This window comes from Globicephala melas, chromosome 16, assembly GCF_963455315.2.
Source record: "Globicephala melas chromosome 16, mGloMel1.2, whole genome shotgun sequence".
NCBI lineage: Eukaryota > Metazoa > Chordata > Mammalia > Artiodactyla > Delphinidae > Globicephala > Globicephala melas.
The window spans coordinates 18,571,177-18,818,597 of NC_083329.1; the positions used below are offsets into that span (position 1 = coordinate 18,571,177).

Sequence of the window (247,421 nt, forward strand, 5' to 3'; positions counted from 1 at the left end):
AAGACAAGGTACTCCTGGGTTCTCTCTCAGAAACCCTTTTATCCTGGCTTGCTTTCTGAGCACAAGTTGCCCAGAGCCTTGGAGGGAAAAGGCTGAGAGGTACCATCATGGACCAGAGACATGGGGTCTCGGCTGGTGTCACTGCCCCTCCCACAGGGGAGTCGGAATTCATAAACTCAGGCATAGCGCCTCTGACTGTGACTCCAACTTCTTTTCATAATTGAAAACAAATGCATTTGTGCTGTTCCAGGCCCCTTAGAGGCACACACATAAAACGTGGTTTCCCTACAATAAGACTCCTACGTTATGACTTTGGCACGAACTGAAGAGCAATCATTAAGACAGGTAGAGCAAGGTAACTTTATAAACCACTAATGAGCGTGGGATTTCTCTCCACAGGATGTTCATTTTTAATTCAGAGTGTATTACTTGAGTATACCACTTTCTCTGTAATAAGAACCTCCCTCCCCATCACTCACTTTTCTAGTGTGGATTCAAAGCCAATAAATTCACCTCCTTGGAGGCTCCCCTCCCCTCATCTCTACATCCCCTTTCACACCCACAACCACCCAGTACCTTAGAGAAATATACATGTGGAAGTAGGATTTTAAGGAGCCAATGTGAAAAAGCAGGTGTGTGACAGGTGTATCTAATACCGAAGGGATGGAACACTTTACATTATCCTGATAAAGAGGAATCTGAGAAGTGACAGAGGCAGGAAGCTGACCCTCACCCAAGACTGCTGATGGGCGGGGATAAAAGACTTGAAATATCAACAGGAGTTGAGGTGAAAAGAGGAGAATTGAAGAAAAGCTGGTTGATCTAAGGCTGGCTAGATTTAAGAGGATGCAGGTTGAAGCCTTTGCCCTAAGCCTCTGTGGCTTTCCAGGTGAGCCCACAGGGCAGCAGAGAGCTGACCTGGGAGACCGAATGAATGGACGTATTGATACATTAAATATTGTGGGACTGAACTCAGTGTCTTCAAATTTAAATATTGCCCACCTGAAACATTCTCAACATAGAACCAAGTTGAGTTGTACAGCAAATGGACAGTCTCGGTACTGCCACCGTTTGATCAATGCCTGGGGTCCAAGATGCCCTGAGGGAGCATAAAGAAAGGCTCTAGGCTCGGAGTATAGCCTGGCTCACCATGACCTCCTGCCAAACATCCGACTTCCGTAAACTTGGCAACTTTCCTGTCCTACCTGGATAGAGCTGCAGAATTCTCCCTCAAAACTGGACTTCTTGGCCTAATTTGAAACCACATGTTTTTGTGTGTATGTTTGTTTCCTCTAATCTAGACTCTAGTGAAACAGTGAGACTGCTCAGAGAGTGAGTTCCTGAGACGAGAAGGCAGGAAAAAGGAACAGACAGATCTTGCGGTGGGAGCAGCCATGGGCGCTGACACTATGGGAAAAGGAGGGCTCTTCTCCCTATTTTTTATCCTCAAGCAACAGCATCTGCACGAGAAATCAGGTCTCTTAGGCAGGGACACCAGGACCCGCTTCTCTCTCCAGCTTGAAAACTTCTAAGCAGCTCAGGAAGGACCCCTCCCAGAGAATGTACACTTCCAGCTGAGCCAAATAAGGAGAGAGCTGCAAAGCAGACATCCCACCATCAACAGCAGGCTGATTTTCTTCTTGAGGGCCTCCAAGCAGAGACAACCGACATGAAAATGAGCCTTGCAATTTTGCAGAACCACTGAAAGGATGACAGGTGTGAGTAATGAGCCATTAGGATGAGCGGGAAAGGCCAGGACGGTTCACTCAACAGAGGAAGAGACAAAATGAAGGTGCCTCTTTCAAAGGGACATGAGCGAGGAATATCTTCCAGTTCCCGTTAGAATCAGAGTTGGAGGGTGACATCTTTTTCCGGTCCCTACTGTGACTCCCAAAGGCATGCTTGGGTATATAGCAAGAACCATGTCAAGGTTCATATCCTTTACCCAGAAATACCATTCCAAGGATTTTTCTAAAGGAAATCGGTAAACTAAAACAAAAAAGGATATTTTATGGAAAAAAGACATTAACTATTGTAGTATTATCTAGAATGGCCCCAAACTGGAAATAACCTGTCAAACCAAATGAAAGTGAGTTAGTCATAGTGGTTTGTATTTGCATCATAGACTATTATCCAGCCATAAGAATGACAGTTATAAAGATTGCATAAAATATGAAGTCATGTTTCTGATGTAATTGAAGGTTGAAAAACGGTTTCTATATATTGAGCACTTACTATGAGCTCCCTCTGTTACACAATTTGCATGCATTATCTCTTTTCATCCTCACAGAACCCTATGGGTAGGGAGGGGGCTATTACTGTCCTCATTTTAGAGATGAAAAACTTAAGACAAAGTTGCTCAGTAGTTCTCCCAAGCTCACAGCAAAGCTAGGATTCAAACATAAGCTAACTGATACCAAAGCTATTTCTCCTCATTCAACATGCCTTAAAAGCCCTAGACCTGAGAGGACAATAAACAAAGGTTATTATATATATGAAACAATTTAGGACTGAAATATATATTTATATAGCCTGTATTTATGAAAATATGAGAAATAACAGATGTAACAAATAGAAAACAAATAGCAAGACAGTAGTTTTAAATCCAATCATGAATAATAACATTAAATGTAAACAGTAATGTACTATTATAAATTAAATGTAAATAATCTAAACAGTCCAATTATAAGACAGAGATTGTCAAATCGGATAAAAATAAGTAAGATCTAACTACACACTGAGAAACTCATTTTAAAAGCAAAGGCCTACATAAGCTAAAAGAGTAAGGATGGCCAAAAATATTTATTTCTATATATTAACAACAAACAGCTGTTAACTGAAATGTTTAAATGCCATTACAATAGCATTAAACAAAAAAGAATTTAGGAATAAATATAACAAAATATTTGTAATATCTGTACACTGAGAGCTACAAGCTTTACTAAGATAAAGAAGACTGAAATACATGGATTAGAAGATCGATATTGTTTAGATGTCATTTCTCAACAAATTAACCTGTAGATTAAATGTTATGCCAGCCAAAATCCCAATGGGATTTTGTTTAGGAATTGGCAAGCTGATTCCAAATTTATATGGAAATGCAAGGACTTAGAATAGCCAAAACAATTTTGAAAAAGAGTAACAAAGGTAGAGCATACACATTAACATATTTCAAGACTCACTGTGAAGCCACAGAAATCAGAAGTGTGCTAATGGTATAAGAATAAACATATAGATGAATAAAGCAAAGAGAGTCCAATTGGTTCTCAACAAAGATTCCATGAGAAAGGAGAGTCTTTTCAACAAATGGTGCTTGAACAGTTGGCTGTTAATAGGCAGACAGACAGAAAGAATAAAATATTCCTAACCCTATCTCACTCCATATACACAGACAATTACAAGGGCTAAAACAATTACATTTCTTGAAGAAAGCAAGACAAAATTTTATGACTTTGGATTACTCAAGACTTCCTCGATAGGACAAAAAAATATATGAACCATAAAAGAAAAATATAATAAACTAGATTTCACCAAAATTAAAAACTTCTGTTCTTCAAAAGACTTATGAAAATTAAAACAACAGCATCATATTGGGTGAAAATGTTTGAAAAACACACATCTGACCCCAAAAATGAATACAGAATATATATTTTTAAAACTCAATAAAAAATAAAGGAGTAAAAGTGGGCAAATAATTTAAACAGTTTACAAAAAAATGTTTACGAATAGTCAATCAGCACATGAAAAGATGCTCACATCACTCACCTGTAGCCAAAATTAGAAGGACTGACCATACCAAGTGTCAACGAGAGTGCGGAACAACTGGAATTCTCATACATTGCTAGTGGAAATGCAGAACGATACAGCCACTTTAGAAAAGAATATGGAAATTTCTTACCATGTTCAACATATACTTACCATACAACCCAGAAATCCCACTACTAGTTATTTACCCAAGAGAAGTAAAAATCTATGTTCATTCAGAAACCTGTATGTGAATGCTCATAGCAGTTTATTTATAATAGATGAAAACTGCAAACCACTGTCCTTCATCTAGAAAATGGATTAACAAGTTTTAGTATATCACTACGGTGGGCTACAACTCAGCAATTAAAAAGAGAACTACTGATGTGTGCAACAACAGGGATGAATCCCCAAAGCATTATGTTAAATGACAGAAGCCAGACACGAGAATTTCCACACCATATGATCCCACATACATCACAGTCCACGAAAGATAAAACAATAGGGACAGAAACAAATCTGTGGTTTCTGGGCTCGGAATGTGCAGAGGGGACTGATTGCAAAGGGCCACAGGAACTTTGTCAAAGTAATAAAAATGTTATGTATCTTTATTGTTTTGGGGGCTGCACGATCATATTCATTTGTCAAAACTCATCAAATTGTAAACTTTACGAGAGTGAATTTTGCTGTATGTAAACATTATGCCTTGATCAACCTACATATAAAAGAAGTGATGGAGTTTGTCAGGCATTTTAAATATAAATATCACTTTACTTAACAGCAAATAAAGATGAGAAGAAGGCTTTTTTTGGGTGGGGGGGCCTAGCTTGGAACTCCCTTGAACCTCCTGAATTATTAGCCTCTGGGCCAACAGTCACCACTGGGCAAAGTAGTTTGCTGCCTGCAGAAAGCTCTCTGCTCTACCCCTTAAAGAGGCTCAGAAGGTCCACGTTTTTTAAAATGGCCCTTCCTAGTTACTGAGCAATGTGTTCACAGTAAATAAATCACAAACATGTAGACTGAAATGGTTCTCGAAAGAGACTCACATTCAAAAGGAAGAAAAGGAAATGAAAAGTTTACAGCAGCATATGTGACAACCAACCATGAAATTATGATACCAGAGAACAATTATACTGTTCCACAGACCCCCCCTTCACCCTGCCTGTCTCAACTCACCCTGGATGAGAGGAGACCCATCATCAACAGCTTCTTCTTGGGGATGATGATGGGGGTGATAACAGCAGCAGTAGCACAGTGCCAGGTATACCCTAAGCACTCAGTACATTTTCACTGACTGTTATATATTCTCATTCAGACCACAAGACAAGCCTATGAGCAAACACTTTAATTATCCCACTTTACAGAGCAGGAAAATGAAGCAAAAAATGCTAGGTAACTTGCTCAAGTTCACACAGCTCTTAAGTAAAAGAGCTGCTGTGGTTTTTAATTTTCTGTATCGACTTGACTGGACCACAGTCAAGCCCTGAGAGCTGGCCAAACATCATCTGGGTGTGTGTGTGCATGTGTGAGGGAGTTTCTGGATGTGAGAGTAACATCTGAATCAGTAGACTGAGTAAAGCAGGTTGTCCTCCCTAATGTGGGTGGCCTCAGCCTATCAACTGAAGACCTGGATAGAAGAAAAAGGCTAAGAGAAAACTCCTCCTTCCTGACAGATTGACCTGGGACATTTGGTCTTTTCCAGCCTTTAGACTCAGACTGAAAACACTGGCTCTTCTTGGGTCTCAATCCTATTGGCTTTCAGACCAGAACATGTCAATACATCATTGGCTCTCCTAGCTCTCTAGCTTGCTGACTACAGATCTTGAGACTTCTCAGCCTCCAAAATTATGGGAGTCAACTCCTTCTAATAAAACTCCATACATACATGAGATGAGATACATGAGATGTCCCAAGCCTGATAGAGATGTGAGAGATGTGAGAGACAGAGAGCGAGAGCGAGCCTACTGGACTCTTGGATCTGTTTCTCTGGAGAACTCTGACTATTGAAGCTGGGCCTTCAATCCATGTACGTCGGACTCCAAAGCAAGAACTCTTGACAACGTTGCAATTCTTCAGATACAATATGTCAATGAAAAATCGACTTGTTTTCCTAAAAGGTGAATATCTTCTCCAAGTTCTAGGATGTCTGGAGTTGTGTTGTTGTTATTTTACATCTATCCTTTACTTTCCACAGCTTCTAAAACTCAAAAACATAAAACACTTTGATCATACGTGGCTGTCCCGTGTTTGGACCCACAGTTTCTCATCCACTTGTAATACCTTCAAAGTTCTCCCTAAGTCCCAAGTCCTGATAAAATGAGGACCTCCCGTTTAATTTGAACTTTTTGTCCAAAGCGATCACATAATAGGGAATCAAACACTGAAACAGGAGGCAAGGTGGCTAAGGGGTAAGATTAAGATCTAGGACAACATAGAATTATGGGAGAACTAGAAAAACAACTCCCAGTCAGTCACCTCTAAGCTCTGTGATGTATAATCATACCCACCAATCTCCATCTTCACCATCAAGATCTACATGGAGGCATGAGAAGAACATGGATTAGAAAAATGCCCAGGAAATGAACCAGGAAGAAAGCCCATTTTACCACCTGGATCTCTGATACAATGAGAGAAAACAACATGAAACATTTTCATCTCAGCCAGATCCTCCCAGAGCGGCTCCTCCAGCCTTCAATGGTGGGGATCTATTATCCATGAATACATCTAATCTTCTAAGATGGCCTATTTCTGGACTCTCCCACTCCTTAGGTCAGATGCTTACGCTCTGCTAGATAAAGCGGTACCTTCTTTAAAATACCTCAAAAGAGTAACTGAACTTGTAGAGTGCTCAACAGTTCTCATTTCTGTATGATCTCATTGTCTCTGTTCTATGGCCCACGTGACTAGCTCTGGCCAAAGAGTTGTGAGCAGAGAGGATGCGTCATTTGCAGGCCAGGGCATTTTTTGCTGAGTGGGATGTTCCCTCTGCTGGAAAACTGCAGTGTTGGGGAGAGGTTAGTCCATCAGCCTGAGTCTCAAAAAGAAGAGACAAGTTCTAAGTTCCCCAAAGATGTGCAGCGGACATGTGCTGTGAGTTGTTACAGCCACTAAGATTTGGGGGTTATTATTGCAGTGAAACAGAGACTATTTTAAGTGGTACAAGTTGTTAAAACTACCTCTTTTATGCCTCAAAAGGTATATTTGTGAATTAGATAAGCTAGTCCTTGCTGACCCTTCTGAACCATTCATGAGGTTTAGGCCTCGATGAAATCCCTCATTGGGTTTGGTATTTCTCGTCTGAAATACCGTAGCACTTAAAGTCCACCCTGATTCATCTCCTCCACCATTATCATCGCCGAGCCCGCTCACGCATGCACTCTCACACACACACGCACACCGGAGCACTCACACGCACTCATACGTGCTCCCACATTTACACATCCTTCTCCATTCACTGGTGCCAGCTTGTCAAGGACCTGGCAACCTGGTACCTTCCTTGTTACATTGGTTGAAAGTGACTTCACAGAGCTACAGAAAGGATTTAACATAAAAGGAGTGTCCAGAGGGAGTGGCCTCTGGCCTCTTCCGTTTTACAGCTATGTGACTGAAGATGGGAAAACACAGCAGTAGGGGCTTGTACTGCTGAGTCAGATAAAGCAAGACAAATTACAGGAAGAATGAGATGAGCCCTGGAGTCAGGGACAAAGAAGGGAATAAAACTGCGGAGCCTTGAACAAATTCCTAATCAGGAAAATCATCAGATATTCCCAAACCAGGCTGCCCATCAGAATCCCCAGCTAACACTTGGTAAAATGCAGCTGTCTGAGCCTCGTCCTGGATGTCCTGAATCCGAATCTCTAGGGATAGGAACAGGGAGTATCACATTTTTACAATCCTGCGGGGGACTCTGATGATGAACCAGGTTGGTGACCCACTGGATTAGGAGAGGTATAAAGCCCCTTCTAATTGTGAAACCTCATGGTCTCTAAGTAAGGCTAGGGATATAAGAAATCAGTGTCCCCAGATGTGAAAACAGGTGCTAGTCTGTACTCAGGTGAACCTTGGTTCACTGGGTGAACTAATGAAAGGCTTTGATAAATGTGAACGGTAAAATGTTTGCAGAAAGGATAAAAAAATAAAAAATGGCCTTGTTGAGGCCGAGGCTGGACATGAGGGAGAAATTCCTGGAGTTCTATCTTCCTGGAATATGAAGATAATTCACCAGAAACTAAGCTAGGCTGCATTCCTTCAATTGGCCACATTCTCTAGTCCAGGAGGGGCAGGCTTCACGTGTATGTGACCGGTGCACTCACAGAGGGACTCGCTCCCAGAAGGGACCCCATACTTGGTTTATGCTCTAGGGTTGCTGTCTTGAAATTCTTAATAATTTTATCACTGAATGTGCGTTTTGTAAGTGAAGTCTGATGTGACAATGGAGGATACATACGAGCAGAGAGGATGTACACCAGGCAGCAGTATAGGCCAGGGGCATCCAGGATGTCATGGGACCCTGTGGGGGAAGCCAGGGCTGGGACCTGAGCCCAGGTGGGGATGGCAAGGGCAGTTACAGCAGCAAGAGCGGCTGCAACAGTCCAGGAAGCAGGAGGCCTGCTCACCTGTCAGTCCTCAGAGCCCAGTTCTGTGACATCTGCATAAATATGAACTCCCTGTCCTGAGCACCAGGACGGGAACTGCTGGTGCTCAGGCAATAAACTTTGTCAGTAAATTATCACAAAATAAAAATGTACACATGGACATTGCAATAAAGCATATCCACGAGTTATTAGGATTCTTCAAAGAATCCAGTTTTGAAAACTGCAACATTGCAAAGCAAGTATCCACAGGCTTCGAAACAGAAATTGAATTTAAAGGTGGTCACATTCCACGGAAAAGAACATTTTCATATGAAACTTTAAAATAACCAATTTTAAAAGAAGGACAGTTTTTAAATTAATTCATCCTTGTATGAAGAAAGACAATAGATGACCTAAACAAGCATTTGGAAATATATATGACTTGTGAGACCACTTTCAGTTGCTTATGGAATCTTTACAAGTTACAGGAAATGTCAGAGAAAACATTAAAATGACACTCTGAAAATTTACATTTAAAATTAAATCCAAATTTACACAGAACTAATTTGTATGAAGAGTTAAATCTTTTTAGAAAACCTGTTAGGCCAGAATCATCAGCTCTGGATGTACCGGTCTATATTTCAAAATAATTTTTTAGAAATTTATCCTAATGCTATTATAGCCAATAAGACACGCTTAACTCCCAGTAACAGTTACGTCAGCAGAAAGATCCATTTTAAAATTTAAAATGATCAAAACTTATCTGTGATCTTGCACTTGCAAAGAGCAACTCATGCTGCTTTCAATTATATCAACTGAAAATGAAATTGCTAAAAGTATAAATTTTCATAAATCTGACAAATGGATTTCCAGAAAAGAGAGCCAGAAAAATCTTATGGTCAATCAAGATATCACATTGATAAGGTATTATTTTTTATTGTAGTATATAAAATTATGGCAACAAACCTATTTTTTACTATTTATAATTGCTGTTGCTGATATATCACAATTACACCATTACGTTTTATAAGTAATAACGTATTTTTAAAGGAAAAGGTTGATGTTTTAACCCCTTTAACTGTACTTTTTTTTTTTTAACAAAGGACCCCTCATTTTCATTCTGCATTTGGCCAATTATGTCACTACCCTGCTTGAAGGGTAACTATTCTGAGGCTTTGTAGTAAATTTCAGGATGGGCCTGAGATCCCCATCTTGTCAAAGATTTTTATAGTGATTTCATCAAGTACAAGAGAGTACAGTGTATCCTGTAACCCAGAAACCAGGAGCTTTATAGCAACTATGTTCTCAGTGTCTACATTCTTAGGCATTCTAAGGCATCCTTGACCTTGGGTTCCTCCTTTTGCACTAAAGCCCTCATCTTCTGAAACAGAAGGAGCTGTATTTCAAGCTTTCACCCAGTGATTCATGAGTCCAGCATCTTTAAATAAAAACAGGGCAGGGAGGGGAGAAAGCATCAGACTTCTTTGAATTTGGGCCAGTCTTTCCAAACGCAAAATACTCAACAGCCAATTTCCCCTGGCTTTGTAGATAAACAACAAGATGACCTTTTATGTCAGAAAGGAACAGTGAAATTTCCATTTCCTTGTGGAACGTTGGGTTTGAAACCAAATTTTTCTTTGTTTCTTCAAGATAACAACCCACAAAATGCCCCAACAAATGCAAATTATGAAGTTCCTATAGCCAATCCAGATATTCAAACAAACGATCTTGCCTCTTTTCTAAACAAAATATTACAATTACATCCTCAGGAATGTTTCCCTGCAGGAGTAGAAATCCCCCCTTTCCCTATAATGTTGCATCCTGGGGCTCCTGAGAAATGATCCCCTGTCCAGTGACTGGGTATTGTGAAAGCAAGCCATACCCCGCTCTCCTTCCAGCCATTTCAGAACGAACTGCGGCCATTTCCCTGAATCCTTTCTGGGAAGGGAGGGTCAGGGAGTCAATTTTTCCCACAGGAGAAAAATGAAGCCATTGTCCATTCTCTGAATAACTTTTGATCCATTGTCTCTTTCCTGATTCCCCAAATTCCCTAAGAATAAAATCATGATTCTCATGCCACATACCAGTCTGGGGCTAAACCAAGATGGCTGTAAGAGTCATGTTCCCACCTTCCTTCACAGAAAACACCTGCTGCCTCTACGAGCTCTAAATTTCAGGGGTTCCTGGTTATTCTTTTTACAGGATTTCTTTAAATAACAACTGTTCGGGGTGGACTTAAAATATAACTTGGGTTACAAAATTTTGGTTTACATGCAATCTTCCAGGACTAGATCAAATACATACAATGAGGGGCTTCCCTGGTGGCGCAGTGGTTGAGAGTCCGCCTGCCGATGCAGGGGACACGAGTTTGTGCCCCGGTCCGGGAAGATCCCACATGCCGCGGAGCGGCTGGGCCCGTGAGCCATGGCCGCTGAGCCTGCGCGTCCGGAGCCTGTGCTCCGCAATGGGAGAGGCCCCAACAGTGAGAGGCCCGCGTTCCGCGCAAAAAAAATAAAAATACAATGAGGTCCATACATGATTATTTTGCTTTTAATCTCTCACAAAACCTTTAGTTCCATAATAACATGTTGAGAAAAAATACTTTTAAAAACTTTGTTGGGTTCTGTTTAATTTGCTTTTTAAAAAAGCCCTGATAGAAAAGTTCTTTGTCAGAGCTCAAAATGCGAGGGAGTTCTCTGCCAAACCATCCAATATGGTTTGAGAGAAAGAGAGGAGCAGGGGGAGAGAGAGAGATGTTGACCTTGAGGATATGAGAGGAATGAATAAAAGTGCACTAAGTGACCTTAATGTCTTTCTCTGATCTCTGACAACCATCCCATCGCCACCTGCCTTATCAATATCAACATTCATTGCAAGCCCACTGGACCTAAAAGCCTCTGTGTTCCCACCAGCACTAGCACATGAGCAATGAATCAGGCACTGTTGGAGGTACAGTGTCCATCTATGAAATTGCCAGAGGTAAGTGGACCCTAGATTAATAAGCAGCACTGCCATGACCATGGGAATCCACACAGCCGGACACGGGAGCAGTGCTTGGCCCAGAGCAGCCATAGATATCTATTTTTGGCTAAATGAGTAAGTGGCCTTTACCATCTAAAGATATCACAAACATGGAAAAATTCCACCCAACATTTGGATTGGAAGAGCAACAGACCAGTGGGCCAGACAAGAGCTATGTCAACTCGAAAGAGAGAGAGAGCTCGGAAGATGTTTTAGGAGGAGGGCGAGGCTAAGAACTTCACCCAAAGGTAATTTCAGACAGACCTTCTTTTGTTCCCTTGTCACACTGAGAGCAGAGATGAAGATGATACCTATAGGACTGCGGTGAGGCACTTTATAGATACCAAACAAACGGCTCTGCTGGTGGGAGTTACCCTCAGCATTAGACGTCTCTGTTCACTTTTGGGGCCGAGTGTGGAACTGCCTATACTTCTCAAGGTTTAGAAACCACAACAAAATCATGACGAAACTGCTCCCTTTGTAAAGAGGTGGGAAACGTACACAGCATAGGAAACTGTCTTCAGAACCAGCATTCCTACTGACTCACTAATGGTAAAAAGAGGAGGACAAAAGAAAAGAGTCTTCCCTCCCATCCACAGTCAAGTAAAGTAGGCTGCAAATGAAGTCCACGCAGCACCAATGAGCTGGGCGGGTGACGGTGGCTCGGGAAGACCCTTGAATGGCTGGAGGATGAACCTTCTGCACTCGCTTTGTTGAGGACTGGCTCCTTGTTCAAGCCAGAAAATTACTGTTTGTGAATAATACGTAATTGATCTCTTTTCTTTTCCCCTTTTTGCTTTAGTAGCTAATGAATCATTTTAAATGAATAGTTTAAAAAGCATGTGAGGCTGTCACATGACATACGAGTTGGGTACCCAAGCAAACCATCCATTCACCAAAAGCATCTCCAGTATGAGCCACATTGCCAATGTCATCCCTGCCCTCTTAAGTGTAGTCACCATGCCCAACCCGGACCTTTACACGGAGACTTGTAAAAAATTCATTTGTCAACCCCTCCTCCACACACACACATACATGCACACACACACACACACACTCTCTGCATGATTCATTTATGCCTCATTTGTTTGTTTACAATAATCAAGATGATACTGGGAAACTGAAGAAAATTCAGAACTGGACCGTCCTTACTTGCTCTTATCATAACACAGACCACACGAACTGAAATTCCAAAGGAGTTACTTCCCTTAAGAGAAGAAATGTGGGCTTTTGCTCTTTTAAATAGAGATTTAGGAAACAGCTACTTTACAGCCTTTTTTCCCAGTCCTCTGACTTCTAATCTCTACTTCCTTTATGCCCAAATTTGCCACCTTTGCATAACAGGGGAAGGAAGGTAGAGATTGATAAGCCTTACATTTCAGGGAAAAAAACCCTTCAGTCTCTTCCAATGAAATTTTACCTGACTAACCGCTGGCTGCCACTTATATGTACTTCGTGCTGTGTTTTCTCCACCTTCATGAAAATATATGAAAGTTCAGCCTCGGTAGAGACAAAAAACCATAGGATTTTTAAAATGAGAAGAACCTAAGGGATCGTCTAAGGATGATTATTCACCCTATTGAAAGAATTAGCCATGGGATCCCTTAAAAGGACAAGGTCCTTGTTTGCCTTTAGAATGGAATTTAATTACAAAATGTCACATAGATAGGCTCACTTTTCCCGGAATATACCCACTGTATATAGTGAAGCGGACCTACGACATTATTTGGTTTATCTTGTGAGAGCTATAATGCAAAAGGATAAAATACAAAATGAAAGTTCGGTGCTCATCTTACCATTGAGAAAAATATGATGATGAACTGCTCTCAAGCCTGGTCCCACCCCAGGGCCTTCTCATTCCTCCTCCTTCTACCTAGAACACTGTTTTCCCCAGAATATGAATGCCTGACTCCTCACTTCATCCAGGTCTCTATTCAAATGTCCTCAAAGAAAGTTTCCCTGGTCATTCCAGCTAAAGTAGCTCCTCCCATCCCCCCCTCCCTAATGAAGCCTTATTCTTCTTCACTGGACTTATTGCCACCTCGCTTATTAGAGCTCTTCTTTCATTATCATTTGCCCCTGACTAAAGTATAAGCTCCAGGAAAACAGGAATTTTTGGTTTTGTTCACCAGTGATTTTCCAGCATCTAGAACTGTGCCTGACATACATATACATTAATAAATATTGAATGAGTGGATGAAGGAACAAGCAAGCAAGGAGTACTTGGACAGGCCTCAAGCAGATTCTGGAGAACCTTCAGAATCTTCTCATGCTGCCACACATCTGTGACCATCTCACATGTGACTTTCCTATAATGTGAAGGAACTCTCTTCTTTGACAATTCCCTCCTAGATGGTGGTGGGTACAAAACAAGTTGTGTCATCCCTCCGACCTCTATTCATTTTACTTATCAGATTAACTGATTAACCATCTTCCCTCCCTATTTCCTCAGCTATTCAAAAACATGCCTGCCAGGTGCCAGAAAATATGTATGAGCAAACAGGGAATGACCAAGTAGTACAGTAAGAGCCAGGATGAGAGCAAGTGTCAAGGAGGGAAATGTGAGCCAATCAGGGGCCATGTTCTGAAGGATGAATCAGGGCAGCCAGACAAGGATGGAGACGTGGGCATTCCAAGAGGAAGAAACAAAAGACACACACGTATTAGAGCAGCAGCAATGATGAAAGGGAAGAAACTAGCTAAAAGACAAGGCAAAGAAGAAGAAGAACAATAGATGAAATCTGAGTTTCTTGTTTTGGGTGAATGAAAAGTCTTTTGTAAAGGTCTAGCCCCTAATCGCCTATAACCCAAACGCAGACTGTTCTGTAATGATCCCTATTATTCTCATATGTGTAGCAGCCACCACAGCCTGTCCTGGGCATAGCTGCTGGCAGCCACTATGAAAGGCAGGACAACTGGCGTCCCAGGCTGTGTGAGGGACCGAAACTGCTGCCTGGGCAGCCAGTTCTGAAAACTGTCAGATAAAGATAAGCCTCACCTGGCTAGACTCTCACAGCCATGAATTTGATGATAACCTTGGTAGAGATCATCTGCCTGGTTTTATTTTCTGGTCCGTGAACAAAGAGAGGCAAGAAATGATACAGAGAGTCGTTCAGGTCCTCAAGTCCCCTGCAGCTCACCTTAGGCCTGAACACACCCAGCTCACAGCTTTACATCCAATTTTATAAAGAAACCCTATAGGCAGCTAGAGAAAACCTATCCTGTATCAGACATGATACCCAGTGCTCTTGAGGATATTATCTCAATTAGACCTGATAATAGCCCAGTGAGGTCATTATCCTCATTCCCTGTCTTACAGGTGAGCAGAGGCTCTGCAGAGGTACCACGGCTTTCCCAAGAGCACTTTATTATTGAGTAAAGAAGCTGAGAGCCTCAAGGCTAAATATGTCTGCCATCTAAAGGCCATGCTTTTCCAGTTTACATCCAGCTGCCTGGACAGCAAGATACTTATCTAAAACCAGAGGTATTTATTTGGTAAGATGAAAAGTCAGGATATGATTGGAGAGAATGGATAAAAGTGCAGCTATAAGGGAGGACAAGACGTTTGTCCTCATGGAGCCCCAGGGCCCCAGTGTCCTACCTTCCACAGCCCAGTGGCCCCTCTCTCCGTGTGCCAATGCCTCATCAGGACTGAGGCCAAGTCCCTGGCCTTATTCTTCAGTCCAAACATACAGCCTCCTATTAACACAGTATCCTAAGGAGTTTTTAATGATGAGGGAAATGGTTTTGAGACAAAATAACTGAAACAAAGAGATACAACATCTAGACACCATAAGGTTTTTTCTTTAAAAAAAATTTTTTCTGTTTCTTTCATAGGTCTTAAATATGTGGGAATAAACAAATATGCCTTGATAGAGTAACTGGGAATACATATCTCCTTTTACTGTAAGCAACTAGGTAGTTGGAAAAATATACAAACAATGGTTTCCAAATATTGAGCGACAGTCATTGCAGGGCTATGATCTCTGAAAAAAGGAAAACAAGATCAGCCCTGTTTTTGCCCTAGCTCTTGACCAGAGGAACTTTATAGACCACAGAAAGGGAGGAGAGTCCCAAGCAGGTGGACAATCTTGATGGACTGAGGATACAGACATCTGAATTTGAGTGGGCTGGGACAGCTGGACTTTGTAGAGGCAAAATTCTAGAGAGGAGAGAGCTAGGCAGAGAGAGTTTCAGAAAACTCCTCCGAGCCCCCTTCACTTTGCTGCCCAGTATTAAGGTGTGCATTAATAGGGTGAAACTCCAGAGCCAGGAATATAATAGCCAGGGATTTGTAAGCTGAACACTGACAGCTGAAAGGACTGAAAGAAACTTACATTCTGACCAGCCAGGGTAGTGACTCATCATTGATCACCACTCAGAAGGACCATGCCCTAGCAGTGGGGCTAACCAGATCTAGAGTAAAGGCTTCTATGGAACTGCCCTAACAAAACTGAAAACAAGCCCTGAAAGAATTAGGCTGTTCCCCAAGCAACATAACTCCCTGCCAGAACAAAGCCTCATTAAATGACACTCATTAAGGGAAAACAAAACGAAACAACAATGTTATGGACTGAATTGTATCCCCCCCAAAATTCATATGCTGAAGCCTTTAGCCCTCTCAATGTGACTGTATTTAGAGATAGAGCCTTTTAAGAGGTAGTTAAGCTTAAATGAGGTCATAAGCCCTAATCCAATATGACTAGGGTCTTCATAAGAAAAGGAAGAGACATAGGGGAGCATGCACAAAAGGAAAAGCCATGTGACTCAACTGGAGAAAAATCAATCAAATGAAACAGATCCAGAAGTGATGGAAATAGCAGGTAAGATTTTTTAAACATCTATTAGAAACATGCTCAAGAATAAAGAATAACATTAGCATAATAAGTGCAGATATTAAAAACATAAAAAAGAGAACCAGGGCTTCCCTGGTGGTGCAGTGGTTGAGAGTCCGCCTGCCGATGCAGGGGACACGGGTTCGTGCCCCGGTCCGGGAAGATCCCACATGCCGCGGGGTGGCTGGGCCCATGAGCCATGGCCACTGAGCCTGCGTGTCCGGAGCCTGTGCTCTGCAACGGGAAAGGCCACAACAGTGAGAGGTCCCCATACCACAAAAAAAAAAAAAAAAAAAAGAGAGAGAACTAAAGGGAAACTCTAGACATGAAAAATATATCAAAAGGGAAAAATTTACTGAATGTAATTGTATCAGAATTCTACAGAGAAACAGAACCAATTTGAGATAGATAGGGATTGATTTTAAGGAACTGCCTTGCATTATTATGGAGGCTGGGAAGTCCAAGATCTGCAAAATGTGCTGGCAGCCTAGAGACCCAAGGAAGAGTCAATGTTGCAGTTCAAGTTTAAGGCCATCTCCTTTGAGAATTCCTTCTCACAGGAGAGAAGGAGGTCAGTCTTTGTTCTATTAAGACTTTCAATTGATTGGATGAGGTTCACCCACATTATGAAGGGCAATCTGCTTTCCTCAAATTCAAGAATTATGTCTTTAATCAAGAAGACATAATCCTAAATGCCTACGTACTAAATAAGAAAACTTCAAATTACACAAAGCTTCAAATAACTTAACAAACTAAAAGGAAAAACAGACAAATCTAAAATTATAGTTAGAGATATTAATAGTCCTCTCATTAATTAAAGTAGCAAAAAAATCAGTAAAGTATATAAAAGATTTGAACACTTTGCAACAACTTAACCTAATTGACTATAGACACTACACCCAAGAACAATAAAATACACTTTGTTCCCAAGTGCTCATGGAAATTTCACTGAGATAAGTAATCTTCTGGGCCATAAAATAAATTTCAGTAAGTTTAAAAGGACTGAAACATGCAGAGTAGCTTTTCTGACCACATTGAAGTTAAGTTAGTAATAAACAAGAGAAAATTTGGAAAATCTTCAATTATTTAGAAATTAAGTAAATGGACTTGTAAATAACCCCTGGGCCAAAGAAGAAATTACCAAGGAAACTAGAAAATATTTTCAACAGGATGAAAAGAAAAACCAATGTATCAAAATCTGTGCAATACAGCAAAGCAGTCCTTAGAGGGAAATTTAAAGATATATTCAAGAAAAGAAAAACAATCTAAAATAAAAGGTCTAAATTTCCATATTAAAAGCTAGAAAAAAAAACCAAAAGTTAAGTCCAAAATAAGTAGAAGAAATGAGATCAAGAACAAAAATTAATGAAACAGAGCTGACAAAAAGAGAAAAATCTATGAAACCAAAAGCCAGTTCTTTGAAAAAAATAATAAATGAGGAAAAATAAAAACAGAAAATACCCCAAAATGTTAACATTTCTTTTTCTTGGACATTTATAGTTGTTTAATTTTATATTTTCTAAATATTTTTAATGAGCACAAGATATAATCAGAAAATCAAAACCTTATTTTTAAAATTACCACTTCTGTGTTTATTTCAGAAGAATTTCAGTGCCTTGCTCTCCAAGGAAAGACAGAACTGTCTTCCCTAAAGTCTGTTGATCAGGTAAAGTAACTCAGAGAGGGAACACCTCCTACCCAGGTTTGCCACTTAAGAGATCCCCACTCTACTCCAGATGACTCCAGTCCTGGAATGAATACACCTGCTTCTGCTCACTACACTACACCCTTTCACCTCCTGGAGAGCCTGACATACAATTAGTCCTTGTAACCCACCAGCACTTCAAAGTAGAACTGACCTCCTTCTCTGCCTGTCCCTCTCCTTCTATTCTCTTACTCTCTAAGCAAAGTCTGAATTCTTCCTCACCTAGACAGGCTTCTCCCCACCTTCCACTCATCCTATCCCACTGCAAGTCAGATCCACTGTTTTCTACCTCTGCCTCAGAACAGCTGTGACTTCCCCTTGAGAGGAAGCTGTCCCACTGTATTCTGCAATGCATCTTCATCAGTATCGAATGTGATACTAGACCCAATTCCTATTTGGCAACTTGTGTCTATTTCCAGCTGGTCAGAATCTTGAGAAAAGTAGAGGCCTTGCCTAACCTCCTTTCCAATATATTATTGGATTCATAATCTGCTCCACCAAGATCACAAGTTTTTCCTGATTAAACTTTACACATGTGACAAATGAAGCTGATTTATGACACAACCTCTAGAAAAACAGGGTTTTATCTAGATACTGTAATGCTAAAGACATAAAGGCAGAGTATTATAGTTGGTAAATTTGTCTCACAGGGGCATAGGTTAACAAGTCTAAAACTACTTATATACTAGGACTGAACAATAAATAAATACATTGAACATAATGAGAACCATGTTTTTCACTATGAGAGAAAGAAGATAAACCACAAGTGGGGGGGTGGGGGGGTGTCTAAAATGAGCCCTGCTGGATTTGAGTCAGAGATATCAGTAGAAACTCTTGATTTTTTCAAACACATATACAAATGAACACAGAAATAAATGTAGATATGGAAGAGTAAGATCCATAGATCTGTGTATGTGTATGCTGTATATATCATTTCCTAGCTCTGTCCACTCAGAAAGCCTAGAATCAATGACATCCCAGTGGCAATGAGCACAGCTAATACCCAGATCTTGGTTTCTAAATACCATTTCCCAATAAAGGGCCTGAAGCATCTCACAGTTCTATAAAGTAAGAAACTGCTTTAAAAAAAAAGAGAGAGAGACATAAACCAGTTATAGAAAGACAAATACTGCACAATTCCACTTACATGAGGTATGCAAAATAGTTAGATTTCATAGAATCAAAAAGTGAAATGGTAGCTGCCAGGAGCTGGGGAGGAGGAAACGGGGAGAGGTCTAGTCATTGGGCAAAATGTTTCGGTCAAGCAAGATGACTCAGTTCTAGAGAACTGCTGGACAACATTGTACCTATAGTTAACAATCGTGTACTACAGAAAAATTCCAATGTAAAAAAACATAAGGAATGAGAGAAACAGAAAAACACTATTAGAACACTACAGTCATAGTTGCTGCAGACAATATCCTTTAATGAGTGTTAAAATTAATGGGTGAAATTTTAAGGAGAAACAGGATATTTGCATAGCCTCAAAGTATGTCTCCTAAAATCTTTGTTAACTACTGTGGAAATCTTAACACGTCCACAAATTCTTTGACACTTCTCCCTTAAGAAGGTGGAGTTTACTTTCCCTCACCTTGAGTGACAGCTGGACTTAGTGGCTCACTTCTAATGGACAAAGTATGGAAAGGGAAAAATAGCAATTTTACAGTGTAGAAACCTGGCAGACACTACCTTCACGAAGTGATCAAAGTTAATAACACCAGCGTTTTGTCATACTGACATCATGTAACCCACAATCTGATGTAATGAGTTATCATTTCTGAGGTATCTTTCCCCAAAATCTATAACCTTAGTCTAATTATGAGAAAATAGCAGACAAAACCAAATTGAGAGACACTCTACAAAATACCTCACCAGCATTCATCCAAAGTATCAAGGTCACGAAAGACAAGGAAAACCCAAAAAAACTGTCAAAGGCTGGAGGAGACTAGAAAGACATGAGAAATAAATGTAAGGTGGTATCTTGGATTGGATCCAGGAACAGGGGGGAAAAAAGGATACTTGCGGAAAAACTTGGGGGATATGAAAAAATGTCTACAATATAGTTAACAGTATTGTGCCAACAATAATTTTTTAGTTGTAAAAAACGTACCATGGTTATATAACAAGTTAACATTAGAGGAAACTGAGGGGAAAATATGTGAGATCTCTCTGTACTATCTTCACAATTCTTCTTGTAAATCTAGAATTACTGCAAAAGGAAAAAGGGGGAAAAATATGGCTTCAATCAGCAAATCCAAAAGTTCAACTTTGAAAGATTAATAAAACGGATAAACTCCTAGGACAACTGACCAATAAAAGAGAAAATACAATGAAAAATGAAACAAATTAAAAGAAGATCTCTACATTGAACACTACAACACATTATGAAATAGGTAAAGAAAACTCAAATAAATGGAGGGCTATATCATGTTGGTGAACTGGAAGAGCCAATGTCGAAAAGATGTCAAATTCCAAATTAATCTACCAGTTGTGAGTAATCTCACTCAAAATTCCAGCAGGTTTTCCTTTGGAAATTGACAAGGGATTCTAAATCTATATGGAAATGTGCAAAGAAAAAACCTTGAAGAATAACAACAAAGGACTTACATTACCTGAAGTCAAACCTTCGGTAATTAGGACAGTGTGGTGGTATTGGCATAAGAACAGACAAACTGACCAAAGACACAGAAGACAGTCTAGGGACATAAACACACAAAGATGCAGTCATCTGGGCTATAACAAAAAGTGAATACGCAGCACAGTAGGAAAGGCCACTCTTTTAAATTACGGGCGCTAATTCAATTGGATATCCATATGGGGAAACATGACCCCTACCACACACCACTCACAAACATCAGTTTCAGATGAACAGTTGGCCTAAATGCCGAAGGGAAAAACATAAGATTTTTATACGAAAACACAGAGAGTATTTTTATTACATTAGACTAGACAAAGATGTCTTAACCAGTATCACAAAAAGCACTAGCCAGGGGACTTCCTGGTGGTCCAGTGGTTAAGAATCTGTCTTGCAATGCAGGGGACGTTGGTTTGATCCCTGGTCAGGGAACTAAGATCCCACATGCTGTGTGGCAACTAGGCCCACGTGCCACAACTAATGAGCCTGCAAGCCACAACTAGACAGAAGCCTGTGCACTGCAGTGAAGAGCCCACATGCCACAACGAAAGATCCCGTGTGCCACAACTAAGCCCAGATGCAGCCAAAAATAAATAAATAAATATTTTAGAATATATTTTTTTAAATAGGCACTAGCCATAAAGGAAAAGATTGATAAATTACGCTACATTGCAATTGAGAACTTTTCATCAAAAGACATCGTTAAGAGATTTTTTTTAAAGCCACAGATATATGTATTTGCAATACACTTATCTAACAAAAGACTCATCCAAAATATATAAAGAAATCCTGTAATCATTAAGTAAAAGACAGCCCAATAAAATAGGCCAAAGACTTGAACAGGTGCTTCACAAAAGAGAATATCTAAATTAGCTAACGTAGATGAAAAGGGGATTGGTTTCAGTTAGTCATCAGGGAAAAGCAAGATTAAAAAGCTACAGATACCACCATGCCCCCACCAGAATGGTTACAATGAAAAAGGCAAACCATGCCAAGTGTGGGAAAGGATGTAAATCAACTGAGACTCTTACACACTGCTGCTGGTAAAAGTACAAATTAGTACAACTATGTTGAACAACCATTTAGCAGTAGCTGCTAAAATTGAACATATGCATTCCTACAACCCAGCAACTTTACTCCCAAGAACATACCCAGCAGATATGGGTACATACGTTCACCTAAACACATGTACAAGAATGTTCATCGTACCATAGTAATACCCGAAAATTCAAATAACCAGGATGTCCATCAAGAGTAAGGTGAGTATTCATAAAAATACAATTGCATGATGTTGAACCAAATAAATCAGAAACACACAAAAGTATAATTTGAAGTTCAAAAACGGGTAAAACTGATCTAAGGCATTATAAGGCAGGGTTGTGGGTAATCTGTGTCAGGAGGGCGGGTGGCATCCAAGGTGCTGATAATATTCTGTGTTTTGATCTGGAGCTGATTTGACAGGTATGTTCAGTTTGTGAATTTTCATCACGTGATACATTTATGATTTGTGTACCTTTCTAAATGTATGTTATACGCATTAATAAATTTACTGGGGGACAGAAAGTTATATACATGCCTCTAGAAGGCATGTATATAGGTTACCAAGAGAGATATGAGCACCGTCCAACACACACTTTACGGATCAAATGGCGTCCAAGAGCCTGTGTATGGGGTCAGCCAGTGGAAGCAAAACTGGGAGGAAATAAAGATCCCCAATCAGCCGGGATGTAAGGCTCTGGTTAGAACAGCTCCTTTTGGCGAGCAGTCCTTGACTCAGTCGGCCCACCTTTCCCATTTCTCTCTCTCCTTTTCCATCTCTAGTTCTTCTGCACGAGAATAGGGTTGGAGAGAGACAGCTCACATTGGACTCACTCCATCCCAAACTGTGTTTCCTAACCACCTCCCAAGTCAGGATGCCAAAGTCTAACAAGCAGCTTTCTGGGGGGAATGCAGTGCCAGGAAGACCAACACTAAAGACCAGAGAAAACAGGCAGGTCACCAATGTGTCCGCCAAAGCTCTTCATGGGATAAACAAATGTGAAAACATTGGGAAAACATGTTCTTTCTGTCAGTAAGAAACTTGAGGCCCTGTCCTTCACCCTGCTGTCAATCAAAGTATCTTGGTGATTTCATCTCAGAATAAATATACGCTCTGATGACCCTTGGGTCTTACCTGTGGACTATAAAGTCAAGATTTAAGAACAATGTGATGCAGGAAGCTTAGGGATTAATTAGGATTATCGAAATTCATCCTTAGATCACCAACTAAGCTCTGATTTAATGCCAAGTTCTTTCAAACGGGGGAATGCGCAGAACCATGTGACTGGCCTGTAGAAAACTGGAGTTGACCCTCTGTGACTCCCTTAGAACATGTGTCTTTAAAGTGTCCCCTCCATCGTCTGGCCTCCTGTGGCATTTCATGAGTCAGAATGTCCCAGGGACGGAGATACCTCCTGAGCTACCAACATGCTGGTGACCATTTTGACTCCTCACTGGGTGCTTGTTGATGTAGCTTCCTGGTCATGGTCACGCTGGGTGTTTTTCCAGACCATGCTCAGGATCAACTTCCCTGCAATGCCCTTCCAATCACCCTTTCCCCCACCCCGCCCCTTCCCATGGCACCTGTGCCCCCTAGACACAGTTCTATCACTGCAGGGCTCACATGACGGCATCATTCCTTCAGTGGCTTTCTCCCCTACTGGACTTTGACCTTTACAAGGGTGGGGACAGTAACTTATACATGTTATCCACAGCTCCCTGCACAGTACTTAGTATCTTTATTGCTCCTTCTGATAACACATGTAATACAAGGCAATATAAAATTCACATCTCAGAGAGATACAGAGTGTAGGCAATGAAACTTCCCCCAGAATCTTTCTGTCACAAGATAACCACTGCCAGTTTGGTGCGTATTTTGTCAACAATTTGTGTATCAAAAAATATAAATTATTAATAATTATAGTTTTTCCTGAAGATGAAACCATCACCTACATGCTGTTTTGCAAACTGCTTTTACCACTAAGTAGCATAAGACAGGAGCACACTTCCCTCATGAAGTACGTGGCTCTGCCTTACTCATTTTAACAGTTGCACAGTACTCCATCTTTGGGAGGTCCTATAGTTTACTTACCTACTCTTCTACGGAAGGACTTCTGCATTGTATCCATTTTCCTTGTTATACAAACAATACCACTGTAAACTTTTTTGTGCGTATCTTTTTGTGCCCACAGGGAGTATTTTTCTGGGTTACATTCTAGAACTTGAAAGTCTGGGTCCTTACCGCTCTCCTTTCCCTCTGCAGAGAACCGGTGCAGTGTCCGTAGCAAACAGTGCCCCAGAAATGATTAACTGACCAAACAATGGGAGTCAATAAAAGAGATGGTCCTAAGAATACAATTTCTGTACCACTGCTAAAGCAGCTTTTGGAAACTGGCCCCTTGTGTTGTATGTGGTCCCTTAATATACGAGGATACACATGACAAACTCCTTCCCGCTAGGCTAAAGGCAAGGTCTTATTTGAATTTGTTCAATTCAGCAAATATTTTGAGCCTACCCTAAGCTAGAAGCAGGGCATACAATTACCAGCTGTAATTTCTGGTAAAAATTTGATGACTCCTGCTAGATAAGCATCGTTACTAGCTTATTTCCCTTTATGCCTCGTTTGCTAGGAAGTTCAACACTCAGTGCTGATAAGAACTCTCTTTGGCCTCAGATTCTGCTATATGCAGTTGCCCTCCTTAGTGTTCATTGCATTGCTTTCTTACGTTTTTTTAACCCATATTTCTATAGTTCTATTGTATATGCAACTGAATTCAAATTCATGTCAAGGGGAATAACAATAACTAATTACTTTATAAAGAATTTACATGTGTCATTTCATTTAATCCTCAATTTTTAAAAGTTGTCATGAAGGTAGGACAGGGATTACCACTGTCATCTCAGATTTTCAGTAAACCGAGAATCAGGAAGACTAAGTGACTCACCCAAGACAACATGGCCAGGAAAACACAGCTTTGAGAATCTAACCGGGGTCTCATAATTTTGTAACTGAAAAAAAGAAAGAAAAATGAATTTATGCACCGAGTCAATATGAACACGCTTTACAGTGAAGTACACTCACCTTCTCTCACCCAGGCACCCACCTTCTCTAAATAAACAAATAAGAAGTTCTTGGGGGAGAGGCAGGGGAAGCAGAAGCCTGCCTCAGTATGTACCGAGACTAACAGTGCCCTCCACCATCACACACGTCACGGTCTTTAACCGTGATTTCTCACTTTGCACCACAACACAGCTATTTCTGTCTCTTATGACTCCACCTAATTATTCCAGAATCTCCCAGAAATGTTAACTCACATGGCAGAAGGAGTGAAGAGGGAGGTTGGGGGAGGGGCTTATGTAGGGAGAAGGATCAGGGGGGTGGGGAGGGGAGAGAGAGAGTAAAAGGATAGAGTCAGCCAGTGAAAGACCCTTTCCAATGTCCAAACAAAACCCTTCCTTTTCTCCTTTGCTTTGCTATTTTGATGGCTGGGAGGAGTATGCTTTTTACACTGTGGCAATACAAATAGAACTAGGCACTACATTTCACAATTTATGTAGCGGTTTCAGATCATTTTGAAAATCTATTAGAGTTGCAACAGTTAAAATTTTTTCCTCCCGGGAGAGTTTTTAGGAGGCATGGACCTGCTACCCTCCCAGCATCATGTATTTATGACCCGTATCCTGGGCATTTCACAGGCTATTAATTTGCCCTACCAGCCTCTCTGAATACTTGACTATTAATTTGCCCTACCAGCCTCTCTGAATACTTGACTCAGGGCTTTTCCCTGCTCATCTCTGGTATCATTCTTCTCTTTCCGTGGAGCTTGCTTACCTGGCTCTCCATTGACTTTTGAAACCTGTGGATCATTCTCTAGATGAGACTTCAGATGGGCTGTCTTCATCCTCTCCCTAGCTCATGACAAGCCCTGGTACCACGGTGCCTCGTGACCACTGCCTGCTGCCCCAGCTCTGTAGACTCTAGTGTCCGATGGTGATGGTTAATTGTATGTGTCAGGGTCTCTTTCACCCTCTCTCTCTCTCTCTCTCTCGTCCACTTTGAAGGGGTTTCAGACACCTATTATTCAAAGTCCAAGCTGGTGGAACAAGTGTTTGGCACTTTTGTGAATCCTGCATTGCAGCTGAAGTGGTAATGTTCTTTAGGTAAGGGACATTCAGAGTCAAGAAAAACTTGTTCTAGCAAATGGTGAAATTTCCAAAATGCATCTTTCTGGGACAGATCTGTGTTCCAAGCACAGTCTCACACATCACCTGCCTTCTCGACAGCTCCACCGGGGTGACAAAGCAGCTTCAGCTCCACAAGCGCAGAACCAAACTGGCCTTCTTCCCCACCTCCAACCGTCTCCAGGTTCCCCATCATAGAAAATGGCATTTCTGTACGTTCAAAGAAGAAATGCTGGAGTCATTCTGACACCTCCTTCTCCCTCAGTCATGAATTTTACCTGCTGGACATTTCTCCAATATATTCTTTACTCTCCCACCTCACTACCCTTTCAAACCACCATGATTTCATGACTCAGCTATAATGGCCTCCTGGCCAGTCTTCCCACTCCTCACTCTTGACTCTCTTCAATTAGCTTCAACATTAGAACGTGCTTTTAAGAACACAAACCATTGCATAAACGTTCCCATGGCTTCCTACTGCTTTTAGAATTAAGTACACAGATTTGGCTTTGGCTTACAGAGGCCTGCATAGGTCTGACCCCTGCAAATGTCTCCCCTAACATATTGGCCTTCTTTTGTTTGCTCAAATGCTCTGTGCTTCCTGCCCCAGAGCCTTTGCACATGCTGCTTGTTGATATCTGCATGGAATGCTGGGGCCCTATTCGGGGTCACTCAGCCAACCCCTCATCGTCCCTCAGGTCTCAGCTTAAATGGCACCTTCTCAGGGAAGCTTTCCTGACCCTCTGTAAAGAGCTCTCACAGCATCTTGTATTTTTTCATAGTATTTATGAAAACGTAATCATTTCTTAAATAATTTATTAAATGCCTATCTCCCCCTCCCTCATCCCAATTCCCAAACTGTAAACTCAGTGAGGGCAGAGACTATACCAGATGATATCCTACTTTCTATGTATGCAACTGTGAACAAGATAGACGCAAAGAAAAACACTCAGTAAAGGTCCTTGGGAGGACAGATGGGAAATAAAGAGGGAGAATCAGTGAGAAGGACAGTTGGTTCTGTTTTGAACAAATTTCTCCTTTATGTTTGGAATACAGGAAAAATAGTTTGACTTGAAGATGTTTTGAAGGAAATAGATGGAATAGGAATAGATGACTTGAAGGAAAGTTGTTTTTGAAGAAGTATGTGCATTTGTGTACATATAAATATCAATATATTTTATTTCTTCCTCATTACTTTAATAAGGAAATCCACAAAAATCCAACCTTAGGCTTACACTTAAAACTTGACAAAAATGGAACCCTTTGAAGGAAAGGCATCAATTAAAAATCAAGACCATGTTCAGAAAACTCAACTCACTATGGCAAACCACCATCTCCCTGGATTCCAAATAACAGGAATAAACAAAGAACTGAAGAAATCCCTCGTGTCTACTGCACTTTTTGTGTGATAATCTTCTTTTAATAACCCTTTTTTTCCCCTCTTCCAAAAACCGCACAGGTCCTTTGGGGACACTAAAAATTTTCCAGATCTTTGGTGGCATCAGTGTAGTTCTAGAATTCATTGCTGTGGGACAGCATCGAATCTGTCAACTGAAAATGAGAAATGTCCAAACAGCTGCCAGATTGGAAAGTCTGTGCAGCAGGGTTCACACCAGTCCAATGTTACCTGGGCTCAGGGCTGCCGAGGGTAATGAGACCACATGACAAACATCCAAACACATCCATTCCACAACCAGCAACCCCGCCACAGCTGTCACCCTGAGAGATCGAACACTCCTAATATACAGCTGCTATCCAAACCACCTTTGCAACTATCTTTATGTACATAACCTAAAAGTAGTACATGGCTACTTTTACCTGTTGAGGTTCAAAGAATGAGGCCTTGGGGAAGTGTCTAAAAAACATTTGGGGTCAAGCCTGGTGCCTAACTGGAAGGTCAAGCATAGTAACATAATGTTTTGGTTTTCATAATACCTCCTACATATTATCAAGGACATAGAAAGTCTCTTATCTCATTTGGCTTTTCTACAGGCACTGCCCAAAGAGGACTCCTTTTCTGCTTGCATTTCTCAAAAAATTGTCTTGAGCTGTAGCAGCATGTAAGAAAACTGCCCTTACGTTTTCCATGGAAGTAATGGACCGCCTGCATTAGAATCATAGGGTCGAGGGAGCTAGTCAAAATGCAGATTTCACAGCCCCATTCTGAACGTGAGGAAATTAAAATGAATCCACTGATGGAGAATAACAAGGGAGCCCAAGGAGGCTTCTGACAGGACCTAAAGAAGAAGAGGCACTGACCTGGGAGAAGGAGGATGCAGAGTGCTTGAGGCAGGGGAAACCAACGCAGGAAGACTACATGGGGGCATGCTTCAGAGTGGAAGGGGGGTGTAATGGGAGGTGGGTGAGAAGGAAACCAGATAGGATGGGGCAGAAGGGGCGGGCTGGGAATGGCGAGTCCTTGAAGAATCTTAAGCAGTCGAGTACCATGGGTGGTTTGTGTTTTGTAAAGACTGCTCTGATGCTGAGTGGAGAAGACATTTGGAGGGGCAAGAGACAAACTCAGAAGACCATGCAGATGTGGATGAGGCTAGTAAAAGTGGAAACAGAGAAATGTACAAGTCCCAGGGATGAGGTGGAATTGACACACACTCACAGACTGAAGGTCAGGGTAAGGGGGAGGAAATTTGGGACAACAGCCAATTTTGCAGCTTCTACAAGGGGAGAGCAGTGCCTTTTGCTCAGATGGGCAAGGCTGGGCATCAAGACGTCCCCTTGGACCTGTTCAATGTGTTGGGTCTTACCTGTAAGGTGGAGATAATTCCACCAGCCTGAATGGCTTTTGTAATGATTGGAGATAATACATGCAAAGTTCTTTAAGAAACAGTAGGAGCTCAATTAATAAAAAGTATTTTTTTAAATTAAGCATCAGAATATTTGTTGGTACACTGGACACGTTTAGGCTATAGTTCTTCCTTTTTCTTCCTAAAAACACCATTGTCTTGAAGCTAAACTGAATAATGCCCGCCACACAAATCCAACCTCAGAGATCTCGCACAGATTTTCTCTGCCTTCACCTAACTCCAATGTCCAATACCTGACACCACACACTTGATTCACTTTGTCCTACTTTGTTGTCAGGAAACATCAGAACCATAAGAATTATGTTCCCAAGGACAAGTGTGTGGACGCAGCTCATCAACTGTCAATCTCACATGCCAATGGCTTCTCTCCCCTCTTTGGTCTTACCTCTATACTTCAAGCCCACGAGTCTTCTCAAGGTTTCCCAGTACAGAGCCAACCATCACAATTTCACCACCCCTGAGACTTAAAGACGTTGCAGAGAAAATTAACCTCACCCTTCAATGGAGAGCCAAGGAGACCCTTGCCCCTGGCAATGAGACAAAGTAGGTGCTCACGGGGAAATCCCTGAAGTCCATTTTAAATGTCTTAATGTGATCAAGAATACAGCCCTGTTCACACCAGGAGAATTCAGATGGGCTCTGAGCAATTAAGCAGTTCCAAAATTGTTTGCTGGAAGAACAGGAAGAGTCACTGGGGGAGCAAGCAACACCTGATCCCCGACACTGGGTGACAGTTCAGCTTCTGTGCCTTTCATCAGATTTCGGGAAAGTAGGCTTGACATCAAAAGCCTTTGGCTGCCAGAAGAGGAGGAAAGTGAAGATCATAGCTGAAGGGACAAGTAAAGCCAGAAAAAGAAACCATTCAATAACTCCAAAGCACCTAGAAAATGACATGATTGGGGACAGAGGCTGAGAGTTCATCACATCAGCCTCAGCAAGGACCAATCAAGCCTGTCTACTCCAGGACCACAAGCACAGGGGAGTGAGTGGCAGAGTAAAGCCTTTGGAACTCTCAAGAGCCGGAGAGCTCAACCCAAAGGAAGGAGCAGTCCTCGCCAAGGGACCAAGCCATTACCATCCAGCCATAACAACCGGATGCAGGTGGAGGGGTGGCAGAGGGCAAGAGCAGGCTGGCAGAGGTGCTGCTAAAGAGGCTGCCAGCCCCTCCCCATCCATCCTGATGGAATGGACTTCCCAGCTCTCCAGGTAGATTGCCTGCATGCTGGCTTCTCTAATCAGGGAGAAGGCAAGGGTCAGGCTCAACCAACATGCAGCGTCACTGGGACTGGTACAAATGTCATTCTACGACTGTAGTCACTTGTCAAAGGAATGTGAGACAATCCCATTGTCTTCTCTCCAAAACATCTGCCATAGGGCATTTAACCCAGGCCCTGGTCACAGTGTCGTATCACCAGCATCATACTAAACAGAAGGGTGTCAATCCCATTTATAAATTATCTTCCAGCCCAAAGCCATTCAAACATTCGATAACCTTGATGATCCCCTGTCAGGACTGCAACTGTGGAAGGAAGTCAACACGCAGCAGAGTAACAGTAGAAGTAAGCCTTTCCAGCCTTTCCTTTGGTACGGCTATTACCAAAGGAGCGTGACTCGTGTCTTGTCAAATGAAGTGTGAAGAGGCAGGGGTTGAGGAGTTTTTATTTTTCATTTGATTTTTTGAGACACAGCAGGATGTAATCAGCTTATGAGTTAAACAGAGACATCTGTCTGGTTCTACTTGAGACCTCCCAGCTTGCTGTACTTAGCCCAGAGCCCTTTTTAACAATAGGATAAAGATTCGGAAATATGCATAAACACCAAAAGATGGAGAGTGGAGCCACCCCCTTTCCATTGCCCTCCCCCCACTTCCCCTCAATCACTGATTCCCCTGCTCTCTCTCCAACAGGTGAGAACTGACAGCCTGTCTACAGCCAAACTACATCTAAAGGTCATGGCACTTGGAGGGGCAAGAGGGGGAGCTTCCAGAAAAAGGAGGGAAAAAGTCCTTCAAGATTGGGGTCTTCCCTGTACTGCCCTGGTTATGGATTCCAAATACTGCTACCACTATTGGACACCAAGGGCCTGGAAGAAGTATTCAATTGGTCATTCAATGGGTATTTATTGAGCACCTACTTTGTGCCAGGCCCTTTGCTAGATGCTCAGGAGATAAAACACGATAGATATGCAAGTGACATGCAAGTGCGGGTAGAGAACAAAAATAAACCAGCTCTATTTTTAGTTTTTTAAGGAACCTCCATACTGTTCTCCATAGTGGTTGTATCAATTTACATTCCCACCAACAGTGCAGGAGGGTTCCTTTTTCAAAGAGAAAAACAAATACTGTATGCTAACACATATATATTGAATTTAAAAAAAAAAAGGTACTGATGGACCTAGTGGCAGGGCAAGAATAAAGACGTAGAGAATGGACTTGAGGACAAGGCGAGGGAGGGGGAAACTAGGGCAAAGTGATAGTAGCATCGACATATATACACTACCGAATATAAAATAGTTAGCTAGTGGGAAGCAGCAGCATAGCACAGGGAGATCGGCTCGGGGCTTTGCAATGACCTAGATGTGTGAGATAGGGAGGGTGGGAGGGAGGCTCAAGAGGGAGGGGATATGGGGACATATGTATGCATATGGCTGATGCACTTTGTTGTACAACAGAAACTAACACAGTCTTGTGAAGCAATTATACTCCAATGAAGATCTATTAAAAAAAGCACACAAATGAGAAAGGTTAGATGCAGAAAAGGTTAAGGACTATGGGGGAGACAGAGTGATGGAAGAGAGGGTCACTGGGCGCTGGGGGCTTGCTACAATAGCCAGGGAGGGCCACTCTGAGCACATGACACCTGGGGCAAAACCTGGAGGCTATGAAGAAGGCAGGTTTCAGCAAAGGGAGCAGAAAATGTATCACTGGCGTCAGTAGGCATAGCGATGGAGCCATTCCCAGCCATGCAAGGTGAAAAGAGACAACAGACAGATGTAAGGAATTACTCACAGGGCAGTTCTGACTCATCCACATGCATGGCACTGTGCGCACTTGTACACGCATATTTGCATATAAGACGTCCCTTGTTCCTTCCACGGCTAGAGCGCCCATCTGGCTTCATTTAGCAAGCCCAAGGCAGATCCAGAGCATGTAAATAAATGGCCAGATGAATCTATCAACCCAGTTCACAGGCCACGGAAAACCATCCTGCACTAACAACAGGGCTTCCTGCTCTTCTGCACTCTGAGGGTAGCATCACCTGATGCTCCTGTTGTATTAGGGAAACCTACTGGGCATGCACGGAGAGCAAGGCACCTTTCCTCCAAACGCTCTGGAGCAGAGACAGAGCTCCCTCACATTTTACAGTGAGCTTGGGGCTGGATTTATGCTGGGTCATTGTGCCCCATTAAGGTTGCCATGGTTACACCAAGCCCGTGTTACCTGGACTTTTGATGTGCTGGTTGCAGGGGCAACAGCTGCTTTGCTTCTTCTGTAATTTGCCAGGAAAGTGGCAGAGAGGCTCGAGGTAGAAATGCTGGATAGGACCCCAGGGTTTAGAGAGACTGCAGGTGGACAGGGCACACCCCCTTCCAATGAAAAAGCAAGGCTCTTCCCTAAATCCACTAGCCTGTGAACGCCAGCAGGGCAGGGACCCAGACTGATAAATCTTAGTCTCCCCCAGCACTTAAAACAAGACCTGGCGCATAACAAACTCTCAATAAGCGTGACTGATTCATTTTGTGGCAAGGGAAATATTCCTAAAAGAATTCAAACGAAGAATCTACCTCGGGCACTACCTTCTTTAGAAGTCAAGGGGTAATGAAGAGGTTACAAGGAAAACTATGTGGCTCTCACTGCAAACTGGAGATCCCAGCGAGTGAAATTTCTCCACATAAGGGAAAGGCTCTGAAGACGTGGGAAGGGAGGCAAGTCAGTGTCAGCCTTCCGAGAAGCAGACAACAAGACAGCGTTAGATGAGCAGAGGTTTATTTAGGGGAAATGCCTGTAAAGGATAAAAGGGGAGGAAGCAGGAGGGGAGAGAAGAGCCTTCAGACCATGATGCGGGCCTAACCCCCAGGAGAGGAGGCGGTGTGGGGGGGAGGGAGAGGGGGTGGGGGGAAGGAAAATTAGACTTCAGGGCAGCTCCCGGAAAGCCTTGGCCAGGCTGATGGAAAGGCTCTGAGAAAAGGCTGTCTGTTAGAAGAGTCCCACGCTGAGGAGGAATGGCCAACTCTAGTGACCCTGCTGCACTCAGTCAGGGGCCGGGTGGACACAGGGGAAATGTGGTCGCACCATGAACATGGCGGGGAATCGAAAGGCAGGCAGCTGAGGCTGTGCAGCAGCTGTGCCCCAGCAAGGAGATCCGAGCAGGGCACCTCCATGACCCCCCAGAGTGGGGGGATATTTGGGGTGGGAAGGGGAGTCTGGAATCAACATGGCTGGAGGCGTGGGGAATGTCTTCAGGCCACAGAGGCAAGATGAGGAGGTGGCTGGGAGGCTGTGCCTATCCTGGCTGGTTGCCTGCCAGTGTGTGCTCTGCCCTTCCTGCTGAAACCCAGAAACACCCTAGACTCCCGTGCAGCTGGAAGCGGCCATGTGACCCAATTCTGCCTGGAGAGATGGAAGTATGGAAGCAGAAACCTGCTGGATGTTGATAAAAAGGGACCAGCTAACTGGCAACGTGACATGCTCTCCTCTCTTCCCCTCCTTCCTCCAGAATATGGACCTGAGGCCCGCAGGGGAAGCAGTCCTCTCGCTACCATGACATGATAAGCCTGCGCATGAAAGCCATGTGCTAGAGATGGCAGAGCACGAAGACAGAGGAAGCCAGGAAAACCTCCACCAAGGTGGAGCTGCTGCCCGTGGGAAGCCCACCTCCAGAATCCTTGTTATAAGAGAAAAATAAACTCCCATGGGATTAAGCCCTGTGAGTCAAGCTAGCACTCCCTGCAGCCAAGCCCAAGTCCCAAAATAATCCGGAGGAGATGCAGACGGAGAGTGAGCAATGGGACTCCTTGTCCTTGGACGAGACGTTCAGTGAAATCCCCTCCCCGATGCCTTTGGAGAGCCTTGGCAGGGTCAGAGAGGGGCTTCTGGAGGGAGGTGGGCATGAGAGAGTTGCTCCGTGTTTAAAGCATGCATAGGGCAAGAGAAGAGGCTGTCCAAAAGAAGCAGTCACCTGCACTATAAATGAACGACTCCCAAACCCTGCCTCACTTAGTTTACAATCTAAGTGAGGGGAAAAAAGCACAGAAATTCTACCATAATCTAAACATTAAACTAAACATTAATCTTTACATTCTGTGGCTTCGTCCCCAGGCCACTCTTACCCCCATGCCCACCACCCATGACAGACATCAGCAACAGTCTCAGGACTTTCCCCTTTGGGCCTAGGGAAGGCCTGGCATCCTCCCTGGCCTCAGGCAGCCCCTACCACTCAGGTGAGGTTGGCCCTTGAAATGAGACCTATTTACCTGGCTGGATGTCATCTGCAAACTTGAAGATTTTAGGCCACGGAAAAGAAAGCTGCAACATGCTTTTTCCTCTCAACAGACTTAAGTAAGACGATTTCCCCCTAGGGATCCCCAGAATATGATTTGCCTTTCAGATACCGGTAAACATGAAACAGGCACCCAAACCCACCCACCTCTTTGTGGCTCATATTAGAAAGTGATCCAAGTGATCCAGTCCTTCCTCTGGTCACCAGAGGGGGAACTCCTGCTTCTGAAGCTCTGGGAGGAGGGCTAGACCAGGGCAATCACCGTGACAAACACTGTACATTCTCAGTGATGGAAAAGATTTCCAGGCCACACTTCACTTGTCACAATATCAATCTCAGAATGTTAGCAAAGACGTTCACTTACCATCACTGCTCCGTGGGTCAAGCACTGGAAATCTGATCAGTTCTGTGTTCTATGAAGGCATGGCTCATGGTCCAGAAAGTTAATTAAGGCCTCCAAAGGAAACAGAAAATTCCAGTCTTTAAAAAATGAAACCAACTGCCCTCCCCTCCCCTCACATCCCCAGGAAACTCACCTGGAATCAATCTTCTCATCTAAGTGCAAGTTCCACAGCCTTTTCCAATTGTCACAACAAGAAGAAGTTCCCCATGGACTTTTTCAGTTTTTCTTCAATCTGGAGGGAAAAAAAATGATTAATAATCATGTAATTACATTTCCAATTCAATGACCATTATCACTGGATGGGACCACCTCGGGGCTTCAAAGATGAAGTCCATCTGACAGTGAAGAGTTTAGTAAAGGGGTGTCCCTGGTGATGAGGGGAGGCTTCATGAGAATCACAGTCACCACCTGGTTATATGATTGGAGTCCTACCCTTTTGCACTTTTTTCTTTTTTGTTGGGGGGTGGGGTGCAGAGCAAACAAAAGACAGAGTATTTATTTGGGAAACAATAGTTTCAAAATTATCCTGAAACCAGAATCTATGGGCCAGAATTCACCCCCTAAGCAAATGAGTGAGGTCCTCATTAATTGCTCACTTATTAAATAAAACTTTTAATTAACTGACTGTGTAGTGTTTTCCCACATTTCCATGATAAGAATCACCTGGAGTGCTAGAGATTGATTCCATTAACTAATACATGGGGCCTGGGATGGGCCAGTAATTTGGAAATTTTAATTTTACAAATACTTCCAGGTGATTTTAATGATCAAGGAAATTTGGGAAACACTGATGAAACGTGCTTTTCTGCTTTCTTTGCAGATTTTAAGTCTTGAACACCTGGTCCCAGAATGACTCAGTGAAAAGTCTTATCCAGTCCAGCTCTAGGAAAGGAAAGTAAGTCTTCTGAACATTTGGTTCGTTGATTCCTAGAAGACACTGTTTCTCATCTCCATTTCCGGCCCAGCTCTTCTAGATCAGGTTTTTCCTTGAGTTGAGGCATGGCAGTCCAGTCATTTTTAAAGAGTGGTTTCTTATTAAAGGATTATCACATTTAATTAAATAACCTTTTCTTGCTTTTGTCTTGTTCCCTTTTCCCCTGAAACTTCTGTTAAGAAGTTAGGGTGCTTTGTATAGACTCAATATTCTGGCCTTTCCACCTTAAATATCATACTGACGACCCCCTGTATACCAGCCTGGATCTCATTGTTCTCTTTAACAGGTCCCACTCCCTTTGGCGTCCCGGTCAAGATAATATCTCCTTCTTCAAGTTCATTATCTTCGAAACGTAGCTGATGGTATAGGAGGATGGAAAAAAATCATGAAGGATATTTCACCCGCCTGCCTGAGTTAGCCATTGACTTTGAGCCAGAGCTTCAGGCTTTGAGGGTCAGGAATCTTCTCTTTGGGCACCAACACTCTGACAGGGCAGGAGGCCGTGGAGCTCTCGGCCTGAGTCGCAAGCAGCCCCTTCTTGCACTCTTCCTGCATGTCCCTGGTGGTCTCGTCCAAGCACAGAGCGTAGCCGGCCACGCAGTCCACGACCGCGGCCTCCCGGCCGGCGCAGAACCGCTTGCGCATCACCACCCCCAGCTGGAGCTCGTGGTGCAGGCTATACGCGTAGGTGGGCACGAGGACCCGCGAGCGCAGGCAGTGGAGGCTCCGGGGAAGAGCTCCGGCTGGCTTTCTCTGCAGGGCTGGCTTTCTCTGCAGGGCGCTCTGCATCTCCCCGACAGGGGCCGCGCGGCTCCTGCCCGAGCACACGATGCTCATCCCCCACCCTCAGGAGCGGGACGGCGGCCTGGCGGCTGCCGCGCTCCTACCCGTGGCCCCCGGAGTCACGTGGACTCTGCCTGGCCGGCCATCGGACGCCTACAGCTGCCCAGAGAGGACCGACTACCTCGGAGCGCTGTCCCCCGACTCTGACCTCGGTGCCTGGGAGTCGCGGTGCGAGTCCCCTTGGGAGCCGCTGTCTGGTGGCTCCCTGTGCGCTGCCCGGCCTGGGGACGCAGCCTGGTCCCCGGAGAGAGGCGGAGGCTCCGGCGCAGCTCTCCAGCCGACGCTGCCTCTCAGGTGGCCCTCAGCAGCCCCACACCGGGCCTGCAGACTTTTTCTGAGAAGAAACCCACGTGAGGGAGTGGCATGGACATATATACACTACCAAGTGTCAAATAGAGAGCTAGTGGGAAGCAGCCGCATAGCTCAGGGGGATCAGCTGGGTGCTGTGTGACCACCTAGAGGGGTGGGATAGGGAGGGTGGGAGGGAGACGGAAGAGGGAGGACACGTATGCATATGGCTGATTCACTTTGTTATAAAGCAGAAACTAACACACCATTGTAAAGCAATTATACTCCAGAAAAGATGTTAAAAAAAATAAAAGACCAAACTTACCTCTCTTAAGCTGAACAGACGAAATTAGGAAAAGAGAGGCAGACAGGAGCTGGTCCCATAGAAAATGTGCCTAAGAGAAGGTGGTCCAAAAGGCAGGCTGCTGTGCTCTGCTCTCCCTGCGCCACTCCTCAAGGCTCCTGCCAGCACCCACACGGCTAAAATACCATCTCCAAGCCCAGAAAGCCTCACTTCCGGCTTGAACGCCCAGCTCCCTCATCAGGACTTAAATATCCTAGTCATTTGCCCCACCTGCTTAGTTCAGGTAGTAACTGCCCATCACTGACTTACCTCCTTCACAACCTCCGCTAAGCTGTGTCACCTGTGCCGCTATCTAGTGGGAACTCCTGTGTGTTAACCTGGCAAAGCAACAGCCCCAGTTACTCAATCAAACACTAGTCTAGGTGAAAGCATCTGTAGATAGGATTAAAGTCCATAATCAGTTGACTTTAGGTAAGGGAGATGATCCCAGATGATCTGGATGGATCGATTCAATTAGTTCAGACACCTTGAGAGCCGAGGTTTCCCAGAAGCAGAAGGAATTCCCCCTGTGGAAGCAGGTTCAGCCCAGCCTGCCCTCCCTGACCACCCACCTATGGATTTCAAGCTCACCTAGCCAGACCCACACCTATGTGAGCCCCTTGCAATAAATCGCCATACATATCTCCTTCTGCCTCTGTTTATTTGGTTGAACCCTGACTGACGCATATGACACATCTAATTAAGAAGGTTTTCTTTCAACCCACTCACCTTATTTTACTAAAAGAAACGTACTTTGTGCACAAAATGTATGTGCCTATCGTAAGTAGAAAACCAGTGCCACCTGCCATAATGGAAGGAAACCATAAAGATAAATACAATAAAAACAAAAGCAGTGCCATGGAATTCCAGCTGGATGCTACTGCCTGCCAAAGGCGCTGAGCGTGAGGCCCATCCTGCTAGTGTCAGAAAGAAAATGAGAGAGTGGTGATTTGGTGCTGGGATGTGCTTCCATCAAGGACAAAGTCTTGGGGAGATGCTGACCAGAAGGACTGATAGAGAACAGGGGACGGAATACACTTCTCACCATGTGCTCTCTGGAATATAATGCTACCGCTGTGTATATCCCATCTGAATCCTCTCCTGTGCAACCAGAAGTTCCCATCCAACACTTGCAGATACAACACTGCAGGTTGTGGAAGGGTGGTCTGGGAGCCCACAGATCTCCTTCCCAGTGATCGCTCAGTGTCCGGAGCAAGTGGTCCTGGTTCAACTGCAGGGAGTTGCCAACCCCAACCGCGAGGACAGCAGAATCAGCCCACCTGCCTCATGTTTCCTATGCACCCGAGAACAGAGCCCAGCAGAAGGCTCCCTAGTGACATATTAGGGTGGCAAGTTCATGCACCTTCCCTGCTTCCCAAGGAACTCGCTCTGTGCCTGTCCGCTCTGCCAAGGTTCTTTGGGGGCAGATTCGTCATGTACAGGAATCAGATCCACAGCACACAGCAAAGCTTTTTTCTAATCTTCCACCTGCGTAACTGGATTACTTCTTGTTTGACAACTGGCTCTAATTGCTCACCACTAACCTGTAGGAAGCCAAGCCCGTGGAAAGACGCAAGAGGTGCTCCTTAGTCAGGGACTGTAATATATTTGGTCAGGCCCAAAATAGGCCAAATAATGGAAGGAAGACAGACTGAGGGTTCAAATTCCAGTTCTGGCACTTCCCAGTGGAGAGATCTTAAATTACACAAATTCTCTGACCCTCAGTCTCTTCGTCTATGAAATGGGCCCAATAATAGAACTGTGGTGGATGCCTGATATTTTGTCTTCTTTGGATTAAAGGGCCCCAGTTTTCTTTGAGAATACCATCCCTTCCCAGTCTCACTTCATATGCTATGGATGGGGTGGACCTTACTCCTCCCCTCAAAGGACCCGGTATAAGCACATGACCCAGCTCTGGCCACTCAATCTAGTCTACCTCCCTGGTTCAGGTTTGAAGACTACCTTTGGAGCATGCAACCAAATGTAGTACACTCAGAGTGACTGCTGGAGCCACTAAGCAAAAGCACTTTCTTTCTACTTGGGCCTCTACGCTGGGAGGATATAAGCCAGAGCCACTCTCATAGAGAGTTTCTGCTGAGAACAAAGTCAATATAAAGGAAGGCAAAGCAGTATGAGGAGAGAGAGGTCTGATCATATCATTTGAGCACCTGGATACAGCCAGGCCTAAAGCTATCCAGATTTATCCCAAAGACTTTTTTTTTTTTTCAGTTTCATCATCCAATAAAACTAGCTTGGAAATTGAAGAGAGCTGAGTCAAGTTACTCTCCCTTGCATCCTCACTAGGTAATTACACTTCCTAGGAAGATATGAAGGTCAAATGAGACGCTATAAAATCACTGAGCACAACTTGATGCACAGTAAACGCTCGATAAATACTAGCTGCGGTTTTGGAGGGTCTCAGTGGAAATAAGGCACCTAAAGTACTTCTCCAGTTGCTCGCACAGGGTGAGCTTATTCAAAAATGGCGGTAGTTACTTCTCCATAGTAACCCCCTTAAGCACCATTTCATTCATCCAGCAGCCCAACCAGCCAGTAGGCTCACGTGAGCATATTGCTGAAGCTCCATATTTCAGACTCCAGACATAAAAGGTTAATAAACCAAAAAACTATTTTTTGTAAGTGGCAAAGTTCATTGTAGTCACCACCCAGCTCTGTGTGGTTTGGTGGACCTCGGCAGAGCTGTTCAAAATGGGAAAGTCATTTTGCTACCGATCAAATCAAGACAAGCTCTGAAAGGTAACCATCAGGCTCCTGCAGAAGCTGAACTTTTTTAAAAGGAAAAAAAGGGCCAAGGAAAAAATTCATCTTGTTTCTAGAATCCAGATTTATCACTGCCAAGAGTTATGCATGACACACAACCCCACTACATCTTGATGACAAGAAAGATTTAATAATTACTTTTTTTTTTTTGGAGGTTGATGTACTTAACCATTCTTCCAAAAATACCAACGAAGGTGGGGAGAGGAAGGAGCAGATGGAAAGTGACAAAATGTGTCAATTGCCAACATCATTTCACAACACCAGCAGTCAGAAGAAGTCAGTTTCCAAGTGAGGGAACTGCCATCTTTGGATCCAGCTACCGTTGGCAGATTTCACCTGTACCTGCTTCAGACCAGCCCCCGGCTTTAAAAGACAAAAAAAAAAAAAAAATCTGTTAAGGGAAATCATTACGGAATGAGTGTTGCTAGATAAACTCTTTTAAAATAATCTTTTGAAGGCTTCTGAATTCTTCCAAGGTCTATGTCATGGGCAGGCAACTTATGACCCTGGCTTTATCTTGTTAGGGTAAGGACAGGAGGGAGGTAAGAAATTAATATTTATTGAGTAGCTACCATATAAGTTCTCTCCTTTAATCCTCACCCCCACCCCATAAGATAGGTAGAGAGTAACCCCCTTGTAAAGATCTTGGGTTCTAAATAGCTAAGCAATTAAGGTCACACTAGAGATGACAAGGACAGTCTTTGTCAGACTCCAAAACTTGTATGCCCAACACCACTGCCCACCCTATGAATCTCTTTTCTCTCCCATTCTCCCAATTATTTTCTCTCCTTTTATTCCTTCTCTATAAGAACTGGAGCTCAGTGAGAACAGGAAACAAGTCTGTTCTGTCCAAAAAATATTTAAGGAAGGACACAGGAAAGCAAGAAGGAAAGTTGGTCTAGCCAAGCCACTGGTCCTCAAATGTAGCCCCGAACCTGGGTAGATGTGATGACCAGCACTGTTTGAGTGGCTTCCCTCTGTTTTCATCTTTCAACCCTTTGAAGTCCATGAGGAGTCCATGTCGATTAGAACTTTCCAATCAAGCAAAATCTAAAAAACAGGAGAATGAGCCTGAAGTTAAAATAACAGTTGTTGTTTTTTGACCTAGGTGCTTAGCATCTACCTAGCACTTTTTTTAACCATTTCATTTATATTAACTCAGAGAATCTCTATAGCAATATTATGATGTAAGTACTATTATCTCCACTTTACAGATGAGTAACAAGGCCCAAAGAGGTGAAGCCATGTGACTGGGATCACCCAGCTAATAAATGGTACGAACCAAACCAGCTGGCTTTGGAGCCCATTTGGAAACCCATCATGTGAGTCCTCAGTGGGTCAGCGTGTCCGATAAACTGTGTTCATCCTAGACTTCAGTCATATCAGGGCAAGAAGACTTTGCCTGAAGGAACAAGGAGTCCAGGAAAGGAGAAGAGGTGCAGAGTTGCCCACATCGTCTCCAAACAGAGTAAACCAGTGTCAGGATGGCAAGGGGCTTCCCATACAGCCGCCCATCAAATCATCCCCCTGCCCAATCCCCAAAGATTCACGTGAATCTTGGCCACGGAAGGTAAAATTACAGAGCCATTAAAATGAAAACTGCTGGAACCCTGGGCAGACTCAGGTGCTACCGAAGGCAGCCCCTGGATGCAGACATCATCCTCTGCCTCTTGGTGTTGGTCAGCCGGGCACAGACGGCTCAGCAGGGGCAGCCAGAAGACAGGAGGCAGAGCCGCCACTCTTGGCATCCCTGAGATGGGAAAACCAGAGTGTCAGAGACGGCAGGTGCCTTGGGTTACCAGGAGGCGAGCAGACGTGTTCATGAGCCCTTTAAGGGATGCTGGCGTCTCCACAGAACACATGAGGTAGAGACAGAAATTCTTATTTGTCACTATCATCAAGACCCTACTTTTACCCTGGGCTGCTATAATCTAGAATGTACAGTATCTTTATTGAGAAAAATATATAACAATAAATCAAGCATCAGACAGGTATACACGCACATGTACACACACACGGGTTTTGTATGCAGGTGCGTGTATAGACATTATGTGTAGTCACGCTTCACTTATCATTTTAAAAAGTATGTACATTTTCTTCTCCCCTGAGTCACAGAGTCGTTTGAAAAAGTAGAAAAGAAACTCTTACCTCTTGTGATTTCTTCAGTTTTCTGAACAGAGATCTTCTTAGAAGAGTCATTCAGGAGAGAACCGCTTGGAGCAACCCCTGGACACAACTCATAAAATGCATCTTGGCTGTTTTCAAGACCCTGCAGCAGCACCCCGCCCACCCCTTCTTTCCTACAGCCCTCTTCCTTGACGGCACACGTGCTTTTCCTTCAGTCCTCACGGGTACCTGCTTCATCTGCTCAATCTGCTTGTAAATCCCTTTGACTAAGGACTGGCTCGCCTACTTATTTCACTCCCATCTTAGTGACCAACAAACAGAGATGAACCCTCAAATCTTTACTCAACATGTGGAGGTTGAAATTTGAAAAGGAGACGCCCTGGAATTAGCTCTCTCTGTATTATCCCGTCCTCTTGTCTGCTTCACCCCTGAGAGGCACAATCTCCAATTCTGGAAGGATCTGTGGAGATGGCGTGAGCTGGAAACCAAACCAAGTCAGAGAAGCAGCGTTGAAAGGCGCCACGAAGCTCTCTTGTACTATCGTTCTTTCAGCAAATGTTAATTGAGCACTTAGAGAATGCCGGGCAATTCTTAAAACCCGGTAGAAGTGTACATGTATACACTACCAAACGTAAGGTAGATAGCTAGTGGGAAGCAACCGCGTAGCACAGGGATACCAGCTCGGTGCTTTGTGACCGCCTGGAGGGGTGGGATAGGGAGGGTGGGAGGGAGGGAGACGCAAGAGGGAAGAGATATGGGAACATATGTATATGTATAACTGATTCATTTTGTTATAAAGCAGAAACTAACACACCATTGTAAAGCAATTATACCCCAATAAAGATGTTAAAAAAAAAAAAAACCCGGTAGAAGGTCAAGCTATGAGATTAGCTTATTTCCGCAGTTGTCAATCTCTTCTCTTTTTGTCCGCTTTTAAATCATTAGAAATTTCACTCACATAGTGAATCAAAATCTTCCTCCTGATAACTTAAATCCTTTGATTTGGATATTAGTTTAAACTGCATTGTAATTAAATTATGAGGATTTAAGTGTAAAAACAAAACCTAAAAGGCATTGGGAAAAATATACAGGTGAACATATAATCTTAGGTTAGGAGAGATTTTTCTAGATACAACACAAAAGGAAAAATTGAATAAAATTTTTGATGGATTAAAAAATAAAAATTTTATGGATTGGACAATATAAAAATTTGAAATATGCATACACTAACTCAAAGGCAAGAAGCAAACTGAAAAGAAATGTTTGCAACCTGGATGGCAGATAAAGAGCTAATAGCCTTAACATTAAAAACGTTTAAAGTCAGTAAACAAAAGATAATACCGACAGAAAAAAAATGGGCAAAAACACAAATAGGCATTTGTAAAAAGAGATTAAAAATGCCAAATATGAAAGAAAAAATATTTAACCTCACTAATAATCCAAAACAAACAAATTAAAATAAGATACCACATTTCACTTATCAATCTGGCAAGTTATTTTAAACTCATAATACCCAGTACTAGGGAGAATGTGGGGAAACACAGGTACATTAGTGGCACAGCTAGGGAACAGTTTGGTCATATGCAGAATAAAACAGTTTGGTCATATGCAGAATAAAACCCTTTAAAATGTTCATAATCCTTTAAATCCTAGAACTTCCACTTCTAGGACTTTATATTAAAGAAATACTCAAGAGTGTGCACAAAAATTTATGTCCAAGGCTGTTCATTCCAGCATTTAATGTATTAGAGAAAAATTGAGAGGAAAAATGTACAAAATAAAATTTTGTAAATAAATTTTGGTAAATCCTTAGAATGCTTGCAATACCTGAAAATGGTGTTTCAACTATTATAGAGAGGATGGATAAACAACAAGGTCCTACTGTATACCACAGGGAACTATATTCAATATCCTGTGATAAACCATAATGGAAAAGAATATGAAAAAGAATGTGTATATATGTATAACTGAATCACTTTGCTGTACAGCAGAAATGAACACAACATTGTAAATCAACTATACTTTAAAATAAATTTTTTTAAAAAAGAAAATGAAAATGATGTTGCAAAAAAATATATAACTGAAAGTTGTTTATAATAGTGAGCTATTAAGCCAGTTTTCTAAACTATATTCTTTCAAAAACTATATATTTATATATACACGTGTGTGTGTGTGTGTATTTGTCTAGGGGAAAAAAATAGGTTATAACTCAATGGGTTAACAGATAATTGTGAGAATTAAGGGTAATTATGCACCACTACCATCTCTCTCTCTGCCCTCTGTAATTTTCTAATTCTGCGGGGGGAACGAATACTAGTTTCTTTTCTAATCGTAAAATTTTGTATTTAACCTAAGATTACATTCAGTGTTTTAAGAAGCTCTATCACACAATTAGTCCATGTTAAGTCTTTCACAAAAAATAAAGTCCAGGGAATTTCCCCCTGATCTTATGTAGTTGACTTCTGGGAACTAAATGCCATCTTTTGCATCTATCCCAGCAGAATTTCATTCATTTCTGACTTCCAGCCTGTTAGGGGCCTTTCGACCCCATGCTGCCATGGACACTTTAGCTTACTGGCTCTGAACCTTTGGGAAATTTGATAAGCACGCTTTCTCTTCCCTCCTCCCCTCCCCACGGACACAGAATTGCGGACGGCCCACTGTGGGGTCATTTCCCCTCTCTAATCCTGCCTGGGCAGTGGGTCTGGAAGGACGAGAGACACAGCAATTTACCATGTCAACCCTCAAGACCAATAGGGAGCAGAATGGCAGAGGAGGGGAGATGGAATCAAAACAGAGAGATTATATGGAGGAACCACAGAAAAACATTCTGCCTCAAATCTGATTACAAAGCCGAAGAAATAAAACCTCTGAGGCCAGCTCTCCGGGCTGCCTGCTTCCTCCACAGACCCAGGCACTGTGGGCGACCCATTCTGCATCACTCACTTAAATGGCAACGACATCTGACAGACAGAACACTGAGCCGTGGCCGCGTGTGTCCCTAACGTGGTTAGAGTTGGAGAAATTATTCATCAGAGAATATACTAAAGCACTTAGGATCCCCTGGATGCATTAGGGGAAGGTTCTGTCAGCCTCCGTGAAGCACCTCTGTGTGTTTATCCTGAAAACCCCTGAGCTGGCTCCACACTGATGCCCTCATTACTCATCTCCATGACTCACAGCCATGTGGCCTCATCACAGCCCCTTGTCTCTCTTCATTGCCCTCCAGGACTCTTCGGGGCCACTTGCTTCCCTCTCCCTAGGTGCCACAGTCTCCAGTGAAGATGCAAAGGGCGCCCACTTGCTGTCCTCCCCCGATCCTCCCACGCCCCCTGTCTGCCCAACGGGTCTCTGCTCCCCAGCATCTCCACCTGTCCTTCCTGTCCTTCCGGGTCTGGCTAAAGCCCCTCCTCTTGATGTCTCCCCAGCTTTCGTTAGTGGAAAATATGCCCACTCTCAAGTGCTTACCCAGCACTTTCTTTTTCTTTTATTGAATTATAGTTGATGTACAATATTATACAAGTTACAGTTGTACAATAGAGTGATTCACAATTTTTTAAGGTTATAGTTATTATAAAATATTGACAATATTTCCTGTGTTGTACAATATATCCTTGCAGCTTATTTTATTCTTACTAGTTTGTACGTCTCACTCCCCCACCTCTATGTTGTCCCTCCCCACCGGTAACCACTGATCTGTTCTCTATATCTGTTAGTCTGTATCTTTTTTATTATATTTACTAGTTTGTTGTATTTTTTAGATCCCACATATAAGAGATAATGTACAGTATCTATCTTTCTCTGTGTGACTTATTTCACCTAGCATAAGACCCTCCAAGTCCATCCATGTTGCTGCAGATGGCAAGATATCATTCTTTGTCATGGCTGATTAGTAATCCATTGTATACATATATCGCATCTTCTTTAGCCATTCATCTGTTGATGGACACTTAGGTTGCTTCCATATCTTGGCAATTGTAAATAATGCTGCTATGAATTTTGGGGTGCATGTATCTTTTCAAATTAGGGTTTTGGTGTTTTTCAGTTATATACCCAGGACTGGAATTGCTGGGTCACATGGTAGTTCTATTTTTAGTTTTCTGAGAAATGTCCATACTGTTTTGCACTGTGGCTGAACCAATCCACACTCTCACCACAGAGCACTTTCTTTTCCTTCTCTCCCACATTTCTGAAACAAGCATGTAAGGGTAGTAGAGGGGTGGGTGGGGGGACAGCTGTTGTGAGGGAGATTATCATCTCATACAGAGAGGAAAGGCCACCACCTCCTGCTCCTTTATGCTTTGCATACAGCATAAAACCAAGTACATGGCCGTGGTGTGCCTTGGCTTGGGTTTCCTGTGCTCTGATTCCCTGTGAAATAGAATGGTTTTACCATCATTTCCAACAACCATTATTAAACACTTACCTACCTAATATTCTGTAGTCTGAGGTTAGGAAAAGATCTCTATGAAAGAAACTCATTATAATTGCATTACTGTCATCATTAGTAGTAGTAATCGCCTTCATGTACTATGCATCTTCTATGAACCAGGTCCATTCTGCGTGTTCTATGTATACTGTCTCTAATTACAATAATACCTCAAGGTAAGTCCTAACTTCATGTTAGAAATGGAAAAATTAAGGCAAAGAGAGGTATAGTGACTTGCCTAAGGTCTAATTACTCAAAATTTGTGACGTCAGGATTTAAACCTGTGATCTAACTCCATATTCCTTTTCTCTCCACTATTCAGTGTTTTCTGGTAAACTTTAAGACTCTTCCTGCAGATTGTGAATTACTAAGCCGTACTTAGGGATTTTTACTGGGGGGAGAATGGTGTCATTGTTAAGAACAGGATCCTGCAGTCTGGCATATGGGGTTTAAATCCTGGCTCCAGATGACAAGCTGTGAGACCTTGTTCAGGGCATTCATCATCCTCATGGCTGAGTTTCCTCATCTGTGAAATTGCAAGTTAGCTCAATGAAATCCCAGCTATTGCAGTTCTGTGTGCCAAGCACATTATGGCAATGAGCTCATTAATCCCTAAAAACAGCCTGACGAGAAAGGCATAATCCACTTGGCAGGGAGACTTTTGAGGTGAAGGACTGGAAAGAGTTTTGAAACCACCAAACTTGAAAGATCCCTCAGAAATTTTTTTTAAGAATCCAAAAGTAGCTTGTAGGTAATTTGGAAATCATTTTGTGGTTTACAGAATACTTACGATGCGCACATGTTCAGAGACATTGGGTTTACCAGTTGTCCTGGCAACCTGGGAAAGATTTGTTAGAGCACAAGAGGCAGAAGGGAGCCCTGTGCCTTTAGTAGCTCATTTAAAATCCTTCCTTCAATAAGTTCTTAATGCCAATAGGTAAAAGTCCAATGCCTGAGCATGCCCTACATGAATCCTATCAAGTTGCCTCAGGCCAAATTACCAGTCTTATCACCTCACACACTAACCTTCCATTCCCGCGTATTGCAAGCTTCTACTCATACCCAACTCTAATGTCCCCTGCTTAGTAGAGCCTTCAATGATTTCTGTGGAGAGAGGTCATTGTTACTGCAGCCCTGTAACCACGGTCCTTTTGAATACCTCTCTACTGCAGCACTTCTTACATCGTGTGTTAATTAAAGGTTTATGTGTCTGTCTCCACTGTTAGTCATGGATAGTGAACTGCTCAAGGTTGGAGTCATGTCCTGGTCATCTTCCATCTTTGTATCCCTAGTACCTGCCCATGTCAAGTACCGAGTAAATAAATCAATAAATAACTTTCAATGTTAGTGAAAAAGATCACTCCAGCAAACCAGAATTTTGTCTGGTCTCAATAAATAGTAGCTCCCTCATCCTCGTCATCCTCCTCCTCAAGCTCATTAAGATCCCAGCAACACAGCCCGTGTAACTGAGAAAACTTAGGACCCTCGAAGGAGAATTTTCTTGCATTGTTCTCATAAATAACCAGTGTCAATCGAAAGGCTTTCTTAGAGGTCTCAGATATAACTACCTTCCTCATACAGCCAATCTGCTATGAGATGGGAAAAGCGCAAGGACCGTTCAAAGGTTGATTTATTGCTCTTGCAGAGGCACAGGGAAGCCTGTGTTCACAGGGGCAGCATATGCGGTAGGCACCCTGGTAAATACTTGCATTATGAGTATTCATGGTGTAAAGCAGCTCTCCCACAGTGCCAGCTTGGAAGTCAACTGTCCACACACCTCTGGTTCAACCACCTCAGTTATGGAGGAAGAGGTGGCGTTGCAAGGAAGAAAAGCATTCAGTCAGAAGACCCAGGTTTAAGTTTTAGCCCTGCCACTTAGCCGTTGGGTGACCTTGGACAAATCACTTGCGTCTCTGGGAAACAGTGTCCTTATCTGTAAAACAGGGATGATTTCCCTTGCCTTGTTGTGGGGATGCCACAAAATCAATACATCAGAAGGTATCTAGCATAGGCCCGATGGGGTGGACCATGGACATCTGTAGGGTATGAACTTGGCTCTGTGGCTTTGTTCAACTTCTTTCATGATCCTCAGCTTCAGGACCCAGAATTGTATTCCTATCCATCTACCAGCATCCAATACAAGAGGACGAAGGAAGAGTAGAAAACAGAACGGAAAGACTGAGTCCTTGGAAGAAAAGGTACTTTATCCAATTGGACTAGAGGTGGGACTAAGAGAAAGCATCAGGGAAAACCATCACATACACACACACCCCAGACACTGAGTGTGATACTGGGACAAATTCAGAGAAACACCCAGTTTATTTTGGCTCTATAAAATCTGACAAAGTACTCCCCTTACGGAAAGCACTTACCATTTGTGCCCAGTTTTATGCTGTGCACATTATTAAATTATACGTTGGCTTCACTTGCTATATGTCAGTATGCATGCTGCATCTCTTAGTGTGTTGCTTATTTGTTGGAGTCAAACAGTCACTATTTTTAAAAATCAAAGGGTATGTTGGCTCTTGTTCATATTTGTGACTAAAGAAAGAGCAACTTAAAAAATATTTGTATGCACCCATTCATATGGCAATTAACCAACAAAAAATTGTAAAATAACAAGTGTTGGTGAGCATATGGAAAAATTGGAATCCTTGTACATTGCTAGTAGGACTTTAGAATGGTACAGCCACTGTGGAAAACACCATGACAGTTCCTCAGAAAGTTAAACATAGAAGTACCATATAATCCAGCAACTCCACTTCTGGATATAATATACCCGAAAGGATTAAAACCAGGAACTTAGATACTTATACACCAATGTTCATAGCAGCATCATTCACAGTAGCCAAAAGGTGGATACAACCCAAATGTCCATCAAAAGATGAACGGTTAAACAATATGTGGTATATGCATACAATGGAATATTACTCAGCCTTAAAAAGGAAGGAAATTCTGATACAGTGCTACAACATGGATGAACCTTGAAGACGTTATGCTAAGTGAAATAAGCCAGACATAAAAGGACAAATTTTGTATGGTTCTACTTATATGAGGCAACTAGAATAGCCAAATTCATACAGACAGAAAGTAGAATGGTGGCTACGAGGGTTAAGGAGGAAGAGGCAATGGGGGATTTTTGTTTAATGGGTACAGAATTTCTGATTGGGATGATGAAAAGTTCTGGAGCTAGACAGTGATGATGGCTGTACAACCTGTGAATGTACTTGGTACCACTAAATTCTACACTTAAATGTGGTTAAAACAGTAAATTTTATGCTGTGTCTATTTTATCACACTTTTTAAACACTTTAAAATATATATGGAATACATTTCTGTGACGCAGTGATTGGGATGCTTCTCAATTTCTCCTTACTCGTTTCAGTACAATAGCTGGCAAACTGGCAACGGGGGAAACATCCCAACGTCAGTGCCTTTCTGGAGACCTGCATTTGGAGGGATCCTGAAGGGATAGTCTTTTCAATTCCTCCTTGTGAATGTCCAAAACCCTGCCAACAGGGTTGGCAAAAGGTTGAAGGAGCCCATTCCTTCTGGAGGCTGACACTCCCTGGCAGGTCCTTAACCGAAAACAAACCCACCCTATCATCCTATTCTGCGCTTCTATATCTGGTCACCAAACGGCCATCTGGGGCCCTTCAGAGTCCAGTTACGTAGCCAGAACTAATTCAACAAACTGGTGATATAGACTTAATAGCTTAACAGGCTACCTTTCCCAGAAATCATATTTACATTTTCATTGGGTTTTCTGGAGACAATAGTTTAAATTGAAAGAGCAAATAAAAATCTGCTCTCTCAACAGGTATTTGTTGCTATGGGACACACAGTAACACAGCAACAGAACACTTTTCCTATCAAGGCTGCGCAGGTCACATGCTACAGGTAGCTGCAGTTAAGGCATGAGTTCACTGGCCCCAAGGGAAAGAACAGAACGCTGGACATTGCAGAGAACCAAGGGCACCTTTCTGTTTTGTGCCAGTCTCAGCCTATGATAGTGATGGTAGAGATGCCAGGGGGCAGCCTCCTGGGCCCGGGTTCCCCTTTCAGAACCCATGTTGTGGCTGGACCACCCCTGTGGTGCTTACTATGACTGCAAGACGCCCTCAGCAATAACCATCAGGAAACTTTGAAAGAGAGGGTTCATTACTCACAAGTCCTAGAAGGTACGCAGCACACCGGGGGCCACACAGCCAGGTCTCATGGATGGTGAGGTCAGGGAGCCTGGGATTCTGCTTTTACTGGGGTTGAGGGTGGGGTTCACTCTTTATTGGTGAATTTAAAACATAAGAGTGGGGGGCTTCGCTGGTGGCGCCGTGGTTGAGAGTCCGCCTGCTGAGGCAGGGGACACGGGTTCGTGCCCCGGTCCGGGAAGATCCCACGTGCCGTGAAGTGGCTGGGCCCGTGAGCCACGGCCGCTGAGCCTGCGCGTCCGGAGCCTGTGCTCCGCAACGGGAGAGGCCACAACAGTGAGAGGCCCGTGTACCCCCCCCAAAAAAAAACAAAAAACATAAGAGTGGGAATTAAAGTTCAGAAAGAAAAGAAAAAAAGAAGTGGGCAACCGGTCAGTTATCTAAACCATCCAAAGATCGCTGAAACAAAGGAACTTGTCAGGGGTGGGGGAATGTGGCCTGGGTCTAGTCCTGTGGCTGGCAGTGTGTTTATTCAACATGTTTATTCAGGAAGTGAATCTTTGCCATCTTTGGAGTGGATGCCTGAACAATCCAAGCTTAAATCGGGCACTCAACTTACAGAAAGAAAAACCAACTGGGAAGGCTTAACACTACCCTCTCTAAGCCTCTAAGCATGGGTCCCCTCACTTGTAAAGGAGACTCTTGGACTGCATTCTCTCTGGGGCCTTTTCAGACCTGAATTGCACTGATTATGCTCTGCTATGATATTCGACAGCTCAGCTCCAGCCACACAAGCCTCTCAAGTTTCTCACCTGAGCCACATGCCAAACAGAGGGCTTGGTGGGTAAATAACACTGTCTTCCCGCCCAGTTAATTCCATAGGTTTCCTGAACAAGCACAAGGCCAGTGCAGCTTTCATCCTCCGTGTTTGTGGTTATTGGATTACCCCCCCAGGTTCCAGCTAAATTCCATTAACTGAAAGCTGGACTTTTGAAACAGACTGAAATTTATTCCCAAATGAGCTGGGGCAGAGCCCTAGAGGCACCTTGTTTTTGCTGGACAAAGGCAGGCAGGATGAGCATCCCAGAATGGCTTTGGTCCAAGAGGGTAAGGGGTTGATCCTTGAAGGAGGCAGGAAGGAAGAGGGGAGGTGGGGAGACAGGGGTGCATGGATTCCACAAGGAGGAGGAGCCATGGTGAGCTGTCCGCCCTCTCCCAGCCCTCCTGGGCAGCTCAGGCCACGCCCTCCCAGACAAGCAATTCTAGTACAAACGTGTAAAGATTCTCAGGCAGAAGAACGGAAGAAAGGACTGAAGGGAAATCTTGGGCTCAGGGCAAGTTGCCCACCACCCACTCAGCTGACTGAATAACCCTGTCTAAGAGCATCAGAGCAGCTGCCTGCCCTCAAGCTCTTGCAGCAGGTCCAGCATGTGCTGTACACTGGGCAGACATTATCTCATTTAATTTTCAAGCGAAACAGGAGCTATTATCTCTTCTTTGTAAGTGATGGGACTGAGACACAAAGATGTAGGCTGACGGTGCAAGAAAGCAAATCTGTAGCTCCTCTCAGCTACCCTCATAAGTGACGTTTTTTAAAGGCTCAATTCATGGCGTGCCTTTCACCCACCATCCACAACGCCTTCCTCATTTTCCTAATTAGAGGTGGGTGCCTCTCTAAAGTCCCCCAACCTAGGACAGCGCTTTCCCCTGCCTCTGCCCTTAGAAGAGATGGGCATACATTTGAGGCCCCTCTGGACGGCACTTGGGTGCCAGGCTCTTGTGTCTTGTCCATCTTGGATCCCAAGAGAGCTGAGCCCAGGGCTGGAGCCCACAAGGCCACGTGGGTAACACAAGAGGAAACTATCAGAATACAGGATGTTTTGCCGGGGGTTCCTTCCCAGGGCTGCAGACACTGAAAGGACCACCAGACACCCTGTCCCCATCCTCCAGGCCTGGGGGAGAGCAGGGCTGACTCTTGCCTACTGTCTGTAACTAACATCAAGGCCAGACCTTGCAGTGTATGAGCCCTGGGTATTTTCTCGGTCTTATGGAGCCAGTTGCCTTGAAAATATCCAACAGCTGCGTATGCCACAGTCAATTGTACGTTAATCACGCATCACAGGATCTGCTTGATTCTCTCATCACACTTTCTTTTCTTTCTTCCCACAATCCTGTCAGGTCCTCCTGCTATTGTTATTACCTGGTCAGGATCCCAAAGCCCGGAAATAAAAATGACTCACCAGAGAGGCCAGGCCAGCTCAGGGCAGAACGGGGGGTTGGGGTGGGGGCAGGACGGGGCAGGGGCGGGGCTAGGGCTGTCAGAGTGGGAGGAGCCTATGAGGAAGCTTACGCAGAAGGAAACTATTGTGAAACGTTTAATTGTTGCACTTGGGGGTAATTTATTATCAGGAAAATTAAGTGATTCCATTAGCCTCCTGTCGCTTTCCAAAATAAATTTGTCAGAGTGGGATGAGCGGGGAAAAGGAGATGAGAGCTGCTCTGTTTTAATTTGTTTTTCTGCTGATTGCCATATGGAGGTCCAGGCTCCATTTATCTATGGGAAGGGAGCTGGCGATGGTCCTGCGTGCGCCTCTCTGCTACATTCATCCCCCTGCAGCCACATTTCCATACCAGAACAAAAACCGAGCCCAGCTTGGGAAAATGGGACAAGTGCCCAGTCAATGCGGAAAGAGACCAGAGGCCTGGGAGGTGGAGGCAACTCTGCCACCAACTGGCTCTGGGGCCCTGGGCGACTCATTCCCGGCTCATACGTGAGATTCTCAAATGGTCATGCCCTCCCCGCCAACATCCCCTAAGCACCGACTGATTCAAACTTCCAATAATCCTTGTGCCTAAGTCCAACACTTGGCTTATAAGAAGAGCTCAATCAATGGCAATGGTCTCCTTCCCTCCCCACCGCCAGGTATATTGCTCTCTGTGTCTAACAGATGTGGTCCTGAGGGAGCCCATGGTGGATCCAGAACAGGGACCCACATCTAGGTCCTCAGCCAGCACTCTAAGCCCCGGCCCTGCACTGTCATCTCCTCCCATGTGGGCCCAGGTAATGCTCTACAGGCTCCTCAGTCATCTATATCACAGCAAAGCGAAGTCCTGTCTCCGCCCTATTGCTTTCTTCTTTATATCTGAACTAGTCCAGAGCCTAACCAAAGGCAAAAGTGCTTTTTTGTATTCCCAGCGCTTGACACTCAACGGGTAACCCAATGTATATTTGTTGAATTAATTGATCTCTCTGTAATATGAAATTTCTCACTTAGCTGAATGGATAACCAGATCACAACCAAGGGACAGGGAACTGTGCCTTTTTCACGGAAAATCTAAATATCTGGAGGAGAGCTGATGACGATCTTATAATTCCAGTAAAGAGAAGCCAAAGTATGCTCCTCTACCAAGAGCTCCGATTTCCTCAGCAACTCCATCGTGGCTCCAAAGAGATGAATGCCACCAACTGATAAGGGTGCCAGAGGCCATGGGCCACAGAAATCTGCCTTTCCCAGATGCCCAGCCCTGGCCATGGACCCAGGGAGCAGCAATCTTTCTCCTGGCACAGTTCCCTGGTCGCTTCCTCATCTATAACGTGATAACAGAGTAGCAAGGCTCAGCCCCTGTAGGCAGAGCCCGGACCCAGGCACTGTGTGAGACCTTCTGGAGGGTTCAGTGCCAGGGAGTCAGGGCACTTCATGGTCCAGGCAGACACCAAGCTCAAAGCCAAGGGGGCCCAACTCGGCCACATGCAGAGGCCCAAGACATGTGGCTGCCATTATCAAGGAGTTATCCTGGGTCTCCAGTCACATTCCGTGTGCTGGGAGTGAGACTTCCCCACCATGGACAATGTGTCTGACCCCACTCCCAGCCCACCATCCGCGCTCACTCAGTAATCCACATCTGGAAGGAACATACGCCCTGGACACAGTCTGGGTGGTTTTGTAAATCAATAAATAGCTCTGTTTAGCATAAGCCACTCAAACTATTTGAAGATGCGCCTGCCAGGGAGCCAATGAACACCATCTGGGAGCGAGATCCAGGTGCCTGACCCAAGTTTGGCACATCCTGGTCCCCACTCTCCTAACGTGGGTGTGGAGGGTAGAGCCATCCCCATCTCTTGAACGATGGCTGCCTGGACCCCTTATCTATATCTGCCATGAGCTAGCTAGACAACGTCAAGCAAATCCCCCAAATCAGTGTGTCTCAAATTTTAATGTGCACACAAATCACCTAGCGAGCTATTGTTAAAACATAGATTTTGATAGTTTGATATAGGACTGGGGAGGGACCTGAAATTCTGCATTTCTAACAAGCTCTACTACTGGTTAGAAATGTAGATGCTACTGGTCTGCAGACCATTTGAGTAGCAATGCCCTAAACTCTCTGAGCCTCAGTTTCATCTATAAAATGGGGTTCACACTAGCTACCTCCCAAGGCTGTTGGAGATTAAACACCATGACACATGCGGAGCACTCAGCAAAGTGTCTGGCACATAATGGGGCATGTAATTCATATGAGCTTCCCTGCCCTTCCACACCTTTCTAGCTGACCCCCGAGCCAGTGATTCTTGACCTTGTTTGGCTAAGAGACCCCTCAGAGAACCCAATGAAAACTCAAGGCTCTTTAGCAGTCAGGATGGGCAAGGCTGTGCTGTGGTAACAACCAAGTCCAGAATCTTCGTGGCTTAACACAACCAAAGTTTACTTCCTGTTCCTGCTACACATCCAGCATGGGTCAGCAGGGCTTCTCCCATTATGGTCATTCAGAGACTCAGCCTGATGGAGGCCCCATCTCAACATACAAGTAAAAGTCCATGACCATATCCTGGTGGAGGAAAGGCACACAGTGACTCACACGTTGTCACTTACAGCATCTGCTCAGAAGTGACCTATGTCACTTCCATTCACATTTCAAAGGCCAAAACAAGTCCCAGGGCGATGCCTCATTTCAAAGAAGCCAAAGAAGTACAGTCCTACCCTGTACCCAGAAGAGAGAGAGTCAGAAGGATTTGGTAAAGAACACTAAGGATTACCACCAACCTACTTCCCAGGGAAAAGAATGCAATATAGAAGCTTGCCCATAATTCCAGGAGGCCCATAGCTCCCCACCCCACTCCAAAGCCTGGTCCACCCTTTACACTTTCTTACCATGGTCAAAGCAGATTGGGGAGAAGTAGTGCTCATTCGTCAATTCGATAAATGTCAATTGAGTATCTACTATGTCAGGCATATTCTGACATAGTAGTGGGAGGTCTGGGTGGGAGGTCTATGCCCTCACAGATCTTATAGAGGGGATAAACAGGTAATAAATGAGGAAGTTACAGCAGGTAGTAAGGACTGTCAAGGTAACGAACAACAGTGTGATGTCACAGAGTAACTGGGAGGTGGAGAGAGACCTACTTTAGACGGAGCGCTCAGGGAAGGCCACTCTGAGAGGAGCCACCTGAAATCAGAAGTGAAGGGTCAGAAGGAGCCAGACCTGTGCCAAACTAAAAGAAGAACATTCCAGGCAGAGGGAACAGCAAGTGCAAAGGCCACGTGGCAGGAAGAGATCAGTGTGCTGGATGGATGGACAGAAGGCCAGTGTGGTGAAGGCTTACTGAGTCAAGTGGGCAGTGGCAGGTGGTGTGATGGGAGGTGGATTCAGAGAGGTCAGCATGGGCCTGATTGTGCAGGCTCTGGGTGTGTGTTCATGCTACCTGACCCAGATCCTGGGTGTCCTTCCCCACTGCAAGGGGAGTCAGAGCTATCCTGAAGACCGTGGTAAGGAATCAACGGTAATCTTAGGACAACACAGCCCGTAGCAGAAGCCAAGACTGTGAGGGCAGATGGCACTAGTGCTAAGCCCAGTAGCCTTGAGATGAAGATCCTCCATTAACATCTGCTTTCCCAATCTCCTCTCTCCCCTCTACAGGACCCACTTGAGGGCTTCCTTCTATAACTCAACACATCTCTCTTTTCTCTTGTATGAAGACCCATAGTGCCTTCCTCTTCTCCCCTTGGCTGCACTAGACTGGCCTCTGTCTCCAGAACAAGTTTTCTGCTTTCTTACCACCAAGGTTATGAGGTTCCTCCTTAAAATTCTGTTCCACGTCCTCCCTAACTGAACATGGACTATTCTTCCTGCAGAAAACAGCTTAAATCCCACCTCCTTTCTGACAACTCTAGGGATCCGCCCCCTCCCAACCGCAGCTGGAGCCAGCGGAGCTCTTCTTGAAGTTTTACGTCTTCCCCAGCAGCACTGACCTGAACTAATGGCATTGGTTACTGTTTCACACGCACTTCTTATCTCTGTGAGGAGACGGTAAGCTCCTGGAGGGCAGGAGTGATGAAGATGGGCAGGTGCCCCTTGGGTACCCACCTAGCACAGAGTTGGTACTCAGAAAATGGTTTGACTTGTTAAGACAGAGGCAGCAAACTGGGAAGTGTATCAACATTGCCATCTGTGCCCAGGCCCCCTGGATGACAGGGTTGGGCTCATCTCTGTATCCCCAGTCCCCTAACACAGGGCCTGGAGCTGGTCAGGACTCCATGAATGTTTGTGAAATAAACGTCCAGACTCATCTTAGGTTGGTGATTTGGGATAAGGGACTTGACATCTCTGAGCCTCAGTTTCCTTATCTCTAAACCAGAGATGATGAGTTCCTCCCACATACGGTTATTCTGAAGACCATATAAAACATGAAAGGATTTTGCTAACTGTGGAGTTCTCACATATTATGAATGGCTGATCCCTTGTCATTTCCCAGTGGACACCACACCCAGCTGAGTAGGATGTGAACCAGAGAGTCGACTGAAGTACATCCTGCTTCCTACCAGAGCAGGTCAGACCAAAAGCAAAGAATAACAGTGTCGTGCTTCAGAGAAGAGTGTGTGTGCTTTGAAGGATGAGTGCCTTCTCACCCACCACGTCTGATATCAACACTGCTTGCCCTCTGATTCTTTTTCTTGCCCTTGTGGGGAGAGGGGAGGGAAGCTTGGGGGGTCAGGTCTCATGCTGTTCTCGGTCCCCAGCCTCCTTCCGTCTTGTTTATATTTCAGGGGGCTTATTTGAGTTGGGTGACTCTGCAGAGATCTGCTCTGGCTTCCCGCACAGTCTGTACATCAGAGGAGAGCCTGAGTGGCAGTGATAAAGGTCAACGAGTCCATCATACGTGCAGACAAGAGGTTTAGATCCTACAGGGCAGTGAGTGATGCAGAACCGGAAGCCAGCACCTTTCAGCACCTTCACGCCCAGGTGACATTCCCCCGGCAGACAGGGCTGAGGGATATTCTGGCTGTGCCGCGTAGGAACTGTGTGATCTTGGGCAAGTCCCTTAGTCCTGTAAAGCTTCAGTTTCCTCCTGGACCTACTGCATAAGGTTGAATAAGGTACAAATGCATCCAGAGAATGCCTGGAGAGCACTTAGCACAGTGCCTGGCCCGTGGAAGAGCTCAATCGATTTTAGCTATTTTCATTATTATACCATCAAGGCACAGGTTTAGGGTTTGAAAAGTATCCATTTGGAGGGCTGGAAGCTAGGACCCCGATGTCCACTCACACCTCCCCAAAGGAAAAGAGCCACAATCCCACAATGCGTGTCCCTGAGACACTCCCCCAGGCCCACTCTACACACTCTCAGAGACAAAGGTGTCCGAGCCCTGTGAGCTTCTGCTGTACAACATATACAGAACAAACAGGAAAGTCTCTACGCTGGCAGGTTCCCAGTCCCCGGTTGCTCACGTAATGGCCACATGACAGAACACCCCTTCTGAATAGGAAGTGAGGGAGGTGGCACGGACAGAAGGCAGAGCTCTCAAACATTCCTGTCCCAAAGCCAAGCCAGCCCAGGCACAATTCAGGACCACCATGGAAGTCTCACCTCATCAGCTGATGAACCGAGACACATCTGCCTTCCCCCCTACCCCGTGCAGCACCCGTGTGCTGGTCACCCATCCGCCTCACTCATCAGACTCAGAAACCCTTGAAGGCAGAGCCAAGTCTGCTCGTCTTTAGGGACCCAACACCTGATGGACAATATGCACACAACAAATGTTTGCTTAAGTCAACTGAGTTGAGAGAATCCTATTTCTCTCCCCAAAGTGCAGAGAACAACAAGCTCTGCCTAGTGGGGCAGCCCCCAGAGAACTCCAGCAGCTTTCCTGGGGCAGATGCACACCCAGACCAGTGACCAATCTTCTCTGCTCCATACTGGCATTTCAGTCTCGAGCTGTTAGTTACCTGTTCACGTCTGCCCCCCATCTGGATGGATGAACTTCTGAAGAGTAGAGACACTCCATCTTCTGGAGCAGAGGGGCCAGGATGAGCTCACCCATCTTATTGAGGCCAATCCGCTTTACTCAAAGTCTGTTGATTTAAATGATAATCTCATCTAAAAAAAAAAATCATAGAAACATCTAGAATAACGTTAGATCAAATATCTGGGTCCCAAGGCCTAGCAAATTTGACACATAAAATTAACCGTCCTCTCTTCTTTCTAACAAATCGCGTTTCCCGAGGGAAGGGCCTAAGCAGGACAAAGGTGAGCCTGAGGGCAGGGTCAACTAGGGTAGAGGGCCTGTGACGACCAACTCCAGTGTGGTCTCAGGCAGCATCAGTAGAAGTCAAGGGACCTGTTTGTTTTCAGGGAGGCTAGACCAGAGCTGTCCTGATTCGAATGTGCATGTGAATCACCGGGGATCCCGGGTGGGGGCCTGAGATTCAGCGTTTCTCACAAGGCCCCAGGGGCTGCCTGCTGCCGGTCTGAAGGCCACACTTTGAGGAACAGGGTGGAGGGGTTAAGAGCACAGGCCCTGGGATTAGATTCCCAGGTCCAGGCCCAGCTCTACCCCCTTACTTGCTATATAACTCTGAGTGAGAGTGGTACTTACCCTGCGTGAATCTCAGTACCCTCATCTATAAAGCAGTGGCTAATGATAGAATCGACTTTAAAAGGTCATTGTGAAATTAAAGAGAAAATGAACACGAAGTACAGTGGCACAGAGTCCAAGCCCAGTAAAAGCTGTTGGCTACTACCATTAATACACTATGTGCACCAGCTTTTTAAAGAGTCCATGTCAAGTAAGTTATAAATAAATCCCATATCCGTTGATGAGCATGGTAAAGGGACCTAGACGTAAAACCACAGGAAGAACAATTAATAAAATTGACAACATTCTCCCTGGAGAAAAATAGATGTAGGAAGGAGGCAGAGGGGGAGTGAAGGCTCCCCAAAAAGAAATGATTAAGGGCTCCCTGAACACACTTGAAATAGAGTGTTCGTGGAAATGAAGTGAGAATTATCCTGCAAGGCTCCAGAAGGTTAAACAAAGACCAAGAGATGGAGCTTCCTGGGAAGTCAAGATGGGATCAATAACAGGGCTTGAGAGTAATCGAAGCTGTCCAGAAGTGAAGCATGCCGCGTGGACTGAGAGATCCATCCGCCCCCGGAGCCGGGCCGGCAAACTGCACCACCACCCCTTCGTCCCAGGCCACGAGGCTGGCGTCACAAATCCATGGGACAATTCCTCAAACCCTCCGAGCACTTCTCGAACGTGGAGCAGCTGACATCAGTGGCTGTTCCTGAGAATGTTCTCCAACGCGCAATCCTGGCACTCCAGCCCTGCTACCCGAGGGCCTCTCCCGGGGGACACTTGGCACATTGCAAGCTTAGTCATGACGCCTCAGACAATTCATTCAGATTTCTTCAATTCCATTACCAGGCCCTTTGGGAGGAAAATAGGAAAAAGAATCAGTACATGTGCCGGCCAGAGAAGCAGCGTGTCCAAATAGCCCATCCCCCACCCCCCATGAAACCACGGGCCTGTCCTTCCGCAGCCTCCCAGACCAGGGCTGCCATGTTGCCAGCGTGCTCCGGCAGCCACACTGCTTGGTCAGATGTTGGAACGCCTTATCTATTCCAGTCAAGACAGTTCCCTCAGTACCCTCTGCCCCAGCCCCTACCCTAGGACCCCCGGACGCCCACAGTCTAGCAACCAAAGGGTTAATGTCTGGCACACTGGGGCTCTGGTCTGCCCGACAGCCAGTGACCAGCTGTGGAATATTTTGCTCGTCATTCTGTACTTTCTGGATGTGCCCCCAGGACTCACCGGCCACGTGCTGCTCGCCTCATGCACGTGGCTGATAATTCCCTCCATGCTGAGCAAAGCCTCCTGAGAGAGAAAAACACTGCTTCCCCAAACACATGTGGCTCCATGCAGCCTTATATCCTCATCTCCTGCCCCCCACCGCCCTCCCGGTACAAGAGAAGAAAGCCTGGGAGAGAAATAGGATGAAAAGGGCAGAACCACAGCAGGGAGGGGTGGGTACCTGGGCCCAGCTGTGGGGTCGGGTGTTGGACCATCTAGGGAGACTCTTTGCCCCAACACGGGAAGGAACAGCCTTCCATGTCGTCCTACCCCTCGGGGATGGGGGCTCATTTATTCTTCCTGCGGGAACAGTGAGTCGCTCAAGGCCAAGGACAGACCTGGGGGTCAGGCAGATAGTCCTAACTTCAAATCCTGGCCCTGTTGCTCATACCTGTGTACTTGTGAGGTAACTAAAGCTCTCAGAACCTCGGTTTCTTCATCTGTAAAATGGGAATGAGAACACGAATAATACCTTCCTCGCAGGGTTGTCATGAGATTAAAAAAAGATTAAAGCACATAAAACACTTAGCCTGATCCTTGGCATTCCATCCTGAATCAACGTGGGAGTCACACCTCATTGGAGATACCCTGGCCTCCAAGCCTGGAACAGAGCGGCCTCTGACTAAATGCCCATCAAACTGAATCAAGCTAGGTTCTGCAGGAATACTCACCAGCTCCCAGGTCTGTCCTAAAGTGGATTCCAGGGGCGGAGGCAGCTGTGTCCTGGCACCCCCTCTCCTGTGTCAGCAGGACCCAAGGCCAGGGAGATGGAGACATCCCCATCCGCGTTCTCCCGGGGAAGACAAGAGCTCTGCCGAGTTCAGGGAGCCCACGGCTCATGCAGCTGAAGCCGCTTCAAAGTCACAGCTCCTTCAGCCCAGGGGCCGGGGAGGGAGACCTCCCAGCAGGCCTCGCTCCTATGTCTATCAGGCCCAGGCAGCTTTAGCCTGAACGTTCTAACGTCTCTCTGCCTGATGCCCATCCTGTCCTCAATTAAAGGGCCTCCTCTGCAGGGGCTTCTTGAGTGAGTCCAGAAGGGAGTTGGACCCACACCTGTCACAATTGGCCCCAGCAGGCTTCCCTGACTGCTTGACCAACCCATTGAGAAAGGCCTACAGGCGACTGTGGGCCTGGGCACTAACCCCCAGCCGGCCCGGGCTCCTGGCACTGGGCCTATTCAGACAACACCTGTTGTGTGCGAGGCTCTGTGTCCCTTACAGGGGAGAACAGGGCACTCAGTCTGCAGAGGGAGGGAGGGAGAAGGGTGACAGCACCAGTGCCCATCATCTGAGGCTGCGGTGGAAAGGGCCACAGGGACCTCTCACAGATGCAACAATGATCTGCAGGGTTCCCAGGGGTGCTTTAGCGGGGACACAGAACTAGCACCCCATCCGTCAGAGGGGTGCTTACAGATCAGTGGAGAAGTGCTCCCAGGGGATAGGATATAGATGACAAGAGAATATGGGTCGTTCCTGGTGAGGTGGGGTCACAGGAAAGGCAGGGATGAGCATCTGAAGCACAGGGACACTAAGTCCATGCACCTGGGATCCAGGGGTGCTCAGAGAAACACTGACTTGGAGAGAAAGACACCCACATGCAGGGATCAGGGGAAGCGGCCAGAGGAGAGAGCTCTGGAAGCTGCTCTCACACAGGCTGTCCCCCTTCCATGGAGCAGGGGGTGACCTCAGACCCTGGAGAACCCCAAGTACTAGTGCAGGTACCCACCCTCTCCTCTGTGAGAGGCTCCTGTAGAGATCACGCCCTAAGAGGTGAGTCTGATTGCTTTTAGCCAGTCATGGTGGTCCTTTGGGCTTGGATATGTGATTCTGGCCAATGAGATGTAAGCCTGCTGGAGGGCCACTGGGCAAGGTCTCCTTGCGGGTGGGTGATGGCCACCAGATGGCAACAACATGGATATGTCACCTGGAGATACTGCATCCATCCAGTGACCCTGAGGGGCACCATCCTGGAGACAGAGCTGAGAGAAGCTCAGAGCAGGTGCAGCTGGAACTCAGGGGGCAGGGGGGATACCTCCCTGCCTCTGGACTTCTTATTATGAGCAGTAATAAATGTCTGTATGCCCAAGTCCATCCACTCAGAGTTTTGTTACCGGCAGCTGCAGGCCTTCTAAGAGATTTAGGGATCCCATCTCCCCTCCTGTCCCCACATCCAGCTTGAGAAACGTCCAGAGCCTATCGAAACTAGGGTTAGCAAATAAAAATACATGACGCCCAGTTAAATTTAGACTTCGGGTAAAGAAGGAATACTTTTTCTAGGCTAAGTATGTCCTGTACTATACTGGGGACATATTTATCCTAAAAAATTATTCATTTGTTTATCTGAAATTCAATGTAACTTGGCATCTTACATTTTCCCTGCAACTCTACTCCAAATCCCTCATCTTCTCTTACCTAGTAGTGGACTGTGCTCCAAAATGGTTCCACTGCCCTTGGGGGCTTCTGGGGGGGCACAAATACACCCCCTGGGGCAGCCTAGGATGTGCTCACAGACCACCTTATGCCCCCCCCAGTGCTATGGGGTTAGGGCTGGAGGGGGCCCAATACATGGTCCCTCTTCCCTACCACAGCCTAACAAACAACCAAGAGAGAGGAGTGGGCAGGAGAGGAGACAAAATATCACCTTGATGGCTGAGAAAGCCAATTTGGGGGAATCATGGCTGAGAGCTGCAAGCACCTGGGTCTCCTAACAGTGAACCCCAGAATTAGACAAATCACCTACCCAGCCCCAGGCAGCCCTGGACCCTCCAGCCCTACTGTGGGTGGGGTGGGGGAGGGGAAGTGCCATCTCCCTAACCCTTAGCAGGACCAAGAACAATGGAGACTTTCTCCCTCTGACTTGCTTCACTTAGTCTGATAATCTCTAGTTGCTGCAAATGGCATAGAATGGATAAACAACAAGGTCCTACTGTATAGCCCAGAGGGCTATATTCAATATCCTATGATAAACCATAATGGAAAAGAATTTTTAAAAGCAAATGCATATCTATGTATAACTGAATCACTTTACTGTACAGCAGTAATTAACACAACCTTGTAAATCAACTATTCTTCAATTTTTTAAAAACATCCTTCTTTAAAACAACAACAACGACGACAACAATGGAGACTCAGGCAAGAGGAAATGAAGGTTCTCATGACCTGTTTCTTCTCCCAAGCTCACTCATCAGCTAAATCCTGTCTGCTTTCCTCCCACCCACTCCCTTGGGAGAAGACAGGTCTGGAGTATTGTTCTAACAGGTGGGCGTCCACATGGAAGGATCACCTGTGGGGCTTGATCCCGCCCCCTTCAGCAGCTCCAGGGAGCCCCGCTGCCCCCACCAGCAGCAGGCCACTCACACGAGTGCCCTTTGATGCCGAGGCCTGGCCCATGGAGTTACTAGTCAAAATGAGCCCTGGCCAACAAACAGAGCTCACGGCCAACCTGTCTTGACTCAATTTTCTCATCTGTGAAATGGGGAGAAGAAGAGCCCTTACCTCAGAGGGCTTGTTCACAGATAAGCCCACAGCCCATCAACCAACACAGAGAGCACACGGCATGGGCTGTGGCTGCTTCCATCCCTGGCCCCATCCCACCAGGCGGGGAAGTGGGGATGACTAGGCAAGGATGAGGCTCTTGAGGGAGGAGAGCAAAGAGGAAGAAAGGGAGGGCTAAGCTGACTTAGTGTGAGATCTGAACCTGGAAACCAGCTGGGGGTTGGGCAGTTTTGAGGAGGAAGAGGGACGAACTGATGAATGGCGGCTGGTCCGGCCTCCAGGGTGAGCTCAGGGAGGAAACAATGCCCTGCAGGCAGCATGAGATGGAGGAAGGGAAGCCCTCTGTCCCCCATCACACCCTCAGAACCACATGGTCTCAGAGCTCTGACAACCTTGGGGTCTCAGAATTCTGACAAGCATAGTGCAAGCTGTGACTCAGGGCGTGGCTCCAGGCCCAGCCAGGGAGGTTCATGGGACCCGAACAGAAGCCACAGGAAACCAACAGCAGAGACAATGAAAGAAGTAAAGGGCAGCTGGATAGACCCTTGGATACCTGAGTTCATGCCAGATTCCAGGTCAGGCATTCATTCCCTTGCTTCTTTACATATATGTTCATTCATTCATTCCACAAAATTAATTATCTCATCTGCCCTGGGCCCTGTGCTAAGCACTGGGGATATAAGGGTGAACATGACAACTATGGCCCCTGCCTCCATGGAAGAGCTTTCTTATACTGGGAGAGCTGGACCCAAACAAATGCATGAAATAACTGCACATCATGGGCAGTTCTGTGAGGGGAACATGAGAGCTGAGATCAAGCAAGGATCTAAGATCAAGCAAGGATCTAAAGGATGTGAAAGAGCCGGCTCTGGGAAGAGATTTTCAGGTAGATGCTGCAGCAAGTGCAAAGGCCCTGAGGTGGAAAAGGGCAAGAGGATTTAGGGCTGCAAGATCAATGCCCAGTCCTGTTCTCCATGTGGAGGCCACAGTGCTTCCCTCCACACTCCACCCTGGTTAGGAATGGCCCAGCCCATGACTGGGATGACACCTGCCGGGTGAAGGACCAGGAGTGCAGCCAGGGGACACGCTCAGGGTGAGGGCTCCTGCACACGCACTCATTTAGTGGGGAGTCAGTCTCCACAAGGCAGTTAGAAAGCATGGCAGGCAGAGTGCTCCTGGGTGCCCGTTTGTGAGGCCGCAGTGCAGGGAGGCTCCCATTTGTGATGGCTGGAAGCCTCTGGAAGGCTTCCTGGAGAAACCTCACAGAGGACCCATTTGGACAGGCTGGGGGTGTCCAAAATGAGAACAACACAGGACAGGAGTGATTCCTGGCCATCTGTGGGGCAGAGAAGAAATTCTGGTGCCCAGGTCCACCACAGGGCAGCAATGATGTCATGGGGGGGCAGTTTTCTTTATACTTGCTGGGGTGGAGGAAAAGGGAAAAAAGAAAACCATTAAGAGCGCGTGTTGGCTGCCCACTCATCTCCCAGCCCTCTTTTCCTCTGTCCAACCAAACCCAGATTGACACTGGGATAGCCACCCTTTACACACACACACAGCACGTGCTTTGCAGGAATTGAAACCTACAGCTCAAGGGGTAGGCCCCAGATGGGCTAAGCCAATCAGTACATTCTATCTCCTGGTCAGAGTCCTTGGTCTGAGGGAGCACATGTGACCAAAGCCCAAAGCGCATCCAGTCAGAAGGATCCCTGAGACTCTGTCTTGGCCTAAAAGCCCAGCTATGCAGCCTGAGGCAGCCGGCAGTCACTGTGCATCAGACAGAGAGATGGAAAGAAGCTGGGTCCCTGGTGACATCACTGAAGCCCTGGATCAACCAGTCCTGCAACTTACCCACCTCCAGGCTTTCTGGTTACATGAACCAAACATCACCTTTCACGATTAAACCAGTTCAAGCTGGGAGTTCTATTCCTTACAATGACTGCAAAAGTTGTTCCACATCTAGTAAGTACTGGGCCCTGAATTAAGCTCTTCATACACACTGTGTGATGTTGGAATTATCACTCACACTGCACAGAAGGGAAACCTGAGGCTCAGGGAAATGCAGTAATCTGCCCAAGGTCACGCAGCTGGAAGTGGCAGAGCTGATTCCAGGGCCTGGGCCCTAGCCCCTTCCCACCAGTTCCTTGAGGCCGTGGAACTGAGGGTCTAAAGCCACCCTAAGCCAGAGCCCTCACCCAGACTCTATGGAGGCCATTCCAGATGGAGGATCCCAAGGGCTCTGAGTCTTGTTCAGGAAAAGCTGGATAGGGCAGAGGACTAGATTTTGGGCTGGTGGAGCCCTGGGTTCTAATCCTGGCACCCCAATCAGTGGCTATGTGACCTTGGGCAAGTTGCTTCTACTTCCTGAGGCTTAGTTTCCCCATATGTGAAGTCACGGTTAAAATAAGTCCCTATTATGTCATCTATTACTTACTTTAAAATACTTATGTATAAACAATGTGAAGTAAATGTGTATGTGTATATAAATTTACTGTCATCTTCACTGAGGCAATTAGTCAATAATTGCAGTTCCCTGTCCAGACACTCTAAGAAGGTGCTACCAGGCTTCCCTGGTGGCGCAGTGGTTGAGAGTCCGCCTGCCGATGCAGGGGACACAGGTTCGTGCCCCGGTCCGAGAAGATCCCACATGCCGCGTAGCAGCTAGGCCCGTGAGCCATGGCCACTGAGCCTGCGCGTCCGGAGCCTGTGCTCCGCAACGGGAGAGGCCACAACAGTGAGAGGCCCGCGTACCGCAAAAAAAAAAAAAAAAAAAAAAAAGAAGGTGTTACCAAGGGCTTCAAATATCCTTTTCTAAATTTGAACCATAGGGTCTGTAGCCTGACCTAAAGGAGATCAGATATACTTGCCATGGGTGAAATGATAGGGGTTCAAGGAGCGGGGCTGGCTGGAAAGACTGTCTTTGCATAAACAGGATTCAAGAATTCAGAAACCCAGCCACCTAGCAGAGGACTAGTGTTCCCTTTGGTCGTGTATGCCCCACTCCCTACCTAATGGAGGGGTCTGTCACCTAATTTGCCTAGAAGGGTGGCAGGTCCTGCCATCCAAACACTGTTTCTTCCACCTGGAGTGATTTCATGCATGGAGCTGTCCCAGCAGCAAGGACAGAGCAAGGAGCTCTCCCAGCTCATAGGAACAGGTGTGATGTTTTCATACACTTGCCTGCAGCTCTTCACGTGGCAGAATCTGGTCATCTCCAAGTAGCAAGAAAAAGATGCAGAACTCCGGCCCAAGAGTAATTGTTGGAAGATGCATATTGATGGAAAAAAAAAAACCTGACAAATATGGAACGGCCAAGAGGATTCAGGTGCCTTCCCAGCTTCTGCTTCCAGGTTGTCGGGAGGATTCATGGTAAGAGACATCTGGCAAACGTTGTTATTATCATCGTTCTTGTTATTATTCAGGCTGCTCTCTCTGTGCTGGAGGGAGGAGCTGAGAAAGGGGGGGAGGAGCAAAGAGGGGAGTTGTTTGCTGAGACTTGAAGTCCAGCCAACAACACACCCAGCCCCCAGAAACTGCAATACATTAAATATTAGGGCACAGGGGTTTTGAAGAACCCCTGGTAAGAGCCTACCCAAGGCCCTCCACCCTCATCACCCCAATCTCACAGCCACACAGGAGCTGCTAGAGCCCGCTTTCTCTGTCACCCACAAGCGACACATGACATCGAGATATGGCTACTCTGATGTGGACACACTTGTCACGGAGCTATTTTGATGATGATTATAAGAATAACATCAGAAATAATCATTGTATCGTACCTGGTACACAGTAGATGAAATGCGTTGGCTGTGTTCTTTTCGTGAAGATTCTCATGATATGATACAGTTTCTTATGAAATATACAATGGGGAAAGTGAGGCTTTAAAAAATTAACAAATTTGCCCAAACTCACAGAGTAAGTGGCAACAGGGATTTGAACACAGGCAGTCTCACTCCAGAACCTGTACGCCTAACCACTGGTTTATAAAACACCAACAGAATCCTATTTGGGGGATTAAATTAAAGCTCCCCACCCTGGCCTGTCCAGTCTGTAGCCATATGACCTTTAAAATAAAAGGTCAGTCGTCTCACACTGGGGTCCAACATGCTGTGCCCAGCACAGCCCCCTACACACTCCAGAATGGTCTAGCCTCTACTCAGCTTCCAGAGTGAGCGTCCTACAAAATAGACACTGACAGCTCCCTGCTGCCTCCAGCAAAACCTGTGGCCCTTCCAATTCTGGACCCAACCTGGCTCCCTCGTCTCCTCAGCACGCGCCCTTTCATACGTCCTTGCATTGAACGTGCTGTTCCCTCTGCCTGGAACATGTCTCCCTTTCTTCTCAGCCTTTAAGAGCCAGCTAACATGTCACTTCCTCTGTGAAGTCTTTCCTGATCCCTCCAGACAGACTCAGCCCCTCCATCATCTGTTTGCCCACAGCCTTGTGTTCAGTTCCCTAATGCAGAAGCACACATATAGGTAGGCAACTCAAGAAAAGCATTTGGTAAACTGCAGAGGACTGACTGCTGTGCGTCCCCTGGTTCCTGATGAATTAGAGTGAACTCCTCCAGTGGAGAAAATCACCCCTTTTTGTTCCTCACAGCCTAGAAGGCACTGGTTCCTCCTCTTCACCTTGGAAATGCTTTCTGAAATAAACAAGCTCTGTGTCAAGCCCAAGTTGTACCAACTTCAGGCACCTTGAACCCTAAATCCTGATGTTCCTTCATTCACGTCTGCCCCCCTACGTGATTCACAACAATCACATGCCTACTTGAGAAAGCAGGTTACACGGGGCCCCAGTGTGGGGAAATGGTTGGATTTTTCCCATGTGAATGAGTGACACAAGATATGAAAATAGAAGTGGACAGAGGAACTCCACCCCACAGCTGATTGGTCTCCCTGAGCTAAAAAGGAGAACGAGGTTTTAAAACCCAGGCAAGATCAACAATGAATTGGCTTGTGGGGAGGAAAAGAGATGGCAGTTTCTTGAGCTAAAAGGACTAAAAATAGTGTGAGGTTTTCCAAGAGGCTGTAGTGGTACTTCAGGATGTGGCTATGAAGCCTTTATTTCAACAGCTACTGGCGAGCTCAAAGCCAAGGCCACTCACCGTGATGGTTGTTGTGACGGTGACAGACTGGTCACCCAGCTCCCGGGGGCCAGCAGAGCCACACCTTGCTCCCATCTCCACGTCTTTCTCATGCTGTGCTCTCCCCAGAATGGTCTCCCCTCTCCCCAACACTGAGTCACGCCGCCCCAAGCCCTGAGTTCCAGCCACTCCTCTGAGTGGCTCCTCTCAAATTTTTTCCGCCAGAGCACCCCGAAGAGCAGAGGAGAAATTGCAGTGGGAGGTTGGAGTGGGGAGGGAAGCAATACCTGAGAATTGCCTGTCAAGGGCTCCGCAAGTATGAAGTTCCCTCCAAATCTCAGTTTTATCCTAAGAATTCACAAAAATATCTCACTCTATTTCAAAAACACAGTCCAAGTTTGTCTTAGTGTTTAAAAATCAGTTTGTTCTCTTATCTCACAGTTATAGTGTCACCCAGACAGGAGAGCTGTGTTTATCCCGTGACATCAAGAGTCCAGTGACTCGACGTTGTGTGTGGTGCCCCACGGGGACAAAACAAAAGCTTTCACTGAGGACCTCAGCCTCAGAGCTCCTTCAGCCATTGAAGTAAATCCTCTATCCATCCATCCATCCATCCATTCAACAGGTATTTACTAAACTCTTTTTAAATGCCTAGAACTCGTGATGTAGCAAGGAGGATCCCAGCCCTCCAGGAACTGTCTCATGGAAGAAACAGATGAGACTAGGCGTTTCGTGGCTCTGTGACCAGTGTCCCAACAGGGAAGAACCAGAGGGCTTTGGGAGCAGGGAAGTGGGGATTGGGAAAGCCTTCCTTCCAGGAAAAGCACAAGCCAGGCTGCACCCCAGCCTAACCGTTAAGATCCATGTGTCCTTGGGCAAGCCAGTTAACTGGTCAGTTTCCTCACCTGTGAACTGGGTATAATAGCTTCCTACCATATTCATTGGGATTAAGTGAGTTATTCAGTGCAAAGTGCTTCATACTAAGTGTTCAATAAATATGATATATTAAGCTGAGGCCAGAAGAATGGATGGAATTGGGCTGCAGGGATGGGGCAGAGATAAAGGAGGAGGGAGAGGAAGACTGTGTTCCAGACAGAGGGAACAACATGTTTAAGAACAAATATTCAATAAATATTTGTTGAACTAATAAGTTCTTTAAGGGAAGTGAGAGTAATACAGTCTCCATAAGCCGTATCTTTTATCTATTGTTCCGTGGTATGTGCGTGCGTGTGCGTGTGTGTGTGCGTGTGTGTGTGTGCGTGTGTGTGTGTGCGTGCATGCACGTGTGTGTGTGTGTGCGTGTGTGTGCGTGTGTGTGCGAGGTGGGAGGCGCAAAGTGGCACCTCAGCCAGGCAGCCACAGGCCAGCCTGCTGCATTTTTCTAACCAGAGTGTCAGATTCTTAAGAGCAGAGATTAAGTTCTTCCCTTCTTTAAGTCTCGTAGCCCTGAGCCTTCAATCCCCCGGGGGTGACCAATTCCCCCCTCTACGCCCTCTTTCTGCTCTATCACCACCACGTCCATCCCTGAACTTGCAGGCAGAGGGCCTGGATTCAACTCCTTGCTCTCCCGGTTGGCAGCCCTGTGACCTTGGGTGGGTCGCCTGGGACTCCAGTGAGCAGGCTGGACCCCCACAATGAGCCAGTTTAGGGGCGCGGGGGGTAATGCAGTAGGGTGACCAACCATCCTGGCTTTCACGGGACTGAGAGGTTTCCTGGGATTCAGGACTTTCAGTGCCAAGACCAGGCAAGTCTCAAGCAAAGAGGAATGAGTTGGTCACTCACAGTCTTGGTTCTCCCTCTCATGTTCTGCCAACTCCTCTTCCCAGATCTGAGTCACAAGTCAACACAGAGCAGCATCTGAGCCCTTTGGCTTCGCGGCTGACCCATGGGACCGCATCTATGTAGAAGGAGGGAGACAGAGGATGAGTAAGGCTTTGGTGTTGCTGCCATGTTTCCACACTGAAGGTTGGCATCAACCCATCGTTTGAGATGGGAGGGTTGGGCCAGAGTCTCTCAGAGATCGATGGAGGGCCAAGACCAGGCTAGCCAGCAGTCCACAGGGCTGGGGGCAGGGCAGGCTGGTCCGTGCCGCTCTCCAAAGGGTTGGAGGAATGGAATTTATGACGGCCCTGGTGGCACAGGCACACTGATCCTCCCCACAAGAGCTAATTGGGCCAGTCAACCTGCTGCTGAGCCGTCTGCCAAAGAGGGGGCAAGAGGCTGCAGGGTGATCTCAGCCGGGCCCTCACCCCACCACACTGGGAAATCCAGGAGAGCCCCCGGGGGGGCGGGCTCTGGAGATCACAGCAGGCTCCCTGCCGCCCCATCGGAGAGACATCTTGTGCTTTCAATTACCAGTCCCCGTTTCTGTCCTGGTTTGGGCTCGAACACCAGGCTATATTAGGTCATGCCGAGCCAGCCCTGCTGTGCTTTCTCATTAGCCGTTATCACATCGTATTTTTAGGGGCAGCCAAGACTGAGACAATGCCAGAGGGCTGCTTTTCTTCCTGAGTCCCCAAACACCACCTCCATTAAAAGATTACACTTGAAGGTCCAAGGGCCCCTGTAGTTGCTGCTGCAGTCGGCAAAGGCATCAGCTCCGAGAACAGCGGCAAGTAACCGGATAAATTGGAGGCAAGGAGGAAAGTGGTCGCTCTGCCTGTTTTTCCGTCCACTTCAGCCACCTACACTCACCACCCCGAAACCACACTGAGCTCCTGGTTTCTCGTGCCCCAGCGCAAAAGGAGGAAGATCCGAGACGCCTGTGGGGCCCAAACTGCCTTCCTCGGAGCAGCCTCTCCTGTCCCTCCTGTCCCTCTGCAGACCCACGGCACAGCAATGTGGGGTTCCCGTGCTCTGGCGCTTGCCCTGCCCATCATCACTACAGCAGGAACATTACAGTTTGCAAAGCGCTGCCTCATCCATGGTCTCATTTGACTGCCCTATGGAGGTGGTGGTAGGATACCTATTTTACAGATGGGGAAGTCAAGGCAGTGCAGAGGAAGATGACGCATCCAAGCCACAGAGACGGTAAGTGGGAGGATCGGCCTTCACATGGCCCCAGGGCCTTGGCTCAGAAGCCAGGCCCAGATGTCCATTTTTGTCCACACACTGGGTAACGAAGGAGAGGTCGCTGTTCATGTGTTTCCTCTCCCTGAAGCGCACTGCTCACTGCGGGAAGTGAGGGGTCCCGCAAGTGCCTGGGCCCTCTGTACTTCACTCCCACCACAGCTTCCTCATGCCAGGACAGTCACCATCCACAGGGCCGGGGACCAGGGCAGCAGAGAGAGAGGAAGTCCTTTCTGTGACTTTCTACTTGTCTCTGCCCCCTATTCCTGTCCAGTCCTCAATCAGTCTGTCTGTCTGTCTCTCTCTCTCTCCCTCCATACACACAGACACAAACACACATGCACACATGCCCCCAGGTGAGTCTGGGATCCAGCATCCAAGAGACCCCTCAGGCCATCTCAGATGGGAGGGGGAGGGGTAAGGCTGCTCCTCTGGGGAGCTTAAATTTCTTTCCTGGCCAACAATCAAACACAGAGTCGATGTGCAAGGCCAGTGGGTGAGGGGTGTCTCCCACGGAGTGGGTAGCGGTCATCCTGGGGCTGAGATAGTAGGGAAGAAGGTCCTCCTATCAATGCAGCCATTCTGAGAACAGGGCTGGGACTTTCAAGATTCCTGCAGCCATGAGAACCTTAGGATAAGACTGCAGACAGGAGAGGATCAGAAACAACTCCAGGTGCCTTCCATGCTCTCTGTGGAAGAAGGGCCAGGGCAAGCCCTTCGCCCACAGCTCTTTGGCCTCTAGCCCTTCCATGTCATTCACAGGTCATGGGTCAGGACACAGACCACCCAAAAGGGCTGGCCCACGGGAAGGGCTGGCCCAGGGGAAGGACACCAGACCTGCAAGTCAATCCACCTCGTGTAAGTGGCTGTGGTCACTTTTGCTTCTGCCTCAAGCCATGAATCCAGTGTGACGCTATTGAGGCTCAGTGCAGCTATGAGGCACCTGAACACAGACTGGACAACAGAGCAGGCATTTAGCCTCCACCTTTCACTGGCCACTTCCGCCCTCTACTCCACCTGTACCTCCCCTCCTATACCCAACGTCTGCCCTCAGACTCTTCCCCCACACTCACTGACCACGCCCCACGCCCCAGACAGCAAAGGCCTGCGGGCAAAAGGCCATGCCAACCACCTTCTATATGCAGGGCCCTGCGATAGACGCTGGGGGCTGAGGGAGAAGGAGAGGTGGATTTGTAGAGAAGTAAAGCACAGTCTTGACCTACCCAGCGGTTTCAGGCTAGCTTGAGACAAAGGAAAGGCTCACATTGACCAACCTCCCCCCCCCAAAAAAACCATCAAATCATGTGGCAAGACACATATCCAGAATTCATCCCTGTACATGGTGGAAGCAACAGAGAAAGATCCTAAGTGAGAAAAAAACCTGAGGAATTTGGAGAGTTGGTGACACCCCAGCTTATCTTGGAAAGATGAGAGAAATGTGGTCCCCAGACACTCCTCTTTTTCTGGAATCACGTAGCTTGTAAGGAGCACAGGTCTGCAGACCCAGTGTACATATTCTTGACCACAGGGCTCCCTCATTTTTCACTGACCCACATTCACACAGAGCTGACTTGCAGATATTACTGGCCCTTATAGGATTCGTGCCCAATCACCGTTGCACAGCTTTGAAGGCCGAACATCTATAAAAATGTGAAAAGAGACAGAATGTAAAGGCAGAAAGCTGGAAGCCCAAATGGCGCATGCTCTCAGCTCATACGGTTTCATTTTGCCAACTAGGTCAAAGAAGAATATCCCCAAAACTGAACACAAAAAAATACACATGCATTCCAACAACCTCTAAATCCATTTCCTGGAAGGCTTAGCCGTGAAATAAATCACTGGGTGGCAATAGCTCCTCTTCAGAGACAGTCAGCATTTGCGTCATGAGCTCGGTTGCCTTTGGTGCTGATGGCCATGTGGTAGTATTTGCTCAGCCAGGAGACTGCTGTGAGAACAACGGCTCTGTCCTCTTTAGAAACACATGAAGGATAAGTTGGATCCTGGGAGTGGAAGCCCAGATGACCAGGAATCCTTCACCTCCTATCCACAGCAGAAAAGAATTCCAGTTGCAAGCTCCTCTCCATCATCCAAGGAGTTGCACCAACTAATCCTATACATTCAACCTGTTGGCTCCCGTAGTCCAAGTGAGCTATGGGTTTCCAACTTTCAGACACGTTCAGACAAGTTCAAAGAACAGTCTGAGGCTGTTGAAAACCAAAAGCAATGTCAACACAGTTTGGATTAGACAGCTAATCATAACACAAGGACCAAGGGACACCCAACTAAAGAAGCGAAACAACTAAACTCGCTTCAAAATCATGCAGCCTTTGAGAATACTGACGAGGTGACTTTGACGCAAAGGTCACAGGGCTGTATCCATTAGTATTTTCTTGGTCGCAAATGGCAGAAAACCCAATTGAGATTGGCTTAAATAAAAGCAAGGGAATTTATTTGCTCATGAAAAAAACATTTTTTAAGTCTAGAGGCAGAGCTGACTTCACATACATCTGGACTGAGGGCTAAATTGATGTCACCAACACTCCATCCCTTCAGACTCTGCCATCTACCATGGTGAACCCAGGCAATAGATAGACTCAGCAGGTCCGGTGGGAGAGTACACCTGCCTCTCTCTCAACAAAGCCAACAAAAGTCTTCTGGCTCTGATGGATTCAGGGATGGGACCATGACTGCTGTGGTCTGAATGTTTACGTCCACTCAAAATTTGTATGTTTAAATCCTAACCCCCAAAATGATGGTATTAGGGGGTGGGGCATTTGGGAGGTGCTTAGGGCATGAGGGCCGAGCCCTCATGAATGAGATTAGTGTTCTTATAAAAAGGACCCTGAGGAGTTCTCTTGCCCCTTCTGCCATGTGAGGATACAACTCTTCAACCCAGAGGAGGGTCCTCACCCAACCATGCCGGCACCCTGATCTTGGACTTTCCAGCCTCCAGAACTGTGAGCAACACATTTCTGTTGTTTATAAACCACTCCGTTGGGGCTTCCCTGGTGGCGCAGCGGTTGAGAATCTGCCTGCTAATGCAGGGGACATGGGTTCGAGCCCTGGTGTGGGAGGATCCCACATGCCGCAGAGCAGCTGGGGCCGTGAGCCACAACTACTGAGCCTGCGCGTCTGGAGCCTGTGCTCCGCAACAAGAGAGAATGCGATAGTGAGAGGCCCACGTACCGCGATGAAGAGTGGCCCCTGCTTGCCACAACTAGAGAAAGCCCTCGCGCAGAAACGAAGACCCAACACAGCAAAAATTAAAAAAAAAAAACCACTCCGTGTGTGATACATAGTCTGTGTTACGCAGACTGAAGGGACTAGGACGACGACCCAATCACTGAAGTCAGGGAGGGAGTTACACTGGCGGGTTACTGGCCTGGGTTTAGCTCAGATGGTCACCTTGGGGCCCACCCCAGCTACATGGACTGAGAGGAAAGCACCCAAAGGCAGATTGGAGGGGTGGTTAGGCCCCTCCCATTGGAGAGAGAATGGAGGCTGGGGGTGGGGGGCGGGGGCAAAGCACGATGCTCACCACAGGACCTACAGCAACCGGATCAACTGTCACTCGTGGACTCCATCATACACGTGACCTTGATGAGCTACAGGCAGAAACCATCACCTCTGTTCCCTCTGCCTGGTGCAGGGGAGAGTCCTGGGGGTGCTGCCGTGAAGCTGGGATATGCAGGTCAGACAAAGTGTCTGACCCCATGAAGATCTTGGAGGTGGAGCCTAGAAAAAACACTCTACATCTACTGCCCCCCTCCACTTTGCCCCCATGGTCCACCCCCGCCCCCCACCAGGGGAACTGTCTAGCCTCATCTGCAAAGGTGAGCCCAGCAGAGTATAAGTCATCCCTGTCACCCTCCTAGTAAGGCCCCAGGGACTGGGTCAGGGAGGCATGCCCAAGACATTCTCCGTGTGTTGCTGGGACAGAGAGCAGACATCACTATTACTGAGCGAGTATCATCACCACCACCATCATCATTATCACCAAGAGGAACCAAGACCCAGAAGACAAGAGCACGTGCCAAAACCAAGACCCAACCAATCACAAGAGAGTCAGTGACCACGTTGGCCACCAGGACAGCCCGGAGTCAGACACGATGGCGTAGGCAAGTGAGTTGCAATGAGTGGTTCAGGACCAATACTGTGAACAGTGAGTACAGCCAGAGCTGCTTGAAGGTTGAGCAAGCGTGATGATAAGGAGGCCCAGATCCTGCCACACGACAGGAGGCCACACACAAGGAGGCCACACGACACAGAACCCAGAGCGGCTACTAAGGCAGTCCCTGCGTGACCCTGACTTTGAGGCTCTCCTCTCGCAGTCTCCATGGAGAGTGGCAGGGAGCAGTTGAGTCACCCAGGGAGCAAAATAAAGGCTGGTGTCTTTGCTGCACCCACAAAGGGTCATCAGGACTGTGAAGCACTGAGTCACGTGAGGTGATTAGTTCTGCGCCCTTTCTGGTCCTTCCCCGCTGAGTCAGGGCCAGTCTTAATGAGCCGAGACTACCTTTTGTGTTTCGGTTAAAAGCTGGGACAGGAAAACCTGTCCCAGCCAACTCCAATGTCCTGAGTACAGACAAACTCCTAGATCAGGGCTGTTTTAAACCTACCTATGACAGTTAATTTTATACATTTGTATATACATATTTGTATTTGAAGAATGAAATGGCTAGGCCACAGTACCCAGATATTTGATTAAACGTTATTCAAGATGTTTCTGAGAAGGTGGTTTTTATTTAGATGAGATTAATATTTAAATAGGTAGACTTTAAGTAAGGCAGATTGACCTCCATAATGTGGGGGCACCTCAGCCTTTCCGCTGGGGGCCTTACTGGAAAAAGACTGACACCCCCCCCCCCCACCAAGCAAGAGGGTATTCTGCCAGCAGACCACCTTTGGACTCAAACTACAGCTCTTCACTGGCCCTCCAACCTGCCAGCCTACCCTATAGATGTTGAACTTGCCAGCCTCCACAATTGTGTGAGCCAATTCTCTAAAATTAATCTACATAGATAGGTAGGTAGGTAGATAATAGATAGATAGGTAGGTAGATAGATAGATAGATACACACACATACTCCTCTATACCCTCAAGGCCCTGCACAGAAGTATTCTCTCTGGGGATCCCTCCATGACCCTCCAGCCTGTGCTCATGTCAGGCCCCTTGGGACCTCTACAGCCTTTAAGTCTGTCCACATACCCTGGAACACCTGCCTTCATTCTCTAGTCATTTCAGGCACCAAAGCACAGCAGAACCGCAGTTCTTGGAGGTCAGAAGACCTGCGAATTCGGTTGATTCAACCCGAGCCCAGAGAAGAAACATTTGACGAAATCAACCCCTACTTAAATACCTTTAGGAGACGGGACTTCATCTACCTGGAGACAGGTTCTTCTATGCTGGACAGCACACCCCCTGTTCTGTCCTGCCCAGTGGGCAGGTACCTGTGGGGAGCATCACATAGTATATGCACCTGCTTTAGGCTTTCCTTTTCCCACTTGACACCATGCCTTCACTTTTGCGCTCACCATTCTGTGTTTTATCCTGGTTCTCAATGGTCATGTCTACTGCCCTGGGTGTACTCTATCACACTAAGCATCACTCACTCATTACCTAACAAACGTTTACTGGGTACCTACTATGGGCTGTAGATGCCTGAGATTCAGCAGGTTACAAAGTCCCTCCCCTTGTGGAACTTAAACTCTCACGGATAAAACATGATGAACATGTGGATATGACATGATAACCATGCAGCCATGACACCGTGGAAAAAGGTCATATAGACAGCCAGAGATGGAGCCACGGTGTGACCCCACTTCTAACACCAAAATCTAAGCTCCTCTTACCCAGGTGCTGGAGAGCTTGGGAGAACTTGTAGGCTAAGCGTAGCTGAAAGGGGAGAGAACTTTTCAAAAGCAAAATATCTACATTTCTCACGTTTTCCTCTTGGTTCATGTCTGAAACTCTTCTGACAAAAGTTCCCCCATGAAGCGAGTACAGTAGAGTTGGTGAAGACACCAGTCCTCAGCCTCAAGCCATTTGAGCAAGAAGGAGTGGTGAAAAGACGTTCCCTCAGAGCTTTGGAGGATGGGCTTGGGCAGGCGGCAAGCCCAGGAGCAGCCCCTCTGAGTAGAAGCGTGGTACCCCTCCCCATGCACCCCCATTTGCCACCTTCAGGGACAGGGAGGGAAGGTGACAGGGAGTCAGACCCAAGGTTTAAGTCCTGGAATAACTGATGCCAGACCCCAGGTTCTTCCCACTATTAACATTCAAGGGTGTTGTGGCGCAGCTTGGCTTTAAAGTTTGGGTATGATTTTTCTAGGCAGCCGGGGAAGAGTGGTGTGGCATTCCCCATGTAGGAGAAGCAGAGTTATGGAGGCAAGAGCAAGAGTGTTATCATCAGGACACAGTAAAAACAGCCTGGGGTGCAGCAAGGCAGGGAAGGGCACCAACCTGGCCACCAGGAGGCCTCTGTTTCAAGGTTGCTTCAAGAGAAACCATCGTGGTCACCATGGGTCTGGTCTGGGTCTTGGAATTCATCCAGTCCCACCCTCTGGCTCTAATAAAGAACACAAGGTCTTCCTTTCATCCGGCTGGAAAGAGAGAAAGCTAACAGCCTAACAGTTCAAATCACCATCACAAATCTCCCTAAAACAGCGGTTCTAAGGGCGTGATGCTAGCACCACCCAAACTGGCCAGCCCAGCCTGACTCAGCCCAGAGCAGCTTCCTGAGCAAAAAGAAGCCTCCAGCTTCCAAACTGGAGCAGAAAAGATTAACAGTACTGGTCTCTGCCCTATGCGAGCACCAGCCTGGGCAACTCACTGAAACGCTAGGAACCATTATCTCCAAGTTACCGGTGGGGAAAATGAGGCTTGGTCGTCTGTTCAAGGTTAAAATCAAAGCAATGTGGTAGAACCAGGATTGCAATCAGGTCTTCTGACTCCCAAGTCTTAACTTTAAAATGTCCTTCTCAGAAATGCCAGCCATTCCCTCCAAGACCTGGACACGTTCTCCGGGAACTCCTGGGAGAGAGAGCTCGCTAGCAAATAAGCACTTGTTGAAAGCCTAGGGATTGGGTTTTAAGCAAACAAGCAGGTGTAGAGAGTCAGAGGAAGAGGCGCTCAGGAGTCATGGGTCTGCAGCTGCGAGCGCCTGGCAGCAGGCAGAACAGACAGGTGTGCCAAGTTACGGGTTTCCTGAACTCCTTGCAAACAGGGGGCTTTTCTCCTGGAGAGTCCTGGTTAAGCCAGGTGCAGGAGTAAGCGGGGCGAGCCCCCGATTTGTGGGTTATCAGATTTTCTGATCCCAAGCGGAATCCATGGGCTGCTGGGGGCCTCCAACTCTCATGCTCTTGCATTGCCAACGAGGCTTTGGGAGGCTCAGTAGAGCACACAACCTGCTGTTCTCATGGTCTCCTCTAATCCTCCCTGACCGTCGTAAAGACAAGGCGACTGAGGTTCAAAATGGGCAGCGAGTCAGACCAGGTCGCACGACCAGTTAGGTCTACAGACCACCAAGATGACGGAGTTAACGCGTCAAGATGTTTTCGTGTCAACGGCAACAGGAAGCTCTGAGCCCAGAACCACCCTCTAGAGATGGAAATTCACAGAGGGTAGGGGCGGTGGTGTACAGTACTTTGCAAGCAAGGGCACCTCTGAAATCCCAATATCTCAGTCTGCACGGAGACTGGCCCTGCCCTTGAGTGACCTTGGGGGAGGCAGGGGCCCTAGACTTTCCAGGCCCCTGTCATCTCCAGGTTCTTTTTTTTTTTTTTTTTTTTGCGGTACACGGGCCTCTCACTGTTGTGGTCTCTCCGGTTGTGGAGCACAGGCTCCAGACGCACAGGCTCAGCGGCCATGGCTCATGGGCCCAGCCGCTCCACGGCATGTGGGATCTTCCCGGACCAGGGCACGAACCCACGTCCCCTGCATCGTCAGGCGGACTCTCAACCACTGCGCCACCAGGGAAGTCCTCATCTCCAGGTTCTTGCTCCCAACACACCCCTGCCCATCAGTCTTGACCCAGCAGCCAGAATATTGTTCCAAATAAAAAAAAATCGGATCACGTTCACCCTCTGCTTAAAATCCCTCCAGGGGCTCCCCATTGCCCTCAAGATAAGTCTTTCCAGGTGGCTGCATGATCTGGCCCCAACCTCCTCCAGCCTCTCCGTCCTCCTTTTGGCCTCTCACGACACATGCTCCAACCAAAGTGGACTTCGTTTAGTTGCTTGAACATCTGTTTCTCCCACTCTCAACCGCAGTCCCTTCGCCAGACCTGTTCCTGCCCAGCTTTCAGTTCTCATCCGGCTGTCACTTCTCCAGGCCCCTCCCCTGACACCTTAGCCCAGGCCAGTTACCCGCACAGTGAGTCCCTGTCATCCACTGTCTCATCCTTGTCAACCTGCTTACCACTCCTCAGTACCCACTTAATATCTGACTGCCCCACAGAAGAAGCTCCGCAGGGTAAAGATCTAATTATCGTGTTCACCACTCTACCCGCCTCACCGAACACTAATAGAGCACTGTCAGTGATATGAGTTTGGGGACAGCTCCAAAAAATAGTTGTTGAGGGAATGAATGAATGAATGAATGAAGAAAGGAATCGGTCATGCATTAAAACTCTCAGTGCCTCCTCTGAGGCCAACGCATGAAAAAGAATCCTAAAGGTGCGTATATGCTGGGAAGGAAGGCTAAGGGGTGTCCACGGGGGCCGAGTAACAAGCAGCCGAATCCCTAATGTACCCAGGGGACAGACGGGGTCACTGAGCTGGGCCAGTCCCACCACTGCTCACCCAGGCCCAGCGTCCTGGGTCATCACTTCCGGGCAGCTCAGCGTCTGCTTCTTGGCCTCCGAAGCTGGACCTGAGCCACAGATGTGAAGACGGTCTAGAGAACTTTGGCCAAGAGCCAGCCACAGGGTGTCTGGGGCTCTCTCTCACCTGACGCGCCAGCTGGCAGGTGTGTGCGTCTGTGTCTGTGTGTCTGTGCATGTCTGTATATCTGTGTGTGTGCACAGCCTGGCCATGTTCATAACGACTCCAATACACGCCCTCCCATCCACCAAGTCCAGGAGGAAGGAGGGCCTGAGTTTTTCTTCGACACCTGCCCAGTGGCCCACACAGCTGGCCATGGACAAATTGAAGGAACTAGGCACTGACCTCCCTCCAGCCCATCCTGAAAAGCAGCGACATTGCTCAGCCTTTCTCAGGTGGTAGGTTCTGCGCTGGGTAGTGCCCACCTGCCCCTGCCATTGCCCATCTGCTCCAAGCCCTGGAAGGCGGCCCCCAGGAGCTGCTGCCTTCCTCTTTGTCTCTGCCATGCTCTCGGGTCCTGGCTGTGGGCACACACCAGCAGGTGTGGGCGCAGGGGTGACGTGGCCAAGGAGGAGGTGTTGACACCCGGGGCTCTCTCTCTGCCCGTGGGCTACAATGACCCTCGACCAACAGCACCTTCCAGCCATCCTCCCTCCAAACTGCAGTTCTAATGAATTGAGTTACAGCTCCCTCCCTCCCCTCCCCTCACCCCTGACAGCTCCCACCAGGGCACTTCACCTCCCCTTGTCAGATTTAACCCAGCTGCACCTTGTAAATAGTTCCCTTTTTTTTTTTAACATCTTTATTGGAGTATAATTGCTTTACAATGGTGTGTTAGTTTCCGCTTTATAACAAAGTGAATCAGCTATACATATACATATGTCCCCATATGTCCTCTCTCTTGCATCTCCCTCCCACCCTCCCTATCCCACCCCTCTAGGTGGTCACAAAGCACCGAGCTGATCTCCCTGTGCGATGCGGCTGCTTCCCACTAGCTATCTATTTTACGTTTGGTAGTGTGTATATGTCCATGCCACTCTCTCACTTTGTCACAGCTTACCCTTCCCCCTCCCCATATCCTCAAGTCCATTCTCTAGTAGGTCTGTGTCTTTATTTCCATCTTACCCCTAGGTTCTTCATGACAATTTTTTTTCTTAAATTCCATATATATGTGTTAGCATACGGTATTTGTCTTTCTCTTTCTGACTTACTTCAGTCTGTATGACAGACTCTAGGTCCATCCACCTCACTACAAATAGCTCAGTTTCGTTCCTTTTATGGCTGAGCAATACTCCATTGTACACATGTGCCACATCTCCTTTATCCACCCCTTCTCAGTGCACCATCTTGTTTTTCTCAGATGCAGATTCCAAAGAGGCCCCAAGTTCCTGCCCTTGAGCAGACTGGTGCCTTAAAGGCCACTCCCACCTGGGCTCCCACACCCTCCTGAGCTCCCTGGGGTCAGACTCCCCCCTCCATGGAGAACAGGACAGCCCGGCTGCTAAGTAAACTGCTACAGAACCCGCGTCAGCTTCTCCAAAACAGCCAACCCCGTCCTCCAAGCCTCCTCCTTCTGACTCAGCTCCACTGCCTGACAGGCGAGTGGGATTGCAGCGCGGGGGGCGGGGGGGAGCACCTCACAAGCTGGAGGGGCTTTTATAAGTGGATTGACAGCACAACCCTGCTCTGCCCTTCACACCCCTTATGACCTCTTCATCCGGTACATACACATCTACCCTCAACTCCCCTGCTGCTTACTCCCCAGATCCTGGTGAGCGAAATATCCATTTAAAACAGGTGTTCACACACACACATCCATTCACAGACACATTCACATCCACTTTTCACACATGTACACACACACACACTTATTCACATGTTTACACACACACACACACACACAAAGGCACAGCCCACATTTGAAAAACACACCAAACTCACTTTTACCCCAAGCATCAGTAAAGCCAATGACTCTTAGAGCTGGCTGTCCCCAAGAAGAACATTCCTTCCCGAGCCAGTGGGCCTCACCTAAAGCAGGGACAGGAGAGGGCAGAGCCGGCATTTCATAGAAGCTCAAAACCCATCAACAGAAAAGCCTGGTGAGATCCAACAAGTGTTCCAGCAAAACACAATTCACTGAGATGCTCTGTGAAAAATGCGATTCTGCAGTCCAGGGAGTTTGGGAAACAGCACACCATAACATCCCCTTTTGAGAATCACATCCACACTGGCATAGCCAAGGTTCTGAGAGGTCCTGAACAAAAGATACTTGTTAAAGGTCACTTAACCCAGCATTTCATCAGCTAAATGATGTAGATGGATAGACAGACAGAGAGGCAGATGATAGATGGGAGAGAGAAAGAGAGACTGATTTTATAGTTACATAAATTCAACAGAACAGACTTTTAAATAACACGGATCCAGATCAACGATTTTCATTTTATAATGAAGACATGGGGGCTCAGAAAGGGCTTTGCCCAAGGTCACACCGCTGGTAAAAGGCAAAGCTGGCGCTAGAGCCCAGGTCTCTTAATGCTCTTTCCAATAGGCCCTGTTTCCTTTTCCGTTTAACTCTAACCCCCAGGACTTCTGGTGATGAAAGAGATGGATGCTATTTCCAAAACAGACCCTGGTGCTTGTGACTGCACTCAGTGAATTCGCAGGGCTTCCCTCTCAAGTGTGCTCTCTGCTGCGGAAGGCGCTCTTTCCTGCATCCCAGACTCCAGGCCCACCGTGGTGGGGTGGCAGGGCCCAGGACAGAGGCCTGAAGGTGAGGGTGATGTTGAGCCCTGGCTCTGGGTACCTGGATCCTGCTACTCTGCTGGAGCTGGGGAGGCGGGCTTCCTGATGTGTGTCCCCAAATGGGAACAGACACTTGGCATGCTGTCCCCAGGGATGGGGTTGCAGAAAGGAAATCTGGGGCCTGACCTAGGCCTCGGGGCACCGCCTAGGCCTGGCACTGCTTCATGGGGCTCAGCTGCTAGAACCAGATCTGCCTTCCTGCCCCTGCTCCCTGGGCATCTCTGAGCTCCTGCAGCCACAGCGACCTGTACCCCACCGCATGCTCACCGTCCAGAAAGAGGCACATTACCTCAGTGGACACTCAGTGTCCACTACTGCCCCCAGCTATCGCTGTTACATGACGGCTACTTAATGCCTCACGCAGACACATCCTGTCTCCCTACAGCGCCTTCAGGATTGCTGGGTGCAGGGCAGGCCCTAATCTCTGCTAGCTTCCCAGGGACGAGGGCTGGGCTCTGCAGGGCACACACATGGATGGAAGAGTGCCTGCCAGGGTGTTTGGGGTTTGTAGCAACTCACCATGTCCAACAGCAAGATGAATTCCTGTTGGATATCTGTGGCAACAGGCAGAGAGTCATGGGGAGGGGCAGGCTCGAGGGATCCCAGGAAGCCACAGAACCAGCCTGCTTTTCAGGGTCTCAGTGCCCCCCACCACACAACATGGGAGTTGAGGATGTAGGTGGACCCTTCTAGCTCTAAAACTCTGATGCAATTTTATTATAGAATCATACAGAGGGGAAAGCCTAAGCCACTTTGTTGTCATTCTCTTCTCCAGCCCTTTAGCACAGAAGAAATTGAACAAAGACTTGCAGGGAGGATGTAGCACTGGTGCCCAGGCTCAAACAAGGCTGCCCCTCCCCCAACTCCAGGCACCCTGTGGGAGTGTATCTGGCAAGACACTTCAGACCCCAAAGCCAGTGGTTTTTGATGCCCCAACCAAAGTCGCATAAAATAGAAGACTCCACCACAGTGACAGGCCCAGATAATCAGGAGCAGGTAGGGACAGGAAGATGTAGGGTGACCGTCTCATCTCCTGATTTTTAGGCTGAGAGCCCCGAGTGAGCCATTTATCTTCCTCAAATCCCCTCCCCACCTGAGACCTTTTAGACTGTGGCTTGAGCTCTCTGCAGTGAACAAACAGGGATGCCCCCAGCATCCTAGCCTGGCTCCAGCCCTCTCTCCCCCACTTTCCCCAGGCCCCATCCATCTCTGAGGCTTCTCTGCAGCTGGAATGGAGGGGGGGGTGGTATTTGACACCAGAGGCCTGCCCTCTGTGGCACCAATGCCCACACTTCCCTCTTTCCCAGGGAGCAGGGTCACTTCCCTGAAGACGGAGCAGAACACAGAGTTAATAGCAAGCAGTGTTTGTATCTGCCCCATGTCTGGGACACACAGTCCAGTTCCTGGGGACCTGCCAGGGTGGCCTACTGTCTGGCACTGTTGCCTTTGGGGCAATGGTTGCCTTGAGCGGGGAGGGACAAGGAGGCTGAAGTGGAGGTGGGGAGCAGGGCACAGCCCGAGACCAGGCAGCCTTGGTGCCAAAGGCCATGGCTTCTGAAGCTCCAGACAAGGGTCGCTGGAGCTAAGGGCCTGCCCACCGTCCTCTCTTCAGCATCAGGGGATCCTGATGACGGTGGAAACTCCTTCCCACCTCTAACAAAACCCCTCAGAACCATGGTCTTTCTTCTCCCAGGCTCCTCAAGGCCCAGGTAACTTCTCAGGGCTCTGCACCCTCCCACCCCTGCACACCTACCCTCCTTAATAAGATAAGGAGATGCTGCAGGTGCTGCCCAGAGGGAACACGTGGAGGAGAGCTGAAGCCCTGCTTCCGGGGTGTCCAGAGCTGGGCTGCACCTGTGTTGTAGGCGGCTGGCCTTACAAACCCATCTTCCCCCAAACCGTGACCTGTCACTTCTGACTGCCCCTCAAACCCAGCTCCTGGGGCAGCGTCTCTCCTTCACCAGCGCAGCATCTGATTATACACATCCAAGAACTATTCCGCTCTTGGGCAGCTGCTTCTAACTGAATGTCACCCAGAGCTGTGGGACCCTAAGCAGTCACTTCCTCTGGGAAGATGAGGGGCTGGATTCCTGGATCTCTAAGGACACTTCCAGCTTCAAAGTGCTGCACCCATAAGCACAGGGCAGGGGTCTTAGGCCCTCCTGGACATCAGGACAGAACTTGATATTACAGGAATGCAGCAGGAAGCACCCCAACCTTCTGCCAGAGACCAGCAGGAACCAGGGAACAAAGGGAACCTTCTGCGTGGTTCCCTTTAGGTGTCTATACCACACTTGGTGCATATACCATACTATGGGCTGTATACCACATGTTATATATCATCACACTGTAAGGTGTGGTACACATTTTGGAGTATATGTCACACTTTGTGCATGTACCGTACTTGGGGGATACACACACTTTGAGGCATAACAAACTTTAGGGCATAAAGACGCTTTACAGCACGTACACACTTTGTGTATATCTCCTCACTTGGGATATACCCCATGCTCTGTGGATACAGCACACCTTGTGTAGAGACCTCACTTCTGGGAGCATTCTGCAAAGTGTTAGTGATGTAACTCCGGCAAGGCTGCAGGGTGAAGAGTACAGACCCTAGAACCTGATCATGCTGCATGCAGTGCACTCCCACCACTGTGGTTAACCTTGAGCAAATCACTTGTCCTCTGAGACTCAGTTTCCTCACCTGTTAAATGGGGATCATAATAGTACCTACCTCATGGGGTTTGGGGGACAATTAAATGAAACAGAGCTTATAACAGACTTACCATCGTGTCTAGCACAGGAGAAACACATGGTAAATGACAGCTTTGTTACTGCTTGCACTTTTAAAGTGTTTTATAATGCATAAGTATCTTTGAATTTCAAATATACATAAATTCAGACATTCCCAGAGTCTTAATGATTTTGAAAACTCAGATAACAGACAGACCATTTAATTCATATTTATTTCACATTTGATCTGTAAAGTTTTTATTTAAAAAAAAATTCCACTGTCATTAACAACATGTGCTGACATTAGTTTTTCTTTAGTGAAATAAGAGCACAGGCCTTAAAGAGTCTCTGTCTAAAACATGGGGAAACTTGGATGTAAACAAGGTCTCCACCCTCCTGCCTTGACTTTGGGAGTTCATTAATGACTTGATCTCAACCAGAAAAAACAGGGAGGAAAAAATGGACAACACTTTGATACCTAGGAGCTCTTGGGGCAGGAACTGTACAGTTTGGCAGGCCCATTTGTCTCTTCAGACTGTTTACCTTGGGCAAATTGTATCAGGTTTGCTTCTTCCACATAATTTCCACTTCTCCGTGTCTAAAAACAGCAGGTAAAAGATTCCCCACAGTCAGCACTTTGGGGGAGGGAGGGGTGCACATACATACAAGATGGAAACATACATATTTTTCAAGCAGTGGCCCCCAAGGAAAGGAGGGAGGGGACACTGGAAAGAGGAGGCTTTAAAGTGAGGTACTGGGGCGAAGAAGGATGCATCAGAGGATAATGGCTTTATACACAGGGCTGCTGCAAGGCAGAAAGGTTCATTTACTTCTGTCTTGGTCCATCATTGTAATATTTACATAGGAAAAGGCAATCATGCTGTTAGGCACAGGGGAAAAAATGGACAGAAATCTTTTCCCCCTCAGGAAATCTCAAAGCAGGTCCAGTCCCAAGGGACAGTCACCAGTTGCTGGTGAAAATGACACAGAGGGAGGTAATGACAACAGAAAAGGGCTCACATTGCAAAGAGGCTTGCCCTGAGCTAGCCACAATGTGTCTGCCTGGAGAGCATCTCCAACAGCCAGGATGCCAACATCAAAAGCCAAGCGACATTGCGGACAACGTGTACTATCAAAAATAGTGTATATTTACAAGGGGGGGGGGGATGGGAGGGCGGGCAGGGCTGCCCTGAGCTTTTGTTTAAAAATAGAGTCCGGGGAGGAGGAGAGCCAGGGCTGGGTGCCACCATCTATTAACCCTTTGAGAGCCATCCCCTCTGAGCTCTCCTGCTTGCTCTGAACCACGGTGAGAGCTGGATCCAGGGGAGGTGAAAATACTTTTAGGAAACAATACTGATTTGGGGGCCCGCCTAAGAACCCAGGAAGATGGCTCCGAGTGAGGAGCGGCCCTAAGAACAATTGGGGGGGGCGTGTGCCCTTAAGGTCCCCCACCCACCCCCAGCCAGTACTTTTCTCTGGTAGGAGAGTGCAGATGCCGGCAGGGCGCCGCAGAGCAACCTTCAGGCCAAGAAACTCGGAATAGGCAGGACCCAGGTTTCGGAGTACTGGGACTGCGTAGACGCACCCCTGGATCCCAGCGGCCGCTGTCGGCGCGAGTCTGTTCGCGGGGCGCGGACTCCGCGCTCACACGATCCGCTTCCTGTCCCCCCGGCAAAGGATCTTCTTGAAGGCGCGGCGGAAGTCGTGATTGAAGATGGTGTAGATGACCGGGTTCAGCGAGCTGTTGCAGTAGCCGAACCAGAAAAAGAACTTGAAGAGTGTGCGCGGCACCGAGCAGCCGACGGCCGTGAGCGTGTAGGTGAAGAAGAAGGGGAACCAGCACGCCACGAACACTCCGATGACCACCGCCAGCACGAAGGTGAAGCGCTTCTCGCGGTTTTGCCGCCCGCGCCAGCGCGACGCCTTGGCGCCTCCGCCGCGCTCCTCCCCGTGCCCGGCCGCGGGTGCCCCCGGCCCCGTCGCCCCTGGCCCGCGCCGCGGCAGGCTGTCCCCGGGCTTCACCTGGCTCGCCCGGGCCTTACCCTTGGCCTGGGGGCCGCGCTCGGACCTGAGGGTCCCCGGGGGCCGCTCGGCGTGCTCGGACGAGGAGCTCTCCTCGAGGTCCAGCGCGTCGGCGTCCCGCGGCCCTGCCGGCGTGGGCTCCCTCGGGGCACCGTTGAGCTGGGCCGGCAGCGACTCCGCCTCGGCGCCCACGGGGCCCACGCCGCGCTCCGGGCCCAAGCCGTTGGGTCTGCGCTTGGCGCCCCCCGGCAGCGTGGCGGCGGCATCAGGACCCCTGCGACTGGGCGGCACGCGGGTGCGGCGCTTGGCGATCTGGTAAATGCGCACGTAGACCAGGATCATGATGAGGCAGGGCGCGAAGAAGGAGCCGATGCACGATGAGATGACGTACCACTTCTGGTCGTTGATCTCGCAGCGCGGTTCGGCCGGCTGCTGGCCACCACTGCCTCCTTTCTTCTCGATGGAGATGAGCGGCGGGAAGGAGATGACGGCCGAGATGACCCACACGGTGACGATGATGGCCTTGATGCGGCGTGGGGTGCGCTTCAGGTTGTACTCTATGGCCTGGGTGATGGACCAGTAACGATCCAGGCTGATGGCGCACAGGTGCACGATGGACGACGTGCAGAAGAGCACGTCGAGCGCCAGGTAGGTCTCACACCATGCCTTGCCGAAGTACCAGTAGCCCATGACCTCGTTGGCCAGCGAGAAAGGGATGACAAGCGTGGCCACCAGGATGTCGGCCGAGGCCAGAGACACCAGGAAGAGGTTCTGGGGCGCCTTGAGCGCGCGGCTTGTGAACACGGCAATGATGACAAGCACGTTACCGAACACCGTGAACAGCATGAGCAGGCCGGCCAAGCACACCAGCGTCAGCGTCACCTGCAGGGAGTAGGGGGTGGCCCGGGCGCCACCCCCCGGGGCCTCGGTCCCGTTCCAGCTAGCGTTGCTCGCGTCCGGCTGCAGGGAGCCCATGGGCGCGAAGCTGCCTTCGGCCAGCGCCTGCTCCTGGCGGAACATGAACGCGGGTGCCCGCTCGCCTGGGCCTGCTGCCAGCTGCCTTCCGGCCGGCGCCCGTTGAGCCTCCTCTTCCTCCTGCGCCCCGCTCGCCCCGCCGCGCCTCACATGGAGAAGCGGCCTCTGGGAGGCCGAGCCCGAGCTGGGGGACCGCTAACGGCCCATGGACCCGGCTCCCGGGAAGCACGCCCGGCCCGCGCTTCGAGCGCTCGGGGTCGGCGCCTTCTCGCTCCCAGCTCCTAAGCACCGCCAAGTTTTATTTCTAAGCGGCGGGAGAGAATAGTAGGTCGAGCCGATGAGGAAAGAGAGATTTATTCTTCAAGAAGAGAGAACAAAAATAATCGGTGGCCTGATGACTTGGAAGGATAACAGGAAATTAAATATATCTATATCTTTGACTCTGGAGCCTGAGCGAAAGCAAGAGGTCTTACCGTGTGCGGGGCCCGCCCCCACCCCGAGAGGCAGCCGAGGGGTGCTGATGCTGGCTTGGGGTCCTATGTCGGTCTCCTTACATCCCCGAAGCGATTACCGACTCTCTCGCTTCCCCCAGACGCTGCGGGGTCGGCGAGGCCCGGGCTAGGGCCAGGGCGCAGACTCTGCCGCCTCTCGGAGCGCCGCGGGACTTCCAAAGTTGCGTGCCCTGCAGGGGCTGGGGCGCAGCGCGTGGAGCTCGGAGGCGGCGGCGGGGTGAGGGGTGTGCGGGCCGCATGAAGGCGCCCCCGTCCTAAGGCGGGCCCAGGCGGGTGGGCGATCGGCCCTCCAGGAGCCGCGGCCGAGGCAGGGGGTCTCCTGGGCGTCGGCCCGGCGAGCTTCGGGCGCTGAGCGCGACGGGACAGCTGGGGTCCGAGGGCAGCGTGAGTTGGGGCAGGAGCGCAGGGCTTGGGGGAGAAGGTGCTGGGGGTGGCCGGGCGGCGGCGCGCCGGCTGCTGGGCGTCTGCACGGGAGCTGGGGCCGGTGCTTCTCCGTGGCGCTCACGGTGGACTGGTTTTATAGCCCCAGGATCAAGCCGGCGTTGCCGAGCAGCCGGCGTCACCCCCACGTGGGAAGCCGACCCTCCCCCGCCCCTTGCGCCTCCCCTCCGCGGGTCTGGAGTCCGCGCCGGGCGCCGGACCCACTGGAGCCCTGGCCCCCTGGCAAAACTGGCCCTTTGGGGAGGCGGGTACCTTGAGCGAGGGATTTAAAGAGCGTGCCCGGGCAGTGAGCAGCGGTCCCTGCTGGGAATTGGCCAAGCATCTCTGGGACCGCCGAGCAGAACGCGTCGGGCACCCGGGAGTGCCCACATCGAGCTGAGTGGGACTCGGGCGGAAAGGGTAGGGATCCCCGGCCGAATCGGGAGAAGCAACACACCGGTACGGGTCGCATCCGGAGCAGCCCCCCAAGTGCTCCTGACGGCGGGGCAGTGGGGCTGGTGAGAGAGGAAGGTGCACGTCCGGATGCAACTCCTGGGGCGAAATGGGAAGCATCCCCCGGGGAGCGGGCCCCGCCAGAGTTCAGAGCTCCGCTCTGGGGAGAAACGGCCACTTGTCCCAGCTGCAGAGCTGTCTGAGAGACACTAGCAGGCAGGATCTGAACCGCGCCCCCTAGACCGCGGTGAGGAAGGGTCCTGGAGCGGAGGCCGCGCGCGGCGGCAGAGCGAGGGCGCACTGACACCTGCCGGCCGCTTGCCGTCACCGCTGCGAAGCTACAGGCCAGCGCCTGTAGCCTACTCCCGCCCCTGCAGTCCTTTGCCTACAAGAGCCTTCTCCCATCTCAGGACAAATTTGTGTCCAAGCTCAGGAAAAGAGAGCCCAGATTTCTAATTGCACTTTGTCATGTTGGAGAAATCTTCCTAAGGAGAAATCTTGTGTGTGTACCCTCTCCACCAGCGAGAGTGAGGATTGTTCTGATAAAGTCACATCAGGAAGGGCTCGGCAGGCAACAGAGCCCAGGACTGGCATTCCACCCTGGACCGGCACAGGGCAGCCCACCCTTCCCGCAGATCCGAGAGGCCTGGATTCTGCCTGGCTGGTTGCTCTGCTCTGGCCTTCTCTGAACCATTGTGTCTTTGTTGAGGCCAGAAAGCTAGACTCCACCCCCCACTCCACACCTCCATTTCAGATGCACACACGCTGCGTCTTTCAGTAAGGGGAGGATGCCGGCCAAGAGAAGAGAATATTTTCTATGTCCTCTCTGATAGGAATAGCACGGAGTGGGGGTGAGTGCAGTTTTCCTCTGCCTGCTAGATGTCCTGAGATAGATTTTAACGTTTGCTAGAGTACCAGCTTGCATTGTGCTATCTGCACTTTTCAAATAAACAGCAGGCAGTTTAAGGGTGAGGCCCAGGAGGATAGGAACTGTCAGCAGGAGAGAGATTAGACCTAAAGAAAAATTGTCTTATTTAAGGACCTACTAAACCAAAATACCTTATGTAGTCAACTAAGCTGGAAGTTCCAAGTATTGAGCAGATTGCCTCTCTGCCCGGCAGGGTTCAGGCTCAGGGGCTGAGGACTAGATTAAGGACCTTGAGCATCACCCTCAACAGCAGCTGATGTCTACAGCCTCCACCAGTGATACAGACCAGTGATACAGTGATTGATGCTGTTGCTCTTGATGTAGATAGTCCTGAAGTCTGTACTTTTCAGAGTACTTCACAGGTGTCTCATGTGACTTGAGTAGGTTTATCTCCCGATTTTTGCTCCAGTGGGATGACCTCCCTTTCCAGTCTTAATTCTGAAGAGCCTTTCTAATCCCCTTTTCTGGAGCATCTAAAGAAAGTTAAGGCAGAACTTCCTCCCTCTGTTGAGTCCATTCTTTTCCATCTTCTAACCAATTCTCAGCTCTGTATATTCTGTCAGGGGGCAGAGACATTGCACTAGGCTCAGCTGGAAATGTGGTTACACTCACCTTTGCACAGAAACTAGGAGCCCCAAACCTCAAGTATGAATGCTAAGAGAGCCAAAAGCCAAAGCCCATGGCAATGTGGACTTCGCTGTGTTGTTCCCAGACCTTAGGGACTGAGTTTTGAGAGGCCATCAACTCCCATCTCCACACCAGCTGCTGACACACATCTCTCCTTCCTATCTCATTTCAGAAGCAAAAAGGGAAATGAAAACACAGGCCACAGTGCTTTCCTTTCTTGGAATCTCTGCTGCTAGCCTGTGTATGACACCTCTTGTCACATTTTCTAAATGCTTCCCAAACAGCCAGTCATTTTCTTAATTCCTGGGTTTGGAGACTTTTCTGGAAAGTGGAAATGGAAAACAGGCTTTTCAAATGGAAACAGGCTTTTCAAAGAGCTAGGGTCTCGGAGGCCAATACACCACAATTATTAATAATAACAATAGCTGCCTTTGGTTAAGTTCCTAGTACGCAACACGTCCAGGGCTATATACAGAGCCCTCTTACATGCAGAGTTCTTCCTCTGGATACACATATCTTATCACCAAAGGCTCTGCCTCCTTAGTTTGACACTCATGGTCAGTATCTCTGAGCTTTAAAAAACTGTGTGGATGCCATTTATTTATTTATTTATTGCTAGAAGATTAAGTGTTGTGCTTGCTGAGTGAGACAGCATTGAGCAGAGAGATATCCACAAAGACAATAATTCTTAACCAGGCCTGTATATCAGCATTGCCTGGGAAGGTGAAATACACTTACTGGTGCTCCACCAGGGTAATTATAATTCATCAGGTCTGCGATGGGATGCAGAGTGTGTATTTTAACAAAGCTCTGTGAGAGATGCTAATATGCGTGCTCAGTTAAGACTCGCTGCTCTAAGTAATAAATCTCAGTGGGGGCAGGAGTGATGAGCAATTGCCTTGGTGGGGGCAAGAAGGGGGTGTCCAAATGACCTGGGAACTTTTATCAAGCCAGCCTGAGCTACCAAGAATGGGCTCCAAATTGAGAATAACTGTCCTGATTCTCCTGGGACAGCCAGGAGGGTGTCACAGCCCTCCAGGCACACAAGGCATAACAAACAGTTGAGAGCCACTGTAAATATGGAGGTTGGCATTCCTGGCCTGAGGAGAAGTCACTCCTGGGCACACAAATGGGGATCCACTATTATTTCTACTATTAGTAGATACTACAGAGCATCTGAATAGACATTTTCCCAAAGAAGACATACGAACGGCCAATAGGCACATGAAAAGATGCTCAACATCGCTAATCATCAGAAATGCAAATCAAAACCACAATGAGATATCACCTCACGCCTGTCAGAATGGCTATCATCAAAAAAGATCACAAATAACAAGTGTTGGTGAGGATGCAGAGAAAAGGGAACCCTTGTGCACTGTTGGTGGGAATGTAAATTGGTGCAGCCATGGTGGAAAACAGTATGGAGATTCCTCAAAACTTAAAAACAGACTAACATATGATCCAGCAATTCTACTCCTGAGTATATAACTAAAGAAAATGAAAACATTAATTAGAAAAGATATATGCAAAAAATATATATGTTCATGACAAAAGACCCCAACTAGCCAATCCTGAGAAAGAAAAACAGAGCTGTAAGAATCAGGCTCCCTGTCTTCAGACTATACTACAAAGCTACAGAAATCAAAACAGTATGGTACTGGCACAAAAACAGACATATAGATCAATGGAATAGGATAGAAAGCCCAGAAATAAACCCACATACCTGTGGTCAATTAATCTATGACAAAGGAGGCAAGAATATACAATGGAGAAAAGACAGTCTCTTAAATAAGTGGTGCTAAGAAAACTGGACAGCCATATGTAAAAGAATGAAATTAGAACATTCTCTAACACCATACACAAAAATAAATTCCAAATGGATCAAAGACTTAGATCTATATGAGGCCAGGCACTATAAAACTCTTAGAAGAAAACATAGGCAGAACACTCTTTGACATAAATCTCAGCAATACCTTTTTTGATCCACCTCCTACAGTAATGAAAATAAAGACAAAAGTAAACAAATGGGACCTAATTAAACTTACAAGCTTTTGCACAGCAAAGGAAACCATAAACAAAACAAGAAGACAACCCTCAGAATGGGAGAAAATATTTGCAAATGAAGTGACCAACAAGGGATTAATCTCCAAAATATACAAACAGCTCATGAAGCTCTATGTCAAAAAAACAAACAACCCAATCAAAAAATGAGCAGAAGATCTAAATAGACATTTCTCCAAATAAGACATACTGATGGCCAAAAGGCACAAGAAAAATGCTCAACATCACTAATTATCAGAGAAATGCAAATCAAAACTGCAGTGAGGTATCACCTCACACCAGTCAGAATGACCATCATGAAAAAGTCTATGGACTTCCCCAGTGCTCCAGTAGTTAAGACTCTGCGTTTCCACTGCAGAGGGCTCGGGTTTGATCCCTGGTTGGGGAATTAAGATCCCACATGCTGTGTGGTATGGCCAAAAAAGGAAAAAGGAAAAAGAAAATGTCTACAATCAACAAATGCTGGAGAGGGTGTGGAGAAAAGGGAACACTCCTACACTGTTGGTGGGAATGTAAATTGGTACAATTACATTACCACTATGGAGAACAATATGAAGGTTCCTTTAAAAACTAAAAATAGGACTACCATATGATCCAGCAATCCCACTCCTGGGCATATATCCAGAGAAAACCATAAATTGAAAAGATACATGCACCCCAATGTCCATTGCAGCACTATTTACAATAGCCAAGACATGGAAGCAACCTAAATGTCCATTGACAGAGGAATGGGTAAAGAAGATGTGATACATATATACAATGGAATGTTACTCAGCCATAAAAAAACAAACAAAATAATGCCATTTGCAGCAACATGGATAGACCTAGAGATTATCATACTAAGTGAAGTAAGTCAGACAGAGAAAGACAAATATATGATATCACTCATATGTGGAATCTAATTTTTTAAAAAATTATATAAATGAACTTATTTACAAAACAGAAACAAAGATTTCAAAAACAAACTTATGGTTACCAAAGGGAAACATGGTGGGGGAGGGATAAATTAGGAGCTTGGGATTAACATACACACACTACTATATATAAAATAGATAACCAAAAAGGACCTACTTTATAGCACAGAGAACTCTACTCAATATTCTGTAATAACCTGTATGGGAAAAGAATCTGAAAAAGGAATGAATATATGTATATTTATAACTGAATCACTATGCTGTACACCTGAAATTAATACCACATTGTAAATCAACTTATACTCCAATAAAATTTAAATATATATGTATGTATATATATATATATATGTTCATGGCAGCATTATTTACAATAGTCAAGATATGGAAGCAACCTAAGTACCCATCAATAGATGAATGGATAAAGAAGATGTGTTATATATATATACAATGGAATATTACTCAGCCATAAAAAAGAATAAAAGCTTGCCATTTGTGACGACATGGATGGACCCTGAGGGTATTGTGCTAAGTGAAATAAGTCAGAGAAAAACAAATACTGCATGATTTCGCTTATATGTGGAATCTAAAAAACAAATGTATAAACAAAACAAAATAGAAACAGAGTAATAGATACAGAGAACAAATAGGTGTTTGTCAGAGGGGAGGGGGTGGGGGAGAAGAAAAATAGGTGAAGGAGATTAAGAGGCACAAACTTTCAGCTCTAAAATAAATGAGTCACCTGTATGAAATGTACAGTGTGGGGAATTTAGTCAATAATAATGTACTATTGGGGCTTCCCTGGTGGCACAGTGGTTGAGAGTCCGCCTGCCGATGCAGGGACACAGGTTCATGCCCCGGTCCAGGAAGATCCCACATGCTGCGGAGCGGCTGGGCCCTTGAGCCATGGCTGCTGGGCCTGCGCGTCCGGAGGCTGTTCTCCACAACGGGAGAGGCCACAACAGTGAGAGGCCCGTGTACAGCAAAAAACAAAAACAAAAACAAACAAAAAACACACGGTCATCCGTCTGAACATGATGAGCAGGTGGGGAACACAATGTTCCCACTGCCGCCCATGCCCCACACATAGCTGGAACCGAATGCTGCAGTAAACTACAAACATCTGTCAAGTCACTGCATTGCTGACACAGGGGCAGGGGCAGGGAGGGGGTGGCAGTCACCAGAAAAATATCTATTGCTTCCTCTGAGCTATAATTTAATTCCTCCACTTTCTTGCTACCAGTGCTGGAGCTCTTTGCAAGCACATTGTTCCTGAAGGTGAATGTAAGCCAAAAGAAAAGCATCACCTCCAAGAGTGTTGTTGGAAGGAGCTGCCTTACTTACCACCTTCCGTGTTTCTCGTCACTGACTGGCAGGTCCATCCTGCTTTTCCCATGAAAACAAGTATGAAGTCCTACCGCCACCTTCATCTTTTTTCCAAGGTGCTAGCCCATCCTGCCCCCACCTGGAAGATGAAGCCAAGTGTTTTCTGCCCCTGCAAGGGCCTCCGGCCAAGACCCAAAAGACAGCAGTCTGTGCCAGGATCAACTCTACCTTAAGGATGCCAAGAAAGGTTGGGCTCCCATCTGGCTCTTTGCTGCTGCCAACCTTGCAGGACATATGTGTGTTTCCCCTAAAATGTGACTGCTGAGAGCTGTCCGCACACATGAAACTTACCATCACCTCCTGAGTTTTCCAGGTCAGTTCTCACAAATAAGGGCCCTTTCCCACCACATCCAGGTGAATTGCCTTGACTGCTTTGTCCAGAAGCATAAGAAAAAGCACACCTTGAATCAGTTATGGCGAGTGATGGCTATTTGTGGCACACAGGTGAGCGAGAGCCACTGGCCCTTGGGTGTAAAGGAGATATCTGTCACCAACATTAATAACTTTTAAACTAACATTCATTAACCAAATTAGGTAAGGTGAATCCCCCTTCACATTCACGTAAAGAAACCATGGAGACCCCATGCCTGAAACACACACACACACACACACACACACACACACACACACAGAGTATAAAAGGTAATCTGGTCATTCTGCTCCCTGGAAATGATTTCTTTTTTCCATTCTCCCTAGTTAATGACACCAGCAAAGCACAAGCTTCTCCCTTCTAAAGGGAGGGGTGCCTGCCAGCTCCTGGGAGGCATTAGAGTGGAGTCATTAAGAATTTGAGCTTTGGAATAAGATAAACCTGGGCTCTGGTCCTGCTTCTGTCACTTAGTAACAGTATTAACTTACTTAACCTTCTGGACCTTGTTTTTCTCATATGGAAATGGGGAAAATAGTAGTAAGCACCTCATGCAGGCTCTTAAGTGAGTGTTAAATGAACAAATACATGGAAAATACATAACACAGTGTTCAGTATTTAATAAATGCTTGACATGCATTAAGTACATTTGTTTATTTGGCAAAACTTTCTTCTTTACTAATCTGATTCTTCCTCAGACAGATGCAAAGAGATCCTAAGACCTGCCCACTTAAAGTTTGATAGTTAATAAATTGACATGAGAGGGACTTCCCTGGTGGTGCAGTGGTTAAGAATCCACCTGCCAATGCAGGGGACACGGGTTTGCTTCCTGGTCTGGGAAGATTCCCACATGCCGCAGAGCAACTAAGCCCGTGTGCCACAACTACTAAGCCCATGTGCCACAACTACTGAAGCCTGTGCACCTACAGCCCGTGCTCCACAACAAAAGAAGCCACTGCAGTGAGAAGCCCGTGCTCCACAACAAAAGAAGCCACTGCAGTGAGAAGCCCGCGCACTGCATTGAAGAGCAGCCCCCGCTCACCGCAACTAGAGAAAGCCTGTGTGCAGCAATGAAGATCCAATGCAGCCAAAAATAAATATTTTTAAATTGGCATGAGAAATAAGAATTAAAAAACAAAATAAAACTGGGGAAACGTGACTTTAATGAGTTTTAACAGGTATTTATTCCTTTTTGTGTGTGCGAACGGCAAGGGAGGGGGTGGAAGTCCCTTGCCTCGAGACTACATAAAACTAAAAAGCTTCTGCACAGCAAAGTAAAACCATCAACAAAATGAAAAGGCAACCTACAGAATGGGAGAATATATTTGCAAATCATGTATCTGATAAAGGGTTAATATCCAAAATATATAAAGAATCCACACAATTCAATCACAAAAATATAAATAATCTAATTTTTTTAAATGGGCAGAGGATATGAATAGACATTTTTTCCAAAGAAGACATACAGATGGCCAGCAGGTACAAGAAAAGGTGCTCAAAATCACTAATCATCAGGGAAATGCAAATCAAAACCACAATGAGACACCACCTCACACCTGTTAGAATGGCTATTATCAAAAAGACAAGAAAGGGAACCCTTGTGCACTATTGATGGGAACATAAATTAGTGCAGCCACTATGGAAAACAGTATGGAGGTTCCTCAAAAAATGAAAAATAGAACTACCATATGGTTCAGCAATGCCACCTCTGGGTAAAACACTAACTCAAAAAGATACATGCACCCTCACGTTCATTGCAACTTTACTTACAATAGCCAAGATATGGAAGCATTATTTACAATAGCCAAGGTATGGAAACAACCTGTGTCCATTAGTAGATCAATGGATAAAGAAAATGTGTGTGTATATATATATATCAATGGAATACTACTCAGCCATAAAAAAGAAAGAAATCCTGCCATTTGTGACAGCATGGATGGACCCTTAGAGCATTATGCTAAGTGAAATACATCAGACAGAGAAAGACAAATACCATATGATCTGACTTGTACATGTGGAATCTAAGGAAAATTCAACCAAATAAACAAAAAGAAAACCAAGTTCATAGATACAGAGAACAGATTGGTGATTGCCAGAGGTGAGGAATAAGGGGTGAGCAAAATGGGTGAAGGGCAAAGGGTACAAACTTCCAGTTATAAAATAAATAAGTCATGGGGATGTAGTGTACAGCATGATGACTATAGTTAACAATACTGTATTGCATATTTGAAAGTCACTAAGAGACTAAATCTTAAAAGTTCTCACAAGAAAAAATAATTTGTAACTATATATGGTGATGGATGTTAACTAGATGTATTGTAGTGATCATTTCACAATATATACAAATATTGAATCATTATGTTGTATACCTGAGGCTAATAAAATGTTATATGTTAATTTATATCTCAATACTAAGTGAATGAATGAAGTAAATTAAACCCAAAACAAACAAGGAAGGAAAAATGAAGGGCAGAAATCAATTAAAAACAGGACAACTATGGAGAAAATATCTATAAAACCAAAAGCTGGTTATTTGAACAGATACATAAAATTGATCAACCTCTAACCAAAATGACCAATGATACGACACAGGATAATGATACCTGTTGGCTGCGAAGAGACAGGGCACGTTCATTTTCTCTTAATGGTCACTCTTCACTTCTTGGTCTATTGATGTTGAAAGCCAGATTTTGAACTGAGGGTGAATAAAGTGTGAAGACAGAGTAATTATAGCACAATATTTCTAAGCTAATGGAAATTCTTAAAACTCTCTGGCAAAAGAAGCATCACCCCAACGTGATGTTAGGTTAAAGGAAGCAGAGGTAAGGATTTCCTGGCTGTGCCTTAAAGAGATGTTTGTTAAGTATTAAAAGCCTTTTATCTTCCCAGACTTTGAATATTTTGGTTTCTAATAAGAAATAAATGAAAATTATTTATTTTTTGATCTAGCTAAACTAGTTTTTTGTGTATATGTCAGGCAATTGCCAAATAATTTTTTTACAGAAACTGTTTAAAATAATTTCAAACTTACAAAAAATGTTATAAGAATAGTGTAAAGAAGATTCATATGCCCTTTACCTAGATTCACCTATTTTATCCCAATTGCTTTATCATATACTTTCTATGTGTGTATGTATGTGTGCGTCTCAAACACACACACACACACACACACATAATTACACAATATTACTTTTCAGAACTACCTGAGGGTAAGTTGCAAATATCATGGAACTTCACCTCTAGATACCTCAGTGTTTATTTCCTAAGAATAGAAATGTTCTTTTACATAATCACAGGACAGTTATCAACTTCCATTGGTACATTATTTTATCAATCTCCCTTTGTATTTCAGTTTTGTCAATTGACCCAACAGCATTTTTTCTCCAATACAGAAGTCAGTCTAGGATGCATTTAGGTAGGTCCCCTACATACGAACCTTCAAGTTGCGAATTTTCAAAGATGAGAACATGTGTTCCATCAACGTCAGGCGTGAGTGAAATTGCAGCTTGCCCTCCATCTCCTATTGCTGGCGATCCTTCAGCTCTACCATCTCCCACCTCCTCTCCTTCCTCCAGTCAGTAACTCTTCTTGCCCGTTCCCTTGATGGCAGCCCCTGTATGCCAGCCGTTGTACTGTACTGTAAGATTAAAAATGTTTGTGTTTGTTATGTATTTGTGTGAAAAGTATTATAAACCTATTACGGTACAGTACTATATAGCCAATTGTGTTAATTGGATACCTAGGCTAACTTTGTTGGACTTACCAACAAATTGGATTTACGAACGGGCTCTCAGAATGGAATTCGTTAGTATGTAGGGGACTTACTGTACTTGTCATGTCTTTAGAGTAGTCGCCAACGCATTATTCTACAGCCTTTCTTTGTCTCTTATAACATTGACATTTTTGAAGAACAGAGTTTCATTTTGTTTTTTAATAGAAGATTCCTCATTTTGGGTCTGTCTGATGTCCTCCTGATTAGGTTCCAGTTATACATTCCCAGCAGGAATACTAATATGTGTGACATTGTATCCTTCTTAGTGTATCACATCCAGAGTAACTTCATATCCATCTGCCCCTCATTGGTGATCTTAATTTTAATCACCTAGCTAAGATGTTTATTGGATTTTTTTAAAAAAATAACTATGATTTTCCCCCTTGCAACTAATGAGCAATCTGTGGGGACCCACTTTTTGGTCATGCAAATGTCCTGCTCCTCATCAAAACTTCTCCCCTAGATTGAACATCCATTGATGGGACTTCCCTGGCGGTCCAGTGGTTAAGACTCCGCGCTTCCACTGCAGGGGGCGCAGGTTGATCCCTGGTCGGGGAACTAAGATTCCACATGCAGCGAGGCCAAAATATAAAATAAAAAATCATCATCACTGATATTTGCTTGAATCATTTTTTACTGTGATGGTTGCAAAATTATTTTCTCAGCACTGCCTCTTCATTTACGACATTGCACAGAACCCTCACTTCTTCCCTGTTTATGTGTCTATCACAAATATGGATTCATGGCTTCCTATTTTTTTCATGATTTATAATTAAATATTGCTCTTATTTTGGTGTCCAAATAATCCCTGATTTGGCCAGTCCTTCAAGCTGTCTTCTCTGTCATTGTGACATGCTCCCATTAATTTGGGGAGCACTTTCTTGCTCTTACTTAACAAGATGTTTCAAGGATTCTGCAGCCTTGGAATCAGCCATTTCTGAGGAGCCCTGGATTCTGTTAGTGGGGTAATAGAAACAAAGATCTGGATACGAGGAGTACTCTTTGCTCCTGGGGTGTCTGCTTCTAGGTCCTTCCAGTGAGCTAAGAAATATACAAATGTATATACACATACACACACCTAGATACACACACACACATACATGTGCACATGTACATATTTTGGAAATCATGAGCTTACATTGTTACTTCCAGTGTCAGTCCATCCCCACAGGGTTCTTTCTTGCTTTCCCCATTCCAAATGTGTATGACACTTCTTTCATAGTGAGAATCCTGGCTCCCATCCATTTGCTCAATTTTATAATACATATAAAATAATTTCAGGATCACTTCACCTAAACCACTACAAAAAAAAAAAATCAAGTTCCTCAAAAGATTTCAGAGATAACAGTAGGCTAAATGAAAGAAGCCAGACACAAAATTCACATATTATATGATTCCATTTATATGCAATATCCAGAATTGGTAAATTCACTGTGGCCGATAGCAGATTTCTGGTTGCCAGAGTCTGGGAGAAGGGAGAAATAGGGAATGACTGCTTTGGGGTATGAGGTTTTCTTTGGGGGTGATAAAAATTGTTGGAACCAGATGGAGGTAGTGGTTACACATAATGAATGTACCAAAGAGCACTTTGAAATATTCACTTTAAAATGGTTAATTTTATGTTATGTGAATTTCACCTAATTTTTTTTTTAAAGAATTCAGAAATCATAAGCAGTTTTCCCCTATCCTGCAACCCCAATGACTGAGGGAATACAGTCAAATACAATTGAGTTTGTACGTTTGCTTCCAGTTTTCGGGTTTTTCAATTTCCCATTCCAATCCTTGCATATTTTATATTGTGAATGTGCTGACTATGCTTCCAAAAGTGAAAGCTATACCCAAAAGTTATACTCAGAGAAGTGTCACTCCCACCTTTATCCCTTCCGGTCTGTAATACACCACCACTTGAACAAACTTAATCGTCTTCCTTCTATAAAGATAAACATACATTTATTTTCCCTCTTTCCCCTTATTTCTAAACAAAAGGTAGTATATATGTAATATCCACTTCCTTTTTTTTTCTTTTCTTTTGCGGTATGCGGGCCTCTCACTGTTGTGGCCTCTCCCGTTGCGGAGCATAGGCTCTGGACGTGCAGGCTCAGCGGCCATGGCTCACGGGCCTAGCCGCTCCGCGGCATGTGGGATCTTCCCGGACCGAGGCACGAACCCACATCCCCTGCATCGGCAGGCAGACTCCCAACCACTGTGCCACCAGGGAAGCCCTCCACTTCCATTTTTAAACTGAACAAGTTACCTCCGGCAAGTGACTCCATATCAGTGCATAAAGCCTTCTCTTCATATAGGGTTGCGTAAAACAGTCTATAGATTTCAATTAGATCAGTTGATTGGTGGTGCTATTGAGTTTAACTAAGTCCTTATTGATTTTCTAACTGCTGGATCTACCCCTCAGAGACAGAAGGGTATTGAGGTTTCCAACAGCAACAGTGGATTGATCTATTTCTCCTTACAGTCAGTTCTATCAGTGTTTGTCTCACATATTTTGATGCTCTGTTGTTAGGCATCCACACATTAAAATTATGTCTTCTTAGAGAATTGATCTTTTAATCATTTTGTAATGCCTCTTTACCTCTGATAATTTTCTTTGCTCTTATGTTTGTTTTGTCTGAAATATAGCTACTCCAACTTTGACTAGTGTTAGCATGGTATATCTTTCTCCATTCTTTTGCTTTTAATATATATGTATCTTTATATTTAAAGTGTGCTTCTTGGAGGCAACATATATTTGGTCTTGTTTTTTTATCTACTGTGTCAATCTCTTTTCATTGGTGCTTGACGTGATCACTGATATAGTTGAATTAATATCTAACTTCATTACCCTTGTTCTTTTTCTGTCTTCCATAATTTTTCTGCCTTCTGTGCTTTGAATGGAGCATTTTATGATTCCATTTTCTCTCCTCTTAACATATTAAGTAATTTTAACTTTTTTTAGCGGTTGACCTAGAGTTTGCAATATACATTTATGACTAATCCAAGTTCACTTTCAAATAATACTTACACACTTAATGGGTAGGGCAAGCACTTTATAGTAGAGTGTTTCCAATTCCTCTCTTTCATCCTTTATATATAACATTACTGCCATTTCACTTATCCATAATCTATAGTCACCAAATATAGTTATTATTTTGAACAGTTATGTTAAATCAGTTAAGAAAAATGGAAGATTTTATTTTACCTTCATTTATTCCTTAATGCTCTTCCTTTATGTAGATTAAGTTTCTCACCTACATCACTTTCCTTCCTTCTTAAGAATTTCTTGTAGCAATTCTTGCAAGCCAAGTCCACTGGTGACAAATTCCCTAAATTTTAGTTGTGTAAGGAAGTATTTCTGAAGGAAATACTTCACAGGGTACAGAACTCTAGGTTGGTTTTTTTTTCTTCCTCTCAACACACAAAATATTTTACTCCACCCTCTTCTTGCATGGTTTTGAAAACAAGTCTGATGAAATTCTTCTCCTTGCTCCTCCACGCGTAAGTTTTTTTTTTCTCTCTGGCTTTCAATTTTTTTTTCTTTAGTTTTGATTTTTCTGTCATTTGAATGTACTATGCCTAGGTATAGATTTGAGGGTATTTATCCTGTTTGGTATTCTCTCAGCTCCCTGGATCTGTACTTTGGCATCTGACATTAAATTTGGGAAATTCTCAGTCATTATTGCTCAAACATTGTTCCTCTCTTTCTTCTCCTTCTGGTATTCCCATTACATGTACATCAAACTTTTTGTAGATGTCCCACAGTTCTATTTTTAAGATTTATTTTTTATTTATTTGATTTATTTTTGGCTGCATCGGGCCTTAGTTATGGCACGGGGTCTTCGTTGAGGCATGCGGGATCTTTCATTGTGGTGCATGGGCTCTTCATTGTGGCACGAGAGCTTCTCTCTAGTTGTGGCTTGCAGGTTTTCTCTCTCTAGCTGTGGTGCGCAGGCTCCAGGACACATGGGCTCTGTAGTTGTGGCGCACGGGTTCCAGAGTGTGTGAGCTCTGTAGTTTGTGGCACGCAAGTGCTAGTTGAGGTGCATAAGCTCAGTAGCTGTGGCATGAGGGCCTAGTTGCCCCACGGCATGTGGGATCCTAGTTCCCCAACCAGGGATCGAACCTGCATCCCCTGCATTGTAAGGTGGATTCTTCACCACTGGACCACCAGGGATGTCCCTGTTCCATAGTTCTTGGTTTTTGTTTTTTTTGTCTGATCTTATTTCTCTTTGCTTTTCATTTGAAATATTTCTACTGACATATCTTCAAGCTGATTCTTTCCTCAGCAGTGTCATCTACTGAACCCATCAAAGGCAGTCTTCTTTTCTGTTACGGTTTTCCATTTCTAGCATTTTAATTCTTAAAATTTCCATCTATGCTTATATTACCCTTCTTCCTGGCACATTGTGTACTTTTTCCATTAGAGTCTTTAGCATGTTAGTCATTTTAAATTCCTGGTCTGATGATTCCAGCATCCCTGTGATATCTGAATCTGGTTCTGATGATTGTCTCTTCAAGTACCTCTTTTAGTATGCCTTATAACATTTTGTTGAAAGCTAGACATGACATATTGGGTAAAAGGAGCTGATGTAGATACGGCTTCAGTGATGTGGTGCTAAGAGGTTGGGGGAAAGGGAAGTGCTCCATAGCCTTATGCATAGGCACATCTTTGTGTTTTTGCTCCTAGCCTGTGACCAAGAAATACTTAGTTCTACTCCCCACTGCCCCACCTTCAGTGGGACAGGAAGGCTAGAGATAGATATTTCCATTCCCACACGTGGAGAGCTGGAGGGACCTATAGTTGGATATTTCTCTTCCCCAAGAACAGTCACGCCCTGATAAAACCCCAGAGATTAGGCTCTGGTAAAACAGTTTCTCTTGAGGGCAGGGCTTTTTAAGAACAGAAATGCTCTCCGTATATTTCAAAATGGCTACTTTTTACCTCCCCATGCTAGAAGTATGAAGAGATTCTTCTCCAATCTTCACTGTGAGAACCTGTTAGAGCTTCTGGAGATAGAAACTCAAAATAAGTGTGGGGACCCCTCTAGACTGGGCCACAGCAAGTTTTTAATTCTCAAGACTTGTCCATGCTGAACCATCAGCAATTATTAATTACAGTTTAGGTTTCCTACCCCAGCACTGGTTTCCATGGAAACTTACGCTCATCGGTTTCTGCTCTGGTAATTGTGATTATCTGTATCCACTCACCTCTCCAATCTGGGGGGCAGCAATTTTCCCTGTGACCTCAATTCTCTGACAAATCTAATAAGAGTTGTTTTCAGTTTGTTTAGCTTTCCATTTGTTGTTAGGACATAGTGACAACTCCCAAGCTCCTTACATGCAGGACTAGAAACTCGAATTTTGTTTTTGTTGTTGTTTTTTATAGGATTTATCAGCCTCTAATAGACTGGAAGTTTTATTATGTTCATCACTTGCCTTACTCCACTAGAATGTAAGTTTCATTTATTCTGGTGTTTTGCTCACTAATATATCCTGCACCTAGCTCAGTGCCTGGCATGTCAGAGAGTGCTCAAATATTTGCTGAATGGATGCCCACCATTTCTTCATATCCAAGTCTAGGGTATAGAAAAACAAATGAACTTCAATGCAGAATCCTCTATCAGCCATACCACAAAAGACAACTGTGATAACTTTAATTTGGATTTATACCCTGCAGGCCACCTGGATTCAATGGTCTTGGAAGCAAATGAAGTCTAGTTACAACACCTGTCACTCCATTGTTCCCTTGGATTAATTTAAACTGATCAGGATGGCTAGCCAGGAAGCCACCTTTCTTAATTACTACTCACACAGCTCCAAACATCTCTCTCCCAAAGCTGAATTTTTAGTAAGGAGAATGTGTTCACAGCTAAGCATACAACATCACAAAGTCAACATGATAGAGTCAAAAGAACACTGCACTAGTAGAGGTAGTCCCCAGGTCCACTGCACTACTTATTAGCTGACTTAACAAGCTCTTTGGTTTGGTTTATCTTTAAAATAGGTAATGTCTTATCTACCTGAAAGGGAATGGTCCATGTGATGTCTTTGAATCCCCAATTCTAAAATCATTGATCCTTTGTCCAAAACAAATATTTCATTAGTAATATTTCACCTATAATCAAGATGAAAGACTACCCACACAAAAACAGTAGCAGTTAAGTATATAAATTACACATTATAGACTTAAGTCTGACACTCTGTATCTTGCATTTGGTTTAAAAGGATGAGAAGGAAAGAAGTGGGGAACTCAATCTAAACTGTTCAAAATTATGGCTGTTACAATGTATGATTTTTCAAATTAGCAGATTCTTAACAGAGGAAAATTTGATTTGGCTTTCACCTGGTTAACCTGTTTAAATCAGGCCTCACTTCATCAGCTTTCACTTGAGTAACCTATTTCAACTGGGGCCGTGCAGATGACGTGGTTTATTGGGAGTGGAGTAGGAAGAACACTGACTAAGGAGTCAGAAGTCGCAGGCTCTAATTTCAATGTTGACATGATACTCACCAGTGTGTAACTCATTTAATTACCCTGGATATTCTCTCATCTTGAAAATAAAGATAATGGAGTCAGATTTACATAAAAACCAAAAGAACAGCAAGGGAATAATGAAACTAGCTTAGTTACTTAGAGTAATACACAACTGATCCTTAAAGCTAAACATAACCCAAACCAAGAAAGTAGGAGAAATTATCAATGTTGTTTTTTAAGATACAGAAGTAAACCGAATCCTTAATAAAATTGAATCCTCAATAAAATTCATAGGCCATGGAATTGTAGTAATTCAAATTATTTTAAAATTCACTGTTGGAGAAATAATAGTAGAGTGGAAAAAAGTGATAAAATAACTGCCAAGGCAATTTGGTATAAGCAAACCCTTTTTGACCTTAGAACTTGTTTTAAAGACTTCCCTTGAAAGAATTATTTGTATATTTTACAATATTTTAAAAAGCTGGTATTTACTACATGGTATTCAAACTGGAGAAATGTAATCTCGACACAGAGTGAGTGGTGTGTGTATGCATATAAAATGAAAAAAGTAAATCCTAATACTCAGATTATCTCATCTGTGATAGCATCTAATGAATGTGGTAAGACTAATTGTCTTGGGAAAAGTAACAGAATAAGTTATGACTGTACAAAAGCATAAAACTAGAAAAATTTTGCTTCTGCAATCCGAATTAGGAGTTACTTAGAAGAATTCTTGACTGTACGGGGTTCTTTTCAAGTTGACATCAAAGGTCAAAATGTGTAGATTACTTGCATCTACGCTGATGTTCAAGGAAGGAAAAAGAAATCACCAAACATTTGGTGGAAAAATGGTTATCACTCCAAACCCAGGCTCCTTCATAACTCGTTAATATTTTATTCTCTCTAAACCAGTCTATCAGTACTTTTAATAACTCAATTAGTGTTCTCAATTGCCTTGGGATGGCCTTTATTAAACAGTAACAGGAGTTGCTCTGGAGGCTAGAAAAACTGAACTCTCAATGAAATCAGCTATTCTTAATTTTTTTTTAAGCAGATTACTCAAATAGGTGTGAAATTCATTAGATTGTAATCTCCTCAAAGGCAAAATTTTGTGTCCATAGTGTGTGTTTTACAAGGTATATGATAAACATTGCTTTGCACCAAGTAATAGTGCTAGTTAAAAGTATGGAACCTATAATAAAACTGAGCGACACATAACAACCCTCCAAATCAAGAAAACCCAGAGAACTTCTTTACAAATCAGTCACCTGCCTGAGTTAAAACACATAAAGTTCACTTCATTTATGTTTTCACCATTGTGCTCTTTCTCATATTCATATATATGTACTCACATACACGTGACTAGTGTGACTGAGAATTTTAATTAATCTAACTAGCCACATGTGGCTAGTGGCAACTATTTCAGACAGTGCAGAGTCCTAGAAAAATGGGCATAGAAAGTAAAACGATATTGAAGAATACATTGAGAGGTTAGAAAAACTAAACTCTGAATGAAATTGACTATTCTATTTCCAAAATACCATATTCCTTGTCTCCTTCACAGTTTTACTACAGCTACTTCTCAATTTCTGCAGATTCTTCCCTTTCTCTGCAAAAGCTAAATGTTGGAGTTCATCAGTATTCCACCCTCTTCCCATTCTCCATGTTCTCCCTAGGAATTCTTGCTTCAATTACCATCTATTTGCTGGATCATCAGTTTCCAGGCCTAACTTCTAAGCACCAGATCTAAGTATCTAATTGCTTACTTGACATCTCCACTTAATGTCCCACAGGTACTAGAAGGCATCTTCCCCTCACACCCAGACAACTAAAAGAACCTGGTCCTCCTGCAAAGTACCATAGTTTAGCAAATACATGTAGGTGCTTAAGCCATAATCCTGGAAGTAACCTTTGATTCTCTAACTCACTTTTTCCAACCAGTCATCAAGTCTTACTAAACTTTCTTCCTAAGACTCCCTTAAATGTTTATTGCTTTCCATCCCCAATGCTACAATCCCAATCAAAGCCACTGTCATCTCTCACCTGGATCACACCAACAGCCTCCCATGTGGCCACTTGGCTCCTAGTTTTGATTCCCTCCAATCCATTCTTCTCAAGATGGCCAGAGTGAAGTTTTAAAAATATTCAACACATTTCATAGAATGTTAAGAGGAAAGATGACAGTTAATCACATTGTGAACAGGACAAATATTTGTTACCTGCCCTGATAAGTTTTCTTCAGCCAATTAAATAGTTCCCACTGGGTAAGGTCTCTTTTACCCTTATAGTTTTTGTTCTCATTAACATTTGAAAACACAACTTAATGGTCTTTATTAGCCAATATTAAAACTTTCTTTTTCTGGGAATCCTGTACTCAATTTCCACCTTTAGTACCAAGACATCTTAAACGGCAGACTTTCTTATGAAAGGTTACAAACAAAACAGAAAGCATTTTCTTCAATGAAGGCTCAGAGAATGGGGAATTACCTCTAATAATTCAATGTCTCCATTATAGGACAGTCTTCATTACAGGATATATTCATTATATACTGTTTTTTAAAAATCTCCCAAAATCCTATAAGTTTGGAATTTTATAAATAGTAAATATGAACAATATAATAATTATGCTGAAGGTCACTATTCACCACACAAAATACTTTGTTGCATTTTTTTGTGCATCTGTTTTTGTGTATCTTATGCATGCCATTTGCTTTTTTAAAGTTTTCCAGAAGATTAAATGGTAGTGAAGAGTCATTTCTCTTAGTTCCACATTCTTGTGGTTCAATGACATTGCAAAGACTGATTTCATGTCCAACTTCAGTTACACATAGGATTGGAGGTTTCTTAAAAGATTCAATGGCAAAACATTAAAAAATACATTATTTATACTGAATACCTACTAATGACTGACTAAAAAAGGAAATTTTTATGTAGTCAAAACAATCAACAGTATAAATCAGGTTAAAAGTACATTTTCTGAAGGCTGTTTACACCTTTTAGCCTTGAGTCATAACTCAGAATAGCACAAACCACGTTAAACATCGGTGGAAGGCTGATTTTTACTAGGAGAAAAGTCAAAACTGTTAAATATTATTCTCAGGTATCATTTTTGTAGTGTTCTATTCCCTGTAAACTGTGTACTATGTAAATTATCATGTATCTAATTAAAAACAAGTTCTGGTGTGCAGATTAAAATATAATCAAAAGACACCATCATCATATAAAATACTTTGTTTCATTCTTAATTACAAGATAACTTTCTGAACTCTGTTAAAAATGAGTTTCGAGGTGAGAAATGAGGAAAAAATATACATCAGTATACTTTTCTATTAAAGACTAATATTAAAATAAATGTTTTGAGCCATATATGAAACATTCCCTTTGGTAGTGGAATGAGGTTTTATGTGCTAGCTAGCTAGCTAGACTTATTGAAAAATAATTTCTACAAAATCATGATAGAAGTGGTATAGATGACTAATGCAAATGTTATTTGTATATTAAGCCTCATCAGACCAGTGGAAGGTTAAATTCAGCATATAAATAATACCAGTAATGATAAAAGGTAAATTAGATAACATATGAAATCTAAATAATAATGGTCACTGATAAAGCACCTACAGGCTCTAATTAGACTTTTAGAGTAAGATCCTTTTTAGTAGTACCTATAACAAATAAACTGATTTTAATGTCATTTAAATATTATTTGTTATTAGGATTGTTAGGATGGAGCTCTAATAATTTGCATGAAGATCAAAGTCTCTCCACTATCCCACCTAGTGCCATTTGTGCAAATGAGGAGGGAAAATGCTCCTTCCTCAAGACTCTTTACTTCCATGTATCAGAAATTTGACATAATATCATGATTTTGTTAGAACAAGGCACTTTACTGCCATCTGCTGAAAAACTGTCATAATAAATATGCAAATCTATGATGTGACTAAATCCCCCCAACATGTAGTGTTGTATGCTGCACAACCTGCAAAACCCGTACGTGATAGCCCTGCCCATACTACTTTCAATAGTGGACACTATTCCTCCTACCAACCTTTAAAATGTCCCCAGTCTGAAACACTATAAACTAATATCCAGTTGAAGTCTTAATCACTAACAGGTATTTATATTGGTGCAAAACAGTTTACATTTAGAATGTATGCTATCAACAGGAAAATAAGTGTGTAAAGAGAAAGTTTTTCAAAAGGTACTGAGGACCAACTTCAGTTTTAAAAGTTAAAACAAAAAATTCAAACCTTATTTATATTTTAAATTAAATTTCAAAATTAAAAATTAACCCCACAAATGTTTTCTTAGAATTAGTGTTGTCAGGTTTAAGAAGACATTCTATTCAATAACAAAGTACTGATGTTTTATAAAACATTCTCATAATATTTTTGTAATACAACAGCATTCAAGATACTCCCTTAGATACCAAATCAGTATTACAACTCTTGCATATTTAAATTCTGAGATTTGATAATTAACCAAAGATTGTCATGTGTATTCCAGTTCCCCAAATTGGCTCTTAAAGGCTAAACCAACCAAAAGAATAAGGCAAGAGAAAAATTCTAGCTAAAGATATGTGGTATACCATCTTCTTCTGGTATAGGCAGAAGGAAATCTTTCTTCACAAGTTATTTATTTTAGTTAAATTTGAAAATTTCAGGAATGTATTCTTTTTCTTATTTTGGGTTGTATCACTTGCTTTCATCTAAGTTTTAATCATGCAAGAATAACCATATATCCTGGTTTTCCAGACAGTTCTGATGTATGGCTACTGGCCCAACACAACAATTTATAGCCCCCTTTCCATTTCAAAGTGTACCACTTTATACACTTTAACCACGACCCTTTCTTACTGATGAACAATTACAAATTCTGCAAGCTGAAATTTGGACTCACTATTTATACATGGCTTAGCAATAACTGAGATGAAAAGCAAAAGTTACAACAAAAGTTATCAGAGAAAGACTAAATTGTGATGTATAACAGTTTATCTATGTTAAATGATTCAGGCTTTTACAGTGAGATAAATTAGAAATACGCAATTACATTTATAGAGCTCATTTCAATTGTATTTCAATTGTATTATCCACCTTTTACTAAAAGTACAAATAAATATTTATGTGTATTTTCTCCTCCAAGAGTTTCTATCTTCTACTGTTTTCATATGTATCCGTCAAATCCATAAATTACTTAGCATCTCCCGATTCTTTCTGTATGAAATAACCATTTGGGATTTTAAAAGTATTAAACTACCACAAAAGGATTGTTTGACATTGTCAGTTTGCTACTATATATATTAACAAAAAGCAAAGTTTAGAGCAATGTTTTTACAGTGTAACATTCTATGACATTTTCTATTTACTGAGCCTCACAGAGAAACCAAACCTAAATTCTTTTAAAAAAAAAATAAAGGACAATTGATGGACATGGCAATTTGTCCCACTGCAGTTTTAGGAAAATATTAGTTCATATGTAGTCATTCAACAATATCCCTTACTATACTCAAACTACTTAAATATTAAATATGATCGCACAGGATAATTGGGAAATTAGAGTCCATTTTAGTTTTGTGTTAGAAGTAATGAAATTCATGAGTTCTTGCAAGGCGGCAGCCATACATGTGACACGTTTTATGCATCTTAAAAATATATATATAATTCCTCAGCTATAGATGGTTTGCCTGTTATATCACTTCTACATGTAGGACTGTGATCACTTTGCATTTCTCCTGCAAACTAACATAAATGAGAGTAGGGGGACCAAAATGTTTTAAAAACCATATCTATATTCATTTTTAAGAAACAATACCCATATTTTTTTCAAAAAAAAAGACATTAGGTTACTGCCTTTAAAGTTCAAGTTCCATTATCTTAAGATATAAACACACCTGGATATGAGATTTTTAAAAACCACACATACACAAAGCTCTAGGTAGAGCTGTAATAAACAAATTCCTTTTATAAACACAACTTTAACTGAAAAGCCACAGTAGATGGAAAAAAAGAAGAAAGGATATTACTTGGTAAAATCCAGTGACATCTACAATAGTTTTACAGCACATTTAAGCATTCTACGGTTTTATATCTTTACCTGCCTTCCATTTCTTAGTTGCTCCTTTAAAAATTGCCAATTACGTCTACAGGTTGAACCTCAAACTTAGTCCTGATTTTGAGTGCCAGGAAAAGCAAAACAACACTCCAAATTTCTATCTTAATGTTATAACCTTACTTCAAAAATGGTTTTAAACTACAATGCCCATCTAAATGGAAAAAAAAAAGAAAAGAAAACCAAGCAGCAATATGTAATTATACATAATAGTTATTCATTATATGGGAAGTGTTTTTTAGGATGATATCTAGAATGCACTTGCTCTGTGAGTCTCTTCAAAAATTAAATCGACTAGACTGACACTATCAAAAGTAAGCATACTGTAATAAGGGGCACACACAATACTGCTAGCCTTAAAAGCAGTAAAGCAAAAGAAAATATACCAAACAGCACATGCATATCTTACAGAACTTCCACTGAACTATCAATGGCTTCTATGCAATGTGCTCTTTTCCATAACTGTATTAACTACCAAAAAAGGAAAGATGAGATTGAAATCAAAGGTACTGAACTGAATTGTCTGAAGCCAGTACTCCACATGTGGGGAAAAGTGCATTTAGTTCAGCAGCAATATAGCACAGTGTGAAGATATTGTGCTTAGACGCAGATATTCCAGAACTGAAAGATGTACAAGGCAAGTCAAGATATAAAACCATAGTACACTGTTAAATAACCTTGAAACATACATATATTGCAGTGTTCAAAGAAAAACATTCATTTCATTGTACAAGGCTAGGGAGAAATCCTTAAAGTTACCTATCGTAGTTTATGATATAATAAATACATATCTATATAGCATTGTATATACATATATAGAATGTGTGTTTATGTGTATCTTTGTCTTTTTTTTTGCCAAATTATTCTGTTAGTTTTTGTGGATCTGCAACTTTCAGGAATGAAAACTCCTTTACACTACAAGTTTCTGTTCCCCCAAACTTAAGAAAAGATATTTATACTAGAAAAGGTCTCAATACCCTCCCCCCAAACCCAAAGACTCACTTCAGATATTTTGCTTCACAATTGATCAGAGAAACATAATTAAAGGAATTCTAGAATTTCTGACTGTATCTTTTCACTTTGCCAGTTGTTTTAACAAGCAAATATCGTTTAATATTTAAATCAGCTGATGCAAATTCTTTAGCAGAGGATATAAACTCTAGATTTCACTGATCAAAACAGAGCAAATCAAAACCAAAAAAAAAAAAAAATCCAGTGATTTACTCTGACTGTAAACAATATATAAAATTCAAATCTCAAATTTCAAAATAAGTTAAAGAAAAATTATACCTTCAGGGCCTATAATACTATAAAGATCTGACAATTGGTAAGGGGAAAATATATATGAAAAGTTGCAACAAAATTGTTTGCCCAGTATTTTTGCTAAGAGAAAGTATATCTAACTATACTACCTCTGGCCCTTAAATTTAATAACTTCATAATTTGTTGGCAAATGTTTTAAGCAAACTGGCATATCATATTACACAACAGAAAACATCCATCAAGTTCAGCAAAGAAAACTTATATAAGCCTTTTGTACAGAATTTAAAAAAATCTAAATGGCTATGATTCCTCTATTAGCAGAAACACATAACGCAGTCTTTATAAATCTGCCAAATATATCAATATCTACATAAATAGATACAGATATAGATATGAAACATTAATGGCAGTCTATTTTCGAACAGTGTGTGGGACCAGCAGATTTGTATCAGACCATGGCACGATATGGACCCTGCATCTTTAGGAACTGAATGATGAAAGAAGGACCCCCAGCAACAATCTGAGGTGGAAGATGGCTGAGTGGACAGTTCTCAATACTCATGATTGAAAGCTTGCTGCAAAGAGCCAGCTCAAAGGGAAGGCTATGCAGGTTGGGGTTGTCATTCAAATACAGCTCTTCTAGATTCTCCAGTGTACCTGTTTTAAAAAACAAAATTATTTTTTAAGAAAATTAATTACTATTTAAAAAGTTCAACTGGGCATGATCCTTATCCTGGGTATTATGCATACTGAACACACATTTCCTTTTACTCTCTTCTCTTAGTTTTAAAACTCTCTACAACTGTGGATCTCAAACGTTCCCGCATATTCACATAAACTGATGTCCAGATCACGCTCTATACTAATTAAATCAGAATCTCTTCCTTTATGGTTAGTTTTCAAGCTTGGAGTTTATTTGAAAAAACATATACTACAACTCCAGAGACTCTGTTTGGGATAGCTTGGCATTCATGTGTATTTTTTCAAAATTCCAGAGGTAAGTTTATTATACAGCCAGTGCCTATAATCACTTTCCTCTTGGAGAAAATGTGATAATCTCTCTCAGTAATAAATTTCTCATGTGAAAGGTTTTTGTTACTTTGTATAAATCTTTCACTAAGAGAGTTATTACATATTTGACAGTAAGCCAAAAATCAATTTATGTAATCTTTTAAAATTTTTTCTTAGACTGTCTTAGGATACTCATACTTTCTAGGCAAATGTTTCTAGCAATTGCATGAGGCCAGATGGATAAACATACTAGAAATAAAAGTGTATAGTTGCCTTATTGTTTCCAATTTTTAAACTTCAAAATTTATAATTATTTGATAGTGGTATGTAGAAAATAAAAAAACAACAGTTACTAGGTAATGGATTTGTTCACATTTAAGATTTTATTTATTATTCAGAGCAACTCTATGAGAAGTTACTACTATCCTTATTTTACAGGTAGGAAACTTGAAGCTTAGGGAGTTTCTGTACCTTATCCAAGCCACAAAACCAATAAGCAGCAGAGCCAGATTTTGAATTGTCTATTTTACTCCAAAACCATTCTTAACCACTAATCTATAGTGCCTCTGAAACAGCATGGTATATAGATGGGAGAATATAATACATGGGATTACTAATTTTAGAATTACTATGTGACCTTAATCAATTAACTCTCTTTGTAAAATGAGGCAATTTACACTGCCTAAAATTTAAGGTGTTTACATTGATAGTATGAAATAATGGATATGAAAACACTTAGAAAATTCTAAAGTACTCTCAAATATTAATATTAATCAAATATTAATATCAATCCTAAAACCTCACAAGGGAAGGTTCTTTTGGCATAGGACACTACTAATTTAATTCAAGCTTGTGTAATTTTTAAATTTGGAAGAAAAATAACTCTTCTAAATTGAGGTTAAATCTACTGAAATATAAATATGCTAAAACATTGTCAAATATAATATTAACCCTAAAACCCCATGAGGAAACCTAATCAAAACCAACTAACCAACCAACCACTACTGGTGCTCTATAAAAAAATCTTGAGCCTGATGTAACCTGATTAAGATGAAAAAAATAGTAGATTTGTTATATTTATCTGAAATACTGCTTGAACACACAAAAGCAAATTATTACTACAAAGTCAAGTATCCAAAGGGTTCATACCAATTTCCTCAGGAAGATGAGTAAGTAGGTTCTCTCCAAGGCCTAGATGTGTAAGATTGGTAAGGTGACCAATGCCTCTCGGAAGAGTGGTTAATTGGTTGTTTGTCAAGACTAATTTCTAAAAGATTAACAAAATAAAAGACAGTTACATATATATTTCCTATAACTGATGTAAATTTTTAAAAACTACATCTAAACTACTAAACCAATAAAATAAACATAGAAATTAGATTGGATAATATAAGAATCACTAAATAAGCTTTTCTTTCAAAAAATATCATTTGTTAGGAAGACAAAAGCAGATAGGTTACATGAACATAAAATTCAGCCCTAATGTTGTAACAGGAAAATCTATTTGGTCCAAGAATAACATGCAATTTGGAATGCATTACAAAAACTTTAATTATATACCTATAAAATCATCAGGATAATGTTTTACCTGTAAATCCTTAAGATAAGCAATTTCATTTGGCAAGGATTCTAATTTGTTCTCCTCTAAATCCAACTCTCTTAACTTCCTAAGGTTTCCAAGACCATGGGGAAGCTTCTTTAGAAGATTGTTTGATAATATCAGAACCTAAAGAGAAATTTTTGATAATGTTTGACAGCTCACAAAACAGAATTATGTATTATTGTGTGGCTTAAAATTTATTAAGCAATGCTAATTTCCTAAACAGTGAATATTAAGGGTAATGTTTAATTATATAATTAAACTTACTATTCTAAAAAAAAATCACCATAGTTATTGGAAACAAAATAGTTTAAGACAAAACTAATAAAAGCAAAAGGAAAGAATTTAGTTTTAACTAAATTACAAAAAATATAAAATTATTAACTACTTGCACTTAGATTCATACAGTTAATGGTATTTTGATACTGAATAGTTACAAATATGTATCTAATAGGAAACCAATTATTTATTCAAAACTCCTTACAAACCATCATTTAAGGGAGACAATTGACTTCTAAACTGCCCATATCAATCCACTATAGTTATTATTTGTAGAAAATTTATTACATTGCAAGGCATCCTGAAATATCCTGAAGAAGGAAAAAAAAAAGGTTGAAGAAGATAACAGTCCTTGTTCTCAGAGAAGTTACAATGGGGGAGGGTTAGGTGGGGAAACAATACTGGGTACAGGGATAGTGAAAAGAGCACTAAATGAAAAGATCTATATAAAGTTCTGGCTAATTTTTTATGCCCACTTGTTTCTCCCAAAGTTATACTACACATAATGAAGTAAACATATTCAGTAAGACCAAGAAATGATATCATTTATTGAGCTATCATTTACTGAGTTTACTACTATTTGCATTGCACTATACTAAATGAGAAATGTGCATTATTGCATTTAATCCTAACTAAAACTTTATGAGGAGAATACTATCATCCCCATTTCACAGCTGAGGAAACTGAAGCTTGGGCATGTTAAATCCATAAATAGAGAGAGTTAAAGTGGAACTGTACCCAGATCTGTTCGGCTTCAAAGCTCCTGCTGTTAACCACTACACCATACTATTTCACCTTACTAAATACAATAATAATAGAGAAATTAGATTTTTTTAAAACATGAATACAGAGGACATTTTTAGAAATGCTTATTTACTATTAGTAAACTTTTTCATCAAAGGGTGAAAATGTTAGTAACTTAGAGGCAGGAGAAATCATCCTTGACTGAGGAGGTGACAGGAAGATGGATCTTTAATTATGAGAAATAATTTTAAAAGAAAAATTTATGGGGATGAGAAGAGAGCATACTAGATATTGGGAACAATAAGACTAAAGGTACAGAGTTAGAAATATGCACACACTGCCAACAAAGAAAATAATCAACTTAGTAAATAAAAGAGGAGGTGGGTATTCAGGACAGAAAAGTAGGTCAGAATTACATGAAGGGTTCTGAATTCCCATCTGAGGACCCCATAATTATTTTAGAGGACAATGGTGCAACATTCTTAAACAGAGCTAAGAAAAAAATATGTTCTGAAAGATGCTAAGTTTTAGAGACCCTTTCTTTCAAAGATACTTTATAGCATTCAAACCTACCAACTTTTAGTGGGCAAGAGTAATTCAAAAGCATTGAGCCCAGATTAAGTCAACACTTCATCATCCTAATAGGGCTGCATGTTTAAGAGAGCACTAACATTTCTTTTCTTTCCTTTTTCTTAACTGATTAAATCTGGACTTTATCTATTTATTTATGGCCATGCTGCATGGCATGTGGGATCTTAGTTCCAGACCAGGGATGGAACCCATGCCCCCTGCATTGGAAGCACACGGTTGTAACCACTGGACTGCCAGGGAAGTCCCGAGAGCACTAACATTTCTATTGGGTTGGCCAAAAGGTTCGTTCGGGTTTTTCCGTAACATCTTACAGAAAAACCCGAACGAACTTTTTGGCCAACCCCGGTAATTATGATCTTCACCCACTTAGAAATTGTTTAACTGGAAACTTCACAAGTGAGAAAACTGTGGAAGAGTCTAAGGAGTTCTAGATGCTCTTTTATACTCACCTCAAGAGAAACAAGACCAGACACATCCTCAGGGATCTTCGTGAGCTGATTTGTAGCTAAATTCAATTCTACCATACTGGTCCAAGTTCCAAAATCCAAGGGAAGTGATGTCAACTGATTGTCCTGACAAAGACAAAAAGAAGCATTCAAGGTAAAACCACAAAAACAAAGCACCATATGTACCTCCCTATAGAAAGAGATTTCTTAAACAGAAAAAGTCATTCCCTTTTTTGATGTCTAAATATATTGGATGGGCCAAAAAGCATCTTTGGTTTTCTAAGTAAAAATAAAGGACACATTTTTTCATTTTCACCAAGAACTTTATTGAACAACGTATTCACCTTTTTGTTCCACTAAGTTCTGCCATTTTTCAGGCAACTTCATAATTCCATCTTCCCAAAACTTTTTATGTTTTTGAGCAAAGAACTGGTCCAGGTGCCTTTTACAGTCTTCCAGGGAATTGAAAATTTTCCCATTAAGAGAATTCTGTAAAGACCGAAATAAATGGAAACCCAAAGGTGCAATGTCTGGTGAATACAGCAGATTAATCAGAACTTCCCAGCCAAGCTGTAACAGCTTTTGCCTGGTCATCAAAGAAACACGCAGTCCTGCGTTATCCTGATGGAAGATTATGCGTTTTTCTGTTGACTAATTCTAGACGCTTTTCGTCAGGTGCTGCCTTCAGTGGGTCTAACTTCGAGCAGTACTTGTTGGAATTAATCATTTGGTTTTCCAGAAGGAGCTCATAATAGAGGACTCCCTTCCAATCCCACCATATACACAACATCATCTTCTTTGGATGAAGACCAGCCTTTGGTGTGGTTGGTGGTGGTTCATTCTGTTTGCCCCATGAGCTCTTCCATTCCACATTATTGTACACTATCCACTTTTCATCGCCCATCACAATTTGTTTTAAAAAGGGAACATTTTCATTACGTTTCAGTAGAGAATCGCATGTGGAAATATGGTCAAGAAGGTTTTTTCGCCTAACTTATGTGGAACCCAAACATCAAAGCGATTAACATAACCAAGCTGGTGTAAATTATTTTCAATGCTTGATTTGGATATTCTGAGTATGTCGGCTATCTCCCGCATAATATAATGTTCATTGTTCTCAATTATTGTTTCAATTTGATCGTTATCAACTTCAACTGGTCTACCTGACCGTGGAGCATCGTCCAGCGAGAAATCTCCAGCATGAAACTTCGCAAACCACTTTTGACACGTTCGATCAGTCACAGCACCTTCTCCATACACTGAACAAATCTTCTTTTTGCATTTCAGTTGCATTTTTACCTTTCTTGAAATAATAAAGCATAATATGCCAAAAATGTTGCTTTTTTCAATATTCTTCTTATTCTTCAATATTAAAATGGCTACACAAAAATTCACCAATTTTGGTAAGTCTTTTTTTAAATGCACAATGATATGACAGCTGTCACACACAATGTAACAAAATTGTTTTGAATGAAGTTAAAGACAACTAAGTGCTACTAGAGCCATCTTAAGGAAAAAACCGAACGAACCTTCTGGCCCACCCAATAGAAAGAAAAGAAAAGGAACAAAAACTCTAAGCCTCCAAAGTTTTTCAAATAGTAATTAGGTTTTTATTTTTAAGTCTAAACTAGAAGTTTGTTCCCTATGCGATTATCTGTGTTGGATATGGAAAAATACACTATACAGATGAACACTTGAGATTTCAAAGGTCCCAGTGATAAATATAATGTTTTCCTCACTTCACAGTAATGTATAGAAATCACTGAATAAAATCTGAATGTTCATGAGCACAATGGAAGAAGACATATCTAACTATAGCCCACAAGGAATCCAGATAAGCTCAGCAATTCTAGAGATGCTGAACAATAAATTAGGAGAGGAAAAAAGTTGTAATAAGACAGCAAATTAAATCATTAAAACACTAAGTATCCATGATTTTACTTTAAAAATCCATACGAAAAGATGGTAAAAACATACTTATCATTAAATAATAAAAACAAATGATGAAACACTGTGATTCTAATTTTATTTAAAAATTAGATATAGCTATACACAGAAAATAGAGTGAAATACATGCCAGTGATTCATTAGTTTTTTTTCTCCGCTTCCTCATATTCACTTATAAAACAACTCTTACCACACTGTTGTGTGCTCAGGGTATTTTGGTACTGAGATGGGACCATCAGTATTCCCTGTCCCAGTTGGGTATCAATGATATGTGCCAATTTATTAACAGCAGTGGAATTTTAAAATTTTATGTCCTTTTTGTTCATCTGTATTTAAAATTTTTTCTGCAATGTACATTAATTACTGATCTCATTTTACACAAAATCATCCGTAAGAGAAATCCCAAGTAGCAAACATACATTTGAAAGCCAAGTTTTTCTTTTATTATAATATTTAAACTTATTACCTATTTAAACTTCTTATCTACCTATGCCCAAACTACTGATAGTTATTAGCACGATAAAGCATTTTCATTAAAAAAATTTACTACTGATGCTTATGTGAGGAGGAGAATGTCAGGCATCATTCTGACTTCTTTCAAGAAAATGTTTTGTTAACCATTTGTCTCGATTTTGAAGAAAAATTAATTTCAAAGCTCTATGCAATTTTTTTTTTATCATTTCACTGAAAACAGCAAGCTTTTCCAAGCTAACATATTACAATAACATAACATCCATAAAAATGTTTAACCAAATGGGACTTCCCTGGTGGCGCAGTGGTTAAGAATCCGCCTGCCAATGCAATGGACAAGGGTTCGAGCCCTGGTCCGGGAAGATCCCACATGCCATGGAGCAACTAAGCCCATGTGCCACAACTACTGAGCCTGTGCTCTAGAGCCTGTGAACCACAACTACTGAAGCCTGTGTGCCTAGAGCCCGTGCTCCGCAACAAGAGAAGCCACTGCAATAAGAAGCCTGTGCACAATATCAAAGAGTAGCCCCCGCTCGCTGCAACTAGAGAAAGTCCGTGTGCAGCAATGAAGACCCAGTGCAGCCAAAAATAGATAAATGAATAAATTTATTTTAAAGAAAACGTTTCACCAAATGAATACCTGGATTGCTGTCTAAGCCTCGTATTACAAATTGAACATTCAGAACTAATGCCATTACCACTGGTAAACCTCATATAACCAGACTAGTTAACAGCACATTTTACTTGTTTAAGATTATAAGACTATTTTGAACTTCCACTGGTTCACTTATTATACACTTCCAAACAATTATAAAAGATACATATACTTATGAAGAAGTATACATAGAATTAAAAATTATACAATTAGACTGTAGTTTAAAGAACCACAATTATTCTGAAATGGTTCAAAGACAAAAGGATGTAGTATGATACAATATAAAGAACACTATACCTGAAAGCAGGAAATCTACGCTTCCTGGATTCCTACCTCAGCCATGAATTACTTATGTGGCCAATTATTATTACCTGTGGGCCTAAAGTTTGTTCACTACAAATTAAATCACTGGACAAATCATTTTTCATTTCTTTCCTCCTTTTGCAATAAAATTCCTTTTTCTTATTACAAATGTGAAATTCATTCACTGTAGAGAATACAGACAAGTAAAAAGAAACTAAAAATCACCCATTAGGAAAAAATATTTGCAAATCATCTATCTGACAAGGGATTAATATCCAAAATATATAAAGAACTCATACAACTCAACAGCAAAAAAAACCCCAAACAATCCAATTAAAAATGAGCACAGGGGCTTCCCTGGTGGCACAGTGGTTGAGAGTCCGCCTGCCGATGCAGGGGACGCGGGTTCGTGCCCCGGTCTGGGAAGATCCCACATGCCGTGGAGTGGCTGGGCCCGTGAGCCATGGCTGCTGAACCTGCGCGTCCGGAGCCTGTGCTCCGCAACGGGAGAGGCCACAACAGTGAGAGGCCCGCATACCACAAAAAAAAAAAAATGAGCACAGGATCTGAATAGATATTTTTCCAAAGAAGACATACAGATGGCCAACAGATACATGAAAATGTACTCAATATCACTAATTATCAGGGAAATGCAAATCAAAACCATAATGAGATATCACTTCACTGCTGTCAGAATGGCTATTATCAAAAAGACAAGAAATAACAAGGGTTGGTGAGAATGTGGAGAAAAAGGAATCCTTCTGCACTGTTGGTGGGAATGTAAATCGGTGCAGTCCCAATGGAAAACAGTATGGAGGTTCCTCAAAAAATTAAAAAGAGAATTACCATATGATCCAGCATTTCTACTCCAATGTATTTACCCAAAGAAAACAAAAACACTAACTCAAAAATAAATATGCACCTTTATGTTCATTGCAACATTATTTACAACAGCCAAGATATGGAAACAACCTAAGTGTCCACCAATGAATCAATGGATAAAGAAGATGTGGTATATATATTCAATGGAATACTATCCAGTCATAAAAAAGTATAAAAACCTTGTTATTTGTGAGGACATGGATGGACTTTGAAGGCATTATGCTAAATGAAATAAGTCAGACAAAGAAAGAAAAATACCATATGATCTCACTTATATGTGGAATCCAAAAAAAACAAACAAGCAACAGCAATAACAAAAACCAAGCTCAGAGAGAAAAAGAACATATTGGTGGTTGCCAGAGGCAGGGGGTAGAGGGTAGATGAAATGGATGAAGAGAGTCAAAAGTACAGCATGATGATTATAGTTAATAATATTGTATTGCATATTTGAAAGTTGATGAGAGAGTAAATCTTAAAAGTTCTCATTACAAGAAAAAAAAATTCTGTAACTGTGTATGGTGATGGATTTTAACTAGACCTACTGCGGTGATCATTTAACAATATATACAAATACTGAATCATTATGTTGTACATCTGAAACTAATATAATGTTGGAGGTCAATTATACCTCAATAAAAAAGATAAAAAAAAGAGATCACCCATAAATAATTCTGATATTCAAAGATAAACATTATATTTTAGTAAACACTGGCTGTATGTATGCATATAAATCTATAGATATTTAATATATAATTGAACACATTAAAAACAGCTTTTAAAAACAATGTGTACAAAGAGAATCTTTACATGCTTAACTTTTTCCTACTTAGTAAATTGAGAATATTTCAACTGGTATTTAATATTCTTCTACACTAGAGTATTATTTGTAATTGCTTCATATTATTTCACTGAAGATATAGTACTTTTAAGAAATGAAATCCCTATTAATTTCAATAAGTTGGTACCAGTTAAATGGAAAGCTCTGCAATAAATATCCCTACAACTATGCTTTACGGATATTCATGATTATTCAAACTGCTAAGGATATTGCATGGTTCTAAGCTATTTGTTGTCTAACACAAATTGTCCTGAAATATCCTTATTATCAGTTTAGATTCTCATCAGCAAGAAACAAATACCCATTCTGATAAACCATAAATATTAGAAGTACTAGTCATAGTAGTTATTTTCCCCTAATACAAATAGAGGCTTACCTTCATATTCAGCTTACTTAATACTTTTGCTCTGGAGAAAATTCCGAATGGGATTTTGTTGATTCGATTGTGTTCCATGTTGAGGGAATAGATGGTGGAAAACTGAGATGGACCACCTACTGGATATAACTGGAAGCAGTTTCTAGCTAAGGTCAAACTATTCAGTTTCACAAGACTTGATAAAAGACTCTGTAAAAAAAAAATGAAATAAACATAAGAATTAGAACTGTAACAAGACTTATTCTGTAGAGTACAGAGCAGCAGTCCCAAACAAATGCCTCAAAGGGCCTTGCAGGTAACAAATGACAGAGACCGGTTGAACCGGTTCTGTGATGCCTCATCTAGAGGAAAGTCACTCACTACTCAGCTCTAGCTAACTGTTGCCTTGCAGGAATGTGGAGCCAATGCAGTCAGATTTCCAGACTTTACAAAGAAACAGGAAATTCATTTATTTATATTAAATCTCTTGATTTTTATTCTTTGGCTTTAATTTATTTAAAACAGTCTACAGGGTAAAGAAAATATAGCTGTGGGTAAGAGGTGTTTCATGAGTGGCTAGTTTTAGACCTCTATAAAAGCAGAAACATTGGTATCAGACAGTCCTGGGTCTGAGTCCTGACTCTGCCACCTGCTATGTGATCAATCCTATCCAGGTCTTAGTTAAGTACCTATCTCTAAATTATTACTAAGGTTAATATAATGCTTAGCACAGAGTAATGTGTCATTCAGTAATTTAAATGTTCCTTTTAGGAATATTAAATTCAGAAGATAATATACTTCCTCATATTATATATTGCTTTTCCATACAGTAAATTTCTGAGGGAATATACATCTACCAAACAAGTATTTACTTAGCATATAACCCCATATTCCCTCTTACTTCAGTCTCCCACCATGTAACCACAGTGCTAGGTGTTATAAAAGAGTCTCTGCCATTAAGAAGACTAAATCCCACTTAGAGAAATAAAGCACACAGATAGGAAAAAGAAAATAATATATAACTGTATATAATCAGTAATAAAGTATACAGAATAGGCTCTTGCTATTCAAAGTCTGGCTCAAGGAAGAGCAGCATCAGAATCCCCTGAGAACATGCTAGAAATAAGGACTCTTAGGCCCCACTCCTACAGAATCATAATATGAGTCTTAAGATTCCCAGGTAATCTGTATGCTCATTAATGTCTGAGAAACACTGGTACAGGCTATAAAGCAGTTTTATATCCTGGCCCTATCTTTTAGTAGCTTGTGACTTTGGGCAAGTTATTTCTCTGAACACTAGTTTTATTCATTTGTAAAATGATGATGCCTTATTTTATAGGCTATAATAGAGTTTTTTTTAAAGAAATAAAAATATATAAACAGCTTTACAATACCTCCCATTATAATAAGTGCTCAAATTTTAAGTCACTTCTTTATTTAAATTCAAAGAAAAGAATAAATACTGGAATAACCAGAAAAGCAGGAAGAAGGCTGAGAGTCTGAGAGTGTGCCAGATCTTAAAGGATGAAAAAAAATTTTAAATACTCAGAGAAGCAGAAGAAAATATTCTGGATTGATGTAAAGGCCCAAGCAAGGAGAAAACAAACGTTGTGAGGTGTGTGTTTTAAATAATGTTCTAATTTTGGCTATCCACCATGAGGAAACTGAAGACTTAGTACCTGAAGTGTCAGCTGTGATTTGCAAGGCCCACTGAAGGAAAAAAATAACTATATAATTGAAGTTATAATTAGTGAAGTGAACTGAAACTTGTCCTTTATGATGAACACGAATAAGCTACTCAACATTTGTCAACTGCTATACACAGAAAAAAGAAAGAATAGAGAAAGAGAAAACTTTCATGGCAGTCAATTCAGGGAAAATGTCTACATCCTACTCCACTGTAAATAAAGGAGTTCTATTGAGTCTCATGGCAAAAATGTTATTTTTATTATTCTTAGAGCTGACTTACTTTATTGAATTGATATTCTTTTATGAAAAAATGTTAACACCTGAGGATATTTGAAAAGGGGCAACAAGAATGCAGCTCTCCAACCTTTCCATTCTTAGGTCATGCTATGAAGCTTTGGGGTTGCTTATCATTGCTTTAGAGTCAGGCACATCTGGGTTCCCATCTCACATCTTCTACTTACCAGCCTTGTGATCTTTGGTGAATTAATTAGATAATATATCTCTCACCATATTTCCAGAAAAAAAATTTAAGTGTGACAAATTTGGCCAAAAACATGGCTTTTCTTAAGTCTTATTTCCCTATTTGATGAGACTACCCCAATAACTAGTAGGATTATAGTGAAGATGTAAATGGAATAATACATGTAAGCTCCTAGCCTTATGCCTTGAGTATATGTGCTTAAATTCATTAAGTTCTTTCTCCTTTTGTGTTTATGTCTACATTAAAACTAGTCCATTTTCAGACAGTCTTCAAATGGAAAAGTAGTCATTTTGCCAGCTCTGATTTCAGCAATATAATGCGCCCCCAGTGAAAACCACTTTCCTGATTTTTCTTGCCAGCTTGAACGTCTAAGTGCTGTTTAATGGATTTTATTATTTTTCTTATTGTGATTATAAATGCAGATAATTACACATTTGCATTAAGAATACACTACTTCCAAAGCACATAGACTACTTTTAAATAAAACAATGTTTTCCAATATTTGAACAAGGCCAATCAAGGATTTCCCCCATAGCTTCTCTATCTGAAAACAGGCCTGTTTAAATACACATACACCCTTTCTTCCACAGCCAGACTGAAGAGAGCTGTCTTCTTTATAATTCTCTTATCAAAAAAAAAATCCTAACTTATTTCAGTAACAAAATATTATATACTTAGCACGTGTCTTTATCCTAAGAGGTTTCCAATAACTATGTTTCCCTTCAGTAACAATAAGACTGGATATATAAAATAAATATTAAAATTTCTCACTTGATGAAACTTGATATACACCCAGTCTTTATATTTAGGCATATTGACATTGTAAAAGCAGTCAGTCTTACTTAAGCTCACAAATCACATCCTAAAAAAATCCCAACAAGGTCTAATTAATATGCTAATTATTTCCCTTATTATGGATATGAATTACTGTTAAAAAGAGGATGACATTAAACAGTAGAACCTCACCCATTCTGATCACTGTAAATTACCAACATCACAGAAATTAAAAAATCCAAACAGTCTAGCTGTCAGGGTGATATCTACAATCTGTGGATTCTAATCCTTATCCCACTTAAACTACTACTAACAATAGTACTCTTTTGACACAGGTGATATACTGTCATAGTAGTTTTAGTGAACTGGTCCAGACTAGAAACTACAATCCTGGGAAACTCATTTTTGTACTCTGACCAAGTTTTTTCTGAAAACGCAAGCATCTAGATTAATAGGAACCGAATTAATAGGTGCTACTTTATTTCTGTATGCCTAAGAAACAAATTAATTAAATAAATTTATTTGATAAAATAATTGCTACAAACCTAGAGCCTCACCTACTCAAATTGTTCATTATAAATCAAAGCATATATCTGAAAAACATTCATCCAAAGCACCTTTATTCTTAATTCAAATACACACACACACAGATGGGAAAATTGGTAATAATCTAAACATAATAGGCCTGCTTATATAGTTTTAATTATTAGAGAAAAAAGACTTTGCAAAGTTCAATCAATAACTCCACAATTCCATTCTTTTGCTTGTTAGAATACTACAGTAAGATATTATGCTTGAATAACTACAAGCAAACTTACTAGTTGTTGGGTATGCTAAAACAGCAGGTAGCAAAAGAAGAAATGGCAAGAGTAAAAAATAATAAAGTTGAGAAAAACAATTTAAAAAAGAATATTGCATCTTGCCCAATTAATCTCTACGCAAAAGTGAAAATATTTTTCTAACAGAACCAACAAAACCCAAATTTAAAATAATGTGTTAAAAAAATAGCAGATTCTGGTGACTGGTATTGCTAAACAGGCTTTTTTTTTTTTTTTTTTAAACATCTTTATTGGGGTATAATTACTTTATAAACAGGCTTTAATGTTATTGTATAAGCAGGGCAATAATTTGGGTCACAGGCATGTTGCAGCTCATATTAATCTGGATAATAAGTAGTGTATTCTATATAGTCATTCTTTTATCATCTTTCTACAATATCTTTTTTCTTTTATTACTGAACTGGGTGGGGTAGCTGAGTTTTAAAACCAGCTATACAACCTCTCCTCAATGGCTTTTATTGTCAAGTCCCAAATGACATGAGAAAGATTTACATGGTACTAAAGCGGAAAGTAGAACACTGATTTTCCACCTTCCTTTCTGTTCCTATAATCTTATCTACTCTTTCTTTTTCGGAATTTTTATCTTAGTGGTGGGCTATATGTCCATAGCATACCCATTATTTAAGCAATTTCAATCATCATATTATTTACCCAGCTGTAAAGACTGACTAGTTTTCCCTTCATTATCTTGCAGGCTTGTTTCAAGAGTTTACTGTAATCCACTTCTTACCTCTGGTAAAGTAGAAATGTTATTGTTCTCTAAATTTAATTCTTCAAGTGCACTGCATTTTGCCAATGATCTGGGTATTGCTGACAGTCTGTTATATCTCAGACCAAGACGACTTAAACTGGACAGGTTTCCTGTGAACACACAAAAAAAGGGAATTTCTTTTAATCCGATGAGCCTGTCACTGTCCCAGGCTATCAAGCAGTATTTATGAATTACTTTGAAGCACTATTTCAGCAAGATCCTTAACTTTTTGTACCAAGAAACTGCACACTACACTCTATCAATTAGGATGAAACTGAAACCACTTTCGTGCCCTCTTAGAGAAATAATGAAATACACAGCTATAAGTCAATTTTTAAAATCAATTATTGGAAAGTATTGTCATACTTTAATAAAAAAATAACCTTTAGATAAGGCCTAATTGAATAACATCAAAGTAGTAAATATTTTAAATTTATAATAGTTAATCCCATTTGTATCTATGTGATGGTGATCCAATACAGAACAAGTGGCTATATATAAAAATGTACATGTAATTTTGAAGAAAAAATTTTCAAATTTCTAAAATGGTATTATTTAAAATATAAGATGCACAACTATTTTGTGAGATCAGAAAGGTTCAATATTTGCCATGAATTTAAATATAAACATTCCAAAATTTCTCTAAAAAGTTGACCTGATGGTAAAAAAATTTCTCAAAGTAATTTTTTACAAACAAAAGTGGAAGTTATAGTCTCTCTTATTATCTAAACATATCCAGCTTGAGCATATTAGCCACTATTGAATAACTAAAATAAGCAAAGCATAAAAATAGACATTTTCTACTTTTATTGCTAAGACCCATGGCAAGCTACATGTAAGCTACATGGATGAATATGATGATATCTGCTATCACAGAAGGTTTAAATCAAATTTAATTTCCCAAATATACATCAGAAAATAAGTTCATTTTGATAGCAAAAAAGATAAGAGTAATGAGAATTTAGTGCAATGTATTTCTTTGCAATGACTGGTTAATTTATTTTCTGATTCCACATTGCAATTGTTGCTATAACATTTTTAGTTGGGCTAGGTTAAAATGTTAAATGTAGCCTCTAGTTTTAAATTAAACAGTATTACCAGTATTAGAAATTATAGGCATACTTCATTTTACTGTACTTTGCTTTATTGTGCTTCACAGATACTGCAACTTTATGTATTGAAGGTCTGTGGCAACCGTGCATTGAACAAGTCTATTGGTGCCATTCTCCAACATCATTTGCTCACTTAATGTCTCTGTGTCCCATTTTAGTAATTCTTGCTATATTTCAAACTTTTCCATTATTATTATACTTGTTATGGTGATCTATGACCAGTGATCTTTGTTTTTGTTTTTGTTTTTGCGGTACGCAGGCCTCTCACTGCCGTGGCCTCTCCTATTGCAGAGCACAGGCTCCGGATGCGCAAGCCCAGAGGCCATGGCTCACGGGCCCAGCCGCTCCGTGGCATGTGGGATCCTCCTGGACCGGGGCACGAACCCGTGTCCCCTGCATCGGCAGGTGGACTTTCAACCACTGCGCCACCAGGGAAGCCTGACCAGTGGTCTTTGATGTTACTAGTATAATTGTTTTGGGTTGCCACAAACTGCACCCATTTAAGACGGTGAACTTAAATTGATAAATGCTGTGTGTATTCTGTCTGCTCCACTTACCAGCTGCTTCCCTGTCTCTCTCCCTCTCCCTTAAGATACAACAATATTGAAATTAGGCCAATAATAACCCTACAGTGACCTCTAACCAAGTGAAAGTTAGAGTCTCATGTCTTTCACTTTAAATAAAAAGCTAGAAATGATTAAGCTTAGTGAGAAAGGCATGTGGACAGCTAGGTTGAAAGCTAGGCCTCTTGCGCCAGTCAGCCAAGTTGCGAATGCAAAAGAAAAGTTCTTGAAGGAGATTAAAAGAGCTACTGTAGTGAACACGTGAATGATAGAAAAGGAAAACAGCCTTATTGCTGAAGTAAAGAATGTTTTAGTGGTCCAGATAGAAGATCAAACCAGCCACTACATTCCCTTAAGCCAAAGCCTAATTCAGAGCAAGGCCCTAACTGTTCAATTCTATGAAGGCTGAGAGAGGTGATAAAGCTGCAGAAGAAAAGTTAGAAGCTAACTGAGGTTGGTTCATGAGGTTTAAGAAAAGAGATGGCTCTCCATACATAAAAGTACATGGTGGGCTTCCCTGGTGGCGCAGTGGTTGAGGGTCCGCCTGCCGATGCAGGGGACGCAGGTTCGTGTCCCGGTCCCGGAAGATCCCACGTGCCACAGAGCAGCTGGGCCCATGAGCCATTGCCGCTAAGCCTGCGCATCCGGAGCCTGTGCTCCGCAACGGAAAAGGCCACAACAGTGACAGACCCACATACCGCAAAAAAAAAAAACGAACAAAAAAGTACAAGGTGAACCAGCAAGTGCTAATGTAGAAGCTGTAGCAACTCATCCAGAAGATGCAGCTAAGATAATTAATGAAGGCGGCTACACTAAACAAGGTTTTCAATGTAGACAAAACAGCCTTATACTGAAGATGCCATTTAGAACTTTCACAGCTATAGAGGAGAAGTCAATGCTTAGCTTCAAAGCTTCAGACAGGCTGACTCTCTAGACTTCTAGAATTAGAAGTGGAGCCTGCAGATGTGACTGAATTGCTGCAATCTTATGATAAGACTTTTAACAGATGAGGCACTGCTTCTTATAGATGAACAAAGAAAGTGGTTTCTGGAGGTGGAACCTACTCTACTGGTAAAGATGCTGTGAAGACTGTTGAAATGACAACAAAGTATTTAGAATATTACATAAGCTTTCATTGATAAAGCAGCGGCAGGGGTTTGAGAGAACTGACTCCAATTTTGAAAGAAGCTCTATTGTGGGTAAAATGGTATTACATACCATTACATGCTGCATGAAAGGAAAAGTCAGTCAATGCAGCAAACTTTATGTGGTTTGATTTAAGAAACTGCCACATCCACCCAAGTTTCAGCAGCCACCACCCTGATCAGTCAGCAGCCATGAGGACCAAGGCAAGATCCTTAAGGCTCAGATTATGGTTAGTACTTTTTATCAATAAACTATTTTAAATTAAGATTTGTACATTTTTTAGACATAATGCTATTGCACACTTAATAGACTACAGTACTGTATGAACATAACTTTTATATACACTGGGAAACAAAAAATTTGTGTGATGCTTTATTGTGATATTCGCTTTGTTGTGCTGGTCTGAGATGGAATCTGTAATGTCTCCAAGGTATGCCTGTATAGAAGTGGATGCCTGTGTCACACTTAACTTTTTGGAGATAAATATTTTTATGCCTTTCAACTTTCAGCCACTTTCTGATGTTTGTCCATTTCTTTCTTTTTGCTTTGACCATTTTCCAGAAAGTTGTTGTACGAATAATTTTCTTTCTTAGATATGTCTAACATTACTTCAATATTTACAGAAAATATATATTAGCCTATAGAATAAGTTAAGCCTTAAAACGTAGGAGGGCAGTCACCATGCCTCATATTCCTTATCCTGTTATACTCATTTGCATCCTTCCCTTTTGCTGAAGAAAACAGTGATCAAGGTTCTAAGAAATGACTAAATGGAGCTAATTTTTACCCTTTACATTTTCAAGAGTTAGTATTGCTATCAAAAATACTCTGGGGAGGGCTTCCCTGGTGGCGCAGTGGTTGAGAGTCTGCCTGCCAATGCAGGGGACGCGGGTTCGTGTCCCTGTCCGGGAAGATCCCACATGCAGTGGAGCAGCTGGGCCCGTGAGCCATGGCCGCTGAGCCTGCGCGTCCGGAGCCTGTGCCCCACAATGGGAGGGGCCACAACAGTGAGAGGCCCATGTACAGAAAAAAAAAAAAATACTCTGGGGACTTCCCTGGTGGTCCAGTGGTTAAGACTCTGTGCTCCCAGTGCAGGGGGTCCATGTTCGATCCCTGGCCAGGGAACTAGATCCTGCATGCCACAACTAAAGATCCCACATGCCTCAACGAAGACCCGGTGCAGCCAAATAAATATTTTTAAAAAATACTATGATAATTCTATACCATAAGTCTAGCCAACTATAATGTGAAAAAAACCTTAGCAACCATTTCAATTCCTGCAATTAGAACTATTACAGAGGTATGCTATGCTCATTTATATTACTTTCTTATAACAGTGCTTGGAAACTGGGCCGAGAGTTCGCTATTTATGATTAATTAAGATTCCAACAGGCAGAAAACTGAATTAAAAAGCAACAATAAAAACTACCACTTAGGGCTTCCTTGGTGGCGCAGTGGTTGAGAATCTGCCTGCTACTGCAGGGGACACGGGTTCGAGCCCTGGTCTGGGAAGATCCCACATGCCGCGGAGCAACTGTGCCCGTGAGCCACAACTACTGAGCCTGCGCGTCTGGAGCCTGTGCTCCGCAACAAGAGAGGCCACAGCAGTGAGAGGCCCACGTACCACAAAAAAAAAAAAAACCAACCAAAAAAACCCTAACAGTTATCTCTGCATGATAGAATTATGGAAGATTAAATTTTTTTCTGTCAACTTGTCTATAATTTCCCTAATTTTCTATAATTTTGTAATTTTAAAACACCCTTTTGATAAAGAAAAAGTCTATAATTCTAAAGTCATTTTACTTTTAAAAACTGTGATATCTTTATACCAGCCTTTTATTCAATGAATATTTTACATTTTGGAGAAGTTTTATACTAATGTAGACCAAGATGTTTGGACATTTTACATTGTGAGGCTCATTTTCTCCATACAGTGAGGATATGAGCTAAGTTGTGGAAAAACAGAGCACGGTAGTTTGAAGTTTTAGATAGCCATTCTGATAAAAAAGACAAGAGATAAGAAAGATACCCAAGAAGTAGCAGTAAGAGCCAACTGAGAGTACTCAGCACAGACTTTAGCATAAGATATGCAAAGTGAATTAATGGCAGAGCTAGAATCAAACTCAGTTGGCTCCTTATCAAGTAATCATTTTTTGTGAATTTCATCGACTCTGCTCCAGTGAGCTTGTTTCCTCCTGACACAGAAGCATGATATGTTCATTCTTGCCTCCACGCTGTTTGATTGTCCTTGTTGTGCTCATGGAATGCATTTCTATTCCATACTGAGTCCAGCATATTTGTTCATGAAGCTTTCTCTGGCCATTCTATGAAGACCTTATTGATTTCCCTATAAACTGGACTCATGGCCACACATTGTTTTCATCATACGTTGGCATTTACTTATATTTGGTCTTATGTTGTTAGTTGTTTCATGGATTAGTTACCTCCCCCAAAAGACTGAAAATCCTTTAAGTAAGGGAGGTTGCTATGTACTTCTGTCTCCACACAGAATTCAGTGCTAAGCACACAGCAGGCACTCATTCATACTTTCTTAATAATTATAGAAGCTAAAATATTTCACTTTGTCCTCCTTTCCATTAGGAACAAGATGCAAAAACTTAAAATTATATGAAAGGTTCATAAAAAGATTTTTCCTTTGACCCATTCTCATCTTATAAAATAGCCTGTCTATGAAACACAGATGTTAACTGGACATGGTTTTAAAATACATATCATATTTGTCTGGTCTGAGTACAAATTAGTTCTTCTACAAATATCTGCAATAATTTTTTCTGAGACACCCAATGTCTACGCAGCCCATTTTTAGATATCGGAGAACGAACTAATCATTTCCAACTCTTTGCACTCCTCCCATCCCACCAAATCATTTTTTAATTACAAAATATATACATGCAACTTACTCTCTTCCCCAGAGAACCATGGTTTGTAGTCTAATATGTACCTATTGAGACCTTTCTGTAAGCATTTACTTACACATATACAAATACAGGATTTTTTTTAATGTTTCCGTGTTTATTTTTACATAAATGGGATCATTTTACGTACTTTTCCCCCTATATAATAGGTCACAGAAATATTTTCTGGTGAGTAAATTCAGATATACTTAATTTTATTTAACCATTGTATTCTACGATGTGCACCATTATCTAAACATTCCCCAATTGACAGCATTTGTTTCTAATTTTTAAAAAGGAATTCTATAATGAACATTCTAATACATATCTGTGCGTACATGTGAAAATATTTCTGATGTATCAAAAGATATAGATTTTTTTTTTTTTTTTGCGGTACGCGGGCCTCTCACTGTTGTGGCTCTCCCGTTGCGGAGCACAGGCTCCAGATGCGCAGGCTTGGTGGCCATGGCTCACGGGCCCAGCCGCTCCGCGGCATGTGGTATTCTCCCAGACCAGGGCACGAACCCGCGTCCCCGGCATCGGCAGGTGGACTCTCAACCACTGCGCCACCAGGGGAGCCCCGATATAGATATTTTAAATCTTGATAAGACAGTGCCACTAGGCTATATCGATTTCATTCCCACCAAAATTGAAGGACAGTGGCCATTTACTCATATCCTTTCAAAATGGGGAGGGAGGGAAGGTATCAATATTTTATCCCTGTCTATCCCGTGCCCACGGCCACTATAGCTACAAGGCTGGTAAAGGTGGAAATTTTCTTGCAAGCAGTGATAATGTCTGACTACAAAGAATGTCAAAATCTTCTGATAAAATTTTAATTTGCTATACAAAGTTGAAGATAAAAGAGCCTCAATCTTAAAAAAGAACTGGAAGTAAAGAAGCTCATCCCTTTCTCTCCTTCATACCACTGCTCTCCCTATGAAAGAAAGTTGTTCCATTGTAATAAAATGGCAGAAGCATTTACCAAAGGGTCTATGAAATCTGCCAGAAGAGGAAAGGGCTTATTAATAGCAGAAAGTCCCCATAATTTTGCTCCACCAACTGACATGCCTCAATAATTGTTTACAGTAGAAAAGTAGGTGAATACAATATTTTAACCAATTTTTATTCTCAATGAAACCCAAAAACTTTCTCTGGTAACAAAGATTAGTATGGTAACCAAATTCTAAATGCTTATCAACTCACAAACCTAGTAAATAGAACCACATTCCTGAAATTTCTCTTCCAAAAGCAAAATAAGCTTCTCAGTTTTAAAGTCAGAATAGGTTTCTAGAAGTTAAAAATTACAAAATGGGGAATTCCCTGGTGGTCCAGTGGTTAGAACTTGGTGCTTCCACTGCAGGGGGCACAGGTTTGATCCCTGGTCAGGGAACTAAGATCCCTCATGCCGTGCGGCACAGCCAAAAAAACTAAAAAAAAAAAAAAATTTTAATTAAAAAATAAAAATTATAAAATGAAAACGAAGTAGTGAAAATGCCACATGAAATTATCTAGTACCAAAACTAGTGGTTATTTAAACAAAAATGATACCTCCTACTTTCCTAAACATTTTTTTTTCTTTTCTCCTTTTTTTTGGGGGGGGGAGGGTGGTGTAGAAGAGCATGAACTTTAAAAATTATAACCTATGAGAATATGCTATTCTGATGAAGAAACTAACATTTGCAAAGCACTTGTCACTTTCTTGAGAGCATGGCATGTTCAAGAAGTCATCCACATTTTGTCAAAGTCCGTTACTCCCAGCAAAACAAAAGAGGTGAAAAAAAGTAAGGATAAAATATCAACGCTTTCTTATGCCAGAAGAAAACTTGACATCAGAAGCCTGGCATTTACTGTGATTCACCCCCTGCAGTGGTTTCAACTCTAACCTCTTTCAATAAGTGGTTTTAACCACAAACTAAACTGCAACCTAGAAATCAAGCCATAGCTTGCTTTAATATTGATCCATTGTGACTAAGAAATAAAATCAACGTTGCTGAGCTTCTGTGTATAAATGTAGGCTGATCACTGCCAATCACTGGCATTCAGTTGTGCTTAACTTTGACTGTAAGTTGCTCTGTGTTCTGCTCTGACAGCTTGCTTTCTTATGCTGTCAGATTTTTAAAATATGGAAACATCAAATGGCTAGGAGTTAAAATTAGATGCTTTCAATTTCAGCAAATATAATCAGCATTTTTAGGTTAATTTAGTCTTTTGAGTAAGACTCTACCTCAAATAGTCTTTATCTTATTTTAACAAAGTAGCAAAAAATCAGCAGAAAAGGCACACAAGTTATAACAATGAAATAATGTCAAAGGTACAATTTTTTCCAGAAACATTAAACTGAGAAACTGAAAATAAACTGAAAAGTTATACAAAAATTCTTAAAAGTTAAAAACTCAAAAGAATGCCACCATTAAAAAACAAACAAGTTGTTATATGTAAGCAGCACTGTAATTACCTAAAATTGAATCACTAAAGAAATGTAAAGAAATGTAAAATTAAGAAAGCCAGGAGAAAGAAGGATACATGGAGAAGTTACCCTTTGTCAGAGGAAGTGAATCCATAGCACCCTAGTCTTACTAACTGGATGATTTTACCATCCTCCACTACCTATGCTATCTCTGTTTGCCAAGACTATTCATTTTAGTACTTTAATTGCATCCCTCTTTGATTGTTATTTAACAAGACAGGAAAACAGACACATGCATAAAATACTAAATAACAAAATATTGTTAGATAATTTGAGAGTAAGAACAGGGCTGATTGATGACCATGCCCTTTATAGAACTCTATATATCCATATGATCAGTTGAAAGAGTAGAGGAAATTATGTGTATATTTAGGAGAAAAGAGTTCTAAGCAGAGAAACTTAAGTACAAAGACCCTGAGGCTAGAAGTTGGCTGATATGCTCAAGGAACAATAAAGTATAAGCATCTATAATATCCTAAGAAATATACAATAATTATCCCTCAATGAGAGTGATAAGGACATAACTTTATAACATTTCAAGCATCTTTAATTTCAGTTCCCCTGTCTGATTTGCTAGAGTAAACGACCTTTACTTTTTTCTAAGACTGAGCAAGACTTTAATTTTATAAGTTTCTTTTCTAAAGTGCTTTCATGTTTCATTCCACCGAAAAGTGATCATGTTAAAATGCATTATTCTTTCTTTCCTCCTTTACTATTAAAATTAGTTGGTTGTTCAAAATAAGCAAATTTAGACATATTTCAATGTAAGAACATACAACACAAAGTAAATATGTCAATATGTAATTTAAGAAAACTATACTGAAATAAAGATTAAACCTATATGTTGAACTGGATCAGAGTATCCCAGGGAAATGGGCCCTGGGATATAATACAGTTCTTGAACTTTAGAAATAAAGAACACTTTGGGTGGCCAGGCACAAAGATTAAGTCACTTATAATGGAAAAAAAATTAGACTGGCTTCATACTTTATATTCAATTCCAGAAGACAACAGAGCTACCTCCTAGTTCTCCTAAAATGCTCAAGGAAAAGTAGTTGAACCCAGTGATTTTTACATCCATCAAACTGTTCTTTAAGTATAAAGGTTACAAACATACAAGAACTAGGGAACTACTGTTCATGAACCATTTCTGAGAAAATGACTACAAGATTGACTTCAGCCAACCAAGAAATGACTTGGGCAATTATGGCAACAGCATTGATGATGAACATTATGACTAAAATAAAAATACAGACTGGCATAACAAGACATAACATAAATGTTGCATGTCCTAACAACAAAGCTAATAAAAATTGGGAGGAAAAGAGACCAAAAAGGGCAAGTAGTAGAATAAATTCACTGATTGCCTCATCTACATTACTCTACTCAACAAAAATAGAATACACATTCAATTGCATATGGAACACTTATCAAGATAGACCATACACTGAGCCATAAAATAAGTCTCAATACATTTAAATGATTCAAGTCACACAAAGTATGTTCTTGACCACAATGGAATTAACCTAGAAATCAATAACAGAAAAACCCTTGGAAAACTGTCAGATGTTGGGAACTAAATAACATACTTTTAAATAACACACAGATCACAGAAAACAAAAGGGTAAATTAGAAAGTATTTTGAACAAAACAAAAAAGAAAACACAAGATGTCAGAATTTGTGGGATGTTGTTAAAGCAGTATGTAAGGCAAAATTTATAGCACTAAATGCCTGTATGAGAAGAAAGGTCTCAAATCAATAATCTCAATCTTCTGCCATAAGAAACTAGAAAAAGAACAAATAAAACTCAAAGTAAGCAGATGAAAGGGAAGAAGAAAAGTCAAAGTGGAAATCAATGAAACAAAAACCAAGGAAAGAATAGAGAAAAACCAATACTTTGAGACAATCAATAAAACTGGTAAAATTGATAAACCTCTAACCAGACTGATTAGGGAAAAAAAAAAAGAGAGAAGATATAAATTACCAATATCAGGAATAAGAGAAATGGCATTACCACAGATTCTATAGATATTGAAATAATAATGGAATATTATGAACAATTTTATGCCCATTAAATGTGGCAACTTAAAAGAAATGGACACATTCTTTGAAAGACACAAATGACCAAGTTTTCTCAAAAAGAAATTGATAACCTAAATAGCCCTATGTCTATCAAAGAAATTGAAATTGTTTTCAAAAACATTCCAACAAAGAAAAATCCTGACCCAGGTGGCTTTACCAATTAATTTTATCAAATATTAAAGGAAGAAATATGTCAATTTTATACAAACTGTTGCAAAAATTGAAGAGAAGGGAGTACTTCCCAACTTATTATATATGGCCAGGATTACCCTGAAACTGAAACTAGACAAAAACAGGTTTTATAACATTATGTATGAATATATTGTTTGTTAAAATTAATTAAGTAAATCTAATTTTTAAAACTTCTACCAGAATGTATGTTTTTTCATTATTTCTTCTTGGTAAGCAATTTCAATCTTATTATCTGGGTTTTTGTCAAGTTCAGGGAAATATTAAATTATATTTTATAGCTTCTTCATTGTCTTACTCTATTCTCTTTCTAGAACTTCTAGTCCTGTCTTCCATGACTTTTTTTTCATTTATTTTGTATTTATTTGGTATTTTTCTGTCTGTTCTAGACTCTAGGGGACAAGAATCAGAAAGATATAGGTTCTAATGGCTAGCTATTATATCCTGAAGAAGTCTCAGATTACTCTTCTGTGAACAGGTGTCATCTAACCAAAGACAGTCTATTGTAACTTATTTAAAAATTCCATAACAATTGCTTGTTTCAAGTAGTGGTAGACTAGATAATTCAAGCAACCCCTCCCATTGAAGAAAACTAAAAACACTTCTAAAACAAAAACCAGAAAGCTAACAAGACTGGAAACCAGCTGGGAACCCAGAAACAAGCAAAACACTGGAGAAGATTTTGTCCCGAGAGTGCTTTCCTAGCTAGAAGATGCAGCTGAAAGGCTAAGGCATGTTTCCACCAAAAGTCAAAATCTAGAGCCTGCCAAGGGGGAGGAGTCTAGTAATCAATATCAACTGAGACCCTACAGGGCTGCACCCTAGTACAAGGGGTAAACCGGAATTAAAACAACCCTCCAATTAGTCTGCTGCTTGTCTCTGAATCACTTGGGGGACCAGAAAAATCACAAACCTTAGAACACAGATGGAATAAAGTGGTCACCCTAGGTACCTGAGAGAAGCAAACAAAAATCCTTCTGGAGAAAGATAACATTATCACAGGCCTCAAATGATTTAGTAAGAGAACCTTGTAAATATTCATTACCAAAATTATATAAACTTAGTATAGAGTAATTTTTTTAATGTAAAAATTCCCTCTACTGTTTGTATAAATTTGGGGTCATTTAGAAAAAGAAACAAGAATATATAAATATGGAACACATCAGAGTAAGTGCAATCCAACTTTCTGTTCTTTGGCTATGCACTTTCAAAACACATTTTGCACTCTGAGACATCTTTTAGTCCCTCAATATTACGATGAACAAACTTTAAAATATACTGGCCATGTTTTAAAAACTAAACAGCAATGATTTTATTTTTCAGTGTGGTCTATTTTAGCAAAGAAGGGACCGCACCCTATACAAGAGCATGCAACATTCTGAAATAAGCAAAAACAGAAAATGCACCCATTCTGCAATTTAAGCAGATTTATAGAACATATACATATTACTCAATATTCTATCTTCTTTACAATTTAATTGAGATCATTTCCTAAAATTTAGTTATTTTCTTTGCCTGGAAATGGAAATTAAAAAATGATTTTAAAATACTGTCTTTTAGAAGTTTTACCACTTTGACAACACTGAATTTTAATTTTTTATTATCAAAATGGATTTTAATGTCCAAGTAGCTATAAATGATGAACAGTATCTTCTTTCTCCTCTCATACCTATAGTATCTGGGAGGTCTAGCAATTCATTGTGCTGCAAGTCAAGGTTGGTTATCTGTGTGCAGTTTCCAATCTCCTTTGGAAGGTGTTCAAGTTGATTGTGAGCTACATCCAGCGTAATGAGGTTACATAATTCACCTGTAAATTGACCAACATAAAAATTTAATAAGAATTTTTAAAGAATATATTAAATAATGAAAGAAAAACATTTTCTATATCATAACTATACTTTTTCTGAAAAAGTAAAAGTCAAACACAAAATTTGAAGCTGTTATTTGAAAATGACATTTTACAAATATTGAATTATGAAGCTAATATAAGGTTATATGTCAATTATACCTAAAGAAAAAAGGAAAATGACATCTGATAATGTTAAAATGTTGGTTGTAAATCATTACCAACCAATATTATATATTTTTTTAACTTAAGTAACCAATTTAACCACATTTACATTTGTATATTCCATTACTTCAAAAAGAGCTTACTAATTTTTTAAACCAAATTCAACACAATAATATCAGATACATCTTGAGTTTAACTTGAGGGTCACCTTTACCTCAAAATATGTATGCTTTCAAATAAGCATATGTTCTGATGTTATATAAATATGTAAACTGAGATTTATAAATCAAAACTGCTCAATTTAATAGTACTCCAAAAGGATAGAAAATAAGGTATTTTTCTCCTCATTCTGGTTGAAAGGACTGTATTTGGCAATTCAGATTATTCTTAGTGTTTTTCTGTCTTCAAAAACTTATTTATAAAAGTTATATTGGCTCTCTCATGATTTTCCTTTTTTTTTTTTGGCAGAGGTTGGAAATACTGAAAAAGTAAGATAAGCAAATGAAGTGCATAAAACTGAAAAATGGGTGTAGGGCATATTATTAAGCCACATATTACAAACATAAGCAACAAAAGAGAAAGTAAATTGGATTTCATCAAAATTTAAAACTTACATGTATCAAAGGACACTATCAAGAGAATGAAAAGACAACCCACAGAATAGGAGGAAATATTTACAAATCACATATCTGCTAAGGGATTAATTATCCAGAATGTATAAAGAACTCCCATAATTCAACAACAAAAAAACAAACCACCCAATTTAAAAGCGGACAAAGAACTGGAACAGACATTTCTCCAAAGATACGCAAATGGCCAATAAACACATGAAAAGATGCTCAACATCACTTATCATTAAAAAATGCAAATCAATACGATGAGATACCACTTCATACCCATGAAGATGGCTACAATCAAAACAACAAAAAAACAAAGAAAACAAACAAACAAAACAAATGTTGGCAAGGATGTGGAGAAATTGGAATCCTTGTGCTTTACCTCCAGGAGGCCCACCCCAGGTTCTCAGGGTCAAGATAAAAGTCCCCTCCTACTGTCACTTAGGCATATCATATTCAAAATCATATACAGATAATCAAAGACAAAGAGAAATTTCTGAAAGAAGATAGAGGGGGGAAAAAAACACCTTACCTATATAGGAATAAGGATAAGAACACATTGGACTTCTCTTCAGTAACCATGCAAGCAAGAAGAGAACGGAATGAAATATTTAAAGTGTTGAGAGAAAAAAAGAAATCACCAACCTAAAGTCTATATCCAATGAAATTATCCTTCAAAGTAAAGGAGAAATAAAGACTTTCTCAGACAAACAGATACTGAGGGAATTTGTTGCCAGCAGACCTGTCTTGCAAGAAATATTAAAATAAGTTCTTCAGAAAGAAGGAAAATGATATAGGTCAGAAGCTCAGATCTACATAAAGAAAGGAAGAACTTTAGAGAAGTAATAAATAAAGACAAAATAAAATCTTTTATTTTCTTATTCTTAATCTAACAGATAACAGTTTGTTCAAAGTATTAACAGCAACAGTATAGCAGGTGATTATAGATTAAGGATAAATGAAATGAATGACAGCAGTGTTACAAGGGACAGGAGGGAGGAACTGGGAATATTCTGTTATAAGGTACCCACACTACCCCTGAATGGTACAGTGTTATTTGAAGGTGGACTTATGTTAGCTGTAAATCCATACTGCAAACTCCAGGGCAATCACACACATACATACATACAAACAAACAAAAAAAATTAAAACAAGTATAAATGATATGTTAAGGAGAGAGAAAATGAAATAATACAAAATGCTCAATTAAACCCAGATAATGCAGAAAAATGGTGAAAGACAAAAAAAAAAAGAACAAGTTCAACTAATAGAAAACAGTTCCAAATACAGTTGATATTATAAAGCCACTACACTCCAATAAAAATTAATTTAAAAAAAGCCAACTAAATCAATAAACACTTTAAATGTGAATGTGAATGAACCAAATAAAAGACAGAGACTATCAAAGTGGATTAAAAAACGAGACCCAACTAAATAGTACTGTCTTCGAAAAACCTACTTTACAGACACAGGTGGATTAAAAATAAAGGGATGGAGAAAGAAATACAATGCTAATGTTAATCAAAAGAAAGCTGAAGTAGCTACATAGATTTCAGACAAAGTCAACTTCAAAGCAAGGAAAATTATCAGAGATATAGAAAGCATTACATAATGGTAAACAGAACATATCTCCAAGACATAATAATCCTTAAAGTGTAAGCAGCTGCTCATCTCCTCCATATCTAGTATAGTGCTTAGTACACAGAACCATGTTCAACTGAAAGAATAAATGATGATAACTGGGGAAAATAAAACTTGGATTCTAATACTCTTCAGGCCAGAAGTAATAAATGTTTTTTGTATTTGCCACAACTTTTCTAATAATACTTGAAGCTGTTTCAGTTCCCATGAAAGTAAATCCCACTACTTTAAAGGAATATGCACAAATTCAAAAGTGTATAGAGTCCCAGCAAGTAAATAAAGCAAGTTGGGAGGAGACTGGCTAACTTTAGCCTATTCGGAACAGATATGATTCAACTCAGGTCAATTATTGCTACACTACAGGACTTCTCAACTTCAATACTGAAATACTTTGGACCAGATAATTCTTTGCTGTAGGAGGCTGTCCTGTGCATAAGCAGCATCCCCGGCCTTTACCCATAAGATGCCAATAGCACCTCCCCACCAAGTCATGACAATCAAAACTATCTCTAGACATTGACAAATGTCCTTTTTTGTAACACTGCCAAAATTGCCCCTGGTTGAGAATCACAGCAATGTTGGGACGAGAAAGCTCAATATTGTCCAATTCTCACGCTTGTCAAAAGAAGTTGGAAATTTATATTTTCATATAAAATCTTCTAATGTTCAAATACTAACAACTAATTTTTAGGTTGAAACAGAACAAAACACTGTGTTATCGAACGTATCTGTGGACTTTTTTCAGTGTTCAGGATGCCAGTTTGACACCTCTGAACACAGAAGCAGATGAATTACCAATATCTTAGGACAGGAACTTACATATGACTATCTAATATTAAACTAAAAAATAAGTGTTTTTAAAAAGCAGGGAATATAATTATCTAGACTCAAATTAAGTTAAATCCTAAATCCTTTTTTGATTTATATAAGTCACCATATAATAACTGAATTATTTTGAGTATATATTCTCTCCCGAAAATTATCCTCCAGCAATACAACACTCTGCAAAGTCAGGAAATCATGTTAACACCGATACATTAAGAAGAGTGTCATCTAATAACACTAATACTTCTTTCTCACAATCTAGTAATGACGAAAAGTTTTGAAAATGCTTAAAACTCAGGAAATGTGATTTAAGTTTTTAACAGCATCAGCACACAAAAGTAACATGATTTTTAAATTTTATTTTAGTCCATGAAATACAATAAACTCACAAGTAAATTATATATATTATTGAGTTAAATTTGAAACTTTAGATTTTCCCCAAAATCCACGTATACATTTTAAAGGACTCATGCAAAACATTTTCTCTTAGGAACTTTGAATTTTCTTCAGTCTAATGAAAAAGATCTAAAAAATTTCAGGGAAGTTTATAATTAATAAAAGATAGTTTCCAGGAAAATCTAAAATATTTTTGGAACTAATCCAAAATGTCCTATTAAATGCAATTAACAAAACATTTTTAGTGTGAGGAGAAAAAAAAAGGAGTTTAAGATCTCTCTTATTTAGAGCAACACTCCTAACTGCCCAAGCTTTTCTTGTTCATATTCAAATAATCAAAAACATTTGAAAATTCTGAATATATGATAAATTCTGCACTAGACAATACTGTGCCAGGATAAGAGCTCGTGCTACAAATCACAAAAGACAGAATATTAAATATTTAAGGAGTTCATAAACTACTTTCACACTATTTATTATTTCTATACTCTGTCCAGTTAGTTAGTACTTTAAACATTTATTTTACTATATGATCCAAATATTATTAACAAAATATAAGTTCATCTCAGATGGTTCTAAAGGACAATAATCAAGGTCTTAACAGTGACTTGTCTCTGGCTGGGTTGAAGAGTGGTTTTTATTTTCTACTTTATATATTTGTATTTTGTGATTTTTCCTTGTTTTTACACATTTTTTAATCCAAAGAGAAAAAAAAAAAAGGGAGATTCAAGAGGTAAATACTAGCAGTCTCTCCTACACTGTACATGGAAGAGCATTTTTTGACTCTTAAATAGAAGTTTCCTGTCTGTGGAGCAGATGTATCTTTTAGTGAAAATGAACACATCATGTTATCATATTGATGACACGAGCCATTAATACGATACACCTTATGACTCATATTCCATATTTAGTAAGCAATCTTTTAAGTTTGACTTCCTACATAGATTTGCCTACAGAGAGAACACGGACTTCATTCACTGATCCATTCTACAAATACTTATTAAGCACCTACCATGTACTAGGCACTATTCTAGGGACTGAAGATACAATAGGGAAAAAAGAGGTAAAATTCCTGCCTTTGGGCTTCCCTGGTGGTGCAGTGGTTGAGAGTCCGCCTGCCGATGCAGAGGACATGGGTTCGTGCCCCAGTCCGGGAAGATCCCACATGCCGCGGAGCGGCTGGGCCCGTGAGCCATGGCCACTGAGCCTGCGCGTCCGGAGCCTGTGCTCCGCAACGGGAGAGGCCACAACAGTGAGAGGCCCGCGTACCGCAAACAAACAAACAAAAAAAACAAAAAAAAAATTCCTGCCTTCATGGAACTTATATTTTAATATGGAAAAAATAAATAATATATAACCAAGGTGAGGACGTATAAAAGCTATAAAAGAAAATAAAGCAGGATAAAAGAGTGTGATGGGGGAAGGGGAGATTAGAGATATTGATAGTAAGTAGAAGGGGAAAGTAACCCCGATGGAGTAGCATTTGAGTATACACCTGAATAATGGGAGAAGAAAGAAACAATGGAAATATCTGGGGGAAGCTGAGTGAACAGCAAACACAAAGACTCTGAGGCAAGAGAGTAGTTCAAAACACAACAGAAAGCCAGTGTGGCTGGAAGAATGAGTAAGGAAGAAAGTGACAGGAGATGAAGCAGCCCGGAGTCAGGGTCTTGTGGGCTAAGGTAAGGACTTCAGCTTTGACTAAGGAGGTAGTGGTGAGGGTAGTAAGAGTAGTTTTTTTGTTTGTTTTTAGAGCAGTTTCAGGTCTACAGAAAAACTGCACATAAAGTACAGAGTTCCCACATACCCCACCTCCCCACAGTTTCCACTATTATTAACATCCTGCATTTGGTGCATTTGTTACAGTTGATGAACCAACATTTATACATTATTATTATTAACTAGAAGTCCATATTTTACATCACCACCCACTCTTTGTGTTGTCCAGTTCTACAGGTTTTGATAAGTGCATAATATCATGTATCCATCATCACAGTATCATACAGAAGTTTCGCTGCTCTAAAAATCCCCTGTGCTTCACTACTCATTGATCCATCTCTCTCCTGGGGCCCTTGGCAACCATCGATCTTTTATTTTGCCTTTTCCAGAATGTTGTATAGTTGGAATCATATAATATGCAGCTTTTCCAGATTGACTTCTTTCATGTAGCAATATGCATTTAAGGTTCCTCCATGTCTTTTTGTAGCTTGATAGTTCATTTCTTTTTTACCACTGAACAAATATTCCATTGTATGGGTGTACTAGTTTACTATTCACTCATTTATTGAAGGACATCTTGGTTACTTCCAATTTTTAACAATTATGAATAGAACAGCTAAAAACATTTTGTGTACAGTTTTTTGCATAGACATAAGTTTTCAACTCATCTGAGTAAACAGGAGCATGATTGATAGACTGTATGGTGAGACTATGTTTAGCTTTGGAAGAAACTGCCACTGTCTTCGTCTTCCAAAGTGTCTGTACCACTTTGCATTCCCATAGTAATGAATGAGAGCTTGCACCAGCATTTGGTATTGTTCAACCAAAAACAATAGAATGAATAAATAAAATCATGGTATATTCACACTATGAAATATTATGCAGTAATGAGAAGGAACATTCTCTAACTATATACACCAATATGATGAATAATGTGAAGGACAGCTCTTCCTTATAGAAGAATTTCAATTAATAAATGCAAAAGGAACAAGGGAAATTTTAAAAAATCATCATTAGAATATAGTAATAATTGTTTTGGGGAAGAACCACCAAGGAACCCTCAGTATTTGTTTTGCAATTTTTCTTTACCTCTAAAATTTGTCCAAAATGGATAGCTTAAAAAAGATAAAGTTTAGGGCTTCCCTGGTGGCGCAGTGGTTGAGAGTCCGTCTGCCGATGCAGGGGACGCGGGTTTGTGCCCCGGTCCGGGAGGATCCGACATGCCGCGGAGCAGCTGAGCCCGTGAGCCATGGCCGCTGAGCCTGTGCATCCGGAGCCTGTGCTCCACAAAGGGAGAGGCCACAACAGTGAGAGGCCCGCGTGCCACCAAAAAAAAAAAAAAAAAAAAAAAAAGATAAAGTTTAAAGTAAAAACGATGGCAATATATTATTATGGGATTTATGATATATGAATAACATAATATATATAACGTATATTGTCATATATTGTATGACAATAATGGCACAAAAAACAGGAGAAACAGAAGTGTTCTATTGTAAGGTTCTTAGGATACATGTAAAGTGGTATAATATTATATAAATGTAGACTGTATTGTTATGATATGCACTGTAAATATTAGAGCAGACACTTAAAAAAGGTATCAGAGATGTATAACTAATATGCAGCAGTTGAGATAAGTGGAATCTATAAAAAAAATCCAAAAGAAGGCATGAAATGAAGGGTAAAAGGAAAAGTAACAAATGGCACAAATAGAAAATAGCCAGCCAGCTGACAGATTTAAACCAATCATATTGATAACTATATTAAATGTAAATGGTCTAAACCCTCCAATTAAGACAAACTGTCACGATAAAACAAGAGACCTAACCATATGATGTCTACAAGAAACAATTTTAAATACATATAAAGACACAAAAAGTAAAAAGATAGAAAAAGATATGGCTATATCAAATAAAATCAGAATTTAGAAAAAGAGATACTACCAGAAATATTACCATAAAGACAGATGGTTCATAATGATATAAACTGCATCAGAAAAAAAAAAATCCTAAGTATATATACAACTAGTAACAGAGTTTCAAAATGTAAGAAGCAAAAATAATAGCACTAGTGGGAGAAAGACAAATCTACTACTATATTTGGGTATTTCAACACTCATTTCTTACTAATTGAAGAAAAAAGTAGACAGAAAATCGATAAGGGTATACAAGAAATTAATAACATCATCAACCAATTTGACCTTGCTCCAAAAATAACAGCAAAATGCACCTTCTTTTCAACTGCATATAGAACATTTACCAAGACAGACTGTATTTTATAAATCAGTAACAAAAAATAGGGAATTCCCTGGCAGTCCCAGTGGTTAGGACTCCACACCTTCATTGCTGAGGGTTCAGGTTCGATCCCTGGTCAGGGAATTAGGATCCCACAAGCCGCATGGTGCAGCCAAAAAGTTAAAAAAGGGAAAAAAAAATATGAAAACATCTCTGAAATACTTGGAAATTGAACAATGCACTGTTAAATAATCCATGGATTAGAGAATAACAAGAGATATTTAGAAAATACTTTGAACTAAATAATAATGAAAACAGAACATATCAAAAAGTATGTGCTGCTGCTAAAATAGTACTTGGAGGTTTATAGCTATCAATGGCCTTACATAATGCAAAGAAGAAAGATACAAAATCAATCTAACAACTTAAGACAGAAGACAAAGGACATATTAAACATAAAGTAATAAGGAACTAGATAATTAAGAGCAGAAAACAAAAAAAAAAATGGAAGATAAGTTAAAAAATAATAAAACCAAAGCAGTTTTTTTGAAAGGACCAATAAAGCCAATATCAGGAATGAATGAAAGAGGGATGTGATAATATATATATTACAAACTTTAGAAGAATAAAGAACCATTATGAACTTTATGCCAAAAAATTCAACAGATCAAATAAAATAGACAAATGCTTTGACAGATTCAAACTATCAAAGTTCAACTGAGAAGAAACAGAAAACCCAAATAACTTCCTATTAACTTAGTCATTTAAAACCTTCCTACCAAGAAAACCCCAGTCCCAGATTACAAGACTGATAAATTCTTCTAAACATTTGAAGACATAATACTAATTCTTCACAAACTCTTCCAGAACATAAAAGAGGAACACTTTCCAACTCATTCCACAATATGAAGCCAGCATTGCCCTGATAGAAAACCATTACAAAAAAAAGAAGAAAAAAAAGAAATTACAGATCAATATCCATGATGAATATAAATGCAAAAACTCTTTAAATTTTAGTAAATTAAACCTAGCGACATACAGAAAGGCCCTATTAAAACATATCTATTAACAGGCACTCAAATACTGGTAAATAAATAATTTAGGTTTCTTTCATAAGTTGTGGCCTTCCGTATATTATCATTTGACTCACGTTAATAAGGACGCTTACATTTTTAAAGTAACTCTCGTTCCTGAGCTTATAGGGTTACTTTTCAAACATTCAGAGCTTAGCTCTATAAAAATCACATCAAATCTTACTAAAATACATTTGTAAAACTACATAATTAACAAGGGCTGGAAATACTTATTACACAAGCTTGAATAGATTTAGGGACTTAGGTCAGAATACACACTATTATATTTGCATAAATTTGTCTTGAAAGCTTAATTCTCCCTTTCATTGCAAAGAAAACTTTAGTAGTTCTTCTGAGCAAGTGCTTCTGTAACTAAGCAACATGGACAACAGTGTCTATATTCTTTGAATGGATAGCATGCTATCATTAGAGTACAATGATTGCCCTCCTCCCTACACCTTAGCAGTGTGGGAAGTCAAATGTATCCTCTGGTTCTATCAGATCCTTCTAAGATGGTTGAAGTGTTTTTTTCTGTTCTCTTACATCCTCCTTTAGCAATAAGAGTAACTTTTCCAGGTTTCTGTTGTTTCGTGAAACACCTGACAATTTGATAACAATCAACTAAGTTAACAGTTCATTTCTAGGCCTCTAAGGTTTCTTACTGATTTCCAGTGAAAAGAAGTTATTTATTAACAACTATGAACTCCCTTTCCTGATTTCGTTTTCCTGCCAAACTAAGTTACTCATTAGCACTTGTACAAAACACTCAAATGAGATCATTAAATAATGTTACCTGGACCATGAAAGCAATTGCAGCACCTCTGGCAGTCCTAGGAGAACTTCAAGAATTTTAGGAACTAAGGGTTACAATTTGGGTTAATATTAAAAATTGGGTAATAGTATTTGGCTTCACTAAATTCACTTCAAGCCACATTTACTGAAAACCCACTGTTTATTACCTGCAAAAATTCATAGAAAATTACATAATAGGGAATTAAATAAGATCTCTAAGGTCCTTCAACTTAAAAAAAATTGCTGATTCTGTTCTTAGTATTTTTATATATATTGATTATACATACATATTTATTATATATTACTTGACATAAAAAATAACTGCAGTACTATAGTATATATAGTAGAAAATTGATTGTTTTCAATAAATGTTAATGAGTCATATGGGTTAAAAAATTGCTGTTTCTAATTTCTCATATATCTGAATGCTGTGAGAGGTTTTTTTTAATGAGTAAAAATGATCTGGGTTCTCAAAAAGCATACATAACATAGCAGATCATTCTCCTAAGAGAAATTTACACAAAATTGTATACAATATAAATGATGTAGCATTTTATTGAACATATAATATATAGGACAAACAGATTTTTTTAAGATTCCCTCTAACTTAGCCGTTTTTATAAATAATAATAGGAGGAAACTTTAAGGAGAAGCAATCTTAAACCAGCCTTTAATTCAATGAAGGAAAAGTTGTAGGAATATTAGTAAGAGACAAAGATGGAGTTTATTTCTGGTTTCAAAGAGTAATCATTTTCTTTCTAGAAAAATAAAATCATTTAAAACTTCACTAATCAGAGTTTCCTTAAGTAAAGTGATTAATTATTCAAACTGACAACCTGATGACCCTCACTCTAATCTATTCAGGCCCACCCAAAAAAATTTACAAAAGCACATCTCTAACATGAAACTCAAAGGAACCAGGCCAATTGCGGGGGGTGGGGGGGGCGGTGCAGGGAAGGATGGGGTAAGGGAGTGGTTATTCACTGTTTTCCCTCTGAAAACATGATTTCTTGAGTGCCTTGGTGTTCAGTGAAGAGTCTCTTTCAAGATTAAAAATGGTGAAAGGAGGTATGGGCAGGAAGAATGAAACACTAATCTAAAAAAGCAATGACTAAGGTTTCCATCTATCTTATTTAACACAAAAAGATAGGACATTTACTTTATTTGTCCATGACTTACCATACAAAAGGAAAAAAGTAAGTCAATATTACCAAGTGAAGAGTTTTCTTGGCTGCTCTCCAATGTATTATGTCTGGCTCTTCGTATGTCTTTCAGTATCCTTCTACTGCTTTCTGCCAGTATTCACCCACGTGAATATGCATCATTAGTATCAAATCACATGGCATTAATAAAGATACTATTAATGCCTAAACAGGTATTCAGATTTTAACATAATTTCCCTATAAAGGCAACAGCACAGCTGCTAAATTCCAAATACATTATTTAAACTAAATACTAGGCTATGTTTCACAAACTTCTAATTTCTCACATTCCTCAAATATACTGCTGAACACAAACTGGATGGCATGATTGAAAGTGGTATACTCATAAAAACAACAGAGAAGAATAAGCACTTAATATGCATAATATAAATCTAATATATATATATCTATAATAATGTGGATCTAATACGTATAAATGAAAGTTTAACAAAATGATAATTAGCATATATTTTGAATTGTAAATTCTCTTGTTATGAGTTTCAGCAGTAAGTGAAATTGCATTAAAGACGTATAACTTTTAGAAATGTCAAATTCCGTTTTATTTGATCTGGGTGCATGAGTCTTATTTTGTAAGCATTCTCAAAGGAGCTCAGGATTTTGGGGGTTTTTGTGTAATTAAAAAAGCAGTAAAGCAAGATCTGCATCACAGAAAATAACTATTTCTCTCTTTCCTTTATAATAAAAGATAGCCTTCAAGAGTTAAAAACAAATCAATAATAATCAGGAAACTATAAATTAAAAACATAATGAGATACCACTTCACACTCATGGAATGGCTATAATAAAAAAAGACAGATAATCACAAGAATGTTGACGATATAGAGGAATTGGAACCCTCATACACTGCTAATGGGAAGGTAAAATGGTGTAGCCACTTAAGAAAATAGTCCAGTATTTCCTCGAAAGATTAAACATAGAGTTACCATATGACTCAGTAAATCTACTTCTAGGTATACACCGAAGAGAAATGAAAACAAATGTCTACACAAAAACTTTTACACAAATGTTCACAGTAATTTTATTCATAATAGCCAGAAAGTGAAAACAACCCAAATGTTCAACAACTGATGAGTGGATAAACAAAATGTGGTATAATCGTACAGTGGAATATCATTCAGCAATAAAAAGGAATGATGTACTGATAGATGCTATGACCTGAATTTTGAAAACATTATGCTAAGTGAAAGAAGCTAGCCACCAAAGACTATATATTTTATGATTCCATTTATATGAAATGTCCAGAATAGGTAAATTTATAGAAAAAGAAAGTAGATTAGTGTTTGCCTAGGGCTAAGGAGTTGGGAGAAAACATGGGTGGGGTGGGGTAACTGCCAAACAGAACAGAGTTTCTTTCTGGGGTGATGAAAATCTCCCATAATTGTTTGTGATAGTGAACAAGTCTGTGAACATGCTAAAACCCACTGAATTGTATACTTCGAATGCATTAATCATATGGTATGTGAATTATATCTCAATTAAGCTGTTAACACTGTCCCCTCTCAAAAAAAAAAAAAATCTACTGTAATAGCTTTCAACTGCAGCTACACTTGGAATAACCCAACTTATTCATTAAAAGTACAGATCCCCTGGACCTGCCAGACCAGTAAATCATAATCTATGGGATGAGACCCACTCTTCTAGACTAGTGGGAGCAGTACAGTGAGACCTAGATTCAAACTCTGACTATGCCATCACTAAATTTTCAGTTCCTTTTTCAGTACAATGAGGTGAGAAGTACCTATTTCATTGGATTACTGTAAGAATTTAATGAGATATTAGATGTAAATTTACGTGTACAAAATAGTGTATGTTCTATGACATACTGTGCTCAAACAACAGCTACTCTTATTATTACAATTATGTTATTTTTACTAGATCTTTATTTTCTTTTTCCCTATAAGGAAACATAACGCAGACTTCAGCAATGTTTGTCCCAAATCCATGCATGTAAGTTAAACCTTATAAATTCTAACTCCTTATAAGAAATATTGTTTTATTTTTTAAAGCAGTTTACTTTCTATCTGATGCCCTGCTCGGAATAAAATAAATGACATTTATGAAGTTACTATTTTTATAGAAATACAGAAATTACAAGAACACAAAACTTCAATGTCACTAATGGTGGGAGGGTGCTCATTAAAAAACAAATCAATGGTTATTTTATAAATTACAAATTTAGGAATAAAGTTCCAAAGATTAGGCAGCCACAAAAATCAACCATTTAATTAAATATAATTTGCCAATTTTTAAAAATAAATTCACTTTTTAGTAAAAATGTTGTAACCATCTGCTCAAGAACAAAGTGAAGTAAATTTAAAGTCCTATGAAATAGTTTCTTGCTTAAGAAATGCATGTTCTTAATTCCCAGGTAATTTGACAACATCTTCTAAAGAAAAAAAAAATCCTCAAAGAAAGACTTTCATATGAATGAAAGCCAACGTTTTAGAATGGAGTGTAACACATGCACAAAACAACAATAAGTACAAAGACTGGAAATAACATTTTATATTTCTACATAAAAATTCAGCATTTCTTTCCCCAACAGCTTATAATTCTATTCTACAATGAGTCATACAAACAGGTCAAATTTTGACTGAATCTGGTACAAAAATCAAATGTCATTCAACAACCACATTGTTATCTGAAGACATGGAAAGGAACATATCCATTCGAATTCCTAGGGCTATTTTAGTATCTCATAAGTGTGTCACACTTTATAAATACAAGTACATTGCTTGAGAAAAATGACTGTGGATTTTCTAAATACATTTAATTAAACCAAAATTAAATTAAGTGTCTGGTTAGAGCTAAATATAATAGAACACCATACCTAAAATTTAAACTGCATCTTTCTCAAAGCTAAATAAAAATTTTGAAACACCCAGAGAATATTATATCTCTACATAGCTGCACAGCCTAAAAACAAAGTTTCCTTCATCACCCACTATAAGACCAATGCTCAACCAATATATTTAACCTGTTTTATTCAGAATAAATTTGTGTTTCACACAAAAAAGGGAAACTTCCCTTTAAAAGCTGTATAATCAATTTTTATGTCAATTTTTCAAACTCTCATAAAAAGGGCCCAGAAAGATAATACCGTCTATCAATTTCTCAAAATTGGTAAGTCAACGGTTGACTACATTCCAAAAGTTGCTGAAATTTTTTTTTAATTAAAAATACCAAAACAACTAACTTCTTTTTACTGACTTGTTTACACGTGTATTTCCTATTTTTTATTCTACGATCTATTCTTTTAAAAACAGTCCCCTTTTTTCAGTACAATTTAGCTTTACATATAAAAACAAGAATGAAATCTACCAAAATACTAACAGTGTTGGCATTAACTATCGCTAACTTTTCTACTTTTCTGTATCCTTAGATTGTTTTTAATGAACATGTAAGTACTTTCAAAATGAAATTTTCTTTTCAACTTTCTTACAACCCTGCTTCTTCACAAGGCTCTGATACGCCAATCTTTTGTGGTAAATTAGGTAGAAAAGTAATATGAATTTAAACAAACACTTTTTAGGTAAAAAAGAAGGTGTCAGAGAATGAGAAAATGCAGGCTTAAAGCATCTTATATAATCATATCTTGTAAATACTTTAAAAACAGGTGGTAACAATTAAAAAATTAGGTAAAAATTCTTTTTCTGCTTCAAATTTACTTTTTTCCAATGAAAATGAAAGCAGATTAGATTTGTGTGAAAAAGGCCCAATTACATCTACATTCTAACTAATTATCTAGGTCTATAAAATAATCTCAAACCATGTACTATTAATACCGCTATAACTGATTAAAGTAAACCATAAAGAAGACAAAACTTAGAAACCAGCTGTTTTTTAGACAAGTATCAGATATTTTCTGATATGGAAAAGCACTGGACAAAATTATTGAGCATAACAAATACTACAAACAATAATAGTAACCCAAGGCCTCTTACCAATTTCAGCAGGTAGTTGTTTGATTTTGTTCTCTCGAATGCTAAGCATGCTGAGTTTTGACAGGTTTTTGATGTCTTTTTCCACAGTAGTTATTCGATTAAAGCGAAGGTAAAGAGTGGTAAGAGAATCCAGCCTATACACCACTGAAGGAATTTCTCTCAGTTTATTATGCCGTAAATCAAGCATCCGCAGCTTCTTCAAGTTATCAAGAGAGTCAGGCAAACTGGTAAGTGAATTTTCACTTAGAGCAAGTGTCATGAGATTTACTAGACAGCCCACTTCTGCTGGGAGGGACTGTAATTTGTTGCTATATAAATAAAGTTCTGTTAATTGAGTCAACTCTTTGATTGATGATGGCAATATGTGTATAGACCTCTTGGATAAGTCCAAACGCATTGAGTTCTCTTCCCGGCATTTGTTGAGCTCTTTAATCACCTCTGCATTGCTAGATTTCTTTCTAGTCCCAGGTGCTGGATTTGGCCGTTTGATCGTATTATCAACTGAAAAAGCCACCCCTGGTTGGGCAGCACTGGAGTCCTTCTTTCCATCTTTGGCATCTTTCCCTTTGGTCTTAGGTTCTTTTTCTTTGCTCTCTTTCCCAAAACCTCCAGAGGCTTTTGCCTCCTTTTCTCTTTCCTTGGCTGATGGTGCTTTGGGATCTTTCTCTTTAGAGTCTTTTTCTTTTCCTAAACTACTACTCATGGTGACTCAAGCTTGGGCAAAAACTACATGAACTCCTTTTATTTGCCAACAGCAGAAACTGGAATTCAAAGATGAAGAGACAAAAATCCTACACAATCAAAAAAGGTGTTGGCTTCAAGAAGTAATCGCCATCTGTTACGTGTTGGATCTAAAAGCACTATGCCCATTTCTGATAACTCATTCCAACTGGTAAAATGGTGCTGGTCAATCAATGATTCATTAGAATTCCTGAAATATAATACAGAGAGAGTATTATATTACTTTAGGTTATAAATTTATATTAAGTAAATGGGCTCTGAAAAACAATCTTACTGAAAATTTTGCTATTTTCCTAAGATTTGATACAGTAAATATTTATTGAACACCTTCTACTTTGCAAAATCCATTGAAAAATTATAAAAATTAACAAGGCGGGCTCTCTCTTTAAGGAATTTACAATCTAACAGGAAGAGGTAAGATAGGTATGCAAGTCACCAAACTGCAGATGTTTTTAAGAGCTGAAAAGTGGGAGAAATCACAACAGCAACTAATGTCTGAGCGCTTTCTATGTACAAGCACTATTGTATGGAATTTACAAACATTATAACTGCTCTATGAGATAAATTCTTATCTCTATTTTACACACAGGGACGACTGAGGCACAGAAATATTTTTAGTAATTAGCTTTGTGATCCTGGAAAAGTGGCAGAGCTAAGATTCCAATGTAGGTGGTACACTGCCTATATTCTTAATCACTACGGTAAAACTGCTCTATCTGCAGCTAATTACCAGATTCTAGGAACTGCAAAGGTAGCTTTTTTAGTTGATAGTGAGAAGGATTAAAGGTTCTTAGAAGTAGAAAAGGTTCACTGGTAACATGACTGACCCAAAATGATCCACAAAGATTGAAAAGATGAGGGGAGATGGAAGTGAGACAGCACTAACCTAATAAGATCTATTCTTGGTATAAGATTATAATGATGATTATCACATTTAATAATTATTTACTTAAAAAACCACATCAATAGACCATATATACTAAATATATTCCTTAGTCTTACCTTAAATGCCGATGTGAAAGCTTTACAATATTGAATCTTGAATTACAATAAACAAAACTTCTGGTTCCATACAAGATGGAATAAGCCCACTCTACCTTGTTCCTCACATTAATTACAACTTAAAACCCTGACAAAATACATGAAGCAACTAGCAGAATATTCTGAAAGGTAGAGAAAAGAAGGCAGACTGGTTAGGAACCTTGGTTTGCAGATGACCTGGTGGTTAGTACTCTAGGGGTTTTTTGTTTTGCTTTGTTTTTATTTCCTATATATCCTGGCCTGGCAGTAGAGAAGCCCATAAACCCAAAACACCAATAAGCATGGACTAAAACAAGGTCCAAGAAAAGTCTGCTGTCTCTAGTCAAAGGACTATGAAGAGAATAGCACTGCAGGATGGAACCCTTTTGACTATACCCCTCCTTATTCCACTTGAACACCACAGAAGAAGTCATGTCCCACCCCTCCCAACTGGCACTGAGGCCACAAAGACTGTAGAGTAAAACTCTGCCAACCACCCAGCTCTGCACTAACTTGAAGAGAAGCAGTACACATCCCCCTTGGCATCAGTACTGCAGCCATGGAAACTATGGAGGAGAGCCCTGTTGACCATCCCCACCCTGTACTTAGTAAATGTCAGCCAAGAAGTGGTAGCCCTCTCCCTCCCCACTGGTGCAAAAGCTGTACTATGAGGAAGAATCCTGTGGATCATCCCCTGCCGTGCACTAAGCAAATGTTAGCAAAGAGACAGCACACCACTCCTTCACAACTAGAGGGGGAAGGAGAAAATTATGGAGAGGAGGGAGCTGGAGAAAGGGATTCTTTCAATCTGTGTATTCCCAAGCACACTCCTTAGAAGCTCAGCAAGAAACCAACCAGAATGAAAACAACAAATGCTTTGAGAACTGAACCGTAGTGTGGAATATCACCTATTTTTCAGATTGGTCTTGGGGTGGCACACAAACAGGGCAGACCAGAATACCCCTAAAAAGCACATTAAAAGGATCATACACCATGATCAAGTGAGGTTTATTCCAGGAATGCAAGGATTCTTCAATATACGCAAAACAATTAATGTGATAAACCATATTAACAAATTGAAGGAGAAAAACCATATGATCATCTCAGTAGATGCAGAGAAAGCTTTCGACAAAATTCAACACCCATTTATGATAAAAACCCTGCAGAAAGTAGGCATAGAGGGAACTTTCCTCAACAAAATAAAGGCCATATATGACAAACCCACAGCCAACATCGTCCTCAATGGTGAAAGACTGAAAGCATTTCCACTAAGATCAGGAACAAGACAAGGCTGCCCACTCTCACCACTCTTATTCAACATAGTTTTGGAAGTTTTAGCCACAGCAATCAGAGAAGAAAAGGAAATAAAAGGAATTCAAATCAGAAAAGAAGAACTAAAGCTGTCACTGTTTGCAGATGACATGATACTATATATAGAGAATCCTAAAGATGCTACCAGAAAACTACTAGAGTTAATCAATGAATTTGGTAAAGTAGCAGGATACAAAATTAATGCACAGAAATCTCTGGCATTCCTATATACTAATGATGAAAAATCTGAAAGTGAAATCAAGAAAACACTCCCATTTACCATTGCAACAAAAAGAATAAAATATCTAAGAATAAACCTACCTAAGGAGACAAAAGACCTGTATGCAGAAAATTACAAGACACTGATGAAAGAAATTAAAGATGATACAAATAAATGAAGAGATATACTGTGTTCTTGGATTGGAAGAATCAACATTGTGAAAATGACTCTACTACCCAAAGCAATCTACAGATTCAATGCAATCCCTATCAAACTACCACTGGCATTTTTCACAGAAGTAGAACAAAAAATTTCACAATTTGTATGCAAACACAAAAGACCCCGAATAGCCAAAGCAATCTTGAGAACGAAAAACGGAGCTGGAGGAATCAGGCTCCCTGACTTCAGACTATACTACAAAGTTACAGTAATCAAGACAGTATGGTACTGGCACAAAAACAGAAAGATAGATCAATGGAACAGGATAGAAAGCCCACAGATAAACCCATGTACATATGGTCACCTTATCTTTGATAAAGGAGGCAGGAATGTACAGTGGAGAAAGGACTGCCTCTTCAATAAGTGGTGCTGGGAAAACTGGACAGCTACATGTAAAAGTATGAGATTAGATCACTCCCTAACACCAAAATAATAGCAAAATGGATTAAAGATCTAAATGTAAGGTCAGAAACTATCAAACTCTTAGAGGAAAACATAGGCAGAACACTCTACGACACAAATCACAGAAAGATCCTTTCTGACCCACCTCCCAGAGAAATGGAAATAAAAAGAAAAATAAACAAATGGGACCTAATGAAACTTCAAAGCTTTTGCACAGCAAAGGAAACCATAAACAAGACCAAAAGACAACCCTCAGAATGGGAGAAAATATTTGCAAATGAGGCAACTGACAATGAATTAATCTCCAAAATTTATAAGCAGCTCAATAACAAAAAAACAAACAACCCAATCCAAAAATGGGCAGAAGACCTAAATAGACATTTCTCCAAAGAAGATATACAGACTGCCAACAAACACATGAAAGAATGCTCAACTTCATTAATCATTAGAGAAATACAAATCAAAACTACAATGAGATATCATCTCACACCAGTCAGAATGGCCATCATCAAAAAATCTAGAAACAATAAATGCTGGAGAGGGTGTGGAGAAAAGGGAACACTCTTGCACTGTTGGTGGGAATGTAAATTGATACAGCCACTGTGGAGAACAGTATGGAAGTTCCTTAAAAAGCTAAAAATAGAACCACCATATGACCCAGCAATCCCACTAATGGGCACATACCCTGAGAAAACCATAATTCAAAAAGAGTCATGTACCAAAATGTTCACTGCACCTCTATTTACAATAGTCTGGAGATGGAAACAACCTAAGTGTCCATCATCGGATGAATGGGTAAAGAAGATGTGGCACATATATACAATGCAATATTACTCAGCCATAAAAAGAAACAAAATTGAGCTATTTGTAATGAGGTGGATAGACCTAGAGTCTGTCATACAAAGTGAAGTAAGTCAGAAGGAGAAAGACAAATACCGTATGCTAACACATATATATGGAATTTAAGGGAAAAAAATGTCATGAAGAACCTAGGGGTAAGACAGGAATAAAGACACAGACCTACTAGAGAATGGACGAGGATATGGGGAGGGGAAAGGGTAAGTTGTGACAAAGCGAGAGAGAGGCATGGACATATATACACTACCAAACGTAAGGTAGATAGCTAGTGGGAAGCAGCCGCATAGCACAGGGAGATCAGCTCGGTGCTTTGTGACCGCCTGGAGGGGTGGGATAGGGAGGGTGGGAGGGAGGGAGACATAAGAGGGAACAGATATGGGAACATATGTATATGTATAACTGATTCACTTTGCTATAAAACAGAAACTAACACACCATCGTAAAGCAATTATACTCCAATAAAGATGTAAAAGAAAAAAAACTATATTGGAACCAAAAACCACAAAAATGGGTTAGGGCATGTATTCTGAAACAAAACAGGTTGACTGCTAAACAGAAGGCTTAAAAAGAATTCAAAATTTTATAAGTCTCAAAATGTCCAGGATGTAATCCAAAATTACTCATCATACCAAGAACTAGGAAAATATCAACTTGAATGGGAAAAGACAATCAACAGACACCAACAATGAGATGACAGATGTTGGAATTATCTGACAAGGATTTTAAAGCAGGTCTCAAAAAACAAAACCAAAAAAAAATGCTCCAACAACTACATATACTCTGGAAACATACAAATAACTATAAAGTCTCAACAAAGAAATAAAAGGTAAATCGAGAATCAAATGAAAATTTTAGAGCCAAATAATATAATAAATAAAACTCACTGGAGGGGCTCAATAGGATAATGGAGATTATTGAAAATTCAGTGAATTTGAAGAAAGATCAGTAGAAATGATCCAATCTGAACAGCAGAAAGAAAAGAGATTTTAAAAACTCAAAAGAGGGCTTCCCTGGTGGCGCAGTGGTTGAGAGTCCGCCTGCTGATGCAGGGGACACGGGATCGTGTTCCGGTCCGGGAAGATCCCACATGCCACGGAGCGGCTGGGCCCGTGAGCCGTGGCCGCTGAGCCTGCGCGTCCGGAGCCTGTGCTCTGCAACGGGAGAGGCCACAATAGTGAGAGGCCCGTGTACCGCAAAAAAAAAAAACAAAAAACTCAAAAGAGCCTCAGTAAGCTGTGGGACAGAAACAAAACGTCTAATATTTGTTTCTTCAGAATCCCAGAAGAAGAGAAGAATGGATATGGGGGTGAAAAATTATTTAAAGAGACAATGACTGAAACATCTGAAATTTGGCGGGGAGGGGTTGGACTTATAGAGACAAAAAGCTGAGCAAATCCCAAACAGGAAAAACCCAAAGAAATTCATTCCCAGAATATGATAATAAAATTTCTGAAAACTAAGGCAGCCAGAAAACAACATAAACCTATAGGGGAACAATGATTTGAATGACAGTGGATTTCTCATGAGAAATCAAACAGGCGTAAGGAAGTGGTATTTTTCAAGTGTTGAAAAAGAAAAGAAGTCAACCAAGCCTTCTTCATTCAGCATAAGCATTCTTCAGGAATGAAGGAAATATAATGACATTTTGAGATGAAGGAAAACAAAGAGAATTTGATGCCAGCAGATCTGCTCTAAAATAATTGTCAAAGGAAGACCTTCAGACAAGAAAGCAAACAGAATGAAAATTAGAACATCGGGAATGAAGAAAGATCTATGGAAAGAGTAATAATATGGATTAATATAACTGGCAATTCTTTTCCTCTTCAGTTTTGTAAATTATGTTTGACTGCTGAAAGCAAAGAATATATCTCTGAGGTGGTTGTCAATGTATATAGAGGTACTAAGACAAGTATATGACAAGGGAATGAGAGTGAAAGGACCTGAGTGATGCTAAGATTACTACATTGTATTTGAAGTGGTAAAATGTTGATACTAGTAGACTATGATAACTTAAGAATATATGTTGTATTTCCTAGATCACAAGAAAAAATATAGAAAGAAGTATACTCAAAAACACTACAGATAAATTGAAATCTTTGTTCAAGTAACCCAGAGTAAGACAGGGAAAGAGAAAAAAGAAAAACAGAGGGCACAAAAAGAAAATTATGAACTGGCACATTTAAATCCAAACGTAGCAATAATTACATTAAATGTAAACATTCTCAACACACCAATTAAAAGAATTTGTCAGAATGAGTTTTTAAAAACATGACCCAACTATATACCGTCTACAAGAAACTCAATTCAAATTTAATAACAAAGGGGGAGGGTTAAAAGTATAGAAAAAGTTATACCGTGCAAATGCTAATCAAGGAAAGTTTGAGTGGATGTATTAATAGCAAAATAAAATTCAGAGCAAAGAAAACTACCTGGGACAAAGAGGGAGATTAGACTACAAAAAGAAAATGGTCATTTCTCCAATAAGATAAAACATTTCCTAACTGTGTATGCACCAAAGAACAGAGCTTCAAAAGACATAGTAAAAACTGATAGAACTAAGAAAAATCCACAAATCCACAATTACAGTTGGGGATTTCAAAACCCTTCTCAGTAACGGACAAACTACAGTACAGAAAGTTAGCAAGGATATAAGATAACAAACAAATACCATAAATCAAATGGATTTAAATTGACATTTGCAGAATACTCCATTTGATAAAGTAGAATACATACTCTTTTCAAGGCATATGCAACATTCCCCAAGATAGACTATATCTTATATCATAAAAAATCTTAAAGAACTGAAATCATACAAAGTATGTTCTCTTACTATGATGGAATTAAACTAGAAATCACTAATAGGAAGATAACAAAAATCTCCAAACACCTGAAAATTAAACACCATACTTCTAAATAATCTGTGGGTCAAAAACAGTAATAAGGAAAATTAAACTATATATTGAGCTGAATAAAAATAAAACTATATCAGAATTTATGAGATGTAGCTTAAGTAGTGCTTAAAGGGAAATACATATTACTGAATGATTATATTAGATTACATTAGAAAAGAAGAAAAACTGCAGATCAATAATCTAAGTTCCCACATCAAGAAACTTGAAAAGGGCAAAAGGAACACGAAGCAAGCAGAAGGAAAATACAATATAGAACAGAAATCCATGAAATTGAAAACTGAAAAGCAATAAATAAAAATCAATAAAACCGAAAGCTGGTTCCTTAAAAAGATCAACAGAATTGATAAACATCTGGCAACTCTGACAAAGAAAAAAAAAAGAGAACACAAATTACCAATATCAGGAATGAAACAGAGAATATAGTTAAATACTCCACAGACATTAAAAGAATAATAAGAGAACACTAAAAATAACTCTTTGGATTTAAATTCAACAAGTTAAAGTGGACCAAATCCTTGATAACCGCAAATTACCAAAACTCACCCAAGATTAAACAGATCATCTAAATAGTCCTATCTATAATTGCTAAAGAAACTGAATTAATAGTTTAAAACTTTCCAAAAAAGGAAATTGCTAGGCACAAATGATTTCACTGGAGAATTCTAACAAAGATTTAAAAAAGAAATAACACCAATTCTACACAGTCTCTTCCAGGAAGTACTCATTTTATGAAGCCAGCATTATCCTGATACCAAAACCAGATAAAGACAATACAACAATAATAAGGGGGAAAAAAAGCAAGCAAGCAAGCTACAGGCCAACAGCCCTCAGAAACAGAGATGCAAAAATCTTCAATGACATATAAACAAATCAATACAGCTTTTACTACTCCTATTGAACACAGTACTTAAAATCCTAACCAGTGCAATAAGGCAAGAAAAAGAAACAACATACAGATTACAAAGGAAGAAATAAAACTGTCCCTGTTTGGAGATGAAATGTTTATCTATGTAGAACACTACAGGGATTCTCAAAAAACTCATAGAACTAATAAGAGAGTTTAGCGTGGTCAAAGGAAACAAGGTCAACACACAAAAATCAATCATATTTCTCTTTGTTAGAAACAAACAAGTGGAAACCAAAATTAATACCATTTGCAATCACTCCAAAAAATTAAATACTTAGGTATATATATAATATGGAATATGTATGCTTAAAACTATAAAACATGATGAAAGGAATAAAAAATGACCTTCATTTAAGTTTCCTCCATTTCTTTCTGGGTCTGGATAGCTTTTTACTGCTACACAATATTCCATTGTCTGGATGTCCCATAATTTATTTATCTATTCACCTATCACCTACTGAAGATCATCTTGGTTGCCTCCAAGTTTTGGCAGTTATTAATAAAGCTGTTATAAACATTCTTGTGTAAGTTTTTGTTCAGACATAAACTTTCAACTCATTTGGGTAAATACCAAGGAGAGTGATTGCTGGGTTGTAATGATAAGAGTATGTTTAGTCTTGTAAGAAACTAACAAACTGCCTTCCAAAGTAGCTATACCATTTTGCATTCCCACCAGCATTGTTGCTCCACATTTTCACCAGCATTTGGCAACGTCCAGTTGATTTTGACAAACATGCAAAAGCAACCCAATGGAGGAGAACAGCCTCTCAACAAATGCTGTTGGAATAACTGGACCTCTATAAGCAAGAAAAAGACCTTTGACCTAAATTTCATACCTTATAAAAAAGTTAACTCAAAACGGATCAAAGATCTATGTGAAAAAAAAAAACTATAAAACTTTTAGAAGAAAACATAGGAGAAACTCTTTATAACCTATGGTTAGGCAAGGAATTAATAAGACAGCAAAAGCACAAACATTAAAGGGAAAAAATTGATAAACTGGACTTCATCAAAATTAAAAACTTTTGCACTGTGTATCACTCAGTTAAGAGGACGAAAAGACAGGCTACAGCCTGGGAGAAAATGTACCAAGAATACATAAAGGACACCTTTCATCAGTAAGAAAACAATCAATCCAATTAGAAAATGGGCAAAAGACTTGTAGAGACACTCCACCAAAGGTAAAAATGACAAATAAGCACATGTAAACATGTTGGACATCATTAGCCATTAGAAAAATGCAAATATAACTACACACTTATTAGAAAGCTAAATTTAAAAATACAGATGTTACCGAGTGCTGATGAAAATGTGGAGAAACTGATGAAAATGTAAAACGGTAGAGTCACTATGGAAAACAATTTGGCAGTTTCTCATAGTTAAACATACACTTGTAGCACGCAACCCAACAATTGCACCCCTAGATATTTGTCCTAGGGAAATAAAAACTTGTGTTCACACAAAAATCTGTATACAAATGTTCACAGCAGCTTTATTTGTAATACCTCCAAAGTGAAAACAACCCAAACGCCTTTTACTGGGTGAACTGATAAACTGTGGTACATCCATACAATGGAATACTATTCAACAATAAAAAGGAACGAACTATCCTTGCACACAAAATCTTCGATGAATCTCAGGGGCATTAGGGGTTAGTGACAAAGTATCAAAAGGTTACAAACTACATGATTCTGTTCACATAATATTCTTAAGTGACAAAAGTACAGTGATGGGGACAAATCAGTGGTTATCATGGCTTAGGACTAGGGTGAGAGTGTGACTATAAAGGAGTAGCATGTGGGAGCTTCTTTGAAGTGATGAAATAGTTCTGTACTTTGTGGTGGTGGTTATTGGTGGTTACAAGAATCTACACATGTGATCAAATTTCATAGGACTATGAACCCCCACCCTCCAAAAAAAGACTGCATGGAAAAACTGGTGAAATCTCAAACAAGAACTGTAGTTTCATTAACAGCATTGTGCCAATGTCAACTTCCTGGTTTTGATAATTGTACTACAGTTATGTAAGATGTTATCATTGGTGAAAAATAAGTAAAGGGTACAGGAGAACTCTCTGTACTAATAATTTTATAAATTCTATGAGTCTAAAATTATTTCAAAAGAAAAATGTAAAAAATAAAATACAATGGACGATACAAATCTACCATATGTAGATTACAAAGAAGTATACTGGCGTTTCTTAAATAAGTGAAAGTTTAAAAGGCACATTTAAAAAAAGCATATTTTGAAAATCAAAATTTTTTAAAATAAGTGAATAAGCAATTCAAATTGGCTGGGAAAAGGTTCTCTCAATCTTGTTCAGTATAAGATAAAAATATATACCCATTCATAGATATCACTTGATTTGGGAAAGTACATATTTCAACTGACTGGACTATAAGCAGAAAGAAAAAATTTAAGTGGGAGTGCAGTGAAGGAAACTTTAGGACAAGGAGCCCTTGATGAAAAGATATATATACAAAGATATAAAACTAGCAAAAGTACCACAGACCACAAGTTGCAAGCAGTTGTATCTGAAGAAGCAGGGTGTTTTTGTTTTTGTTGTTTTTAGGTCAATTCCATATTTTATTTGTATTTGTATTTAAGAAGGCTACAATGATGCCTGGCATATGACAAATATTTTTTGAGTGAACAAATCAAACAATTCATCTCTTTTATATAAACTGCACAAAATTATAAAGCTAACAATCAGATTATTGTTAGTGACTATATTTTGCAACACATTTTATACTAAGTGATTGTTCATATCAAGTTCTTTGATCTTTTATTCAATCATGCTACATGTTAGAAAAGCAGAGGTCAGAAAATCTTTATATATAAATTTTTATGAGTATCATTAATAGTAAAACCACAGAGTCAATAATAGAACAAAAATGAAAATAATCTGTCAGATCTCTCAAAATTTGAATGTTGTGCCATTAGGAAAATTTTTGAAGATAATTCAGTAGTGGTAATGACTATCATGCTGGGGTGAGGTTAAAAAAGAAAAAAATGCTGAATATATTATGATAAGTAGTCAAGGAGGAATTACCGCAAAATGTTTTATGTATATGGAAAAGCATTAGAAAAGAAAATTGGAAAATAATGGACTGTTTTATTGTGGAGGTAATGGGACTATATATAATTTGAAAATTTTTTTTATTGGAGTATAGTTGATTTACAATGTTGTATTATTTTATTTTTATTAATCATACCTTAATAGTACTTATGCCAAAAAAAATTTAAGCATATTCAAGGACATTGGCTAAAGAAAAAACAAAACAAAACAAAACTGTAGCATGATAGACAATCTCATAGTCTGAGTTTCACAGAAAATAAGGCCCGAGGCAAAACTTAGGTGCTAGAACCTGTTTCTCCATGCCTTCAACCTGAGCTGGCCTTTTTAACTTTCATTAACCTATAGAATGTAACAAAAACAATTCTGTACCAATTTAGACTGCAAGAGGCCTTGCATGCTTCTGCTCTCTCTCTCCAGACCCTTGCCTCTCTATGTGAACAGACCAGGGCTAGCCTGGTATAGTAGGGTGGTCTTTAAAGTCATGGATTGTAAAAACCTGCTGAGCCCACAGAAGCCACTTCAGGCAATGAGGCATATATGGACAGTAGATGAAACTACACAGGTGACTCTACAAAGCCCTCAATTTAGTAATTTTTATCTAAGTTTCATGCTACCCACATACTTAATAAGCTTATTTCCACTATTTATAACTCTTGTCATATCCTACGATTATTATGACAATGACCTCTAAATTATATGAAAGTATTTTACTCGTTGTTTCTTATATGTCTTTATACTCTTCCCTCTCCCCAACTGGCATGTAAGTTCAATGAGAGCAGAACTTTTTCAATGCTGAACGAATCTGCTCTTAAGTACTGGTTGAAACAAAAAACTACAGAAGACAGAGCAATGAGATTACCTCAGATAATGTGTTTCTTGGTTAAAAAATTCTATATTTCCCCGAGGTCCCCTGAAAGAAGTCTTACTCCATAAGACTTCCATAAGATAGAGTCCTTGTCTCTCTTCTTCACAGGTATACTGTTAGCATCTGTATCAGTCTGGAATATAGCAGATGCCGAATAAATATGAGCTAAATGACTAAGTCAAATTGAGAGAGTATCCCTGATAGTATGGATAAATTCAAAACTTGTTTATAGCTTACAAACTAAGACTATATAACATATTAAAAGAATGAAATCAGATATTTAAACTTAATTTCAAAGAGAAAAGTGTTTTAAGAAATCATTGCACAGAAAATGACTTTAGTATCCTTTTAATGCCAACATAAACATTTTCTTGTCACCTAACTAGGTACTGACAGCTGATTCTAGATAGCCAAGTCTTTGATTCTTTATTCACAGAGTCTATCAGTGGCAGAGGCAGGAATGAACCAAAGCTTTACTTTCTAGGAATCTTTCTGCTACCGCATTCTACTATACCATACATACATAACTAATGGATACGTTATTTCCACTTATACCCAGCTACTTGAGTAAATTATTACAAATTCTTTCCTATATAAATACGTAAGAATTTAACTTATTAAAATCATTTACAAGAATCACACTTATTTGTATCTTCCCACAAAGTTAGGTACCATGTTAAGTGTTATATTAACTGAATTGAGGAAACAGAGTTTTTTCCCTTGGGAGCTCACAACTTAAGAAAAGTTATACTGATTTGGACACAATGTCAATGCTGTATGTTATTAGCTAGATCATATTTTAGGCTATAGCAGCCTTTTTTTTTCTCATGTAGGCTCAGAACCAGAAAATCACAAATTTTATTTGTTTTGAACCAACCTACTACTAAGGACTCCTGCCCCAAATAATTCTAGTTCTAAACATGTATATTCCTTTTCCTCTTCACATAAAAGCAGACAATATTTTTCAGAGTTTATATTTTGACATATTAATAAAAAACTTTCAGCATTTCCACATCGGTAAGTCTAACAGTCAGTTCCTCATCCTTGTCTTACTCAAAACTATCGACAGCATTTAACAAGACTGATCATCCTTCTCTCCTTGAAACACTCTACAATTGGCTTCCAGGATACCACTCTCCCTTGGTATCTCACTGGCACTCCTCAGTATCCTGTGCTGGTTCCTTCCCATCTTCGCAATCTCCAAACATAAGAAATTCCCAGGACTCACATCTCTTCTCTGTCGTACTCACTTTCAAGTAGGGACTCGATGATTTCGCCCAGTCCCATTATTTTAATGCTACCTACACGCTCTCAATGCTCAAATACCATCTCCAACCTGGATGTTTTTCCTTAACTCCAGAGATCTGTATATCCAGTTGCCTATTTGGCATCTCTACTTGGATATGTAACAAGCACCTCAAATTAAAATGACTTAAGTTGAACTCCTGAATGTGTTCCATCTTCTCAATCTTCTTCTCCATCTCAATAAATGGCAAGTGCATCCTTTCAAATGCTCAGGCCAAAACCGTGGAGGCTTCCTTGACTTTTCTTTCACTCAATCTGACATCCAATCCATCAGAAAACACCATTGCTCTACCTACCAAGAATCCAACCACTTCATACTACCTCCGCATTTAAAAGCCCCCATCACCTCTTGCCTGGACTGTAGCCTTCTGGCCTCCTACGTTCCATCTTTACCCCCTTAACAGACTGTTCTCTTAGCAATCACTGTGATCCATTTAACTGTTAAGCCTGATTATGTCACTCTTTTACTTTAAAAAATCTGATGGTTTCCCAGGCTCTTACTCTGACCTTCAAGAGCCCTTTCATGCTCTAGTCCTTTCTCTCTCTATATAGTCCTTTCTCCCAAATATCCACATTGCTTGCTCCCTACTTAAATATCTCATTCTTGACTACAACATATAAAATAAAAATATCTCTTTCCTATTCTTCTTCCTCTGCTTTATTTTTCTTCACAGCACTCACTACCTGGCAAAAAATATACTTAATGATTGATTTTGTTTATTGTCTCCCTGTCTCCCAAGAATGTGAGCTCTCTGAAAGCAAGGACTTCTGATTGATTGGTTTACAGCTGTATATTCAGAGCCTAGAACCTGGCCAATACTAGATGCCCATTAAGTATTTAACACATAAATGAAAGAACAAATGAAAAAACCCAGATAATAGTTTTTTAGAATTCCTTCCTCTTTAGTAAATATAAATGATTAGTTTCAAAATACCTTTTATACCTCAATAAAACAAAAACTAAAATGAAAAATATAGAAGGCACAATATAGAATTGTGTCATTTCCCACACCTATCAAGAGTTACCACTACAATAACAAGATACAAAGGATTTCATTGAGTGATATTATGACATATACTATTCAACTTAAGATACTTTTGTTTATTTTAAGATTGCTTCTGTCACAGCTGTTTGTCAACTTGTTTGGGGAACAGAAACAGAGGAAACAGAAAGGCAGGAAATTTTAATAAATTTTTTTCATATAATTGAAAACAATTATCCTAAAATATCTTTTATACCCTGCAAGTACTGACTTGAAAAGATTACTTTTTGTCTCACATTTCTAATCCATTTATTACTATTCCCTAGAATTAAGGAAACATTCTAATTACGAATTCAAAAACTTCTGTCCAAACTTTGGACCTGAAAGGAAATACTACCAAGAAAACCCCAAGGGAGATGTGAGGAAAGAGAAAACAGTGAGTGTTTTTTACATAAAAAGGACACTATCATCATCTAAATAAACTTTTATCTAGTTCTCACTGGGCACCTGAATTAATGATGCCATGCATAAAAGATAAAATTAAACTAGCAACATATTGTACTAATAAGTAAGCAAAGCAGACTAATGCAAAAGGAGAAAAAGAACAATGCTGAATTACAATGAACTGATATGCTCAATTTTTAAAAAATGAAAACATTCCAATTCATGTATTCCTTAATTTTTTTTATCCTATAACAGCAAGTAGAAATCTCTGGGAAACCTAACAAAATAGTAACATTAGCTGAAACCTGCTTGACACACAAAGGGAGCAACATACTGAAATCCACAGCTTGCTGTTTCCTTTATGTAAGGGGAACAAAGTCTCATAAATGGAACACTCTTAGTCTTTTGGTGTTAACTAGCCCCTAATCATAAGTCACTGGCTTCATGTTGGTTTATCCTCTCAGTTTTTAACCTTCCACTGATTATATCAAATCTCTACTGTCCATATTATACATGAGGCCTAAGGTTTAAATAAACTTAGCCTTTTCTCATGCCATTCTCAAGTCACTAAAGTTCCAAACACTTCTCCCCTCTACCCACTAGAGTTCTGTATTGCATTCTCCTTTGTGTTCACTGTCTTCAGGCTCAGTCATTTTCCCATGTGTCCTCACAATGTAAGACTCTTACACTCCAGAGCTGCCAATCAATCAATTCTTAACATCTTAACAACTTGGGTCACAAGTCCCACTTTTGGAGCTGAGCTTGCTGATAATTTCTCCTTTGACCATCCCAGCATTTCTTAAACCGATTACCTCTTCACAGTTTTAATTTTAAATCCTAAACAATAATCCAATCACTACACCAAGTTTTAGCTTTTTCTATTTCTTTTCCCTCTGGCTTCCTCGAATGATCAATTCCCAAGCGTCTCAAACTCCGTGTTACTTCTTATTGTGCCCAATCCCCACAACTCTTACCATATTCTTAACCTTCACTAAGCTATTACATAAGATTCCAAATTCATCTCCCTAACTCTAAATTCTAAACAGCAACCCCTTCTCCATCCCAACCAGTGATGCCAGACTAAGCATCTTCAGGCTAAATCACTGATTTGAAGCCACTCCCCTACTCAACACACACACAAATAAGTACACATACATATACCTACACATATGTATAAACACACATTAAGTTTCTCCATAATCAGGCTCCAATCTATCTTTTCCATGTTTACCTTTTGCACCCTTAATACACTCTCCATTCCAGTCTTACCATACTATTGACACAGTAGGCTTAAAATGCTTTCATATAACCATATCTTTGCTCGGACTGCTCCTTCTGTGGGGATGATCTTTTCCTCCTCTCCACATTTACTCCCTAGTCTCCCTGGCCATACCCTGTATACACTATCCTCATCAGTATTCTATTTCCTGAACAGAAGGTACTGCTTCCTGTGTCCATACCTATACTCTTGCTGTTTGCTCCTCTGCTTGTACGTCTTCCCCGTTCACATCTGTTCCTTTTCCAAGTACCACCTTTCCAGATGAACCCATAAACATCTCTTGAGACTTCTGGGAATCACTTTTGCCAGAAAGTCTTTCCTACATTCTTCTGATTAGGCTAGGTATCTAGCCTCCTCCTCCTGGGAGGAGCTCTTATGAATGTCTGTCACTATATAACATGAATTTTAAAAAAATTACTGGTTTTATTTTAAGTTCCTAGGTAAATCTTTACACCTCAAATTCTTGTTAACTTTCACAACAGCAGTATACTTGTCTTTTATATATTCTCTCTGTTCCTTTTAGGATCTGTGTTTTTCTTATTTCTTTAGTAAATCTGTAATAACATTGTTGGGTGTCAAAAAATTAAGCACATCTATTCTGCATCCTGAACAACTCAATACTAAAGCAACTGAATGTTGCAGAGCAAGTTGGGCATCCACCCGAGTGATCGTGGGAGGTGACAAATCAAAATGTCCCACAGCAGAAAGAGTCATAGCCCAAGCAGATTAAAGAGGTATAAGTATAGAAGACCCACTGCATCTTGGATTGCAGAGCCTGGGTGAGATGTGAAAGACAATCCCACAAGAGGCAGCTCAGTATAGGGTATCAGAGCCTGAGCAGGACAGGGTGGATATCAACATGTACGGGTAACACACAAGAGGTATTAGAGTTCAAGTGAGGTGGGGATGGGTATCCTCATAGGGAGATGGCTCAGCATGGAGAATCAGAGTCTTATTGGGACAAGAAGAGCATCCACAGGTGGTGACAAACCAGTGTGCGATACTGGAATCTAAGAATGGTGAGGAACATGTCTACATGGAGGGGTGGGTGGTTAAGGGGTAGGTGGCATGGCATGGAAAGTTACGAGTCCAAGCAAGGTGAAGAGGTCATCTATGCAGAGTGGTCTGACAGGGGGAGTCAAAGTCTGGGTGAGGTGGGGGGTGGAGGTTTGGGAGGACTTCCAAACATGGAGGCCTGTCAGCACAGGATGTCAAAGCCAAGTGAAGGTGACATCAGAGAAAACAGTACAGTAAGTAACTCTGAAAATTCTCTCCTCCATAAAAACAGCAAGAAAAATGACAAAAACAGTTGGAATAAACTCTATCAGAACTCTCAAAATTAGCCAAGAGCTTGTACCCAGGATGCATTTACAAAAAGGAAGAAAGGATCTCAGTAAGAACAACAAGCTTTGTGACATTTTAACTTGCCCTAGTCCCTTCCCCTGCTCTCCAAATCCATGACAGCCTTGAAAAATTACAGTCCACATTCCCAGCTCAGCTTAGCAGACACCAGACGGAACAGAACAAAGCTGGAGCTCATTCAAAGCTTCATTCACCAACAACCCCTCCGAATTATCACTATTTGACCTGTCTGGTGGCTCCTGGAAAGACCCCATTTGCAACACTATCTGTATTTGACTTAACTCAGAACTTACTCAGTGCAAAAGACCTTTTCCCCAAGAGGACGTTTGTTGAAAACAATTACAGGCGAGTATTTTATCCTCACAGTTGCTTAAGGCAGTGAACAACAGTTGGGACAAACAGACTAATCAAAAAGATTGAAAGGAATATCTCAGAATGAGATATCATAGGAACTTTGAAAAGCTCCCACGTTCCTGGGAATCTAGAAGCTTATGTACACACTTAATGCTATGTGCATGGCTAGAGCTGTGTGTACACTCAGCAAGACCTGAGAAGGCCCTAAGGTATCACTTTTGACAAACTAACTTTGGAGCTGTGTACAAGCAGAAAGCAACAGCTAAGGCAGTTAACTGCCTGGATGAGTGCTGAAGGTATGCCCTAATACACACAGAGGTCTTTGGCAAAGACTGGGAGATTTACTGGTTGCAGGCATTTAAAGAAATCTCTGCCCAATCATTAGCCAACCACTAAGCTAACCAAATAGTGACTTCACTGGCCACATGAAACAGAATTAGTTCACAAAGTTACTACACCACCAGCAACCACAATAAGCAGGAACAATAAACACCCCCAGAAAGGGGGCAAAATCTAATTTCCATAATTGCCACATTTTGTTATTTAAAGTGTCCGTTATTTGGACATTTTTATGCTATCTAAGATGCTCACGTTATTTAAATGTACATTTAGTATTTTAAATGTCCATAGTTTTTCAATAAAAAATTACAAGATAGGCAAAGAAATAAGAAAGAATGGCCCAAACACAGGAAGAAAAGCAAACAACAGAAACTGTCCCTAAGGAAATTCAGATGTTGGACTTACTAGACAATGACTTTAAGCCAGCTATTTTAAATATGAGCTAAAAGAAAACATGTCTATAGAACTAAAAGAAGGCAAGAGAAAAATGTCTCACCAAACAGAGAATGTGAATAAAGAGAAAAAAAGTTACTAAAAATATTAAATTCTAGGGCTTCCCTGGTGGCGCAGTGGTTGAGAGTCCACCTGCCAATGCAGGGGACATGGGTTCGTGCCCTGGTCCGGGAAGATCCCACATGCCGCGGAGTGGCTGGGCCCGTGAGCCATGGCCGCTGAGCCTGCGCGTCCGGAGCCTGTGCTCCTCAGCAGGAGAGGCCACAATAGTGAGAGGCCTGCGTACTGCAAAAAAACACACAAAAAAACAAAAAAACAAAAAATAAAATTCTAGAGTTCAAAGTACAATAACTTTGAACTCTAGAAATGAAAAATTCTCTAGAAAGGTTCAACAGCTGATATAAGCAAGCAGAAGAAACAATGAACTCAAAATAGGTCAACTGATATTATCCATTGAGGAATAGAAAGAAAAAAGACAGAAGAAATAGAAAGAAAAAAGAATGAAGAAAAATACACAGAGCATCAGAGATCTGCGCACACCATCAAGTGAACATTTTAAATAACAATACACATAAATAGAGTCCTGGAAGGAGACGAGAGAAGGTGGCAGAAATACTGGAAGAAGTAAGGGCCAAAAATTTCCTTCCAAGTTTTGAAGAAAAACATTAATCTACACCTCCAAGAAGCTGAACAAACTCCAAGCAGAATAAACTTAAAGAGATCTACACATAGGCACATCCTTACCAACTGCTAAATGACAAAGACAAAAAAAATAAATCTTGAAAGCAGCAAGAGAAGCAACTCATCATGTATGAGACATAAGAAGATTAACAGTCACTTCCACAAGTCATTTCTTTTCAGAAAATATGGAGGCCAAAGGCAGTGGGAAGACATATTCAAAGTTCTGAAAGGAAAACCAAATAAACAAAAAATGTCAAGAATTCTATATGCAGCAAAACTACCCTTCAATAAAGGTAAAATTAAAACATTCCCAGATAAGCAAAAACTAAAAGAATTTGTTGCAGACCTGCCCTACAAGAAGTGCTAATGTGAGTCCTTCACGCTGAAATGGATGGGCACTAGACAATAACTCGAATACAAATAAAGAAAGAGCACTGGCAAAAGTAACTACAAAAATAAATATAAAAGACACTATAAATGTATTTCTTGCCTATAGCTTTTTTCTCCTATCCAATTTAAGAGAACTGCACAAAGCAGTAATTATAAATGTGTTGATGGGCACACAATGTACAAAGATGTAATTCTGTATGACAGTAACAGCAAAAGGTGGTGGGGGGGAGTGGAGCTAGCTATATAGGCACAATGTTTAAGTAGACTGTTGAAATTAACGTGGTTTAATCCAAACTAGATTCTTATGACTTAATATGTTAATTGTAGGACAGCCACTAAAAAATGACAAAAGAATTTTAAAAGTACTCTAAAAAATATCTAACACAGAAGAAGACAGTGATGGAGGAAAAGAGAAACAAAAAACATGTGACACACAGAAAACAAAGTAGCAGGGTGCAAATTCTACCTTATCAATAACTAAATGTAAATAGATAATATTAAACCCTCAATTTAAAAGCCATTAGTTCGTAGAATGGATTAAAAAAAAAGTGATCCAACTGTATGCTGTCTACAAGGGATAACAGTTTAGATTAAAACACATGAATAGACTGAAAGTAAAATGATGAAAAAAGGTATACCACACCAATACTAACCAGACAAAACAGACTTTAAGACAAAAATTATTACTAAAGACAAGGGACATTTTATAACAATAGAAGGGTAAATCCATCAAGCAGATAAAACAATTACAAACACATATGCACCTAACAGAGCATCAAAATATATTAAATGAAAACTCACAGAATTGAAGGGAAAAAACAGATGATTCAACAATAATAGTGACTTCAATACCCTACTTTCAATACTGGGTAGAACAACTAGACATATCAACAAGGAATAGAAGACCTGAACAACACTATAAGCCAACTAGGCCTAAGAGACATTTATCAATACTCCACCAAACAACAGCAGAATATTCACACTCTTCTCAAGTGAACAGAAAACACTCTCTAGGACAAACTATATTTTGGAACATAAAACTTTAAGTTTCTGTAAGTAAAATGGAAAATACATTCTCCAACCACAAAGTAATAAAATTAAAAATCAACAAAAGAAATCTGAAAAATTCACAAATATGTAGAAATTAAAAACCACATTCCTAAAATAATCTATGAAGAAACCACAAAGGGAATTAGAATCCCAAGCAGATGAGAAGAGTGTCCACACAAGAGGGTGTCCAATTCCCTAGCAAAGGAAGTCAGAGCCCCTGTAAGCCAAGGAAGGTGTTACTAGAAGTGGCCTGATGTGGACTATCAAACCTGAGCCAGGTAAGGAGAATACATAGCTCTGCAGACCCAGGTATTTGGCAGACATTTTCTTAAAAATGAAGCAAGTGAGCCCATCACTTCACATAAAACAACTGAGAATATTTGTTGCCAATGACAAAATTAGAGTTAAAACAAAAATCAGAACTTTGGAAAACACGTATCTTCTTATCATGAGCTTGAAAAGCTACTCAGTATTTAAAGACTTTTCTTTCTTTTATTTTTTTTGTGGTACACGGGCCTCTCACTGTTGTGGCCTCTCCCATTGCGGAGCACAGGCTCCAAACGCACAGGCTCAGCGGCCATGGCTCACGGGCCCAGCCGCTCCGCAGCATGTGGGATCCTCCCGGACCGGGGCACGAACCTGCGTCCCCTGCATCGGCAGGCGAACTCTCAACCACTGCGCCACCAGGGAAGCCCTTTGAAGACTTTTCTGATGAGATCAGTGGCATTATTAACAAATGTGGATGTTTAAAATATTGTACTATAAAGTGTGCCAACATTTAGGAAATCTACATAACTCAATAAAACAGTATTTTCCAGTTGACTAATTTATGATGATTCGAAAATCACAAATGGGTAACAGAGCCACTCAAATTACAAGACAAATGAATGAGCCATATTTTAATGGAATGAAAAGTCCACAGGTTGGCACTGGAAAAGCTGAACATCCATAGGCCAAAAGGAAAAGAAAAGAGGAGAGGAGAGAGAGGACAGGTGAGGAGGAGGAGGAGGAGGAGGAGGAAGGGAGGAGGGAGGGAGGAAGGAGAAAAATAAAAAAAGAACCTAAATCTCACACTGTACAAAAATTAATTCAATTAATTTAAAATTAATTAAATAAAAGCTAACTCAAAATTATGATATTTTTAGATATAAAATGTAAACCTATAAAACTTGGAGAAGTAAAGAAATGAGAAAATCTTTGGGACCTAGAGCCAGGTGAAGATCTCACAGGCATGACACCAAAAGTACAACCCATAAAAGAAAAAGATTGATAAACTGAACTTCATTAAAAATTTAAAATTTTGCACTGCAAAAGACCCTGTTAAGAGGATGGAAAGACAAGCTATGGGAGAAAATATTTGAAAACCTCATATTCAACAAAGGTCTTACATCTAAACACATAAAGAACTCTCAAAACTCAATTTAGAAAAACAACCCAACTGGGAAATGGGCAAAAGAGAGGTGTAAACATTTCACCAAAGAGCAGATACATATGGCAAATAGCACAAGTAAGGTGTTCAACATCATTAGCTATTAGGGAAATGAAAATTAAAACCACAATGAAATATTACTACACTCTGTCAGAGCACCTTAAATAAATAAAAAATAGTAATAACATTAAATGCGGACAAGAATGCAGAGAAGCCAAATATCTTATATACTGCTGGTGGGAAGGTAAAACAGAGGTGAATACAAAAATTCTGAAAAAATAGTTTAGTGATTACTTATAAGTTATAAGTAATTAGTTATAACGTGTAACTAATATGTATATGGTACATATACCTACCATATAATCCAGCATTTCACTCTTTGGCATTTACCTCAGAAAAATGAAAACTTGTGCTCACACAAAAAACCTGTACACTGGGACTTCCCTGGCAGTCCAGTGATTAAGACTCTGCACTCCCCAGTGTTTAAGAATCTGCCTGCCAATGCAGGGGACATGGGTTCGAGCCCTGGTCTGGAAAGATCCCACATGCCACAGAAGCAACTAAGCCCATGCGCCACAACTACTGAGCCCGCGCGCCTAGAGCCCATGCTCAACAAGAAAAGCCACCGCAATGAGAAGCCCGTGCACCTCAATGAAGCGTAGCCCCAGCTCACCGCAACTAGAGAAAGCCCGCACGCAGCAACAAAGACCAAATGCAACCAAAATTATAAATAAATAAATACTCCACGCTCCCAATGCAGGGGGCCTGGGTTCAATCTCTGGTCAGGGAACTAGATCCCACGTGCCGCAACTAAAAGATCCCACGTGCCGCAACTAAAAGATCCCACGTGCCACAACTAAACATCTCACGTGCTGCAACTAAAGATTCCACATGCCGCAACTAAATATCTTGCATGCCACAACTAAAGATCCTGCACGCAGCAATGAAGATCCTGCACAGAGCAACGAAGAACCGGTGTGCTGCAACTAAGACCCTGCACAGCCAAATAAATAAATAATATATTTTTTAAAAAACCCTGTACACCAATGTTCATACCATTTATTTGTAATCCCCCCACCCACCCAAAAAAGGAATCAATCCAAAAGTCCTTTGGTGAGTGAATGGTTAAACTCTGGTACATTCACACAAGGTAACACTACTCAGCAAAAAAAGGAATGAGCTACTGATATATGCAACAACCTGGCTGGATCTCAAGGCTATTAAGTTTAATGAAAAGGTCAATCTGAAAAGTTTACATACTTTATAATTCAATTTATGCAACATTGTTTGAACTGATGAAACTATACAGATGGAGAATGGAACAGGAATTTTCAGGGGATAAGGACAAGGTAGGGAGGGAGAGTTCCTTTGAGGTGATGAAACCATTCCATATCTTAACTGTGAACCTATACATGGGATAAAAACATGCAGAATCATAGACACACACAAAAACACCTAAAAAAAAGGCAAAAAACCGAATATGGTCTTATAGTCCCATATAGTATCAATGTCAATCTCCTGGTTTTCATATTGTACTCCAATTATATAAGATGCTAACATTAAGGGATGCTAAGTGAAGTGTTATTTTTGCAACTTCCTATGAGTCTATCATTATTTCTAAATAAAAAGTTAGGGGGAAAAAGTTCATTAATATAGGTTTAAATTCTACATTGCAGTTAATCTTCAAGAAGTTATTTATCACTGCCATTTTAAACTAGTTATCATTGAATATCTTCAATTATCTGAAAAGGATATTAAAATATTCCAACTACATATATGTTTGAGGACTGATTTTCTTCATATTCTTCAGCCAAAATAACATATTGCAACTGATTGAAACAATTATGAGAATTCAGCCATTATCTGTTAAGGAAGACATTAAGGAAATTTGCAAAAAATGTGAAACAAATCCACCTGTTTTGAAAAGTAGTTATTTTTCATAGAAGTTTTTATTTATATTACATGTAATATGTCTTTTAAAAATTAATTTTTAAATTCCTTAATTTTAATTTCTAATATAGTAAATATGAGTAAATATAACCGTTATATAAATAAGTTCTAAAGTTCCAAATAATTTTTTAAGACTGTAAAGTTGTTCTTAGGCCAAAAGGATAGAGAACTGCTGCTAAAATACTCAGGGATGATGGAGCATCAGATGAACACCTTACTCTCAATTAATTTGGGAAAAAGCAGGTTATTTTACTGAACTCCAAACTTCTAAGTTTGTGAACATTTAACAACTTTTAAAATGTTAATTAGAAATAATAGAAACAAAAGAACATGCTACAGACTAGGAACAGATCTTTGTAACTCATTTCTAAAAAAGGATTTGAGTCTAGAAAACATAAAAAACTTAGCAGATTTCTAAGAAAAGGCAAATACTGCACTAAGAAGTGGGCAGGCAATTCACAGGAGATATTTAAAAGTCCATTAAATACTCAATAGCACTAATAATTAGAGAAATATGAAAAGCTATAACTGCCATCAGGTTAGCAGGTGAAAAAGTCTGCTAAAACCAACATGGGAGAAAGTGGAGCTGTGAGAACTCACACTCTGCTGGTAAAAGTATCAATTGTCAAAACGACTTTGGAGAGTAACATGGCAAAAATTTGATGAATTAGAAAATGTCCAGGTAAACCCATTTGATCTATCAATTCTACTTCTAGGTATTTACAGTATGAAAACTTCTGTATTTGCACAAGGAGCCACTGCGGCAAGGTTATACTACCCAATGGAAAAATAAATCACTACACCTAAAGGAAGCAACAGAAACAGATCTCAGAAGAGATGGTAAACAATAAAAACAAGACAAAAAACAGAAAATTCCTTCCAGAATTAGCTCAAGATAGCAGAGTAGAAGGATGTGCACTCACCCTTTTTTATGAGAACACCAGAATCACAACTAACTGTTGAACAACCATCCACAAAAAAAAATGCTAGAACCTACCAAAAAAGATACCCTACATCCAAAGACAAAGAATAAGCCACAACAAGACAGTAGGAGGGGTGCAACTGCGATGAAATCAAATCCCATACCCATGGGTGGGCAACCCACAAACTGGAAAACAATTATTCTACAGAAGTTCTCCCACTGGACTGAAAGATCTGAGCCCCATGTCAGGCTTCCCAGTTGCCTGGGGGTCTGGCAATGGGAGGAGTCCCCGCCAGAGAATCTGGCTTTGAAGACCAGCAGGATTTGATCACAGGACTTCCACAGGACTGGGGAAAACAGAAACTCCACTCCTGGAGGGCACACACAAAGTCTCGTGTGAACCAGGACCCAGGGGAAAAAAGCAGTGACCTCTTAAGAGACTGGGCCAGACCTAACTGCTAGTATTGGAGGATCTCCTGCAGAGGCAGAGGGTGGTTGTGGCTCACTGTGGGGACAAAGACACTGGCAGCAGTAGTTCTGGGAAGTACTCATTGGCTTGAGACCCTCACCTCCCGGAGGCCACCATGAGCCCCACCAAACAGCCTGTAGGCACCAGTGCTGGGTCGCCTCAGGCCAAACAACCAACAGGGAGGGAACACAGCCACACCCATCAGCAGACAAGTGGGTTAAAGTTTTACTGAGCACAGCCCTACCCACCAGAGGGACAAGACCCAGGCTCCACCCACCACCCCTTCCTCCCAGTCAGGAAGCTTGCACAAACCTCTTAGATAGCTTCATCCACCAGAGGACACACAGCAGAAGCAAGAAGAACTACAATCCTGCAGCCAGGGGAACAAAAACCACAATTATAGAAAGTTAGACAAAATGAAACAGTAGAGGAATATGTCCCACATGAAGGAACAAGATAAAACCCCAGAAAAACAACTAAGTGAAGTGGAGATAGGCAACCTTCCAGAAAAAGAATTCAGAATAATGATAGTGAAGATGATCCAGAAGCTTGGGAAAAAAATGGAGGCAAGGATCAAGAAGATGCAAGAAATGTTTAACAAAGACCTAAAAGAACAAAAGAACAGATGAACAATACAGTAACCGAAGTGAAAAATACACTAGAAGGTATCAATAGCAGAATAACTGAGGCAGAAAAATGGATAAGTGACCTGGAAGACACAATGGTAGAAATCACTGCTGAACAGAATAAAGAAAATACAATGAAAAGAAATGAAGAATATCTAAGAGACCTCTGGGACAACATTAAAACACACCAACATTTACATTATAGGGGTCCCAGAAGGGGAAGAGTGAGAGAAAGGACCTGAAAATATATTTGAAGACGTAACAGCTGAAAACATCTCTAATATGGGGAAGGAAACAGTCACCCAAGTCCAGGAAGCACAGACAGTACCAGGCAGGATAAACCCAAGGAGGAACATGCCAAGACACATAGTAATCTAAATGACAAAAATTAAAGACAAAATATATTAAAAGCAACAGGGGAAAACAACAAATAAGACACAAGGGAATTCCCATAAGGTTATCAGCTGATTTCTCAGCATAAACTCTGCAGGGCTGAAGGGAGTGGTACAATATATTTAAAGTGATGAAAGGGAAGAAGCTACAAGCAGAATACTCTATGTAGCAAGGCTCTCATTCAGATTTGACAGAGAAATCAAAAGCTTTACAGACAAGCAAAAACTGAGAAAATTCAGCATTACCAGACCAGCTTTGCAATAAATGCTAGACGAACTTCTCTAGGCAGGAAGAGTCCAGCAACTTTAGCAAACCTTGTACATATACAGACTGTTATATCAAAACCTCATGGAAACAGCAAACCCCAAAACTACAACAGATACACACACAAAAGGAGAAAAAGCCACCCAAACACAACACTAAAGATGGTAATCAAACCACAAGAGAAGAAAACAAAAGAGGAAAGGAAGGGGTTTCCCTGGTGGCGCAGTGGTTGAGAGTCCGCCTGCTGATGCAGAGGACATAGGTTCGCGCCCTGGTCTGGGACGATCTCACATGCCGCGGAGCGGCTGGGCCCGTGGGCCGTGGCCACTGGGCCTGCGCGTCCAGAGCCTGTGCTCCACAGCGGGAGGGGCCACAACAGTGAGGGGCCCGTGTACCACAGAAAAAAGAGGAAAGGAAGAAAAAAGACCTACAAAAACAAACCCAAACAATTAAGAATATGGCAATAGGAACATACATATCAATAATTACCTTAAATGTAAACGAATTAAATGCTCCACCCAAAACACAAAGAATAGATACAAAAACAAGACCTGTATATATACTGTCTACAAGAGACCCACTTCAGACCTAGGGACACATACAGACTGAAAGTGAGGGGATGGAAGAAGGTACTATATGCAAATGGAAATCAAAAGAAAGCTAGAATAGCAATACTCATTTCAGACAAAATAGACTTTAAAATAAAGACTGTTAAAGAGACAAAGAAGGATATTACATGATCAAGAGATCAGTCCAACAACAAGATATAACAATTGTATATATATATGCACCCAACATAGGAGCACCTCAACAAATAAGGCAAATACTAACAGCCAAAAAGGGAGAAACCAACAGTAACACAACAATAGTGGGGGACTTTAACAACCCACTTCCATCAATGGACAGATCATGCAGGCAGAAAATCAAATAAGGAAACACAGGCCTTAAACGACACATCAGACCACATGGACTTAATTGATATTTATAGAAGAGCATTCTATCCAAATGCCACAGAATACACGTTCTTCTCCTGTGCACATGGAACATTCTCCAGGACTGACCACATGCTGGGCCACAAAAAGCAAGCCTCAGTAAATTTAAGAAAATTGAAATCATATCAAGCACCTTTTCCAACCTCAATGCTATGAGATTAGAAATAAACTATAAGAAAAATATGTAAAAAGCACAAACATGTGGTGGCTAAACAACATGCAACTAAACAACCGATGGATCACTGAAGAAATCAAAAAATACCTAGAGACAAATGAAAACAAAAGCACAACAATCCAAAACCTATGGGATGCAGCAAAAGCAGTTCTAAGAGGGGAGTTTATAGCAATAAAACCTTACCTCAGGAAACATGAAAAATCTCAAATTAACAACATAAACTTATACCTAAAGCAACTAGAGAAAGAACATCAAAACCTGAAGTTACTAGAAGAAATCATAAAGATCAGAGCAAAAACAAATGAAATAGAGACAAAGAAAACAATAGTAAAGATCAATGAAACTAAAAGCTGGTTCTTTGAAAAGAAAAACAAAATTGATAAACCTTTAGCCAGACTCATCAAGAATAAAAAAGGAAGAGGACTCAAATCAATAAAACTGAAAATGAATAATAAGTTACAACTGACACAACAGAAATGCAAAGGACCATAAGAGACTACTACAAGCAACTGTATGCCAATAAAATGGACAACCTGAAAGAAACAGACAACTTCTTAGAAAGGTACAATCTCCCAAGACTGAACCAGGAAGAAATAAAAAATATGAACAGACCAATCACAAGCATAGAAATTGAAAACTGTGATTTAAAAACTTCCAAAAAACGATGTCCAGGACCTGATAGCTTCACAGGTGAATTCTATCAAACATTTAGAGGAGAGCTAACACCTATCCTTCTGAAACTGTTCCGAGGAACGAAAACTCCCAAATTCATTCTATGATGCCACCGTCACCCTGATACCAAAACCAGACAAAGATACCACATGAACAAAAAATTGTAGGCCAGTATCACTGATGAACACAGATGCAAATATCCTCAACAAAATACTAGCAATCCAAATCCAACAATATATTAAAAGGATCATACAACAAGATGAAATGGGATTTATCCCAGGGATGCAGGGATTTTTCAACATCCGCAAATCGATCAGTGTGATACACCACATGAACAAACTGAAGAATAAAAACCATATGATCATCTCAACAGATGCAGGAAAAAGCTTTTGACAAACTTTAGCACCCATTTATGATAAAAACTCTCCAGAAAGTGGGCATAGAGGGGACATACCTCAACATAATAAAGGCCATATATGACAAACCTACAGATAACATCATACTCAACAGTGAAAAGCTAAAAGCATTTCCTCTAAGATCAGGAATAAGACAAGGATGTCCACTCTCACCACTTCTATTCAACACCGTTTAGGAAATCCTAGGTACAGCAATCAGAGAAAAAAAAGGTATCCAAATTGGAAAAGCAGTTAAAACTCTCACTGTTTGCAGATGACATGATACTACACATCGAAAATCCTAAAGATGCTACCACAAAGCTACTGGAGCTCATCAATGAATCTGGCAAAGTTGCAGGTTACAAAACTAATATACAGAAATCTGTTGCATTGCTATACACTAATAATGAAAGATCAGACAGAGTAATTCAAGAAACAATCCCATTCAGACTCTGGGAGGGCTCATGCCAAGGAGTACTTCCCAGAACTGCTGCTGCCAGTGTCCTTGTCCCCATGGTGAAACAGAGCCACCTCCCGCCTCTGCAGGAGACCCTCGAACACTAGCAGTGAATATAAATTATATTTAATAAGGAACATTAAAGACAAGGGGAAGATGGCGGAAGAGTAAGATGCAGAGATCACCTTCCTCCCCACAAATACACCAGAAATACATCTACACGTGGAACAACTCCTACAGAACACCTACTGAACGCTGGCAGAAGACCTCAGACCTCCCAAAAGGCAAGAAACTCCCCATGTACCTGGGTAGGGCAAAAGAAAAAAGAATAAACAGAGACAAATGGATAGGGATGGGACCAGCACCAGTGGGAGGGAGCTGTGAAGGAGGAAAGGTTTCCACACACTAGGAAGCCCCTTTGCGGGCGGAGACTGCGAGTGGCGGGGGGGAAGCTTTGGAGCCGCGGAAGAGAACACAGCAACGGGGGTGCGGAGGACAAAGCGGAGAGATTCTCGCACAGAGGATCGGTGCCGACCGGCACTCACCAGCCCGAGAGGCTTGTCTGCTCACCCGCCGGGGCGGGCGGGGCTGGGAGCTGAGGCTCGGGCTTTGGGGTCCGAGCGCAGGGAGAGGACTGAGGTTGGCGGTGTGAACACAGCCTACAGGGGGTTAGTGCATCGTGGCTGGCCAGGAGGCAGTCCGGGAAAAGGTCTGGACCCGCCAAAGAGGCAAGAGATTTTTTCTTCCCTGTTTGTTTCCTGGTGCGTGAGAGGGGACTGGGAGCGCTGCTTAAAGGAGCTCCAGAGACGGGCGCGAGCCGCGGCTATCAGCGCGGACCCCAGAGACAGGCATGAGACGCTAAGGCTGCTGCTGCTGCCACCACCAAGAAGCCTGGGTGCAAGCACAGGTCACTATCCACACCCCCCTTCCGGGGAGCCGCCACTGCCAGGGTCCCGGGATCCAGGGACAACTTCACCGGGAGAACACACGGCGCACCTCACGCTGGTGCAACGTCATGCTGGCCTCTGCTGCCGCAGGCTCGCCCCGCACTCCATGCCACTCCCTCCCCGCCACTGGCCTGAGTGAGCCAGAGTCCCCGAAGCAGCTGCTCCTTTAACCCCGTCCTGTCTGAGCGAAGAACAGACGTCCTCCGGCGACCTACATGCAGAGGCGGGGCCAAATCCAAAGCTGAGCCCCTGGGAGCTGTGAGACCAAAGAAGAGAAAGGGAAATCTCTCCCAGCAGCCTCAGAAGCAGCGGATTAAAGCTCCACAATCAACTTGATGTACCCTGCATCTGTGGAATACATGAATAGACAACGAATCATCCCAAATCGAGGAGGTGGACTTCGAGAACAAGATTTAAGATTTTTTCCCCTTTTCCTCCTTTTGTGAGTGTGTCTGTGTATGCTTCTGTGTGAGATTTTGTCTGTATAGCTTTGCTTCCACCATTTGTTCTAGGGTTCTATCCGTCCGTTTTTTTTTCTTTTTTAAATTTTTTTCTTAATAATTATTTTTTATTTTAATAACTTCATTATATTTTTTCTTACTGTATTTTACTTTATCTTCTTTCTTTTTTTCCTTCCTTTCCTCCTTCCTCCCTCCCTCCCTCCTTCTTTCCTTCCTTCCTTTCTTTCTTTCTTTCTACTAATTCTTTCTTTCTACTTTTTCTCCCTTTTATTCTGAGCCATGTGGATGAAAGGCTCTTGGTGCTGCAGCCAGGAGTCAGTGCTGTGCCTCTGAAGTGGGAGAGCCAACTTCAGGACATTGGTCCACAAGAGACCTCCCAGCTGCACATAATATCAAAGGGCGAAAATCTCCCAGAGATCTCCATCTCAACACCAGCACCCAACTTCACTCAACGACCAGCAAGCTACAGTGCTGGACACCCTATGCCAAACAACTAGCAAGACAGGAGCACAACCCCACCCATTAGCAGAAAGGATGCCTAAAATCATAATAAGTCCACAGACACCCCAAAACACACCACCAGACGTGGACCTGCCCACCAGAAAGACAAGAGCCAGTGTCATCCACCAGAACACAGGCACTAGTCCCCTCCACCCAGAAGCCTACACAACCCACAGAACCAACCTTAGCCACTGGGGACAGACACCAAACACAACAGGAACTACGAACCTGCAGCCTGCAAAAAGGAGACCCCAAATACAGTAAGATAAGCAAAATGAGAAGACAGAAAAACACACAGCAGATGAAGGAGCAAGATAAAAACCCACCAGACCTAACAAATGAAGAGGAAATAGCCAGTCTACCTAAAAAAGAATTCAGAATAATGATAGTAAAGATGATCCAATCTTAGAAATAGAATAGACAAAATGCAAGAAACATTTAACAAGGACCTGGAAGAACTAAAGAGGAAACAAACAATGATGAACAACACAATAAATGAAATTAAAAATACTCTAGATGGGATCAATAGCAGAATAACTGAGGCAGAAAAACGAGTAAGTGACCTGGAAGATAAAATAGTGAAAATAACTACTGCAGAGCAGAATAAAGAAAAAAGAATGAAAAGAACTGAGGACAGTCTCAGAGACCTATGGGACAACTTTAAACGCACCAACATTCGAATTATAGGAGTTCCAGAAGAAGAAGAGAAAAAGAAAGGGACTGAGAAAATATTTGAAGAGCGTATAGTTGAAAACTTCCCTAATACGGGAAAGGAAATAGTTAATCAAGTCCAGGAAGCACAGAGAGTCCCATACAGGATAAACCCAAGGAGAAATACGCCAAGACACATATTAATCAAACTGTCAAAAATTAAATACAAAGAAAACATATTAAAAGCAGCAAGGGAAAAACAACAAATAACACACAAGGGAATCCCCATAAGGTTAACAGCTGATCTTTCAGCAGAAACTCTTCAAGCCAGAAGGGAGTGGCAGGACATACTTAACGTAATGAAGGAGAAAAACCTGCAACCAAGATTACTCTACCCAGCAAGAATCTCATTCAGATTTGATGGAGAAATTAAAACCTTTACAGACAAGCAAAAGCTGAGAGAGTTCAGCACCACCAAACCAGCTTTACAACAAATGCTAAAGGAACTTCTCTAAGCAAGAAACACAAGAGAAGGAAAAGACCTGCAATAACGAACCCAAAACAATTAAGAAAATGGTAATAGGAACATACATATCGATAATTACCTTAAATGCAAATGGACTAAATGCTCCCACCAAAAGACACAGATTGGCTGAATGGATACAAAAACAAGACCCATATATATGCTGTCTACAAGAGACCCACTTCGGACCCAGAGACACATACAGACTGAAAGTAAGGGGATGGAAAAAGATTTTCCATGCAAATGAAAACCAAAAGAAAGCTGGAGTAGCAATTCTCATATCAGACAAAATAGACTTTAAAACAAAGACTATTAGAAGAGACAAAGAAGGACACTGCATAATGATCAAGGGATCGATCCAAGAAGAAGATATAACAATTGTAAATAATTATGCACCCAACATAGGAGCACCTCAATACATAAGGCAAATACTAACAGCCATAAAAGGGGAAATCGACAGTAACACGTTCATAGCAGGGTACTTTAACACCCGACTTTCACCAATGGACAGATCATCCAAAATGAAAATAAATAAGGAAACACAAGCTTTAAATGATACATTAAACAAGATGGACTTAATTGATACTTATAGGACATTCCATCCAAAAACAGCAGAATACACATTTTTCTCAAGTGCTCATGGAACATTCTCCAGGATAGATCATATCTTGGGTCACAAATCAAGCCTTGATAAATTTAAGAAAATTGAAATTGTATCAAATATATTTTCCAACCACAACGCTATGAGACTAGATATTAATTACAGGACAAGATCTGTAAAAAATACAAACACATGGAGGCTAAACAATACACTACTTAATAACGAAGTGATCACTGAAGAAATCAAAGAGGAAATTAAAAAATACCTAGAAACAAATGACAATGGAGACACGATGACCCAAAACCTATGGGATGCAGCAAAAGCAGTTCTAAGAGGGAAGTTTATAGCAATACAATCCTACCTTAAGAAACAGGAAACATCTCGAATAAACAACCTAACCTTGCACCTAAAGCAATTAGAGAAAGAAGGACAAAAAAACTCCAAAGTTAGCAGAAGGAAAGAAATCATAAAAATCAGATCAGAAATAAATGAAAAAGAAATGAAGGAAACAATAGCAAAGATCAATAAAACTAAAAGCTGGTTCTTTGAGAAGATAAACAAAATTGATAAACCATTAGCCAGACTCATCAAGAAAAAAAGGGAGAAGACTCAAATCAATAGAATTAGAAATGAAAAAGGAGAAGTAACACTTGACACTGCAGAAATACAAAAGATCATGAGAGATTACTAGAAGCAACTCTATGCCAATAAAATGGACAACCTGGAAGAAATGGACAAATTCTTAGAAAGGCACAACCTGCCAAGACTTAATCAGGAAGAAATAGAAAATATGAACAGACCAATCACAAGCACTGAAATTGAAACTGTGATTAAAAATCTTCCAACAAACAAAAGCCCAGGACCAGATGGCTTCACAGGCGAAATTCTATCAAACATTTAGAGAAGAGCTAACACCTATCCTTCTCAAACTCTTCCAAAATATAGCAGAGGGAGGAACACACCCAAACTCATTCTACGAGGCCACCATCACCTTGATACCAAAACCAGACAAGGATGTCACATAGAAAGAAAACTACAGGCCAATATCACCGATGAACACATGTGCAAAAATCCTCAACAAAATACTAGCAAACAGAATCCAACAGCACATTAAAAGGATCATACACCATGATCAAGTGGGGTTTATTCCAGGAATGCAAGGATTCTTCAATATACGCAAATCAATCAATGTGATCAACCATATCAACAAATTGAAGGAGAAAAACCATATGATCATCTCAGTAGATGCAGAGAAAGCTTTTGACAAAATTCAACACCCATTTATGATAAAAACCCTGCAGAAAGTAGGCATAGAGGGAACTTTCCTCAACAAAATAAAGGCCATATATGACAAACCCACAGCCAACATCGTCCTCAATGGTGAAAGACTGAAAGCATTTCCACTAAGATCAGGAACAAGACAAGGCTGCCCACTCTCACCACTCTTATTCAACATAGTTTTGGAAGTTTTAGCCACAGCAATCAGAGAAGAAAAGGAAATAAAAGGAATCCAAAATGGAAAAGAAGAAGTAAAGCTGTCACTGTTTGCAGATGACATGATACTATACATAGAGAATCATAAAGATGCTACCAGAAAACTACTAGAGCTAATCAATGAATTTGGTAAAGGAGCAGGATACAAAATTAATGCACAGATATCTCTGGCATTCCTATATACTAATGATGAAAAATCTGAAAGTGAAATCAAGAAAACACTCCCATTTACCATTGCAACAAAAAGAATAAAATATCTAGGAATAAAACTACCTAAGGAGACAAAAGGCCTATATGCAGAAAATTATAAGACACTAATAAAAGAAATTAAAGATGATACAAATAGATGGAAAGACATACTGTGTTCTTGGATTGGAAGAATCAACTTTGTGAAAATGACTCTACTACCCAAAGCAATCTACAGATTCAATGCAATCCCTATCAAACTACCACTGGCATTTTTCACAGAAGTAGAACAAAATATTTCACAATTTGTATGGAAACATAAAAGACCCCAAACAGCCAAAGCAATCCTGAGAACGAAAAACGGAGCTGGAGGAATCAGGCTCCCTGACTTCAGACTATACTACAAAGCTACAGAAATCAAAACAGTATGGTACTGGCACAAAAACAGAAAGATAGATCAATGGAACAGGATAGAAAGCCCAGAGATAAACCCACGCACATACTGTCACCTTATCTTTGATAAAGGAGGCAGAAATGTACAGTGGAGAAAGGACACCCTTTTCAATAAGTGGTGCTGGGAATCCTGGACATGTATATGTAAAAGTATGAGATTAGATCACTCCCTAACACCATCCACAAAAATAATCTCAAAATGGATTAAAGACCTAAATGTAAGGCCAGGAACTATCAAAGTCTTACAGAAAAAAATAGACAGAACACTCTATGACATAAATCACAGCAAGATCCTTTTACACCCACCTCCCAGAGAAATGGAAATAAAAACAAAAATAAACAAATGGGACCTAATGAAACTTAAAAGCTTTTGCACAGCAAAGGAAACCATAAACAAGACGAAAAAATAACCCTCAGAATGGGAGAAAATATTTCTAAATGAAGCAACTGACAATGAATTAATCTCCAAAATTTATAAGCAGCTCAATAACAAAAAAACAAACAACCTAATCCAAAAATGGGCAGAAGACCTAAATAGACATTTCTCCAAAGAAGATATACAGATTGCCAACAAACACATGAAAGAATGCTCAACATCATTAATCATTAGAGAAATGCAAATGAAAACTACAATGAGATATCATCTCACACCAGTCAGAATGGGCATCATCAAAAAATCTAGAAACAATAAATGCTGGAGAGGGTGTGGAGAAAAGGGAACCCTCCTGCACTGCTGGTGGGAATGTAAATTGGTACAGCCACTATGGAGAACAGTATGGAGGTTCCTTAAAAACCTAAAAATAGGGCTTCCCTGGTGGCACAGTGGTTGAGCGTCCACCTGCCAATGCAGGGGACATGGGTTCGTGCCCCGGTCCGGGAAGATCCCACATGCTGTGGAGCAGCTGGGCCCGTGAGCCATGGCCACTGAGCCTGCACGTCCAGAGCCTGTGCTCCGCAATGGGAGAGGGCACGCCAGTGAGAGACCCGCGTACCGCAAAAAAAAAAAAAAAAAAAACTAAAAATAGATCTACCATATGACCCAGCAATCCCACTACTGGGCATATACCCTGAGAATACCATAATTCAAAAATAGTCATGTACCAAAATGTTCATTCCAGCTCTGTTTACAATGGCCCGGAGATGGAAACAACCTAAGTGTCCATCATCAGATGAATGGATAAAGAAGATGTGGCACATATATACAATGCGATATTACTCAGCCATAAAAAGAAACAAAACTGAGCTATTTGTAATGAGGTGGATAGACCTAGAGTCTGTCATACAGAGTGAAGTCAGAAAGAGAAAGACAAATACTGTATACTAACACATATATATGGAATTAAAGAAAAAAAATGTCATGAAGAACCTAGGAGTAAGACAGGAATAAAGACACAGACCTACTAGAGAATGGAATTGAGCATATGGGGAGGGTGAAGGGTAAGCTGGGACAAAGCGAGAGAGAGGCATGGACATATATAGACTACCAAACGTAAGGTAGATAGCCAGTAGGAAGCAGCCGCAAAGCACAGGGAGATCAGCTCGGTGCTTTGTGACCGCCTGGAGGGGTGGCATAGGGAGGATGGGAGGGAGGGAGACGCAAGAGGGAAGAGATATGGGAATATATGTATATGTACAACTGATTCACTTTGTTATAAAGCAGAAACTAATACACCATTGTAAAGCAATTATACTACAATAAAGATTGGAAAAAAAAAAAAAAGAAACACTCCCATTTACCATCACATCAAAAAGAATAAAAAACCTAGGAATAAACTACCTAAGGAGACCAAAGACCTGTACTCCAAAAACTATAAGATGCTGGTGTAAGAAATCAAAGATGACACAGATGGAAAGATATACCATGTTCTTAGACTGGAAGAGTCAGTACTGTCAAAATGACTATACTACGGAAGGTAATCTGCAGATTCAATGAAATCCCTATCAAATGCCATTAGCATTTTTCATAGAAGTAGAACAAAAAAATCTTAAAATTTGTATGGAGACACAAAAGACCTAGAACAGCCAAAACAGTCTTGAAATCGAAAAACGGAGCTGGAGGAATCAGGCTCCCTGACTTCAGACAATACTACAAGGCTATAGTCATCAAAACAGTATGGTACTGGCACAAAAACAGAAATATAGATCACTGGAACAGGATAGAAAGCCCACAGATAAACCCACGCACCTATGGTCAATTAATCTATGACAAAGGAGACAAGACCGTACAATGTGTAAAGACAATTTCTTCAACAAATGTGCTGGGAAAACTGGACAGCTATGTGTAAAAAAATGAAATTAGAAAAATTTTTAACACCATACACAAAAATAAGCTCCAAATGGATTAAAGACCTAAATGTGAGGCTGAACACCATAAAACTCTTAGAGGAAAACACAGGCAGAACACTATCTGACATAAATTGCAGCAATATCTCTTTCGATCCATCTCCCAGAGTAATAGAAACAAAAACAAAAAGAAACAAAGGGGACCTAATTAAACTCAAAAGCTTTTACACAGCAAAGGAAACCATAAATAAAATGAAAAGACAACTCACAGAATGTGAGAAAATATTTGCAAATGATGTGACGGAGGATGGATTAGTCTCCAATATTTACAAACAGCTCGTGTGGCTTAATATCATCAAAACAAGGAATCCAATCAAAAAGTGGGTAGAAGACCTAAATAGACATTTCTCCAAAGAAGATAAACAGATGGCCAAGGGGCACATGAAAAGATGTTCAACATCGCTAATTATCAGAGAAATGCAAGTCAAAACTACATTGAGATACCACCTCACACCAGTCAGAATGGCTATTATCAAAAAATCCACAAACAGTAAATGCTGGAGAGGGTGTGGAGAGAAGGAAACCCTCCTACACTGTTGGTGGGAATGCCAATTGGTACAGCCACTATGGAGAACAGTATGGAGGTTCCTTAAAAACTAAAAACAGAGCTACTATATGATCCTGCAATCCCACTCCTGGGCATATATCCAGAGAAAAACATGGTCCAAAAGGATACATGCACCCTGATGTTCATTACAGCATTGTTTACAACAACCAAGATATGGAAACAACCTAAATGTTCACTGACAGAGGAATGGATAAAGAAAATGTAGTATATATATATACAATGGAATATTACTCAGCCATAAAAAAGAATGAAATAATGTCATTTGCAACAACCTGGATGGACCTAGAGATTATCATACTGAGTGAAGTCAGACAGACAAAGTGAAATATCGTATGATATTGCTTATACGTGGAATCTAAAAAACAGATGCAAATGAACTTATTCACAGAACAGAAACAGACTCACAGACTTAGAGAACAAACTAATGGTTACTGGGGGGAAGGGTGGGGAGAAGGGATAGTTAGGGAGTTTGGGACTGACATGTACACAGTGTTATATTTTAAATGGATAACCAACAAGGTCCTACTATATACAGGGAACTCTGCTCAATATGTACTAACCTAAATGGGGCAAGAATCTGAAAAAGAATAGATACGTGTACATGCATAACTGAATCACTTCACTGTACATGTGAAACTTACACAACATTGTTAATCAACTATACTCCAATATAAAATAAAAAGTTTTTTAAAAAAAGACAAAAAAATGTAAGTTGCAGAATGGTAAAGAATGGTTCCATGTGTATAAAGTTTCAAAACATACAAATTAATGTATATGGCCTGTGATTACATACATACATACATACACAAAGGATTGAGAAACATCAAATTTGGGATGGTGGTTTCTAAGCTGTAGTTCAGGGTAAAGACAAGGTAAGATAGTACGCTAACCCAATGTTTGACAAGTGGATTTCATAGAGTCCAAAGTTATGTTTTCATTTTGAAGCAAATGCTCAAATGAACCTTGAGTTCCTCTCCTGGCTGTTTGAAAGATCTAGAAAGACATCTTCACTAGTTATTAGAAGAATATTTATTTAACAAATACAATGAGAAGTAATGTTTTATCTATCAAATTGATTAAAAAATAAAAAAGAACCATGCTGGTGAGGACACAGAGAAACTTGCACCCTCACAGACTGCTGATGGGCATACAATCCAGTAAAGACTTTCTGAAAATGTGGCGTCTTCATAATATGATTGACTTGGCACTTTTTGTTTGTTTGAAGAAAAATATAAATGTATGTGAGAGTTACACATCTGTGTAGGAACACAGAAAAAAATAAAAGAATATACTCTCAAACTGTTCATTTAAGTGCTTACTCCTCTCTCTGGAAAAAACAATGGAGTTAGAGGTTATGAGAGAGATATAAGAGGAAATGCCAGGGAATGAGGTAAAGAAATGGAAGTTGAGAGCAAATCATAAAGGGCCATAGCTACTGAACTAAGAGAGTTTGGACTCTATCACAAATTCTTCACCTAGGATCTTACAAGCACATGGAGGACAGTGATGAAACAGCTATGCATTCTGAGCCTGACTTATCTGGAAAGGAAGTTATGTGTCTGCATGTGCCACAGTCTAGCAGTACTGAAGGAAGACAGATCTGTCATCAAGACTTCAGCTAAGCCCTTTCCCAAAAAGCTAATCTCCACTCCCTCTGCTTTTACCTGCCCAGTCCTAATGGCGTAAGACTTGTTACCTCAGCTTAGATAGGTTGAGAAGTTTATCAACTACTATCACATGATTATCTTTGATTTCCCAAGTAACCCTCTGTGAAGTAGGCACCCGGAGAGTGTTATTCTCATTAACAGATGAGTTAACCAAGGTTTATGGAAGTTAAATCATTTGCCCAATAGCACGGTGGGAATCTGACAATAACACCACCAGAGGTAGCAGCAGTGCTAAATGCTTTTTAGCTCATAGATCGTTAAGTCCTTGCAACAATTCTGAAGCACATTAAAGTCCATTTATAGATAAGGAAACTAAGGCTCAAGAGCAATCAAACAACTTGTCAAAGACCACATAGACCATAATTGGCAAGTCACAAGACTAACACAGTTCTGACTGCAAAACCCTTGTCTTAACCAATATACTATTTCAGAATACATTAAGTGGTTATACATAATCATGTAAATAAGCAGGATTAGACACATGAACCAAGGAAAATTTCTGACAAACCAAGACTTGAAAAGGTAGGACTGACTGCTTTCTATAGTCTGAAGAAATGCTGAATAAAAAAAGCCAAAACAGAAAATCTAAATATCTGTCTTTAAAAAATTATCGCCCCCCATATAGATCACACTAGTAGTTTACTTAGCAATCTGGCATTTAAAAGGTAAATGTTTTCCAATAATATATTATTATATGTCTATATGCATAATTCATATAACCTCAAGTTCAACGAGTTCAACTATTTTCTACTGGGCTTCCCTGGTGGCACAGTGGTTAAGAATCCGCCTGCCAACGCAGGGGACACGGGTTCGAGCCCTGGTCCGGGAAGATCCCACATGCTGCGGAGCAACTAAGCCCGTGCACCACAACTAGTGAGCCTGCGCTCTAGAGCCCGCAAGCCACAACTACTGAGCCCACATGCTGCAACTACTGAAGCCCGTGTGCCTAGAGCCTGTGGTCTGCAACAAGAGAAGCCACCGCAACGAGAAGCCCGCGCACCGCAACGCAGAGTAGCCCCCGCTCGCCACAACCAGAGAAAGCCCATGCACAGCAACAGAGACCCAACACAGCCAAAATAATTAATTAAAAAAAATTATTTATTACTGAGTGGTATCTTCTGGAAAAGTATGATAAAAGCAATATATTTTATAAATTAATTTGAATTCAGTACCTTAGAGTTTAACTCTACAACCATTTAGGCCCACTTTTCCATTAATAGAATATATAAATAAATGTTTCAATAACTGACCACTAGGAAGTGATGATGCATCTCAATTTAGAAAAGAACCTGACTCAGGCATCCTTGGCCCATGCACTAATTATTAAAAACTAGCACTGACTATTCCCTTTCAGCAATATTGTCATATAATCCAGCAATCCCACTCCTGGGCATATATCCAGAGAAAACCATAATTCAAAAAATACATGTACCCCAATGTTCACTGCAGCACTATTTACAATAGCCAGGACATGGAAGCAACCTAAATGTCCATCAACAGAGGAATGGATAAAGAAAATGTGGTGTGTATATATATATATATATATATATATACACACACATATATACATACACACACACACACACACACACACACACAATGGAATATTACACAGCCATAAAAAAGAACAAAATAATGCCATTTGCAGTGACGTGGATGGCCCTAGAGATTGTCATACTGAGTAAGTCAATGACAAATACCATGATATTGCTTATATGTGAATCTTAAAAATGGTACAAATGAACCTATTTACAAAACAGAAATAGAGTCACAGATGCAGAACACAAACTTATTGTTACTAAGGGGGAAGGGGGGAGGGGTAAATTGGAAGATTGGGATTTGACATATACACACTACTATATATAAAATAGATACCTAAAAAGAACCTACTGTACAGCACAGGGAACTCTACTCAACACTCTGTAATGATCTATATGGGAAAAGAATCTAAAAAAGAGTGGATGTATGTATATGTATAACTGATTCACTTTGCTGTACAGTAGAAACTAACACAACCTTGTAAATCAACTATACTCCAATAAATTTTTTTAGAAGAGTACATGCTTATTTTTTAACTAGTTTTCTCTTGTCTAGGATAAAGAGAATTATTCAGATAAGTGAGGGGGGAACTGGATGTCCAGAGACTTTGGGAGTTCTAGCTATATTAAATTTGACCCACCTTATAATCTAATTCAGTCTCTACCCTGTATTCTCATGTTAAATGTAGGTATCACCTAGCTAGCTTCTGTCTCTAAAGGATTTTGGTTAAAAGTACTACAGAAAAACAAATGCAATTAAAAAAAAAAAGCATAAGATCCGGGGCTGTGGGTTTGGGCTCCAAATCCCTTGATTAATTACAATGTGATTTCTACTTCCCTTACATTTCTAGGCCTCAGTTTATCTGAAAAATGAGTTTGGGGAGTTATATGATCTCATAGGTACCTTAAAGCTGTAAAACTCCTACTGCTAAGTCTTCACAGAAAGTAGTTCCAAAGACCAATTTTGGGTGTTCAACACATAGTAGGATATTTAAGAATTACCTTCAGACTGGAAAATTCATTCTAACAAAATGTCCAGGTCAAAACCCAAACCCTTAGAATTACAGAAAAGATACTTCCAAAATTAAGTGTGTTCTGATTATATTTACATTCTGCGACAGTAGTTACCATCTATATATATTAAAAAGCTTACTTGGTCCACATGGCTATAGGTAATCATAGCTGCAAATGTTTGGAAATACCCTTACAATGTATTAATCACAATATGTCCTGTAATACAGTCTCAGCATTTCCCAAAACGTATTTCTACAACATCTAGTTCCATGGTCAAATAGGTTTAGAATAAAATGTGTTTCTGCTGTCTGACAGCAGAAATTATTAGTACTTTTAATATAATAATGTACTTTTTTTTTTTTTTTTTGGCTGAGTTGTGTCTTCCTTGCTGTGCGCAGGCTTTCTCTAGTTGCGGCAAGCAGGGGCTACTCTTCGTTGTGGTGCACGGGCTTCTCATCGCGGCGGCTTCTCTTGCTGTGGAGCTCGGGCTCTAGGCGCATGGGCTTCAGCAGTTGCAGCACACAGGCTCAGGAGTTGTGGCATGCAGGCCTTAGAGCATGTGGGCTTCAGTAGTTGTGGCACATGTGTCCAGCAGTTGCGGCTCACAGGCTCTAGAGCACAGGCTCAGTAGTTGTGGCTCACAGGCTTAGCTGCTCCACAGCATGTGGGATCTTCCTGGACCAGCAATCAAACCCATATCCCCTGCACTGGCAGGCGGATTCTTAACCTCTGCGTCACTAGGGAAGTACCTAGTATAATAATGTACTCTTGATGAAGAATATAATATACAAGATTTCCCAATTTATTTGCATCAGAAAACCTTTTCTGAGGAATATCTGTATCTCATAGTTTCAAGTGAAAAGCACAAATATTTAGCAGTAAATAAAAGTCACTGTTAGACAAATTAGAACACTGATAGAACTTTACAGAATTATTTAAAAATTTGATATTTAAAAAACACTGGATCAATAATTGGAGTAACAAACACTTAAAACTGAAATCTCCAATAATCTACCAGGCATTACCATTCTCTGTAAGGATATTAGAATGAGCTTTTGTATCTGGGCCTAACAAAGTAATATATTCAGTCACACAGTCATATAGGAATGGGGTGGAAAAAATATCTACCTTCTCTGAGCTGTCACCCTGCTCCTGCTAGTAGACAAAGGGTAGGTAAAACAGAACTGGGTCAAATGAATATATGTTCAAATCAGAGAACAGAAGAAAGCTTGCCCACTAAGCTATCAAGATTTTTCAAACATATTTCTTTTAATAGAGTCATTAAGTGAGGAAAATAATTGACATTTCCCTTGAAAAACAAGATGCCATTCAGAATACCAGATTATTCCAGAACTAACATGTATTATGCCAAAAGACTTAAAATAAAAAATTCTAGTGGTAGCAACTAAAGTACAAAAGTTCAATTTTCAGATTCAACTGAAAAAGGAATCAACATCTAAATAAACTAAAGAACTAAAGAGTACTCTAATTCCTAACTACAGGCATTAGTTTCTAGTCTCATTTTTAATGCTTTGTAATGTACAAGGCTTCAGAAATATAAATTAAGTAATACAATCAAACTCAAATGTTTGTGTTTTTTTTAATTAAAAAAATGATCTAAAAGAACCTCTGTAAATGAATTGTTTTCAACTTTCAGAAAACTACATCAGCACATATTTTATTCCTTGTACTTTTTCTTTTTTTCAACTGACAAAATAACTTTAATGACCTCTAAGGTTAACATTTAACTCTAAAGTCTATGATTTTTTTTTTTTTTTTTTTTTTTTTTTTTGCAGTACGCAGGCCTCTCACTGTTGTGGCCTTTCCCGTTGCGGAGCACAGGCTCTGGACGTGCAGGCTCAGCGGCCATGGCTCACGGGCCCAGCCGCTCTGCGGCATGTGGGATCTTCCCGGACCAGGGCACGAACCCGTGTCCCCTGCATCAGCAGGCAGACTCTCAACCACTGTGCCACCAGGGAAGCCCTAAAGTCTATGATTTAACCACATAATGAAGGCTACTAACACTATACATATATATATATATCTCCCTTAACATTCAAGGAAAACCTGCCATGTTAACTTTGGAATTCCTATCTACAAATACCATGGTAAATATAATTCCTGAAGATCATAAAGTATCACAAAACCCAAACAAAAGAAAGTAGATGTATACTTGAATCTCAATGAGAATACTGTATATGCAATGGAGTAACATGTGAGCTAATGAATAAAAAGCTCATTTAGGGGGCTTCCCTGGTGGCGCAGTGGTTTAACCCCTCATTTTTGGATTTCCTTCCCATTTAGGTCACCAGCAAGCACTGAGTAGAGAGAGTTCCTTGTGCTATACAGTAGGTTCTCATTAGTTATCTATATGTACGGTATATATGGCAATCCCAATCTCCCAATTCATCCCACCCACCCCCATTCCTTGTACTTTAAAAATTATCTTAATTCTGACAAAATTGGACCTACAGCCCTTATGATTTTTGGTTTAAAAATGGCAGGGTAAAAAATGATGTGACCTCTTTCTCCTCTTGAAAAAATCTCAAAACTAAGAAAACAATGAGAAACAAATACAAACTACACTTTCATCCTTAAGCACACCAGGAGACATCCCTAACCATATGTGAGAATGCAATGGGTTAAAGAGGGATGCTGGATGGTCTCAAGCAAGGGAGAAGGCTTGCAGCTTCAAATCTCAACATTATCATACCTCAGTTCTCTAAAGTACTTGGCATGGCCAGAAGATAAGGCCAACAATCCCTTGTTTGGCATATCGGAAGCTTTCACAGATTTCATTTTGCATCACTGAGACATAGGAAAATCAGAACTGAACAAGAAATCATAGAGTTTAAAAGGGTACATGTTTTCCCTGAGGTGGGGAAAAGACTATTGTACTTCAAGGATTCAAAGAGAATTCTTTGAGAATCTACACAAACTCACTGCTACCTAAAAATGAACAGGAGAAGGAAGTCAATAGCAGAAACAGCGGATCAATATGTATAGAGTCTTCAAGGTCAAAAAATCTGACCAAGAATTAATACTGAGTCTAACAATATAGTTCAGTATAAAAACAACAGGTAAATATTATTAAATATGTAAGAACTCAAGGAATATTGTTCCTATGAACTGCTCTTGAAGAAAACACTAGTTTATAAAGTTCAATCATCCAGAAGACAAGTAGAAAAACTACGACCTCCTGGGCCTCAGCACCACCCACCAGTGGCCTAACACCAAGTCTGGGACCCCGAGGTCCCACAGCCAGAGACCCCAAGACACAGCACCATGTACCAGTAGGCCAGCACTGGCACCAGGACTCAGCCTCATCCACTGTTGGGCAGGCACAAGCCCCTAGAACCCCTGGGCCTCAGCCCCACTCACCAGTGGGCCAACATCAGTCCCAGAACTATTGTGGCCCCACAGCCAGCCATGTAAAGACCCAGCCCACCCACCAACAGGTCAGGACCACCCCAGGACTCCTCTGGCCAAGTAGCCAAATGTGCCAGGACCCAGCCCCACCCACCAGCGGCCAGCAGCCTCCACAAAAGGCGGGGCCTGGCAACCAACTAGACTGGGGGCCAGCCATACCGTAGTGTGCCCATAATAGGCAGCCCACCACAACATAAGTGCTGACAGAGCCCACAAAGAGGACATTCCTAGGACTTACAGCTCTGGTGACCAGAGGGGAGTGTGCTATTGGGATCCATAAGACATTTCCTATATAAGGCCACTATTCCAAGATCAGGAAATATAACCAATCTACTTAATACATAGAAATAAAAGTAGCAAATTAAGCAAAATCAGGGGAACAGAGGAATATATCCCAAATGAAGGAACAAGTTAAAACCCCAGAAGAACTAAGTGGAGGTATGGAATATACCCAATAAAGAGTACAAGGTAATGATCTTAAAGATGTTCAAAGAACTCCAGAGAAGAATCGATAAACACAGTGAGAAGTTTAACAAAGAGTTAGAAAATATGAAGAGCAACCACAGATGAAAACGATAACTGAAATAACTAATATATTAGAAGGAATCAACAGTAGATTAGATGATACAGAGGAATGGAGCAGCAAACGAAAGTCAGAGTAGAGGAAATCACTGAAGCCGAAAAGAAAAAAGAATAAAAAGAAATGAGGACAGTTTAAGAAACCTCTAGGACAACATAAAGCATACTAACATTCACATTATAGGGATCCTGGAAGGGGGTGAGGGTTGGGGGTGGCGCAGAGAACATATTTGAGTACATAATAGTTGGAAACTTCCCTAACCTGGGAAAAGAAACAGACATCCAGGTCCAGAAAGCACAGACAGCCCCAAACAGGACCAACCAAAAGAGGACCACACCAAGACACACTGTAATTAAAATGGCAAAAATTAAAGATAAAGGGAGAATATTAAAAGCAGCAAGGGAAAAGCAACAATTTATGTACAGGGAACTCTCATAAGACTACCAGCTGTTTTTCAGCAGAAATTCCACAAGTCAAAAGGGGATGGCATGATATATTTAAAGAGATGAAAGAGTAAAACCTACAATGAAGAATACTCAACCCAACAAGGCTTTCATTCAGATTTGGAAGAGAGATCAAAAGTTTTACAGACAAGCAAAAGCTAAAAGAGTTCAACACCACAAAACCAGCTTTACAAGAAAGGTTAAACCCACAACTAGAAATATGAAAATTACAAAAGGAAAAATCTCATTGGTAAAGGGAAATATACAATAAAGGTAGTAGATCAATAAAACTTGTAGGAAGGTTAAAAGACAAAAGTAGTAAAATCATCTATATCCACAACAAGTAATTAAGGGATATGTAAAACAAGAAGATACAAAATATCTTACACCAATCAAAACAGTAAATGAGAGAGGGGGAGTAAAAATGGAGGGTTGTTAAAATGCATTCAAACTTGAGATCAGAAACTTAAAATACTCACATACATAGGTATAGATTGCTGTAATATAAACCTCATAGTAACTACAAACTAAAAATCTATAATAGATACATACACAAAAAAGAGGAAAGTATCCAAACATAACACTAAGGATAGTCACCAAACCACAAAAGAGCAAAAGGAGGAACAAAAAGCACTACAAAAATAACCGCAAAACAAACAAAATGGCAACAGATACATACCTATCAATAAATACTTTTAATGTAAATGGACTAAATGCTCCAAACAAAAGACATAGAGTAGCTGAATGGATACAAAAACAAGACCCATATATATGCTGCCTACAAGAGACTCGTTTCAGGTCTAAAGACACACACAGACTGAAAGCTAGGGAATGGAAAAAGGTATACCATACAAATGGAAAATCAGGGTAGCAATATTTATATCAGACAAAATAGACTTTAAAACAAAGACTGTGACCAGAGACAAAGGACATTACATGACGATAAAAGGATGAATCCAAGAAAAAGCTATAGTAACTGTAAATACATATATGCACCCAACGAAAGAGCAGCTAAATACATAAGGCAAATATTAATAGATATAAAGAAAAAAACTGACAGTAACACAGTAATAGTAAGGGACTTGAATACCCCACTTACATCAATTGACAGATCATCCAGACAGAAAAATCAATAAGGAAACACTGGCCTTAAATGACACATTTGACCAAATGGATTTAATAGCTACATAGAGAACATTCTGTGCAAAAAGCAGCAGAATACACACTCTTTTCAAGTACATATGGAACATTCTCTAGGATACATCACAAGCTAGGCTACAAAACAAGTCACAGTAAATTTAAGAAGAATAAAATCATATCAAGTTTTCCAATCACAAGGCTATGAGACTAGAAATCAACAACAAGGGAAAAAAACTGCAAGAAGCACAAACACATGGAGGCTACACAATATGCTACTAAACAGTCAATGGATCATTGAAGAAATAAAGTGAAATAAATAAAATAAATACCCAGAGACAAATGAAAATGAAAATACAATGAAGCAAAATCTATGGGACATAGCAAAAGCAGTTCTCAGAGGGAAGCTTACAGTGATACAAGCATACCTCAGGAAACATTAAAAATCTCAAATAAACAACCTAACCTTACACCTAAAGGAATTAGAAGAAGAAATAACAAAACCCAATGTTAGCCAAAAAAAAAGAAATCATAAAGATCAGAGCAAAAATAAATGAAATAGAGACTAAAAAACAATAGAAAAGATCAATGAAACTAAAAGCAAGTTCTTGAAAAGAAAAACAAAATTGATAAGCATTTAGCCAGACTCATCAAAGAGAGGGCCCAAATAAATAAAATCAGAAATGAAAAAGAAGTTACAACTGACACCACAAAAATACAAAGGATCACAAGAGATTACTATGAACAAACATACACCAGTAAAATGGACAACACAGAAGAAAAGGACAAATTCCTAGAAATGTACCATCTCCCAAGACTGAATCAGGGAGAAACAGAAAATATGAACAGACCAATTACCAGGAATGAAATCAAATCATTAATCAAAAAATCCCCAACAAAGTCCAGGACCAGAGAGCTTCACAGATGAATATTACCAAACATTTAGAGAAGAGTTAATACATATTCTTCTAAAACTACCCCAAAAAATGGCAGAGGAAGGAATGTTTCCAAACTCATTCTATGAAGCCAGCCATCACTGATACCAAAACCAGACAAAAAACACTGGAAAAAAAAAAAAAAAGATTACACCCAATATCACTGATAAACAGAAGCAGAAATCCTCAATGAATGAAATATTAGCAGACCAAATTCAACAACATATTAAAAAAATCATACACCATGATCAAGCGGGATTTCTTCCAGGGGTACAACGATGATAGTTCATTATCCACAAATCAATCAGTGTGATACACCACATTCAGAAATTAGGGACTAAAAATCATATGACCACCTCAATAAGATGCAGAAAAGCTTCTGACAAAATCCAGCATCCATTTATGATAAAAACTCTCAACAAAGTGGGTACAGAGGGAACATATTCTAACATAATAAAGGCCATTATGACAACCCTAACATTACACTCAATGGTGAAAGCTGAAATCAGTTTTTCTAAGACCAGGAACAAGACTTGCTGCTTTTACTCACATATTATAGGAAGTCCTAGCCACAACAATCAGAAAAGAAAAAGAAATAAAAGGAATCCAAATTGGAAAGGAAGTGGTAAAACTGTCACTGTTTGTAGATAACATGATATTATACATAGAAAATCCTAAAGACACCATCAAAAAAACCACTAGAACCCATTAATGAATTCCATAAGCCTGCAAGATACCATATTTACAGACAGAAGTCTGTTGCTTTTCTATACACTAACTAAACTATCAGAAAGAGAAATTTAAGAAAACAATTCCATTTACAACAGCATCAAAAAGAATAAAATACCTGGGAATAAATCTAATTAACGTGGTAAAAAAAAAGACCTGTACCCAGAAAACTATATGACTCTGATGAAAGAAACTAAAGATGATACAAACAGATGGAAAGATACACCATGCTCATGGACTGGAAGAATTAATATTTTTCCATACTACCCAAGGCAGATTCAATGCAATTCCTATCAAAACACCAATGGCACTGTTCACAGAATTAGAATAAATAATTCTAAAATTTGTATGAAAACATAAAAGACCCCAAAAAGCCAAAACAATCTTAAGAAAGAAGAACAAAGCTGAAAGTATCATGCTACCTGATTTCAAACTATACTACAAAGCTACAGTAATCAAAACTGTATGGTACTGGCACAAAAACAGACACATAGATCAATGGAAACAAAGGGAGAGCTCAGAAATTAAGCCCATGGACTTATGGTCAATTAATCTACAACAAAGGAGGCAAGAATACACAGAGGGGGAAAAGACATCCTCTTCCATAAACGGTGTTGGGAAAACTGGACAGCTACAAGCAAAAGAATCAAACTAGACTTTCTCAGACCGTATACAAAAATAAATTTAAAATGGATTAAAGACTTAAATATAAGACCCTGAAAGCATGAAACTTTTACAAGAAAACAAGCAGTACACTCTTTGACACCGGTCTTAGAAGTATTTTTTTGTATATGTCTCCTCAGGCAAGGGAAACAAAAGCAAAAACAAACAAATGGGACTACATCAAACGAAAAGCTTTTGCATTAGTGAAGGAGACTATCAATAAAATGAAAAGGCCACCTACTGAATGAGATTAGATATTTGCAAATGATATATCTGATAACGAGTTAATATCCAAAATATATAAAGAACTCATACAACTCAATGCCAATAAAACAAACAACCTAATTAAAACATGGGAAGAGAACGTGAATAGATATTTTTCCAAAGAAGATACGGATGGCCAACAGGTACATGAAAAGATATTCAACACCTTCAATCATCAGGGAAATGAAAATCAAAACCACAATGAGATATCACCTCACACCTGTCAGAATGGCTGTCATCAAAAAGACAACAAATAACAAGTGTTGGAGAGGATGCGGAGAAAAAGGAATCCTTGTGCACTGTCAGAGGGAATATATATTGGTACAGCCACTATGGAAAACAGTATGGAGGTTCCTCAAAAAATTAAAAGTAGAACTACCATGTGATCCAACAATTCCACTCCTGGGTATTTACCCAAAGAAAACTAATTTGAAAAGATATATGCATCCCTATGTTCACTGCAACATTATTTATAATAGCCAAGATATGTAAACAACCTAGGTGCCCATCAAATAGGTGAATGAATGTGGTATATACAATGGAATATCACTCAGTCTTAAAAAAGTATGAAATCTTACCATTTATGACAACATGGATGGACCTAGAGAATATTATGCTAAGTGAAATAAGTCAGACAGAGAAAGACAAATACCATATGATTTCACTTATATATGAATCTAAGAAACAAAACAAATGAACAAACATAACACAACAGAAACAGAGTCACAGATACAGAGGACAGGTGGTTGCTTACAGGGGTGGAGGAGAAGAGAAATACGTGAGGGAGATTAAGAGGTACAAACTTTCAGTTACAAATTAAATGAGTCACGGGTCTGAAATGTACAGTATGTACATTATAATGTACAGTACAATTACATAATATCTTTTTATGGTGACAGATGGTAGCTACACTTATCATAATGATTATTTTGAAATGTACAGAAATAGCAAATCACTATGTTGTGTACCAGAACTAACACAGTCCTGTAGGTCAATTATACTTCAAAAACAAACCAAAAAAACCTGAAAGAAAAATAGATCAGATCTGGGGTTACCATAGGGGGAGGGGAGATTAGATGAAGGCAGTCAAAAGGTACAAACTTCCAGTTGTAAGATAAACAAGTACTAGGGATGCAATGCACAGCGTGATAAACATAATTAACACTGCTATATGTTACATATGAAAGTTGTTAAGAGAGTAAATCCTAAGAGTTCTCATCACAGGGAAAAAAAAGTTTTTCTATTTCTTTAATTTGTACAAATCTTTAATTCATATCTATATCAGATGATGGATGTTCACTAAATCTATTATGGTAATCATTTTATGATGTACATAAGTCAAATCATTATGCTGTACACCTTAAACTTACACAGGGCTGTATATCAAGTATATCTTAATGAAACTGGAAGAAAAAAAAGAAAAACTACTGACAAAAGGACAAGTTTTGAGCATAAATTCCATTTCATTATTGGTCTTAGAATTTTAAAAAAAAGAGAGATGTTTATGGCTACAGAATATAATGTATATATTACAATCCCAACAATGCTGTCATATAACCAACAAAAACTGGAGAGGAAATGGACTAAGGTATGCTTACACCTTTATACTGTACGCTTTATACCTTTAAGTATACTTCAATTGTTACAGCTCGATCTATGTCTTAATCTCTTAGCTATAAAAGATGAGGAAATAAGCATAAATATAGATAGTATAATATAGATGAACTAAATACACTCATTAAAGGAAAAAGTCTGATAGTAGATCACAAAACAAAATATAACTATGCATACTAGATTCACCCCACCTCGCCCAAATTTGAAAGAATGAAAATGAAATACAGGCAGATTCTATATGTTCAAAATGACATAGGTATTATATAGACACAAGAATATTCACTGTAACACTATATGTAACAATATATTCAAACAACCTAAATATCCATCACCAAGGGCCTGGTTACATAAATTATTTTTTTATTCAGTGAAATATTATGTAATTATTTAAAAGAATGGGGCAACAACCATGTACTGGTATTAAACAATTGAGATAGTAAAGCATACTGGCTAATAGTAAGGACTCTGCAGACAGACTGCTGGAGTTGAAATTCCAGCTCCACAACTTATTAGCATTTTACTTAAAGTTTCTATGCCTCAGTTTCTTCCTCTGTAAGAAGGGGATAAATAATATTATCACAACTCTCAAGGTTGTGAAGAAGATTAATAATGAATACCAAAATGCTTTTTAGAACAGGGCCTAGAACATACAAAGCACTGCATAAGTATTAGATTAGTTATAGTTAAGTGAGAAAAACCCAGCTGTAGAACAGCATAGTATGCTATCATTTATGCAAAAATTAATATATTAACATATGCTTATATATGTATAAATTATCTGTAGAGGTACACACAAAACTGATAGTGGTTTCCTAGGAAGGGAAACCAGGCAGAAGAGGTTTCAGAGTGGGAGAGATTTGCTTCACATGTCTATATCTTTTGGACTTTGTATCATAAGCATATACTGATCAGATAAAAATCAGTACTTAAAAATCAGTACCCTTAAAAACGTTAAGGAATCTAGGATGACTGAACACAATGCTAGTTTTCTGATTAGTTCTCTGACTACTATGCCTAAGGTACGTTTACTCAGATCAAAGGTCATAAATAGCAAACTCTCAGAGACAAATGTATTTCTTCAAAGTACCTATGAAAGTTCAGATATTTAATATGTTACTACATAATATACAAAGGGTATTTATCTTTGGAGACAACACTACGAATACAAATGTTAAAAAGTGTTCATAGCAATGTGCATATAAATAGCAAAACATTAGAAATAACCTACATGTACATCAGTAGTCTCAATAAATTATGGTGCCACACAATGGAGTATCATTTAGACATTTAAAATGACAGCATATACGTGCAGTATAAATTTATGTATAAAATTATAACTTTGTTCATAAATGATAAACAGTAAATTATGGACTCTTTCTATACAAGAATACAGATATAGTTCGTTCCTTTTCATTGCTATAATTTGTGGTATGACTACACCATAATTTACTTAATCATTCTCATATCAACTGACATTTAGGTTGCTTCTATTAGCCTTTTTTTTTTTTTGGCCAGTACAAACAATGCTTCAACCAACATAAATCTTCATACACAGGAACCAGTATTTCCATAAAGCAGATTCCTGAAAGCAGACTGTTTGGTCAAATCTAATGTGCATTTTAAATATTTATGGGTAGTTCCAAACTGTCTTTTTCTAAAGAGAGGGCATCAATTTATACTCTCCCAATATTGCCAATTATTATTTGTTCTCGTTTTTGTCAATCTGATGTATGAAAAATGATATATTATCTAATCTATACTTCCTTGATTAGTGAGGGTGAACAAATCTTTCCATTCTTTCACTGTTTGTGGTATTCAGACAAAAAACAGACCATAGCTACACTATTTTTAACACACATTGTGGTTTAAATTTTTCTTACAGTGCCAATATTTAATAAATGGGAGCTTCACATACAAATTCAGACCTCTACTTTCATTTTTAAAAATTCAAAAAAAGTGGGCACCACTGGGTTAACATTTCTTAATGACAAAAAGCAACTGGTGCTAAATAGAAGTTGTGCCCACCCAGTGCTCTCCAACTTAACAATCTCATATATTAACCTTACTGAGTTCACTTATGTTACCTGCCTGATCTCCTGTAGGAATTTAAGTTTAGCACCCCATTACTATTGAGTTATTTGTTTACATACTAGTTATCAGAATTCTTCCAATGAAGGAGATATATATGTGTGTGTGTATATATATATGCATATATACACACATACATATAAATACATGTAATTATATATAATATTTTCTCTCGATTTTTAACTTAATCATATTGTTCATCTATCTATATATATAAATATATATAAAATCTTAAAGTCTAAAAAACACCCATCAAATGATAGCAATGTTTACCCTTGGTTATTAGGATGGCTTTCACTTTTATTTATCTCTGTATTATTTTTTTAATATATACAATAAGCATTCCCTCCTTTTATAATCAGGGAGGGGGGAAAAGGTATGTTCATTTTGAAACAGAAAATGATAGTTTGGTTATGTTCACTTTTAACCTGACAAAGGATAATAAAATGTATTTATAAAGAAAACCTGAATATATAATACAAGAGGAGCTCAACATAATCAAAGCCCATTTAAATTAGTCTACAACAGCTCATGAGGAACTAAATATATTCAATACTTCAGATGTGAATTGTAATGTACATTGTTTTACAAGAGATATTCAAAAGTACCTGGAGTGATCTGATTCACACTGAAGTTATAAACCAAGTTTTTGAATATTGGCAGTTCAGAAACCAGTCTTTCCCTCCATTTATGAATATTTCAATTTTTATAAATATAAAAACTGTATTTTCATCCAGTCAACATTTTATTTAATACATACTAAATGCTATGCACTGTGCAAGATGCTAAGTATGCAACAATAACAAGGCAAAGTCCTTACCTGTAAGCTCACCAACAAGTGGAAAAGGCAAAAAACATAGTGTGGTAAGAGCTGTTGAAGCACAAAGAGAAGGCACTTAAACCAGCCTTGGAGTTTGGGGGACTCAGGCTTCTTCTTAAAAGAGATAACATCTAAGAAGGAATCAACTAAAAAGAGTGGGAGGGAGTCAGGAATCCTGGAATCATCCTGACTCCTCTCTCTCCTTCAACTTTCATATCCTAAAAATCACTAAATCCTACCCATTCTTCCCATAAAACTTCTCCTGACTCTTCAACTTCTCTTCATTCTCATTGCCACTACCCTGTTCCAGGGTACACTGAATACTCTCCTCTAATAGCTTTGTAACTGGTCTCACAACATGCACTCCCCATCCTGTCCCTAACCTAACCACTACACTGTAATTAGAGTGATCATTCAAATATTCAAATCTAATCAAGCAACTGTCCAATTTAGAACACTTGGAGGGGAGAATAGGTGGCCCCACAAACACAGCCCTCAGGATAAAATCCAAAATTCTTAGCAATAACTACCAAGCCTTTCAATATCTGGCCCCTGACTTCGCCTGCCATAACTCCAACATTCCCCACCTTGTCCTCTGGTCACATGAACTTCTTTCAGATCCCATAGCAAGTCCTGCTATCTCTTGTCCCCAGGACTTTGCATGAGCTATTTCATTCGACCAGAAGCAGGTTTACAGTTCTTCATTGAGCTAACTCCATGTATCCTTCAGATCTCAGTTCAGAAGTCAGGGAAGCCTTTCTTGACTACTCAAAAGCCTTTCTGAATACTGCCTCCCCCCGCTCTGTGCTCCCATTTAAAACTCCCCCATTAGAATATTTTTCACACTGTATCATATCTGTCAGGTTAGTTGTCTGACTCTCTCATTTAAAGTAGTGGGAAAACAGGGAGCCTTCTGTCTTTTTCACAGTTGTATCCTAATATTTATAAATAATACCTGGGAGTTATATTTACTGAAAGAATTATAAATATTTGTTAACTTGGCTTTATCTACCCTACTAAATAGCAGCCTCCTTACAATTTCTACTCTAAAGTACTTTACAACTTCAAAGATACTATTAACTTTTTGTTAAGCACTCAATAAGCATGTATTAAACACTTGCTGAAGACAGTTGAACAATAAGCAAAGACAAAAACCTTGTCTCATTGCAAGGTTTCCCTATATTCTACCTAAAATTAACTCTAAATCACTCCGATTTTTTAATGAATACCTAAAAATGGCAACATTTCAACTATTTTCCTTTGTTTTTAAAGATCTGAAATGCTCCTTACTCTTTTACATAGTTTAAAGGACAATAAACTGCTCTCCCCTCCAAATCACATAAAGCTATATATTTTTGCAGTTCAAAAGTCAAAAAAAGGAATCTTCAAAACTGGAAGACCAAAGATCAAGAAAGCATCCAAAATTAACATGTTCAAGGGAATGTTATTGTTCAGAGAGAAATGGAAAAACACATCCTTAAACAGCATGAGTGAACATGAGGTGAGAGTACTTTTCATGGAGGCTAAAGAAATAGCTGTAAATAAAGAAATAAAATGCTCTGTATTAGTCCATCTTAATTAGAATCATGCCAAGAGTGTACAACTCATAGCACCTCTAAATTCATTCATTCAGCTTTTCCCCCCTGTGGTAAAGAGGCAAGATGAAATAGTTTGGACTGACATGGAGAAGGACTAAATTTTATATAGTAGCAAATACGTGAGAGTTTTTCAAGAAATCTGGTGTTCTTTCTTATGGGAAAGAATAAGACTTATTACGTAATTTTGATTCTGAGCAAACAGAAGTTTTAAGCAAAGAATTGAAAATTTGTTTATTCAACCTAAAAGTCAATCCATAATTGAGACTACAGCCCTCTTGTATAACACTTCAACTCACTATATATATATAAATTGCAAGATTCTCCAGCAAAAGAAAAGGCAGGGGTGGGGTAGAAGGGATTTAAATGTCTCAATATGATTAAGATATAATAATAAACATCAAATATCTTGAGCAAACTTTATCTGAAAAACTCTTATGCCACACAATCTCAAAGATTTGCTTGTGAATATTTGTTTAAACTGCCTTTCTTTCCAATGAACTCAAATCGTCACACAGAACCTAAGTATTCCCAACATACACTTTACTCTTCATTTAACATGGGCTAATTGGCAATAAATCAAAAAGCTGGCTACCTAATTATCAGTGTAAAGCACAAGAGATAAAATATAATTGCTATCTTAGGTTATAGGCACTAAGGTGACTACAGTATTCACAAAGTATTTTCAACTTAAACAAATGATTTTCAGTACTTTTAAGCTAAAAATTAATTACATTTAACTGCTTTGTTTTTGTATGTATAAACCCACACATTCTTTCACTAGGTCTTATCTGATTATAAATCCTTTCCATTACTCATTCTATAAACTATTTTTCAGAAACTGTCAGAAAAAAATATAAACAAAAAAAATTTACTACACATAGCAAGATTAGAAGTGTGGTCTCAAAGAAGGTATCTTACATTCAAGCATCAGTATTTAGTAAGTTGCCATTATTATAAAACAAATAGCCTTTCTCACATTCACAGAGTTCATTTTTGAGATTATTTAGATGAAGACCGTATGTTCAACTAATTATTTATCTAGTCGTCCTAATAGCTGTTAAAATAGGATTTAAACCGTGCATTTTGGGCCTTAAAAATATAATCTTGTTATCTCTGTATTACATTTTTTAAAATATCCCAAAGCAAAAAATCCTCCTCATACAAGATAAAAAGAAATACGTTGAGCAACCCGGCCCAATTTAACTTAGGGTTAATAAAGAATTTCTCCCATCAGAAGCTACTCTAAATATTGACAGGCATCCCTCGCTTATAGTTTTGAATATACATTAAAACAAAACCCACACATTTATTTTTGTAACTTAACACATTAAATCTAACCAGTTCCCAACTGGCATGTACCATCTACTATTGTGTGACTATAACTGCAAAATATGATTCCCACCTACTTTACAGAAGCTGTGATGTAAAAAAATTCTTACACCACAAAGATGTAAATCCCATTTAGTAATGTGCAGGTTGCAAGTGATATAGTACTTAAATTATGCCAGAAAGGTAAAACATTATTTGGCCTTACTTAATTTCAATTACTCTCAGAAGCAACTCAAATATTATCAAATTGTTAGTTATAAAAACTGGATAATGGTATGGTCAGAAAAAAGATGTGTCAATTAATAAATTATTTGTATTTTTAGACATGAATCTACATTTGCAGATCATTCATCTTCAAAGAATTTGAATATAATAAAATATAGCAAAACTTCAATTATATGAAACAATTTCAACTTTCTTTGATAAAACAAAAATCTTCACGATCTTACCACAGGATCATTATTATTATATCAATTATCACAGTGTGTGTGTGTGTGTGTGTGTGTGTGTGTGTGTGTGTGTGTGTGTATGGAAATGTCAGGCATAAGTGTGCTCCTGTTGAAAAAAGGTCAGATAAGTTTTTTATATTTTTGTATGCAGATAATTAGTTATGCATCAAAGTGTTGACAGAGCTGACTCTAAAAATTATATAGCTGACTTTTAAGGCAAATTTATTGTCATTCCTTTTTCATATCACAAAAATCTTTAAACTGAGACATTTAACTCTAATATCCATTTGCTTGATATTATAATTAGTGTAGATCAACTCAGTCCCTTTTTTAATTAACAAAATAAGCTGGTAAAAGTATGTTTTACCAAATGCCTTCACAATATACTATCCTGAACAATGGATATAAACTAGTGGATTTCATTCTTTATATTTAGTTTCTAATCAGTTTCAGTGTCTGGTTCTCACAGTCTGACACAATGCTGCAACGTTTGGGTTGCACAACATTCTAGGGGAAATGTTTAAAATTATTTCCACTGAAATATTTAAGTCCTGTACACAAGCATGATGGAAATGTTTACATCAGTTGTCAAACTTTTTAAATAAAAATATTAAATTTTAATAGATTTTTTTTTAATGTTTGTGCTTCAAAAATAGTGACTCCATTTTTAAAAAGTCATTTTTCTCAAGCCCCAAAACAATTCTTGCTTTTCATGCCTTATTTGCAACCTAAAACATTACTACCTGATCTATGTCACTCACTCACTCACTGACCATCATTATATTTGATCACCTTTAGGTCCTTACTGCCCAAAGCCCGACAGTCTCACATGTTTTGGCACTTCAATACACTTTGTTCTTGTCCTAAATACTCATGTTCTGTGCGTACTACTATAAGCTATTATATAACAGGAGGTGGGAAAAATTAAAAAATATTGCAGCACTACAAACCATTTAACATGTTGAGTTTCCACAGTTGCTTAGTGGGTGTTCTGAAACTAGGCCATATTTCTAGTATTAAGAATTTCAAATCCCTACTTCCAAAGTACAGAAATAACTATTTTCAAGATTAAATCATAAAACCTTACTATTTTAAGCTCCCTGGTATATAAGCATCCCATTTCTATGAGTTTAAAACTGTAATTAACACATGGTAGATAAACCAGTATTTGTTTTAGCAACAAATAAGAAATAACTAGCTCTTTTACCTATCCTTATAATACTCAGAGAATTCAACAGGTTACAAAACTAAGACAAAATGCAATTTATATGAACCAGAACTAAAGCCCTTCAGTGAAATATCAAATTCTTTATCCCAGAAGATATAAAAAACAAAGTTGAATTAAATATAATCTATTTCAGGTCACCCAAGCAAAGAAGTAATTATGACCTGCAATCTAATTTTTCCAGTCCAGGTTACCAAGAAATACCAAAAATAAATAAATAAACAAAACTTACTCTCTTTAACAGTTTAAAAGTTGCAGAAATATTTATGTCATTTTGTCATATCGTTGCAACAGGTATGTTTTCATTCAAAACTGATGAAAACATGTTGTTACTCAATTTTACATATTTCACACCTCAGTACATAAAGAAGCACATGGTAGGTATAAAACCTACAAACTTTAAGGCAGTAATATTATACTGCACTGATTCAGTACTTTCAGACAATTATTTGCTTCAACTTGGTTTTACTCAGTAAATACTTACAATACCTATTACGTTTCGTCTCATTAAGCGAATCTTCCCAATAACAAAAGGTTAACACATTAAAATTCTTAATTGTATCATTTTAGATGGAAATCTTTCTGAACTATAATACATGCTCCTGTGTCATCTTTAACAAAATTTACTAACAGCAATTAATCTCGTCATGATCCTACATCATTTTTGCTACACTGTTCTCCATATAAAACAAATGACATCTTAAAAAGATTTCAAATGTTTATCCCATAAATTTGCCTTAAACTGCTATATTCTTTTAAATGTGTTATATCTGCTTTTTAAGTATTTTACCCTTGCTCTTATTTTCAACTTTCATGTGGCCTCGAGGAGTACCCCAGTCCTTTTTAAATTTGGTTAACAAACTTTTTTAAATTGTACATTTTAAGAGTTTAGAGAGCCCTCAATTAAGACCTAGGGGATTCTAAGAGCAGGAAATGTGTTTAAGAGCAAAAGCACTATGACAACTCTTTGTTCTTTTCAGTGGCCTGTTTGTTTGGGGGCCCGAGACTATTAATTTAAACTAATTTTCTATTAAGAGCCTACAAAGTCAAGACAGTGTATACTGGAGAAATGGTAGTAAAGGCGGCGGACATACTTGATGCTCATCATGAAGCTTACAGTCTAGCAAAAAAACAGACAAACACATCGTTACAAAAATAATTTAGTCTTATAAAAAGGAAATACAGGTGTGGTAAGGGACCTTAAAACAGGAGAACCTAACTAGAGATCAAAGGCCTCCCCAAGGATATGATATGGAGGCCTGAAGGGCAATTATAGGAAGTTAGCCAGGTGCAGAGAGCATGGGGTTGTATCCAAAGAGATGATACCAGAAACGTTTTAGTTTCCTAAAAAATAACCTTGAGATAAGTGAAATGTTATAATATTTATGAGGTAATTGCTAAAACGTGAACATTTAAAAAGGATTTCTCAGATTTCTATAATGAAAATAACAGGAAGAATCAAAACCAAAAAAAAAAAAGCAACACAAGAATTTTTAAATGGGAAAACTATGGCATTTTGGAGGGAATGAAGTTTGGAATGACAAATAAGGTCCCTCATTGTGCCCTCAAATAAGTATTAAATCATCCTATATGAAAAATTACTTAATATTCAAGTTCAGAGAACTTTTAAATCATATAAAGCCACATAAAGACTTCTACCAGGATATAACTGCTGATCATAGTCTGACTTACCTAAAGCAAACAGTGACACTTTGAAATAAGTATGAGAAGAGGTTGTTTTTGTTGTTGTTGTTGTTGTTGTTTTGTGTTTCTTTTGTGCTTTTTTTTTTGCGGTACGCGGGCCTCTCACTGTTGTGGCCTCTCCCTGTTGCAGAGCACAGGCTCCGGACGCGCAGGCTCAGCGGCCATGGCTCACAGGCCCAGCCGCTCCGCGGCATGTGGGATCTTCCCGGACTGGGGCACGAACCCGTGTCCCCTGCATTGGCAGGCAGATTCCCAACCACTGCGCCACCAGGGAAGCCCGAAGAGGTGTTTTTAATGTTCTCAGAAGAGTACATTTTAAATGTTTGTATAATAAAACCTTACCGTGAGTTCTAAGGAAGGAAATTCATAAATGTTACCTTAACATGATGCATACATGCTGAGAAATATATATTTAAATATGATTTTGAAACATTTTATCATTATCCAAGTTCTAATTCTCAGAATTATTCCACATTAGGCTGATATGTTCTTGTATTTAATTAAAATATTAATGGAAAATATACAGTTAAAAGTTTTAAATAATAATTTGGAGCAGCTCCCCAACATTAATGGAGATCCATAGTTCAAGGCCCAAATTAAATGAGGTACACAAGACAGAACAATCTCTAAAAATGATAACTTTAATGAGAGCCTACTGTATCACTTAAAAGATTAGGTCATACATGGACTCCAAACTGTTATTCCCTGCAGTTCTCCAATGGACCTTAACATCTCTAACTTCTATGCTTTTTCTACCCTCTACCTATCCAACTTATTCCTCAAGAGTTAGTTCAGGTTGTAACCTTCAGTAAGCATTGCTGGTTATACATGCAGTCTGAATCTTAACTCATCTGAGTTCTTCAGTGTATACTGCTATCAAAGCGCTTGTCACATTGTAAAACAATTTACTGTTTGTCCCGTTCATGCAACAAACCGTGAACTTACTGAAAGCAGGAAACATAGTATATTTATTCCTGTTCCCTCACAGTATGGGACACACATGGCACTCAGTAGAAGGTCTATGACATTAGTGAGTATGAAACTAGTTAGTAAGAAATATTTATAGAACAAAATTTAAAAGTTAACTTAAAGACTATCTGCAAAATTGTGAAAGTCCTGAAAGCAGGAAGGACTGTTGTACAACACAAAAGTGGACACTGAGAATGCCCAAATTTAACTGATGAAACTAACTCAAAATTCTAGACATTATCTGTGTCAGAAAAAGTCATTCCACTTTACCTCAAAGACATCAGAAAAACTAAAAGAAAAAAGACTTATCTGTCAACTGTGAAATTACTTAATTATATTTTCAAGATTTATAAATAGTGTTTGAGGGCAAATAAAATGCTTAAACTGTGTGTTCACAGTGCTATGAACATTAGAAGACAGACATGCCAAAATACTTCATAAAAGTCTTTCAGGTTCATTTCACATAGGGACCAATTATACCCTCTTTTAAGGTCACCTGTAATGTTTTAGCTTCAAGCAATTTGTTCATTCTTTCCAATAAAAAAACCTTTACCTTTTACAGCATGAACTACTTTTTGCAATCAGTTCTAATCTTTAGAAAAGTTGGAATGAGACATATAGTGTGAAATAATCTAATTAGTTCTTTAAATCTTGATAATGGCAATATCATACTTTCTCAAAAAGCACATATGTTACCAACATCTGAAGAGCCCTCTGTAATTAGAATACTAGCTGAAGAGCCCTCTGTAATTAGAATACTCTTTTCACATGTTAGAACTTTGATTTGCTGAGTTAAAGATGATGTGCTGAAAAACTGGGAATCAGGAGAAAATGCCAAAGACAGAAGGAACATTAGTTTACCTTAAAATAATGCAGTTACTTATTTTAGAACATAACTCAGTTTCTTAGACTTATGCATGCTCTTTTCTACCTGCACTGGTTGACAATTAGATTTCAGAACACTCTATAATATATCAAGTTCAAGCACACCATAGGTCACCTTGTAACTCAGAAATTTTTCATATTTTAAAAGTCAGTGTAGTTAGGAAAATACAAACTTTATTACATTAACAGAAAAAAATATTTCCAGAAAGACCTACAGCACACAACTTTGATACAATGTAAAATTCAGAAGACAGGAATAGCAAATTTTACATATATATTCTTTAGCGGGTTAAAGATTTAATTTTTATATTTTACATATATATTCTTTAGCGGGTTAAAGATTTAACTTTTATATATTATTTAGCGGGTTAAAGATTTAACCTTAAATTATTAATTATAATATGCCTAATGTATAACATGTAATGCATGAAATGTAAGTCCAACAATAAGCAAAAATAGCAACCAATTTAGTATCTGCAGTAGTCATTTCTCAAGTACCACATAAAAGTACTTTACCACTCTGCTAAATGACAGCCAATTTCTAATTCATCTATAACAAAGTATTTACTAATTCCCCACTAGTCTTATAAAACTTTGGCATTTCTGTATCTAAGTTTCCTCTCCTAATTGATATAAACTAGTTCAAGAACACTTCCACCACCACCACCACCACCACCACCCCAAAAAAAAAGAACACTTCCACCAAGCCCAAGCTATAGACCTCAGAACTGACTGAAGGACTTGGGGTCAACTTGTTTTTCTGGGGTTTTTTATTGTTTTGGGGGTGTTTTGGCCTTGTTTGGGGTTTTTATTACTATAAGCATAGATTCTATGCTTTTCCATTCATGAATGATACATGAATGATATAGTGAACTGAATCCTATAAAGATATAGTTTTTCATTTAATCTTCAACCTCCAAAAAACTTCATCCTTATATCTGTATGTCAGGGTTAGTGTATATTTTTTAGTAAAAAAACACAACAGATTTTGATATTTTTTCTCATAAGATGATATATAAAATCTAAAAACTATTTAAACTGTTTAAAAAACACGTCTTACAGAAATACTAAATTACACAACAGATATTGATAATCCAGCATATGTTTAAAACAAATATGAATGCAATTTAACTGTCTGGATAACAAAGAATTTCAATTTTATTCACGCTTCCCCTCAAAATCCATATAGGTAAGTCAAGGCAAAAAAAAACCAGCAGCTATTCAGAAACCATCTATGAGCATTCCACATAGAATTCCAGTTTATATCTCTCTTGAACGTGGGACAAGCCCTGTCCCAAGTCACTGAAGAAACAATATTTAAAAAGTATAATTCCAGCAAGCATAACAAAAGAATTTATAATTTTAGTGCTCCTTTTGAAAAGTGGAATGTTTCACATTTCTGCCTGGTTTCTAGTTCACAAGTTGTTGTATGAGTCTTACTTGCTACAATTATCAAAACACAGCTCTGATCAACTTTCTGAATACAGTAGTTTAAAAACTAAAAAAAAATCCATCTGCAAGTTATTAATGTATTTCTTAATATCACTCTTTAATCCACAACAATTCATAACAAATAAGAGAAAATCTTAAACACTTGAAAATTGTATTATCAGAAACCAGAAAACAAGTGCCAACCTGAGATAAATGTTTTCTTCAAAAACTGAACACTTTGGGAAAAGTAGTAACCTTAGAGATAGACCAAGTCCATATCTCCAAACTGGCATTTCAAGAATACAGTTTTATATGTCAGCTTTATCTTACATTTAAGCCATCTGAAAGTCACAAAACTTAAGACAAAGCCTTTATTTCTCTGCTATTTTTAAATGCATATTCATAATTAAATAAAACTTTTACAGTGTACCTGATTTCCAAATTAGTATTTAAAAGATTTATCACATTCAGTCTGAGATCCTTATGTTGGGAATGGTCATTTACATACTTATTCCTAATAATTCTTGTCACTGTCACATAGAAAACATCAACACTTGACAAATTCAAACTATGAACTAAGCTTACTGAATGTTACAAATTGTACCCAATAGCTACGTCTCTTCAAATACGTAGTAACAAACAGTTACAAGGGCTATGGCATGTAAAGCTGAGGGTAGAGGTTAGCAACTAATAAACAGATTTTTAAAATTAAGACAATCTTTCAGTGTTGATGCTACATTTAGATAAAAAATACTTAGTTACACAAGTGTACCCTAAGATTCTGAAAAACATAACAAAAAATAGTTTTAGATACAATTATCCATTACTCTGAGCAGATACGAGAAAGTGCTGACATTTATGAAGAAGTGTACAAAACTGCACAGGTGTAAGCTTAGATGTAGACTGTTGGTACTTATCGTGAGGGAGGCAAATACTATACAGTCCACATCTGCAACCCAATTTTGCTTCAGCATCCCCAAAGACTTAGAAAACATTTTTTTGGGTAGGTTGCAAAACATTGCTTCCTCTTTTATTCTCATCACCCCCATTATAATACAAAGCAACAGACAAGAAAATCAAATCACCAACTGCAAGGGTTGAAGGCTTAATGAAACACACACACACTCAAAAGCATCTTCTTTTCAACTACCGAAACGGTATTCATTTCACCTGTTTGTACATCCATATTAACACAATTACACAAACCCTCTGTTGATTTTTTTTAAAAAAGGAGCAATTAATGGCTTGGCGTCATTATTCTTCTACCTAGGAAAGGGGGGGAGGGGGATGGTACAAAACAATGGATACTGAGGGGCTGGGGAAAAATCGTTTTGTCCTGAAGCCTCTAGCATGGGGCGGGGGGGGGGGGGGGCGGGAAAGAAGAGTACTTTTCCTCTGTCCCTAAAATCTACCGCGGAAAGAGGTTGCCATTAGGCATGTCCAACAGAGCAGTCCTGGATGCCTACAACTCGCTTCACCAAGCAACACACCCAAAGCCGACTCACCACTCTTCAAGGAACGGAGAGAAGACGGGGAGAGCGCGGTGGGCTTTGGGGAAGGGGCGAGGAAAGACTCCACCCCGTAGCACTACCGCCGCGCCAGGGCCCCCGCCAACGATTCACACGCCCACGGGGCGCCCGGCAGCTTGGGCGCGGTGACCCCGGGAGCCCAGTGGAGCAGCACCGTCCTCCGGGCGCCCCCGGCCCCGGTTCTCGAGCCGGTTTAGTCCTCGCCCGGGCGCTGTCCTGGTCGCCCGCCGCCACCGCAGGCCCGGCCCCGGACGCTGTCAGCCGGCCGGCTCGCTCTCGGCGCTCGGCTGTGGGCCCCGCACGAGAGCCGGCTACTAGGGCCCGGCCCTCCCGGAGACAGCACCCAGGAAAGCGGCGGCGGCGGCGCCTCCCAGGGCCCCGGCCCCTCGGGCCTCGCCCCGGCCCCGCCGGCTCGCGCCTGTCAGGACGCGCGGGGCCTCCCCCTATCGACAGCCCGCCCGACCGCCCGACGGGCAGGAAGGAAGGCAGGAAGAACCGGCCAACAGGCACCCTCCCGCCTCAGCGGCCCCTAGTTACCGTCAGGAGCCGCGACTCCGCCATCCTCCTCGCTCGCCCTCCTTCCTCCTCCTCCTTGGAGGCGACTCTGCCCAACCGCCGCCCCCCGCCCGCCCCTCCCCCACTCGCCCCGCCCCGCCCGCCCGCCCGCCCCTATACACACTCTCGCTCCTACCGCCCCGCCCCACCCCTCCGGTGCAGGCCCGTCAATCGCTAGGGAAGAAAAACAGGCGGAGCCAGGGCAACAGACGCTGCCCAATCAGAGTGAGGCACTGTCGCCAGCGACGCTACCCAATCAGAGTAAGGTATGGGCGCCTGCTTCCCTCTCTCCGCCCTTTTCCTTTCCTCCGCTCCTCAACGCGCTCTCTCCCGCCCACAGGGCGCCGCTGGCTAGCTGGGCCACAGAGAGAGCCTCCAGCTGGGTAGAGAGACAACTCTCAATCCGAAGTTACTGTTGACGCTAAGGCAGCCATAACTGATAATGGCATCGGGAGTTTCCGGGCCTGCCGTCTCCTGTGTGACGTAGTTTTCCCTTCGCCCAATCTCATAGTTGCCCTGGGCAACAGTTGAGCCGTCTGGGAAGAGAGGCATCTGTAAGTAGGCCCAAAACAGAACCAAACGTGACCAGACATCCCATGTTAAACAAGTTAATTCCTATTCCGGACTACCTGCCCGGGTTCGGGGATAGAGGGAGCAGGTTTCCTGGCCCTTATTCTGCTGGGACGTCTGGTCACTTACTTAGGTGGACAGGAGTTTAGGGCTCCGGAATCCCCTGTCTTGCCCGGAAGTTGCCTTTGACACTTCTGAATGGGGTCATGGCAGAAGGATGGGAATAGCTTGCGCCCCCCTTGCCCCAGGGAGTACCCATTCTGACAGGAGTGGCGAAGTGAGGTAAGTGTCCCTTGGTCCCGAACCGTGGGTCAGGCCCGAGCAGGCCGAACGGCCCCTGGGAGACAAAGCGCAGATGGGGCTAGCCGAACTCAGAGCCGCTTCCGCTGGAAGAAGGTTTTCTTTCCGGGCTGGCCAGGCGGCGGCCCGCCCCCCACCCCCCTCCGCCCCTTTGAGGTTCCCTGTGGGGTGAGGCGGCTCAACCGGCTCCCGTCGCCGCGCTGCTGCAAGCTGGGACGGGAGGGGCCTGGGTGTAGCCCTTAACTCCCGCGAAGTGGAGCTCCTGACCACGCCCCCGCAAAGTCTGTTACGTACTTTCACCCCCTGACCTTTGAGGAGGGAGAATTCTGGAGCTTGAGGAAATCATTTTCCATTCCCAGCTATAAAGGAAAAAGATGGTTACCCACCACCGCGGCAACACCTCTAAGTCTTATTTTCGCACTTCCTGTCTTCAGATTCTGAATTTTCTCCCTTTTCTTTGTTTCTCCTCCGGTGGGGGTTTGTAAGCATTGACTGCAGCTCTGGATGAAGGTATACTGCCCTAATCCTGCGTGTCTACGGTTTATTAAACAATGTTTGTGAATATTCGTAAAACTATCGTATTAGTTTTATATGGCTCTTTACCAGAATTGTCACATATTATCTCATGTAGTTCCTTCTGTAGGTTTTGAGTCAACAGCTGTGAGTCATCTTGGTAATATCGGGTTGGGTGCCTAAAGCTGCGGGAAAAAGGATCAGGAGAACTTTCAGGTAAACTGAAAATTGTTTATATCCAGGCCAGTCAACAACAAGGGTGCACACCTATCTTCTTTGCTTAGTTTCTTTTTGTATCTTTAGTACTCATGCTCCAGCCAAAATGAACTATGTATTCTTTTCTCTAACAAGGTTTTATCACTGAAGCACCAACCTTTTGTGATTCTGTATCCATGTCCTAGTTATAATTGGAGATGTGTTTCCAGATTCTCCCCAGCAGGAAGTAATTTTCTCTGAGCTTACCTAGCACTTTTTGTACCTCTTTTATGACAACCACTATTTTGTATAACAGCTGCTTGTGTTCTTAGCTTCACTACCATATTTACTCCTAAATAGAATGGTTTGTATCAGATTTATCTGCCTGTTACTTTACCCTGCACATGATATTATTTTGATAAATACTGAAAAATGGAATATATTGGGTGTCTCCTGGATGCCCAAGATGTTGCCAGCAAAGTTGAAGGGAACTTCAGTTTATCAGAAATTCAGCATAGTCCCTGTTACTCAACCTTTTCTTAGGCTTCCACTCTGAAGTCTCTTCAAAATGATTTCTTCCCCCCATATTTTATTAAAGAAATATTCATACATTAAAAAGTTTAAAGAATACAATAAACATTCATGTAGGTTTCACCTAAATCCAACAGTTGTTAACGTCGTGCCATATTTATTTCACTCTTTCTCATACACTGTTTGTCACTGAGACATTTGGAAATAGGTTGCAGACACCTATTGTTAGGCAGACATCTCTAAAATTCCCAACATGTATTTCCTAAGAATTATAAAGTTCTCCTGCAAAACATCATTATCACAACTAAGGAAGTTAATAATTCTGTAGTCTTTGAAATTCAATCCGAATGTATGTACATTTTCCCATTTGAACCAAGAATGTCTTTTATACCTTCTCCTCCTTGCAAAAAAGAAACAAAATCAGGATCCAGTCATGGTTTATGTATTGTATTTGGGTATTATAACTCTTTGGCCTTAATCTAGAACAGTTCCCCCATCTCTCTTTCCCTTGTGACATTGTCATTTTGAAGTGTTCAGGCCAGGGGTCTTTTTGAATATCTCCTTTTTTCTTATTTCTTGTAAATCAGAAGTTGGTCTGGAGGTGTGATTAGATTCAATTTAACATTTTTTGCAAGAATACTTCGCAGTATTCATACTTTTCCAATCATGATTAAGTCTTCTCAAATGAAGCTACTTTTACCATACCATGAGCTGCTTGTTAAATCCATCCCACTTCTCAACATACCACCCTTCTATGATATCCTACAAAGAAGAGTTTGGTATTTAATCCTCTTGTCTACGTAGAGTATGAGAGTGCCCTGCAATGGCAACATAGACTGTCTACCTTTTAATAAAGTGTTGCTGCTACTTTGCCTACACTTGGAGCTGATGCAATGTAATCTTCAGCAAAGTGTACTGATGTCAGCATAGTTTCATGAGTTTTCAACTCCTGGCACCCCAGGGACAGTTGATGAAAGATGTGTGGGCCCTGCAATTCAAATACAGATGAATCTTGATGTTATCAAAGCAGAGACTGGGGCAACTGCTGGCCATCTGGCCACATCCAATTTTGGCAATGTTATTTTTCTCCCTGAAACTCTTGCAAGTCCTAATTAGTCCTGGTATTTCTGTGATAGGCTTTTGGTAGCATTCATCAGAGCTTATTAAAAATTGCAAAATCAAGATTATACTTAGCACTTAGTACATTAGGTACAGTCTGTGTCCAATGGATAGAGAAGTGTTTGCAGAATTTACTTCATAATCACAAGAGGAAAACTCCCCAGATTGCCAAGCTTATGTATTCCTTCTATCCTAGACTTATATTTGATCATGAAAGATAAGCAGAAGGAAGCAAATGCACTTAAGGGGACAGAAGAAAATGCTCTGGTAGGGCAAAAATTCTTAGATTGATATAGAATGTTTTTAGCCTTCATATGAAAGTTAAGTAATGCACTCCTTCAGTCACTTCTTTTGTGTAGAAGAAAATTTGCTCATGGTGGGACTATGAAACAGTTTTAAGTTTACTCCAGATTCAAATAAGGCAAAATAATATACCAATTTAGACCACAGATTTTAGAATCAGACCTGGGTTTCAGGAACAGGCACATTCATTAGCTGGTGACTTTGGACAGTTTACTCATTCTGTTTATCATCTATTAAATGGAGCTGTAAAACCTCTTAGAATTGTTGAACAGAATGAGTCAAACACATAAAATGCTTTATTTTAGCATAGTATATAGTACATGGTATATGGTCAGTGTATGGTAGTTATTAGTAGCTTCTAAAGCAGTCCAATCTGAGTACATTGTAGGCATTAAATATTTATTTATTGAATGAGTGAATGACTTTAAGTTGGTTCTCCAACTTTAATGTGGGGAACTTAATTAAAAATTAGAGATTCTGATTCATGAGTCTGGGGAAGACTCCTGAAGAATCTGTATTTTTAATAATTGTCCAGGGGATTTTGATATAGGTGATCTGAGGTTCAGGCTTTCAGAAATAGTAAAGTATCAAACAATTCTTTATTTCCCCTTCCTTGCATACTATTGAAGTAGGTTTATATCTCTGATGCTGAGAATATAAAAAGTTCTTCAGATAACGTTTTTTTAAAAAGGTTTAACCCTTTTTTAAGGGTTAGTAGCTAACAGTTTTAGAACCACTTTCTAGTACTGAATTTTGAAAAAACAAATTATTAGAAAAAGGTATTCTGCATGAGTAGGCTATGTCATTTTCTACTAACTTAACAGTAGTGTCTGCTACTGGAATGTAACAGAACCAATGGCATCATCCAGGTTCACCCAAGAAGAGCAGTTCCTGTTCTTAGGCCTAGGCATGTTTCAGAAGCTAGACACTGCACATATTATTCACATGAGTCTGGATTAATTAGCCAAATTGAACATGTTGCAACATTTTTCTACCAGCAGATGCCAGATAGCAAAACAAAACAGAATCTACTCTAGTTTCCAACTACATGACATATGATGTTATTTGGCATCTCTGGTTGAACATTATCAATCCAAATTAAGCAGTCTGCTAGCATGTGGTCAACCACTTGAGTGAGAGTGAGCATTACTAATTTGTATCTGCTGAAAACCACGTTTTTTGGGACTCCCTCTTTCACCTTTTTTCATGTTAGTTTACATTCAGAAATCTAATATGCGTTTGAAAATTCATCTGTCAGTCAACCACACAAGTCTTGCATAAGACAAAAGATAAATTTTTTCATTTTTGTTCCTGCCATTCCTGCCACCCCCATCGACAACCTGCAGCAGGGAGATTGAACTTACTTAAAAGGAATTAATAAATAGTCACAAAAGAAAAATATCCTTTACTGTATTCTACATAAACAAGGTTGCTTCCAGTGCCTCCCTCGGTTCCCAGAGATTGTATTTTTGCTTCTTAATGCCTATTAATGATAAAAGAGGATCGTTTGGCATGTAATATATTGGCGTGGCTCTGTTTTACTGAAGTTGTGAAGTCAGGTGCCTATGGTTGCCGGGCAGGTAATGTTAAGGGAAACAATAGGCAGTGGTGGGGATTGGAGAACTCCCCATGCTCACCTAAATGGGGCATCACTTCCCAGCCCCAGCCAAATTTTGCCATCTGGGGATATGGACCTGGTGTTACCAGATTTGTCAAGAGGAACTAAAATGTGGACTTAATGTGAAATATCCTGATTTTTTTTTAAATTTTTGTTTTGTTTTGAAATCTCCTGACTTTTAAACATTGGTTCGAATACTTTTTAAACATTAATCAAGCCAGCAAAACATTTAACTGGGTAACACCAAGGGCTACAAGTTTATGACCTCTGTGTTTCTTGCATAAAAACGCAATTGGTACTTTGGTTGAAAATCTCAGAATGCTTTAGAAATGTTTCCTTTTTTGCCGTATTTCAGGTGCATTTACTTCTCTAAGTAAGGTAACAAGTCACTTATCGCCTCCATCAAAAATTAAAGATAGAGGGGCTTCCCTGGTGGCACAGTGGTTGAGAGTCTGCCTGCTGATGCAGGGGACACGGGTTCGTGCCCTGGTCCGGGAAGATCCCACATGCCACGGAGTGGCTGGGCCCGTGAGCCATGGCCGCTGAGCCTGCGCGTCCGGAGCCTGTGCTCTGCAACGGGAGAGGCCACAACAGTGAGAGGCCCACGTACCGCAAAAAAAAAAAAAAAAAAAAATTAAAGATAGACTTTTATGTACACTAACTGTCTATTTCCTTGATTGCAATTTAAAAGGTTTTTACTCTTTTCCACCAAATTAAAAACTTGTTCACATTTTCTCAACCTTGAATTATATTAGGAAATAAGTTTTCTTTATTATCATATCTTTAATATATTTAAGAAAAATGGGATTTCCCTGGTGGTGCAGTGCTTAAGAATCTGCCTGCCAATGCAGGGGACACGGATTCGAGCCCTGGTCCAGGAAGATCCCACATGCCGTGGAGCAGCTAAGCTCGTGCGCCACAACTACTGAGCCCACGTGCCATAGCTACTGAAGTCTGCGCACATCTAGAGCCCATGCTCCACAACAAGAGAAGCCACTGCAGTGAGAAGCCTGCGCACCGCAACGAAGAGTAGCCTCCACTGGTCGCAACTAAAGAAAAGCCGGCATGCAGCAACAAAGACCCAACGCAGCCCAAAATTAATTAATTAAATTTAAAGAAAAGAAAGAACAATCCGGTAGCCCATGCTCTTTAAAAGTAAATAATTAAGACAGATTTTTAAAGGAAAACATCTTTAAATAGATCATGCTCTTTTGTAGGTACTGTGATGTTGATGAGGATTCAGAGGGTTTTTAAGTGTGGGAGGGCACTTAACAGGAAATCTACAACAAGTTTTTTATTATAGAGATACGAAAATTAGACATGGAATAATAAATGTCACACTGTATTTCTAAGCACTTTTACATTCACTTTTCATTTGAACCTTGCAACTCAAGACTGGTACTAAACATGTTTTTTATGAGAAAATCAAACCTCCAATTGGTTAGGAAATGTTTTCAATGTCACAAAGCTAATTAGCCAGAGTACAACCCATTTAAAGTATAAACATGGAATATACTGACCCGAAAAAAATGAAAACAAACAAAAATGCCAGTACAAGCTTTTGTTTTAAATCATACATTACTGTTGCAGCTTGTTTAAAATACTTGGGATCCTAGAATACTCTGAAGCATTCAATTTCAGAATTTAAAAATGGGGTTTTGTACCATTAGGATAAACTGGTAAGTTTAGATAAATTAATGGAGGGAAAAAAATGATGAAAAGCTAATGGTGGACTAGAAGTGGTAGGCACACCACTTGACCCACAGAATGGCTCTTTTGGGGCTCCTATCAAAGATCAAATATTAGACTAAGGAGACTTTAGTATGACCTAGGAGGAGAGTTTTTAAAACATCCAAATCCTGGCCTGAGCATTTTTAGAAGCTAAGACTTGGCTTTGGCATCCACAGTATGTTTCCATTTTGATATTTCTGATCCATATGTATATGTTTTGAGTTACCAGGAATGGAATTTGGATTTGAGTAATCTATTCCTCTTCTCTGTCTGCCCCCATCTGACTGTAGTCTACATTTTCCAGCTGGCTAGATGAAAATAGAGTACAATTTAAAGCTAACAGTCCTGTTTAGCTATTTAACCCATGATCTTGGTCTCAACAGTATGTTTTCATATAAGCTAATCTATGAAAAATATGCAAAACTTGTAAGCTTTTCAAGTGTTGCTTATTGCTGATTAAGCTTGAGATCTGACAGTTCCAGTGGCAGCATCTTTTAAAAATAAGACTAATGCTATAAAACAAAACCCACAGACAAAAAGTATTTTTTCCTACTAAGAGATTTTTTTTAGCCATTAACTTTATTCTTTATGCTCAGTAATTATATTATTGATGTGTAATTTATTTTTATTGATTTTCACTAATAATTGGAATAACTCAATCCAAAATATTTTAAGTTTTCATTTAAATTTGTAAACATTTTTGTGGCAGAGAGGTATGGTAGGATAATTACTAAAATATGTTCAAGCATGAAAACATACATTAAAATAAAATTAAGTGGAGTGGAAATAGAGATGTAGGGAGAAAAAAAGATACAAAATTTCTGACTTAAAAAAGAGTTCTTGGGACTTCCCTGGTGGCGCAGTGGATAAGAATCCGCCTGCCAGTGCAGGGGACACAGGTTCGAGCCGTGGTCTGGGAAGATCCCACGTGCCGCAAAGCAGCTAAACCCGTGCGCCACAACTACTGAGCCTGCGCTCTAGAGCCCACAAGCCACAACTACTGAAGCCTGCACGCCAAGAGCCCGTGGTCCGCAACAAGAGAAGCCACCGCAACTAGAGGAAGCCCGCGCACCACAATAAAGAGTAGCCCCCGCTCACCGCAACTAGAGAAAGCTCGCGCACAGCAACGAAGACCCAACACAGCCAAAAAAATAAAATTAAATCTTAAAAAAAAAATGTTTTTAAGTTCTTCATTTTTTATTAATGGATGATGGTAGCTATCAGATTGCTATGATATTTTGATTATATTACATATATTTTTAAGGATTAATATGTTATTTTTAAATATGCTGGAAATTTTATCCTTTGTAACTAAACTTATAACAAATTTATATGTCTATCTAGAAATGTGTAAAAGGTGACCTAATTTCTCTGCCTAGTTTTTTCAAAAGGGTTATACAAGGATAAAATTTGAGGACTACTGAACACATTCTTAAGGTTCAGAAGGACACACTAGTGCTCTTGTCCAGTCCCACACCCATAATTTAGTTTGGTTGTCAAAGTAAATCTAGTTTGGTTATCAAACTAAATCTCCCCAGAGATTTCTAACTTGTCCAAGTTGTATGACTAATTTATGTTATCAACATGTGTATGATTGACTTAAAGTACTAATCCTGCCTAGACATAAATGCTTTTCAACTCTCACACCAACAACTTAGTAAAATTTTTCATGACAAAGATTTGGTTTCCCTCTGGGTTCTTTTGTGTTAATTTTAGACATCTAGCTCAAATGCTACAACAGGTTTGGTTCCTTTATCATGATTTTGAAACACATTATCCGTCAAAACCATTATCTCTGGGAGAAATTACAAACTAAAGAAACTGGGGGGAAGAGAAACAGCAGATTATTTTCTAATTACCCAGACTAAAAGCTTCAAAAAGTGACTAATTGACACTGCATTCTCTAAGCATTAAAAGTTTGGGTTCTATTACTGTAGGAATTTTCTTTTACCTTTTTTTTTTGCGGTACGCGGGACTCTCACTGTTGTGGCCTCTCCCGTTGCGGAGCACAGGCTCCGGATGTGCAGGCTCAGCGGCCATGGCTCACGGGCCCAGCCGCTCCGCGGCACGTGGGATCCTCTCGGACCGGGGCACGAACCCGTGTTCCCTGCATCGGCAGGCGGACCCTCAACCACTGCGCCACCAGGAAAGCCCCATTTTACTTTTGCAATTTAATGTTTTCTCTTAAAATATGGCTTGCCCATCTGTATCATTTTAAAGTCTATCATAGTACTCCATGGTATGGTGGTTCCGTGATTTATTTGACCTGTGACGTGTGCCTGAATGCAGTGCCCTAATGAACATTCTTATTCTTATATCTTTACACACTCATGCTTTGTTTCTTTAGTGAGCATTACTAGTAGAAGGTTTGGGTCAAAGAAAATGTGCATATTTAGTTTTAGTAGATACTACAAAATATTAAAAGATACTATAAATTATCCCTCTAAAAAAGCTGTACCAACAAACCCGCCCACCAATAGTGTCCATTACCCTATACATTCCCTAACTGAATACTAGGCTTCTGATTTTCTTGCAATCTCAAAAGATACAACACACACACCAAAATGAGACCACAATGATTTTCACTTTCTTAATGAGGCTATAATGATTTTCCTGTTCAAATTGTAATCACCACAACACCCAGCCCTCCTAAATCCCCTTAAACTATTTTATTTTCTATAACACTTACTACCATTATGTTATTTGTTTCTCTCCCCATACTCTAGACTGTAAGCTCTGAAAGAGCAAACATTTTTTTCTCTTTTGTTCACTAATGAATGGTGCCTGGCACATGGTAGACACTCACATATTTATTGAATTGAATGATGTGGCACTTGAATAATACACATGAATTTCATCCCCAGCTGATATATTTCTTCTTTGGCCCATCTATCCCTGGTGGTACACACATATTACCTTACCAATTAGAAAGTACCCTTAGGGGTAGCCACAACTCCTTAGGGTGCATCACACCAGGCAAAACACCCATGCTTGGCTATTAGCAGTTACCCTGGAGAAGGATATAAATGCTCCTTCCTACGCTGGGCTCCCTGGGCAGTTGATTATCAAGACAGTGTAGCATTGGCAGTGCTGGGCATCCAACCACCACCTTGCTTATTTTAGCCCTCCCTTCCTGTTCCTCTCCTGCCAATGCCTAGGGGGGCCTAGGAACAAGAATCAACCCTAGCAAAGTAGACACTCCACCCAGGCAAGTGACAGCACTGATCTTCCCCACACCAGGCCCAACCCACTCCCTACAAGGCCTTTGGCTCCACACCCTTTCCAGTAACAATGGAAGCTTACTCAGAGAACTAAGGTTTGGTAGAGCACCAAGCTTCATTGTTTTCCGCAAGCCAGATTTTGGATGTGAAAGAGGTATAAAGAAGAGATAGCAAAAGATAGTGATTAAATTCTGAGTAACTAGAGTTGCTACTCTAAAACAGCTAAGAGTTAAGTATTTGTTCATCTATCATTTTATCATTTTGGTGATTAAAAATTTGGTGATATAAAAACCCTTAGGGCTTTCCTGGTGGCACAGTGGTTGAAAGTCCGCCTGCCGATGCAGGGGACACGGGTTCGTGCCCCGGTCCGGGAAGATCCCACATGCCGCAGAGCGGCTGGGCCCATGAGCCATGGCCGCTGAGCCTGCGCGTCCGGAGCCTGTGCTCCGCAACGGGAGAGGCCACAACAGTGAGAGGCCTGCGTACCGCAAAAAAAAAAAACCTTAGATGCTATGCATTTCTCTCACATTCATCAACATTTATAATGTCTATCCTCCCTTTCAGTAGCATATCATGTCAGATTTGTACCAAATAAGGGCCTAATGAATACTTTCATTGTGTTATCCTTAATGGAGAGGCTAAGTATTGTTTGTTATAGTTGTATTCAGGCTACTCAGAGATCTGCAATATTACTAACCTTCAACAACAACAACAAAAAAGAATGAACACTAGTTACCACTGGCAGGCCTAAGTAACAAGAAGGAAAGAATGTGTCAGAAGGAGAAGCTGTGCATTCTGAGTAAATTGTATATTGCATTTATCTCAGATTCTAGGTAGTGATGAGTTGCTTTATTCCTGGTCCATTCCCTACTTCATCTTCATTCCCAGAGAGAGCAGTATAGGGGTAAGTTTCAGTGACAGTTGTGGAAAGCAGATAGAGCTTCCTCAGGAACTTTAGATCTTCCAGAATAGGAATTTGAACAAGAAGGGGAAGAGGCTTGGTGGATGGGGAGTATGAAGCTTTTTTTAGGAATGTCAAAGTAGAGGTAATGGGAATAACTAAGACCAGAAGCAGCTTCACTTGATTATAACTAATTTGCAGTGGGTGGTAAAGGCAGGCACCAAGCCAGCATCACCACATTATAAATAATCTTTCTTCTGTGGTGGTGATGTTGTGAAAGATATACAGTGAGTTGCATCAGTATGGTGAAATATCACAAAATGGGTGGGACTGTCTAGAGTAGCATCTGTGTTTGGAAAGGGGTCACGCTACGAGTTACAGTCCAGAACACCTTGAATATATATAACATGGCATAAACTGGGATGTAACACTGGGAACGGTTGTAATCAGCCAGAGATGACATATATGCTGGGATATTCATAACAAAATACTCACGTGAGGGTATTCACTGATGCTTCAGCATAGAGTATCTCTGTATTAGAGGAAAATAAACTGAGAGCACACCTCGCTTCTGGTATCCAAGAGCCAATTTCACCTGTTTGTGTTGCTTCCTTACAAATTGCAGCTATGTAGCCAGTAACTGATCCTTAAGATGCTTTTTGTCATTATAGCAAAGGAATTAAAGTAGAAACTGGCTGTTAGTTACTGAAGGAAGTGGGGATGTTAGGCAGTATTTACATACTACCTCCTCCTTTCCCTAACACTCTGCCTTACCCCACCTCCCAAATGGTCATGTCTTTTACATCACCCACCATTCAGGGGAGATGCTATCAGCTGCACATAAATCCCTTTGGTTTTCCTCAGCTGGATAGATAACTATTGGATAATTTACCTTTGCCTGAAAAACTTAAGCCCAATTTTCACTAGGAGGGGAAAAATTTAGAACATGCAGCCTTCCAATTACCACCACCACTTATGAATGAAAGTTGACAAGATCTGCATGCTTATATGAACTATCTCAACCTTGTTTCAATGAAAAGACTCACAGGTAATTAATGGGAAAATTATGCAAGGATAGGATAGTTCATTTTCTATAGGAATTGTGATTTTCTTAAACTACAATGGAAATATCTATCTCAAGCAATATGCTTTGGTAATTCATTCTTGAATAGTACTAATAATTGTTTTCTCATTGAAGGAAGAAACTATCCAACAATTCAGATATGGCAGAAATGAAGTCAATGTTCCGGGAAGTTCTTCCAAAACAAGGTATCTAAGTTACAAATACTTAGGTCATAGAATATTGTAGGAACCTAAAAACTAATAGGCAGTGTCATGTAGCAGCCTCAATAGCTAAATATCTGAAACTATTTTGTGTTCTATACACCACACATACTCTCCACCTTTACTATGCTTTTGTCATGAGTAGGTTGTAAAGGAGTAATCCATTGCCTCCCCGCCCCCACTAGTAAAAGGATGTAAAATGACAGTTGGATTGTTTCTTAAATGTAGAAATTCTGTTACACTCAAGATTGCAGATTACAATAAGGAATTTCCAGTGGAAAAAAATAGCACCATAATTTACCATAATACTAAATAAGGTCTGAAAATGGGGGAAAAGAAACCTAAATCAAACAATGTAGCAAAAGCCGAATTACAATTACATTCAGTAATTTGAGTATTCATGTTAATACCATACTTTACTACATATATGTTGTTGTTGTATTTCCATTTCTTTTTTTTATTGAAGTATAGTTGATTTACAGTGTTGTGTTACAGGTGTATCGCAAAGTGATTCAGTTATACATACATATATATCTACTTTTTTTCAGATTCTTTTCCCTTATAGGTTATTACAAAATATTTAGTATAGTTCCCTGTGTTATACAGTAGGTCCTTGGTGTTTATTTTATATATAGTAGTGTGTATATGTTTATTCCAAACTTCTAAGTTATCCCTCCCACACCTTTCCCCTTTGGTAACCATAAGTTTGTTTTCTGTGTCTGTGGGTCTATTTCCGTTTTGTATGTAAGTTTATTTGTATCATGTTTTTTAGATTCCACATATAAGCAATATCATATGATATTTGTCTTTCTCTGTCTGACTTACTTCACTTAGTATGAAAGTATCTAGGTCCATCCATATTGCTGCAAATGGCATTATTTCATTCGTTTTTATGGTTGACTAATATTCCATTGTGTGTGTGTGCATGTATGTGTGTGTATATATATACACACACATATATATATATACACACACACACATATATATACCACATCTTTATCCATTCATCTGTCAGCGTACATTTAGTTTGCTTCCATGTTCTTGGCTATTGTAAATAGTGCTGCAGTGAACATTGGGGTGCATGTATCTTTTCAAATTATGGTTTTCTTCAGATATATGTCCAGGAGTGGGATTGCAGGATCATATGGTAGCTCTGTTTTTAGTTTTTTAAGGAAACTCCATGCTGCTCTCCATAGTGGCTGTACCAATTTACATTCCCACCAACAGTGTAGGAGGGTTCCTTTTTTTCGACACCCTCTCCAGCATTTATTATTTGTAGACTTTTTGATGATGGCCATTCTGAACAGTGTGAGGTGATACCTCATTATAGTTTTGATTTGCATTTCTCCAATAATTAGTGAAGTTGATCATTTTTTCATGTGTCTGTTGGCCATCCGTATGTCTTTGGAGAAATGTCTATTCAGATCTTTTGCCCATTTTTTGATTGAGTTGTTTGTTTTTTTGATATTGAGTTGTATTAGGTATTTGTATATTTTGACGATTAATCCCTTGTCAGTCTCATCATTTGCAAACATTTTCTCCCATTCTGTAGGTTGTCTTTTTGTTTAGTTTATGGTTCCCTTTGCTGTGCAAAAGACTTTAATTAGTTCCCATTTGTTTATTTTTGTTTTTATTTACATTACTCTAGGAGACAGGTCCAAAAAGATATTGCTGCAATTTATGTCAAAGACTGTTCTGCCTATGTTTTCCTCTAGGAGTTTTATAGAATCAGGTCTTACATTTAGGTCTTTAATCCATTTTATTTTTCTGTGTGGTGTTAGAGAATGTTCTAATTTCATTCTTTTACATGTAGCTGTCTAGTTTTCCCAGCACCACTTACTGAAGAGAGTGTCTTTTCTCCGTTGTATATTCTTGACTCCTTTGTCATAGATTAATTGACCATAGGTGAGTGGGTTTATTTCTGGGCTTTCTATCCTGTTCCATTGATCTGTATGTCTGGTTTTGTGCCATACCATACTGTTTTGATTACTGTAGCTTTGTCATATAGTCTGATGTCAGGGAACCTGATTCCTCCAGCTCCGTTTTTCTTTCTCAAGATTGCTTTGGCTATTCAGGGTCTTTTGTGTTTACATACAAATTTTAAAATTTTTTGTTCTAGTTCTGTGAAAAATGCCATTGCTAATTTGATAGGGATTGCATTGACTCTGTAGATTGGCTTGCATAGTATAGTGATTTTGACAATAATGACTCTCCTAATCCAAGAACATGGTATATCTTTCCATCTGTTTGTGTCATCTTTGATTTCTTTCATCCCTGTATTATAGTTTTCAGAGTTAGGTCTTTTGCCTCCCTAGATGGGTTTATTTTCCTAGGTATTTTATTCTTTTTGATGTGATGGTAAATTGGATTATTTCCTTATTTCCTCTTTCTGATCTTTCATTGTTAGTGTATAGAAATGCAACAAATTTCTGTGTATTAATTTTGTATCCTGTGACTTTACTGAATTCATTGATGAGCTCTAGTATTTTTCTGGTAGTGTCTTTAGGATTTCCTATGTATAGTATCATGTCATCTGCAAACTGTGACAGCTTTGCTTCTGCCTTTCCAATTTGGATTCCTTTTATTTCTTTTTCTTCCCTGATGGCTGTGACTAGGATTTCCAAAACTATGTTGAATAAAAGTGGCAAGATTGGGCATCCTTGTCTTGTACCTGACCTTAGAGGAATGCTTTCAGCTTTTCACTGTTGAGTATGTTAGCTGTGGGCTTGTCATATATGGCCTTTATTTTGTTGAGGTATGTTCCCTCTATGCCCAATTCCTGGAGAGTTTTTTTTTTTATCATAAATGGATGTTGAATTTTATCAGAAGCTTTTTCTGCATCTATTGAGATGATCGTGTGGCTTTTATTCTTCAATTTGTTGATGTGGTATATGGCACTGATTTGCAGATATTGAAAACTCCTTGCTTCCCTAGGATAAATCCCACTTGATCATGGTGTATGATCCTTTTAATATATTGTTGGATTCAGTTTGTTAGTATTTTGCTGAGGATTTTTGCATCTATGCTCATCAGTGATACTGGCCTGTAATTGTCCTTCTTTGTGGTATCTTTGTGATACCTGTGGTTTTGGTATCAGGGTGATGGTGGCCTCATAGAAGGAGTTTGGAAGTGTTCCTTCCTCTGCAATTTTTTGGAATAGTTTCAGAAAGACAGGTGCTAACTCTTCTCTGAATTTGGTAGAATTCACCTGTGAAGCCATCTGGTCCTGGACTTTCTTCAGGGGTATTTTAATCACAGATTCAATTTCAGTGCTTATAATTGGTCTGTTCATATTTTCTATTGCTTCCTGGTTCAGTCTTGGGAGATTGTACTTTTCTAAAAATGTCCATTTCCTCTAGGTTGTCCATTTAATTGGCATATAGCTGCTTGTAACTTCTCCTTTCTCTAGTTTTACTGATTTGGGCCCTCGTCCTTTTTCTTGATGAGTCTGGCTAAAGGTTTATCAATTTCATGTATCTTTTCAGAGAACCAGCTTTTAGTCTCATTCATCTTTTCTATTGTTTTTGTTAACGTCCCAAGCAAGATGTTAGCCTTCAGATGAGTACTCTTGTATATGTTTGCCACCAGCCTTTATGTCCTGAGAACCACAGTCACCTCACACCTCCCCAGCAGACCCTCCAAGACCAGCAGGTCCATCTTGCCCAGGTTCCTATCAAGTCACTGCACTTTTGCCCTGGGTCCCCGGGCACACAATACCTGGTATGAGTGTTCCAAGAGTGGAGAGTCTGTTTCCCCCAGTCCTATGGAGCTCCTGCATTCAGGCGCTACTAACCTTCTAAGCCAAATGCCCTGAGGGCTCCCCTCCTGATGCCAGACCCCGGGGCTAGGGAGCCTGACATGGGGCTCAGAACTCTCAATCCTGTGGGAGAACTTCTGCAATGTAACTGTTCTCTGGTTTGTGGGTTACCCACCTTGGGGGGTATGCGATATGATTCTATTGCGAGTGTGCCCCTCCTGCCATCTCACTGGGTTTCTGCCTTATGTGTTTCAATGTATCTTTTTTGATAGGTTTCAGTCTTTTTTATCGACAGTTGTTCAGCATTGTGATTTTGGTGTGCTCATGAGAGGGGGTGAGCTCAAGGTCCTTTTACTGTGCCATCTTGTTCCTCCTCTTATTTTTATGTACATTGTATTTCCCCCAAATTTTTTTTTGAGATTAAACGTTTGACACAAAAAGTTGTCTCATTGTAGCTTAGGATCTTAAAAAATTCAATACCTTATGAACTTCCTAGTATTAAATGTTGCTTTTATATTGAAGATATGCTGTAGGGTAAATGTTGCTTTTATATTTTTATACTGAAGATACACTGGGGGGGGACTATGAGAACAAGAGATTTTTCAACGTCAATGGATTAAGTTTTTACACCTTAATTCTAGCTGCAAATCCAAACCACCAAACAGCTGTGTTATCTCACTCCAATTCTTTTCTTTTTAAACTTTAGGGCAGTTGTCTGTAGAAGATATAACCACAATGGTGCTGTGTAAACCCAAACTTTTACCCCTAAAATCTCTGACTCTGGAAAAACTGGAGAAAATGCAGCAAGCAGCACAGGATACAATTCGCCAACAGGAAATGGCAGAAAAGGAACAACCGCAAATAAGTCACTGAATGATAACTTAGCACTTCTGCAGAACACCCTACACCTTCCTTATTATTAACAATAGCTAGAAAATAACCTGCATCTGTATGCTGAAAGCAGTATGTATTAATAAAACAGATTTTATTCCCATAATATAAAAATAACCAAGATTAATAAAACTTGGATTGTGAATTTAAACACTCCGATTTGGGGCTTCCCTGGTGGCGCAGTGATAAGGAATCTGCCTGCCAGTGCAAGGGACACGGGTTCGTGTCCCGGTCTGAGAAGATCCCACATGCCACGGAGCGGCTAGGCCCGTGAGCCACAACTACTGAGCCTGCGCGTCTGGAGCTTGTGCTCCACAATGGGAGAGGCCGCGACAGTGAGAGGTCTGCGCACCACGATGAAGAGTGGGCCCCGCTCGCCGCAACTGGAGAAAGCCCTCGCACAGAAACAAAGACCCAACACAGCCAAAAACAAATATAAAATAATTAAAACAAAAAACACTCCAGTTTGTACTAAACAGAAGCAATTTTAAAACTTTGAACCCAGATTTTGGTTTTTTTTTAACCCAAGTTTTTAGAACTGCCAATTATTGTTCACCATTCCCATCAATTTTCTAGATAACATTCTTAGGCACAAGTGAGTAAATGCACCTTTTATAGTCAGAGAATCCTGTAAATGTTTATTAAAAACTGAATTTGAAGAATTTTGTGTCATGACACATTTAAGGCTATCTTGCCTGACCGATACTACTAGTAATGACAAAACTGTATTTCTTAAACAAATTTAATTTTTAAGAAACCCTCACCTATCCAGTAGTTACCTAAGCTTTTAATTATACTGATTTTACGGACTTACCTGGCCACCTTTGTCTTCCAGGTATCAAACACAATTTTAAAACCCTAAAAATGGAAATTAATATGGACTTGAAAGAGCCCATGAAGTAAATATGAACATAAAATTGAAAGTTTTCGTTCTAAAAGACTGTAGCTAAACCTGTAATGGATATGTTCTAAGAATACCTCTGTGAATTCTCAATATAATTCTTGGTTGGTTTGCTGCAGTCAGTATCAGACAATTTAAATTAGTATAGACCTTGAGGCCTTGCTGAGTATTTAGGCTTGGCAAAAGAGGTCAGAAATGTGATCATTCTTTAGATAACTTATTTATTGGTAACTATTTTCTCAGACACTGGGTAAATGTAAAACTATGAGTCTTTGAAGAATAATTTTTTGTAACACAAGCATTACTTGGTAATAGAACTTAAGAATTATGAAAGGTATATATGTTTTAGAAATTTCATTAAGCTCTAGATAAGATCAAAAACAGGTAAGTGTGCAAGTATTTCCCACCAAGTATAATATTAAAATAATTCATTTACTACTGTACTCTTGTTTTAAAAGTTTTCTAGGAGCAAAGTTTAAAATTCACTAGGTTCAAACATGCTCTTTTATATGATTTAAAATTTGTTGTGTGAAATATGTTTTTTGAAAGCCCTAAAATAAAGGTACTCCCAATAAAGAATCAACACTGCTTCACATGTTTTATTTTGTCATACATTCTTCTAGAACTGGGTTCATTCGTCCAGTTCTGTAGAAAAATAGATGTTCCAGCCACCATTTACTTAACTGTCTAGTCTTTAAGACTGAGCAATGTTCCCTGGAAAGATGAATAAGTCTCATAACTAAGTCATTTTTTTAAAATTCTTTAAGACAAAGAAATAACTTTTTTTTTTTTTTTAACTCCCAAAGCACAGTATTTCAACAGCAGCAGCCAACATGGGGTTTTAGCAGCTTAACTTTACCCCCTAAATAAAGCTTTGTATAAACCAGTGATTTTACTACAAAAACACTGTCCTTGAAAGAAAGGAGTGGCAGTCAGACATCAATGCAAAACTTGGAATGATTATGTCATAAACATGGCACTTAAAAAAGGTAGCTTATGAGAATATCCCACTTAAGAAGTGGTTACTTTTCTGTCCCTCCTTTACACGCTCAAAAAAGAAAAAGAAAAAACACTTACTTTAAAAATTTCCCTTAAATGTAAGTTTACAAAATTTCAAAAATGCCTTGTACCCAAAACGAGTGCTAAAAAAAAAAAAAAAACCAAAAAACTGTGCTAACAACTCTTACAATTCAGATATATATTTTTTTTATAACATCTAAGACTGCAAGAGTTCTTATATTCAGTAGCTCTCTGGTTTAAGACGACCTCCATCTCCTTCACTTACAAAACGTTTTCTGCCCCTGCAATGAAAAGAACACAAACATGAAAACAGATACAAATTCTGACTACAGTCAACTAAAAGAATTTAAAACTTCATCTTTTTTGGTTATTCATTAATTTCCAAAGCAATCTACAGATTCAATGCAATCCCTATCAAATTACCAATGGCATTTTTCACAGAACTAGAACAAAAAATTGCACAATTTGTATGGAAACACAAAAGACCCTGAATAGCCAAAGCAATCTTTAGAAACAGAGCTGGAGGAATCAGGCTCCCGGACTTCAAACTATACTACAAAGCTACAGTAATCAAGACAGTATGGTACTGGCACAAAAACAGAAATATAAATCAATGGAACAGGATAGAAAGCCCTAAGATAAACCCACGCACATATGGTCACCTTATCTTTGATAAAGGAAACAAGAATATACAATGGAGAAAAGACAGCCTCTTCAGTAAGGGGTGCTGGGAAAACTGGACAGCTACATGTGAAAGAATGAAATTAGAACACTCCCTAACACCATACACAAAAATAAACTCAAAATGGATTAAAGACCTAAATGTAAGGCCAGACACTATCAAACTCTTAGAGGAAAACATAGGCAGAACGCTCTATGACATAAATCACAGCAAGATCCTTTTTGACCCACCTCCTAGAGAAATGGAAATAAAAACAAAAATAAACAAATGGGACCTAATTAAACTTAAAGATTTTGCATAGCAAAGGAAACCATAAACAAGACCAAAAGACAACCCTCAGAATGGGAGAAAATATTTGCAAATGAAGCAACTGACAAAGGATTAATCTCCAAAATTTATAAGCAGCTCATGCAGCTCAATATCAAAAAAACAAACAACCCAATCCAAAAATGGGCAGAAGACCTAAATAGACATTTCTCCGAAGAAGATATACAGATTGCCAACAAACACATGAAAGAATGCTCAACATCATTAATCGTTAGAGAAATGCAAATCAAAACTACAATGAGATACCATCTCACACCAGTCAGAATGGCCATCAAAAAAATCTAGAAACAATAAATGCTGGAGAGGGTGTGGAGAAAAGGGAACCCTCTTGCACTACTGGTGGGAATGTAAATTGATACAGCCACTATGGAGAGCAGTATGGAGGTTCCTTAAAAAACTAAAAATAGAACTACCATATGACCCAGCAATCCCACTACTGGGCATATACCCTGAGAAGACCATAATTCAGAAAGAGTCATGTACCACAATGTTCACTGCAGCTCTATTCACAATAGCCAGGACATGGAAGCAACCCAAGGGTCCATCAACAGATGAATGGATAAAGATGTGGCACATATATACAATGGAGTATTACTCAGCCATAAAAAGCAACGAAATTGAGTTATCTGTAGTGAGGTGGATGGACCTAGAGTCTGTCATACAGAGTCAAGTAAGTCAGTAAGAGATAAACAAATACCATATGCTGACACATATATATGGAAGCTAAAAAAAAGGTCATGAAGAACCTAGGGGCAAGATGGGAATAAAGACACAGACCTACTAGAGAATGGACTTGAAGACACGGAGAAGGGTAAGGGTAAGCTGGGACAAAGTGTGAGAGTGGCATGGACATATATACACTACCAAATGTAAAACTAACAGCTAGTGGGAAGCAGCCAAATAGCACAGGGAGAACAGCTCAGTGCTTTGTGACCACCTAGAGGGGTGGGATGGGGGGGGGGGGAGGGAGATGCAAGAGGGAAGAGATACGGGGATATAATAATATGTATCACTGATTCACTTTGTTATAAAGCAGAAACACACCATTGTAAAGCAATTATACTCCAATAAAGATGTTAAAAAAAAGAAAACAAATTCTGACTACAGTCAACTAAAAGAATTTAAAACTTCATCTTTTTTGGTTATTCATTAATTTTTGAAGGGGTGTATTGTCATTTATATTTTTAAAAGTCAGCATTCCTCTAAGTCTTTTGAAAAGACTTCCCCTGATACGTATCCTAGAACATATCAAATGAACTGCTTAATCTGAGCAGTTTTTAGTTAAATAAAAGCTTGATGATTGAAATAAGTTCACTGTCCAAATGAAGTCATGTAAAAAAAAAAATTAAAATATAAATAAGGCAAACATTATTATGCTGTTTGGAAATTTAATACAAACATGCCTCAAAATTATTGTGGGTTCAGTTCCAGATCACCACAATAAAGTGCTATCACATTACAATCACATGAATTTTTTGGTTTCCTGAATATAAAACTATGTTTACACAATACTGTGGCCTATTAAGTGTGCAATAAGCATTATGTCTAAAAACCCAATGTACATATCAAAATTTAAAACTACTTTATTGCTGAAAAATGCTAATTATTATCCGAGCCTTTAACAGGTCATTAATCTTTTTGCTGGTGGAGGGTTAGAAATACTGAGAACTACCAAAATGCAACACAGACACAAAGTGAGCAAATGCTGGTTGGGAAAATGGCACCAATAGACTTGTCAACACTGGGTTGCCACAAACCTTCAATTTGTAAAAAACACAGCATCTGCAAAGCACAATGAAATGAGGTATGCCTGTATTTATTTCTAGTATGTCATTAATATTATTTGAAAGCTAAACACTGAACCAAATAGGAAACACCAACATGATTGGGAATTATGCAAACTAGAGCTACAGAAGCTATCAAAATATCTATGTTTAAAAATGTTTAATTTTTTTCTCAGATATAGAAAAGCCATAACCTGAATGTGGAAAAACAGAGTCCAGTTAATTCCAGTATATGCCCCTTTTTAAAAAATATTTACTTATTTATTTATGTTCTTTTTTTTTTGGCTGTGTTGGGTCTTCATTGCGGCATATGGACTTGTCTCATTGCAGCACACAGGCTTCTCTCTAATCGTGGCATGCAGGTTTACTCTCGCTAGTTGTGACTCGTGGGCTCCAGGACGCATCAGCTCTGTAGCTGTGGTGCGTGCGCTCCAGGGTGCATGGGCTCTGTAGTCACGGCGTGCAGGCTCCACAGCACGTGGGCTCTGTAGCTTGCGGCACACGGGCTCTTGTTGAGGCACACGAGTTCAGTAGTTGTGGTGTGCGGGCTTAGTTGCCCCGCAGCATGTGGGATCTTAGTTCCCCGACCAGTGAATGAACCCATGTCCCCTGCATTGTAAGGCGGATTCTTTACCACTGGACGTCCCATATGGAAGTCCCATATGCCCCATTTTGAGATTTCTGCTATTTCAAACTCAAGAGACCTTCCTCTATAATGTAACCACACACTAGCTACATGTAGTGACAGCAGCCCAAGAGGAACAGTTGAACAGCAGCCTAAAGCAGTAAGTGCTAAACAGAACTTGAGCAGGATTAGCCCTTATTATTCTCTGACCCTAGACCAATACACACAGGCATTCAAGGTCACACATAAATGTGCACTCCGTCCAAATGAGCAAAAGGATAGAGATAAAAAGTGAAAGTTCTATGGAATACATAGAAGGTTTAGACAACTCTTCAAATGATCCTTGAAAGTAAAGCCACAATAGAAGTAACTAGTTAGACCTTTGAATAGAGGCTGAAAAACTTTTTAAAAGAGCCAGTGCCAAAGTTAACCCATTTTCATACTAAGTCTAAATGTAAACCAGCTATATTTTCCTGAACGTAAAGGCTTCACACTATAATATTAGGAGATCAAGGTTGGAAATGAAGCAGCAAGTAGCAGAAAGCCTTGCCAAAGCTGGCAGTTGTTACTGATGTATACCACTTGGCACATCAGTACATCAATGATGCCATCACCAAAGTAGAGATCTACATTTTCAAACATTTTTATCAAAGCCATTAAAATGTATATTCCACCATTATCTTTTTCTTCTCTCTTAATGGCTTCTAAACTTTGTAGAGCAAAGGACACTATAGGGAAGTATTTTTTGAGATTTAATTCTCACAGTGCACTTACATAAAAATACATAAAGACTGAAACTTCTTCATATAAAAATTACAAAAACTTAAAATATAAAACAGACCCAGACCAGAGGGTTAGCTGTTGCTAAACTTTTATATCTATTACAATACAAACTTCATTATAAGCTTTAACAATAACAAAAAAAATTCATCAACTCCTAAGGAGTTTGAACCTAGCAGCACATATATAATACCTCCAAAAGAATCACACACACACTTTCTAGAGCGGTAAAATCCAATCAGTCCCAATTCTCCATTCTATGAGGGAGCAAAAGGAACCCACATGAAATACAGGAACGAACCTAGATCTTAAAAGCCAGAAAAAGTCTGGATCCATCCTTGGCTTCTACCGTGACCTTAGAAAAGGTACATGACACTGCCGTAAGCCTCAATTTTTTCATCTCACTGGTGATATCTACTCTGAAATAATATTTAAACCACTTAGAACAGAGCCTGGTACACAGAACTACTCCACAAAATTGTTTTCCTTCCAATGAACTGTGGCTTCATGAGGTAGTCCTATACAGATTTACAAGAGAACAAAATAAGCTTCACCCTTGTTTCTCCATAAATTCAGATGATTTTCACTGATGAGTGACTTCAGGGAAGATACTATTATCTTTCAGACACAGCTGGAATAACAGAAAATTAGCTTAGCCCTCCCAAGCACCTCAGCCAGTATTTCACGTTGAGAAAGTAATAAACAAAGTACCTTGAGGGACAAAGATCTCTGAGTTGTCTGGAAATTATTCCAGCCTGAAAACA

The 247,421-nt window shown here is 40.4% G+C and overlaps 5 protein-coding genes and 1 long non-coding RNA gene across 13 annotated transcripts; 2 read left to right on the plus strand and 4 right to left on the minus strand.

Moving 5' to 3' along the window:
- Positions 1–25,511: 25,511 nt before the first annotated feature.
- Positions 25,512–36,964, minus strand: LOC115844960 (uncharacterized). 2 transcript variants are annotated; one of them, XR_009559372.1, is made up of 4 exons: positions 36,848–36,964; positions 34,591–34,689; positions 34,419–34,508; positions 25,512–25,944 (listed from the first exon to the last, which is right to left on the minus strand). It is a non-coding gene; the product is annotated as an uncharacterized lncRNA (long non-coding RNA). The 2 variants fall into 2 exon arrangements; XR_009559371.1 differs by lacking the exon at positions 36,848–36,964 and adding an exon at positions 36,383–36,491.
- On the minus strand, positions 35,806–36,228 carry LOC132593298 (oxaloacetate tautomerase FAHD1, mitochondrial-like). Its single transcript, XM_060286666.1, has one exon. The coding sequence runs from the start codon at positions 36,226–36,228 to the stop codon at positions 35,806–35,808; it is 423 nt and encodes a 140-aa protein (XP_060142649.1).
- A 49,737-nt stretch (positions 36,965–86,701) lies between the features above and the next one.
- On the minus strand, positions 86,702–90,537 carry ADRA2A (adrenoceptor alpha 2A). Its single transcript, XM_030842441.3, has one exon. The coding sequence runs from the start codon at positions 89,526–89,528 to the stop codon at positions 88,131–88,133; it is 1,398 nt and encodes a 465-aa protein (XP_030698301.1). The 5' UTR covers positions 89,529–90,537; the 3' UTR covers positions 86,702–88,130.
- A 21,819-nt stretch (positions 90,538–112,356) lies between these two features.
- On the minus strand, positions 112,357–223,666 carry SHOC2 (SHOC2 leucine rich repeat scaffold protein). 4 transcript variants are annotated; one of them, XM_030842467.2, is made up of 9 exons: positions 223,587–223,666; positions 156,364–157,294; positions 141,558–141,695; positions 129,390–129,520; positions 124,898–125,086; positions 119,429–119,551; positions 117,354–117,491; positions 116,915–117,032; positions 112,357–115,411 (listed from the first exon to the last, which is right to left on the minus strand). In XM_030842467.2, exons 2-9 carry the CDS (start codon positions 157,064–157,066, stop codon positions 115,203–115,205), a joined length of 1,749 nt encoding a protein of 582 aa, XP_030698327.1. In that variant the 5' UTR covers positions 157,067–157,294; positions 223,587–223,666; the 3' UTR covers positions 112,357–115,202. The 4 variants fall into 4 exon arrangements, with proteins under 4 accessions (XP_030698327.1, XP_030698329.1, XP_030698326.1 ...); XM_030842469.3 differs by lacking the exon at positions 223,587–223,666 and adding an exon at positions 223,026–223,298; XM_030842466.2 differs by lacking the exon at positions 223,587–223,666 and adding an exon at positions 182,620–182,685.
- LOC138842381 (proline-rich protein HaeIII subfamily 1-like) lies at positions 222,979–223,782 on the plus strand. Its single transcript, XM_070043945.1, has one exon. It carries the CDS (start codon positions 222,979–222,981, stop codon positions 223,780–223,782), a length of 804 nt encoding a protein of 267 aa, XP_069900046.1.
- Positions 223,783–223,996: 214 nt separating this feature from the next.
- BBIP1 (BBSome interacting protein 1) lies at positions 223,997–242,236 on the plus strand. 4 transcript variants are annotated; one of them, XM_060285911.1, is made up of 5 exons: positions 224,169–224,456; positions 224,961–224,984; positions 225,106–225,203; positions 235,805–235,875; positions 240,354–242,236. In XM_060285911.1, exons 4-5 carry the CDS (start codon positions 235,830–235,832, stop codon positions 240,518–240,520), a joined length of 213 nt encoding a protein of 70 aa, XP_060141894.1. In that variant the 5' UTR covers positions 224,169–224,456; positions 224,961–224,984; positions 225,106–225,203; positions 235,805–235,829; the 3' UTR covers positions 240,521–242,236. The 4 variants fall into 4 exon arrangements, with proteins under 4 accessions (XP_030698332.1, XP_060141894.1, XP_060141892.1 ...); XM_030842472.3 differs by lacking the exons at positions 224,169–224,456; positions 224,961–224,984 and adding an exon at positions 223,997–224,158; XM_060285909.1 differs by lacking the exon at positions 224,961–224,984.
- The last annotated feature ends 5,185 nt before the right edge of the window (positions 242,237–247,421 follow it).

Coding starts and splice junctions, on each gene's coding strand:
- BBIP1 (XM_030842472.3), top strand. CDS start 235,830: ATGGCAGAAATGAAGTCAATGTTCCGGGAAGTTCTTCCAAAACAAG. Junction 235,876..240,353: donor GGAAGTTCTTCCAAAACAAG/GTATCTAAGTTA, acceptor TTTAAACTTTAG/GGCAGTTGTCTGTAGAAGAT.
- SHOC2 (XM_030842467.2), bottom strand. CDS start 157,066: ATGAGTAGTAGTTTAGGAAAAGAAAAAGACTCTAAAGAGAAAGATCCC. Junction 141,696..156,363: donor ACAACTACCTGCTGAAATTG/GTAAGAGGCCTT, acceptor GTCAATTTACAG/GTGAATTATGTAACCTCATT. Junction 117,033..117,353: donor CTTATCTTAAGGATTTACAG/GTAAAACATTAT, acceptor TTAATCTTTTAG/AAATTAGTCTTGACAAACAA.
- ADRA2A (XM_030842441.3), bottom strand. CDS start 89,528: ATGTTCCGCCAGGAGCAGGCGCTGGCCGAAGGCAGCTTCGCGCCCATG.
- LOC138842381 (XM_070043945.1), top strand. CDS start 222,979: ATGCCTACAACTCGCTTCACCAAGCAACACACCCAAAGCCGACTCACC.
- LOC132593298 (XM_060286666.1), bottom strand. CDS start 36,228: ATGAGCATCGTGTGCTCGGGCAGGAGCCGCGCGGCCCCTGTCGGGGAG.